The 288,358-nt window shown below is 39.8% G+C and overlaps 8 protein-coding genes across 11 annotated transcripts in view; 5 read left to right on the plus strand and 3 right to left on the minus strand.

The window, feature by feature from the left end:
* The first annotated feature begins 200 nt into the window (after positions 1 to 200).
* On the plus strand, positions 201 to 72,164 carry RABEP1 (rabaptin, RAB GTPase binding effector protein 1). Its single transcript, XM_070932087.1, has 18 exons — positions 201 to 302; positions 36,151 to 36,276; positions 40,018 to 40,221; positions 41,250 to 41,410; positions 43,920 to 44,039; positions 46,448 to 46,583; positions 50,391 to 50,569; positions 52,093 to 52,218; positions 53,673 to 54,137; positions 54,338 to 54,442; positions 56,706 to 56,822; positions 58,067 to 58,165; positions 61,030 to 61,170; positions 62,393 to 62,582; positions 63,661 to 63,716; positions 64,628 to 64,726; positions 65,688 to 65,804; positions 68,721 to 72,164. The coding sequence occupies exons 1-18, from the start codon at positions 260 to 262 to the stop codon at positions 68,820 to 68,822; spliced, it is 2,586 nt and encodes an 861-aa protein (XP_070788188.1). The 5' UTR covers positions 201 to 259; the 3' UTR covers positions 68,823 to 72,164.
* Positions 72,165 to 72,267: 103 nt separating this feature from the next.
* On the minus strand, positions 72,268 to 89,645 carry NUP88 (nucleoporin 88). 2 transcript variants are annotated; one of them, XM_070945861.1, is made up of 17 exons: positions 89,293 to 89,645; positions 87,431 to 87,600; positions 86,432 to 86,557; positions 86,096 to 86,182; positions 85,801 to 85,977; positions 84,919 to 85,105; positions 83,388 to 83,538; positions 82,590 to 82,688; positions 81,746 to 81,836; positions 80,764 to 80,865; positions 79,224 to 79,382; positions 77,931 to 78,056; positions 76,842 to 76,907; positions 75,093 to 75,173; positions 74,283 to 74,409; positions 73,043 to 73,161; positions 72,268 to 72,625 (listed from the first exon to the last, which is right to left on the minus strand). In XM_070945861.1, the coding sequence occupies exons 1-17, from the start codon at positions 89,554 to 89,556 to the stop codon at positions 72,562 to 72,564; spliced, it is 2,196 nt and encodes a 731-aa protein (XP_070801962.1). In that variant the 5' UTR covers positions 89,557 to 89,645; the 3' UTR covers positions 72,268 to 72,561. The 2 variants fall into 2 exon arrangements, with proteins under 2 accessions (XP_070801962.1, XP_070801970.1); XM_070945869.1 differs by lacking the exon at positions 80,764 to 80,865.
* A 4,578-nt stretch (positions 89,646 to 94,223) lies between these two features.
* On the plus strand, positions 94,224 to 105,330 carry RPAIN (RPA interacting protein). The gene is made up of 7 exons (XM_070945881.1): positions 94,224 to 94,331; positions 95,677 to 95,862; positions 97,720 to 97,774; positions 99,136 to 99,250; positions 100,993 to 101,056; positions 101,683 to 101,817; positions 103,515 to 105,330. The coding sequence occupies exons 1-7, from the start codon at positions 94,254 to 94,256 to the stop codon at positions 103,542 to 103,544; spliced, it is 663 nt and encodes a 220-aa protein (XP_070801982.1). The 5' UTR covers positions 94,224 to 94,253; the 3' UTR covers positions 103,545 to 105,330.
* Positions 105,331 to 105,775: 445 nt separating this feature from the next.
* MIS12 (MIS12 kinetochore complex component) lies at positions 105,776 to 112,427 on the minus strand. The gene is made up of 2 exons (XM_070945892.1): positions 112,392 to 112,427; positions 105,776 to 106,402 (listed from the first exon to the last, which is right to left on the minus strand). The coding sequence occupies exon 2, from the start codon at positions 106,388 to 106,390 to the stop codon at positions 105,776 to 105,778; it is 615 nt and encodes a 204-aa protein (XP_070801993.1). The 5' UTR covers positions 106,391 to 106,402; positions 112,392 to 112,427.
* Positions 112,428 to 112,649: 222 nt separating this feature from the next.
* On the plus strand, positions 112,650 to 121,120 carry DERL2 (derlin 2). The gene is made up of 7 exons (XM_070932089.1): positions 112,650 to 112,885; positions 114,058 to 114,123; positions 114,604 to 114,677; positions 116,298 to 116,391; positions 118,467 to 118,662; positions 119,399 to 119,489; positions 120,660 to 121,120. The coding sequence occupies exons 1-7, from the start codon at positions 112,793 to 112,795 to the stop codon at positions 120,763 to 120,765; spliced, it is 720 nt and encodes a 239-aa protein (XP_070788190.1). The 5' UTR covers positions 112,650 to 112,792; the 3' UTR covers positions 120,766 to 121,120.
* A 2,946-nt stretch (positions 121,121 to 124,066) lies between these two features.
* Positions 124,067 to 145,703, plus strand: DHX33 (DEAH-box helicase 33). Its single transcript, XM_070932088.1, has 12 exons — positions 124,067 to 124,381; positions 128,012 to 128,172; positions 130,203 to 130,430; positions 130,927 to 131,097; positions 133,158 to 133,343; positions 134,981 to 135,092; positions 136,427 to 136,586; positions 137,487 to 137,575; positions 139,316 to 139,443; positions 141,105 to 141,308; positions 142,656 to 142,742; positions 144,897 to 145,703. The coding sequence occupies exons 1-12, from the start codon at positions 124,099 to 124,101 to the stop codon at positions 145,209 to 145,211; spliced, it is 2,124 nt and encodes a 707-aa protein (XP_070788189.1). The 5' UTR covers positions 124,067 to 124,098; the 3' UTR covers positions 145,212 to 145,703.
* Positions 145,704 to 147,481: 1,778 nt separating this feature from the next.
* Positions 147,482 to 163,272, plus strand: C1QBP (complement C1q binding protein). The gene is made up of 6 exons (XM_070932090.1): positions 147,482 to 147,774; positions 151,439 to 151,589; positions 155,329 to 155,413; positions 158,975 to 159,070; positions 160,839 to 160,961; positions 162,848 to 163,272. Exons 1-6 carry the CDS (start codon positions 147,543 to 147,545, stop codon positions 162,995 to 162,997), a joined length of 837 nt encoding a protein of 278 aa, XP_070788191.1. The 5' UTR covers positions 147,482 to 147,542; the 3' UTR covers positions 162,998 to 163,272.
* Positions 163,273 to 176,878: 13,606 nt separating this feature from the next.
* The window catches only part of CAMKK1 (calcium/calmodulin dependent protein kinase kinase 1), a 145,294-nt gene continuing 33,814 nt past the window's right edge, over positions 176,879 to 288,358 (minus strand). Inside the window, exons 2-17 of one of the 3 annotated variants that reach the window (XM_070932091.1) lie at positions 252,244 to 252,812; positions 236,033 to 236,080; positions 230,333 to 230,386; positions 228,324 to 228,375; positions 224,797 to 224,930; positions 221,818 to 221,854; positions 219,191 to 219,212; positions 217,743 to 217,831; positions 209,328 to 209,527; positions 208,528 to 208,581; positions 208,003 to 208,076; positions 195,041 to 195,128; positions 192,027 to 192,155; positions 190,958 to 191,061; positions 187,040 to 187,087; positions 176,879 to 180,354 (exon numbers count right to left, since the gene is read on the minus strand). In XM_070932091.1, the coding sequence (XP_070788192.1) occupies positions 180,282 to 180,354; positions 187,040 to 187,087; positions 190,958 to 191,061; positions 192,027 to 192,155; positions 195,041 to 195,128; positions 208,003 to 208,076; positions 208,528 to 208,581; positions 209,328 to 209,527; positions 217,743 to 217,831; positions 219,191 to 219,212; positions 221,818 to 221,854; positions 224,797 to 224,930; positions 228,324 to 228,375; positions 230,333 to 230,386; positions 236,033 to 236,080; positions 252,244 to 252,699 (1,662 nt within the window). In that variant the 5' untranslated portion in view covers positions 252,700 to 252,812 and the 3' untranslated portion in view covers positions 176,879 to 180,281. The remainder of the gene's footprint in view (positions 180,355 to 187,039; positions 187,088 to 190,957; positions 191,062 to 192,026; positions 192,156 to 195,040; positions 195,129 to 208,002; positions 208,077 to 208,527; positions 208,582 to 209,327; positions 209,528 to 217,742; positions 217,832 to 219,190; positions 219,213 to 221,817; positions 221,855 to 224,796; positions 224,931 to 228,323; positions 228,376 to 230,332; positions 230,387 to 236,032; positions 236,081 to 252,243; positions 252,813 to 288,358) is intronic. The other 2 variants (XM_070932092.1, XM_070932093.1) reach the window with 2 other exon arrangements.

A 288,358-nucleotide genomic window follows, 5' to 3' on the forward strand; every position in this document is an offset into this window, starting at 1 on the left:
CTGCAGCTTCTACTCCCCGCTAGGCTGTGAGCCCTCAGCACGGTATTTCCCCCCCCCCCCGCCCGCCGCCTCTCTCTCCCCACAGCTTTCGGCGCCACGGGGCGCATGCGCAGCCGCTCGCGCTCCCTCCTTCCCCCCCCCCCCCCCCCCCGCCGCCGCCGCCGACTCCCCGCCCCCTTCGCCTGTCAAGATGCGTTCGGCTTCGTCTCCTGACGTAGCGGACCCGGCCTCGGCGTGACGGGGACGAGCTGGCTCGGTCATGGCTCAGCCCGGGGAGACCCCGGCTTCGGAGCCGACGGAGGGTGAGGAAGGGAAGGCCGGGGGAGGGAAGGAGAGAGGTGGGGGGGGGGGGAAAGTCGGCGCCGGCCTGAGGCGCGGCCTGCTAATTCTGCCTCGACCTGGGTGCAAAAGGGGGGCGTGGGAAGCGGAGAGGAATGCAGGCCTCAGAGGGAGCGAAGGAAGGAAGGAAGGAAGGAGGGGATGGTGGGCATGGAAGGAGCGGAGTCCCTCGCACTCCCCACCGGCGCTTCTTCCCCTCCCCGCGGCCATCCTGAACCAAGCCCTCCGTTTTCTTCTACCTTTCGTCGTCGCTCTCCTCGCCCCCATCCTTTCGAAGCCCCCCGCCCCTTTCGCCATTTCTCTCCCTCTCCTACCCAGCCCCTCGTCCTCCTGCCTCTCTCCTCCCCCCCCTCCCCGGTCCCTTCTTCTCCTTGGCCCGCCAGCTCCTTAGGCACCAATGCTTTTTTTGCAACGATTTCTGGCTTCAGCCACCCATCACTCACTGCGGTCTCCTGTCTCTGTCCCCATCGTAGCCCCCCCCTTTCCTCCCCCCCCCCTTTCAAGTGATTCCTGCATTTCTTTCCTTCCATTCTTCCCCAAACAGCTGGTGCTGCTTCTCCTCCTCCCTCCAGCACGTGAGTTTTCTTCTCCCTTCTTATCTTTGTGTCTCTCTTAAACCCGAACTATTTTATTCCTTGTTCATTTCTCTCTCCCCATAACCCCCCTCTGTTTTAGCTTTCCCCAGCTTGGAGTTGTAACTGGATGCAAGTAGAGTTCTTTGGGGCTCAGAATGTTGTGTGAACCCAGCCGATTTATTGTTCAGAAACTGAGTTAATTTAGTGGCCAGGTTATAAATTCAGCCACAAGGTGTTCTTCCCCATCCCCCTTTGTCTTCTTTGCAAAGCAAATTTGTCCCAGTTGTTATCTTTTCTGCTTATAGCTTCCCCCTCAATTCTCAGGGACCCTCAACATTTACTGTTCTGACTTTAGTGGTCTCTTCTTTCACCTCTGATCCTCCTTCATGCCTAGGCAACCACTTACTTTAACTGTCACCTAAACAGACAGTTCTCTCTTCTCCACAGTAACCACTTCCTGCATCTTTGAGGTGTTAAATAGTAATACTAAACGTGATATCAACTGTGGTAAGGCTGAAACTATCAGGACCATGGATTGATGTTGTTAACAGGTTTACACAGGCTATCTAGATCAAATAAGCCCAATATTAACGGTATGTTTAATCACTACAGAAATAAGATAGACAGAAATATGATGGTTATGGCATTTGTCTAAGAATGGAGAGATAGATTCAGGTTTTCCCTCTTCCATGGAAACTGATTGCCAGATTGTAGGCTGGTCACTGCTTCATTCCAATGAATCTCACAGGTTTGTGGTTGTGGAAACAAATTGAAGGAGGAATACTATGTAAACTGCCTTGACATTCTAGTGAAAAGACAGATTTATATCTAATATAAATAAAAAAGAATAACTAATTTTATTAATTTTCTAAAGCTGATGCCTCATGTTTGTGTACCAGTTGCTCCTTGAACTTTTCTCCTTCTACTGTAAAGGCAGGCTTGGTTCCCTTTTTTTAATCAGTATTCTTCCACTATGCTTGCACACTTGTTTTTTTTTTTAAATAAACAATTTATAGTTGACTTGAAAAATATTGGCAGTATTAATGAAGATATATTATGGGTGATGTTTTCTTAGAAAATAACAAATGTAATAAATAGGGGAAGTATGTATTAAAATTGTAAGTAAGAAGGAGGGGAGCTACCCATAGTGCATGTACATATACAACTACCGTTGGTAGAGGTGTCAATTTTGTAAATTTGTGTCACAGTTATACAGAAACCTGCTATTGCAATTGAATGTGTGAAATAACAGATTTTATTGGTTGCAATTCTAAACCACAAGGATAGTTATAGAAAAGTTGTTTTTAATGCTACATAATCTTGTAAAGTAACTAATAATAATGAATAAATTTATTTTTTATTTATTTATTTATTTTTGCGATTTATATGCCGCCATTCCCCCGAAGGACTCAGGGCGGTTTACAACAACAATCAATAATACAAATCACAAAATAACAAGATAAGTTAAAAACCCCTTAAAAACCATATTTAAAATTATTACAGTTTGTGCAACCCCTAGCAGATCAAGTTATTTGACGGAAGAGCCACGTCTTCAGTTTGCGGCGAAAGGAGAAGAGGTCCGGGGCTATTCTGAGCTCAGTGGGCAAATCATTCCAGAGGGTCGGCGCTCTGACAGAGAATGCTCTCCCCCTGGGGGCCGCCAGTCGACACTGTTTGGCCAACAGCACCCTGAGGAGGCCTGCTCTGTGGGAATGCACGGTACGGTGGGAGGAAGGCAGAAGATGGTCCTGCAAGTACCCCGGGCCTAAGCCATGTAGGGCTTTATAGGTAAGCACCAGCACCTTGAAACGGACCCGGAGAGCAACCGGCAGCCAGTGCAGCTTGCGCAGGAGAGGTGTTGCACGGGAGTAACGAGGAACTCCGGTAACTACCCGCGCGGCCGCATTCTGGACCAGCTGGAGCCTCCAGATGCATCCCAAGGGCAGCCCCATGTAGAGGGCGTTGCAGTAATCCAACCGAGAAGTAAAATAAAATAGCAATAGCACTTAGATTTATATACTGCTTTACAGTGCTTTATAGCCCACTCTAAGTGGTTTATAGAGTCAGCATATTGCCCCCAACAATCTGGGTCCTCATTTTATTGACCTCGGAAGGATGGAAGGCTGAGTCACCCTTGAGCTGGTGACAATTGAACTGCCGAACTGTAGCCGGCAGTCAGCAGCAGTTCTGCATTCTAACCACTGTGATACTATGGCTCATATGCTTGATTTGCTGGGCGAAGACTTATGAATCTCTGTATTGTTTCAATTATTTCTTCGATAGAAGCAACTCTCCAGGAGAATACACATTTTTACAAAAACTGTATGTGGTAAATGCCATAATATCATATCTTGCTCCCAATGCTAAGGGCCCAATTTGGATAGAAGGCTGAGTCAACCTTGAGCTGATGATAAAATTAAAAGTAAATTGTAAAACCATCTATTTAGATAAAAATATTCAGTTAATACTTGGTACCCAGTCAAAATTCAGAGGAAGTAAATCTTCTAAAAACTGAGACTAATTTAAATTTTTAAAGAATAGAATTCCAAAAGTTATTGGCTAGGGTTTGTGTGTTTGTGTGTTGAGTTAATCTTTTCCACTATGTGGCAATGTCCATGCAGTTTTCTTGGCAACATTTTTAAAAGTGGTTGCCATTGTCACCATTTGCAGACTGAAAGAGAGTGACTGGCCCAAAATCATCCAGTTGGCTATTATCTAAGGCAGGACTGGAATTCACAGTCTCTCAAGTTCCATGCTGGTGCCTTTAACCACTACAACCAAACTAGTTTTCTGCTAGGTTCATACACTGCACTATACTATGATGCAGTTTGCTTGTGGCATTTTATATCATCTTAATCCAACTAAATATAATTCATATTAAAATAGTTTATGGCTTAGTAGTGTATTGACCAAAATCAGGAGCCAGAATATTTTTCTTCAGTTAAAGGAATCATGAATAAGGTTTTAACTCTAGGATAGAGTTTTGGGACATGGGGAGAAGTTGACGTGTGTGAAAGCAATTTTCAGTTGCCTTAGATTAAAGCCATTCTGAGCTTTAAATGTTTTTATGAAGTGACTTTATAATCATATATGCATGACGTTGGCTTTTTATAGGTAGTTATATTACATTATTTCTCCACTCTGGACATGAATCCAAATACTGTATATTGGAAAACTTGTAACTTTTTTATAACCTTCAGAGGCATTGTCATGGTTGAGTGCATAATTTTAATTCTATTACCATAGATTACAGTAGGTAGCAATGGCTAGATCTCACTTCCCTCAGAGAAATGTATGAGTTATAAACGTTGCAAAACTGGAGATAGACAGTCATGGCCAGTGCAACTACCTGAAAATAAATTACAACATAGAAGTGTGGGTTCTGTGACTGTTAAAACTCTTCATGTGAATAAAGAAATGATTAACGTCAAGAGATGAATAAAGTCATTTCAGCCAGGGATATGGACCAACTCCTACTTTTGTTACATGGAGGGAAAGGAATGCAAAAATGCTTCTCTGAAAATCCACACAAATTTGTACCATGTAAACAAATATATTAAAGTGCAGGAAGTATCAAAAGAAGAGTTACTTTCCCTTATAACTATTTTTATGTCTTTGTTGGTCATAAAGGAGAATTTTACCTTTTGGTAATTGGGTTTCTTTAATACAAAACAGGAAGGCCTGTTTTGTATTAAACCTATAATGTGTATTTCATTTTGGTTTGACCTATTGGGCAAACCCAGCTTCTTCTATATGGAAACCATGGGTTTGGGGCATGTTATATATATGGCTACCCAGTTGTGGTTTATTCAAGAAATTATGGTTATAATAACGTGTGGGTGCATCTGTTAAAGGTGTTGATGCATTGATAATGAAAAGCGTAATGTTGTGGTTATGTGGTTCCATCCTATGTCTTAAGGGAATTCAGACACTCCAATTTACTGTACTGTCAATTTTTAAAGTACTGTTACATGAATCATTTCTGGTTTTTCATCTGTCAAATGCAGAATATTTGTATGATGATCATCTGCTTCTATTATGGAATAATACTATAGTGGAAAAGAGATGGAGTGTATAGATTAAAATTTGTAGTTTATTTATGTAGTGCAGATTTTGAAAACAATAGAATAGAATAACAGAGTTGGAAGGGACCTTGGAGGTCTTCTAGTCCAACCCCCTGCTTAAGCAGGAAATCCTATATCATTTCAGACAAATGGTTATCCAATCTCTTCTTAAAAACTTCCAGTGTTGGAGCATTTACAACTTCTGGAGGCAAGTTGTTACATATTGGATTGCATACGTATTGCAAGAGCAATTATCTGAAATAGTACAAGATTTGTTTGGAAATAGACAGTTATTTCTTTTGCAAAAATTGAGTACAGGAGGGAAAGAGTTTCTGTCCATAGTAAAATGACCTAATAACTTGCTTTAAGATCAAATGAGATATTGAAGTTTATTTATTTATTTATTTGTTCAATTTGTATGCCGCCTTTCTCCGAAGACTCAAGGCGGCTTACAATGCATTTAAAAACATATATAAAAACATTAAAAATTAAAACATTAAAAACAATTAAAACCCATTCACACCATTCATTCATGTTTGGGAGATAATGATGGCAACTTCTGAAATATTTTTTAAATTGATAATATTGAGTATCTAATATATTCTGGAGAGAATAACTTTGGATTGACTTAACTTATTTGATAAAATAAGATATCTTTTTGTCTGCCTAGTAGTCTCCAGAGGAGTTTTTGTTTTTAGTGAGGCATAAATACTGAGAATTACTGAGAAACACTGAAAAGTTGACCAAAAAAATATTTTTCCTGAATTGCTACAGGTTCCTAATTCTTAACTGAAAATCTCTGTTGTGTTGTACTGGATTGGAATATTTAAACATCAATTATTGCTTCAGAATAAAGATTCAGTTGTAAAAATGGTAACACTTTCACTGCATCTAATATGTTGTCAGTTGAAAAGATTATTTTTAACTGTTGAAATTTGCTGCTTAAAATGAGAAGTCACAGAATGCCTGTTTTAAGGCTTACTATTGTAGTCAAGGAGTAAATCTTAACTTTAATCTTAAACCATATTTTTATTTTAGGTCATATTTTCTTTCCTTGCAGTCTATTGTATTGAGTAACTAAGGTTTAATGGTTATCCTATTGTTAAGCAACCACTAATCCTTGAAGAAAACAATATACAGCAGTGTGCAAGGGCAGCTATAAAACAAGACTGTACCTTGTTTTATAACACTTTTTTCTAATCTGCAGGGTGCCTCTTTTGAAGAGCTGGGGGTAAAGTAAGTTTTCCATACTCTATGGAGTCCTGATCACTTGTTTATTTGTTATTGTTTGGAAAAAAAAGTGCTACCTGACACAGAGGTATATTTTAATTACACTCAGCTGTTTATATCTGTTGTGTGAACATAGTGAATCAAACTATGAAGATTAAAAAAACTGCCAGAAAAATGCAGCAAAGAAATGACAAAATCTCCTTTTTTTAATACAGTAGTGTAATTTTCAGACAGTTTTTGCACTTATTCAATGTTATCATCTATCCTATCTAAAGTACAGCAACCATATGCTTCCTTTTAAATACAATTTCTTTTAGATGGAATGCATCTCTAGGTAATTTGACCTTGTAGAACTGGTTCACACATAATAGAAGTCTTTATTTTGCTATTATTTGAATAAGATTTCCCTTTTAATATAGTACAGTATGTTAACCATTTATAATTGTCCTCCAAAAATTATTTAAAGATCCAACTATAATTTACGGCCCTGATTTGGAACTGTTTTTTAGTAGCACACGGAAATTATGTTATGTTGAGAGACTGACCAAAAAAAGGGATTTTGGAGTTAAGATTACTCAAACAAACTAAGAAATTGTGTTGAAGTCAACTGAGAGACAAAAGGGGACCATGTAGACAGTATACACAGCTTGTATATAATAAATATTTTTTTCTTATGGGACATGAAGATGTGCTTTTTTTCTCTTGGACTGAAGAGCCAGTAACACCAATTGTGCCTGCTGATTCTTCACTCTTTCATGAACAATCATATAAAAAAAGCATTTTTAAAAAATGTTTTGTCATTTCTGAAAAATTGGATATGCTTTGGTAGAACCATCTATTTATTCTGCGCCTATCAGGTGGTTACTGAGAACTGCTTCCCCAGTATTACATATAATTATATCAAATGTTATGTTTTATTTGTATTAAAGTACAAACAACTTGGATTTGAAAACACTTTAAAAATGCTGTATCCCAGTATTAAAAATGAAATAAAAACAAACATCATTATTTGAACAGGATAGACAAAAGCCAACAAATTAATCAGTAACCAGGTAGCAGTCCGGTCACGATGGCAATTGGGATCAGGATTGCCATTGCTAAGTAATACAATTATAAAGTACAATGTCCTGTAACTGCTTTGTATAGTGACAATCTCAGCAATCCTGGTTGATGTAATCCCAAGACATACTGTATAGAAGAAGTGGGAATCCCAGCTAACAAGTGCAGGGATGACCCTGGATAGTGGAGGGGGGCCTGGGAATGCCGGCACAGGCCATGCTTGGGGAGGTGGTGGTACTGCTGTCAAGAGGAAAAGCAGGAACGACTTGTGACCTTCCCTGGTCACAAACAGGGAAGACTTTTCTGGCAGGAAATGTGGCTATTTATTTATTTGAATATATTTAGTGATCATGTGACTGCAACTCCCTGAAATTTTGTAACCACGAGCTGGGGCCTGAGTGAGTAAGTACCCTGTTTGCAATCCTGTGCCATCAAGGTGCTGTAATGGCCAGAACGTTGAGGATGAGTCTATGTCTCTTTTTGCAGCTCCACCAGAACTTTGAACAAATGGACATAAACTGAGGACTACCTATATAGGAATTTTCTTTATCAGGATCCAAAAGAAATAGAAAAGAAAAGATACATTGGCAGCCAAGAAAGGGAGCGTTACAAAGTATCCAAATGAGAAAGCTGAAATGATACAGGATTTTCTGCTTGAACGGGGTTGGACTAGTCACTAGAAGACTTCCAAGGTCCCTTCCAGCTTCTTATTATTCTGCTTTATCTTGCGTAGTGTAATCAACAACAGCTGTTGACTGTGATTGGTTCTGAATGAAACCAAGAAGCTACAATAATAGTAATGCTTGATGAATAACTCTTTATAAAATTGTTTCAAATAAGCATTTAAGTATTTGTACATATGGTTACATGGTAAAGGAATGAATATAAATGTAAAAATGTTATTGATTCTTTATGATAAAGTACAGACTTTCAGGGTGGACAGTGTTGACTCAGCTGCATTGGGAGTTACCAAAAAAGCTTTGAGGAATATCTGTAACTGCGAGGAGTCTTTGCTAAAAATGTATAGTAAATGGATAAAGATAAAGATATAGTAAAAAGATAAAGTATCTTATGGAGCTTCCTGGCTTAGAGCTAGTTTATTAGATGGACTTGTGTAAAAAGCTCAGTAGAATTTGCTGCACCAAAAAGCTGTTTATCCTATTTTGCCTTTGCCTCATTGGAGTGAGAATTAACTGTTGATTTGATCATCAGAAAAATTATAGGTGCACAGTATATTTTGACAACATGGTAAAACTCTAAATGCAGATGAATAATTTCAGCTATTGTAATAATCATCTAAAAATGATAAAGTGAAATTATTATTGAATGTTTTAGCTTAGTTGTTTATATTTATTTCCTCTGGTTGATTATGACTTTATGGATAGAATATGCATTTTAGCTGTTAAATTGAAAAGCATTGTTTGATATTACCTTTTCTTGCAATATAATCTAGAATCTAGATCAACAGTCTTCTCAATATGTTGTTTTAATAATAATAATTCACATCCGCCAGTAATGTGAACTACATTTTTAGTGATAAGTACACTTCTGGGTTTGTATTGTGAGCTGACAAGTTTATTTCAGACAAAGATTACTGAAGTGATAGTGAATGCATGGGTAATGGACTGTTTATATATACTCATGATTTCCAAAGGGAAATCATTCCATCTCTCTTTTTTCTCTCTCTTGAGATATTTCCTTTAGATTGAAAGGGGTAATTATGGATTCCTCAAAGTTTGTTAGATTTGAGTTGAATCATGTAAATAGAGACAAATTATTTGTAACTCAATCTCTTAGTTATTATATTTATTCTATTTTTAAAACTGACCAGAATACATCTTCTTCCTTATTTTTAGTGTGTTATTAAAATATGGTATAAAGATTGTGATCTTTCTATGACTTCAACTGAATTGTCCGATATTTATACAATTCTGGGTTTATTATTAAAGTTATGACAGAGATACTCTCTTTCAATGCTTTTTCCATACATGAAATATAGCTTTTATTTATTTATTTTATTTTATTTATTTTATTAAATTTCTATACCGCCCTTCTCCCGAAGGACTCAGGGCGGTGAACAGCCAGAAGATAAAACAGAAATACAAAATTTAAAATAAATTAAAACGAATTAAATAATTTAGGCTGAATTTTAAAATACCCCATAATTAAACATTAAAATTTATGTTTAAAATTTAAATTTAAATTTAAAAAAGGAGAAGATTTAGGCCATAAATTTAGGATATATTTGTATTTCTATAAACAGTATCTTCTTTCACCCTCAAATTCTATTTTCTCCATTTTTAATCATATATATTCTCTTTTAATTTTTAATAATTCATTCTTTATCCTAATATATTTAAACATGTTCGGGGATGCCTTTCTTCCATTTCATCTTTTTTGTTTTACAGCAATCTTTCTTCTCTTTCTCTTCCTCTCTCTCCCTTCTTTTATCCTTCATACCTTCTTCTTCCCTTCTCTCTTACTCCTTCTCTACTTCCCCTTCCTTTCTCCCCCTCCTCCTTTCTTCCCCCATCTAACTTTCTCTCCAACTCTTATTTCCCCTTCCTTTCTTCCTCTCCTCTTCCCTTTCTTCTATTCCTCTCTCTCCTTTCCCTTCCTTCACTCTCCCTACTCCTTCTTCCATCTCTCTCTATTGCTGTATTCATTTTCAATTCAGTGTTTTTTTTCTATGGTGTCCAGGCATCCCCAATTTTCTCTCCATTTATTGAATATATTCCTCAAGATTCCCATCATGTTTTTTAATTCTTAACAATGTATTTCAACTTATTCCATTTTTACCTTAAAACCTTAATTAATTACTTAATTAACCTTCCACCTCTTATTTTCTTTAATTCCTAATTTCTTATTCCCACTTCAATAATTATTTTTCTCTTTTCCTATTATTTCAATTACTTTCAGTTATTTTTACTTATAAACCATTCTGTATCTGCTGGTCTATTTTACATTAAACAATATACTCCTTTAAAAAAATCCTTACGTATATTTCATTTCATCCTTACATCATTTGCTTACATCATTTACCAACATTTCAATTTTATTTCTTAATTTAAATTAATTCCTTTGCTTTTTTCAATCTTTGGCACACATTTCTTTACCCTCAGCAGGTGTTTCTCTCCCAGTCCATAAATCCCCAGACAACAAAATATAAACCTTTCTATCTTTCACATTGCATCTACTGATCTGTTTTACATTATAAAATATATTTCTTTTTTTTAACTCCTTACATACATTTCATTTCATCTTTACTTACATCATTTACTAACATTTCAATTTTATGTCTTAATTTCAATTGAGTATTCCCTTTTACAATAATCTATATATTTATTCCAATTTGTTTCTTACATACAATTTCTACTACTAATACAATTCCCTTAAGTCAACATGTTAATTCCCTTTCTACTACCTTTTTTCTTCCCCTTTTTAACCATTTTCTTTTAAACTCTCCAGAATTTCACTTCTTAATATTTTCCTCCCTTTCTCCCATTCTCTTATTTCTTTCTTCTTCTTCTTCTTTTTGTATTTTTGTATCTTCCTTCCTGCATCCTTTCTCTAGTTTTTAACTTTATTACCCTTTTAATTCTCCCCCTCACTCTTTTCCCATTTCCTTTTCTTTTCTTCTTTTTTGAGAGATATTCCCCCCTATTTTTATTTTATCACTGTTGATCTTAGTGTAATCATCTATATTTTTTTCTTCAATTATTTTCTTTCCAACATTATATTCTTGCTTCTCACTTATCTTTTGTCTTTCTTTTTTCTTTTTGTATTCTATCCAATCCTCTGCTTCTTTATTTCCCTTAAACGCTTCTCGCACCTTTTGCAACATCTCCCTCAGCTCCTCATACTCATACTCCCAATTCTTCATATTTTCAATTTAAGAAGAAATAATTTTTAAATTTATTATTATTTTAGCTTATATATAGTTCTAATTCAAGTCCATTTGATGTCTTTTTTCTTTCCAAGTAGTGTCCAATTCAAATAGTCATTTGACCCATTCCAGTTTGAGATTTTATTCTGTCAACTTCTTTTTGTAATCTTGCTCCAGCTGTTTAAACAAATACTCCTAAAAGGCTTCTCATGATGATTTGATGATTTATTACAATACTACTTTCCTGCCAGCAGATGTCTCTCCAATCCACAAATCCCCAGGCAAAAGTATCAATTGTAAATCCACATAAGTAGTACTTCCTGTTCTTCAGTTAATTCATTTTGTTGTTAAAAAATGTTTACAATTTCCTTTTCCTTATATTATTCTTAATTTCTTCCAAATCCAATTCTAAATCCAGGTGGTTAGTTCTCCTTTTAGGGCTTTTATTTTTAAAGTTCCTCTTTATTTTTTTCCCCTTCACTTTAAATTCCCAAATGCCAATTTTGGGCTGGGACCTCTTTTAAGGTTTAAAAATTTTTTCTTCTTACCTGTGAGTTGGCCAATCACTCACTTGGTAACAATACTCTGTTTCATCACCGCTCCTACTCAATTCTTAGTCTGGTTGCCCCAGCTTGTAGCAGCTGTTTCAATGGCCGCTGCCAGGTCAAAGAGCTGCCTCCAACCTTTTGAGGAACTTGCCTGTTCCTCTTGGTCTTCCAAGGCGCCTTTCTCTCTCCCCCATCCCTACAAGACTGATCCAGACCGAAGACCCCCTGACAGCGGTTTGTCAGTTTGGGTTTTCGCAAAGCTCGACGGAGCTTTGCTATTTCCCAACCAGTATCGCCATGATGCTTCTGGTTTCTCACTGATTTACATTCTGTGATCCTTTCTGCTGTTTGTTCCATGGGTTCCACGGAATGTGGACAGATAAAAATGATTGAATAATTGAAATAGTATTTTTTTAAAAAATTCTATAGTAAGCTTTTGAACAGTGGTGACATCCAAAAACTATGATTGATGTTGAAAAGTCAGAAATGAGACTGAGTAAATCTTGCAGACAACAAAGTCGTCATGATTCGTTTGGTGATTTTTTTCCTTCTTGTTAATTTGCTATTGCCTTGGCTGGTAACTACTATCAAGCTGAATCTCTTTTAATGTCTGCAAACTCACAATCAGTAAGCCATTCCTCATCTCTTGATAATACTATGAAACTATGGCCAATCTCTGAAATACTTAGACCACCTGGGTAGTTGACATGATCATTCCTAGAAATCCTCTTTCTTCTAGAAGAACCTAAGGAGCACTTGGTTTATCATAGAGTTCAAAGCAATGAAATAGTTAATTGATGGCTGGAATGGAGGTGGAGGAACTCTCAGAAAGAATTGGATTGAACATGGAATCCAACCCTGAAATCCTACTCCTTCCCAGCAGATAATGTGAAAAGGGCATACTTCTCTGCCTACATTGTATCTACACAAAATTGACAACAATGCTTTCCATATTACATGACATCTCATCCATTTACAGGTTGGCAAAGGAGAGCCAAAACAGGCTCTCTGAGAATTTTCAGTATTTTGAAGACGAAATTGATTACATTCATATCAATTTCAACTCCAAAAATGGGATATGTCATAGGGAGATGACCTCAACAACTGCTTGTTATGTTCAAATGGATTGTTTCCAGCTTGTAGATCTCAGGGTTATGGAAAAGGTAAGGTAGAGTGATGAGTCATTCTGCCAGTTTGTTGCCCCTCCTAGGAGATTAAGTAGCAAATGAATCCTGATCCTTTGTTTAAGGAAACGATTAATGCTTCCTTAAGGAAATGATTAATGCCTTTCCAACTAACTTATAATTTACCAAAATGTGTGGATAACCCCATAGATGTACTAGAAGTGGATCTCAGGTCAAAGGCATATTTACCTTTTTGTATGCAAATATACTCAATAACTGAATTGATCAGTTAAGTAGCAACCTTGATGCACTTTTTTGGAAGTTGGTTCCATGATATCAGGAATGTTTATTCTGAATGCATAGGGTTGTTTGGTTTTGAGTGGCATTTCTATAAAATATTTTGCCTATTCTGAGTTGAATTGTTGTATTGATAAGTACATTTCTGTCTGAACAGTTCCCTCTATATTTCCTGCCTGGAGGCATGTATTCTGAATATATTCATTCATATCTGATAGTGCAGCCATGAGTCAGTGACATTTGGGTAAATGTATGGTCCCTGTCTCATATAATTCAGAACTTAATTGTAAATTCATTATGTGGATTTAAAATATGTTGGAACAGTGATCTTGCTTTAAAGGGGGGCAGAGGTCAACCCCGAGGCGCCTTGTGTGTGGGGTGCCACAAGGGTCGGTCCTCTCGTCCCTTCTGTTCAACATTTATGTGAAGCCGCTGGGCGAGATCATCCGTGGTTTCGGGGTGAAGTACCATCAGTACGTTGATGACAGTCAGCTGTACATCTCCACCCCGGGCCACCCCAATGATGCCTTGAAGTGATGTCCCGGTGCCTGGAGGCCGTGCGGATCTGGATGGGGAGAAACAGACTCAGGCTCAACCCGTCCAAGACCGAGTGGCTGTGGTTTCCGGCCTCCTGATATAGCCAGTTGGTGCCATCACTGACTATTGGGGGCAAGTCGTTGGCCCCCACGGAGAGGGCTCGCAACTTGGGTGTCCTCCTGGATACACCACTGTCTTTAGAAGAACATCTGATGGCTGTGGCCAGGAGGACTTTCTATCAGGTTCGCCTGATTCGCCAGTTGCGTCCCTTTCTGGATCGGGACTCCTTATGCACGGTCACTCATGCCCTCGTCACTTCCCGCCTGGACTACTGTAATGCTCTCTACATGGGGCTCCCCTTGAGGAGCACCCGGAGGCTCCAACTGGTCCAGAATGCGGCCGCGCGGGTGGTTATGGGAGCGACATGGCGCTCCCATGTAATACCTCTCCTGCACGAGCTGCACTGGCTCCCGGTGGTCTTCCGGGTGTGCTTCAAGGTATTGGTTACTACCTTTAGAGCGCTCCATGGCTTAGGACCTGGGTACCTACGAGACCACCTTCTGCCACCTGTAGCCTCTCACCGGCCAGTACGCTCCCACAGAGAGGGGCTCCTCAGGGTGCTGCCGGTCAAACAGTGTCGATTGGCGGCCCCCAGGGGAAGAGCCTTCTTTGTGGGGGCACCTGCCCTTTGGAATGAGCTCCCCCCGAGATACGGAGGATCCCAGATTTACGCACTTTCCGCCGTGCCCTCAAAACTTTTTTATTCCAACAAGCTGGGCTGGCCTAACTCTTTTTAATTGTTCAATTTTAATTTGTTTTTAAAAAAGGGGTGTTTTAATTAGTATGGGCCAAATTTATTTAATATGTTTTTAATTGTTTTTTAAATTTTATATTGTATGTGTTTTATCTTTGGCTGTTCACCGCCCTGAGTCCTTCGGGAGAAGGGCGGTATATAAATCCAAACTAAACTAAACTAAACTAAACTAAACTAAAAAATAAGTTTCGACAGTTTGAGAATTACAATAAATCTAATCTTCCAATTGACTAGGATTACAGAACCCCATAATGCTGTCAGCCCAGGTGTTCACAATAATGAATCAGCTGTTTTAAGTTCCTGATCTGCTGAGTCGGCCACTTTTGTTGCTGACATAATATAGAGCATGAAGTAGAATTAGCAAGATTTCTGCAGATCAATCTGGTTTAGAGCATCTGGTTGAAAGCTTTGGAAATAGCGGGCTTTAATATTAAGAGGAAGGCTGTGTGAGTAGAAAAGTACATTGTTGTGTCCCAAACTAGAATAAGTCTTATGGAGGACTGCTTTATACAACATGATGACTTCAACATACAATAGGTTGGTAATCGTGAAGTGGTCTGAGAGTTATTTACAAGAGATGGACAGGAAATAATTGAGTTTCTATTTATCATTTTTGTGGCAACACACTGTGTGTATGTGTGCTGTAAGTAGCATTCATACTTGGTTATTTATCAAGGACATCATCAATCTTGACTTAGAAATACAAATATGCAAATAGATAGACTAGGAGAGGAAACAGAAGACTAGATAAGAAGACTATTACAAGGTGAGATTTTAAAAAAACCTTCCAAAATAAATATGGTGTATAAAAGATAGTTAAAACAGTATCAGTTCCACTAAATATGTTACCTCAAGCTAATATTTATAACATCAAGCCTTTGTGTAAATGTCAAATTAACAGTGAGCAAGTTTTTGTATAGCTCTTTTAGTTCTATGTCTTTCCTTTGTTCCGTTTGTTCTTAAGCTGATGGCATCAATGAACATTCCAAATAAGATCTCATTGCAAAAGAAGAATATTTTGTCCTACCACTACTATTAAAATATTTTGTTCACTATTCCATCTTTATCATCTTAATGGTGAAAAGATGGAAGAAATGAAGAAAATGTAGATTAGTTGAAAATAGAAGAAAGAAACATTTGGGATTCTTTGGAATTCTGTGAACAAGTCAGACCAATTGAATGATAGAAACCTCACCTAACATCATGGAAGGGTATTATTTGCTTATCATACAATTATGTCATACAGAATCAACTTTCTCAATAATTCTTAGTGTTGCTCTGAAAACTGTATAGTAAATTAAGCTGAAATTGCCTATTGCAAATAATAAGCATCTTCTTAGGGCAAATGGCTAATTTCCCTTCTTGTATGTATTCATTAGAAATTCATTGTCATTCATCATTTCTATTTAGATCCTTTTTTGTTTTGCTTCTTGAACAATCTTTGGAAATTATTACCTTGACTTAGACAAAATTGGCAGTAATAATGACTCATTTATTTGTTAAGGAATCATATTGTACACAGGTCATGATCTTGATCACAGGTCATGGGATTGTAGCTCCTATTCACCATGAAAAATTCACAATCCAGTTTTTATTACCAAATAGCTATAAACATTTGCATCTATTTATTAAATTTATATAGCTGTCCAACTCATGAGAAGTGATTTGGGCAGCATACTAAAAAGTACAGTACTATTTAGAATTATTCACTGAGCCAGGAATAAAAAATTGGGGGAAGGGAGGAAAAATGCAGTTGATCTTTGAGTATTCTCTGTACCCAAGTATCTTTTTAGATGGAGTGAAGGTACCACAGTAATGCAAATTTTAGCTTATCAAGTATGAGATATTGCTACTGTGTTTCCCCGAAAATAAGACCCTGTCTTATATTTTTTTGAACCCTGAAATAAGAGCTTGGCCTTATTGCCATGCGCTCAAAAGCCCAATTGGGTTTATTATCAGGGGTTGTCTTATTTTGGGGAAAACAGGGTAGATGATAATTTCTGGGTGTAAAAGTTCTAGTTCCTAACATTAAGGTATCATTCAATGCTGTGTGAGATATGTGGATTCGTTTGAAAAGAAATTAACTAGACCATCTTCACATTAACAAAAATTATGTCAATTTTAGTTGTTGTATCAAGTAGTATTTTAAAATATTTGGAAAATTATGTATTTACTTTGATTTCAAACTACTGCTATTCTCATTTAAATTTCCTAATGCTGCAAGAGTTCATCATTTCATATGTAAAACCAAACAAAATAATCTAAATGGATCCAGAGAATCTTCTTTGTTGAAGGATTGATCTTCTAGCATTCTTGGAGAATGCTGCTACCCCGCATTCATTTAGAAAATTGTTAAAAGCATGGCTTTTTCCCTAATTAGTTGAGTAGTGAGCTGTCATAAAATTTTATCAGTTGAGTTGATGGTTATCTCTTCTATATGTTTTTTTGCCTCTTTTCTACTTCATTTATGGTTTCTGTATTATTTTTATTGTTGTAAGTTGCCCAGAGTCATCATGGAGTCAGACAGCTTTATTATTCTTATAAATAAAAAAGCATGAATATTTATAGTAAATGCTAATTAGGTATCTTATACAGTAAATGTGTTGGGGACATGTAAACAAGTTACAGCATGTTTATGGACTTTTAATACTGTTATTTAGCTCCTCTGTATGTTTCAATTAATAATTATATTCTATTTTAGTAAAATATTATTTTTTCCACCAATGCATGTATTTTTTTTTAATTTGATGGTTGCTTATTTTTTTCCTAAATGTATTCAGGAAAAGCTTCTGTGCAATTATTTTATGAAAACATTATGTTCAGAAATAATCTTACTGATAATCAGCTTGCTTTTAGTTCTAAAGTTGTTACCGTGTACATTATATTATCCAAAACTTTGGCATAGTTGTTGAAATCTTACATGCCTAATAATTTTAAGTGTATGAGGTGGAATTTACATTAAGCTTCCCAAGTTTACTAATTGTAGCAAGCTTTTTTCACTGTGTGACAAGAATAAAATATAACTGGCCAGCAAAATACTGTGTTATATTTTTTCTTTTTGAATCATACTTGTAATGGAATGACACTTCAAAATTAAATATTTAATTAAAACAGATGTTTGAAAGGACAGACCAAGGAAGCTTATGGGTAAGAACAGTATTTTGCAAATAAAAGTCAAGGAATACTCAAACTAGCATTAGTCTACTGAGAATTCACAGGTAGTCTTTAATTTACAACCACAATTGGAACCATAATTTCCATTTCTAAGCAAAGCACTTGTTAAGTGGGTTGCACCCTATTTTTTGGCCTTTTTTGCCATGGTTGTTAAGTGAATCATTGCAGTGAAGTCAACCATGCAGTTGTTAAGTGAATTCAATTTCCCATGTTGACTTTGCTTGTTGGAAGCCAGCTGGGAAGTTTCCAAATGGTGATCACATGACTTTGGGATGCTGCATCTGTTGTAAATACATGTCAGTTGCCAAGCAACCAAATTTTGATCATGTGACCATGGGGATGCTGCAATGGTCATAAGTGTGAAAATCAGTCATTTCACTTTTTTCAATGCTGTCACTTTGAACAGTCACTCAGTGAATGCTTATAAATCAAGGACTATTTATATAAAAATAGTGTCAAGATTAAAAGAAATCCACATCCCTCTCAATTGTGTATTGGCCAAATTTCACTTAAAATATTGCATTCAGTCTGGGCACTGCACTGGAATGAGCTTCCTTTTATACCCACTTTTCTTCGTTTCTTTTCTTATGGAATTGATGACAAGACTTCAGGAAATGACTGATCTCTTTGTCGTCCCCCCCCACCCACCCTAAATATATTACAATATGCTGAATCATGGATCATATGATCTCTGCATCTTGGATTTTGGTGTCTGATAACAACTTCATGCCATACTTCTATAGTATTCTGGATATTATTCCAATCCTTTTATTTATTTTGTTATTAAATTTATATGCATCCCATCTCCCACTCAGCTGGTATATTTTTTAGTGCTGCTAACTTAATCATCTTTGTTTTACTATATAGGTGGTCACTATATTTATACTATACACAGGCTATCATTAGAGTTGATTGGAGTAGAACTACTCAAACATAAACTTGTTTATTTATAACAGTGGTATAATTACTATATTTAAAGTTTGAGGTCAACTGAAGGCCAGCCTCCTGTTTACGTATTACATTTTGCATTCAGAAAATACTGGTAGATATTTTTCATGGCCAATTTCCAGTACACCGAGCACTAACTATACAGTACAATCTTGGTAGATTTGTCCACTAATAGATGTTAACTGTGCCAGTTTTTTTTTTAAAAAAGAAAATAGATGCTGAGAATTTCTTCCTAGGATATTTTGATTTAAAGTTTGCATATGATGAGAAATAATTTATTAGGTGAGTCTGAAGTTACAAAACACAGTCTTTGGAATTCTCTTTTAAATTAATTTTATTAAAGTCTTTTACAAAGTAAAAATAATACAATTTAAAGAAAAAAAGTAAAGTAAAAAAAGAGAAAAGTAAATAGGAAAAGAGAAAAAAAGAAAAAATGGTTTCTGATCTTTACAGCAGCTATAAATCGTTTATATTTTGTCCTCTCGCTATCTGATTACATCTTGGGTCTTTTCTTTCCATATTCTACGATTTGTAATCATCAAACCCATAAATCACAGTCATTTCTTTCCATTTTCAGCAAAAAGTTCATAAAGGGTTTAAAGTCACTGACAAATGTCTTTTTCCAAATCAGACAAGTCAGTTTTACCAGTCCTGAAAATTGTGTCATCTTTATTAACTGTTTGTCCATTGTGAGTATTTCAAAGTCTTTCCATCATTGTGCACATAATAATCTCACTGCATTTACTAAATACAAAAGCAATCATCCATAAGTCTTTTCTAACAATCTTTTGAATTCTCAAAGTAACCTTCATCAAAGCAGGCAACAAAGAATGAAAAAGGGAGCTGATACACAAACCATATTTTTCACAGTTGGGAGGAATATTGGAGCTGGCTCCAGACATGTAAATTAGGCTAGTATCAGATGCACCAGAACATTCATTAAACTGTTGGGATGAATAAACATACAAACTGTGATTATTTCCTCTTTTTTGAAATCCAGCTGTTAATCTTGAACTGGCTTCCAATCTGTAATTAAATGCAAACATTAGAACATTTGCTCTTTTATAGTTTGTAATCATGTTTAAAGAATAATTTTTACTTAGCAACCAATTCACTGTGCTCTGTTGACTAATGATACATCTTAACCCCCTACTCTTAAGCTTCTGCCTCAGAATTTGCCTTCTTAAAATGTATGTCTGTTCTCTAAAGATAGAAATTATACTTTGATGGCAAGAAAAGCAAAGAAATACAATATGAACAAGCAGCCCCAGTATAAAGCAGAAGATACCATGCTGCTGCTGAGCATCAGAGTTCTGTAAATTTAGTACATGAAATACTGAAATGGAAAACAAGTTTCAGAGGGGGGGAAAGAGAAAAAATTGTAAAGAGTGTTGGAAGAAATGTCCATCTGGGTTCAGTTCCAAGTAGGAAGAAAGACACTGGAAACATGGAGACTGTTTGCAAAGATGGTTTAATGGTGGACAGGACCATGTGGTTTGAGGTCCTGGGCAAAAAAGAGCACATGGGTGAGAGAGATTTATACCCTCTCTTGGGCCCTGCCTTGGAGCCTCCTGTTCCTGTGTAAGAAATGTATTCTGATTGGTTGTTAGACTCCCATGGGGCCATGCAGGGGTAACTTTGTAGGTTGTCTTGAAACCCAGGCCTGGTTGAATCTCGCTGGGTGATAATGTAACAAAGGGGCTTTGGGCAATTCCTATTATGGCTTAATGGCTTTGTCTTGGTTTGGATCCTGAGTGAGGGCAAATCCTATCATGTCCTGAGGGCAGAGGTGGGCGTCACATATTGTGACAGCCGGTTCACCCAGCATCGGAAATGTGAGCGTGCGCGTGTGCAGCATCACAAAACACAGCAATTCGCTCACGTGCGCCATCCACACATGCGTGCGGCATAAAAAAACACGGCAATTCTCTCTCGTGCACCTTCCACACATGAGTGCAGTGTCAAAAACGGCAATATAGGACAGGATTGCACCTGGGCTGGTGGGTGGGCCCAACCACCCGCAGGTCGCAACTACCGGTTCACCCGAAGCAGTCCGAACCAGCAATAGCCCACCACTGCCTGAGGGCCATGTCTTTTGTCTTGTAGATGGGTTGGCACCAAAATATCTTCTGGGGCTGGGGGGCAGGGAGCTGAGGCTCTGAGTTTGTCTTTAGAAACATGTTTCTCCTTTAGGGAAAATATAATAATCTGCCTTTTTAATATTTCCTAGAATATTTCATTTTCCTAGGAGAGGGGTGGGTGCTAACTTCCTACAAGAGAAAGCCTGATACCTTTTATCTTGTAGGAAATCATTTATTTACTTAATTTTTATCATTCCTTTATTTTTGGTTAAATCAAGGTAGCATACATACTTCATTCGCCTGTCTCCTGTTTTTCCCTACAACAGCAATCCTGCAAGGTGGATTGGTTTAAGAGAAGAGAATGACTGTCTCAAAATCACCCTGTCAATTAAGGGAGGACTAGAACTCATAGCTTGATTTATAACCCAGCTCTTAACCACTATCATGTTGTCTTTCTTTAAAATTTAAATGTGGGGAGGGAGTAAAGAGGGACTGCAATAGAAAATAGATTGTTCTGCATCTTTAATGAAAAGAAATACACAAACTTCTATTATCTACAAACCTGCTCTACACTGTTGCAGCAAATTTGAGTATTTAAGGAATATTTGATCATGTCTGAAATATAAGTAATACATTGCTAGACCAAGTCATACTCTTGAGGTACCCTTTCATCTGTATTTACATGATCCAGAAAATGGAACATGAAATGTACTGTTGATTCCAAATTTCTTAACATGGTGTTGTACATATGTGGCAATGTGCATGTGTACAAGGGCAATATATTTTTATTATTTTATTTTATTTTATTTATTTATTTTCATCCAACCTTTATTGTTTTTACAAATAACTCAACATGGCAAATATATTCAGCTTATCTTCCTCCTCCTATTTTCCCCATAACAACAATCCTGTGTCATGGCTGATTTGCTACGCACTCCACTCGCAACCAGACAACAGAAACAGAGTTGGGGTAGGCAGGTTTGGAATGTAAGGGAGGCTTGGGAGGAAATTGTGGAATGCAAGAGAGCCCACTGTCGCCTGGCAACATGTTGGTGCCCAAGGTCAAATGATGGGAAGTTCCAAGGTGCTCAGACCATTTCCCAAAACAAATTGACTGTAGTTTATTGGTGGACAATGAACAGTGGGTGGCCCAGGAGAGAAAAGGGGATTTTACCTATGCTGCTTCAAGCGCAAAAACTTCGGAACTCTTGGTAAAATAATGTCCTAGGGTTTGGGGTGTTTTTTTGTTTGTTTGTTTGTTGCTTATACCAACAGGATGGTTGACATCCTAGTTCTACAATTGATATGGTTGAGATACACTCAATTTGATTACACTCAATACTCAGCTTGATTTTTTCCCTATTTGTATTTATAGTACTGAAGGTTCTTTGAAACTGTATTGTGACTTGTGTGCCTCTACAGAGTTATTTAAAACTGTACACCCTGTTTGATACATTGTTCTTCTGTAGTAATACTAGTGCAGATCAGTGAAAACATTTAAGGTACATACTTCTAACTTTAGTCTACAGCTGACTAAAAATGTTGGTTAAACAGATTATGAAACAGATAAGAAAAGCCTGGACCTTGGAGAGTCTTGAATAATTGAATGGAAAGTGTTGCAAGCAAAGGCTTGATAGCAAGGAGTGTATTGGTTAAGATTTGACGAAGAATGTTAGTACTTGCTGTATTTGTATGCAGTTAGTCCACAAGATGTTGCAAATTAGCAAACTTTTTTGGGGGGGGGCAAGGACACATCTAGAAATTTAAGGGCATAGTATATTCAGAAATTATCTGCCAAGAGTATACTTACATATTCACAAATTGCCTGCTATGGAGCATATGCCATTGCAGCAAATTCGTTGTAAAGATTTTAGAAATTTGTATTGTACTGTTGTGGTTTAAAGAGAGATGAACCATCTCACCCTGAAGGGACTGGCCCACCTGCGCTGGCAGAGGGGGCACACTGTGGACTCCATCAGCCAAGGAATTTGGGCTGGCAAGCTCCAGAAGAAGAGCCTTCTCTGGCATACAGTAGCTCTGACCTTCTGGAACATCTTGTCCCCTGAGATAAGATTGGCTCCACCCTTCTGATGTTTCATAAGCTTCAAGACCTGGCTCTGTCAGGTGGCTTGGGGACCCAATGAGGGAGCTTCATACTGGAAGTGGTTGACTATTATTAAAATTTAATCCTACCTCCCCACCCCTGTGTGTCCAGCTTCCCCCTTTCCCATCTGATGTTAGTGGTTTGTATTTGTATTTGTTAATGATTTTATCCGCTGTGTTCTACGTTGACTATAATTTTTTAAAATGCTTTAATATTTTTATGCTGTAAGCCACCCAGTCATTGAATTCGAGATGGGTGCAAATAAATTTCACAAACAAGCAAACAAATAAATCAATTAATTAATATTCAAACATTAATAATGTAAGCTAATATTTACTCTTTAGATGGGTGGAAATAAATTTCATAAATAAATAAATAAATAAAATATTCAAACGTTAATAATGTAAGTTAATATTTTCTCTTTAGATCCCCCTATAGAGAACGTCCTGTCAAGGACGACCACAATTGAGCCCAAAATTTATGTTGTTAAGTGAAACATTTGTTAAGTGAGTTTTGCCCCATTTTACCATCTTTCTTGCTGATAAGTGAATCACTGCAGTTGATAAGTTAGTAACATGGTTGTTAAGTGAATTTGGCTTCCCTATTTATTTTGCTTGTCAAAAGATCTCAAAAAGTGATCACATGACCTTGGGACACAGCAATGATCATAAGTATGAACCAGTTGCCAAGCATCTGAATTTTGGTCACATGACCTTGGGGCTGATACAAAGATCATAAGTGTGAAAAGTGTGAAAAATGGTCATAACTCACTTTTTTCAGTGTCATTGTAACAATGGTCTCTAAATGAACTGTTGTAAATCAAGGATTACGTGTAATGGTTTGTCAAAGTAGTCAATATCAGGCCAGGTCCAAAAATACACCAAGTGAAACTAAGGAAATTGAAATTTTGTATATTCCTGTATATTCAACCAGCAATTTACTGCTGGTTCGAATCTCTCCAAGGCTCAAGGTTGACTCAGCCTTCCATCCTTTCTAAGGTAGGTTAAATGAGGACCCAGTTTGTGGGGGCAATAAGCTGACTTTGTATAAATATACAAAAGTATGAAGGCTATTGCTTAACGCACTGTAAGCCGCCCTGAGTCTCCGGAGAAGGGCGGCATATAAATCAAATTAAAAAAAAAAAAAAAAATAGGAGGTAATATTGGTTTTCTTCCTTTCAATAGCCATTTTCTTGGTGTTGCAATTGAGCATTCCTAAAGGATTGTGAAGAAAAAGCTAGGCAATGAAAAGAATAGAAACATGTAGAGTAATGTTTTTCAGAAGCAATGAAATCACTGACCCTCCCCTGTTGCTAAATAATAAATAAATAATAAATAAATAAATAAATAATTTTATTTCTATACTGCCCTTCTCCCAAAGGACTCAGGGCGGTGTACAGCCTATTAAAAGCACAAAGACAGACATTAATTAAAAATAATTAAAATTATTAAATAATTTCAGCTCAGATTTAAAACCCCCAAAATTTAAAACACCCAATTTAAAATCATTACATCGATAGCCCGGCCTGACGGAACAACAGGGTCTTGAGGGCACAGCGAAATACACGGAGGTTGGAGATCTTACGCATTTCCGGGGGTAATTCATTCCACAGGGCAGGGGCTCCCACAGAGAAGGCCCTCACCCTGGGTGTCACCAGCCGATGGCACCCTGAGGAGACCCTCTCTGTGGGAGTGGACTGGCTGCTGGGAGGCTGTTGGTGGCACAAGTCGGTCTCGAAGGTACTGGGGCCCTATGCCATGGAGCGCTTTAAAAGTGGTGACCAACACCTTGAATCTCACCCGGAAGACCACTGGGAGCCAGTGCAGCTCGCGCAGGAGGGATGTCACGTGGGCACAATGAGTTGCGCCCATAACCACCCGTGCGGCCGCATTCTGGACCAGTTGGAGCCTCCGAGTGCTTTTCAAGGGGAGCCCCATGTAGAGAGCATTACAATAGTCCAGCCTATTGTAGGGAGGTGACAAGGGCGTGAGTGACCGTGTGCAAGGTGTCCCGGTCCAGAAAGGGCTGCAACTGGCAAATCAGGCGAACCTGATAAAAAGCCCCACTGGCCACGGCCGTAATATGCTTGTTTTGGGTGTGCAATTTATTTGAGATGACATCAGAACCTGACAATGCTCTTCTAAAGACAGCCGTGCGCCCAGGAGGACACCCAGATTGCGAGCCCTCTCTGTGGGGGGCAGAGATTCACCCCCAATACTCAGCGATGGCACCAGCTGACTATATCAGGACGCCGGAAGCCACAGCCATTTGGTCTTGGACGGGTTGAGTCTGAGCCTATTTTACTCCCCATCCAGACCCGCACGGCCTCCAGGTAGCGAGACATCACATCAAGGGCATCATTGGGGTGGTCTGGGGTGGAAATGTACAGCTGAATATCATTAGCGTACTGATGGACTCTCACCCCAAAACTATGGATGATCTCACCCAGCGGCTTCACATAAATGTTGAACAGAAGGGGCAACCGACCCTTGCGGCACTCTCCATATGGGGCACCTCGAGGTCGACCTCTGCCTCCCTGCCAATACAAACTGTGAATGGTCGGAGAGGAAGGAGGAGAACCACCGCAGGACGGTGGGCCCCTATTCCTAACCACCTCAACTGCTGCAGCATGATACCATGGTCGATGGTATCAAAAGCTGCTGAGAGATCTAATAGAACCAGGACAGAGGAGCAACCCCTGTCCCGAGCCCTCCAGAGATCATCCACCAACGCGACCAATGTTGTTTCTGTGCTGTACCCCTGCCTGAAGCCCAACTGGTACGGGTCTAGATAGATAGCTTCATTCAGGTGCTGTGGAAGCTGTCGTGCCACCATACTCTCAACAACCTTCGCCACAAAACGAAGGTTGGAGACCGGACGGTAGTTAGCTAATTCTGCTGGGTCCAGGGAAGGCTTCTTGAGGAGGGGCCTCACCACCGCCTGTTTCAAGGCGGCGGGAAAGGTACCCTCACTCAGAGAAGCACTTATAATCCCCTGGAGCCAGCCTCGTGTAACCTCCCGGGAGGCCAGTACCAACCAGGAGGGACACGGGTCCAGTAAACATGTGGCAGCACTAATCTTACCCAGAACCCTGTCCACATCCTCAGGAGCCACAGGATCAAACTCCTCCCAGATAATATTCTCAAGACCTACCCTCATCTCCTCCCCTGGACTCATCCAGTCGGAGTCCAAGCCTTCCCGAATCCAAGCGACTTTATCATGCAGGAATTGCACAAAATCCTCAGCTTGACCCTGCAAGGGATCTTCCCGCACTCCCCCCCCCCCGAAGAAGGGAGTGGGTCACCCTAAACAGAGCGGCTGGGCAGTTCTCCGCAGATGCGATAAGAGTGGAAAAATGGTTAGATTTTGCCGCTTTTATCGCCACTAGGTAGGTCTTGATATAAGACTTCACCAGTGTCCAGTTAGAATCGGATTGACTAGTCCTCCAGATGCTCTCTAGGCGTCTTTTCCGACGCTTCATCTCTCTCAGCTCCTCGGAGAACCATGGAGCCAATTGAGATCGGCATCGGGTCAGAGGCCGCAAAGGCACGACACGATCCAAAGCTCCGGTGGTCGCACTTTCCCAGGCGGCCACCAGGTCTTCAGTCGAGTCGTGTGCCAGGGTCTCAGGAAACGGCCCAAACTCCGTCAGGAACCTTTCGGGATCCATCAGGCGCCTGGGACAGAACCATCTAGTCGGTTCTGTCTCCCTGCGGCGGGGGGAAGCGGCTGGAAAGTCCAAGTGAAGGAGCGAATGATCTGTCCATGACAAGGGTTTAATGTCTAAGTCCCCTCTACCAAGATCATTCAACCACTGACCAGAGACAAAAATCAAGTCCAGAGTGTGTCCCCCTATGTGAGTGGGGCCATTAACTAACTGGGTCAGGTCCATGGCCACCATGGAAGCCATGAACTCCCGAGCCACCTCTGACGCCTCACCTGCGGATGGTAGGTTGAAATCCTCCATGACAGTGAGTCGGGGGGGTATCAACCGCCACCCCGGCAATAACGTCAGCAGCTTGGGCAGGGTCGCCGCCACGTGGCAGGGAGCCAGGTACGTAGTCAGCAAACCCATCTGCACCCCACGGCCCCACTTCACAAAAAGGGATTCACATCCGGCTATCTGAGGAACTGTGGCCTCTCTCGGACAAAGACTTTCCCTAATAATGTCTTAAGGCTATCTGAGGAACTGTGGTCTCCCTCGGACAAAGACTTTCCCTAATAATGTCTTGTGTTCGCCCCCTCCCGTATTGTTAAATTATTCATTATTTATAGAGAGAGGAAATTGTGAAGGAGTTTAAATGTTACTGCTTTTTAACTGCCAAGCCTCATGCTGTGAACAATTCTACTTTAGTTAGGTTGCGGTTTTTGACAACAGTGCTTAAGAATGAATGTTTCAATAAAGGTCATTCAGGAGTAATAGCTTCAGAGCTGTTGATGCGTTGTAATTTGAAGAGTTTATATTGGTTTTCTCAAGCAATATTATTTTAATGGTACAGTATAGGGATGTAAATTTGCTTTTGATTTCTAATTATTAGCCATCATTTTTTTAAATATACAAGAACCATAGAAAGCAGCTACAGAAAACTGTAAGAATTTGATAAGTAGGGGGTTTCTGTTAAAAGGCTTAATAAATGCTTGGTAGTGTAACTCTTTTATTAGAATGGCTGTTAAATTACTCTGAAAGGTTTACTAAATTGGAGCGCTTCACTATAGAAATCAGTACAATTATTGTACCAAGAATAGAAATAGGATATTGATGGGCTAATTTTTGTGGTCAATATAGTTACTTGCTGTAGAGCAGTATGATTTTAAAGGGTTTAATTAATTAATTAACATACAATTTAGAAGCTGCCTGACTCCTTAACAACTTTGGGTGGCTTACATGTAAAAAGCAAGAAACAGTAAAAGCAAGAGTAGAGAACTTATGTGTCCAGCACACAAACCATACACAACAAACAACCACCCTATCTAAAGCCTTGGAGGATAGCCAGGTTTTCAGAATGCCATCAGGGTGGGAGTCATATGAATCTCTTGGGGGTTGCTGTTTCAGAAGGTCTGAATTGCTACAGACAATACATGCTTCTTAGGTTCTGATACATGGCATTATTTACCTGAAGCACACCCTCTCTGCCAGATTTTGCTGGATGGAAAGAAACTACTGAAATAGATGCTCCCTCAAACCACCAGTGCTTTATAAGTGGTAACCAGCACCTTGAATTATACTTAGAAGCTGACTGGTGACCAGTGCAGCTCACAGAGCAGTGGTCTAACATAGGCGTTTTGAGTCATGCCCCTTGCTAAGTGCACTTCCACATTCTGCACCACCTGTAGTAATGGCTTTCAAGGGCAGCCCCACGCAGATCACATTTGCAACGGTCCATTTGCGAGGTGACTGGAGCATGAGTTTCTGAAGGGCCTCCCAGTGTAGGGATGAATGCAACCACCCTTTGCCCTACCTGCCACCTGCTACTTGAGCAGAAGCTGTGAATCCAAGACAAAGTCCACATTTTGCAATAATATCAAATGGGAAAACACCACCTCATCTAATATAGAGAATCCTCAGGACCACGGGTCCCAAATATCCACAGCCAGTCTTGCTCAGGATTGAGCCTCAGTCTGTTCTTCTGTATCAACTGCAGTTATTCACTTGCTTAGCAACACAATTTCTGGTCCCAATTGTAGGTGTAAGTCAAGGACTACCTGTACACCTTGTCACGGTCCTTTGCCAACCTAGAGCCAGTCTGTTTTGCCACCTTTTGTCTGTACTAAGGCTTCTGATCTGTATGTAAGTTTCTCACAAGGACAGTGAAATGCTCTGGGATCTGCACTCTTTATCTGGGGGGAAAGTGGTGACATATACCAAAATTTGTTATGGGTGTCATTGTTACAGTGACTGAAAATATGCTGGTTCCATTACAACAAGTACATGTTTAATTTTGTATAAATTTATGAACACGTGGAATTGTCTTCTGCTGGTTCAGACCGTTTGTTCTGACAATTTATTATTGTCTATGCTAACAACAGCCTCCGGTATCTGAAACAAAAAGGTTACCTATCATTTGTTGCCTGATCCTTATAAACAGAGATGCTGGTAATGAATCTTCTGCATACAAACCAGGTGTTCGTGCCAGGGTGGATTTGATTTAAATCGAGTTGATTTAAATCACAATTTAAATCATGATTTAAATCACTAGTAAAAAGGCTTGATTTAAATCAACTCGATTTAAATCATAATTTTTTTTTTTTTAAATTTTTATTAATATATTCTATGCACTAATACACAAATAAAATATACAATCCTGCCACCATGGTATAATATGATTACATTGTCCATAAGTATAAAATCATTCCTTTATACATACATATTTGCCACCATATATATATACATCATCATATATCTATTCTATCCCACCTTTTCTGGACCCAATCGTACCATACTTTCCAACTGTTATAAAATTCTGAATCTTTTTTACCATTGATCAATCTAGTTAATCTATCTGATTCCGCACACTCATTAATTTTATATATTATTTTCAAATCTATCGGTAAGTATTGATTTTTCCACTCCTGCGCATACGCTAATCTTGCTGCAGTGATAATGTGAATCAACAAGAACCATATATCTGATTTAATATTCAAAGGTTTTGCCCCCAATAGGAAAATCTCAGGTCTTAGTTCCAAATTAATCTGTGTAATTTCCAAAATCCATTGCCGTATTTTTTTCCAATATTTAACCGCCTGCGGGCAGGTCCACCATTGGTGAAAATAGGTTCCATTGCTGTAACCGCACTTCCAACAGCAGGCAGATGTCCCGGGAAACATTTTAGCTAATCTCGCCGGGGGGAGATGCCACCGGTAGACCATTTTATATATGTTTTCTTTATATGAGGAGGCCATGGTTAATTTCATATTTTTCAACCAAATCTGTTCCCATTGCTGGAAGTCAAGGGAATATCCAAAATTTCGCCCCCATGCTATCATACAATCCTTCACTACATCCTGTCCTATCTGCAGAGACAATAAATATGCATAACATTTAGATAATATCCCTTTCCCTCCTTCTAATAAGATCTTATCCAATTCTTGTCTTTTACAGTAGATTCCTTCACTATGTAAATCTTTTTTATACCTGGAGTGCACTTGAGAATAAGACCACCAGTCTATCTTATATCCTTGAAGAATTAATAATTCTCGTGACTTCGGATTACCCTGAACATCCAAAAAGCCTTCATACGTCAAGGTTTTCTCCCCTTTATACAATGTCGGGTAAACCTGAGCTTCCTGCGCCGAAATCCAACATGGAACTTTTAAATATACTCTTCTTCTAACCTTTTCCCAAGTGTACCCAAGCGTCCTACGTAAATAGTGATCATCAAAGTGTCTAGGGCGGCCGGATGCTCCCGGCCATAGAAAATAGTGCCAGCCATGTTGAAGACCGGCTCCCTCAAATGTCAAAAGTCGTCTCTTTTGTAGGACCATCCATTCTTTCACCCAAATCAAGTTCGCTGCTTGGTGATAGAGCTCCCAATTTGGGAGTCCAAATCCTCCTCTATTTTTGGGTTCTTGTAACATTTTAAGTCTAATCCGCGGTCTCTTTCCCTGCCAAATAAATTTAGATATACTCCTATCCAGATTTGTAAAAAACTCTTTATTCAACCTTACCGGGGCTGTTTGGAATAGAAATAACCATTTGGGTAACACGCACATCTTAATAGTTGCCACCCTTCCCAAAATTGAGAGCTGGAGATTTTTCCATCTTTCTAAGTCTCTGAGCATCTGGCTGTAAAGAGAAAGATAGTTATCCTCCTTTATGGAGGAACATCTGGCGGTCAACCATATACCCAGATACTTAATTTTGTTTGTTATTCTTAAGCCCATTAACTGCTCCAGCTGTTGCCTTTGCATCTGAGTCATATTTTTCACTAGGATTTTAGTTTTTTCTTCATTCATCTTTAACCCCGCTACCTTCCCATACTCTCTAATCAAACATAATAATTTCAGGCCCGAGTCCAGTGGTTGATCCAAGATAAATACAAGATCGTCTGCATAAGCCTGAACTTTAACTTCCTCCTGCCTAATCTTCATTCCTCTTACTTCCGTGTTTCCTCTCACTTCTCTAAGCAGGGGCTCTAAAGTTAATACAAATAGCAATGGGGAAAGGGGACATCCCTGTCTTGTACCTCTACGAATTTGAATTCTCTCCGTCTCCTCTCCATCTATGAGAACTCTTGCAGTCTGCTCCCGGTAAATAGCTCGAATTGCCCGAATAAAATTCCCACCAAACTTCATATATTCCAATTGAGAAATCATAAATTCCCAACTGATTCTGTCAAACGCCTTTTGGGCGTCAACAAAAATTAAAGCTAATTGTTTATCCGGGCGATTTTCGAAGAATTCTAGTGTATTCATGATAATTCTAAGATTATCTCGTAGATATCTATTAGGAAGGAAGCCGTTTTGGTCTGAATGAATGAATTGGTTAAGGAAGCAGCTAAGCCTAGCTGCAAGAACCCCCGCAAATATCTTATAATCGGAGTTTAGTAATGATATTGGTCTATAGTTCTTAATAAGAGATAGATCAGTTCCTTCTTTTGGGATAATAGAAATATAAGCCTCAGTCCAAGATACTGGAACCTGAGCCTCTTTCATAACCGCATTGAATAAATCCGTCATGTGTCTTCCTATCACGTCAAACACTATTTTGTATAATTCAACTGGAAGGCCATCTCTACCCGGGGTTTTGCCATTCGCCTGTGCTTTCATAACTGTTTCTACTTCCTCCATCGTGAATTCCGCATTAAGAATTTCCTTCATTGTTTCCGAGACTTTAGGCAAGTCTGTCTTTTCCAAATATTTCCGAATTTCACAGATATTTTCCTCTCCTTTCTGATAAAGCTGTGTGAAGAAATCCTGAGCTACCATTCTCTTGCCTTCCTTAGTACAATGGAAATTCCCAATTACATCTTTCAGCCCTTCTATTCTCCGTTGTTCCTGTTCCTTTCTAAGCCGGTAAGCCAACCATTTTCCTGTTTTGTTCGCCCTTTCAAAAAAATTTTGTTTAGTCCACTTTAGTTTATTTGCTAATTCCTCTTGATCTAATAATTTAATCTGGTGTTGCCAGTACTCCCTTTCCTCTATCAATGTTGTCTGGGTTAATCCATTTTGCATCCTTTCTTCCACCCGTTGTAATTTATTCAAGAGGTTGTCTCGGTGTTTCTTACCCGCCCTACGTTTGTCAATCATATATTTGATTAACCATCCCCTCATCACTGCCTTAGCCGTATCCCATGTATTGTATATTGAAGTATCCTCTTTCTTATTTTCCTGGAAAAAAAGATATAACTCCTTCTTAAATTTACTCATGAATTCTTCATCTTTCAGGATACCTATATTCATTCTCCATCTACTCTTCCTACAATGTGGGATCTTCCAAGTTACCATTAGCGGGTTATGATCCGCCCACTGATTGGGCCCTATTTCCACTTCCGAGACCAGCCCCCTCAACTCAAGAGACATCCATATCATATCTATTCGGGTCCACGAGTGGTGTCTGGGAGAGAAATAAGTATATTGATTTTTATTGGGATTTCTCAACCTCCATATATCCTGTAATCCAAATTCCTCCCTTAAATCATTACATATTTTTGGTAATGTTCTCTTAATATCCTTTAACCTTCCTTGTATGTTTCCCGGGACATAATCCTGCATTCTATCCGTCACAGCATTGAAATCCCCCACTAGACAGACATGTTCATATTCCAGTTCCCCCAATTTAACATATAAGTTTTGATAAAAAGTCCTCTGATTGTCATTAGGGGCATAAATACAAACCAATAAAGACTTCCACTGGGCAATTTCTATTTCGAGCATAAGAACCCGGCCTTCCTGGTCAGCAAAAACCTGTTGGGATTTCAAATGATGTTGTACATATACCACTATCCCTCTTTTTTTTTGATCTGCTAATGAGGTATAAGTTTTACCCAACGCCCGACATTCTAACAAATGGTTTTGATCTTTTTTTATATGAGTCTCCTGCATGCAGACAATATCATACTTAGCCTTTCTTAATTTATTCAAAATCCTACTACGTTTATTAGGAGCATTTAAACCGTTAATATTTACAGATATCAAACGCACTAATTCCCCCATTTCCTTTTCTCAGCTAAGTTTTTACTTTCCCGCTGTTATAGCCTTCTTAACTGTTTGTCTTGTCTCCCTCTGAGGTGCTGTTAATTCCTCGACTTTTCGTATTCCCCCACCCTTCTTTCCCGTCTTTCCTTCTCTCCTCCCCTCTACCTCTTCTTCCTCTTGCGATTCCTCCAAACTTCTACTTTCCCCTTCTCCTTCAACATCTAATTCTAACAAATTAAGTTGTTGTTCCATGAATTCTCTTGCTTCTTGAAGACTCCGAATCCTCACCTTCTTATCCCTCCATGTCATCAATAAACCTTCAGGCAATAACCAACGATACGAAATTACATTTTTCCTCAGGAAAGTCGTCAAAAATTGATATCTACGTCTCTGTTCCCTTACCCGACGTGGGATTTGTTTCAAAACTATCATCGGTTGGCCTTTATATGTAATAGTTTGATCCCTTGTTCGTTTATAAAATTCTTCACACAAAGCTTTCTTATTAAAACGAACATGAATTTCCCGAGGAAGATTGTTCCTTTTTGCGTAGCTAGTGAATACTCTAAAGGCCTCATCAATATCCCGTTGGATCATGAGTCTATCTGCCTCCAAAGTTTCTGCAACTATTTCTCCTACAATGTCATCCAGTTTTTCCCCTTTCTCTTCCGCCACATTCTGTATTCTAAGGAAAAAAGAAGATCTCTCCATTTCCAGAAAAAATATTTCTTCTTCTAAGTCTCTATTTATGGTTATTTGTCTCTTCTCCCAACTGTCCATCCGTCCTTCGCATTTCTCCGTCTTCTTCTCTATCTCCTTCATTTTTTCCTCTTGTTGTATTAATGTCTGTCGTATATCTCCCAGTTCACTTCGCATCTGTTTAATTTCTTCTTTAACCCCTCTCATTTCCGCTTTCACATCTGCTCCCAAGTCCTCAAAGTTCTTAGATGTCGACTCCTGGTTTTTAGCCATTGATTCCTGGATAGCTTGTAACATATTTTGAAGAGCCTGCATAGAGGGCGTCTTCCCCGTCACCGACATATCTTCCGATGTTCTTCTAGAAGCTAAATACGTCGAATTTGGGGTTACAGCGGTAGGCAGAGAGATAATTTTCTTATTTGTTGTGGTAATAGTTGAAGATGTAGACATAACTGAAAACAACCACTGTTCCTCTACTCTTTGTTGAATAAATATATCAATCAAGTCTTTTAAATCAAATAAGTTAATCCATCAGCTCTTGATATATCCAAATTAGTCTATTTTCAATGTTTACTATGAGGCAGTGTATATATATCTCTTTTTCCTGCCTCCTTTCCTTTCCTTTCTTTTCCTTTCCTTTCGTTGTAATATCCCAATCCACCACTAGGTGGCAGTACAAGACCAACCAAGGGCAGTCTCCGTCTTCAGCAGTGAGGAAAGAAGAAAAAGATATCAAATCAAGATGTGGCAAAAAGCTCGCCTCTTCTGATAATGTGACAAAGAGAGAAGTAAAAGAAAAAATCTCACTACGTCTTCAACAAGATCAGTCAATTATTCCTCATGCAACAGACAATATATTCAAATAAAAAAAGGGAGAAGATGAAGTTTTGATAATATCAAAGTTCAAAGGGAGATCAATAACTGCTTCTGAGGGGGAAATAACAGCTAGCAGCAAGAAGTTTACAAGACAGCCGTTTCTCCGTTTCAGCCGCTCCCCCAGTAAATGGCAAAACTTATATGTTTCTTAGGCAGGAGGTTCAGTCAGCTCTGAGCTAACTTAGTAAAGTAGAATTCTTACACCACGCTGGCGGGCTCCCCTCTCCAGTTGGTATAGTCACGATTTCGGGGCGATCCCACGCCGCCCTCTTTCTGCGCTGGTATCCTGAGAAGAAATCTGCCGGCATGCGGGAAAGCCACCTCCTCGCATGCCCCGATGCCTCCCCTTCTTCGCAAGCCTCTCCACGGCTCACGATGGCGCAGGAACAACCGCCAGACACAGAAAAGGGAGAACTAGGATAAGCAGCTACACAATTCCTAGTCCTCCATTTAGAATGACGCAACCGAAAGCCTAAATCATAATTAAATCATAATTTTTAAAGAGCAACTGTCATCTCTGCTACTCCTTTGACCCACTGTTGACTCACTGATAGTCCCAGTGTTGCAGAATATGCAGCCTCATGCTACATAACTAAGCTCCATTTCATGCTGAATAAACTAAATTATTTATGTATCTTAAATAGAAAACTATCTTACGATAGATTTTTACCCCAAAAGTTTTTTATTAAAATAAATTTGATAAAAATAAAAAAAATCCGATTTAAATAAAAAAAATCCGATTTAAATCAAAAAAATCTGTTTTTTTATTTTTTAAAAAAAATCATTGATTTTTATCCACCCTGGTTCGTGCCAAGCCATGTCCTTTTGAGCTGTAGAAATGTGTATGATGGAGGAGAGTATTGTACATGTTGCTATGCATTGTGAATTTCAAGGCACTCCCTTTGTTAGCTATTATTAGAAAGACCCTGTGTTCTTGTTCTTAACCTTTAGAAAGCATTTGTTAATCATTTAAGCAGACATTTGTGAATTGGGGATGTTATGATTAGATCCCTGAAAGTTCATGATACTATTATTTATTATGTCTTCATGAATTAATTGAAATCTTTTTAAAATATATACTACATTATGTTATGTTACTGAAATGGAAACCCTTCTAAGATGCCGAGATCTGCCTAATTGAAGTGACATAAAAATATCAATATTAATAATTGAATAAAAGTTGCATATGTGATCTTCTGTGTATTTCAAAGTGAAAGGACTCCAGGTTATCAAATTCAAATTCAAAGCCTTTATTGTCATTGTACATCATGTATACAACAAAATTGGTTTAGCTCTCCTGGTGCAATCCATACAAGAATACAAGACAACATGAATAATATAAATTATTCTAATATAATATAAATTATAATATAAATTATCATAACATAGGTATGACTACAGCACTGCTACATAATACTAAGATACTGCGACTAGATAAGAATCTGTGCTGATCCCTTCTTGGCTTTAATGGCAGATTGGGATGAAAGTAGGATGATACAGTTTTATGGTACAAGCAACTGAATATTACACTTTACATGTTGTCTCTTGTATTATCTGAATGTTAAATAGCTTTGCAACAATATTGTTGGTAATAATTTTCTTCAAAGAAATATGCAGTATTTTTGGTTGTCATGATTATTGCTCTTTCTTTGATTTACTTTTAGCTCTTCTTCAACGAGTAGCTGAACTAGAGAAAGTCAATGCTGAATTTCTACGTACAAAACAGAATCTCGAGCAAGAATTTAATCAAAAGAGAGCCAAGTTTAAAGAATTGTATCTGGCTAAAGAAGGTAATGTTTAATTATTCTACCGTGTTTCCCCGAAAATACATCCTTCCCCGAAAGTAAGTCCTAGCTTGATTTTTATATATGCACCCAATATAAGCCCTACCCCCCAAAATAAACCCTAATTAAGACCCCACCCACTCCAGGGTGCACGAGTAAAAATTAAGCTAGAGTGGGGATAGGGGGGTGGAGCTGCCCTACTACTTACGTTTAGACAGTTGCAGCCAGGCCTCAGGCACCCCAATACCTGCCTTGCTAGCCTGTTTCTTCTGCAGCTGGCAAGGCAGGCAAGGCTTTCCTAAAGGCCTCTGCAGCTGATAACAGAGCTCCGGATCAATCCAGAGCTCTGTTATCGGCTGCAGAGGCCTTCAGGAAAGCCTTGTCAGCCCGCAGAAGAAGTTCCTGAAGGTCTTTGACAGCAAGAAGGAGGCCAGGGGCGATGCACACAGGTGAGGTGAGTCAATGGACAACATCCCCCCAAAATAAGACCTGGTGCCTTTTTTGGTGGCAAAAAAAATATAAGATAGTGTCTTATTTTTGGGGAAATACGGTAAGTAGACATAAAAATGCTAACTCTTCACTATGATGACTAGATAGAGAATTATTATTTAACAGTACAGGGAATGTATTGTTTGACAAAATATATGTGAGGATCTTTCCCACATAGAAAAGCATTATTCTCTGTCTCACAAGACATAAAGACCCTTCACAAATCTTAGGCTTCAAAATGAGTTGAAAAAGCATAGTACATAATTTAGAATGGAATACACATAGTCCTTGACTTATGACCAGTTTTTCAGTGACAGTTTGAAGTTACAACAGCACTGAACAAATGGTGGCTATGACCAGACCTCAAAGTTCTGGCTGTTCCAGCACTTTCTGTGGTTGTATGATTGTACCCTGGGCACTTAGCACCGTGAATGATGACCAGTTGCAGCTTCTTTCTGAATAACTTCAATGAACACAAGACTGATTTGAAATAGTGGGTATCATCTTGAAGAATTTGCAGTGAGCCTGTGGTCCGATCTCATTTTGTTTGAGTAGAAGCACCTTGACTAATAAGGAATGTCTGTTGATTTTGTGTTAACTGCATTATCACAGCCCTTGAGAAGAGACAAAGAATGTCCTTGCATGTCATGAGAAAAAAATTAAAAGGTATTAGGCCAGATTCAAGCTTGGATTTTATAGATAATGGTATTAAACCAACTCATGAAATCAGTGGAGAAAGAATTGGCACGCTCTGGGCCATAGCATTAAATAGTCTGTATCAGGCCTGGGAGAGAGATTAATAATTTGGATTCATATGAGTTCATAAATCTGAGCAGTCATAATGATAACCATTCCAGTGTTTAGCATGTTCAAGATTCTCCAAATTATATTACAATATTACCCCCTAAGATGTAGGAAATAAAGTAAATGTTTACATCATTAGCTTTTGGGATGGAAGGAACTTTTGGGTAATGATGGAAATAGAGAACATTTCCAAAGATTCACAGAAGCCACTTTTCAATTTTGAAACGGCACCTCTTCTTAAATGTGTAAGAAAGCCCCTTTGTTGCTTTTTTTGAAGGAGCTGCATTGCCTGTCCTCCCACAGTGGTGTCTTTCAGATCTTTTCCCCAAAGATACTTTTTCAAAAGGCACCTTTTCTTATTTTTTTTCCTTGAAAATGTTTCGCTTCTCATCTAAGAAACTTCTTCAGTTCTTTTTTTTTAAGTTTTTTATTAGTAGTTCAAAATTAAAAACATTGGACATAGATATGACATCACTGGTCCCAAGCATCTTCCAACACTTTAAACTAATACATAATACATAATATACTAATGGTAATATAATAATATATTCCTTACACTTTATACGTTATTTAAACATAGAATAATAATAATAATAATAATAATAATAATAATAATAATAATAATAATAATAATAATAATAATAATAATAATTTATACCTTATTCCTATACAATTATACATATCTATACCTACATATACCTAGCTATACAATTCACATACATATTTATCTATAATAACATATATAACACTACACATTTGTCTCGGCTATCCTCCTTTTATCTAACCAGTCATAGAATTTTGCCCAGATTTTATAGTACAATGTTTCGCTTTTATCCTTGAGTTCCAAGGTGAGTCTATCTATTTCTGCACAATTGAAAATTTTTAGTAGTATTTCCTCTTCAGTTGGGGTATCTTTCTCTTTCCACTTCTGCGCAAAGGCTATCTGTGCCGCTGTAAGTATATGTAGTAGTAGATAATTTATGTCTTTCTTGTATTTGCCCTCTGTCATTCCCAAAAGGAAAAATTCTGGTTTGACTTCTATGTTTATTAACAAAATTTCTTCCAACCAACTCTTTATCAGATTCCAATATTTTTTTGCCTTTGGGCATTCCCACCGCATATGATAGAGAAACTGCTTCACTTCTGACTGAATGATGGGGAATAGAAATATTTCTATACTTTGCAGTCATCTGGCTGTTAACAATATGAAGGTTGGTTCTATTCAAAGAACAGAAATCTTTTTTCCCCATCATTCAGTCAGAACTGAAGAAGCTTCTTGGATGAGAAGCGAAATGTCTTCAAGGAAAAAAAAAAGTCCAGTTGCCTTTTGAAAAAAGCTCCTTTGGGACAACCATGATCTGGATGGCTGAGAATCTCCATAGACATTCAGATCTTTTATTTTTTAGTCCCCTTACCTTCAGAAGAAATATTCCTCTATATTTTCCCCTAATTTCTGTATCGTGCCCTCCTTGTTTCTCCTAGCAAAGAATAATGGAGGTCACAGGGTTTAATAGAAGAAAGTGAAATGTGGCATATGAGCGGTGGCATATTTCTAAAACTTCTATAATAGGGTATCTGGTTACACTGAGAGTTTCTCTGTTTTCCAAAATCATCCAGAATATGAGGAAGGCCTCAGCAGAAGGCCTCACCCATTGGTTAAAGTAGGCAGGTTGTTTTGGTTCTTATTAATCCATTGGCACATGAGCTGTGTAACTATCCAAAGCTGCTCCAAAGTTTGTTCTTTATCCTTATTTGGAGCTGTTCCAGGAAGCAATCTGGAAACTAGAAGACAAATAGTTGATCGAATTGGATTACCTGTCAGAGATTATGAATAATATCATCTGGATGAACTTTCAAGAGCAGAATATACAAAAAGATAAAAGGCTTTTAAATTTTGATGTCACACAACACAAAAAGATAGCATTTTTCGCTAATATTAAGGTGGCTGCAATGGGTTTTTTTTGTTTTATTTTTGATTGTGAACATGGTGTTCAGCTGAGTGTGTAGAAGTCTATAACTATAGCTTGGTATGTGGTTAAGGTAGGTTATTTCTAGGGCCATCCAATCTGAAAAGATAGGGCGGATTCTTCCTGCAGAAAGCACACTTGACTCTGTTCAAGAAGAGGCGTGGTCTCAAAATTTAAAAATGCCCTCCCTGACATCCTAAGATGGCAAATTCATGGTAAGTATAAAGTCTGCTTTCTGATACTAGGAAGTATGATTCCATAATAAAAAGCAGCTTTAAAACAACAGTATTCAATATTTCAAGCTTACCATAAAGTTGGAAGGGGAACTGAGAATGAGATATAAAGCTAGAGTGGTAAACTGGGTGTAGAATTTATACTGATTTGCTTAGAGCTAATCCAATAATCCTAAGGGAGGTTTCTTCCCTTGGCTCCAGGAATCTCTAAAATAAATAAATATTTATATAACTATCCCCTATTGTTTTTAAAGAGGATCTGAAGAGGCAAAATGCAGAATTGCAGGCAGCACATGATGATCTGGAGAAACTTCAAAAGCAGCTCATGGAAGCACAGGCTGAAATGGAGAACATCAAAGCCATTGCTACAGTGTCTGAAAATACTAAACAGGAAGCTATTGATGACATAAAGAAGCAGTGGCAGGAAGAAGTTGCCTCTCTGCAGGCTATAATGAAAGGTAGGACTAATACAAATAGATGGATTGTTAGGCCAGTTTCATACTGTCTCTGATACATAGCTTGCTATTCCAAACCATTATATAGAAAAACTATATAGAAAAACATTATATAGAAAAATTTCAATAGCTCTTGTGGAAAGGAAAGTGTACTAAATTGATTCAGAAGAATAATTTGATATATGAGGTCTTTGCTTGGCATTGTTTGTTCTGTGGTTTCTTTAATTTTGTGGCTTCACATTTTTTCTTGTTATTTAGAAATACCCATCCTGCTTGTGTTAAAAGTTGGTTCAAACAGACTTCCAAAAATAAATAAATGAACTTTGTCATAAAAATTATGATTATGCTCCTGATAGTATATTCTTTCTTTTTTAAAAGTAGGATTTATACTCAATAAATAAATAAATACATTTAATTCCTCTGACCTGAAGCAGATATATATGAAAAACAACCATATTAATAAGAAGGGTAGGCTAGAACAGTTCTTACTGACAATGTACAAAAGTATGTATGTATAGTGGCAGTTAGACTCTTGATTTGTACTCTGATTTTCTATTTCATTATCAGATGTGAAATTGTAAATATATTTTTGAAAAACAAAGACTTGTTGATAACTGCATGAGGGATTATGGTACTTCTGTATCCTTCTTGCACTTATTGTTAATATCTGAAATATTATCTAGTGTAGAAAAGTTTACAGAGTCACTTCTATCATAGCCACTAGGACAAACAATGTGGTTTGAATCTTTCAAATGTAATTACAGCATCTACATTTTCTATGTTTACTTGGAAAATATACTCTGAACTTGATATTTAATCATAAGCTGTACAAATTCAGTGAAGGTGCCATTTCCTTTCTAGATGATTTTATTCCAGTAAACTATCAGACACACCCTGGACTTGTTGGATTGGTGCATTTTAGATGTATATCAAATAATATACTTAAGAATCTCACTCTGGGGCTTCTGGTGGTCTTGTAACAAGAGTGTCAGCAAAGATGATTTGTTGTTGTTGTTGTTGTTGTTGTTCAGAAACTGTCCGTGAATATGAAGGCCAGTTTCATCACAGGTTGGAACAAGACCGATCTCAGTGGAATCAATATCGAGAGAACGTTGAACGGGAAATAGCAGAGCTGAGAAGGCGACTTTCAGAAGGTCAAGAAGAAGAAAACTTGGAGAATGAAATGAAGAAGGTTAGTCAGGATAGAGCAGAGTTCCTCAACCTTGGCAACTTGGGTGGGCTTCAACTCCCAGAAGTCTCCAGCCAGTATTCCATAAAAAAATGGAACCATATGCCACTTGATAGTAGATTAACAAATTGGGCTGATTTTAGCTTCACTGTTTCTAAGCTTTGGGCTCTATATAAAGCCCTTTTATTTAATCTCACTTTTTGTGCATGAAAGCATAATATTTATTTATTTATTTATTTATTTATTTATTTATTTATTTATTTATTTATTTATTTATTTAATTATTTTACCAATGTCTTAAAGACTGATCTTAAAATACCACTGGGAGGCACTGAAACAAAAAGTTATGCCATGCAAGAATTTTTAATTTTTATCATTGAAAATTGTCCAAAAATATTTAATTTAATTTAATTTAATTAATTCAATTTATATGCCGCCCCTCTCCGAAGACCCAGGGCAGCATATTGAAATGTTTTAAAGCCCAGTTTTTCATTTCTTTATTTAATTTCTTCCATATTGGTACATAATTATTTGTAAAGATTTTAATAATACTTTAGTAATAGTGATATCTAAATATTTTAAAGATTTATATACTATTGGAATCCTTAAAAGTGTGGAAATTTCCTTTTGAGTTTTTGGGAATGTACGAATAAACATCAAATGTGATTTATGAAAATTAGCTGATGGTCCTTATACCTTTACAAAGTCCTCTTAATTCCTTCTTAATATAGCTAGCTGAAGGAAAGTATTTGAGATCATATCATCTGCAAATAGATTTTAAAAATATGTCTTGTCTCCCATTTTTATCCCTTTAATCTGATTATTGGATCTAATTGCTGTTGCCAAAACTTTGGTGATAAAAGACAACCCTACTTGGTACCTCTTAAAATCATAATGGGATCCGAATCATAGCTGTTAAGACATTTCTGGGATTTAGTTGATCCATAAATACATTTGATCAACTTATAGAAGCCTGTCAAATTTAAACTAATTTTTATTTTTAAAATTGTATTTCCAGATAATCAAAGGTTTAAATATATATAAAGAACATGTGGTTAATGAAGATTTATTTATGTTACAATTTGTATAATATTTCATAGTTTTCTAATAGCAATAGCAATAGCAATAGCACTTAGACTTATATACCGCTTTACAGTGCTTTACAGCCCTCTCTAAGCGGTTTACAGAGTCAGCATATTGCCCCCAACAATTTTGGGTCCTCATTTCACCCACCTTGGAAGGATGGAAGGCTAAGTGAACCTTGAGCCTGGTGAGATTTGAACTTCCTAATTGCAGGCAGCCAGTAGGCAGCAGAAGTAGCCTGCAATACTGCACTCTAACCACTGCGCCCCCATGGCTCAAAGGGGTGGATATATTACAGTTTGGAATAAAGCCAGCTTGATCATAGGAATAATTTCACTTGCAATCACTTTTTATTGGTTGGCTAACAATTTAGTGTACAGTTTATAATTCGTATTGAGAAGTGAGATGGGCTTATAAAATGCCAAATCCTGGAGATTTTTCTCTTATTCCACATTATCTTAGAGTGTTTTCTAAGATTTTGGTAAAGGTTCCCCTTGATGCAAATTATTGCATAAAAATAGAAATTCAGGTACTAAAATCTTTTTAAATGCCTTATAAAATTTCCCTGACAATCCACAAGATTTTGCATTTTGAATAATATTCAAGACTTAAGTGATTTCTGAAATAGAAAAGGAGATTCCATAAATAGTATATCCTCAGGAGCTGAATGTTAATTTATTTAAATATTGATTGATTTTTATTGAAGGATTATGTGAGAAATATAATTGCTGAAAAGTTTGAATTGTTCACTTATACCTTTAATTTTGATCACAATTTGATCATTGCTATTTTTAATTGCACTTATATATTTTTCCCATTAGCTTTTTTCATTTTATTTGCCAGTACAGTATTCTAGAATTTTTATTACATGTTTGTAGTAAAATTACTCTTTGCAAAAATAATCTGAGAGGACATTTATCTGCCTCCAAACCATCAAACTCTCTCCTTTGATTTATTATTTGTTTGTAATTCAAGTCTGAATCAATTCTGATTCAGTTCTGTTATAATTTACGAATAAATTATTAATTTCTAAATAAAGTTTATGTGCCTTTTATGCTGATATATTTTTTATCATGTTAATCTGGTTTATACTCTCTCCTTTTAATACTGCACAACATACCATCTTGTTCTTACTGAAGTTTCATTTGTATGATTTTTGAAAAAGGTTTCTCTATTCGTTGTTTGAGTTACTTATATAGTATTATATTGAAACACCAATTGTAAGTAAGTGGAACAATCTGTTCTCATTGAACCCAAGTAGCTTTGAAATTGTCAATGTGTGTTAGTGTGCCTTTTATACATTCAGCACCCAAGAAATCTGTTGCCTAAAACTGATAGAGTACTGAGATTCTGCTAGGATCAGTCAATAGACTGATGACTGAAATCAGGTCACAGATGGATTTATTGTATCATTTAATGTTGATTTCAGGCTCAAGAAGATGCAGAAAAACTTCGTTCAGTTGTGATGCCCATGGAGAAGGAGATTGCAACTTTAAAGGATAAACTGACTGAAGCTGAAGAAAGAATAAAAGAGCTGGAAGCTTCAGAGGTGAGCAAAACAAAATACTATCAATAAGTGCTGAGGAAGAGTATAATAATTACTGATCTAACAATACTGCATATTGTTTCTTTACTTTGTAGCATGCCATTTTTCATGCTTTTTTGAACGGGAAACATGGTGATACCATAGGAGATTTCTATGAACAAAGTATTGTCACTAAGCATTATAAATACATTTAAAAATACAATTATCTCTTATCCTTTCTTCTCCTTCAACCCTGTCCATGCCATGGCATGGCATCATTGCTTTCTTCAAAATTCAGAACTGTAGCTTTGCTTCATCTGTATCTTGTTGAATACATTTTGAATTTACTAAGAAAATGTAAGTTTACTAGAGAACATTAAAACCAGGGGTGAAATGCTACCAGTTCGCTCCAGTTCAGGCAAACCGGTAGTGATAAAAACTACAGGTTCGAGTGAACCAGAAGTTTAAAAAACGCTTTAAAAAAGTAAAAAAAGATTCCAACAATCGCGCGGCACAGCTGTGATTGTCGGAACTTTTTTAAAAAACTTTTTAAAAGCATTTTTTACTACTTATTCGCCCGAACCAGTAATAAAAAATGCTTTAAAAAAGTTTTTAAAAACGTTGGCCACACTCACCCAGTCATATGACACCCCCCCCCCCCCAAAAAAACCCCAAAACCCACACCCACAGAACCGGTAGCAACAAATTTTACATTTCACCACTGGTTAAAACTCAATGAAGATTTGAATATCTCGGCCTCACATTCAATCCTGATAAGCTAAGTATATATGGCATTTAAAGAATATACCATAGTTTGAGAAAACTAATACTGCACTTTAATATTCAAGATATCCCAGGTACATCATTCCTTTTTTCTTAATAACTTTTAATATTTGCTTTCAGCAGAGGATTATAAAAGAACTTGTTTAACAAGTGAATATTATAAGAAGTAGCATTCATTATCTTTCTAACTGTAGAGTTGACCTTTCCACAAATACTGTGGTGGAGATGTTTCATGATCCTTCTCACACAGATCTTTGCATGCTATTAACTTATTAAACTGAAGCAGAAGATACCAGTGAAGCAAACAGCTGCCATCTTAAAATCCTCTCTTGTCTTAATTATACATTATTATTCTTATATTTACATATAAGGCCTTTATATAATTTGCAATAGTCATTTTAGAATCTAAAGTATGGGCTAAAAGTTCTTAAAGTAAGTAACATTTTAATTTTTTAAAAAATAGGAAATTAATAGGTATAAAATAAGACACCAACTTCCATTGATTCATTATATGCCATCAAACAATAATGATCATGTAGGATGATCTGCCCCAAGTGGCCCTTTAGGCTATCCAATATTGCACCTGTCACCACTGCATTCAGGTTCATCCATTATACTGCTGGTTTTCTTTTTTTCTTTGCCAGCGCCATATATTTCTCAAAAGAGCTTCTTTTTACATTGTGTGTCTAAGATATAATTTCAGCCTGTTTATTTGTGTCTCCAGTGACAACTTGGATTTATCTGTAATCCATTTATTTGTCTTCCCTGCTATCCACATTATTCCCAAGAGTCTTCTCCAACATCAACTTGGAAATCGTGAATACTCTTTCTGTATTTTTCAAAATCCAACATTCACTTCCATAGAGTGTCACAGGGAAAACAATTGCGGACATAATTCTGAACTTTGTATGCATCAACACATCAAGGAATATTTTTTTCCGAACCCTTCATATATTACCAGATACTAATCTACGGCACATTTCTTGGTTGCTGATTGCTTTATTGTTAATAGTTGATCCCAGAAGACAGATACTAACCATCATTCTAATATCTTCCGTGTCAATTCCTTGTCAATTGGTTGCTCCACCTGTTATCATTATTTTCGGTTTCAGAATTAATCTCAGTTCCATTTTTTCACTCTTCTTGATATTTATTAGTAGAGTAGTAGATATTCGTTAGTAATTTGATTTTTCAGCTATCAGAGAAGTGTCACCATGTAGTGCAAATTATCAGTGTTTCTTTCCTCCAGTTTTGAAACGGTGCTTGTCTTTTTCCAGTCTAGTAATCAATCAGGAGAACTACAGATGTCATACTTTTGAATGATTTTCCTCAATAAATCAATGAACAAATATAATGTTTTTGACAATTATTTTATTGAGTACCCTTGATTTAGTTTTAGGACATGTGTGAAGAACAAGCCATGTTTTAGAACATACTGTATTTATACAGAAATATTTAAATTTTAAAAGGGTTCACAAACATTGAAGCACCACTGTAAAGCTACAATGTGGGTAATATACAAGACCTAGATATATCGTTACATACATCTACATATATCCTGACTAATAACTTTTTCTAACATGCTTAGAAATATACTTGATAAATATCTATGCTAACCATTAACTTTTGCTTCTCTGTATGTTTTTCAGGTTAAAGAACTGAATCACTACTTGGAAGCTGAGAAATCCTGTAGGACAGATCTAGAAATGTATGTGGCTGTTTTGAACACTCAAAAGTCAGTTCTGCAAGAAGATGCAGAAAAATTACGGAAAGAACTTCATGAAGGTATGGATTTTTCTCTGGGCTAAATATATGAAAATAGTAGTTTAATGTAGATTTAGAACATAGATGTCAAACTTGATTGTGTTGTGTGGTGTCACATGACATATTATGATGTTTTTTGCCTTTGCGGAGCTGGGGTGGGTGTGGCCTACACGTGACACTTCCAGCCCACGGGCCGCCAGTTTGAAACCCCTGATTTAGAACATGCAACTACATGCTCAAGCTAAACTGTATGCCCATAATACGCTACTAAATACAATGTAATGTCGTCTCATATTGGAAAAATAACTCTCAGAGTCCACAATTCTAAGAAGGCAGGAAGCTTCATACAAACCAGAATTCAGCCTTTGATATACAATTAGTATGTATATAAAGTTAAATTTTATTTTTTTAAATATGTAATGCATATTAAGGAACGTATTTTGCAATTTGTGGAGTTTTTTTTCTTTTTTGACTTTCCTTGCCCTTTATTTGACATCTGAACAATTGGTTTTCTGGAGAATAGTACAGCTAGTCCTCAACTTATAACCATTCGTTTAGTGATTGTTCAAAGTTGCAACATCACTGAAAAAAGTGACTTATGACCATTTTTCACACTTATAATTGTTGCTGTATCCCTATGGTCACATGATCAAAATTCGGATGCTTGACAACTGATTCATATTTATGATAGTTGCTGAATCCTGGGATCATGTAATCACCTTTTGCGACCTTCTGACAAGCAAAGTCAATGAGGAAGCTGGATTTACTTAACAACTGTGTTACTAATTTAAAAACTGCAGGGATTCACTTAACAACTGTGGGAAGAAAGATTGTAAAATGGGGGAAATTCACTTAACAACTGTCTCGCTTTCTGCTCCATTGTGGTCATAAGTCAAGGACTACCTGTAATTATAAAGAATATTAACTCAATGTTAATAAAGAGCTATAAAGAAGCAATGTTGTTGAAAGAGGGTAAGCTTATGTAAGAGCAATATCAAGTAGTAAATTCAGTTCTTCATGTGTTCTTGAGTACTGAGAACAGACAATAAAATTGGAATACTGTTTTGTAGTTATCAGAATCCTCTTGGGCTCACATCTGATTTGACTGTGTTAAGACAGGATCTTATAAAATTGTTATTAATTTTTTTTTTTATTATTTAACTGAGTGATTCCACATAATCTGTTCTGTAGATTATCTGGCTGAAGTATGCCTTTTATATTCATAGTAGTTCGTATTGTATGCACGTATAGTTTAGGAGATGTAAAGCATTATGAATCAAATAAATCTTTAATGCTGTTCCTACTTATCCATTCCTTCCACAAAAACTCAATATGCATTCTCTTGAAAGTCTTACATCAAGAGAACCTTTGATTTGAGTTTGAGATGAATCAAGCTTTGAGCTCTTCAAAACGTAACATTCTTATTACATCAATTTGAGTAAATAATAAAAAATGAACTACACCCCATAAAATTAATGGTGCAACAAAACATATGAATTCAATTGCGGTAGTGGTTGCTACAACTTAAGAAAATAAACTACATTTTCTTTGGCATTCAAAAATATGAAAAATTGTATTGGCTGAAACATAACAACGAAGAGTAGTTCTTACCAATGTGTATCCTTAATGGAACTGCATTTAAATGGAAAAGTATGCAGTGGGGTACCTCAAGGACCCAATACTCTTCAGTATCTTCATAAATGATTTATATGAGGAGATAGAAGGTGAACTCATTAGATTTGCAGATGTCACCAAGTTGGCTAAAGATACAAAAGGATTTTGACAGACTTGAACACTGGGTCCTATCTAACAAAATGAAATTCAGTGGTGAGAAAAGTACAATTTCACTCTTAGACAGAAAAACCCAAATGCACAGATATAGAATAGGTGGTACCTGACTTCATACTGTATAGTAGTAACTATGAGAGAGATTTGGGAGTCTTATTAGACAATCACTTAAATATGCAGTGTGTTGCAGCCACCAAGAAAGCCGTTGCAGTGCTAGACTGCATTAATAGCAGGATAGAATCCAGTGATGCTGGAAACATGGGAAAAAATTTGGGTTCAGAATGTTAAATTTACACAGTCGCAGAACTTGAGGGAAAATTTCTACAAAATGTTTTATAGATGGCATTTAGATCCCAAAAAGTTGTCATGTATGTACCCTAATGTTCAGCCAAAATGTTGGAGATGTGAATGTTTGGATGCTACGTATTATCATGTTTGGTGGACTTGTAGGAAAGTTAAGGCTTTTTGGATAAAAATTTGGTGGGTCATGCAGAATGTTTTGAAGAAAAAAATTCAATTTTCTCCACAACTGTTTTTATTGGGTATAGTTCAGGGTTTTACATCGGGTGAAACAAAATTGATATTGTATATGATAACAGCAGCAAGATTGTTGATAGGTAAATATTGGAAGAATGAAGCTTTGCCCACAATTGAGGAATGGACTTTGAAGATGGCCAGTTTTGCAGAGATGGCGAAGATTTCAGCATATTTAAAAGACTGTTCACAAGAGACTTATGAGTGGGAATGGAAAAGGTGGATAGAATATGTTCAGAACAAATATCAAACTAGAAAGTATCAAATAGCATTTATTTGAAAATAATGTACTAGAAATTTTTTAATGTAATGAGATAAAGAGAAAAATTATACAGGGGAGGGAGGGGTTCAAGTTTATATATAAGTGTTATATTAGGGTTCTTTATGAGTATGAGTATATTAGAGGGAAGTCTGGGGGGAGGGGAGGGTTAGGGAGGGTTAGGGAGGTTGGGAAGTTTGAGGGGGGAGGTGGGGGGGGAAAAAAGGGGTGAAAATGTAATTGTAAAACTTTTGCAATAAAAAAAAAAATAGCAGGATAGAATCAAGATCAGGTGCAGTGTTATCTTATAGGTGTGTTATTTATAATGCCTTGGTAAGAACACAGTTGGAATATTGCATCCAGTTATGATCACCATAATATAAAAACGACATTGAGATGCTAGAAAGAGTGCCAAGAAGAGCAACCAAGATGATTAGAGGACTAGAGGCTAAAACATAATGAAGAACAGGGTATGTTAGTTTAATGAAAAGAAGGACTAGGGGTGACATGATGTCAGTGTTTCAATATTTGAGGGACTGCCACAAAAGAGAGGGGGGTCAACCTATTCTCCAAAGCACCTGAAGGAAGGAGAAGCAGCAATGGATGGAAACTAATCAAAGAAAGAACTAATCTAGAAATAAAGATAAATTTTCTGACAGAACAACTAATCAGTGGAACAGCTTGCCTTCAGAAATTGTGGATGCTCCATCACTGGAGAATTTTAAAAAGAGATTGGACATTTGTCTGAAATGGTAGGGTTTCTGGCTTGAGCAGGGGATTGGATTAGAAGACTTCCAGGATCCCTTCCAACTCTGTTATTCTGAGTCTTGAAGAAAATTTAAAAGATTCCTTTTGCTGCATTTTATCTCTGTTTTAGATAGGATAGAAATATTGAGTATGTGAATATATTGAAAATTTTGTATTGTTCCTTTTGTTTACAAATATATAAAACTTTATTATCAATTTTCATGCTGTTGTTTTTAGCTATATAATTTCTGTTTTAATTCTTTGGTTTTTAATATTCTTTTTATTTTATTTTATGTATCTTGTAATTGCTGTCCATACAACAACTATAAACTGTGTCATTAAATGAGGACTACTTGAATAATATGCTTACTCTGCTTCTAATTATGTATGTTAGCTTTTCAGTATGCTCCTAGATGTGTACACAGTATTATCACAATAAACTCTGTGAGCAAACTTAACTGCAGCATTTCAAATGGAGTTTGTTGTCTGTTTTCATATAGTATGCCATCTACTAGAGCAGGAAAGGCAACAGCATAATCAGCTCAAACACACGTGGCAGAAGGCCAATGACCAGTTCTTGGAGTCACAGCGTTTATTGATGAGGGACATGCAATGGATGGAGATGGTGCTGACCTCAGAACAGCTGCGGCAAGTTGAAGAACTAAAGAAAAAAGACCAGGTTAGTTAATACAACACTGAGATTTGTAGCCAAGTTTTCTTGTGGTTGAAGAAAAGAAATGTAAGTAGATGTAGGGGAGCATTTGTTTCTACTGCTGTAATATTTGGGGGCTATATTCTTAATGACATCAGATCTCTAGATGGGGTTAACATGCATTGTGATAAAGGTTGGGAGGTTGGGTGTGCATAAGCAGAATGAACGGAAGAAGGATATGCACTGTGAATTATATAGATAATCCTTAACATTCTACCACAATGGAGACCAGAATTTCTTTTGCTAAGCAAGGTGTCAACTTGCAAAGCTTTCCAGCTCAGCTGCTACTGTGTTCCCCCGAAAATAAGACCTATCCCAAAAATAAGCCCTAGCTTGATATATACACATGTGCCCCTACCCCCAGAATAAGCCCTGTATGAGGTGGGGCAAGATGCGGATGTAAAAATCAAGCTTGGGGGGGGTGGAGGTGCCCCATGCATCCTGCACCTGCTTATCTCATCGTGCCGGTAAAGCCGCTCATGGCAGAATGCTGTGAGGCTTGTGCTGTTGGAGCAGTTCGCAGCAGATCTCCATGAGGCTCGGCGTCTCGCTGGTGGAACCGCTTGTGGCAGAACACACCACGAGGCTTGTTGGGCTGGTGGAGCCCCGCGTGGCAGAATGCCCTTTATGTGCTTGCAAAGGGGACAGTTTGAAACGCAGCAATTAGCTCCGTTTCAAACTGTCTCCTTTGCAAGCAGACAAAGCTTCATCTCCCTCTGGGCGAAAAGTGTTTGGGCAGCTACCGCTGGCCCTGCCCTCTCCGTCCCACTGCCTGCTTTCCCGCAGCCTCAATCTGGGCCAAGCTCTCGGAACTCTCCACCAAACCTGCCAGGAGGACGAAGAGCCCCCACGAGGTGCTGCGGCTGAGAAGTGTCCCAGTAGAAGCTGGGCCAGCAGTCGGGGCAGGTGGAGGGTTGGGCATGCTGAGAGCTTGGCCCATTGCAGCTGCGGGCAAGCAGACAGTGGGATGGAGAGGGCGCCTCCTGCACTTAAAAAAAAATAAGACCTCCCTGAAAATAAGCTTATTTTCAAGCCTTCCCCCCCCCCCAAAATAAGACCAGAAACACGATAAGTGAGTTGCCACTTTTTTGCCATGGTTGTTAAGCGAATCACCAGTCATTAAGTGAACCGTGTGATTGTTAAGTGAATCTGACTTCCCCCATTGACTTTGCTGTTTTAACTTTGAATGGTCGCTAGAAAATGGTAGTAAGTCAAGGTCTACTTGAAGTACTACTGTACTTACCATATGGGCTTTTGATGTTCGCATTATGAATATCCAATATTTTGCATAAAGAAGCCAACTTATAAATTAGATATATTGAAAGGTTAATTATACTAAAAGGTAATGATATTGTAATCTCGGTTTTTAAGAATGATTTGTATTAATCTGAAATTATGCAGTTCTGGTATTGGGGTGGGGGGAATAAAGGGAGCATTTTCTATCTTGCAGATAAAAAAAAAACCACTTTGATTTTCAACTTTTGTCCTAGGAGGATGAAGAGCAACGAAGACTTCATAAAAGGAAAGAAGAGAAGGGGAAAGGGACTGATGATGAATCAAACGTAACATGTCCTACAGTTCATGAAGAAGCCCTTCCACCATTCCCTGGTGAAGAGGTAAACTTAGTTATTATAACAGCTTCACTGGGAATGCTTCTTCTTCTTCTTTCTTTTTTTCTTAATATATTATGTGAACCAACCCACTGTATTATACAGTATATTGTACAAACTGACAGTAGTTAATTTAACAGCCAGGTGAAGCACATTGTGTGACTTGGTCCAAAAGTCACTCTTCAATGAATTCTTTATGGAACAGTTTGAGAGCTAGAGTCAGGGGGAGATTGTATTTCACTTTTGGATTCTGTACCAAAAAGAACTGGGTTTATGTAAGCCCTGGAATTGGCAGCTGAAAGCAAAGTCTTCCTTCTTTTTTTGCACCAATGTTTAAAATTACTTATTGTGGGGCAATTGATCCATTGTGTGAGTTTTCTCACCATCTCCTATAAAGCTGTAACCTGACTTGAAATTTAGATTATTGTCAATTCATGATAAAACATGGTTCAAAAACTAGCTTTTAATCAAGGAACAATAAGTATGAAATAATTCAAGATGTTTTAAGTATGGTTTAAAAGAGGGGGAGAAGCTATATGACTTTGCATAAGATTTTGGCAAGGGATTCTGTTCTCTTACAAATAGTTTAGTCAGTGATGTTTGATAACTATGCATTTGAGAAACTGTTCCAAATAAGCCTGAAATAGAAGACAGATGTTCCAGTTCTTTCACAATAAATTCCCAATTGTATTGTGTTCTTCCTTAAAATATTTATCTTAAGCTTTATTTCCAAAGTAAAGAAACTATTTTCATGAGCTACAAACAGGATGTGCAGATTCTATTTGGAGGAGGGAATCCTGATGGTACCTGGAGCCTAAGCCCTATAGAGCTTTATAGGTCACTATCAGCACCTAAATTGTACTTAAAAACATTAATGTAGTATTTCCAACGCAGAGGCCATACAGTTGAATCAGATCTTCCTCATTAGAATGCAGTCTGCAACATTCTGTACTTGTTGCAGCATTTGTGTGGTCTTCAAGGACAGCTGTAAATAGAGCCTAGTTCAGTAACCTGTTTGATGTGAAGAGAATATGAATTGCTTCCTGCTCCCCAAATGGCTGGAACTAAGCAAATGCATCTCTGGCCATATTCTCCACCTACTAGTCCATTCAGAGTCTGAATCTAGAAGCATTCTAGTCTCCGTTAGAGCTGTTCATTCCAGAACAAGTGGTGGGGCTGACAAACTGTTGATTTCTGAATAAGAAACAACTCCTAATCTGGATGAAAATAAGTATAAAGAGATAAATAGCATGCATCAAAAGAGAAATTTTATGAATAATAAAAACTCCACTGAAGGGGGAATTGGGGGAAGATTTCATTTTGGAGATAAACGAGGGGGGAAAGTCCATAACTCATCCTATATTTTGGTATATAACCCAGGAGTGGGTTGGTGGAGCAATGATTTGGCTGGATATAAGGGAGTTTTTTATTGTTGGACAGTTTTTCTGTTTCAATTATAGGTGCACCTCAACAGCACTCATGGTTCGGCCCACTCACTTGACACAGATGCATTGCTGTCTTCAGGAGAGTCTCTCAAGTCGGACAATGACATGTTTAAAGAGGGACTGCGTAGAGCTCAGTCAACAGACAGTTTGGGAACATCAGGATCTTTACAAGCCAAAAGTTTGGGCTACAACAATAAAGCCAAATCAGCTGGGAACCTTGATGAATCTGACTTTGGGCCACTGGTTGGGGCAGACTCTATATCAGAGAACTTTGACACTGCCTCCCTGGGCTCTCTGCAAATGCCTGGTGGGTTTATGCTAACCAAAGACCAGGAAAAAGCAATCACAGCAATGACACCAGAGCAGGAGGAAACCGCATCCCTTCTCTCCAGCATCACACAGAGTGTAGAAAATGCTTATGTGTCTCCTAGTGGTTACCGTTTAGTTAGTGAAACAGAATGGAATCTCCTTCAGAAAGAGGTATGCCTTTGTACGTACTGTAAACTCCCATCTGAGGATTATTTTATAGAGAATGATTTGTGTATTATTATACCTCTCTCCTGAAAACTTCTTGATTTTTATCCAAAATGGCTACAGTTGTTGTAGCCATCCTCTCAGTGGGATTTATACACATTCTTCTATGAAGCTTCCCAGAGAAATAATGGTTTTATGTTCTCCAGGTGCAAAATGCTGGGAACAAGCTGGGAAGGCGCTGTGACATGTGTTCAAATTATGAAAAACAGTTGCAAGGCATCCAGATTCAGGAGGCTGAAACAAGAGATCAGGTGAGTGCAGCCTGGTCTCTCATCATGCAGAAAGTGAAATGATTCCAAGAGGTAATGAGAAATACAAACAAGTCATCTTTCACAGTGGTGAAATCTAAAATTTGTTACTACCGGTTCTGTGGGCGTGGCTTGGTGGGGAGTGGTAATATGACTGGGAGGGCATGGCCAATATATTTTATTTTATTTTTTTACTTTTAAAACCATTTTTTCTACAACCTCTTCGGTGAAGAGGTTGTAAAAGAAATGCTTTCAAAAGGCTCTGATGATCCCAGCTGAGTTGCCTGATTGGCAGAGGGTTTTTAAAAAATCAGGCAATTCTGCTGGGATCATCAGAGCTTGGATCGTCAGAGCCATTTAAAAGAAAAAAAAGCCTCTGATGATCACGCGGCTCAGCTGGGCATGGGGGGGGCAGGGATTTTTGCTACCGGTTCTCTGAACCACCTGCCTCCATCACTACCGGATTGGGCGATCCGGTCCGAACCGGGAGCATTTCACCCCGATCTTTCACTTAGGGCCATTTAGTTACTAATTACAGCACCAATACTACCCTATCTTTTCACAACTCAGGGCGATTTATGTCATATTAATAAAATCAAATGCAGTAAAAATCACAAAAGCAACCCATGTTCATTGATCACCCCATTAATCTTTCATCCTATTAAAGGTTTTAGTGTAAAATGAGAAGGAGACTCTGTGAACCCCAGATGTTGTTCCTTTTCAGTTACTATTCCAGTTTTGGGTATTGTGACTTGACTTCTTAGGATCCAACATATTTAAAACTCACTAATTTGGACAACAGAGTATATGAAAAAAGTTACCTTTCTAATAAATGAGACATTTATAAGAAAACCATCGAATAAGAATAATAAGAATAAACAATTGGACAGTGAAAACTCTCAGCAGATTCCCCAGTTCCAAAACCTTTGCCCTATGGGAGCTAGCCTTTGAACTCATTCTCAGTAATATTCATGCCTAATCCAAGAATAGTCACGTCAGTGTGTGCAACTGAAGTGCCTGTTGCTATCAATGCCAAGGAAAAGGCTGCTGGGCCTTAAGACAAAGTTAAACAGTGGGTAGAAACAACGTTACTAGCTCTTAGCCTCTTCTGCTATACATTATGAATTCTTGCGCTTTCTTCTGTACACATAAATTAATGCTGCTTGTGCAAACTTAACTGCTTGTGTTAATTCAACGATCAATTAGTTCAGCATTATTTATTATACAGGAGTAAGAGATCAATTGAAGGCAGATTCACCTCTGGATCCTTGTGAAGCAACTTAATATAAATATTGCTTCTGTCCTGACTTTTGCAATAAAATTCATCTGCTGTTTATGCGCAACAGTTCAGATTGTTTAAACGGTACTTAACTGAACGGTCAATTAGTATTGGATGAGTTGGATTTGGAGTTCATTTGTTAAAGACTTTGGGCTTGTTTTTAAAATCAGAGTTGGTTTTTGAAGTTGATTGAGTTGGACTAATTCCCTGCATGGACTGATTCCACACATGATGATTTCCCAGTTATATCATTATGCTTATTTATGTGTATAGTTTATGGGTCACTTACACATGCAGAGATTTCTGCCTTCCACCTACCTCTGATAGCAAATTTGTTCTTATTTTCATGAGAAATGAGAGCACCTAATTTTGGGGAAGGGTTCCTTTGTTTGCTTTCAACTCAGTTCAGCCTCTTATTCATACTCAAATATATGTACAAGTTGGAGGTTGGAGGAATAGTACCTGATCCTGTGCATAAACGCTCCAGCAGATAAACAAACAGTTTCCTTTTTTAAAAATCTCTAGTGGCCTTACTATAGTATAAACTGTATTTAACAGAGCTTTTAAATTTAGTCTCTTCATAAACATTTGGATGAGGTACTTGATTCTATGTTCTGTTATGAATGTTTACATTTCAGAGAATGAAAGCAAATTGTACGGTATTTCCATTAATGCTAAAAGAGGAAATAGTGCATTTTTATTAACATAATCAAACACAACAGATAAACTTTCTACCCTTTTAAGATAAAGAATTCAGAATTCTGTAATAACATTTTGTTCTGGGGTCAAAGAAACAGATGGCTGTGATGTTAAAAGAGGTTATATGGTTAAGCAAAGAGAGCATGGACTGTAATGAAACTCCAATTTGTATGGTTTCTTTATCTATTCCACCTTGTTTCTAAATTATAAGCATAGATTTTGTCTTGGAGAAAAATTAACTTTATTTAGAAAAGGGATGTTTATGGTGCATTGTTTCTGACCCCATAGGTGAAGAAACTTCAGATAATGTTGAGGCAGGCCAACGATCAACTAGAAAAAACAATACGAGAGAAACAGGATCTGGAGGAATTTATGAAACAAAGTAGTGAAGACTCAGTCAATCAGGTAAAGAAAATCTTACAGAAGACTAAAAATTCTTAAGTGAGAATGACCCTTGCATAGAGCCTATATTTAAACTGGTTGATTCTTTTTACACCAGTTGTGTACTACAGAATGTACTGGAGATGATTTAAGAGTATGTTTATCTTGTAAAGTTAACAGGATCAAATAGCACTTAGCACTTGGACTTATATATCACTTTTACAGCCCTCTCTAAGCGGTTTTCAAAGTCAGCAAATTGTTCCTAACAATCTGGGTCCTCATTTTACCAACCTCAGAAGGATGGAAGGCTGAGTCAATCTTGAGCCGGTAAGAACTGAACTGCTGGCAGTCAGCAGTTAGCAGAATTAGCCTGCAATACTGCATTCTACTGTGCACCACGGCCCTTGATGATTAATATACTAATCATATACTAATATGATTAGTATAAGGTTGTTAGTATAGTTTGGGAATTAAAAAAAACACTCCAAAAGGCAGTGGTGGTAAGCCAATTCTGTACTGTTAATTTTTTAAAAACTCTGCAGATAGTCGTCAACTTACAACTGGTTGTTTAACATTCAAAGTTACAACAATCTCAGAAAAGGTGTTTACTTCCAGCCATCGTAAAATGTTGCCCCTCCCTCACAGCCTCATGACTCAATTTCTGGTGCTTGGTAACCAGCTTGCTTTTATACCAGTTATCAAGTGCCCTGCGATCATGTGGTCGCTATTTGCAATCTTCTCTACCAGATTTTCCAGAGGATCAATGCGGAAGCTGGCAGGAAAGGTTGCAAGTGGAGGGGATGGGGGAAAGTTGAAATTGTTTGTGTGCTGCAGGAACAGAGTTGAAATCTTGAAGAAATCAGCTCCATTCAGGAGCCCCACAGAGGGATGAGGAAAACATTCAGCTGATCCACTGGGAGATTGTTTTACAGATGCAGCTGGGAATGCCAGGATTGTGGGCTTTGCTCCATGACCGAGATTCTGGTTCCAGTTGTGGTCATAAATTGAAGTCTACGTGTACATGGATGTGTTTGTGAAATCACCAGAGGCAGAGCTCAATTTGGAGTCTACCTTTAAGTATTTTGGAGCACTTGCCCCATTGTTACTGAGTTTTCAGCATGGAATTCTGTAGGAAAAAAAATGAAAATAAGTCTGCTAAAAGATTAGGAAAAAAATTGTATACCTGTTATATTATGCCGTTTTGTGTTCATGATGTGTGTGTATAATTTATTCATATTTCTTTCTCCCCCCCCCCTTCTTTTTGACAGATCTCATCACTTACTGCTAGAGCTCAGGAATCTGATGCCTTACTTAATGAATTACAGCAGGCATTTTCTCAAGCTAAAAGAAATGTCCAAGATCAAATGGTAAACAGTGAAAAATTATTTTAATACACATATTTGAATATATTTGTTGTTTATTCTATATATTATTATAGTTTTATATTATCTGTATTATTCCATTTATTTGCACTGTAGAATGAAATAAGCTTTTTCTACAGACAAGTATCACCCTTGGGTACTATCCAGTTCTAACTGAGTATGGAGGACAGCTTAGGATATTCTAGTTGGTTTTGCTGTCAAAAGCCTGCACAGAATGTATCTGTTTCTTTATTTCTTGTCCTTATTTGAAGAGCAAAACCATCTATATGTGCTACAAAATGCACAAATTGGTTCATAAGAATAGCCAGTGAATCAACAAGGGGATACAGACTCTCTGGGAAGGGGATCTTTCTGTATCTTCTCTTCAATACACCTGCAACAGGCTAGACTAACAGTCTTCTATGATTAAGATCTGCAGTTGGAATTACTTTACGCTGTTTATGAAGGAGAAATTTGGAACCTGCCCTAACCCAATTTGGCACTCTGCATCAGTGGCTAAGACGCTGAGCTTGTTGATCGAAAGGTCGGCAGTTCAGCAGTTCGAATCCCTAGTGCCCCACAATGGGGTGAGCTCCCATTACTTGTCCCAGCTTCTGCCAACCTAGCGATTTGAAAGCACGTAAAAAATGCAAGTAGAAAAATAGGGACCACTTTTGGTGGGAAGGTAACAGCTTTCCGTGTGCCTTTGGCATTTAATCATACTGGCCACATGACCACGGAGACGTCTTCGGACAGCTCTGGCTCTTCGGCTTTGAAACGGAGATGAGCACCGCCCCCTAGAGTTGGGAACAACTAGCACATATGTGCGAGGGGAACCTTTATAGTGTTGTGTAATACAATACACAAGTGCCCCGTAACGGGGTGAGTTCCCATTACTTGTCCCAGCTTCTGCCAACCTAGCGATTTGAAAGCACGTAAAAAATGCAAGTAGAAAAATAGGGACCACTTTTGGTGGGAAGGTAACAGCGTTCCGTGTGCCTTCGGCATTTAATCATGCTGGCCACATGACCACAGAGACGTCTTCGGACAGCGCTGGCTCTTTGGCTTTGAAACGGAGATGAGCACCGCCCCCTAGAGTCAGGAACGACTAGCACATATGTGTGAGGGGAACCTTTTGTCAATTATATACTGTTTAAGGAACATACTGGTCTGCTTGGCAGTAAACAGGAGGGGAACCCAAATGATGTTAGTTTGGCCATTTTCTGATGATGTCTGCCTGCAATGTTGGGGAACTAAGATCCCAGTGGCATCTACAGGGATGTCAACACAGACAAGATAACAGTATTGTGTAAAATTATGGCAAGTGTATAGAAATGGCAGTCACAATGTACATGTTGATGATGCTGTGGCCACCATGCTGCCTGTTTTCATATATACATTGTGGCTGCTCTTAGGTCTAACCTACTCACAAGGTTATTGTGGGGAAATAGGAGGCAGAAACATTATATACGCCAAAAATCAATGCTATACCAGTCTACTAAATGAATACATTTAAAGCACCAGAACTGCTTATTTTTGTTCCTACTTGTGCACTAGGACAGTATTTATGATGAAGGCCATGGTTTCAGTTTTATGGTAATTCAGATAATCTTTCTTACAATATTGAACAAGGGCCACCTGTACTTTTCGAAGCTGGGACCTAGAGAGGATTGCTGTATTGTCTAGATAACACAGAACGGATATGTGTTGTCTAAACATTCAGCTTGTCTAAATGGTGAAATATCACTTTGTCTTAATGGGCCAGAATGAGATTTAGGAAAATGCTGAACAGAAAGGAATACAATTGATCAGAATGTTACTTGATAAGAGGCCTAGGGGGCATGTCATTATGGAGGCAAGCCCAGAAATATAGTCAGGAAGTCAGATTGGGACAAAGGTTAGGTCTGAATTTCAGTTGGGTGGATTTCCCATAAACTGTGCTGCCTGTGAAATAACAGCTTAAAAGTGGTAAGAATACAGTTTGGCCAGCTTCCTAATCAGCTGATCTATTGTTCTTCAGTATTTTGGAGGAAATCATGTGCCCTTGGAGGGGTCTATGTTATGCAGCCAATTATACAGTTATTCTTTTTCCTAGAACTGTACTCTCCAAACTTCTTTCACTTAATGTAGATTCCTGTGTTTGTTCTTTGTTTTCCTTTAAAGTTACTAATTATGAATTATTGCAGAATTGTATCTGCTGTGGCTAATTTACTCCTTAGAATGTTAACATTGCTAAGGCCTTGCTAAACAACTGAACCCAGTCAACTATTAGTGATTCCAACAAATCACAGTTGGAATAAGTGAGCCAAATCTTTTGTAAATGCAGAATCTCTACTTAGTTTCTTCAGGAAGTGCTTAATATCTCATAAGTCATTGCGCCAGGAAGGTACTGGCAAGACTTTCCCATTGGCAAGGGAGGCAGCAATAGATGTGAGCTGGTCAGCATCCAGTCAGTGTTTGGGAAGTGATTTCTGAAAATCAAAGGTTTAACTTTTTAGTTGGGTCTCCTCTCCAGCTCTTTCTCTTCAAGACATGGTGGCAAACTGATTTCTTTAACTGGGTTTATGTATTTTTACAGAATGCTTACGTTTGTTTTGGGTTGAACAGTCTTACATACTAGCTATATCGTTTAACGGATTTCTTTTCTTTTTTCTTTTTTTTTTTTAGTATTTTAACTGAAAACTTCACAGTTCACCTATTTAGTAAGTTGTGGGAATAGGGAGAAAGTCATGGTGAGCAAGGATATTCTGCATATTGGTGTTTTTTTCCTGTTTTGTCCACTACCTGGTTCCACCATATTAAGAATGAAATGTGAGTTAATCTGAAGAGCTGATTTTTTTAGGGTTTAATTCTTTCTTTGTTTGCTGGAGGCTGTCCTGATGCAGTCACGAGAACTTGTTTCAGAGGAATTGGTGAGGCTCCAGAAAGACAATGAAAGCCTTCAAGGAAAACACTGTCTGCATGTATCTTTACAGCAAGCTGAGGATTTTATCCTTCCAGAAACTGGAGAGGTAGGATACCTCTTGGTTAATTTTAAATAGATCCATTTGGGACGTAATATTGGGTAAGACATTCACTAAAGTTTAGGAATAATGGCCATCACTTTTTTTTAAGATTAGAAAAGTAGAAACTTGTTTCTAGTAATGTATGTGAGAAGATCCACATGTTGATTATAATTCTTATCTAAACTGAAATCTTAAATTAGTAAAACCTGCAACCCTATCTGTGGTTATGTTTTGTGTTTATCTGTCTTAATCTAGATAACTTCCAGTATATCTTGAACAATCACTGGTATTTTCATGCTAAAGCAGCCTGTACTATATTTTGTTATTATCTTATCTTTTTGTTTCGTAAGAAAAAAAGGGTGTTTCTTAGCTATAAAGTGTATGATTTGTAGCTATATAAGTTAAGTTCCTTCCATTTCTGCTTGAAAGCGTTTGACACCAAGGAAGATAGCTTATTATGCAATTGTGGTAATATGTTTTCAAACAACATTCTAAGCAGGACTCTTTGAAATTGTTACAGTCTGGAATTGTTGCTTGGCATCTGTAGTAAATGGATTAACAGAAGAAAACAATATAATGACTTTGCCACTTGGTAATTATTATAACTCCCCTTGTTTTTTCCAGTCATCCTTAACCCAAGGCCCTCCAACTTTTAACTTATATAGGTTACATATCTGGAGGGAATGAGGTTGGAACAATTATATTAGGCCCCAAATTACATGGCGGCTCCCTAGGTGGCTCAGTGACTAAGGCACTGAGCTTGTCGATCAGAAAGGTCAGCGGTTTGAATCCCTATAGGTCTCCTGCGTGAGCAGGGGGGTTGGACTAGATGATCTCCAAGGTCCCTTCCACTTCTGTTACTGTTACATGAGTTGCTGGCCTTAAAAACATCTTCCTGGTAGCTGACACCCCAACATTGCTCATGAACTTGCCCTTGTGTTAAACATTAAATTAACAAAGCTCTTAATTTAAAATTGCTGTGGAATATTTTTTAGTGTTAAACTCCTGACTCCCCTTACTCTTTTTTTTTTTTAAAAAAAACACCAGTGAAGAGTCTAGAGAATTTTCTTTACCTGGAATTATTATATTTTAAAACATTCAAGACTGTTTCCCTTTTTGTATCTTTCCCTCCTTTTGTCCTTTTCAAAATCAGTTTCCAATCAAAGTCCCTTATAGTTATTACATGATGGTATATATATGCGGGAAGACAGTTTGGCCTTTGTTTCAGGAACTCCGTGATTTGGTCCTCAAGTATCGTGAAGACATTATTAGTGTACGAACTGCTGCTGATCATCTGGAAGAAAAACTGAAGGCAGAAATTTTATTTTTAAAAGAACACATTCAAGCCGAACAATGTTTAAAAGAGAACATAGAAGAGACTCTGCAGCTAGAAATAGAAAATTGCAAAGAGGAAATAGGTGAGTCTAGGGCTTTCTTTATATTTAGATATCTTCATCAATGACTTGGACAAGGGGACAGATGGGGAACTCATCAAATTTGCAGATGACACCAAGCTGGCAGGAATAGCCAACACTCCAGAAGATAGACTCAAGATACAGAAGGATCTTGACAGACTTGAACATTGGGCGCTATCTAACAAAATGAAATTCAACAGTGAAAAAAAGCAAGGCTCTACATTTAGGGAAGAAAAACAAAATGCACAGGTACCGTATATGTGGTACCTTGCTCAATAGTAGTAAGTGTGAGAGGGATCTTGGAGTCCTAGTGGACAACCATTTAAATATGAGCCAGCAGTGTGCAGCAGCTGCCAAAAAAGCCAACACAGTTCTGAGCTGCATAAACAGAGGGATAGAATCAAGATCACGTGAAGTATTAATACACTTTATAATGCCTTGGTAAGGCCACACTTGGAATATTGCATTCAGTTTTGGTCGCCACGATGTAAAAAAGATGTTGAGACTCTAGATAGAGTGCAGAGAAGAGCAACAAAGATGATTAAGGGACTGGAGGCTAAAACATATGAAGAATGGTTGCAGGAACTGGGTATGTCTAGTTTGATGAAGAGAAGGACTAGGGGAGACATGATAGCAATGTTCCAATATCTCAGGGGTTGCCACAAAGAAGAAGGAGTCAAACTATTCTTCAAAGCACCTGAGCGTAGAACAAGAAGCAATGGGTGGAAACTAATCAAGGAGAGAAGCAATTTAGAACTAAGGAGAAATTTCCTGACAGTTAGAACAGTTAATAAGTGGAACAACTTGTCTGCAGAAGTTGTGAATGCCCCAACACTGGAAATTTTTAAGAAGTTGTTGGATAACCATTTGTCTGAAGTGGTGTAGGGTTTCCTGCCTGGGCAGGGGGTTGGACTAGAAGACCTCCAAGGTCCCTTCCAACTCTGTTATTCTATTCTATTCTATTTAAGCATCTTTCAGGGCATTCCACTTGCCTTCCTAATTTACTAGACCCCTTCCTAGTTAATATGAGCTGAATATGAGTCCATAAATGAAATGAAAACCTTTCCCCATCTTTTAACAGCTGCTGCATCCAGTCTAAAAACAGAATTGGAGCAAATAAGAGTGAATAAAGAGCAGGTAACTTATCTAAAGACTTTGGGAGATGTTCAGTATGCCATGGCAAAAACCTTCCATCTAGTGGTGGAATTCAATTTTTTTTACTACCAGTTCTGTGGGCGTGGCTTGGTGGATGTGGTGTGGCTTGGTGGGCATGGCAGGGGAAGGATACTGCAAAATCTCCATTCCCATCCCACTCTGGGGCCAGCCAGAGGTGGTATTTGCCGGTTCTCCGAACTACTCAAAATTTCTGCTACCGGTTCTCCAGAACCTGTCGGAACCTGTTGGATTACATTGGTCTCCTACTCAAAGGTCTTCATGTCTGTCTCAAACATAGAGTAAATCTTTATCTAGTACTGTGGTTATTCCAAATTATTGGGAGTAGAGGGAATGTTGTACATCTTCTTTCCTAGTTATGCTTTTTTTTCTGGGCATAAAGAAGAACTGCTAGCAGAGGGGCAACAGAAAAGGAAATACATTTTGAAAGCATTTAAATGAAACCATCAAAATAGTGGTTCTTCATGCTTGTTTCCCTCTTTTCATGATAAAGTTTCTGCCTAAGATTGAGGATCATATTCAAGGCCACAAGCTACTTTGGAATAATGGTAGTAAGGTACATGTCAAAGGACTAATTAATGTTGCTATCAGATTTTTATGTATACCTGGCATAAAACTGCTTGCTCTCTGTACATCCTGACATCACAGTGGCAAAACAAGTAGTCAGAAAACAGATGGTGTCAGGAACTTCTGAGCAGCAGAGATTAAAATAATTGGTGATAACTTCAGTGTTTGTTTTCAATAAAGGAGAGGTTTAAATAATGCCACAAAAGATTTTACAAAAGCAAAAATGGATAGCCTGTAGAAGAGCCCTAAGTAGTTGGTTAGCACTGGGGAGCTTTTAGCTCATTTAATACATTCTTCCCTTTTCATAGTTGGAATCCAACTTGAAAGAAAAGATACAGCAGTTAGAAAACTTTGAGGAGAGAGAAAATGATCTTGAAGAACAGCTGAAGAAGGAAGTTGCCACAAAGGTAAGTAATTTTGACATTAAAGAGTACCGAGTTGGTATATGGGGAGGGGGCCGAAAGTGCTCAAGCCTAGTCACTGATGGAGTCACTTTGTCATTCTGTTGCTCCCCTCTGGGAGGAGGTTTCGAAGTATCTATAGCAGGACTACCAGATTCTGTAACAGCTTTGTTCCCTATGCCATCCATCTGGAAAACTTGCAAGATTCGTTTCTCTCACCATGCACATGTATACATCCGAACTAGACTGTTGTTTCTCCGTGTCATATAATATATGCGGGTATATGCATAATTTTGTATTTATTTTGTCATGTTTATGTAGTGTAGACGTGGAAACCTTTGAGAGCTATATGCAACAAAATTTCATTTTAATGTATGCCAATTAGTGTACTTTCAAAGTGACAATAAAGTTACTCTAAGTTCTAATTGGGACAAACAGTTCACAAAAGAAGGGACTTGAATGGGATCAATACTGTATTTCTGAAATCAACAAATTCCAAATAGATTTGAAAGGAATACAGGGAACAGGCAGCCAGGCAGCAAATTAGATTCAGTACAATATGAGCAATATATGCAGATAGGGAATGAAGGATAGGAAATGAGAACGAGGAAGCCCAATTTCATATACCTAAAGATGTGGTTTAGATAATAGAATAGAATAGAATTCTTTATTGGCCAAGTGTGATTGGACACACAAGGAATTTGTCTTCGGTGCATAAGCTGTCAGTATACATAAAAGCTATAAGTGATAAATCATGATCATAATCATATAAATACATTCATCATAAATCATAAGATACAACACTTAGTGATAATCATAGAATACAGTGCAGTACAGGTGATAAGAGGTCCCTCCTTTTCTAAAACACTTCCAGTGTTCTCTGACTAGGAAGGCCATCATGCAGCTACATTTATAAATACGCCCCATATCTCCAAAATGCAGAAATCATTGCTGTTTCCTTTCCCAGGCTAATTTAGAACACATGATGTTCGAGGAGAAGAATAAAGCTCAACGGCTTCAGACAGAATTGGATGTCAGTGAGCAAGTACAGAGAGATTTCGTTAAGCTTTCTCAGACCCTTCAGGTAAGGTGATCACTTGGGAACAAAGACAGTGAAAAGTGTCTGTTCTTGGATTTTTCTAGCCACTAGAATTACGTTTTTTTGTTTTGTTTTGTTTTTTAAATATAATAATTCCATCTTCAATTAAACAGTGTGTCGTCCGGGTACAGATATCTTTGTAAAATAATAATCAAGATTTACAACAATATTCATTACATTAACATTCTATAATATTAAAATGATAATATTAAACATAATAATCATAATATTTGTTTCTCTCTCTTAACATATCTTCATTTCACTAATCTTTTTCTTTTGTTTTTCTGTTTCTAACTTCCATTTTTGTTATCTAACCACTGATAAAATAAATCTCATGTCATATAATATTCAGTTTGTTCTTTTTTCTTTAATTGCTAGCGTTAGTCTATTCATTTCTTATTTATTTATTTATTTATTTGTTTGTTTCCATTTCTATACCGCCCTTCTCCAAACAGGACTCAGGGTGGTGAACAGTCAAAGTAAAAAACAGAACATACAAAATTTAAAAACAGTTTAAAATAATTAAATATTTTGGCTGTAAATTAAAACAACCCAATTTAAAATCAATTTAAAATTTAACTCAAGCCAGCTAGTTGAAATAAATAGGTTTTCAGGGTCCGACAAAAAATCCGGAGGTCTGTTATTGTACGTATCTCTGGGGGGAGGTTGTTCCAGAGGGTGGGCGCCGCCACAGAGAAGGCTCTCCCCCTGGGGGTCGCCAGCCGACATTGTCTGGCGGACGGCACCCTGAGGAGGCCCACTCTGTGCGAGCGTACTGGCCGGTGGGAGGCTATTGGTGGCAGAAGGTGGTCTCGTAAGTACCCCGGCCCTAAGCCATGGAGCGCTTTAAAGGTGGTCACCAACACCTTGAAGCGCACCCCGAAGACCACTGGGAGCCAGTGCAGCTCGCGCAGGAGAGGTGTCACATGGGAGCGCCTCGTCGCCCCCATAATCCCCCGCGCGGCCGCGTTCTGGACCAGCTGGAGCCTCCGGGTGCACCCCAGGGGGAGCCCCATGTAGAGAGCGTTGCAGTAGTCCAGGCGGGAAGTGACGAGTGCCTGAGTGACTGTGCGTAGGGAGTCCCGATCTAGAAAGGGGCGTAACTGGCGTATCAGGCGAACCTGATAAAAAGCCCCCCTGGCCACGGCCGTCAAATGATCTTCTAAAGACAGCCGTGCATCCAGGAGGACGCCCAAGTTACGAGCCCTCTCCGTGGGGGCGAGTGATTCGCCCCCAATAGCCAGCGATGGCGTCAGCTGGCTATATCGGGACGCTGGAAGCCACAGCCATTCGGTCTTGGAGGGGTTGAGTCAGAGCCTGTTTCTCCCCATCCAGGCCCGCACGGCCTCCAGGCACTGGGACATCACTTCAAGGGCATCGTTGGGGTGGCCTGGGGTGGAGATGTACAGCTGGGTGTCATCAGCGTACTGATGGAACTCCACCCCGAAGCCACGGATGATCTCACCCAGCGGCTTTACATAAATGTTGAACAGAAGGGGCGAGAGGACCGACCCTTGTGGCACCCCACAAGCAAGGTGCCTCGGGGTCGACCGCTGCCCCCCTGTCAACACAGATTGCGACCGGTCAGAGAGGTAGGAGAACCACCGCAGAACGGTGCCCCCCCCCAACCCCGCCAACTGGTGCAACATGATACCATGGTCGATGGTATCAAAAGCCCTGAGAGGTCTAACAGGACCAGGATAGAGGAGCAACCCCTATCCCGAGCCCTCCAGAGATCATCCACCAACGTGACCAATGCCGTTTCCGTGCTGTGCCCAGGCCGGAAGCCGGACTGGAGCGGGTCTAGATAGACAGCTTCATCCAGGTACCGGGGAAGCTGTTGCGCTACCACACTCTCAACAACCTTCGGAATGAAGCAAAGGTTGGAGACTGGACGATAGTTAGCCAAAACAGCCGGATCCAGAGAGGGCTTCTTTCTGCACATTCTAATATTTTCCTGATCACATTCTCATCTGTGGGGATCTCTTCACTTTTTAAATTTTGTGCAAATACAATTCTAGCTGCAGTTAGTATATAGATAATTAGATATACATTCCCCTTACTATATTTTTTGGATAAAATCCCCAACAAGAATATTTCTGGCTTTAAATCAATATGCTGCTTTATCATTTTTTCCAGCCACATATGTATGTTTGTCCAATATTTTTTTCCCTTTGAGCAAAAATTACCACATATGATAATATGACCCAGGTATCTATCTGGTGGCACTTCCAGCATTAGCCGACTTATCTTTAAACATCTTTGAATTACGTTTCTGTCAGATATTGTCCTATTTGGTTGCTCCTACCTTCCAAGGTCACAAGATCCACTAGGTCCTTCCCACAAATAATGGTGATGAGTAAAATAGGTCTTGCTAAATTTTGTCCTTCCAAACAGTTATTTCATGCTCAGAGGAGAAATCTTCTTTTTTCTTTGAGAATACTAGAATGTAAGCGTAGGAAGTGATCTTGGAGGATATCCAGGCCAGCTCCTTGCTTGATGCAGAATCTACTATCCATCCAGGCTCTGTTTAATTTCCAGCAGAGGAAAATCCACCCCCTCCCTAGGCAGTCCGTTACATTTTTGGAACAGCCCTTGCCATTTAGAAACGTTTCCCGAGAGCCAACCCAGATTTTCCTTCTTAAATTTAAGCAATTGTTCCTTGTCCTGCCTTCTGAAACCACTCTGAATTAGTTACTCCCCAGCTTCCAGATTTTTGAAGACTGCTTTCATGTCTCCCTGTAATCTTACAGCTTCCAGGCTAAGCGTACCCAGTACCTCTACCTATGTGTCTATTTATAAATAAATCTGTTGCTCTTTAAAGTTTATAACTAAGAGAAACTCAATCCCCCTTACAGATAGTCATTCTGTTAATGTTATGTGTTGCTCATTTTTGCTCAGGTCCAGTTGGAACGGATCCGGCAGGCAGATTCCCTGGAGAGAATTCGTGCAATCCTCAATGATACAAAACTGACTGACATTAATCAACTACCTGAAACATGACAGCCTCAGTAGCAGAGCTGCAAAGCTACATTTTGGTTGTTTTTTTTAAAACCCTCCTCTTTATAGCAAAACCTTTAATAATTATTTAATTCTAACTGAAAGAGCAGAAGGATGACACAAGAGCCATGGTCCAGGTTGTGTTTCTGGGAGGGAGAGGAAGGTTTTCTGGGCAGAAAGAAAGTTTCACACTGAGAAGATTGGCAGGATCCTCCAGGGTATCTGCCTTCAGTGTAGTAGTTGGACTTCTTCATATAACTCATCTACCTTCATCCTCCTGCTCTCTCTACCCCCCCGCCATGTAATCCTGGAATACGGTATTCCCTCCCTCCCTCCCTCTCGTCCATACCCTGTTAAAATACCGTGATGAAAGTAGTCGCTGAAAATCATCTCCTCCCATCCCACCCCAAATCTTTTGGAGTGAAGTTACAATAGCAAGTTGGGCAGAAGGGGAAAATAGTATATTGTATTAATATTTTATATTAAAATATGAATTTATTTGCAGGACACTGGATTTTGGGTTTTTCTAGCTCAGTACATTTTTTGTACCTTGAAATGTTGTGCTGGAAGAGCCCCCAACTAAAAATATGGACAGCGAATGGGCAGAAGAGGATTAGAGAGAAGGCTGCAAATTTTCCAAAAAGAACCTAAGGCACAGGGGGAAAATGGATAATTAGAATGGGGAAATAAGTCACCTAAATTCTTAAGACACAAAGGTCAGGGAAGTGAAGGTTAATCTTCATCGAAAGAAAAGCAAATGAAAATAAATTGCTTTAGTATCTCTCATTACTCCATCCCCCCCCCCAAAAAAAAGCTACATTGCACAATATCAGCATATGGCTGGATCCAGCATTACACTTCTCTCACTGAAATACATGGACTTGAGTTAATCACATTTATCAATACACATTTGATTACCATGGTGTAAAAAACCTAAGCCGTATCATATAGTACAGAGATGTTTTGTGAATCTCTACCCAGATTCTAGAATAGGGGTGTCAAACTGGCGGCCCTCAGGCTGGATGCATCACATGCAGTCCATGCCCACCCCAGCTCCACGAATGGGGAAAATGTTGCATGACGGCAACATGAAGCGGCAGGTTTGACACCAGTGTTCTAAAAGGCCTTTTGCTTTGTATTTGTTTAAAAAATGGGTTTAAAATTATACATTTAAGATAATGCTGCAACACCTCAGATAGGAAATGTTTGTGAAGCTGCAGTTATGTTTATGCTTGGGCTGAATGCTTCTCTTGAAAAAGCTCACGATACATCTCTGAAAAATCTTGTTCTGGACTTACAATCAGAACACGCAAGATGCATTAAACTCCATAACAGAAAGGTTCCAGCAGAACCCAAATGCAACTGATTTGCTGTGATTCAACTCTGAGGGGAAAGGAAGATGCTTCTCTAAATTTAAAATGGAACTTTTAAAATAATTAAATTAAAACTAAATTATTAATTTTTTTCCAGTCAGGAGGCTGCATGATTACCTGGCTTCCAATAAGAGCTTATGAACTCCTAGGAGCTGTTTTAAATAGGATGAGTGTAAAGTAGATAAAATGTGTTTAATCTGTATTTCTATTGGATTTTTATTCTTGTGGTCAGCAGCAGTTGAACAGATCAGTGTTGAAATGGGCTAATGGAGTTGCAAGCAAGTGTTCATTCCCAATTCTTCCACACCTGCTATCAAGAGAGTAACCATCAGTTATGACATTCATTTTCTAGAGACCAGAATCAATCTAATTTAATCATGTTTATTATTACTTGCTTCTTGAACAAGCAAGTATTGATCCAATATTTAGTTTGTAGATCGATGTGGGCAGCTTGAGTACTTTCTCATTGTTGAAAGAAAACTATCACTCTATTTCACTTTTTAAGTGGGCAACTGAGTTTATCTGTTTCAGCTTTTCTGGATAGTAATCGAGGTGAGGTGGAGGAAGAGAGGGGGCAACTTGATTCCATGTAAGTTCTAACTATGTAATTGGTACAAAATCAAAGAGCATTTGCTGGTATCCAGTCTGTTTCAACCTGCTGGTTAGAAAAAAATATATGAAAAATATTGCAGGGAAAATAGAGAGGAGTGGACTTACTTAGAAATGAAGAGCTTACTCTAATGAAGTTCATTAGCATGTTTCTTTGCATCTTTAATATCGTATTAGAAATGGACTGAACCCTTCTTCCTTAATCCTGCTCGTGCAATTAGTACATCATTAAATTTGAGCAAAGATGGCTTTCCTTTTAGGAAAGGAGCATTTTCAAAGATCCCTGCCAAATACGGTCAATCTCATCTAAGCATTTGTATTAAATTGACTAAAAACCACATGTTGTGTTAATTGGGAGGCAATGCTATAATCCCTAAGATATGATACACATATTGAAAGGATTATACCATGAATCGGATGCATAATATTCTATTTAGCATAGTGACTAAGTACTGTTCTGCTATTCATCCTGAAGCCTAGAAATATTTCAGAATCATTGGGGAAAGAATTAAACTATTGTGGAAGAGAATGCAGGGAAGATCTGTAGTACTACATTTAAAATTTATACATATAATTAAACAAATATTGACAATGTAATACTGTAAATCCACAAGTCCACAAATCTGAGAATAATAATATGCTGCTAGTTCACACAAATTTTTTAAAAAGGGAAAATTTGTTTTAATGACAGGAAATCCTCATTTTTCAAAATTGATCTTGAAAATGAATTGCTTTCATAATCAACTTTTTTTAAAAAGGCTGTATGACTCTGACTTTTTTAATGTAAAGGAATAATTAATTTATGCCATTAGTTTTCAGTTCTCTCATTCAAAGGCTTAGTTACTACAAATAGGTATAATGCAATGACCAGTACTGATTTAAACATGGATTGTGTGCAAAATGAGAGGAAAGAACAGTAAGGCTGGCTCTGTTCTGCATACTTGTACAGTCCTTTTGTATGCAAAATGTATACTAAAAGGTCAAAGAATTACTGGAAGACTTGTAGTCTTAATATGTGCACAATAGGTTCTTCCAACATGTCAAATGGTTTACTTTCACTTTTGTATCTCCTATGGCATAACTATATAGCTTCTAACAACACAATGTGGCCAAGGATAAGGGTGGGAGATGGGTAAGTAATCTATAAAGCCCCTTAATTTAAAAAAAACAAACAAAAAAAACTAGCCTTCAAATTCCACACTTTTGGAATTATATTGCATTCCAGCAAAAGCCACTGGTGTCCTGTGAAACTGTGGATGTAAAATTATCCTGTCTATTGAATTAAAAAATGTAACCATTTGTTAACTGTATTGGAGGTGTATCCTGCAAAAGTGTTCCAAATTAAAGGAAAAAAGTCTTGCAATTCTTTTCATACCTTCTTTCTATTTAAATGTATTGTACTGATGAGCTAAGAAGGGTTCATACAGTTAGCTCAGAAGATGATCTATACGGAAAGATATATACAGTGGCTGTATTGATTTTTATTTTGAAATGAACAGTGTGTTATCACAAACATATATTTAAGTTGAAGTCACAAGAAGTACAAAGTTGCCTTATTTTTCCCCACGAAGTATCAAAAGGGCGGAAGTCAAATGTCTTTAGCATCATGCCTTCTGTAGAATACTGTAACATGCGTTATAATCATGAGTAACGAGTATTTAATAGTGGCTCTTTTTGTAAAAATAGTTCAGTTTATAAATTAGGAAAAAGGCAGCTGGTTACGTTTAATATTCCAAAAATGTAAGTCCTTAGTCTGATGACTAAAAGGTGACATGATTCCTGATGTCATTTATTTGTTTCACCATCTCCTGAATGTGTTCTCCTCTGAAAGAAAAAAAAAATTCTTTATGTTAGTATTGAGCAAGGGTAGTAAGAAAGACAGTTTGTAATTTAAATCTTTAAATTTTATGTATTTTGGTTAGTCCAGTAATTTTTTATGTATAACTTAATACCTACAGAGACTCACAAATTGCCTTCCTCTTACTGGAAATGTAATTTTTTTTTTTGGTTGGGGGTGGGGGGAGGTTGTCTGTCACTCTCACAAAGCTGGTAAACACACTAATATTTAGGACCTATACAATTCTGACCAAAATGTAACACTTATAGACAGCCTTAGTATAGCAGCTGTCAGCAGCCTAGAAACTAAACCAAGATGGAAGTCTGTGCACCATGCATGCATTTGCTATTAGTCAAATATTAATTATGCAAGAAAATAATCAGTTCAGCAAGCAATTGACTCACTCCTCTTTCAGAACAGCTTGGATACATTTCCTCTGATAGGTGCTGAGGTTGATGCTCGGCTTCTGTGGACTATTTCCCTTCTCCATTTTTCTCTGCTGGTAATCCTTTTTCATTTTAACCTAGAATACAGGGAATCAATATGGAGAAACACCTCAAAAGTTACTTTTATTGTTCTCATAAAGGAAAATATTTGTAAGTCAGGGTTGGTGCTCTTTAAGTGTGTTATCTTGCAGACGTTTCATTACCCTAACTAGGTAACATCATCAGTGCTAGTAAGGAGTGCTGTTCGCTGTCAGCTTATACTGATGGCTCTTTGGCAGTTTCTTGATTGAGGTATTGCTTTCTTGACTGTTGGTCTGAAGTTAAGCTTGGAGTTAATCTATGCTAATCTGAGATCTGATTACTGGTGGCTGATTTGTCAGAGAGCCAGGCTTCTAGAAATTCCCTGTTTCGTTGTTGCAGTAAGAACAATGTAAGAACTGCAACAATCACTATGTAGACCAGGGATGTCAAACTCACGGCCTGCAGGCCCAATGCGTCAAGCACTACCCACGCCCGGTTTAGCGAAGGGGGGAAAAGTCACGATATATCACGTGATGACACCATGACAACGCGAGTTTGACACCCCTGGTATAGATGCACAGGTAGAAGACTGGCAGAATGCATCCATAAACACCAACTGGCAGTCAGAAGACATGACAAAAATCCTTTAATTTCACAACGTATAGACAGATTTAACCATAGTTTCAATTGGGAAAATGTGACAATCTTAGACCAGGCAAAGTCCAAAAATGCCAGGGAATTTCTAGAAGCCTGGTACTCTGACAAATCAGCCCTCAATAGACACATAGACATTAACATCTTCAAAAGAGATAATTCACCAGCCCAAAACAGAAAAAGACGACTCCACCTTTCCACCAGTAATCAGCACTCAGATCAGCATAGATTAACTCCTAGGTTAACTTCAGACCACCAATCAAGAAAGCAATACCCCAATCGAGAAACTGCCAAAGAGCCATCAGTAAACAGCCCAACCAAAGAATCCCTAAGACCGCCCCCACCCACACAAACAGGCAGCTCACCAGAATATAAACTGACAACAAACAGCACTCCTTACTAGCACTGATGATGTTACCTAGTTAAGGTAATGAAATGTCTGCAGAATAACAAGTTCAGAGAGCACCAAGGACCCCTCATTTTATTTTTCTAGGTATATTTTTAGAAATGAGAAGCCACTTGCCTGCTTGATAGCATTGCCTAAATGCCTCAGTTGCTCTTGTATTGTTTGTAGCTCCTTCTTCATATCCTTTTCACTGTCGGAAAGGACAGGCAGCTGTGAGTGGAAACTACGGAGAACTTTCTTCATCCTGTAGCCACAAAAAAAAAATGTCAGGTTTCTAACAAGGGGCAGTGGAGATGGAGATTTACTATGCATTTTCAGACTACGTAACTAAATATCTTCTCAGAATGGTGCTACACTTGTACAATATATAACCATTCCTTTCAAATTTATTTGTAGATTTTAGTTTCTTATTTGGTTAGGTGTGATGTACACTTTTGTTCAAAAGTAAATTAGTTTCATTTTGCTAATTAAATATTAGCAGACTTATTGGTTACTCTAGCTGTTTGATGTTTGACAAGGAAAAAAGAGGTGCAATAGTACAGTAATAAGTAATTTTTAGAAAACTAGCAGCCCCTTTTTTTCTAAAAAGCTAAACACAGCTAAAGTCATTTTCACTGAGCTAAACGACAATAATTGACTTTGGTTTGACTTGGCAGAATCTGTGAACCCAGTATGTTTATCTGGTATTTAAGTGAAACAGTTCCAGAGGTAAAACTGCTTATCCATTTTCATTTTGCTAGGAGTGTAGCCTGAAACTGCCTTTCCATAAACTTGGCTTTCTTCTATTAACATATGTATTATAATTTACAAAGTAGTTCAGTTTAGTCAGTTTAATGACTAGGCTTCTACAACAGTTTCTTTGGCAAGAAGTTAGATAATTGCAGTTACTTCAGCTAATCAGAAGAGCCCCTAGTAAGATATCCCCACCTGTTCACAATATCCTCTTGTTTCTCTTTGGCTTCTTCATATTTGTCAGCCAAACGCTCTGCCATCTCCCTCAAGCTTTTCCTTTATGAGAAAACAAAATGTTATTTTCAGGACAGCAGCACACCTTTGTTTTTTTTACACATTACAGCATTATAATACCCAAAATGTATTTATTCCTTGAGTAATTTCCCTCAGTTTCTAATGGATACATTCATTGCAAATCAACTTCCATGATTCCTAGTAGCAGCATCTATGAGGAACCAGAAGAGCACTAAAATACAGAATGTACAACTTAACTTAAGTTTCACCTAAAAGGAGCTAAATGTTAAGCCTGGTAATGTTAAAGAGGAAAAAGGGAAAGGTCCAAAAGCATCCGTCCAAACACAATAAATTCGATAAAGTAAGTTTTCTCCTATGTCTGGACTGAGTAACATAAGACTTCCTTAAATGCTAGTATACAACTTACTTCATAGGAATTACAATTCTTGGGGTGGGAGAAGAAATAGGTCCTCTACCAGTGGTGGGTTGCCCCCAGTTCGCACTGGTTCTATAGAACCAGTAGTAAAACCGGCGGGAGGCCCCACCCACCGACCCCGACATCATCAAAACGCTTCTGTGCATGCAAACAGCATGCGTGCGAGTGGTCCCGTTGCGAACCGGTAGTAAAGGTAAGTAGAATCCACCCCTGTCCTCTACCCTATGTGTTCCTTTGTTTACTGTGAAACTTAAGACAGAAGCTTCCTCCCATGAACCTCTGATTCTTTGCCAGCATGGACAATGGTTAGAATATTGCACCCAGCAGATGCATGCTCACGTTAACCTTGGTTAGATTATTTCATAGTTTAGCAAGTTGTATGAACAATCTGGTTAGTGTACAGTTCAGTTTTACAACCTCAGAAAATGGTTTAATTAAGTAACGAGGTTGAGATTCAGCAACCTGGGTCAGTAATCATACAAATTGCTCCCTATAATGCCTGGGTCTCCCAGTCTAAGATAGGTAAATTTGCACAAATGGGTTTTTCCAAAGAGTAACTGGACTTCCTTGGTTTTTTTCTTTGAAAAAGTTTCACTTCTCATCCAAGGAGCTTCTTCGGTTCCATTTCTTGATGAGAAGTGAAACATTTTCAAGAAAAAAACCCACCAAGAATGACTCTGTCATTCTTACCTTTTGGAAAAGCACCTTTGGGACAACCATGACCTGGATGATTTGAAGATCTCCATAATCAGCTATAACCCAAGCCATTCGAGCTATTGAATGTGTGTGAATCTAAAATACTTTCTGTACGAGAATATTCTGTATCATTGACTTTTGCTACTTCCATGGGACAATCCAGTACTTGGAACCAGAAAAATCATCATAATTCTTTGTGTAGTTTTGCTCTAAAGTCTAAACCATTCCATCTAACTATGAGACAAGTTTCTTCTCCTGAAATTAATCAATTTGGATCTCTCATAACTGTCATTGGTGGCAGCTATTCCATACAGTTAAATGAACGGTTTGTGTTGCAGATGGACAAAGAACTCCCGATAGCAGTGAGAACTCATGCTGAACTTATTTCTCCTAACATTCATCTCCAATCCCCTGTCTGTCATTTACACTGTAAGCCCTAAAAGTAGTACATATTGTCCTGTTCAAATAACAGGTCATTCTAAGATTCTTTTTGGCTAAGAAATAAAATTTACATGGTTTAAATCAATAAAGGGGGGGTGGGGACAGGAGGGATGGCTCACAAATGGGTTGGTCTTTACCTTTCTTCTCCACAGCACTTTAGATCGTCCAGCTGTTTTTTTTTCTGTTCACGCAGCAATTTCACTCTGAGGTGGAGAAAAGATTTACAGGTTAGACGGGAAACAGTGCCTCAATCTGCATATTTTGTTTTCCTCTAACCACTACTGCAGAAGATAAACACCTAAGGCTTTAATATTTAAAGGAAATTAAACTATTCAAAAACGACTATCCTGTTCCCCCCAAAATAAGACATCCCGTTAATAAGCCCAATCGGGCTTTTAAGTGCATGGCAATAAGGCCAAGGGCTTATTTCAGGGTTCAAAAAAATATAAGACGGTCTTATTTTCGGGGAAACATAGTATTAACTTTATTTTTTTATTTTTATTTTATTTTGAATTTGTATACCGCCCTTCTCCCTGAGGACTCAGGGCGGTGAATAGCCAAGTAAAAACTCTTCTATTCCAAGGACAGAAAACTGTAGAAACATTAGATATACTGTGTTTTCCCAAAAATAAGACCCTGTCTTATATTTTTTTGAACCCTGAAATAAGCCCTTGGCCTTATTGCCATGCACTCAAAAGCCCGATTGGGCTTATTATCAGGGGATGTCTTATTTTGGGGGAAACAGGGTAGTTAATGTGGAGAAAAGGGGATTTCTTTTCATTTGTAGTGTGTTAGATAAATAAATCACTGGGGAAGCAGAATAAATGCTTTTCTCAGAATAATACAGATTATTTTTTAAAGTAATGAGTAGGTTTATCAGTTGTATTATACTTAAGTCAGCAGAAAATCAAAACTAGGGCAGGCCATAAATAAAAGATTCAAAATTCAATTTTAGACTTTTACTGAAGTTTTTTGATATCATACAGACAGAATTGTTCATTTTTAGAAATATTGTTATACACATGTTGCAAATCATTTAAGTGCCCTTTTCTAAAACATTGGATCCAATAAAAAAAATTAGTGGCACTTTGAATTATTCTCTATTTTGTTTAGGGCAGCAGACTCTTAAGACCTAAAAATCCTCATTTTAGTCACTGTAAGAAAATGCTGAAATGAAATGAAATAACTTTAGATTTTATAATTTAGAAACAAAAAACCACTGTTACCTTCGCTGGATTTCTTCTCGAGCCAAGTCCTGTTTTAGAATATATTCTTCCCGGAAAACTTGTGTGGCTCTGCTTAGAAGCTGAAGGCATTCTTCTGGGGGTGGGGAAGACTCTTTATCTGCAGCTCTTTAAAAAAACAAAACAAAGCAAACATGGGACATCCAAGGTTGGAAAAGGATGCATTTACATGACAAACATATATATATAAAAACATCTCCTCTGAGGGAGATGGGCAGTTAAAAAGTATGAAATAGATGACAGATACATATTTTTTGGACACCCCCCCCCCCCGTTTTTGCAAAAAACGGGGCACGCAGAGGATTTGGGAGGCCTGCAGAGTGCTCCTGGGGCCAGGGAGGGCAAAAACACAATTTTTGCTAAAAACAGGGCATGCAGAGGGTTTGGGAGGCCTGCAAAGTGCTCCTGGGGGCTGGGGGAGGGCACAAATGCCCGTTTTTGTGAAAAATAGGGTGCGCAAAGGGTTTGGGAGGCCTGCAGAGTGCTCCTGGGGGCTGGGGAGGGCAAGAACGCCGTTTTTGCAAAAAATAATGGGCCCGTTTTCACAAAAATGGGGGCATTTTTGCCCTCCCCAGCCCCCAGGAGCATTCTGCAGGCCTCTCAAACTCTCTGCACACCATGGACGAGCGGGGCGGGGCTTCAGGCGGCCAAAAATGGCTGTATTTGGTGTATAAAACGCACCAACATTTCCACCCTCTTTGGGGGGGGGAAGTGTGTCTTATACTCAAAAAATAGGGCAGTTAGATAGACAGAAAGACATTGAGCACCTCATTAAAAGTACTCAAAGAGAACAAAGAATATTGAAATCAATATTTGATAAAGCTCCCTAATCAATTCCCCTATCCCCTAGTTAACCAGAAGACACTATTCTACGAGCATAATAATTCAGTGGGAACCAGCAAGATGGCTTGTATTCTCTGAATGTCTTACCAGCCTTGCATGAAAGAATAACAAAAGATTTAGGGGAATAGCAGAAAAGATGCAAAAACGTCCAAATACAGAATGGGAGATTTTCAGACAGAAAAAGAAAAGTCTGATTATGAGTCCACTGAAAAGATCAAGTTTGGTGGTCCATTCCAAACAAGATGCAGTTTGCCAATTGCAGCAATGAGAATCAACAGCCAAAATAAAGAACAAGCAACAACACACAAGCTCTCCCCAAGGCATGGAAAAGGGTCTATCTTAGCCCATCGGTGAGGAAAAGCAGCAAAGTAACAACAACAAGAAATCCACTTTATGTGAAATTGGTTTGCCACAAAGAGAAAGATGTTGTACTTCAGCAACAATGGATTTGCAGAGGTGCGACACAAGATGTTCCGGATATGTTTCTCAAAGGAGTCCTGTGATTCAGCTAGGATGCGGAGAGGTGTGGTAGACGTCTGTGGCTCTTCCTTGGTGCACAGAAGTGGAGGGCACGTTGGGTGGACTGCGGAACTGTCAAAACAAATGTCAGGCATCTATTAATATCAACGATTCTTCTCTGCCTTCTTTTTTCTCCTTTTCAGTAAGTTCCTTGGATATTTATAACCCTCCTACCATTGCAAAAAAAATGGCTTGTATTGCCATTGGCCCTTCCTATCCATAACTCATGCAGAAAATGTCAGAAAGAGAGGCTTACTCAATGTTATACCTTGCTGCTAATATTTCTAGGAAGAACCCACTAAGGAGAGTTTCCCTCTTTTCTATGAGAACAGATTAAAGAAATCAAGGTGAGGGGTTTTTTTTTTCTCCCTGTAGCTAAGATGCTGGCAAAAAGCACAGCAGGGCCTACAAAACTGCAAGAGAAAGGGAAGAAAAATTCATCCCTTTCTTTTTCATCCAACACACACTCCAGTAAAACATTCTTAAATCTATTTTTCTTCCAGATTGGATTTTTCCAGGAAATCACAGCAAGATAAATGCTTAAGCCTAGTTTGGGAGACACAGTGTTCTTTTACTATGAGATAGAATCAATCTGGAAACCAGGAAAAAGACATACCGGTATATTTGCCATTTGCATTATTGCAGGAAGCAACAGAGATGCCCCATTACTTCTGTTTTGAACAGGCTACAAAGTTATTGAGCTATTGGTTATAGGCCATGAATTTTGGAAAACAGAAAGAATAATGGACCTTGGAGGTCTTCTAGTCCAACCCCCTGCCTAGGTTGGAAACCTGATACCATTGCAGACCTGCACTAAAATACTATACTTCATAGATATTTTAAACAAAAGCCGAGCATATAAAAGTTATTGTCTCCAGAAGTACTTAAAAGAATTCAAGTTCAATGAGAGCTGGTGCCAGCAAGCATATCACAAAGGAGTTAGCCAAACAACAGATATATAAGGAAAAAGAGATATGCTTTCAAGAACAAGGTAATGTAATTGAAACAAGGAAATCTAAAAATCCATGTCAACCAAAATCTGAAACCAGTATATGTAATCTGAGGAGTACTTCTAAATGTGAAGCAGTGATTAAGGTTGATTTAACTGTTTAATACTGCATTTGAATCTGTGGGTAACCTTGATAAGATTTGTGGAACAAGCCACCTCAATCTAAAACAGTGTTTCTCAATTTTGGAAACTTTATAGTGGGGGACTTCAACTCCCAGAATTCCTCAGCCAGCATACATGGGAATTCTGGGAGTTGAAGCCCTCCTGTCTTAAAGTTGCCAAGGTTAAGAAATACTGGTCTAAAATTTAAGCAAAGCCGAGGAAATAAATATATATTTATAATCTATGACTGCACATGTAAACAGCAATGTTTTTCACTTGTGGAAAACATAAAGTAGAAGTAAATATGACTCGGGCATAGATTATAAATGGCTTCATACTTACAGAAGAGGCCTGGTAATGCATTCATAGGTCCTGGTGATGCAAACCATTGTCGGGCCCAGAATATCCGAGACAATCCAGAACCCTCTAATTGCAGCAGGTTGTCTACAGGAACAAAACATCTCTTTAAAAGTTCTGGCAGTCTTAGTGGCAGAAGAACAGCCATCTTTACTATATTCAGACTAAAAGGCAAAAGCTTCTTCCTCTCTATTGGAAGCTATTTAACTCCAACTGGATGGGCTGTATAATCCACATGTACTGCCTGCTTCTTAAAAAGATTTAGGTGATTATTTCTGGATTCCAGGCACGTTCAGTTCACGAATCCTGGAAGTGACTTATTGCCTTCCTTTTTTCTAGCACAATCCTTCCTAACCAAATGCTTGACGATTGTATTTGCTAATTTATACAATTCTCAGATCACCATGGCTCTTGGACGCTTATCATTTATTTATATAATTTATAAGCACAATAACTCTGGGATGCTTAAAAGTAAAAGAAAAAAATACCACTTGAGACAGTATCTCAAGTATATCTGAAGAGTATAAAGTTGGGAACTAAGACATTTAAATATATAAAATGAAAGATCCAACTCACAATGATTCTCTTGAACATTATTTTTCCTATAACATACAACTCTACTTGAGCAAGGTAAATGCAGTAAACGTGACCCCCCACCCCTTCCAGTCTCTATCCCAAACACACGTTCAAAATTAATTAATATATATTCTCTTAATTGTTTTTAATGTTTGTATTGTATGTTTTTATCTGGCTGTACACCGCCCTGAGTCCCTTGGGAGAAGGTGCGGTATATAAATTCGAAATAAAATAAATAAAAGTAAAATAAAAATTATTAACAAAGCCAACATACTCTTGACTCTTTCATATGTTACAACTATCCGTAACAGTTATTGAGCAAAGGTCTCCAAAGATAAGCTGCATGAAGAACATTGATGGGAGAAAAGGTGGAAGCCACACTGGCTCCTACCTGCATGGTAGAGGCTTGGTACACAGGATATGCTCCACAAAGCACTTCTGTTCTGCCCCAAGCTCCTGCAGACTGTCTTTGTCTTCTTCACCTGAAAAGCAGGTCCACAAATTTAATGCACAAGACCAATTCCAATTTGCAGGATTCAGATATCACCACAAACTACCCTATTCATTTGATATATTTTTATATTTCTGTGTTAAAACACAAAGAGAAAAACGAAATAAAATAAATTTGTAACATAAAAGCATTTATGGTATATATGAACTATGCATTATAAAAGGGAGGAAAAAATAAATTTAGGAAAAACGTGTTGTCACAGAAAGGTCTGATCCAAGGCAGACATACTGCTAGAAAATATAGCAGTATTTGCTTCCCAAATACGAGCCTTGATAGTACAAGGGTTTAGTGCACCCTGTTATTAACACAGCTGCCTGCAATTTCTGCTGGTTCGAATCTCTCCAAGGCTCAAGGTTGACTCAGCCTTCCATCCTTTCTAAGGTAGGTGAAATGAGGACCCAGTTTGTGGGGGCAATAAGCTGACTTTGTATAAAATATACAAAAGAATGAAGGCTATTGCTTAATGCATTGTAAGCCGCCCTGAGTCTCCGGAGAAGGGCGGCATATAAATCAAATTAAAAAAAAATTAAAAAAAATAAAAAAATAAAAAAATATCAGTGAGAGAGCACTCCAAAGCGTAGAAGCCACCAAATTTGAAGGCTAGTTATGAACACATTCATATCTTACCTTTTTAATATATGTTAAACTGAAGGCAATGGCAAGAACTTAAATGTGTATTTTTAAGAAAAAACGAATTACAAGCGAGGAGGACTAAGTTACTTACCAGAACCAAGGAATTTGTGTAGTTTGTTGATCCAAGGGAGTCCAATACTATGTACACCAGCATCATGTGTGCAGTGGTAGCGAGAAGAGCATTTGGGATCTGAGAAACATAAGCATGGTTTGTGTTAATTGATGATCAAATTTACACAAGACAGATTTCACACATGTACGTGATGATATGAGGGTTTTTTTTTAAAAAAATGGAAATTTGCCAGGTTTCTTATATGAAGCAGTTCCATCATCTCCCAATCCTTCAGTTGCTCATGATTATATAGTAAAATAACTTGAAAAATAAGGCAAGGGATTTATAGAAACAATTTTGCTTTGACCATATCTAAAAAAATTGATATAATTGGAATAGGAAATTTTTAGCCTCTCTGATTATTTGCCATTACTGCTCAAAACATAAACTATAAATAGTTATTTACCTTATATCTTTACATACTGTACTTCTTTCAGAGACTCACAGTACAATGCTTTGCTTCTCTACTTAAACAATCTACTGTATTCAACTAAGCCCACATTAAGTTATGTAAGAATACCATTTCAAGATCACATTTGCAACTCACCTTTTATTTTATTGTCTCAATTGTTCTATCGATAAGGTCATCCAGCCAACATTAGAATTAACCAGGATTTTAAACTTCCCTGCTCCTGGTACAATGCTCGAGCTTTCCAGATGTGTATTTTTTTTTAAAAAAATATTTTATTATATGCCCTAAAATGCAGGTTTATCAGATATTAAATGGAGAAGATGAAAGAGAACAAATATAAGGGACATAATGACCCGTGTTCTTACCTCTGTGCAATTTCATTGGACAGGAGAAATCTGAGTCTATAGGTTCTTCCCCTTCTCTGGAAGCTAGTCTCAGAGCAAGTTCCAATTCAACACACTCAAACACATAGAGTGATGGAATAAGGTCAGTTCGGGAATCCCAAGACTTGACAGACTGCAGGGAAAATGGAATGATTATATTAACATTTTTCAAGTCATGATTCCCTTGAGACACATTGGGTTAATAGCAATAGCATATAGTCTTATATACTGCCCCAAAGCACTTTACAGCACTATCTGGGCAGTTTACAATATAAGCATTATTTATATGTTGCTTCCAACAATCTAGGTCCTCATTTTGTCAATCTCAGAAGATTGGAAGGCTGAGTCAACCTTGAACCGGTTAGGAACGGAGCTCGGCCCTCCTGAGCTCCGTTTTTGCTGGCAGAGGCACTGTGGGCTGCTGTTTCCAGGGCAGCCCCGTGGGCCAGATCCAATCCGTGGACAGGGGGGCAAGGCCAGGGAGGCTGCGGCCCACCCGAGCTCCGCTTTCCCTGACAAGAGGGCTGCAGGAGGCTGTTGCGATTGAAAATGGAGCTCTGGACACACCCACTGGACAAGCCCCACCCCAGCCCTCCGAGACCAAACACAACCCTGATGTGGCCCTCAATAAAATCGAGTTTGACACCCCTGGCTTAGAAGTATTATTCCATGGACGTGGAGCAGAACTGCATTGAGTGGCACTCACTTTAACTTCAATCAGTAATCAATCAGTTTAAATGTCTGTCAAGGGTACCTTCTCCCCTTTCCAGCAGTCTCTTGAATGGTTAGGATAAAACATATTTCTTGGGTAGAGAGCATACATTTCCAACTGTTTGTGTTTGAAGTCAAGTCTGCACAGCAATATAACAGGCAGTGATGGAAAACACTGCCGAAGGCAGAAGCTACTTCTCAGTCTCTCAATCTTCTATCTAGTTTCCCTAGAAGGGGCACACCCAAAGACTTTAGGGTATTATTTAAACCTGTGAACATATTAAGAAAGGAGGTGACAGAAGGAGGGCTTTCAAATTATCCTAATGCCTCCCTGAAAGACATCCAAATGTCAAAATTATGAAACTGAGTCATCCATTTTATTACTGAATTACAGCAGTGAAAAGAGCTGGGGAGCAATATGCAACCTATGGGCTGGCTACTCACAGTCACTAGGTTATATTGTAACACTACACTGTTTATTATACCTGCAAGATCACTAGAAGAAATCTGGAAATACAGCAAATGACATCTACTGCAGTCAGATGCCTAAAAATATATACAAATGTTTTAAGGGATTTATACTCAGGCCATTTCATCCTCTAGCCCAGACTGTTTCTGGAAGAAAAAGCTGTTTTTGGGGTGCTCAGGCATGGATCTGTTCTATCGATTAAAATTTGATTCTTTCATCTGGACAATGTTAGAGCTTACTGCATGCAGAACATTTTGTTTTACCACTGAAATAGAGATTCCTCCCATATATCAACACTTTTTCTCAAAAGTGCAAACTGTAGCAGTAACATACCATCTGTTCATCATCTTCTTCTCCCTCTAGTACCACACAATGATAAAGCATCCCCGATTCAGTAGCAATCACTAGGATGTTAGGAACACAGGGAAGGCAGAGAACTGCACAAGCATCGTAGCCATAATTGTCTTCAGCTGCAGGATACATCGGCAATGGGCCCAGCAGCTTGCCAAGGTTACTGGTGCTGGAATAACAATTTCAAGACGAGTGGGAAGCTGTTTAATAGCATTAACTTTTATCATCACTGTCCTGCCAAATAAACCAAACTTATTGCTTCATAAAAGAAACTTTTCACTGTTTGCTGCAAAAATTGAGTTACTTGAACTACCAGGAGCCAAAAATGTTCCATGGTCTCGCATATTTAATATTTATTCTGAGAACAAAAAAATCGTATATTTTATAAAAATCTAATGTAATGTCACTCCTGGAAGCAATCACGTGAGCCACACTTCAAAGAAGTGACTTAGCTCTAAGCACTTCTAGGGACCGACTGGAAAACACTTAAGATGCTTCTTTCTTTAAACAAATCAGATGTAATTAATCACTTTCTAGGTGTCGTAATATTGTTGCTTTATTCATAACCATGAAACATCCTCCATGTATTTCCCTTGCATTGCATGCAAACCATCTTGACTCCATCAGTTTCACTGTAGTGCCCTAAATGTTAGCCCAATGACAGAACATCTGAATAGCTAGAGGCACAATACCGGTGACAGAAGATGGAATGCGTTATTTAGAAACAGTTATTTCCATTCAGCCTTTTAAAACCATTTTATTTTTCACTCAGTGCCTTTATAACCTCCTATATTTGAAAATGTACTCTCTAGTGTATAGGCAAACTGAATGCCACTAACTGAACTTTCTCAACCAAGTCTTTACCTGCGCAAGAGATTAATGTAGATCAGAAACGTCTCTCCGTTTTCATACAGGATATACATAGGATATGCCAGCACATCCTCTTTCTCTCTCTGTCCAGTTACATTCTTAGGAAGTACCGCTAGAGGCCCAAAGTCAAATGCCACTGCAGTCTCTCCTATCAACGCTGTATATGTTCTCCTGAAGCAGAAAAGGCAGACAGAGACTTTAGTCAGCAGTGACTCTAAACACAGATCCAGTTTCCAGACAAACAAACAATAGCTGAGCATGCCTAGAGAGGAGGAAGATTCAATCTTACCCCTTATTAAGTCTCAATGTTTCCTCATCAGCATCTGAAAGAGTTATCATTTTCACAGGTGTCTGGGGTGAACTCAAACTATAAATCCTATTAAACAAAGAATTTTTTTAATGAACAACAAAACATCCCACATGATTATTTCTTCAGACTGAATAACTGTAAGTGTATATATCAATTAAGGTAAATAATTTTCCATATAGGTTGGGCTTTTTTTTGTTGGCAGCAGCAGCAAAAGTATCCATACAAAACCAGAGATGGCCTTGTTGAGATCTGTTTTTGTTTCTTTGGAGTTATAACTCTCTTAAATGCAATCAATTCAGAGCAAGAAAAGGTTACCTTATTGTGTTGTCGGATGTTAATAGCACAACATGGGGCTCCAGAGTCTCACTGGGGTACCAAGCAGCATGCTTCAGGGTCAGAGATGATGAACTGGTGAAGAACCTTTCAGCAATAGGTATGGTGCTGGAAAACACATGTCTGCATTTCAGCCACAAAAGATCTACCATTCATTCATCTGTTCCAATGCTTTAACCAGCAGCTTACATGTTTACAATAACTATGCTATGAAAAGATTTATCCACTGACTTTTTCAGGCCAACCTGCTAATTCTATGTCTCTGCTATGTCAGAGACAGAATTAGAATGGCTTGATATTTTTCTGACTGCTTTCCCAGTTAACTCCTATTAAAATTTTTCCCTGCAACCTCAATCTCAAGTTCCCTCTCAAGTCCCAAACTGCTTTCCAGAACACTTTCATAAGAAATTTTCTCCAAATGTTTGTACACGCCTGCTTTTTCATTGAAATCTTTAGCATCTACCTCCATACTGTAAATAGCTATAACTGATGATGAACCATTTCCAAAGCAAAACTTCCAGTGATGATCCAGACAAAGCAAGGCAAATGTAGTACAAATAGGATACACTACTCCAGGGTCTGAAATATCCAAAGCTGGACTTTAGGTCAAGCCTAACAAGGGTTATCCTCACTAACCCTCAGTCATCCCTGTGAAGCAGTCTGAAGGACTGCTTTTCATAATGCAAATCAGCAATGTTCACAGGAGGATTCAAAAAAGACAATGGCCAAAACAACACAATCCAATCGCTGTCTCTGTATATGTATGTTATGTCAGGAGGGGAATGGATTATACTGCTGCATCTCTAGCCGTGTCAGTTTGAGTCCCCCTTGGAGATGCTATTAAAGAATCTGCATAACTGAAAAGGATCTCTTTCAATATTGGACAGGAGAACATTGGCAAACAAATTTATATCCAGTGGCACCACTACATCTTAGGTGATTCTAAAGCTGATAATCAAGATGAATGGAAATTCTACATACCTACAATTAATGGTAGATTTTCCACCTTCAAATTCAGAATTCTTTCCCCAACGTTTAGGTAACTCCAACACCATTAATCCTTTTGTTCCTATGAGAGCCACATGCTGCTGCATAGGACTTAAAACAGTTTGATACACCTCAAAGAAGGGTGAATTAATGCAGAGAAGAATCTGAAAACAAAAACAGATTTTATTAGTTAGAGACATTTCTCCCATTAGCATAAGACTGATACCCCATGCTAAGCCTTGATTTGCTTAATCATGATTTGTTAAATAAACTTAAATTGGGTATCTTTCCACAATGTGCAAAGTCATGAACCACAATCTACAAAACATAATAACTGTGTTCACACAAAGCGAAGCTTTTTAGTCATAGTATTACTAGTAACTAGTCTCTATTTATGTACCTCTTTGGATTCTCCGTTTAGCAAAAACTAAATTGCACTTCTCTGTCTTGCCAAATTATGTAAAATAAGAACATAAAAGAATTACAGGAAAAAATCTCACAGAAATTACAAGACTGTTTGGAAACTATATTGCTTCACACTACAGGCAAGATCGAGCATTCACATGACCGATTATTTTCATGCATCTTCAGTCAATCTACCTATCAACTAACCAATATTTATACTACTTTTCATCTAATTTATGAGTCACCCCCATAACAAAGTTCAAAGGAAGGGCAATTGTTAATAGCTTTTAATAACATTTTAAAACCTATTTGTTAGTTTTCTTTAAGTATTATACGCTGCCCAGAATCACTCTCTTGTGAGATGGGCAGCTATATAAATATAAATAAATCAAAGTATTGCAAAAACAATCCATGTCAGAATTTGCATTATGAGAATGTGACATTAAATGCTAAAAATCAATTAAAAGTTTTTTTAAAAAAATTAATAGAATAGAATAGAATAGAATAGAATAGAATAGAATAGAATAGAATAGAATAGAATAGAATAGAATAGAATTCTTTATTGGCCAAATGTGATTGGACACACAAGGAATTTGTCTTAGGTGTATATGCTCTCAGTATACATAAGTTAATTATTAATAAGTTAATTGCAACCTCAGATATAAAATAAAAACTATATTTAGTATAATTTAAGGGATCTGTATAAAGTTTTAGTGGACATTAACTTTGGGGCAAAACAGAAGTTCAAGAACAGTTGTAGTCCGGCGTTCTCTTACAGATGCCACTTGTACTTCTACACACTTTTCTTCACTGAATGCCCTCATCTTTCCCCATGGGAAAACTGAACTTTTCTGATCCAACCCAAATTTACACATTCAATATTGGAGGGGCAAAAATGTTGCCTATGCATATGGCTGTGTGCATGAGGTAAATACAGCCTAAGGGAGGTGGGGGGGGGGAATGCTCCTTCCACACAGGTGATGCACAAAGTTTACAGGCATATTATTCCTTCCTAGGCAAAGGAATGGCTCCCACAAACGAAATAAAACGCTAGCATTTCAGCAAGGTGAAACTGGAATTCTTTTAGATCAGGGGGTCTCCAACCTTGGCAACTTTAAGACTGATGGACTTCAACTCCCAGAGTTCCTCAGCCAGCAAAGCTCAGCTTTGCTGGCTGAGGAACTCTGGGAGTTGAAGTCCACCAGTCTTAAAGTTGCCAAGGTTGGAGACCCCTGAAGATTTACTGCTCTAAGTATGCAGGGTTTTTTTTTTCTTTTAAAGTATCTTTTCCTTTTTTTCCCTATTGGAACGGGAAAAGAGAACGGCGTTTTTTCCCCCCCTACAGCACGCAATTTTTACAATGAGCATCATCGACATCCTCGCTATGAAGGGCGTCATTCTGGCCTTTTCCCCTCTTAAGAACCAGGAGACTCGCTCAAGAAACATCCCACCTGGTATGAGGCCAAGCTGTCCGGGTCGTCGCCAAGGTGCCTCAGGCCGAGGACGCAAAAGGCGGCACGTTCTCGGTCCCACAGGAAGAGTTCTCCCCCGATGCCAAACATCAGATCCCTCGGGAGGGCTGGCCTGGTTTGCTCCGTCTCCGGCCCGGCTTCAGAGGCCTGCTCCTTCAGGCGACTCAGCACGACATGGCGAGGCAGTTCGGCCCACCAATGGTCTCCTAAACCAGGCGACACAGCCACCGCCGCCGCCGCCATGGTTACTTTCAGCGAGGCGAGTGGAACGTCGGTCGCTTAATTAAGCGGCTAAACGGATCTTGCCTGGCTACCTCAGACTGCAAGAACTACAGCTCCCAGCGTGCATTTCGGCGGGCGACCATAGAGTATTCAAAAGTTGCTTGGCGGGTTTTCACTCTTCTCCCCGCCTTCCGGTTAGAAGCCAATCCAAGAAGTTGTGGAAGTTTTTCCTCCCTCCGTCCCTGCAAAGGGGAAATATATCATTAAGAAATACAGTTTAAGGATGCAGCTAGAGTCCTATCTGCACAAAATTGGAAAATTTTGTGAAGAGATCCCCACAGATGGGGAGAATGTGATCAGGAAAATATTAGAATGTGCAGAAATGAATAGACTCACTAACGCTAGCAATTAAGGAGAAAGAACAAACTGAATATTATATGACATGGGACTTAATTTTATCAATGGTTAGATAACAAAAATGGAAGTTAGAAACAGGGAAACAAGAGAAAAAGATTAGTGAAATAGAGAAGATATGTTAAGAGAGAAGCAAATATGTGTAATATTATAGAATCAATGTTAATGTAATGAATATTGTTGTAAATTTTGATTATTATTTTACAAAGATATCTGTACCCGGACAACACACTGTTTAATTGAAGATGGAATTATTATATTTTTAAAAAATGTTAAAAAAATAAAAATATAGTTTAAGGTGCTAGCTTGTGTAAGGTCCGGCTATACGCTTAAGTTCGCAGTGAACCAAAAAGAAAGACTTAAACGGAGGCTTGAATAAGAATCAACATTTAATCTTTGATCAAAGACAAAAGGCTGGATAAAACCATTCCAAACACATACAAAGAGATATGTATATGGGAGGGTTCACATCTTCAGAGAAGATGTAACCACTTTTTATACCTTTAAAGCACCAGTTAGATCCCCAACTCTGGCCCTTAATTTATGTTTGTGTATTCTTTGTTGCCCTGCAAAGGAATCTAAACTTCCAATTAGTCTTATCTTAAGCATTTCTTTGTTTACTTAATTGGCTATTTAGCCCCTGGCTCTGGAAGACCAGATCTTATCCAGATAAGGCATAAATTAGGACTGAGGTATAGTTTATTCCTTTGTTGATGGCTAGTTTCAATTGAGATATGTACCATGCTTTTAGATTGATATGCGTTCAGGTCAAATGGCAGGGACATACGTTTGACAAATATCAGATACATTTCAGAGGCCTAATGACAATATGTTTGTAACAGGAGATACAAATAGAAAGGAATAATATGTGTGATACAAAAAGCACAATATATATGTTACAGGAACCTAATGATTACAGAATAACAAGCTTTTACTAAATCTAGTATATCAGTATTTTATATTCTATCTTTATTATTGTTTCCCTACACTTGGAAAGCAGGAAACTGTCAATTCTAGGCTTTCCTTGGGCATGAAAGCCATCCAGGTGACTTTGGATGTGTCACTCCTTCTCAGCCCACTCCACCTCATTTGTCCTCACTGAGGGTAAAATAGGAAGCAGGAGTAATAGGTACACAGGTAGTCTTCAATTTAGAACCACAATTTAGCCCAAAATTTATGTTGCTAAGCAAGACATTTGTTAAGTGAGTTTTGCTCCATTTTACCTTTCTGGCCACAGTTGTTAAGTGAATCATTGCAGTTGTTAAGTTAGCAACACGTTAAGTGAACCTGTGTTCCCCATTGACTTTGCTCATCAGAAAGTTGCTAAAGGTGATCACATGATCCCAGGACACTGCAACTGTCATAAATATCAACCAATTGCCAAGTGTCTGAATTTTGATCACGTGACCATGGGGATGCTGCAACAGTTGTAAGTGTGAAAAATGATCATAGGTCATTTTTCAATGCTGTTGTAACTGATCACTAAATGAACTGTTGTAAATTGAGGACTACCTGTATTCACTGCCTTAAATTGACCAAAATATATAAAAGGCAGGATAAAAATCTAAATAAGAACCTTGGGAAGAACTTTATATGTATGAAGGCCAACACCAGCCAAACCATCAGCAGCTGTGATTTAACTGCTGGCCCAGCCCGGCACTGGTTCATTTTACCTGGTATAATGAATCAACAATCACACTGAGCAAAGAAAGTGGGTTTTCACACTTATTTCTGTGCAGAATTAAAGAGAGGTACACTAATCCAAGTGCTTCTGAAATCCAATAAGCTCTTTTTATATCATAAGCATATGCACATCAAAATTTCCTCATATTTCATCACTTGTTCCTGATTTATTGAAGCTGTGCAGTTTAGTCTAAAATCCCATAATAAACTTGGGGGGTGCACTTAATTACCTAACCTCTCCACCCTCTGGGACTGGGTGTATCAAGAATACTGCAAATTACCTTTGTTCTAGTGTAGGAAGTTAGCACCCACCCCTCTCCTAGAAGAATGAACTATTTTAGGAAATATTAAAAAGGCAGAATATATTTCCCTGGATGAGAAATGGAGAAACATGTTTTAAAGACAAAGCAGCTTCCTGCCTCCCCCCAGCTTTCAATGCGCCATTAAGGCCTCAGCCAAGCTCACTCATTCCTCCCACCTTTGTCAATGGACCATCATCTGCAACACAATAGGACCAGTGGTGGGATTCAAGTAATTTAACAACTGGTTCTCTTCCCTAATGATTTCTTCCAACAACCAGTTTGCCAAACTCTTCAGAAAGTTAACAACCGGTTCTCCCGAAGTGGTGCGAACTGGCTGAATCCCCACCACTGAATAGGACCCATCTAGCAACAGAAACTCAACACATGACACCTGGGAAGATTACATCAGCCAGCAAGGCTATCTAAGACCCCCACCCTCTGGGAGTCTGACAACCAATCAGGATACTCTTCCTGTGCCCCAGGAAGTTCAAAGCTCAGAAAAGGCATAAAACCAAGGCACGCTCAACATCTCGTCCCTTTTCTGCTCAGGAACTCAAACCATGTGATCCTGTCCACCATTAAACCATCTTTCCAAGCAGTCTCCATGTTTCCAGTGTCTTTTTCCCCACTTGGAACTGAACCCAGATGGACATTTCTTCCAACACTAGCAATGAGCATACTTACAAAATTCTTCAGCAGTTACAAAGCCACATCCTGCCAACTACACTGACACTGGTAAGATATGAAGCACTGGTAGTCAGCTTCCTTAGCTCTTTGCTAACAGATACCAAAGTGCATGCTAATTGACTGCGAATTTCAGTGAAAGCACAAATAGAGTAATCAAGATGGAGGCGCTTTGTTTAAAATTAATTCATGGCTCACTTGCAAAAGCACCTAATAGTTTGCTAATAGATTAATAAAACAGGCCCTGATCACATTGTTGTGAACAGATAATACTAATAAAAGGTGTCCTATCTTTTGGTAACTGAGCCATCTCTCTGTCTGCTAGCCATCTCTTTCTCAACTTGGTAATTCCAGGTGTATTTGGACTATAAACCAATTTCACGCAATAGCTACAGGTGATGTAATTTGTCAAATGCATTGAAAAGTACTCAGCTAAAGAATGACTGGGCAAGGGATGGTTTTTGAGTGAGCAATTCAAGAAGGCTGAAATGTGCTACAATCAAGACTGTTTCAGGTGAGAAATAGGCAGAACATAATAGACTTTTATCACAATAAATTTTTGCTAGCTGAGACCAAGGATTTGGGGGTGAAATTATACTTTTTCATATAGATGGTGACTAAAAGTTGCCTGTAACTGGCAGAGAAGTATACCACAAGACAGCTCACTGTGTATGTACAGGCAAAAGCTCATCACTACTTCATTGATACTCACTGTGAAAGCCTACAACAGTATATTGTTGTTTTCATGAGAAATTTCATGAGATCATCAAATCTGTTGAGATTTCAAGTAAGTAATTGGTTTTATTAATTATTTCAAGTTACATGGCTGTCCATCTCAAATTTATGACAGTTAACAATAAGTAAAAACAGCATTAGTTTTTAAGAGCACATAGAGTTTCATCTGATGGGATCCAGGAGAGCCTTTTCTGTCATGGCACCTGCTTTCTGGAACATCATCCCCACTTCAATGGAAAGAATAATGGAGCAGTATTGACAAGTAATGGTGTTTGTCACACTTAGATCAGCAAGTATATGCTCACCTACTATTATACAATTTAAGGTAGCATATACATCATATTCCTGCCTCCAATTTTCTCCACAATGCCATGAGCTGGCATGTTATAGGTGACATTACTAGCCTAAGAGTTGATACTGATTTGATGGCATATAATCAAAGAGCATTATGAAACCCTGAGAGCAAAATCTAACTTTCCCCATTGCATCTAACCATACTGCGGTGGCCCTGACAGCATCTTTTTTTCTCAGCCCAGAAAAGGAAGAGGGGAAGAGAGACTTAAAATTGGAGAACAATTAGAAGGCAGCAAAGAGACACCCTTCGTGGCTTGTGTCGTATCTCTCCAACACAGGCTTGGGGGGAAAAACGTTATTTTGCAAACTAATAATATTCACGTCTATGCGAACTCTAATTCCCATCATGCACCAGAACTATTGTGACTGCGATAGAAAGGCCGGGGGGGGGGGGTATTTCCCATCATGCAACGGGCGCCGAGGTTCTTTGCCTGACTCCATTTCCCGGCATGCTTTAGTTTCGGCGGATGGAAGTGGCGGAGCTTGGCATGTAAACCCAACGGCTAGCCCCGCCCATATCTGTTTGGCCGCGGGAGCGGAGTATCCATGGCGGGCTTGATGCCGCGGCACCAGGCTCTTTACAAGGGCTTCCGGACCCCACCGTGGAAAGAGACTTTCCGGCAGGTAAGCAGACCAAACTTCTGCCTTCTCCTCCCCTCCCGTCCTTGGGACGCTGAAGGCGCCAACGATCCAAGGTTGGAACGCCTACGGGCAATTCCGCCGCCAAATTGGTAGCAGACGCCCGGCAAAAACCCGCGTCCAATCCGGAAGAGTACCTGGGAAGCTGGCTTTCCTGGGAGGGAGACCCCTGGAAAGTAGTCAAGAGTGACCTCTTGAGCAAAGAAGCCTAAAATGCCTGCAGTTGATTCGGATTAATGTCAGGCTCATTAGATTCCTTTTCGTGAATTGCGCCGACGCCCCCCTTAAACCTTAATTCGTAACTATTGCTGCATTTCAAATTCAGTGGTGAAAAAAGTGGGATTGCATCTCAAATTCAGTGGTGAAAAAAGTAAGGTTCCACATTTAGGCAAGAAAAACCAAATGCACAGGTATAGTATAGGTGGTATCTTGATCAATAACATTAACTGTGAGTGGGATCTTTGAGTCCTAAGTGGACAATCACTTAAAATATGAGCCAAGAGTGTGCTCCAGCTGGCATTAACATAGGGATAGAATCAAGATCATGTGAAGTGTTAATACCACTTTATAATGCCTTGGTAAGGCCACACTTGGAATATTGCATCCAGTTTTGGTCGCCAGGATGTAAAAAAGATGTTGAGACTCTAGAAAGAGTGCAGAGAAGAACAACAAAGATGATTAGGGGACTTGAGGATAAAACATAAAGAACAGTTGCAGGAACTGGTATGTCTAGTCTGATGAAAAGAAGAACTAGGGGTGACATAGTATTCCGATGTCTCAGGGGCTGCCACAAAGAAGAGGGAATCAAGCTATTCTGCAAAGCACCTGAGGACAGGACAAGAAGCAATGGGTGGAAACTAATCAAGGAGAGAAGCAACCTAGAACTAAGGAGAAATTTAGAACAATTTAGAACAGAACAATTAATTAGTGGAACAACTTGCCTCCAGAAGTTGTAAATGCTCCAACACTGGAAGTTTTTAAGAAGAGATTGGACAACATTTGCCTGAAATGGTATAGGGTTTCTTGCCTGAGCAGGTGGTTGGACTAGAACAGGGGTACCCAAACCCCAGTCCATGGACTGGCACTGGGCTGCAGCATGCCAGCGACTGGGCCACGCAAACAAGCAAAGCCTCATCCATGGGATACAGGCAGCATGCAAAACCATGCCCCCTCCGGTCTGCAGAAAAATCTCCATGGAACCAGTCCCTGATGCCCAAAGGTTTGGAGGCCACTGGACTGGAAGACCTCCAAGATCCCTTCCAACTCTGTTATTCTATTCTAACTCAGGGTTAACTGCTGACATGAAGTTATTTTTTCTTTCTTTCTTTAGCGCTGTGTGGATAGACTGAAAAGTAGTCGGGCCAAGTTGCTTGAAAGATATCGTCAAGTGGGAGAAAATGGAGCGAGTAGACGAAATAAAGCTTTGCTGGTACAGGAGGTGATGGAAGTTGAGTGGAAAGCTTTGCAGTCGGTGGATTCTCAGCTACCCTCTCTCAGAAAGCAAGATTCTTCCCAGGTTAGTGCCATATGAAGAAGTTGGGGAGGTGGGGGTCAGGACATAGGTCTGGTGTCCATGTTCTTAAAGCAGTTTCTCAATTTTAGCAACTTTAAATGTGGACTTCAACTCCCAGAACTCAACCATGCTGGCTAAGAAATTCTGGGAGTTGAAGATCTGACAGATCTTCAAGCTGTCAAGAAACACTGCCTTAAAGGGATCAATAGTCTTTTCTGATCTCATCATGCAATTATTCTAGGGCCAAAAACTAGGCACAAAATTTCACAAAATTTTGTTATCGTACATGCAAATCTGGCCCACGTCTTTTCAGATGTGAGCAATTCAAAATTTTATTTTTATTTCACATTGGTTTGAAATGGTAGTTTACCACTGGAAATAATGTCCTATTCTTTCTTGAATAGCAATTTATCTGAATGTGTTTTACATATATATTTTTCTTATGAAGCAAAAAGGAAACACTTCTGTGGTTACTTGTAGAAATTAACCTTGCATATGAGGCTTTTAAAGTAATTTATAAAACAATTTCAAGATCATTTGAAGAAATAAGCAGCGGGGTAGGAGTAGAAAGACAATTTATTTTTAATATTTTGTAATAGTTTATATTTTATTGATTTTATCATAATTTCTTTGTTGTGAGATGCTCAGAGTCATTGAGAACCAGACAGCATATACATTTAATAATTATTTTGAAAATCCAAAAATACTAAATTTTGAAGCATAACTTAGCATGAAGTCATAACTTAGATGGGTGGAAAAAATGCTCAATTGATACTGTGGAGAAAGCTCATAACCTGAAATTCCTTATAAAAAAGCTGTGCTAGAAACATACTTTCTTTTTAAAAAAGCAACATATCATTCTACCATTGCCAGAATAGAATGCATCTTCACAATAATTCTGAGCTTGACCTAAAAGTATACCTTAGAGTAGGGGCCCCCAATCTGTGGGCGGTGGCCTATTCGCAACTGGGCTCTGTGAGAGGAGGACCAGCACACACCTGTGCACAGCCTGACTTACACAAGCAGTGGGCGCCGGCACTCCAGCTCCACTTGCACGAGCGGCAAGGCCAGTACTCACAGTCCCACTTGTGTGGGCACCAGTGCTCACAGCCCCACTCGCATGAACGTGGGCATCAGCACTTGCAGCCCCACTTGTGCAAGCACGCACACCTACCCATCACACAAAGCCATCCCCCCCCCAAGCCCCCCCTCCCCACTGGGCTGCCAACTCAGAAAATTTGGGGAACACTGCCTTAGGGGAGGCCAAAATGCCTTCCAGCTTCTTGAATGATGGACCTGATGTTATAAAGCTAAGAAAGCAGTGGAAAGATTTTTACTTAGAACTCACCCTTGTGTTCTGAGAAATCTTTAGTAGATAGAGTCTAATGTATGTAGTTCACTACCATGGAGGGGTCCTGGGCAAACATCTTCATTCACTCAGGAGCCTGAGTGGCGCAGCAGACTAATGCTACTGTTAAAGGTAGTATTTAGCTTCCAGCTGCCTGCAATTACTGCGAGTTCAATTCTCACCAGGCTCAAGGTTGACTCAGCCTTCCATCCTTTCTAAGGTAGGTAAAATGAGGACCCGGTTTGTGGGGGCAATAAGCTGACTTTGTATAAAAAATATACAAAAGTATAAAGGCTATTGCTTAATGCATTATAAGCCGCCCTGAGTCTCTGGAGAAGGGCGGCATATAAATCAAAAAATAAAATAAAAATAAATAAAATAAACATCTGTTTCCAGTCTTCATTTTGGAGACAGTATGTATGAAATGGAAACAGTGTCTCTCTCACACATACACCATTTCCCTTCCTTAAATATTAGGACTAGAACATTTAACTGGGTGTTTTTCTCTTTAGATGCTTGAAGAACTGGCTGTATTGGATGAAATCCAGCAGGAACTGATCTTGCAAGGTATCCAGGCTTATTTTTGATAACTTCTGCTTTAATTACTGTAATGCTTTTAGTAAAGGACAGTGCAAAGCTCACCTTGATAAATTTCAAACAAGCCAAGCAGGGTCAGCCAGGAGTTTTCTAGGGAATCTCAGGGCTATACGTCCTTCAGCAGTGCATGTTTGTAAACTGTGTACTGATAAAAGTGTGACTTAGAATGTGATGATGGAAATGTATGATCAGCTCAAAATTAGTAACGCCTGCACCTTATAATTTACTTGATTCAAAGGCAGAGAAGAAAAGTTTTGTTTTCCATATGAATGAAATGTATTGACTCAGAGAAGGCATTGTCAGTTAAATTACTTCTAGTATGTCAGGAGGAAAGAGGAAAAAAACAAGGCACATTTAAAATTAACAAAAGCATGAAATAAAGTGAGAAAATTGGATATATTGCAGTTCAATATAGTTAAAATGTCGGATCGGGGAGATCCAGATTCAGTTCTACTCCTAGAAACTAAGTAAATGACTTTGAAGTGGCCACTCCCTCACAGTGTTGCTATTACAAGTAAAGAAATGGAATACTACTGTATTTTTCAGAGTATAAGACACACCTTTTTCCTCCCTAAAAGGGGGTGAAAATTTGGGTGCGTCTTATACACCGAATGTAGCCCCGCCCACCCATTGCCCCCAACCCTTTGGCCTCTGCCTCCCAGCAATTTACCTCTTTGCAGCAAGTAGAAGAAGCAGCAGCCCATTTCAGCTTCAGCACAGCCTAATTAGCACAAGTTGATTGTCCGTTGGATCGGCCTCCTGACTCTCAGCTGTTTCAGGCTGCAGAGATTGCCATTGCCTATTGCTGCTTGGGCCTCTGCTGCTTGCTACAAGGAGGTAAATTGCTGGGAGCAGATTTTTTCTTCTTGTGCTAATCAAGCTATGCTGAAAATGAAAGTAAAGCAGTCTATTTGCCGTTTGCTGCAACAAGGCAAAATTGCTGGGAGGCAGAGGCAGATTTCTTTTTCTTGTTTTCCTCACCAAAATAAAGATAGGTGCATTTTATTGTCCGGAGCGTCTTATACTCCGAAAAATACGGTATATATATTGCCTGGAGTTTCTGAGGAAAACTGGAATAGAAAGCTAATATATATTTATTTTTATCCTACCTATTTTCATAAAATAGGTAGGATAAAATTTATTTTTATCCTACCTATTTTCACTCAAGGTGACCAACATACCTAATACTCCTCCCTCCTTCTGTTTTCCCCAGCACAACAACCCTGTGAGGTAGGTTGGATAGGGTCATATTAATCACTAATTCAGTTAATAGGAATTGAACTCAATTTAAAATAGATTTAACCAATTAACAGCCATGCTCTCTTTTGCAGAACAGCTGGCCATAGAGGAGTATGAGCAAAGCCTGAAGTTTGAGGAGGAATGCCTTAATGCAATGCTTGATGGCTTAGATGCAGAACACCATGTCATCTGTCCTGTTTGTAGAAGGTGAATTGATTGACTTGAGAAAGCATCTTGTAAAATCTCCGTTTTTGCTTGGTACAAGGCCACGTGATTCTTTACTTATTTGTTTACATTCTGCCTTCATTATTTTTAGAAATAACTCAAAGTGGAGAATGTATATGGAGATTCTCAGCCATCCCAAGGATGTGGATGGCCCGTGGTTGTCCCAAAGATGCTTTTTCAAAAGGCAAATGGACTTCGTTTTTCCTTGAAGAACTGAAAAAGCTTCTTGGATGAGAAGTGAAACATCTTCAAGGAAAAACAAAGTCCAGTTTCCTTTTGAAATAGCACCTTTGGATCACTATGGAGAACATATGTAATTATTCCTTCCTATTTTCCCCATAACCACACCCTGAGAAGTGTGTTGGGCTGAGAGTGACTGGCCCAAATTCACCCAGCCAATTTTCGTGCCTAGAATGGGACTAAAACCCATAATCTCCTAGTTTCTTAAACCAACACCTCGACCACTACTCCAGCACTGGATTGCTGTGTCAGATGCAGGTTCAGCTTCATTTTGTGCAAGTTCTTTTTATGCAGACATTTTCTTTGTTCCATCTTCAGAGATAAGCAGAGACCAAAAATTTGGCTTTTCTTACTTGCAATCCTGAAGTAAGGATGATGTTCTTAACTAGTGGAATTTGTAGTATAATATGGCAGTGCAGAGGGCTCCATATTCAGGACTTGCAGAAAGTGCCTTCCACTCTTTCTCCTTTCTGATTTTCCTTGTCATGCTGTTCAATCAATCAGTGGTTCATAGCTTAAATAACTAACTTTTGCAGATCATGTTAACATGTTCTCTTTGTCAGGGTTCCAAGTAATAGATCCATCAGAGGCAGGTAGATTCCTCAAATAGCTTTATTGGATATATCATATTGGCACAGATCTGTGAAAACTGACTCTTCCTGCGGTTTTCACCTAATTAAAAGTAAAAGTTTGTCATGCTCCCAAAACAATCAGTCACACGGTCATCACAGCACTGCCTGGTGACATCACTCCTCCTTTCAGTGACCAGGTGTGAGAATGCCCTTGGTTCCCAAGGGAAAGTATTTTATTTTGGCTACAAAGTCCCAACTATCTCAAATCCTCCCTCCCTATCTCTCAGCTCCACTGTGGCAACCCTGAAGCTGCAAGATGGCCTCAGTCAAGTCAGCTTCAGGGTTGACACTCTTCTTGCTGACCTCTGTTTTGCACATGTTGCTTGACCAGGAAAAGATTTTGTTCTTGGTTTTATATCCCATAGCTGATTTCAACATCTGCAAATCCCAATTTCTCAGCTGTTGTGACTTGTGAATAGGCTACTATTCGTTATTCACCAAGTATGGCTTAGCTAGACATCAGAACCCACCTAGAGAAAAGTGGCTAGACTGAAAGCAATTCAGAAGTCTTCAAACATGCCTGGTTTCTTATTATGAATACTCATAAGAATATACATATAAGAAATACTTTCTTCAGTCACTTGACCCTCCTACTTGTAGTAATAATTCATGGCAAGTTTTAGCTACCTAGTTTCTGCAGAATATATAAATTGGACCCTAAAATTGTTTTTGAGATGTCTAGTTTTAAATAATTTTTCAAGGTAGTACAGTAGCAGAATGCTTTTCTGATTCAGTTAATCGGTTGATGGCTTTTTACTTCCTTTTTCATTCGATCTTCATGTGAGACGCCTTCGTGGGCAACCTAGACAAATTACTTTTCACTTTCATCATTGCAATTCTCTCTGCATCTAGGAGCAATCTCAGTGTGATGAGTAACATGGTTGCATGCCAATGTGGACTCTGCATCAATAGCCTGGTAAGCAAATGTCAAGGAATTTCAGTATTTATGCTTCTGCTTTGCATGCTTCAGTTTGTTGGTTTGATTGCTTCTTCCTCATTTAAACATATTTAGACAGAAATGTAAGGGGAGAAGCATTTGGGGGAAGCTGAAGGGGAGGCAGTCCCTTGCCTGGGAAAACGAAGGCTCAGGGCTGGAAGTGACCAAGCCCAGAATGGCTTGAATTGGATGTGGGCCCTTGGCTAATGACTGGTAGAATTCACTTAGCGACTGCTGTTGCTAAGCAATGTGGTTGCAGTTTACAACTGCATTGCTTGGCAATGGGAATTCCAGTCCCAGTTGGGGTTGGAGATGGAGAGCTACCTGTAAAATAAAAAACAGAAGATACTGCCTTCATGCCCTGCTTGTGAGCTTTCCATAACATCTAGCCTGCCATATTAGAAAGCAAAATGCTTAATTAGAGAGACCTTCAGCTTTATTGAGAGCTGTTCTTAGAAAGTTATGAACGCAAGATGGCATCCAATTGAAAACATCCTATATTCTCTTCACATGTGTATATAACAAGGAGGGATTGGGGCGAATTGGCAACTGGACAAGCAACAGCTTGCCTCGCCCACATAGAAATTTGAATTTTCTCTTTTAAGGGGATGACTGAGGAAAAGCTCCAGTTGCTCTTAGAAGAAGGCCTGATGGAACACAGCCAACATTGTCAGCACTGTCCTGAATTCACTGTAACTAATATGATGGAAGGAGAAGCTAATCTTCTTATGAGCTGTCAGGTAATCTTATGAGCTGTCAGTATCCAAACTTAATGAGAATATTGCACTAATTCACTCCAAGAATTTTCCCCCAAGAATTTTTACCTGATTTTTTACAAAAATCAGAAGCATTGTTTCTTATACACAATATTGTGAATCCAATGCTAACGTCACCCTCTTGAAAAGTAAAGATGTCCTTGAGCTGAGCTCAAATATTTGTGGCTGCATCCATGCAGTTTTCTTGGTTCACCCAAGAAAATAATGATAATAATAATAATAATAATAATAATAATAATAATAGTAATGAGAATGAGAAACTCAAGATCTTGTGGGACTTTAGGATTCAGACTGACAGGCACTTGGTCCACAACACACCTGACATAACAATAGTTGAAAAGAAAAAAGTATGGTTCATTGACATTGCAATACCTGGTGATGCACGAATTGAAGATAAGCAGCAAGAAAAAATCACAAAGTACCGGGACTTACAAATTGAAGTTGAGCGACTGTGGAAAAAGAAATCGTGTGTTGTCCCGATTGTAATTGGAGCCCTCGGAGCAATACCCAAAGGGCTACCCCGCTATTTAGAAATTCTAAATTTGCCAGACTTGAACATTTTGACTCTACAAAAAACCACCTTACTCGGAACAGCTTACATCCTCCGACGATACCTTAACAGTTCCTAGGTCCTTGGTTAGGACTCGAGCTGCTGAGCTATTAACCAGCCTCAAAGGCTGTGAATCTCACTAAAGATTAACCAATAAATAATAATAATAATAATAATAATTTTTATATACCGCCCATTCTCCCGAAGGACTCAGGGCGGTGTACAGCCAGAATTAAAATACAAATATACAAATATACAATAGCTAGTTAAAATTAATTAAAATCATTAAATAGTTCTGGCCGAATTTTAAAACCCAAGAAAATGCCTGAAATCAGCCATGGTTACTTTTTGGTCATCTTTTTATTCTGCTTAAAGACTTTGACTAAAAAGTAAATGTTTTTTTTAAGTGGAACACAAAGCAGAATAGCTAGCTTAACCTTTCTGTAGAGTATCCCAGTTTTGCAAGTACTGGCCACAAAGAATGCTTTCCTTACTCATAACCATTAGAGGGAGAAAAACCCTCTAGCCATGATGGCGAACCTATGACACACGTGCCAGAGGTGGCCCGCAGAACCCTATCTCTGGGCATGTGCGCCGTTGCCAGCTGCTCTTCTGGTTTCTGACGTACACATGTGCGCCAGCCAGCTGGACTTCGTGGGCGTTGGGGCGCCGGAAAACGGCCAAAGCAGGCCATTTTTCGGGCCGTTTTTCAGACCGAAAAACTGCCTGAAAACTGCCCGAAAAACAGGCATGTGCGCACTGGTCTTCGGGTTTCCAGTGCTGCGGCACTCACAAAGACCAGCTGACTGGTGCGCATACGCGTGCGTGAAACCCGAAGACCAGTGCGCCGGCCAGCTGGTCTTTTGTGTTTCCAGCGCGCACATGCATGTGCATTCCAGTTTGGGCACTTGGGTTCAAAAAAGTTTGCCATCACTGCTCTAGAGGGAGGTGCTGTAGCTTTCCAAATTTAGAAGATATGTTTAAAAAGTTACATAATGTTGCTCAGTCGGAAAGAGCCATAGCTGTATTTAAATACACACTAGTACTTTGTGAATGAATCAGGATTTTATTTAAGAAACAATAACTTGCATTTATTTCCTTTTGCTTCTAGGCTTGTGATTCCTGGACAGTGATTTTTTAATTCCATCTGTATAGCCCTACAGTGTTGTAGAAAGACATTGCTGCTGTCTCCCCTGCCCTCTTCTTTATGTATATAATACTCACAATGTATATAAGCACAAAAAGTGTCCTATTTTTTTTAATTTAACTGGATTTATGCTATTTTTTTCTAATGTGTCCTGATGAATAAACGCCTTTTATGATAAGAACTGGGGAGTATAGGTTTGGAGTAGACTTTTCTGGTTGCAGCACTTTTTTGTACAAATTCTTGGAAATTTTGATCCAAATTGCATGTACTTTCATAAGGGGATTAAAGGAATTGCTATATGTGAAGCACCTATTTTGCAAAGAATATCTCCTAGATTCCAACGGGTGAAACTTGTTTAAAGCTCAGATAACAGAAGGGGATGGATATATGTCATTCTTGGACATGTTTAAAGGCCAGGACCAACAATTGTACAATTAAGATTTGGCCAATATACCAGTTACCGACTCTGAAATCCTGTCACTTAGTGGAAACAACACTGGAAAGGCCCGAGTACATAAAGTAGAATAATGCATATCATATTTTTAATAACATCTGGAAATACAGTTGTATGGGTGGGTAATTATTCTTTTCTCCCAAATATGCTGGTGAAATTCAGAGCTGTGATTAAAAGAGGGGAGGGCAAACTACCCCTCTCAATAACTAGACTCTGGTAGCCCTAATGTATCTTTTTAGATGAGACTCTACCCTTTATTCCACAAAAGGGGTTTTCGCCTGGCCTCCTTTTGACACAAAGAATTCTGCTTTTTGGTAAGCTATGGCATAAAGATCCACTGAAAATGGAAATATAGATTTCTGTTGCAAGCTCATTTTCTGGAACTTTATGGGAAAGCTGTTGATTGGTAGTTTCCATTTTAGAAAATCCCAGAATCTGAGCTAGGGAAGTCCCTGATGTATAAGTTGGCACATTACTCAGCCATGTTTCTCTTATTTTGAGAGCCATCTTAGCAAAGAGATCGGATAGTATAGGAAAAACCCATATAAAATACTGTATTATTTAAACACAAGCTGGGATAGAGGGACAAGAATATACCATCAGGTATATTACTATTTTTCACATTTTGGAGGAAACATTCTTTGAAATCAAGTAATTAAAATTACCTTATGATAGCCAAGCAGTATCTGACCCAGATAAAATATCATTTTGTAGTTCCTTCTATCTTCTTAAATATAGCTTGTCATTGATGCTGTATTCTCACCAAAATATGTAATATAAATTGGGTACCTCCATTGGCATTATTTTCCTTGCTAGCTTTAAAAGATCAGATTCAAGTCAGATGCAAAATGGTGGTTCATATAGATTAGTTGGCCTAATTCACATTACACCCTAGTGTAATGTACCCCTGAACATATAGTATAACATATTTGCACTAATACACCAAATGTATTAATTCCTGCCAACATCAGTTCTGATCAGTGTTATATCTTGCACTTAAAATCATTGTAATTTTTTTCTGTTGGGCTTTGTAAAAAAAGGGCTGGCTCAATATTCAGTCAAGCTATTGACTAGAGTTAGTTTTAAGCAGCATGTACTGGTTCAAACAGTTCCATTACTGGTATTCTGTTTTGAACCCAAAAAGGCCAGTGTGATTACTTTCTCTTATCCTTTTGCCAACAGTTGAAAAAGTTTTCTTTAAATAATCTTTTGTGTATAATTTTGTGATCTTTTTTTAAAACTTTCTGCGTTGTTGATCAATTTGAGTTTTGTTAATTGGAAAGGCAGGATATAATTTAAGAAATAAACTACCTCTAAAGCTGTTAACTTTGATTGTGATGTTTTCTGTTACTTGAAATCCAGATGCAAAATTACCTATTGCTTCTCTTCAAACACTAAACTACTATAAGATTCTTCATGTTCTCTTAGGCTGTAATCCATTGTACAATCAGGACACAGAATTGAAGCTTTGAGCAGAACCTGCAGTATCGTTTTAGCAATTTCAATTATTAATGGCTTAAAATGGGATCCTAGCTTGACTTTACTTCCACTTGCCGGATAGTCTTCCCACAACTATGGCCATACTCCTGAAAGCAAAAGAGATTAATCAACTGAGCTTTAAACTTCATTCCAGGGGGAAAGATGGTACCTCAGAAAGGTCTTTTCTTATTTGCAAATTATGCAAATAAATCATGTCTGCCACACAAACCTCTTGGAAATATTCCCAAAGGAAAAAAAAACGGATTGAAATATGTTTATTATATTGTTATAGTCACTTTCTCAGTCTGTTCATTTTGCCCTCCACTTCCTGCACAATATTATGCAGTTTAGCGGCAGTTTTTGTCAAGGCAGCAAAGCTTTCTTTAAGGTTTCCAGTCCCTTCATTTCTGCCTATATTGTCAAGACCATCAAACCATTGTAGAATCCCTTCAAGATGTCCCTGGACAACCTTTTGCTCTTCTAGTTCTGTTTTTAGGGCTTGCTCTGCATACGTTTCAGCTTTAAGTTCTCTTTCAAGTTGGCTGATTTCATTCTCCAGCTCCTGAAACTGTTTTGCAGTGTAGCAGAATTCCTCTTGGAGTTTATCTTCTGGAAGACAAATGTTCTTGGGGATGCTTAAAACTGTGCTTAAAAGAGGTTCTTCCATCTTAGTGAACAGATTGTCGAAGCGTTCCTTCATGAAAGCAAAGAATTTTTCTGTGCTCCTCCGGATTAAAGTAGGTGTAAGACTAGGACAGATGCTCTCTAGTTTATTCAATATAACTTTCTCCACTACCAGCATTATATGAGAAAGGTGATCTTGAAAAGCAAAATATATCCGCAACATGAACGTTTGAGGGGTAAAACCAAAAAACTGGGCTTCATATGTCATTAGATTTATTGACATGTTGAGAAATACCTGGAAAGAACATTGTTAAAAAAAAAAATTAGTCTTTAGTAAATTAATTGGAATAGGTTCATACATTGTACTATATTGTCAGTCCTTTGAGGCAGTCTAGACAAGAAATACCAACCATGAGTTACAGTAGCAGAATTTCTGAAAGTACATCTCTTCCCCCCTTACCTTTACGGTCCAAGAAACTAAGGAGGGTTCCTTCTGAGACTTTTGCTATACTATTACTTCTGTGGGCTAAGGTGACTCTTATCTCACTGTTACTTAGTCTGCTGCTGCTCCGCCTGGTCCTGTTCTTCTAGGACATTCTCACAGATAATTAGACCTGTACATAAAAACGTATACAAAGAATCATAGGGCTGGAAAGAACCCCAGAAGTCTTCTAGTTCGGCGGCCCCCAACCTGTTGGGCACCAAGAACTGGTTCTGTGGAGAGCTTTTTCCGTGAATCAGAGGGGGCACGGATGTGGCTTCATTTGTTTGCGCAGTCTCGTTTCTGGCATGCTATGGCCCAGAACCAGTCCCTGGACCAGGTGTTGGGGAACCCTGTTCTAGTCCAACCCCCTGCCCAAGGCAGAAGACCTTACACCATCCTGGTCAAATGATTGTCCAGTCTATTTTTGAAAACCTCCAGTGATGAATCACCCGCAATTCCAGGGGGCAAGCTATTCTACTGATTAATTGCTCTGTCAGAAAATTTCTGCTTACTTCTAGGTTGGATCTCTAATCCATTACTTCTTGTCACATCTGATGTTTTGGAGAATAAATGAATCCCCTCTTCTCTGTGAGAGCCCCTCAAGTACTGGAAGACAGTTGTCACGTCCCCCCTAATTCTTCTCTTTGGTAGGCTAAACATATCATTACCCATTAACCAAGCCATAGTAGTATGTAGTTAGTTCAGTATATCAGGATATTTGGATACATATCACTTGCTGAAATAAAATGGTTTAGCACAGTGTATGACTATTAGAACTGGTCAGGGTGAATAAAAATTGATGATTAAGAAAAAAAAAATTAAAAATCATTTTTTTTGTTTAAATCATTTTTTTTTTATTTTTATCAATTTTATTTTAATAAATGCTTTTGGAGTAAAAATCTATCTAAAGATAGTTTTCTATTTAAGATACATTAATAATTTAGTTTATTCAGTATGAAATGCAGCTTAGTTATGTAGCATGAGGCTGTATATTCTGCAATATTTACATTTTTGGTAAACTCATTCAATGAATCCAAGCTCTGCAAGCTGAGATAACATGCACTGCATTGATGCATTCACACAATTTCACAGTAACCATGAGATAAATCATAAAACAAAGTTCAGGAATATTCCTTTATCCCATTGCTTTGGAAATCTATGTACACTACAAACTGTATGATTGCTTGAAAAGAAATGCATCTGTACCACCAGACTCTAAGTGTGAAGAGGAAAGGCAAGCAGTAAAAATGAAAGTGAAACCTTCTAAGCAGTTTATAAATACATTAAAGAGCACCTGTCATTTCAGATCCAACATGGCAGCGCTTGTTAGTCCACTCACCTGCTGCCTGCCACGTCCCTCACTTTGTTGTGTCACTGCCGCATCACCAGCCATCCCATTAAAGTGAATGGGACTGTCAGTTAGTTAACAGCAGGTCAGAGGAGGAGCCGCTGCGGGACAGAGATGACAGTTGCTCTTTAAAAATTATGATTTAAATAGACTTGATTTAAATCAAATCGATCCTGGAACTGATAAAGTATTCCAAGCATTTGGGCACATAGACATATATATAACTTCTTTAAAAGAAAAAAAGACATGATACTTGTAAAAATAGGAAATTTGGGGGGTGGGGGAAAACACCCAGTGTCTTATGAACAGGAAAAGGGACAAGCGGTCATACAATGAGTGCCATACAAATCAAATCATTCATTCAGTAGACACCCAACCCCATTACATAAACATTTTTTTATATTCAGAATTACTTGATACCTGTAAAATAAAAAAGCCTATGCAACTTGATAGCTAAATAAAATTCTGAATACTAATTCCGTATTATTGAAATGGTTATTAAATGGGCTGATTTATTCCAGGAGAACATGCTTGAAACTGAGCAGTATTATATTACTAGAGAATGTTTCAGACATTTAAAAACCAGCTATTTTGAAAGAATTCAAATATTCAAAATTTACTTAAATCAGGCAACCCGCTTTTCTGAGGAAACTTGATGGAAAGCATTGCCTTGGGCTGTTATATTGAATGGTGGAATTTTATATATAAAGGAACTTGCAAACTTTGCTTTTTTGAATTAAATAAATTCCAATGGCAAACTTGTTGAGCCTCAGAACGCTTTCTAATTAAAGGGCTCTAAACACCACTTATTATTGAATTTGGATTTTTTTCCTGAACAATACAGTAGTTCTCAATAGTGAAAAATTACCTCTGATAATTTTTCCCCAAAGAATCCGTTTTTTAAGAGAAAACTTGGCATTTGGACTAATAATCAATTAGGTCTTAGTGATGAAAGCTATAATAAACTGGCATCAGCATACTGTGCTTATTTGTCATAATTGAAATATACTTCCAAGACAAGTGGAAAGTAGTGAAAAATAAATAACTTTTCCTTATAGAAATCTACGCAAAGTAATTTTGATGGATATTCAAAGTTCAACAAGTTCCAAAAGCAGAACTGTTAGAAGCAGTTTCTTCTTTCCAGATAAACAGCTATAAAATATAAATAATAACCTCATACACATTTACCTGAGAGCAATTCCTTTTAAATTTAATAGGACTTCTTTCCAAATAGATATATGCTTGGTTGGGTTTTAAAAACAGGAATGTTATACTAACAGAAAATTGAATAGGAACATCCTGTAGGTTTCCAAATGCTTTCAAATAGATTGATAAAGGATGTCCATATACTAATTGTTTTACTGTCAAAACTCCAGCCCAAAATAGAATAGAATAGAATTTTTATTGGCCAAGTGTGATTGGACATAGCAGGAATTTGTCTTGGTGCATATGCTTTCAGTATACATAAAGTAAAAGATATGTTCATCAAGAATCATAAGGTACAACACTTAATGATAGTCATAGGTTACAAATAAGAAATCAGATTATTTCGTTTGGAAACCAAACGTGAATGGGTCAGAATTTCAGAATTTGATTGGATCCAGAAATGATGGGAGAGATAAAGGATAATGTTGGATTATATAGATGATGGTATAATTATGGTAATCAATAAGTATTGGAAATGTAAATTTGTATATAAGAATATGTAAATAGTCTCTATTTTTACTTTCTGATTATTGGTGTATATATACATGGATATTTTGATGATGTTACACCGTGATAGAAAAACTATTATACATTTGTTTTTGTTTTTTTGAACTATAATAAAAATTTATTAAAAAAAAAACTTCAGAATTTAATTCAATTTTTTAGATTCATGTTTGCCTTAAACAAGCCAGAAATTTATCTCGTACAAACCTTCCAGTGCTGAAGGAGGACAATAATGTGACCCCCTCAACCCTGTAAAATGCCAGGATAGACAGCGATTTCCCTTGAAGTGATGCCCAATTGTTCTTCCGTTTATCATCCTCTTTTATTTGTCCGGTTGTTGTCATTTCATTCTTGATCAGACAAGTCGGTTCTTCCCAATTCCCCATCTTTACATTTTTGGACCCATCGATGTACAGTACTCACGTCGATACAGTCATCCCCATAAATAGCCTGCATTCGGCGATGAATTTCAATTGGAGGGACTCCTTTGGCGGTTAAAAACTCAATCACAGCACGTTGCTTAAAGCGTATGGCTGAGTACTCAGTGCAGGCTTCCATTTCACCCAGCAATTGCAACCCAACCTTTTCTCTCTCTCTCTCAACTTCCCGCCAACTGAAGTGAAAAAAGAGATGCTAAAAAAAACAGGTCAGAGGTTCCAGCACTGCCATCTGTTGGCCAGCTAGCATTGGGGCCGTCGCTTTCCTTTCAAGCCCGACAATAGGCAGCACGATTTGATTTAATGCCTCAAAAAAAAAAAAAAAAAAAAAGAGAGAGAGAGAATGGCAACGTTGGGCCTGAATCGGAGAGGCCCGGATCCGAATTCGAATTCAGGCCAGTCTCTCTTCCTTCAGCCCAACCTGCCTCACAGAATGGAAGGGAGACCTACATTTATCTATTACAGGGGTCTCCAACCTTGGCAACTTTAAGACTTGAGGACTTCAACTCCCAGAGTTCCTCAGCCAGCAAAGCAAAGCTGGCTGAGGAACTCTGGGAGTTGAAGTCCACAAGTCTTAAAGTTGCCAAGGTTGGGAGACCCCTGATCTATTATTTCTAAGGTGTGCATACACTTACGCCTTAGACACCCACCTAGGGTTGCCAGGTCTGCTTCCAAAAAATAGCGGACAAGCGGGGTGGGGGGTTAAGTAGTAAAAAAAAATAAAAAAATTTTTTACAATTAAATTATATATTTTCTTACATTTTAACACATATTAAAATAATCACTTCAAAACTTTACTTAAAATTCAAAACATCAAATATATTATAATAATATGTAAAATATTAAATTACATTTTACTTTGCTGTCGTGTGCAAAACTTCATGGAATTCTGACTCGCAAAACTCAAAAAATGATTTCAACTCTTCTCATTTCTTCGCAGAATTCAAAAATTCGGCAAAAACCTTCAGCACTACATTTTCGATATCAAAAGATAACTGCTTTAATGCATTTTTTGCACTGTTGTGTAAAATATGATTATTGCAATGAGCAGCTACAATATTGTCATTTTCCAGCAATAATTTTTGGTAAACAGATTTGTTCACTCCATAATTGACGGAATCCTCATAAAAGTCTAAAATTTTCACAGTCCTTCTTCACAAGTAAAATATTGTGCAACAACAGGATACATTTTGCGATTTCCCTTGTTTGATGCGTCAGTGGAGAGAGAAAATGGAATTCCAGTTTTAAGATCATTGAGAACCAACTCAATAGAAAAAGGATACAAAACCTCATTGACAATAGCTGATTTGGTTCTTCCACAAGACATCTTTTTTACAATTTCTGAATCATCAAAATTTGCTTCATTAACTTAATACCGCAATTTTGAGCCAGGAAAGAAATATGGTGTTTGATCCCATGGTAAGTTTCAGCCATTTCAGCTACAGTCATTTTCTCAGTGACTTTCTCAACGGTTTCGTTGTTGGTAATCCATGCAAAAGTAGCTTCCCAGTCTTTGGTGTATTTGCACATTCCTCTCTTTCGTTTTAAAGAATTTGAAATCTCGCTGCTGTCACACTCATCACTCAAGGCCATTTTAGGTCAGTCGACACAAGCTACAGTACATTTTAAAAATGTGAACTATACATAATTTTATAATATATTTTTATTTTAATCTCATTAATTTTTTCGGAGAATCGAGTTCAATGAATATTCGATCTTTGTCTCATTCTAACTTATGAAAAAAAAAGACAAAATGCGATTCTCCTATCCTTATTCTCTTAGACTGTACAGCTTCAGATTATGTACCATTTCATCATAAAGCTTTTGAATAAAAAAAATGTCCACTATTTTGTGAAAAAAAAGTGAACATAATGTGAAAAAAGCGGACTGTCCGCTCAGATAGTGGACACCTGGCAAGGGTACACCCACCTCCTGGTATCTATGTATAAAAGTAAATGTATATAAATATAAATGTATACAAATAAATGTAACAATACTGAAAACTGCCCTCCTAGAGCCATTTCCCCTTTTTAAGGCGGGAAAGCGCTTCGGGAATATATGTTACCTGTGAAAGTGACTTTGCCTTCTTAATATCCGTTTAATATCCAAAAGTTATCTAAGGTTTTACGGTAACCGGCCAAGTTCTTCGCCGTTTTCTTCGTGCTTTTTGTATTGTATTTAACGCCCAGTCCTTTTTTTTTTTTGTCCCTTTTGCTCTGTTTTATTATTATTACCGGTTTTTGCATTAAGTCTTATGCTTTTATTTAAAAGGTTACATTTTTTTTAGATCTGGACCCCAACTTACCTCAAAACCTCTCCGTCCCCGGGTAGGATTCGAGTCGAGTCGCGCTCAAAGAAATTTCGCCGAATTGAAATTCGCTTTTCCCGCCTCTTTATTCCGAACGGCTTCCCTCACCCGCCCCTTTCCACAACTAACCATAGAGTTGGGGGGAAGACTAGAGAGCCACGTAGGCTAGACTTCCGGTAGTCGTCACGATTCTCCGGCACACCAAATCAGCTCTGATTGGGTTCAACAAGTAGACGGAGGGAGGGAGGTGGACGGCACAGATTGGCTGAAGGGGGGAAAAAAAGGAAGCATGGAAATGGGTCAGATTGGCTATTCGGCCAATGGCTTTGGGGATATGATTGGCCGACATCGAGGAGCTACTGTAAGCAGAGGCAGAGCTTCAAGGCGGCAGCGCCAAGATGGCGTATCAGACTTTCCGGCAGGAATACCTGCAGGTGCCTCCTGTCACACGGGCCTACACTACCGCCTGCGTCCTCACCACCGCGGCTGTGGTGAGTGGGGGAGAAGGGTGGGCTCCAGTGGTCGCTCGGTGGTAGAAGAAGCAGTCGTTCGAGGGGAATCCGTAGAGCCTTCTCCTTTGACATACCTCTGCCTTGGCTATTGGGCAGATCTGCTGTATTTCTAGATTGGGTCGTGATGAACTTTTTTCTCCCCTCTTTGATTCCAATAATTAATTAAATTTATATGTCGCCCGTCTCAGTATCCGAAGTGACTCTGGGCGGCATAGAAACTTTGTGCAGTTTAAATTAACAGATATAACAGATTAGCAGAATTGGAAGGGACCTTATAGGTCATCTAGTCCAACCCCCCCAAAGTTTCGAAGAAGAGTATATATCTGTGGCATTGAATGTAAACAACCTTTCCACTCCTGGGGACCCATCTGCTAAGAACCGACATTAGAACAGGCCATGAAGAGTTAGAATCCCACAGACTGATTTACCACACGGCTGTGAAAATTAAATCAGGCTGAGAAGAGAATTAAGAGAAAATTGTGTAAAATAGAATCTGGAACCCAGGCCATATATAATCAAAATATTTATTCTTCCACTGAATAGTAAATTAGCCTGAGAAACCATCTTCCAATCTACTTGCCTGCAGCATAACTAAAGTATCACCTATCTATGCTATCATTTGCTAATATTACTGTAGATATTTTTCTGGTATACACATAAACCCACAGCTTAAAATATGGTACAAAACAAAACAAATGGAAATGTCAGATACCTTTGATACATATATCTTAGAGCAGTGGCCTTTGGGATAATGTGCACACAAAAAAACACTCATTACAAGTTTTATCTTGCTTTTTTAAAAGTTATCTTAAAAAGTGGTCTTTGCTATAGCTATTTGTATTCATATTGTTGTTTTGCTTAGAATTCTGAAATAGAACAAATGGTCCTATTAAGAAGATTCATCTTTATGGAGGGAAAGAAATGGTACTTTGATTTATGTTTGTGGGGAAAAAAACCCAGCAGGTTCTGTCTGATTGGTATTGGATGAAATCAGATGAGTGTTTATGCAAGAAGATAGAATGGTTATGAACCAGATTGCATTAGGTCATCAAGGATACTTTATAAATTCAGTAATATAACCTGCCTAATGGTGGATTCATAAATCACAATGTTGTACAACTGCGACTTCCTTTGTATTTTCTTTTTTTTAGCAATTAGAATTAATCACACCTTTTCAACTGTACTTCAACCCAGAATTGATATTTAAAAACTTTCAAGTAAGTGCTTTTTTGCATGTTTTTCATAAAGACAAGTAGCATAATGCAGTTTTCACAAATCAGAATTGCTGGTATTTTTAACAAGTGGAATCAATTATTGAGATTTATGGTAGAACCCTCTAATACCTACAAACATTATTTCTAATAATGTTACATGTTGATTCTGCTACCAAATTTTATTGTTCTGTATTAATATATATTCACTTGTATATTTGTGTGTGTTCCTGCCTCTCTCACACACACACCGGGCTGGGCCGCCAGCTCTCTGAGCTGTTTACAACGTCAGCATATTGCCCCCAACAATCTGGGTCTTCATTTTACCAACCACAGAAGGCTGAGTCAACCTTGAGCCAGTCAGGATTGAACTCCTGGCAGTGGGCCGAGTTAGCCTGCAATACTACACCACCACAGCTCCCTCAAACCAACAAGCATTTGCTTAAATGTGATTTATTAATTTCTCATTCCTCATATCTCTTGCAGGTATGGAGGCTGATTACAAACTACCTTTTCTTTGGGCCAGTTGGATTCAATTTTTTATTTAATATGATATTCTTGTATCTTTTGCTTATCTTCTGTATGCAAGCTTACATATGCTTGCATATGTAAGAACTTTTAGACATACCCCATTGAAAGTTGCTTGAATCTTTTCTAATTAATTTTATTTAATATACTGCCATATTTACATGAACTCCAGGTGGTTTAGGAACAACTTTAAAAGCAAATAAGTAATTTAAGAAGGATATTAGCTGCAACTGGTTCTTTCTTTGAAAAAATATTATAAGCCTCATGTTTCGCTGTATTTCAAGGGTAATCACCATTTGTTTACATATGTCAGTAGTGCTTGCTCCTAATTTGTTTATGGACAAATCAAGTTTTGCTTAGAGTCAAGATGCCCAAAGGAACCTCTGTGGTAGTATTAATTTGGCCATTCCTTGGTATTACCTCATAAGGCTTAGAATATGTTTGGAAGTGAGGATATGAGAGGAAAAACCTACTTTGTGGTAGTCGCTATTTTCAAGATGCCCCCCTCCTAACACAGTACCAGATACATTATTACAGATGGAAATTTTAGTTGCTTAAGTGTTTCCTTGTTGTAGCTCTCCTGAAGCAGGTAATACCTACTGAAATTGGAGAGGTTACTCACAAATTTATAGTCTTTTTTTTTATTAAAATCACCTGGAGACTGTGAGTTTAAATCCTGCCTTAGGCAAAGTCAGCAGGGTGATCTTGGGCCAGTTACACACTCAGCCCAACCCACCTCACAGGGTAGTTGTTGTGGGGAAAATAGGAAGGATTACTAGGTGTGTTCAGCGCCTTGAGTTATTTGTAAAAAATAAGAAAAGTGGTATACAAATAAATAAAAATAGCATTGAAGTATTAGATGTTGAATCAAGAATATTCCTTTAGTTGCTTGATTGCTGCATGCTAGACATGTCATTTCTGAATATATAACCTTTAACAAAACTTTTAAGATGAACATGAGTACTTATTCTGAATACATATTATTGATTTCTCAAAATCCATTTTCTTTGTAGGAGGAATAGATTTACATATCTGAGTCAAATAATGTATTTGTTTACAAAATTTATATAGCTGACCATTTTAAACAAACAAACCTTGGTGGCTAATAACTCCTCAAATCACTAGTATAAAACAAAATTATAACCGTAACTCAACAGAGAATATGATCGTTGTGATTTGTTCTTGTTGCATCTGTGAGTTCTGCATTGGTAATCTTCAAGTGTAAAAGTCTCAACTATGAAAATATGATTTTTTTTGCAGTCAAACAATACAAAATTAGATCTCTAATGATAGAGCCAGATCCTTTACCCTGGTTGTAACTTGGTTGCAAAAGCCTACCTTATATTTTTGGATTGTATGGGCAGAAAGTCCCTGATGTATACCAATTCTATGGCATAGAAGTTTTAATGTCAGTATTGACTTTATTTCCCAAAAGATCTGATAAAATGTTTGACTCTGTGTAATTAACAATAGCCTAGAATTATTTCAGTTCTAAATGCTAAAATAAGACTAAAGGTGTATCTGCTTGTAGACTTAAAATGCTTTTCTTTTTCCACCTCTGAATCTGAAGCTAAAATATAGAACAAAGTTTCATTTTCTTGTAGAAATAAAATATGTGTCTACATCTAGTATTTTCCTGAACTGGTGATCAGATATCGCTATTGTCGAATGCTTGAGGAAGGATCATTTCGTGGTCGGACAGCAGACTTTGTATTTATGTTCCTTTTTGGTGGACTCTTAATGACTGTATCCTTTCATTGTTGGATTTTATATATAAGATCTGGGACAAGATAAAATTATTATAATTCTCCATCTATTTTGGGGATATCTCTTTAATAGTGAATACATCTTCTAGGAAGTCAACTAAACAAATAGCAAGCCTTTTTCCAGAAATGAACACTTTGTGAGAGAATTCTGAGTTCTGATGTTGATGGGAGGTTCCTTGATTCATGCAGTGCCATTATATCTACTAGGCCTGATCGGGGAAATTATTTATAAAAATACCCATTTTTTTCAAAGAAAACATTTCCTTGGTTTGATTTGGAACTTGCTGAGCTTTAACTTTTGAAAAGAGCCTCAAGTGTACCACTTCATAAAAGAATTTCAAAACTGTGGAAAATTTTGTTAGGTGGTACTTTCAAACAAGATAATTTCTTTCTGAAGAGCAGAGGTAATCTAAAGACTATTTAATTCCAGAATACATTTTTTTTATTTATTTATTTTGATTTATATGCCGCCCTTCTCCGGAGACTAAGGGCGGCTTACAAGGCGTTAACCAATATTTACTTTCATCAGAAAAACACTGGTAATGAAAAACTTCAGACATTCAGAACAAGATCCTATTCTGCCCTACTGCTATAACTCTTATTTCCTTTCCTCAGGCCAGCCTGCAGGTGTCTCTATTTTTATCTTCACAACCATCTAGTGACGATAATTAGGCTAAGAATAGAAGATCAGCCTCAAATCATTCTGCATAATTTCTTTGTGAAGTGGGAAGTGAAACCTAGGCTTATGCTGAGTCAAACTAGGGCTGTATATTTATGTACATTAAGTGGCAACCACTCTTCAGGTGAAGGGACTTTGCTAGTTTACTCTCAGATACAGCTAGTCCTTGACTTAGAACAGTTCATTTAGTAACTGGTTGAAAATACAAAGGCACTGGAAAAAGTGACTAATGACCATTTTTCACACAACTGTTGCAACATCTCTATGGTCACATGATCAAAATTCAGACGCTTTGCAACTGACTCATGGCTGCAGTGTCCTGAGGTCATGTGATCATCTTTTTTTTTTTTTTTTTTTTTTTTTGACTTATATGCCGCCCTTCTCCGGAGACTCAGGGCGGCTTACAATGCGTTAAGCAATAGCCTTCATACTTTTGTATATTTATACAAAGCTTATTGCCCCCACAGTCCGGGTCCTCATTTTACCTACCTTAGAAAGGATGGAAGGCTGACTCAACCTTGAGCCTGGTGAGATTTGAACTTGCAGTAATTGCAGGCAGCAGATATAAGTGGATGTTAATTAGTCTGCTGAGCCACCAGAGCTCTTTTCCAACCTAACAAGCAAAGTCAATGGGGAAACTAGATTAATTTAACAACTGTGTTACTAACTTAACAACTGCAGTGATTCACTTAACTGTGATAAGAAAGCTTGTTAAATGGGACAAAGTTCAGTTAACTGTGTCACTTAGCAACAGAAATTTTGGGCTCAATTGTGATTGTAAGTCAAGGACTACTTGTATTAAAAACTAATGCTCTTCCTTACATATTCATGTGTGTGATTATGCAGTGCAAGTGTGGAAATCATGTCTTAGTGGTATTTCCCTCTTAGAATGTATCTTTTTTTCTGGAAAATTAGCAAATTCAGGTCTGAGCAACTTTGCAAAAATTTCACTCAGTTGAGGCATTGCTCCAGTCTGTTTAAAAAATTTCATTATGATTAGGCAAATATGGTTTGCAATCTGGCTGTCAGCACTAGAGTACTAGAGACGACATCGAAACCTGACACTGGCCTTAGATCTGTACCACAGTTTGAAATAGATCTGCTTCAGGAAACCTGTCTTTCTAAGGATTTTTTTACAGTGTGTAAATTAAACAATAAACTTTTCTGTTGTGAAGGTGCTTTTTTTTTTAAGATTTGGAATATTACTTTAGGCTTTAAATCTGATTTATTTTTTCGTTCTTCCTCATTCCTAATGTGCCACTGGACACTGTGAATTACCAAAATAAATATGTATGCAGGATTACAACTTTCTGCTATTTATTTTTAAATTTCTTTGATAAGAATACAATGACTTTTTCTTTAACCATTATTTCCAGCTTTTTGGCTTGTTTGTCAATTTGGTTTTTTTAGGGCAAGCATTTACGATAATGCTAGTATATGTCTGGAGCCGCAGAAATCCTTTTGTTCGCATGAATTTCTTTGGGCTTCTCATCTTTCAGGCTCCATTTCTTCCATGGGTTCTAATGGGATTTTCACTTTTATTGGGAAACTCCATTATAGTAGATCTTTTAGGTAAGATGATAGAAACTTATGTCAGTAAGTGAGCTATAATAAAATCCTTGCCTTGTTGACCTGCCTCATCCCTTAAAAATTATTTCCTTTCTGCTTGTGCATACTAACATTTAAAGTTACAATTATGCAATACATTGATAGTTATTGAGGAATCCCAGCAGCAATGATTACACTGTTAGAAGATGTGAAAGACCAGATCATTCTGGAGGACAGATAAAAAAATAATTCTTCATAGCAGCCTTTTTTAATCATTATGAGGGGATACAGATTTATTCCCTAGCTTAATAATGAGAATTGTATATACTTTGCCGAATGTAAAATGCAGAATTCATAAAAGCACTACTGTGCTGCTTGTTGTCTTACAGTTTACATATGAAGAGGCCAAGAAAAGCAATGCTACATATGAAAATTTTAAATTAGAAACAGCATGCAAAATATATCTTGAGGTGCTTCTTCTAAAAATAGATGAACTGATGATGTGAAAAACAATTAAATGTTTTAAATGTTAAAGCAACAGGAGGAGGTTGTGCTGCCCACTTAAATATTCACACAATTGGAAAAGAAAACTAACTTCTTTAAAATTCCTAAGAAACAATCTTTTCAAGCCTCAGGTAGACTTTTATGAAACAGGCTTTTAAAATGCTTTCTCAAAACTGCAGTGATTAGTGTTGGGTGTTGGATGCTTTTAAACTTTTGTAATAAAACAAATGTTGTGTTTCAATATTCCCCCCTCCAGGCATTGCTGTGGGTCACATATATTTCTTCTTGGAAGATGTCTTTCCAAATCAGCCTGGGGGAGGAAGGCTTCTAAAAACACCATCCATATTGTAAGTGCTTTCTATTATCTTTTTTTATTTAAATCATTTATAGAGCTGTCGCCCATCTTATAGCCAACTCTGGGGAGCTCCCAATCAAAAACGCTTTCCTTTGTGATGGGCATTGAGTGGAAGGGAAGAGGCAGAATAAACTGTGCAGAACAGTTGTATTCAGTGAGCGAATTCCAAACCTAAAAAGATAGAAAATGGACAGAGATAGAGTTTAATCCACATTGAATTCCTGAATTGCTGCCTTAATCTCCCAGATTTGTTCACTTTTCCAAGCAGAGCTTAGTTGATCATACCTAAGAGGTATATAATTAAATGGAATTCGCAGAGGAAGTCTGCATCAATATTAGAACACATGCTTCACATGATGAATATCCTGAATTCAACCTCAGCATGTATAAATAGAGCTGGGAATCATATCTGAAATCTAGAGAAGCACTGTCAGTTAGCATAATACTGAACTAAATGAATTGGTTGCCTGACTCAATATACAGTGTCAGATAATTGCTGTGGAGAATATTGGTCTATAAGTACTGTTTGTGGAATTTATAAAAGCATCTCACTGGTTACTTACAGAACAAGTAGTTGAAATAAGTGGATACTTTTTGGCCTCATATGTCATTTACCATGGTAGACCAAACCATATCATTTTAGAAAAGTCTAGTAGGTTTTAAATCCTTTTAGAATTCAGTTTATATCCTACACAAAGGAAACTAAAACCAGCACATTGTGATAACTAATTAATTTGATAAATTTCAATAATAAGAGCTAAAAAAAATCACCCTATCCTGCTTTGCTGCTTGGGCTTGATGAAAGCTGTATTTGGTATGTCTGTAGAATATCAGATTGGGGAAAGCCGCAATACAGTCACAAGAAAGTAATTTAGAAGCAGCATTTAAAAGAATCTTTTTAACAAACTGAAAAATACCAAATTGAGAAATATATGCATTTCAGAACAGTGGGAACTAATGGTTCTTCCTAAGACAAATATACATATATTCCTAATTCTGGCCTCTTGTTCTTCTTTCCAATTACCCTTGAGGCAAAAGAGAAAAGAGCAGGTTGGCAGAAATCATGGCGCTTTAAATGCTTCCCTTTTGTTAATAATGTATGTACACTTTTCTATTTCTGTTGACTTGAGCATTAAATATCTATATATCTATTGCTTAACAGGAAACTAATATTTGACACTCCAGAAGAAGATCCCAATTACAATCCACTGCCTGAAGAAAGGCCAGGAGGTTTTGCATGGGGAGAAGGTCAGCGTCTAGGAGGCTGAGATCCAGCAAACATCTTTGATGAGAGACTAGGCAAGCAAACCACCCTGGAGAATGTTTCTGTTCTCTTGTGCATAAAGGACGTTTTGATAACTCTGAATATGCAAAACATTTTTTTCAAAAATGAAAAAAAAAATCTGATCAAAAGACATTTTTCAAGGAACTGACTTCAAACCCTCTTGGAGACTTTTACATTGATTTATTTAGAAATGAATGATCCAAGCCAAGAAGAACTGGAAATGTACATTCTTGTGTTCTTCAGTTCATGTGTAAAAAGAAATATTTGTAAGGCCCTTTTCAATTTTATTTCATACAGGACTGGGCAACTACAGAAGATGAATAAAACTGTTTATTTTACTTTTCCTTTTTCGTTAGATAATTAAACAGGCAAGCTTACTTGACTTGCTGGCCATGGCAATGGTGCCTCTGAAGCAAACTACAACTGAAGAGCCTCTTTTTTTCTCAGAAGATTTGGGCAGATTTTATATGCTGAATTATGTTGAAGACTTTGTGTTTACCAAAACTAGTTTACTGTTATGTTTGCAGTGTAACCCCCAATGGTGGCTAGGGACCGAGCTGGTTGGTGAGGTTTCATATGTAAATTGTAAAATTGGTTAGCTATAAGGTACAACCCATTTTCCTTATGTACAGTGTTATATATTCTCTTAAAAGCAGATTTCTCATGTGGGGTTTGGGATTAGAGTCAAAGTAGACACTATTATGGCAGATACTATAGATGTTTGACTTTTATATCTTCAATTCCATCTTTACTATTTTTGTATTTCATGGAACATGATTTGTCTTCCTCTGTTGCTACTTGAAAAGGAAACATCTAAGAAACATATTGTTTCATACAAATCTCATGACAGATTGCACTGGAAGAATGAAAGTTCTAAGATATAATTTGTTCAAAATATCTGTTTTATGAAAGACCAGTTCTCTTCAGGGCTAAAAAGTGCTTTATTTGGCCTGTTGTGTGGGCAAATTACCTTCCGAGTTTCATACTTAAATTGCTGCACAGTGGCCTTAGCATCCCACCAAATAAAATTAAGCTGAAATTCCGAGATCATAAAATTTTGTGAGCTCTTAAGATTCTTGTGCCCCAGGTCTTGGCCAGTTAAAAAATGTGAGAGTTCAGAGTTGAACTGCGGTCTAGGAGTTTGAAGAGTGTGAAGTTATTAAACTTTTGACATACTTAAGGTAGAACAAATTCTGATGTTGTAAAAAAAACCCTGACTGATAAACCACTTGGCTTATAGGCAGTCTTTAACCATTCTATTATGTTCTCTGATGAGCAGTCAGCCCTCCTCATAACTTAAGCCACAGTTGCTGGTATTGTCCAGATAACTGCATTACTGTCACTAGCTTTTCCCCATTTCCAAACTTAAAAGTGCTCGTTTAAAACACAGCACCAAACAAGCATACTCTTGTGTGTGCACGCGCATGCTGATTTTTTAAAAGTTGGAACAGTAAAACTGGACTTGATATAGATTGAAAACCGTTTCAAATGCATTCTTCTTCCTCGTGGACCGATCTCCCTTACATTAGGAGTGTAAAATGTATGGATCAGCACAAATTGTAACTGTTTTATGGGTACATAGGGTAGTGTCAAATGTTTGGGCTTCTTTTACATTTTTAATGGTCCAAGAAGGATAAATGCATGTATTACTTTAGATGACTCTTTTAGTGGAGTTATATAAAGGAAGATAAACTATGAACAGGTAAGTTTCATAAAGTTAGCAATAGCTACTTCATACAGATAACTGATGTTGGGGTCAGTACAGCACTGCCTCTGAAACCCACTATTGTTAAGGATGCTAAATTTTATTATGTTTGCTGGCCTCAGAACTCAAGAGTGACTAAACAACTGAGAATCACAAAAATTTAAACAACCACCAGCGAATTCTCATTTCCCAAACTCTTTATTTCCCCCACATCTCTGAGTGGGTGAAACATTACCTTTCATATAGTATGTTCTGCAAAGTAAAATCTAAACTGGTTGTGTAAAAGGTGGAGATTTTGTAGATTTCTAAATCCCATGGATAAACTTTTCTTACTGCCAGTGATTTAACAAATACTCATTTTAAAAAATATGAATACTGTGATGATTTTAAAAACAGGGTCCTGGCTGCATGCAAGTTCAAACCATCCTGTTTTGCAGTTTTATATGTATGTTTTCTCAAAACAACCTTTTGAAACTAATTGAGATTCCAGTTGGAAAAATGGATCCTTTTAAGTCTAAAGCGCTCAGTCTCTACATTTTGTGGTAAAGTATTAAAAATTCAGGACTGCCTGGTAGTACAACTAAAAGATAGCTCTGGTGTCTCATAAAAGCAATCCAGTTAAGTCCTAAAGGTGCTTTTTCAGGAGGGAACTGGACTTTGGTTTTTCTTTTGAAGACGGTTCGCTTCTCATCCAAGAAGCCGCTTCAACTCTGAGTCTTCAAAAGAAAAAACGAGTCCAGTTGCCTCCTGAAAAAGCACCTTTGGGACAACCATGACTTAGATCAGGGGTCTCCAACCTTGGCGATTTTAAGACTGGTGGACTTCAACTTCCAAAGTTCCTCAGCCAGCTTTGCTGGCTGAGGAACTTTGGGAGTTGAAGTCCACCAGTCTTAAAATCGCCAAGGCTGGAGACCCCTGACCTAGATGACTGAGAATCTACAGAATCCAGTTAAATGTTAACTGACAAAATAGAAGTAAATACAATTAGGCGCCTATAAATAATGGCGCTTTTCCCCGTGAATCCAGAATGTCTGGCAGCAATGAAAGAAAAAAGTTGTAAGCCTACTTCTATGTCCACATATTGCACATTTACTTGCGCGGCAATCGTACATAAAATTGAATACCGTGTATCTCTTGACCCAGAAAAATAAGCTTCCATAGTTTAAAAAAGAATATAAAAAGTTATGAAAAGAGCTCGCCCCCTGCCTTGCGGAAATTGGAATTCCCGTAGATAAGAACATCAGGAAACAAAGTTAAAACAAGCAAAACACGAGGGCAGGAACCGCTCCAACGTGCAACGCAACACCCCGTTTCGCAAAACCGCGCTTCTCACGCCTGAGGCGAGCGTTAACTTGCAGACCCAGAAGGCTCAGCCTTCGGGTGAGCAGTAGCGCGCATGCCCGAATCGGAGAAAGCGCGAGCGAACTACAATCTCCAAGAGCCTCCTGCGACGGTAGCGAGCGGGCGTTGACCAAGAGGCGGGCGCGAGGATCGCTGGGAAATGTAGTCCGCGTTTTCCTGAGGCAAACTGAGGGGCGGGGCCCGGCGAAGCATGTTACCTGACGCCGGCGAGGAGGACGCCGCCGCCACCGCTATCACTGGGAGCCGAGGATGCCTCAGAGGACCGGGGAGCTGCCCCCCTTCAAGAAACCGAAGCTGGCATCCACCACGCTGCCTCTCGCCTCTGGATCGCGCCGAGCGATGTTACTAACGACACCGGGGACGAAGCGCCATCCTTCGTCCTCCTCCTCTTCTTTGTCGTCGTCGTCGTCGTCGTCGTCCTCCTCCTCCTCTTCCATAGGGATCGACAGCCAGCGTCGGAGCCTGCCGATTTTCCAAGCGCGGGGGACGCTGCTCGGACAGCTCCGCACCTTGGACTGCGCGGTCCTGATCGGTGAGGGAAATCGTGCCCTTCCCCCACCCTTCCTAAAACAGCCTTGCTTTGTGGGAGGGGGAGGAGTCAGCAGAAGCCTCGCCCCTTTCCCGAAGGGGAGGGGGGTCGAGCGGGAATGCTCCTCCCTGCTTACTGCAGGAAAGGGGCGGGGTCTGGCGTTGTGTTAGTTCTGCGCAGCTGCTGGGCGGTGGGCGTGGCTTTCCCATAGCCTGTCTTTGCTGTCAATTGCCTATTCTGGGGGAAATTTTCCCCTCGAAGGGAAGAAAAGCAGAACGTGGGAATGTTGCTTCTCTTTACCTTCTGCCCCCGAGCAGATGCAAGGCTCCCTTTTGGCCACTGAAAAAGATCCCGGGATGTTTTCTGCTTTTTATGTTTTGTTTTGTTTTTGTAAAAAGTTTTTTTATTGTTTTATACACAAACAAACACAGAATACATCAGTCCAGTGGTGGGTTTCAAAATTGTATACTACCGGTTCTGTGGGTGTGGCTTGGTGGGCGTGGCGGGGGAAAGGATACTGAAAAATCCCCATTTCCTCCCAATCAGTTGGGACTCAGGAGGCAGAGAATAGATGGAGGTGGGACTAGTCAGAATTTTTACTACCGGTTCTCTGAACTACTCAAAATTTCCACTGCCGGTTCTCCAGAACTGGTCAGAACCTGCTGAATGTGTCATCTCAGTGTTTCTTCAGTGACTTCTTCTTCCTCTTGTTACTCCTCTTTTCTTCCTTTTTTACAACATCCCTCTCACAATACAATATTTTTATTATATCATTCTCTTATTTAATTATTAAATTATCTATATCTATTTTCTAACCAATGATAGAATTGTCCCCCAATGATAGAATATTCTGTATCTTCTCTTTCTTTGATTTTCAAAGTTAATCTATTCATATCTAAAACATTTTAATCACTTCCCCTTCTGAAGGGATTTTCTCTGCTTTCCATCTTTGCGCAAATACTATCCTTGCTGCAGTTATTACATGTATAATCAAATTTATATTGAAGACTTTTTGCAGTGAGACTTTTGCTGGAGATCCTCCTGTTATCCGCCCCTTTCTCTGCAGTGCTGGAGGGTCGGAGTTTGTGACTGGCTCCCAGTGTGGTTTTAATGTTGTGCTTTGAACTGCCGCTCTCAGGTTTCCCAAAGTAGGGATAGGAATTGTTGAGCCATTTGTCTGAAGTGGTGTGGGGTTTCCTGCCTAAGCAGGGGGTTGGACTAGAAGACCTCCAAGGCCCCTTCCAACTCTGTTATTCTAAGTTCTAAGCTGTAGCCCACTACAGCTGTTGGCATGTTACAGGTACCTAATACAGGTACTCCTCAACTTGCAACAGTTTAGTTATAGTGGCACTGAAAAAAATGACTTATGACCATTTTTCACACTTATGGCCCTTGTAGTATCCCCATGATCATGTGATCAAAAGCAACTAAATCATGTTTATGATGGCTGTGCTGCTCCAGAGTCATGTGATCATATTTCGGGACCTTTGCCAAGCAGAGTCAATAGGGAAGCCAGATTCGCTTAACAACCATATGACTAACTTAACAACAGTAGTGATTCACTTAACAACTGTGGCAAGAAAGGTTGTAAAATAGGGCACAATTGACTTAACAACTGTTTCCTTTAGTAACAGAAATTTTGGTCTCAGTTGTGGTCATAAGTTGAGGAACTACCTGTATAGATTTTGCTACGTTTCCTCAAAAAGGTACATAGGGGTGCTGATGACAGCCCCCCCTTTTTTTTGGTTGGATATGGTTTAATTAGCTTCTTTTCAATTATTCTCAAGTATTTGAAATGCAAGCCAATCTTTAAAGTTGGGGGGAGTGGGATCTTACATTTTATTTTCTTCATTTATTGAAGAAGATTTCAGCCAAAATCTAGCAAATTGATGTGGTTAAAAGAGATTATTTATCTGACAGAAAATAACTAATCTGAGGCTACTCAGCGGTTTAGGATATATGTCATACTGTCCTGAACTAAGGTTTGAAAACAATGTTTGGGTAGGTGAAAATAAGTCATGAATTACAGTGTAACATTAAACACAGTCTAAAGTTCATGCAAGCTTTAGAAGAAGCTAAAATGGGGTTTGGTATCTTGGAGGTAGCATATTACTGGACTACTGCAACTGTGTTTTCTTAACCAAGATTTGGGTTTAGAATGTTGTAGGAACTCGGCCAATAGGGGGATTTTCCAAATCGTCCTAAAATACAGACAAATCAAATCAAACAGTATTATATATCACAGTGACCAATAACTTTTAGAAGGGTAATCAGTCATAAATTTAAAATACGTTGATTTTAAAAATATTGTGGAAAATAAATAGTTGGCATGCATATTTTACTGCTGGAGATAATAAATGGCTATGTTCTTTATAATTAACAGTACCAAGACATTCACATAGACTGGGAAGTTGTACCTAGCTCATTTTTTTTTTTTGGTGCTGAAAGAACAGCTCCTGTAGATAAACTGTAAAACTGCTTTCTCCAATTTGGAATGTTCCAGATATATTGTACTACTGTTATGATAATTGTCAGGACCTTTTTTTGTTAATGGGGAAAGGAAATGAGAATAATAATAATAATAATAATAATAATAATAATAATAATAATAATTAGTATATCTTTATCCCAGATTTTTAATATATTTTATTTTTATCAGATTTTACTCCACTTTTGTTACTTTATAAGTAACTCAAGGAGCAATCATACCTAATACTCCTGACCGGGGTGAAATGCTCCCGGTTTGGACTGGATCACCCGATCTGGTAGCGATGGCAGCGGGTGGTTCGGAGAACTGGTAGCAAAAATCCCTGCCCCCCCCCGTGCCCAGCTGAGCTGCACGATCATCAGATGCTTTTTTTTTTTTACTTTTAAAAGCATTTTTTCTACAACCTCTTCAGCCGAAGAAATGCTTTTAAAAGAAAACAAAAGCCTCTGACAATCAGGCAACTCAACTGGGATCGTCAGAGCCTTTTAAAAGCATTTTAAAGCATTCGGCCGAAGAGGTTGTAGAAAAAATGCTTTTAAAAGAAAAAAAAAGTTGGCCACACCCACCCTATCACATTACCCTCCATCAAGTCATGCCCACAGAACCGGTAGTAACAAATTTTACATTTCACCATTGCTCCTGACCCCTATTTTCCCCATAACCCTATGAAGTGGGTTAGCCTGGGTGAGGGGAGGGAGACAGAGACTGGCCCACAGTTACCCAGTGGCTTTCATGCCTAAGGGAGGCCTAGAACTCACAGTCTCCTAGTTTCTAGCTCAACACCTTCACCACTACACCAAGCTGGCTCTCAATGTTAGAATGTACTTGAAGAGCAGCAGGTAAAATAAGGCTGCAGTCCCACAGTATTTGCGTAGAAGTATATTCTGGTGAACATATTTACTAGTATCCACAACATAACCTTCAAATGGATGGACTTAAAATCCAGAATTCCCCATTCAAAATGATTATCACTGAGAATTTTAGTGTACAGTGGTGCCCAGTTTGGAGAAAGCTGACTGAGACCACTGTTTTATTAAATGAATTCAGAAAACGATTCTTAGATTCTTTCTGTTAGGATAAAATAGCGGACATGCCATATCTGATGTATTTAACAAAATGACATTTATTTGCTTAATAATTTGTAGGGGAAACAGGTTCCGGAAAGACAACTCAAATTCCGCAGTATCTCTACGAGGGGGGAATTGGGCGCCAAGGAATAGTTGCTGTGACCCAGCCTCGTCGTGTAGCTGCTATATCCTTGGCTACCCGCGTCTCAGATGAGAAGAAAAATGAATTAGGAAAATTGGTATGTAGATTGTTTTTTCTCTTTGGATCCTCCTTTCTCTGTTTTGATTGTTTGACACCTTCCACTCTCTAGCCTCAAGTGTAATCTTATTAGAACCTTGATTTGATGCTTTGCAGAGAAGTTTTGAAATAGACTGAAGGCTACAAATAGCCAACTCCTGGTTTACTATGCCAATCATGGTACATTTTAGCAGTAATTTTCCCAGATATAAAAATTAAAACTAAGATTTTCAAATCATAATAACAATGCTACTTAGTTGATGTTAACTAGAAGCCGTGGTGGTGCAGTGATTAGAATGCAGTATTGCAGGCTAACTCTGCCCACTGCCAGGACTTTGATCCTGACCCGCTCAAGGTTGACTCTGCCTTCCATCCTTCCAAGGTCTGTAAAATGAGGAGCCAGATTGTTAGAGGCAATATGCTGACTCTGTAAACCACTTAGAGAGTGATGTAAAGCACAGTGAAGCGGTATATAAGTCTAAGTGCTATTGCTAAGTGCTAACTGTAATTTAACATACATAACAATTAGTATTAAAGTAAGAGTGAAAAGGGAGAGAAGTAGGAATTACTATACTTTCTTTATGGGCATTTGCTGCTCATCAAGAAGCAATGAAATACTGAACATTCAATTGAATTACATTATTCATAAATTAAATGGAAAATATTGAAAAGAAATTACACTTTGTAAAAATAAATTCTGTGATTAGCTCTATAAGGAAAGCTAATTTGAAGAAGGTTACATGAAATTTGCCCAAATATATGACAGTTTTAAAATGCTACATTCTTGGACCAGAAATAGGGAATGGGATATAAGAGTTCTGGTTGGGACCAAATACAGTATAAGAAGTTTTCATTTATATATAGAACACTCTGATTATTTATCTAAGATTATTTAATAAGATTTGAAATCAGCTCTTCCACATTCATACTTTATTCAGGTTTTTTTGGTGGTAGGCTGTCTCTTGTCTCACTCTTCATTGTCTTTTAATAATCCTATAATCCCTTGCAGGGCAGAGTCTGGGCAACTGAATGGAGCCGAGTGTTTACTGGCCAGATGCCCTTCCTATTGCCAGTGCTGAGTTATATTCGGCAGATATAATCTCAGTGTGCCCAGAGAGAGAAATACCTGCCTCTACCTAGGATAGAACTCACAGCCTCCTGATTGTGCTCCACCTCTAGGCCACCGTACCACTCTCTCTTGTCTCACTCTTCTCCCTTTATTTTACATTTGTAATATATTGTAATAGTATATTACAATGAGAATGACCTTGGAAGATAGGAGGAAGGGTTGCAGCCTAGACAAGAGTCCGATAAATGAAATCTGAATCCAAAGGAGGGATGGAGTAGAAGAAAGTGTCTCAGAGGGGACCCTGCCTAATTTTCAGAAGAGTAAAAGTAAGGGAGGGGAGAGATACTTTCAGACTTGCAAGATTCTGTTACTATAACCTTACAATGAAGGTAGTGTTCACTTTCATGGCTGATGCTTCTTGTCTGGACAGTCTCAAAGGCCCAATATACCGTATTTTTTGGAGTATAAGACACACCTTTTTCCCCCCTAAAAGAGGCTGAAAATTTGGGTGTGTCATACTCCGAATGTAGCTTTTTCAAAGCTTTTTTTCAGCCCTAACGAGGCGCTAACGAGGCACTAGTGGCTCCCTTGGCCCCCTCGCTAGCAGATAGCGAGTGAAGTGATCTCCCCCTGCTTTGCGCTTTGCCTCCTTTTCTCATTGCTGCTTCCTCAGCTGTGCCTTAGAAGCTGTTTTTTATCCCCAAGCAGGGGATAAAAAACCAGCAAACTAATATGCTGAAGCTGACCAGACTAAGGACGGTAACAAGATGAATACCTGGTAGGCAGATTTTTTTTTTCCTATTTTCCTCCCAAAAAACTAAGCTGCGTCTTATACTCCGAAAAATATGGTATATGTAGCTCTTTACTACTTTGTTGTGCTTGTTTTAAATGTTTAAAGATGCCTCTAAATGATTGCCATATGGCTAATCCTCTTTTTTTATCCCAATGGCTTTTCTTCTTAGGTTGGCTACACGGTGCGCTTTGAAGATCTCACTTCTGATGAGACAAAAATCAAGTTCCTGACAGATGGGATGCTGCTTCGAGAAGCCATTGGCGATCCTCTTATGCATAAATACAGTGTGGTCATTTTGGATGAGGCACATGAGAGGACAATCCACACCGATGTGCTCTTTGGCGTAGTGAAAGCAGCCCAGAAGAAACGGAAGGAACTTGGGAAATTACCCTTGAAAGTGAGTGCTGAACACAGAAGGGGAATGGAGTGGTAGCTAAGGCTAATGTGTTGTGATCTAGGCTTCCTGAGTTATTAAAACACATGAGTAGTCCCAAAATCCTCTTTTATTGTAACAGCTGTGAATTACGTTCATTCACCGTTGAGTCCCAATTAGTTGCGAAAAGTCCTTTGGGAGAAGTCCTTCAGAATAATCACCAATTTTTATCTCCCTTGACACGCTGCCAAAGACCTACTTGGTAAAGCCACACGGAGTCCAGAATCAAACAGAGATGCCAACGGGGCAAAATTCACTTAGTAAATGTGTCAATTCATAAAGTTCACTTAGCTACAGAAATTTTGGGCTCAATTGTCGTCATGTGTCATACAATTTAGTCATACAGGATTACCTGTATTTGCAGCTTGTATATTTGAGCAGATCAAAATGCAAAAAAATCCTTACTATAATCTTACGTCTAGCCCAGAGCAGTTCTTGGTTATAACCCAACATTTTGCAGGTGATTGTCATGTCAGCTACTATGGATGTAGACTTGTTCTCCCAGTACTTCAATGGAGCACCAGTTCTCTACTTGGAAGGCAGGCAGCACCCCATCCAGATTTTCTACACAAAGCAATCCCAGAGTGATTACCTCCAAGCAGCTCTAGTGACAGTCTTCCAGATCCATCAGGTACAACTCTGGGAAGTTTCTATCTCGACTGCTGTTTCTTTATTTATATGATATATATATATTTAATTCTACGCTTTTTGTGATCTCAGGATAGTGCACAAGTTTATTGCTGCCTCTTTTCCTCTACCCGTTATTACCATCGTAACAATCCTGTTTGGTAGATTAAACTGGGAAATGGAGAGTGGCCTAGCACCCAGTAAGCTCTCTAGCTGCATGAAAAATTGAAAGCAGTTGTCTGATACTGTAAACAATTTAAATTTAAATGTAATTCCTGTCACACCTAAATAGGAGACTAAAGAGTAATGGGAGTTGTAGTACAAGATATTTAGAGAGCACCAGTTGCAGAAGCCAAGTCTAACTACTTCCTATAAATATTTAGGACTTCTCTCAGTCATTCAAGGTATTACTGCACTAAGAATGTTGCTATTTTATTACTTCCACAAATCCCAAAAGGTTTTAAATCTGAAAACTTGCAACTGACTATTCCAAATTTCAAGGTGACTTCACTAATTAACAATTATTTTGCCAGTCCCTTGAAGAAAGCCTTTAAAACAGGAGTGTCAAATTTGCGGTCTGTGGACCGGATACGTCACGTGCTGGCCACGCCTACCCCCATTTTAGCGAAGGGGGGAAAAGTCATGATACGTCACGTGATGACAACATGACGACATGAGTTTGACCCCCCTGCTTTAAAATAACATGCAATACAACAAATTACTACTATAATTTGCTAAGAGGTTCACTGCTGGTGTTTTTATAGTGGCTGTGGAGAAGAAGGCACTAATTCTCCTTTGTAAAACAAGTATAGACTACTAGCAAGTTATGTTTATTAGTAAAAGTGCAGAAGTCCAAGTTTCTAAGGAACTAATTATCTGTGTTTTTAATAAAGGTTAATTGTAGAATTCAAAAATAATTGGCCTGTTACTTTAAAAAATAAGTGTAGTGTTTCTTATGTTAACAGAAAATAGAGAAAGCAGACCAGATCCAAACTTCACTAGACTGGGCATTCAGAAACATTGGAATAGCTGTGATAAAGTCTCTGCTCCTTGTAGTACACACCTTGTAGTACCATTTGTTTAGTGACTGTTAAAAGTCACAACACCATTGACCAAAGTGAATTACAACCCTCACATCTATGGCCCTCAAACGTATGACCATCACGGCGTCCCCATAACTTCGTGATCAAGTTTGGGTACTTGGCAACCTGCATGTATTTAAGACAGTTGCAGCATCTTGGGGTCATGTGATCACAATTTGTGACCTCCCCAACAGGTCTTCAACAAGAAAATCCAATGGGTGAAGCTGAATTCATTTAATGACCATGTGATTCACTTCATAATTGCAATGATTTGCTTAACAATCTTGGCAAAATGGTCAGAAAATTCTGCGTAGCTCACTTAACCACCTTCCTTAGCAACAGAAATGCAGGTCCCAATTGTGGTTGTAAGTTGAGGACTACCTGTAATTGATTTGGTTATGGCAGGGGTGGGCAGCTGTGGCCCTTTTACAACCTGTGGACTTCAACTCCCAGAATTCCTGAGCCAGCTTGGCTGTCTGGTTGCCCACCCCTGGGTTATGGGGAACAATAGCAATAGCACTTAGACTTATTATACCGCTTCACAGTGCTTTACAGCCTTCTCTAAGCGGTTTACAGGGTCAGCCTATTGTCCCCAACAATCTGGGTCCTCATTTTACCCACCTCGGAAGGAGGGAAGGCTGAGTCAACCTTGAACCTGGTGAGATTCAAACTGCCAAATTGCAGGCAATTGGCAGTCAGCAGAAGTAGCCTGCAATACTGCATTCTAACCACTGTGCCACCACAACAATGCTCAGAATTCAGGCTAGTAATCCGCAACAGGAACTCTGGTAACACAAACTCTGAAATGTTAGGCCTCAAGCTGCAAAGATCTTTTAAGTACCATCAAGATATCTGGAGGGAGATGAGAAAAGTGAGGGTATTCCACAACCTCAACTGAATTGAAAAATCAGTCGCTTTTGGGCCATTGAGTTATGATCCTGACCTGTAAGATTAATGTAAATATCTTTTTCCCCCTGTAAAGGAAGCACCTTATTCTCAGGATATCCTGGTGTTTCTGACAGGCCAGGAAGAGATTGAAGCAATGACTAAAACTTGTCGGGACATTGCAAAGCATCTTCCAGATGGTTGCCCTCAGATGGTGGTCATGCCCCTTTATGCTTCTCTGCCTTATTCACAGCAACTCCGGGTCTTCCAGGTTGCGCCCAAGGTAAGAACCAGAGCAATACGGTGGGAAATGACAAGGAAATTGTAAACTCGCCTTCAACATGAGCTTGACTTCTAGCCTCTTCGTGGACAGCACTGACTTTAAAAATGAGATTTGCTGAAGTGTTCATTAGAACTATTGGCATAGATAGCTCACAGATAGATAATGGATGCATAACTTTAGTCTTTATATGTCATACCAGGGTTGCATGCCAAAAAACCAAGCCAAAATAGCAACTACATTTTAATTTAATTTTGATTCAAATTAAATTCTTTCAGATTATTTAAATATAACCCATATGCTTGGCTCCATTGACCTAATACCTAGCATTTGCCAGATAATTAAATAGGATCATCTGTAGTTAGTCCTTGGAAAAGAGACCTCAGGAAATCCAAGGGCCTTAGGTATATTTGGGGCTGAAAAATATAATTTGAAAAATATATACAGTACTAGGAAAAAACAGAAGCAAACTATTTCCATATCTGCTCATTTAGACAGAGGGAGTCAAGCTTGATTCTAAAGAGATTGTTTACTTTCCCAATATTTGACAATGTTTAATTTTTTTGTAACAATAATATAATTTAGTAACAGTGATCACTATGTGTGTGATACTAAGGCCACACGTTCTGCATGGCTGATTCACCTCCTTTTTGAAGATCCTTCAAAACCATTCTGACAAGGCTTACAGCTGTACATTCCTTTATAGTGCAGTTGCTTATTCTATTTGTAATCTCAGTAAGCAGAGTTCTTAAGTACAGATAGGTTCGCTTAACAACTGTGTCAAAACAGGTAAAATCTGACATGATTCACTTAACAACTGCCTTGATTAGCATCAGAAATTCTGATCCCAATTGTGATCGTACATCAAGGATGTACGATTTAAAGCGTTAAAAACAATAAAACAAAGCAATGAAATACCTTAAGCAGCATAGAAAAGTATGAATGCCTTACTTAGAAATATTCTAACTAGAAAATATCCAGGCAAAGTAGATATGTTTTGATATTAGAAAAGAGACATGAATGTCTGTGGGTCCCCTTGGAAAGATTTCCACAAGTGATGCTCATGGCTAAGGCCCTTTTTTTGGTAGCCACTTGTGTAACTTCCGGGGTGGGGTGGGATAAGGTAATCACCTGGCAAGTACTTATGGGAAAAAGTATTATTTGAAATCAAGTCTTTAGTTTCCTATAGAAGGGTATTATATATTTGAGCCTTCAAAACTGAAAATGTCCATTTGGAGTGCCTACAACCAGTGGTGGGCTGCAACTGGTTCTGTGAGCGCGGACTTCGCTTGCACACATGCACGCCTAACACGCTTGCGTGCAGTGTTCAAAATACAGCAATTTGAAGCTCAGCTGCTTACCTTCTAAGGCAGCCCCGGTAAGTAGAACAGTGGAGGTGCGGAAATCAGCTGAGCCAGAAAGAAGGAAATATAGGACAGGATAGGGCAGGGGCGGGTGGGCAGGGCCAGCTGATCATCAGAACTACCAGTTCGCTCGAACTGATCCGAACCAGTAGCAGCCCACCACTGCCTACAACCTTATACCCAAAACTGGGAGACTTGCTGATTCTTTCCGATATTTAATGAACATTGTAGAAAAGCTAAAAAAACAACAGCTGAGAAATGTCCTCTTTCTATCAGGGTTATCGCAAAGTGATTCTTTCCACCAACATTGCAGAGACCTCCATCACCATTGCCGGCATAAAATATGTTGTGGACACAGGGATGGTCAAAGCAAAGAAATATACACCTCGTATGTATATGTAGTACTTGGCCTTGCACAGAGATTTCTGAGGGGGTGTGGCTCGGGTGATGGTCCCTGGCATTGTTATAGGTAATAGCAATAGCATTTAGGCTTATATACCGCCCCCAGGGGTGGGCTGCTGGGCGTTCGCAGGGTTTCGGGAGAACCTCTAGCTAAGATTCTGTGCAGTTCGGAGAACTTCCAAATCCCACCCCTGACTGGCCCCGCCCGCCCCTCCCCTCCCAGGAGTCCCCACGTGGCCCATTTTGGATATAGGTAAGTGCAGGGTGCACATGGAGGCTCGGGAAAGGTGAAAAACAGGCCTACTGGAAGTTTGGGAAGGTCAGACATGGGCCCGTTTTCGGCCTCCTGGAGGCTCAAGGAAAGCTTCCGGAGCCTGGGGAGAGCAAAAACGCTCCCCCCTGCCATGGTGCAGGAGGTCGACTAAACCATGCCCACCATGGCCATGCCCACCCAGCAACCAGACAGAGAACCCCTTGCTAAAATTTTTGAAGCCCACCCCTGACCTCCCTGTAGTGCTTTACAGTGTAGAAGCCTTATTTGCATATTGCCCCCAACAATCTGGGCCCTCATTTTACCTCAGAAGGATGGAAGCTTGAGCTTTAACAAATAATTTATCTCCCATTCTCTGCTTTAAAATGAGAATAATGGGATTGAGTTGGTGAGTATCAGCACCAGCTGAAACTATTTTGAAAACCAAGGCTACATTAAGCTATTAGTATCTAGCAAATCTCATGAAAATATAGATAGCCATTTAATAAGTTGTGGGTGCAGAATCTCAGGTCTTAAAGGCTGCAGGTGGCTACCCATGTTTTGGGGTATCATACCCATGTAATTTTTAAGGTGAGAGAAGAAAAAATATGTAGGAAGAATATTAAATGTATTCAAATGTTTAAATTGAATTTATTTATAATCCTAGTTCTGCCTATGGTTTTTTTGGAGAGGTATCTCACTTATTTTGGGGAGATTTGTTTTCTGTAGCTGCCGATCTCAAGCAAGTGACCCTGATCAGTGAACAATCATAAAACTCAATTAAAAACCCAGTATAATATGAAAAGAAAGATATATGGCAGTTGATGACAAATTGTCATCATAATATCAATACAGCCAGGAAACAGTATAGTTTACATACTGTTACTTAATTTACATACTTTGTTTAAGTCATCTTCACAAAGCCAGTCTTGCAAAAACCAACAGGGTTGGGATCATGATCAGTTATGAAGGGAGAATGTTCCAAAGGGCAGGAGTTATAGCAGAGAAGGTCTCCCAACAGGAAATTCCATTTCAAAAAGGAAAAACTTTGATTTTCTTGCCTTTCCTAGAGAGTGGCCTGGAGGTCCTGGCAGTGCAGCGGATCTCAAAGGCCCAGGCCTGGCAAAGGGCTGGTCGAGCTGGGAGAGAAGATAGCGGATGTTGTTACCGCCTCTACACAGAAGATGAGTTTGAGAAGTTTGATAAGATGACGGTCCCAGAGATCCAAAGGTGAAGTATCGTGTGGGAAAGACTCATTGCAAGCTTCCAGAATGGCAGTCCTCCATAGCAGAGGTCTCCAACCTTGGCAACTTTAAGACTTGTTGAAGTCCACAAGTCTTAAAGTTGTCAAGGTTGGAGACCCCTGCTCCATAGGCACCATATCAATACATAGGGATGGGCTGTCTATGGGGAGTCTCAGTCATCCAGGTCGTGATGATTTAAGAATCTCCATAGAGAATTTATACTCCTTCCATCCTCCACCATTCAGTCAGAACTGAAGAAGCTTCTTGGATGAGAAGCAAAATGGTCTTCAAGGAAAAACAAAACCCAATTGCCTTTTGAAAAAGCTCATCTGGGATTAGAGATGGGCTGTGGATAATGAAACAAGTTAGATTTCTTGAGAGTGAAGCTTCAAAAAATGTGTCCTTTATCCTTGATATTATTTGTTGTTCAGTCATTCCTCTGCTGTTTTAAGAATAAACATGCTGGTTTCAAACCTTGCTCTTCTGCATGACTCAGAACCTGGGCATCCTAGAAGACCATTTAATCCCATGTGAATTTGTCTAAATCCAACCCCAGTCCTTTGTGTCTTTTACAGCATTACATTCTTGTTTCCGATTTTGAGCTATATTTTCTGTAGAGAGATGAGAATGTGAAAGATAAACCACAGTGCATTCTTTTATACCTAGGAGAGCCCACCAAATCTCGAATCCCAGAATTCCCCAAAACAGCCATGCTGGCTAAGATATTCTGAATGTTGAAAACCACACATCTGGAGGGCACTCCAGCTGAAGAAAGATGCGGTAGCCATTTTTTGCAAGCTAGATGAATTCTTTCTTTATTCATATATTGTGTCTTGCCTTGAGTTGATAGAATTCAAAAAATTTGAAACTCTCTTTGTTTCTGCAGGTGTAACTTGGCCAGTGTGGTGCTCCATCTGTTGGCTCTGAGAATCCCAAATGTCCTTACTTTTGACTTTGTGTCGAAGCCATCCCCAGGTAAATAAACCTCAGCTATGTTGCAACTGGATAAAGGCTCTCACTGCTGTTAAAATTGGAGCCAAAATAAGATACGCTGACTGTGGATTAAAGCATGGAACTCTTACAGCTTTAGATCTATTATTTCTATATTATGTGAGCATCTGAAAAAGCAGGAGAGTATATTTTTGAAAACCCTTTTTGAAAAATCACAAATATGATACGCAAAGGAGTAGATATTGTCATTTTTACGCATCCCTATTTCTTGAATAAATATTCAACCACCACCTCCAAAAAAAATGTGTGTGTGTGAGGAAGAGAGAGAGAAACTTAAGTTGTTTCTAGGAATATATGGCCTTATCCACCAAGTACTCATTTATATCCTTAACCCCCAAATCGGCCTACCCTTAACATAAAGGAGTCTATGGATATGGAAAATCATAAACCTGAGATCCTAAAAGGCTTTCAAAAAATCACTCTGAGCTAAATAGACAAATGTTAACTTGTTGTAGGCAGCTTCCATAGTTCCTCTGAATGATGTTTTCATTCAAGAAATAGGGATGCGTATTCCTTCCTGAAGCCTCCTGGGAGCAAAAATGGGCCGTGGTGGGGACACGCCGCACACCACCATCACCCACACCCGGTTTTGGGCCTAGGAGGCCTCCGTGCACTTACCTGGGAGCCAAAATCTGGCACGTGGGGACTCCGGGAAAGGGTGGGGCAGAGCCAGCCAGCAATTTAACTACCGGCTCACTTGAGCTGGCCCGAACCAGCTGAATCCCACCACTGGTTTATACTGCTGTTTTAGTGTTTCTTCTTTCATTGCTATGGCAAACTGTCTTGCCACTTTTTGGTAATCATGGTGGCAGGGGCCTCCTCAGTCTGCAAAACAGGGCTCAAAAAGCAGCATACAGCAAAAGAGGACCCAGGTTGCCTCCATTTTACATGGAGATATTGGGAAAAGGTGTAAAGTCTTTGGGTGACATGGATTCCATGACTCCAGATCCATAGGTGTCCACAATTGAGGGAAGAGTAGTAAGTGACATCAAATGCATCATGATATTGTTGCGTTACTGATAAATTGCATACTTCGTGCAATGACACCATGACTTATGACATCATTGTGGCTTCTTTTTTTTTTGACAATTTTTATTGGTTCCCCCCCCCATACACACCCACATATTTTTTGAAATAGAGTATTGACCATATCATATCATATATATAATTCATCATATCCAAATATATTTTACTTAGTTACAGTTTCTACCAGAGTGTTCTTTTTGACATCATTGTGGCTTCTACTGCACTCCTGGGTCCAGATCCCAGCTGACCTGGCCAGCACATATGCAAGGTCCCAGGTTATTTATTTAATTATTGTGTTTATATCCCACCTTTCCAGAAGGTGCTGAAGATGATATACATGAGGCTGCCTATCATTTTATTCTCGTAATAACCTTTGAGACAAGCTATGTAGAGAAAGAATGGCCCAAAAGACAGTGATTTTTGTGGTTGAGTGGAGTTTTCTCAGCAATTTCATCCAACATTTTTTCACATACCAACTTTCAGCTTAAAGGAATGTCTCAGAAGGCCACAAGGCCCAACAGATAAATCCCATGGTTTTCCTGTACAAAGTACAGCTAAAGAATTCTGGTGATCCTTCACAACAGTTGTTGACACTATCTTAGTTCTTGCTGGGACTCTGGAGGTTTGTTGCGTAGGAAAGATCAGTCATGTGAACTTCATCTTTGTTTGCCTTGACAGAGGCACTTCAGGCCGCCATCGAGCAACTGGCTCTCCTGGGTGCAGTGGAAAAGAAAGAAGACCAGCTGTTCCTCACGCCATTGGGAAAGAAGATGGCTGCATTTCCTCTCGAGCCCAAATTTTCCAAAGTAACATGTCAACTTTTGTTTCTCTTTTTCTGAAAAAGCACATTAGCCCCCCTTTTTTTCAGTTTTATTTTGAAATTCAGCCATTTCTCTAGGTTTGAATTTCTTGAGAACATCACATTTCTATAGATGGTTTATTTTATTGCATTTTATAACATGTTGGTGGGATGGGGCGGAATGGTGTTTGAGCTCATCCATCAGCTTGTGCAAATGAATAAGTCTTCCAAAGGTGCTTTTTCCAGAGGCAACTGGACTTTCTTGTTTTTCTTTGAAGACGTTTCGCTTCTCATCCAAGAAGCTTCTTCAGCTCTGACTGGATGGCCGGGAAATGGAATATACCAAAATTTGATATATACCAACCAGCAGTGAAATTCAAATTTTTTTATTACCAGTTCAGTGGGCGTGGCTTGGTGGGCGTGGTGTGGCTTGGTGGGTGTGGCAGGGGAAAGATATTGCAAAATCTCCATTCCCACCCCAGTCTGGGGCCAGCCAGAGGTGGCATTTGCCAGTTCTCTGAACTACTCAAAATTTCCAGTACCGGTTCTCCAGAACCTGTCAGAACCTACTGAATTTCACCCCTGATACCAACCCTATAGGAGTCATCATAAAACGCACAACACTGAAAATGCATGAAAACACAGTTGAATTCACACTTAGCTCTTTTTCACTATGTGTTGTTTGGCTCAATTTCTAAATGTGCTGAGGCACATAGATATGTGATATTTTTGCTGGTAAAAAGTTGGGTCCATCTTTCCATTCTTGCCTATTTCATGCTGATATAAAATTGTGCCTATCCTTTTCTGCTTCTGAAGCTGAATAGAAATATGTTAGTCTCCAAATAGGAATAACAGTCCCCGAATAACATAATAACTTGGAAAGAGACAAGTTAAACCAGATGTAAGATTCCTATGGGAGTAACCTTGAATAGAATCCAATAGAGGAACCAACTGACTTTATCTCATTTCAAAATTTATGCACCAGATTGAAACACAAACTTCAGCCAAGTATTTTGGAGGGAGGCTAAATTATGTGTTATTTCCCTGTAAATCCTCCCCACCCTTCGGCAACAGAAGAATTCACAAAAACAATGGATATTTTTTATCCTTGCTGATCCTTATTGTAATGTACGCTTTCAATAATTGATTCAGTAAACATTCTCTTGAAGTAATTAGAAACCAGCATGATGTAACAGTTATAATATTAGCATTATAGGCATAAACCCCCAATAAGCACAGAGATTTCTTTGTTTCCTTTAGTGAAGAGATGCATTTCTACCTCACCAGTGTGATGACGATCCTGTCCTGCAGTAAAGTGTTTTTGAACTTTGTTTTTGATACAGTGTACATTGAAGTATCTGGCATGTACTTTGTTCTTTCACTTTTTGAGTCATGAAGACACCGAGCTGCCTGTCATATGTTTTTTGGATCCCTGTCCATTATGGTTTATTCAAGCAGCCAATTGCCTGGGTTGCTTTAGGTAGTAATAAAGCATTTTTAATGATGATGTGGTGCTTTTGGCCACATATGGGCAGCTCACAACAATTAAAAACAACAGCAAAATGTAGCAGTACGTTAACTCAACAGGTGGGAGCACCTAGCTGAGCTTCAGAGTTTCAAAACTGAGCAGAGGTATGCTCCAGTGTGGTGTTTGTTGTCTTTTGGCAGACGATCCTAATGTCTCCCAGGTTCCACTGTACGGAGGAGATCCTGACCATTGTCTCGCTGCTCTCTGTGGACAGCGTCCTCTACAACCCTCCTTCCCGTCGGGATGAAGTCCAGGCCGTCCGAAAGAAATTCATCTCCAGCGAAGGGGATCATGTCACTTTGCTCAACATTTACCGGGCCTTCAAAAATATCAGTGGCAATCGGGTAAGACTTGAAATGGTTCCTTTTGGGCAGGTACTACATTGTAAAAGTGTTGTGGCCCCGCCCTCTGAGCCTATCTCATCGGAGGAAGAAAGCTCCGAACATGAGGGAGAGGAGTCAGCCAGGCCTCCCTCTCTAGGCCCCTCCCCTCTGGCACTGTCTCAGGTGCCGGCCGAGGGAGAGGAGATTAGCCAGGAGCCAGGTGTCTCTGATGAGAGTGAAGAAGGAGAGCCGTCATTCCTGGATGCACGCCAACGAAGGCGTGATAAACGGTTGCAGCAGTTAAGGAGGCGTGCTAGGGATTAGAACTGAGTCACTGGGCCACACCCCAGAGACTATATAAGAGAGGGTGGTGGCTGGTAAAACTCCGTGACGAACAAAAACTAACTCTGGCTAGTCACTTGAACAACGTCTGAAGCTGCCGAAGGGATATTGTTTTTGCTGGACTATTTGCAATGCGTATGTAATCTTATGTTATCTGTTGCAGTAAAGCTCTTGGCAGACGGTGCTTATATTGTTGCCAAGTTTGAGATAACAACCTGTGTGCGTGCCAAGTACTTTCTTAACCCTCGGCTGGCTGTATTTATGTGTGTGTGTAGACGGGGACAGATCAAAAAGATTCCCCCCTCATTGTGTGAACCATATGGCATGCCTTTTTAGTGGTAGCCCCAGTATTTGGAATATTCTCTCCTCACCTGGTACAGATGGCCTCAACTTGCTTGCATGGTTCAAGCATGCGTTCAGCCATTTGTTGTTTCTTGTTGCCTTATAAGATATTTTATTACTTTACTTTAACTTTATTATAGTTTTATGTTTTATTCTCTGATTAGCAACCCAGCATCTGTCAGAATTGGAATAGGATATAAATATTGTAAAAAAAAAAACAAGTAAAACCATATCTTTAGCATGTCCACTGTGCAATATTTTCTCACCTTATAACCAGAAGCCGATGTCCAAGATATCTTATGTGTGCAAAATCTTCAATGCTAGGAAGGAGTGTTTATATATAGTAGCTTGTCAGGGTTGATGTGGGTGTGGTTTTCTCCTTGATTCTTCCTTGACTGCTTGATTGTGGAGTTTAGTACCACTTCATAATGTAGTATTCCTGTCTTACTGATAGGGGGAAAGATCATTTGGCCAGTGTTGATTTGTGCCTTGAAAGGGAATGATGGATTTGAATAAGGAAACCCAGTATAGGGAATGAATAGACTCAGACTTTCAGTGCCTCATGTATAGAGGATTGAGATTTGAGGCGTTCTAAAAGATCCTATTCCAAAGCAGTTGCTACTTGATTTTTGATGTTCCTGATAGTCTCTGTTTTGTCCTTCTTTTTTTTTCTGCTTCTTTTAGGAATGGTGCAAAGAAAATTTTGTGAACAGTCGAAACATGATGCTGGTCTCAGATGTTAGAGCTCAACTAAGGGATATTTGTATAAAGGTAAATGTTGGAAGGTTTCAAAGTGATTCATGTTGAATCAGATGTCCATCAAAATTTATTGTTTTTAACTGGATCAAGGTCCTATTAGTGCTGCAGTATTTAACCTAGTGTGGGTGGGTGAAAATTTCACTGCTTTGGTCCACGTTTTCACACTGCTTAAGCATTCTATTATGACCAATTTTTCCCATTGAATCATACCGTGTTTAATATATTCCCTTTCTAAATTCAATTTCAGTGGCATTTTATAAATTTTAACATAAAAGATGTTCATCATTAACACACAGTACAATTAAAAAAAAATAATAATGGCTTTTTTTACTTGCCATATGCACTTAGAAATATCTCTTTGCCATTGTTCAAATAAGGCATCCTTCACCAATATCAGTAGTATCCAAAATAAAAACTTCTTTGGTAAAACATTCATTTTGATTAAAGAAATCCTGCCCAACAAGGATAATTGCAATTTATCCTACCTACCTAAATCCTTCCTAAAATAATTCTAAACAGGTATAAAATAGTTTTGAAACAATTTAGGGCTTGTATTTGACAGTATCACTAACTGTTTCTATCTCATATAGGAGAGAAGGTTGCTTAAGATGGAGGCCACTAGGAACAATAGAAAATGTAGATTTCAGGATTAAAACAAGATCTTGCTTTTCTAGGTCCTTTATTATTGCTATCAGTCAAGGCCAACAGTGACATGGCCTGTGATAAAGCAAATTCACATCCTTCATATACTGTATATTTGAAGAGTATTTTTCTATGTTCATATTCTTTATACATGTGAACATGTGGAAGTTTACATGCTTGTGCTCAAATGAAGCTTCATAGACTATTAAGTTTATAATGCTGTATAAATATGTATGGATCATGTGAATTTGCATGTCATATCACTTTTGGCCTTAGCTAATAGCAAGAGTGAAAGATCTGGGAAAGCAAGATCTTGTCTTAATCCCGAAATCTAAATTTTCTATTGTTACTAGTGACATCCATCTTGAGCAACCTTCTCTCCTATATGAAACAGAAACAGAGTCATGTTACATGTTAGCTTTATTGCAAGCACTGCTAAGTAAGGAGAAAAGGAGAATATCTATGGAGATTCTCAGTCATCCAGGTCATGGTTGTCCCAAAGGTGCTTTTTTCAATCCTTCCATTCCCCACCATCCAGTCAGAGCTGAAGAAGCTTCTTGGATGAGAAGTGAAACATCTTCAAAGAAAAACATGAAAGTCCAGTTGCCTCTTGAAAAAAGCACCTTTGGGAGAAAAGGAGAAATTTCTAAGAAAAACTATTTGCTCTCTGAATTCTTGGTACTTGAGTGGGAGCTGCCCAGAGTTGGTTGGAAGATGGGTAGCTACATAAAGTTTTAAATAAAATAATGCAAAAGCCCAAATATAAATGTATTTACTATTTAGAATTGCCATCAGTTAACTGACACTTTTTAAAGCAGAAGAGTAGAATGCAAAAGAGTTTGTGATACACCAGGGGTGTCAAACTCGCGATGACACATCATCATGTGACGTATCGCAACTTTTTTCCCCTTCCCTAAACCAGGGGTGAGTGTGGCCAGTGCGTGACGCATCTGGCCTGCGGGCCACGAATTTGACACCCCTGTGATACTCTAAGATGCTTACAGTCCTCCAATCTTCACCTGTTCTGGTTGTGATCATTGCAGAGCACTTTCTATCGATGTATTGTGCCTGGATGTAAAGAGAGATTTATCTTGCTTTCATAGGTTTGTATTTAATGCTAAAGAATGGCGTGACTCAGATGTAAGCAGTGTGGTATCTGACAAGCTCTTGGCCTCACTTTTTGGCGGACAGAGGGTGGCAGGGTTTGAAAACATTAGCTTGTGAGGTCCATAGACCCCACAGACAATTGGAAAATAATGAGGAGGGTCCTTGTTTAGGACCTGATTGCCCAGAAACAAAACCAAAGTAAGAATGATGGATAGGTTTCCTGGAGAAGTTTGGTCAGTTTGTCCATTTTTGGTGACTGCCACTTCCACAAAGGCAGACATTTGTGAGAAATCTAAGCATGCCTTGAAAATTCCTAATGTATTCACTAAGCCAGAATGTTATCCTGCCTCTGATGTATCCCAAAGCTTCAATTCTGGATTGGTTCTTAATTGCTATGTTTTTGTTCTTGAAATCCAGCTTTCGATACCCTTGGAGTCTTCCCGCTCTGATACTGGGACTATCCGCCGCTGTCTGGCCTATAGCCTCTTCATGTATACAGCAGAGCTGCAGCCAGATGGCACCTATGCCACAACTGATACCCATCAGCCAGTGGCCATTCACCCTTCTTCGGTCCTTTTCCACTGCAAACCAGCCTGCGTTGCATATAATGAACTGCTGCACACCAGCAAATGCTACATGAGGGACCTCTGTGTGGTGGATGCCGACTGGCTATATGATGCTGCCCCCGAATACTTCCGCCGGAAGCTCAGAGCAGCCAAGAATGGACCTTAAGATTGGGGATAAGAAAAAAAAAATAGTTGCTTATAGGATCTTTGGATCGTGACTTTGGTAACCGAATATACAGGAATGTTGCTATACTGACTGACTTCCCACCGCTGGACCTCATAATGTTTCTTTCACAGTCTCTTCTGGAATAGGACCTTAAGTGGGCATGTTCCACATGCTTTACCTACCTAGAAGAGATAATAGAGGCCACAGGCAGATTTTGCATCTCTGAAATGCTTTGTGATTAACCCTCCTCTGTTTCCATTCCAAATGTATTATGAGGTTTTCATATAAGTAAAGTCCGCCTTGATCTTCAGTCCTTTAGAAAGCATGCCATATAAAGAAAAGAGAAACTAATATGTTTTTAGGACAAAACTGGGTAAATCTATGCGTTTTGAAAACTGCCTTGTCACAGACTTTCTCAGCACTGCATCTTACCATTACTATGTAACGTGAGAAAAAAATAATTTTAAATAATATTTATTTTTAGGATGGAAATGTGGTTTTTTTCTCTTTTGTTCAATTCATGCTCAAACATTGATATCAATCTGTGCCTAATGTTTGAAAAAAGGGGGAAATAAGACTGGAAGTATCTCTGGTTACTCAGGAACGTAGTTTCACCAGATGTTTTTACCACGTAGATTCCTTAGTGCTAAAAATTATGTTAGATTTGGTCCTCCCCAAATGAAAAGCCTCTGCTTCTTTACAGCAAGAGTGGCACAACTCTGTATTAGAACAGCAGCTTTGTAGGCTGTAGGTCCCAGATCAAAGACCTCCAGGGAAAAGAACCAAAGAACCCCTTGAAGGTTAGCTGTCAGAGAGGACCAAGAAAATAGTGTTAGGTGGACCCACAGCACAAGCCATAATGGTGTCAGATTTGGGATAAATGAGTTATGTGAACTCAGCCATGACTTCAAAACAATTTTGACTTGGCATGATGTGTGAACCTATCCTGTAGAGCTTAAGCTTTAGACTGAAGGGTTCCATAATCAAAAAAGTTTGGGAACCGCTGGTCTAAGATACTTCAAAGGCCAATGCAATGAATTACATGAAATTTGCATGCCCAAACAACTAAGCATCATCACTCTGCTGAACACCTAATTCCCACAGCATTATATTAGGCTTAAAGATATTTACCCATATACAGTAGTAGGTTGCATTGCTATTATCCTTCTCATCTTCCTCATCATCTTTCCTTCTGCCTTCTCCTATTGGTATCTTATGACCTATTCTATCACTTTGTTGTTTGTATTTACACTGAGTTTATGCACGAGAGACAAATTCCTTGTGTGTGTGATCACACTTGGCCAATTCTTTCTCTCTCTTTCCTATTCTCTTCACTCCACTCTACTCGATGTGCCATGGTAATTGAGGGACACGGTGGCTCAGTGGCTAAGATGCTGAGTGTGGCAGTTCAGCAGGGTGAGCTCCCGTTACTTGTCCCTGCTCCTGCCAACCTAGCAGTTCGAAAGCACGTAAAAAAATGCAAGTAGAAAAAATAGGGACCACCTTTGGTGGGAAGTAACAACATTCCGTGCGCCTTTGGCGTTTAATCATGCCGGCCACATGACCACGGAGACATCTTCGGACAGCACTGGCTCTTCAGCTTTGAAACAGAGATGAGCAGCGCCCCCTAGAGTCGGGAACGACTAGCACATATGTGCAAGGGGAACCTTTACCATGGTAATTATCAAAGGAGAGTCCCTCAGGAAATGAGGGACCCTGGTGGCACAGCAGACTAAAGCACTGTTGTTAACATCAGCTGCCTGCAAGTACTGCAAGTTCAAATCTCACCAGGCTCAAAGTTGACTCAGCCTTCCATCCTTTTCTAAGGTAGGTAAAATGAGGACCCGGATTGTGGGGGCAATAAGCTGACTTTGTATAAAATATACAAAAAGTACGAAGGCTATTGCTTAACGCATTGTAAGCCGCCCTGAGTCTCCAGAGAAGGGCGGCATATAAATCAAATAAAAAAAAAAAAACGGGGCTCCTCTATTTCTGAAGACACTCGGCCAAAGACAAGGGGGGAATGTTCCCCTCCCGCCTTCGTAAACTGGGCTTCCCGAGGCATCCGCGGATGGAAACCCAGAACTGCAGCCCAGCATTTCCAGCCCGAAAGCATCCTCAAAAGAACCAGCCGTGCAGGGCGCGCCGCTCCCCACAGCCCCAGTGCCCAAAAAGCGCTTTCGGCGCTGTCTTTCAAAGGAGGAGGGACGATCGAGGAGGCGGAGTCTGGGTTAGCGACCTCGGTTTCCTTTCTCCCCCCGCCTCCCTTCCTTCCTTCCGGGCTTCCCCCACGTGAGTTCGCCTCGCTCCGTCTTTCTCCGGCCTTCAACCATGCTGGTCGCCCGGGCTTTGCGATCCGCCGCCGCCGCCGCCGCCGCGCGCTCTTCTCTGCCGCTCCTGCCTTTGCAGGCAAGCAGCGCGCATCGCTCCGCTCTTGCTGCGGCCGCTCGGCCTTTCACCCGCTCTCTCTGGGTGCTCCGCGGCTCCGGGAAAGGCCTTCCCGGCCTTCTGCGGAGAGGCTTCCCCTCCGTGTCCTGCAATTGCGGCGGCCTCCATACCGAAGGTGAGAGAAAAGGGGGAGACGGGCCAGCGCTCCCGTTTCCTGGCGCGCGGAAGCAACCGGGCTCCTGGGGTAAGGCGCGGCGGATCTGGAGGGAGCCATTGGATCCCTGTCGGGGGTTGCTTTCCGCCAGGATCGGAGGTGTGGCAAGGGGATCCCGACCTCCAAAGGTCTCAAAGGTGGGGCTGGAGAATAGAGGCGAGGATTCAAAGAATCGGGATCACGGGTGGGGGGGGGGAACGACCCTCGAGGAGGTTTTAAGGATGCGGGTGCTCCAAGGTTAAACCTCAGTTAATTTTCACGTGGCTCGATGCGAATGAGGACTCTCTTTAGTTTTAGTCTCGCAAAGGTACGTGGGGGTGGGGTGGGGGGGAAGTTCCATGCGTCTTTGCCTAGGAAGGCCCTCAGGTACGAGTTTGGAGAAGACGCCTGGAAATTTGTGTAAAAATAGCCCGGGGCTCGGTAGGCGCAAATTGCAACCCCGCAAGGCGATGTTTTCAGGCATCAAGGTGTGTGCGGGCATTAAGGGACGCCATGTGCCTGCAGCTCAACCTTGGCAATTCTAAAATGGGTGGACTTCAAACTCCCAGGATGCCGCAGTCCCCCATACTGGCTGGGGAATTTTGGGAATTGAAGTTCATCCATCTTAATTTAATTTCCAATTTATATACCGCCCTTCTCCCTGAGGACCCAGGGCGGTGTACAGCCAAAATAAGAACATAGAATACAAATATTAAAAACAGTTAAAAACATATATAAATTTGGCCCAGAAATTAAGAAATCACAAACCGATTAAAAGAATTTAAAAAGTTTCTTCTTAAGCCAGCCCGGTTTGCTGGAAAAGATGGGTTTTAAGGGCACAACATCATGGATTCTCCTTATCTCAGGGGGCAACTGATTCCAGAGGGTAGGAGCCCCCACAGAGAAGGCCCTCCCCCTGGGGGTCACCAGCCTACATTGTTTGGCTGATGGCATCCTGAGGAGGCCCTCTCTGTGGGAGCGCACAGGTCGATGGGATCTTAAACTTGCCAGGGTTGAAAACCCTAAGTCAGTGATGGAATGACAGGAAAGAATGACCTAAACTCCATGTTTATAGAGAAAGGTACTTTTACTAGAAAATGAAGTGAAGGCAACCAAGGAAAGCTGAAATTAAAGGCAATAAGCACGAAAAGTGCATATAGAAAGCATCCCCTCCCACTGTCCATCCTAAATCATCCAATCCAAAGGTCTCCCAGGGTCAGGTGGAAGCACATCTGGCAGTGTCATCAATCAGGAATGCCACGGGTCATGGTTGACCCGATAGCAGCTTCAAAGATTCAGTTTCGTTTCTTCCAAAGTTCTCCAGCACACTTCCCTCCTCCAGGCCCCTAGCTCTCCCCCCTCCTGTTTCTTATGGCAGCCAAAGCAGTAAAAGCGGAGGCTGACAGCTAACCTTTTTGCCATCACGTGCCAAAAGCTGGGGGAGTGCGGGGTGGTCGCACGCATGTGTGCCCATATCCATAATTCTATGCGCCTTGCCCCCCCCACGCATTCGTGCGCGACCTCCCCCCCATGTTCCCCCCGTTTTTGTCATGTGATGGCACGGTTGGCCTGGTAGGCCCGTTTTTTCACCCTCCCCAGGTTCCAGAGGCTTTCTAGGAGCCTGGGGAGGGCGAAAACAACTATCCCCACCTTCCCGGAGGCCCTCAGGGGTCCAGAAACAGCCCATTTGCCAACTTTCGTTGGGCCCAGAAGGCCCAAAAATCAGCTGGCCAGTGCGCACATGCGTGGTGGAGCTGAGCTAGGGCAACGCTTGCGTGCCCACCAATATGGCTCTGCATGCCATAGGTTCGCCATCACGGCCCTAGGTTGAATATGAGACATCCCCCATGTATCATTGCAACCCAAAATGGGTTCAGTGTGAAAGTCTCCCTCCCCTTTTCAAAATGTAAACAAAGATCAACTCTTGGCTTGTAGTGTCTTCAAAAGAGTTGGATTCTTTTGCTCAAGTGCATGGATCGCTGGGAAGCAAGGCAGGAGTTAACCATAGTTACCATACTTAGTGGTCAACACCCCTCACAGGGAGAATGTTAAGTGCAACAAATTTAAAGAGTTTACCCTGGAGAAGTGTTTCACAACCTCAGCAACTTTTAAGATGGGGATGGGTGGGGGCCTGGCCTGGCTGGAGAATTCTGGAAGTTGAAGTCCACCCATCTTAAAGTTGATGAAGTTTGACCCAAAAGGAGAAAAACTAAGGGTTTTTTTCATTTTTCAAAAAGAAAGCTTTGGTATTCAAGGACACACGCACAGAGATCATGCCCATTTAATTAATTAATTAATTAATTAATTAAGGGGAAATGGGCTGCAAGGGAGAGTGGGGGGTGGGAGGAGAGAGCATAAACCGAAGATCATCCATGCAAGCAAAATCTTATTTTCTTCTAGGCACCCAGTCTGGTCCTCTTCAGATTTTCTAGAACTCCTATTCTTATTCTCATCCTTCCTAGTATCTCTTCCCACTTATGGTTATAACCATGTTGCTTGTATCTTTACAATGTATATTGTTTTATTATTTCCTAGTATGATTTGATTGCTTATTACTATCCTATGACTATCACTAAGTGTTGTATTTTATGATTCTTGATGAATATGTATTATTTTTTTCTTTATGTACACTGAGAGCGAATGCACCAAAGACAAATTCCTTGTGTCTCCAATCACACTTGGCCAATAAAGAATTCTATTCTAGTCTATTCAAAGGTCCTTCCCTCCAGGAATTCTGGGACATGTGGTCTGCATATTTCTGGAGCACACTGGTTGGGGAAGGTTGATCTAAAGCTCTTGTGAAAAGCACAATGGCTGAAAAGCTTAATCTGATATTGGTCAGCCACGAAGACGATGAATTCCATACTATAAATTATTTGGAATGGGATTGAAAAAAATAACATTTGGAGTTCTGTAATCTCCTTGTGCAAATCTATGGTTTCCAGTATGGAATATCCTCTACAATTGGATGCATCTTGGCCTGAATAATTGTGGTAAAACAGTGAACAATTGCTCAAAAAATAAAAAAATAAAACATTATAAATTGGATAGATAATGATTTGAGATTCCTATTTTCATAGCATTCGTGGGAATCTTGTCCCAAATAACAAATTATATAGTAAAATTTTGTGAACCCAATGTTTTTAAATACTTGAACCTAGAATAGAAGATTAGGTGAGATTTTTGTGCCTAGGTTTGCTGAACTATTATTTTCTATTATGTCTATTATTGATGGTAAGCTCCTTTGAGCCCAAACCCATGGTAAAAATAAGTGTTTCATTTCTTGGCAACCTTGTGGTCTCTTGGACACCTTTCAGCATTTTTTGCTGTCAAGTTTTATCTGCAGCAGAAATTAGGATCAGGTTCAAAACTGCTTAACATTTTTCTGGATTCACCAAGGTTAGCTGGTGTGGGGAATCTGCTGTGATCAAACCGTACAATGCTTTAGTAATTAATAATATAAATGTCATTGTGGGGTTCCTGATTTGGAAGTAGCAGTAGCTATATTGTCTGTGGAGAAGAAAGAAAAAAAATAAAAATGAGAAAGTCCTGTTGCCTCTTGAAAAAGCACCTTTGGGACACTAGCTATGTTAAGTGCTTTTTGGATGCACACAATGAACAAGCTGCTGTTCTTTCCAATCTGCAGGTGACAAGGCTTTTACTGAGTTTCTAAATGATGAAATCAAAGAGGAGAAGAAGATCCAGAAACACAAATCCTTGCCGAAGATGTCCGGAGGGTGGGAGCTGGACATTCATGGCACTGAGGCCAAGCTCACACGGAAAGTGGCTGGGGAAACGTAAGTGGGCCAAGAAGCTTGGGTAGTTTCTGGATTTCATGGGTGGTGAAGGGGGAAAGAGAAAGTCCATTGCTTATATAACCTAGAGCAGGGGTGTCAAACTCAAGGTCCGTGGTCTGGATTCAGCCTGCGGGGTGCTTAAATCTGGCCCGCAGTGCTGGCCTGGAAATATTGAAGGACCGGTGCCTCTGCCGGCCAAAACAGGCCACATGCAGCCCCTTTGCGACCCGTTTTTGGCCTCCCCAGCCTCCTGCAGCACTCTGCCGGCCAAAAATGGGCCGCGAGCCGTCTCAGGAGGCCCCCGCACGGCCCATTTTTGGCTGGCAGAGTGCTGCTGGAGGCTGGGGAGGCTGAAAACGAGGTGCAGGGGGCCACGTGCTGCTTCCCCGCACCCCATTTTGGGCGGAAAAGTGCTGCAGGAGGCCATTCAGGCCAAAAACGGGGCAGAGGGGGCTGCGTGTTGGGGCCTCCCTGCAGCCCATTTTGGCCAGCAGGATGCTGCAGGAGGCGTCCATTCCATCTCTCCCCGCCGGCCCATGGAAAAGAACTACAATGCTGATTCGGCCCTCGAAGAAATCCAGTTTGACGCCCCTGGATTAGTAGAATAATTATAGGTACATCACATTGGCTTATAGAGTAATAGGTACTTGCATACTGTACATACGTAGCAAAATTGATAATTCGGAATCAGACTGCTGCAGATCAGTAGATCTGATAAGTATGTATAAAGGAAGATCTTGGTCCGAGGGAGGCCACTGTACCTCAGATAGCTGGATGTGAGTCCCTCCTTGTGAAGTGGGGCCGTGGGGTTCAGATGGGCCTGCTGATGGTGTACCTGGCTCCCTGCCGCATAACAGCGGCCCTGCCTGAGCTGCTTGACGTAATAGCCAGGGTGGCCGTTGATACCCCCAGACTTAGGTCATGGGGGATTTCAACCTGCCATCTGTCGGTGAAATGTCGGAAGCGGCTTGGGAGTTCATGGCTTCCATGACGGCTATGGACCTGACCCAGTTAGTTCATGGCCCTACTCACATGGGGGGACATACTCTGGACTTGATTTTTGTCTCAGGTCAGTGGCTGAATGATCTAGAAGTAGGGGACTTAGTTATTGAGCCCTTGTCATGGTCAGATCATTCACTCCTTTGACTGGACTTCTGTACCACTACCCCCCGCCGCAGGGAGGCGAAACCGGTTAGGTGGTTCCGCCCCAGGCGCCTGATGGATCCGGATGGATTCCAGATGGAGCTTGGGCCATTCCCTGAGGCTCTGGCTCACAACTCGGCTGAAGACCTGGTGGCCGCCTGGGATAGGGCGGCCGCTGGAGCTTTGGATCATGTCGTGCCTTTGCGGTCTCTGACCCGGTGCTGGTCCCGTGTGGTTCCCTGGTTTTCCGAGGAGCTGAGGGAAATGAAGCGCCAGAAAAGACGCCTAGAGGGTGGTTGGAGGGCCAGGCGTTCCAAATCCGACCGAACACTGGTGAGGTTTCATATTAAGACCTACCTAGTGGCGATAAGAGTGGCAAAATCTGACTATTTTTCCGCTCTTATCGCGTCTGCAGATAACCACCCAGCCACCCTGTTTAGGGTGACCCGCTCCCTGCTCCATCTAGGAGCGAGGGAAGACCCCTTACAGGGTAGGGCTGAGGATTTTGTGCAATATCTGCATGACAAAATCGCTCAGATTCGGGAAGGCTTGGACTCTGACTGGGTAGGTTCAGACGGGGTGATGGAGGTGGGTCTTGAGAATGTTATCTGGGAGGAGTTTGACCCAGTGACTCCTGAGGACGTGGACAGGATTTTGGGCAGGCTTAGCGTGGCCACATGTTTATTGGACCCTTGTCCCTCCTGGTTGGTGCTGGCCTCCCGGGAGATTACACAAGGCTGGCTTCTTTGAGTGAGGGTTTCCTCCCCTCTGCCTTGAAAGAGGCGGTGGTGAAGCCCCTCCTCAAGAAGCCTGCCCTGGACCCGGCTGTATTAGCAAATTATCGTCCAGTCTCCAACCTCCGCTTTGTGGCGAAGGTTGTTGAGAGTGTGGTGGCGCGACAGCTTCCCCAGTACCTGGATGAAGCTGTCTATCTAGATCCGTTCCAGTCGGGTTTCAGGCCTGGGTACAGCACGGAAACAGCATTGGTCGCATTGGTTGATGATCTCTGGAGGGCTCGGGATAGGGACTGTTCCTCTATCCTGGTCCTATTAGATCTCTTAGCGGCTTATGATACCATCGACCATGGTATCATGCTGTGCTGGTTGGAGGGGTTGGGGGTAGGGGGCACCGTGTTGCGGTGGTTCTCCTCCTTCCTCTCTGACCGGTCGCAGTCTGTGTTGGCAAGGGGGCAGAGGTCGACCCTGAGGTGCCTTGTGCGTGGGGCGCCGCAAGGGTTGGTCCTCTCGCCCCTTCTGTTCAACATTTATGTGAAGCCGCTGGGTGAGATCATCCGTAGTTTCGGGGTGAAGTTCCATCAGTACGCTGATGATACTCAGCTGTACATCTCCACCCCGGACCACCGCAATGATGCCCTTGACGTGATGTCCCGGTGCCTGGAGGCCGTGCGGATCTGGAAGGGGAGGAACAGGCTCAGACTCAACCCTTCCAAGACTGAGTGGCTGTGGCTCCCGGCGTCCCGGTATAGCCAGCTTATGCCATCGCTGATTATTGGGGATGAGTCGTTGGCCCCCACGGAGAGGGCTCGCAACTTGGGTGTCCTGGACACACGGCTGTCCTTAGAAGAGTATGTGACGGCTGTGGCCATGGGGGCCTTCTATCAGGTTCACCTGATTCGCCAGTTGCGTCCCTTTCTGGACCGGGACTCCTTGCGCACGGTCACTCATGCCCTCGTCACTTCCCGCCTGGACTACTGTAATGCTCTCTACATGGGACTCCCCTTGAGGAGCACCCGGAGGCTCCAATTGGTCCAGAATGCGGCCGCGCAGGTGATTGTGGGAGCGACATGGCGCTCCCATGTAACACCTCTCCTGCGCGAGCTGCACTGGCTTCCGGTGGTCTTCTGGGTGCGATTCAAGGTGTTGGTTACCATCTTCACAGCGCTCCATGGCTTAGGACCTGGGTACTTACAAGACCGCCTGCTGCTACCAATAGCCTCCCACCAGCCAGTACGCTCCCACAGAGAGGGGCTCCTTCGGGTACCTTCAGTCAAACAATGTCGACTGGTGACCCCCAGGGGGAGAGCCTTCTCTGTGGGGGCACCTGCCCTCTGGAACAAACTGCTCTCCGGGATACAGAGGATTCCCGACTTGCGCACCTTTCGCCGTGCCCTCAAAACGTTTTTATTCCAACAAGTCGGGCTGGCCTAATTTTTTAACTTTTAATTTTTTAAAATTTTAAAACGCGTGTTTTATTTGAATAGCTGGGCCAAATTATTTAATATGCTTTTAAATAGTTTTTAAATTTTATATTTGTGTGCTTTTATTTTGGCTGTACACTGCCCTGAGTCCTTCGGGAGAAGGGCGGTATATAAATTGGAATAATAAATAATTAATTAAATAAACAAATAAATGTAACAACATTGGCAAAATGGTGACTAAATTTTAAGGATTGATTCATAGGGCTTCAGACTGATGCAATTTGTGTTCTTCTTGAGATTCATTTGATCTTCTTGCTGGGTCAGTGTGTGCATTACAGTTTTTTGAGAAATTAGAAGCATTGGAGGCCACGTGTTACAGTCGAGGCTGCTCTCCTGCATTGATCTTGGTTTGCTAATTGTGGCTGTGTTGTTCCCTAGGATCACTGTCTCCTTCAATGTTAATAACAGCATTCCACCATGTGTTGATGAACCCCCAGAAGAACAGAAGGACCAAGAGGCTGAGGTAAAGAAAAGTTCCTTTGTTTGGGAGCAGGGTAGGACTCAGCAGTGTAGACAATGAGTGAAGCATCTGTGTTCTTGTGAAAGATCCTAGTTCAGTGATGGCTAACCTTTTTGCCATCGCGTGCCGAAAGCGGGGGGGAGCGGGGGGAATTCAATGCGCCCCATCCCCCGAACTCCCCCCACTTTTGGCATGCGATGGCACAGTAGGCCAGTTTTTCGCCCTCCCCAGGCTCCGGAGCCTTTCTGGGAGCCTGGGGAGGGCAAAAACAGCCTTCCCTACACCCCCTGGAGGCCCTCCAGAGGCCAGAAACAGCCTGTTTCCTGACTTCTGGTGGGCCCAGAAGGCCTGAAATAAGCTGGCCATTGCGCACATGCATGCCGGACCTGAGCTAGGGCAATGCTCGCGTACCCACTGATATGGCTCCGTGTGCCACCTGTGGCACGCGTGCCATAGGTTCACCATCACGGTCCTAGTCAAAAGCAGGTGACCTGAGCTTGTCGATAAGAAAGGTCGGCAGTTCGGCGGTTCGAATCCCTATTACAGATCTCCTGCATGAGCAGGGAGTTGGACTAGATGACCTCCAAGGTCCCTTCCAACTCTTGTTACTGTTACCTTTATAGCTCAATGAAGTTGATGAATTTCACCCCATGTCCTCTTCATTGCAACGCTACCAGGAGCTACATTGTACTGCTTGGAAGGGAGAGTATTTCTCTGCATACATTCATAATAAATTATACTTTTGAAACTGCTGCAGGATAAGAGGTTATTAAAAGAAAACAATGGGCATGACCAATAACATCTTGATTTCATGGACTGCTATTTTGCAGACTTTTTAAAATTATTCGGTTTTCATTTTTTTAAATGGAATTCAACAAACCAAATAAAAGGCACACGATAGTAATGATACAATCCAAATAGGAAAAATGTGTGTGTAGATTGGTGAGAAAATGAACTCGAAAAAGCTGTAATCTTAATATACAATTATAGGTAGTCCTCGATTTACAAGAGTTCATTTAGTGACCATTCAAAGTTACAACAGCACTGTTGTAAAAAAATTTAAATTGTGCAGAAATGAATAGATTAACTATGATGATAAAGGAAAGAGAGGATTCAGAATATGTTAAGGTATTGTTCTGTCCCCCTTCCCCACACAGGCAAACACACAACCAGGCACGCCTGCCAAGATTTTATTAAGCAATCAGACTAGAAACCCTTGCAGATAAGGGTTTTGGCAGTAAACTGCGAAATGCCTGCTAAGTCAGTTTTCACTCACAGTCAGCAAGAGAGAGAGTTTCTCCTCAGTCTGGTTCAGTAGCAAAAAGTAATCCACGAAGCAAGAATTGGCCAAGGTCCAATTCAGACTTCAGGTAACGCGATGTGACTCTCAGGTTTTCAACTTTGACCATCACAAAGCCTTCTCCCTCTGACGCTGCCAGGGATCAAGCCAGGATTCATCATCCTCGCTCCCTATCTGTTGTTGTTCCGATATACTTTCCTCCTGGCATATCCCATGCTGTTCCTCTTGCCCTTTGGATGGAACCTGAGGCATTGCCAGAGAGGAGGGTCCTGAAGAGGGAGGCCTTATCAGTTCCTCCCCATCACCTTCTGAGTCCTCTTCCTCTGTTAGGACAGGCTCAGGAGTCAGGGTCACAACAGGTATGGAATAAATTTTACTATTGGTTAGAAAAGAGATATTTATATTACAACAATTATTTTTTCCTCAATCTCTTTTAAAACTTATTTATGTTTGAAAGGAGATTGAGGAAAAAATAATTGTTGTAATTAGAATATTATACTAATGGAAAACCTTTGTAATGGACTTGGTGAGATTGAAGATGGAAGAGATAGAGAAGAGAAGAAATCTTTGAAGATAACACCGAAATGTCACATGGAAGAAATGAATGATGTACTAAATGTTTGTTTGTCTTAACAAATAAAAAAAAAACTTTATTTAAAAAAAAAAAGTTACAACAGCACTGAAAAATGTGACTTGTGGCCATTTTTCACAGTTACGACCTTTGCAACGTCCCCGTGGTCACGTGATTTACATTCGGATGCTTAACAACTGACTCATATTTATGACTGTTGCAGTGTCCCAACTTTTGTGACCTTCTCACAAGCAAAGTCAATGGGGAAGCCAGGATCATTTAACAATGGGGTTATTAATTTATCAATTGCAGTGATTCACTTAACTGTGGCAAGAAATGTCATAAAATAGGGCAAAACTCACTTAACAAATGTCTCACTTAACAACAAGGATCTTGAGCTCAGTTGTGGTCATAAGTTGAGGACTACTTGTAGTTCAGACTTTTAATAATTTATTCAATGTAGACCATAAAGAAACATAGCTTGATTTCGTTTCTGCAGTATAAAGAATGAAAATAGACCAACTTCATGTCTGGACATGCCTAGTACAATAGATCATCCATTATCTTTGTGACAATAATTACTTAATTGTATGTTGCATCTGTTTATTTCAGCATTATTTGCATAATCACAATGCGGCTTTTTGTGTTATTTCTTATTGTACAAGTGACATTGATGCAGATGACATATTGGATCAGTGGTGAAATCCAAATTTTTAAACTACAGGTTCTGTGGGCGTGTCTTGGTGGGTGTGTCTTGGTGGGTGTGGCAGGGGAAGAATACTGCAAAATCTCCATTCCCTCCCCACTCCAGGGGAAGGATACTGCAAAATCTCCATTCCCACCCACTCCAGGGGAAGGATATTCTCTCTTCTTCCTCTCATGTCAGGTCTCTCTTGCCCCTAGAAATAAGCCAAGATCCAGCATTTCTCCAATCATGGGCTATTTAGAGGAGGAAGCCAGTCCTTGTCCCAAAGGTGCTTTTCAGTGGTGAAATCCAATTTTTTTTACTACCGGTTCTGTGGGCATAGCTTGGTGGGCATGGTGTGGCTTGGTGGGCGTGGCAGGGGAAGGATACTGCAAAATCTCCATTCCCTCCCCACTCCTGAGGGAAGGATATTGCAAAATCTCCATTCCCACCCCACTCTGGGGCCAGCCAGAGGTGGTATTTGCTGGTTCTCCAAACTACTCAAAATTTCCGCTACCAGTTCTCCAGAACCTGTCAGAACCTGCTGGATTTCACCCCTGTTTTCGATATACTGTAATACAGCAGCCCCCAACTTTTTGGGCACCATGAAGTGAGGTCCTTCTGCAGACTGGAGGGGGCGTGGTTTCATGTGCTGCCTGCATCCTGCAGATGGGGCTTTGCTTGTTTGCATGACCTGGTTTCTGGCATACTGCAGACCGGTGCCGGTCCATGGACCGGGGGTTGGGGACTCCTGTAATAGGCATCTGGAAATGGTAGACAAAAGAGTCTGCTTTCACTGCAGTGATTTATACAAATCACAATTCTGCACGGTGCATCTTAATTTCAGCAAGACCTGGAAGCATTTGAGGGAATCGGGTATGTGCAGCTTCCTATGAGGAGAACAGGACGGGAAACAGTTTAATCAATTTCATCTGGATTGCTGCAATCAAATACGATTTGGTTGGTGGTGTTGGTTCTGAGGTTTATGTTGTTGCCTTCCTTCTACAGCCTGAGCTGACATCCACCCCAAACTTTGTTGTAGAAGTAAGCAAAGATGATACCAAGCAAACTCTTGTGCTGGATTGCCATTACCCTGAGGATGAGGTGAGTGTGGTCATTTTATCCCTCTGCCTTCTCTTGATGAAGTCCTCTAGTCCAGGGTTGGAAATCAACATAAAACAATAGATTGTGATGAAGGAGATGTTTTAGCTAAGCTTTCTCCATTATTGCTGGCATTAATTCAACAGAAGAAGGATTTTGGGAACGTAATACCCTGTTTCCCCCAAAATAAGACATCCCCTGATAATAAAGCCCAATCAGGCTTTTGAATGCATGGCAATAAGGCCAAGTACTTATTTCAGGGTTCAAAAAATATATAAGACAGGGTCTTATTTTCCGGGAAACACGGTAGCACTTACTTATATACCTCTCCCTAGTGCTTTACAACACATTCTGGGCAGTTTATAATATCAGCATATTGCCCCCAACAATCTGAGTCCTCATTTTACCAATCTTGGAAGGATGGAAGACTGAGTCAACTTGAGCCCCGTCAGGATCGAACTCAAGGCTGTGGGCAGAGTTTGCCTGCAATACTGCATCTAACCACTGCGCCACAGGGCTCATATATTATAGTGTGCTATTTAATGGGCAGTCTGGATATACTCTGTTGGAAAATGTTATTTTTTTCTCTCTTTTTCCCTCTTGCATTATAATTTATGTTAATCAAATTTTTAGTTCTTAAAAACTTGAAGGGAGGGTGTTTGATCAGACCAAAAACCCATCTAATCCAGATTTCTGTTCCAACAGCATCCATTCAGATATGCCTTTAGAAAAACCCACAAGTGGGACCCCTTCTTTTCTTGTTCCCCAGTGACCCTCTCCCATCTTCACTCAGAGTGTGCGTTGTTGAGAATGAAGCCACTGCTAATACAACCAACAGCTTCTTTTGAACAAGTGGTGTTAGTGTTCTCTGAGCTTGGCTTGCAGACGTTTCATTTCCCAACTAGGTAACATCATCAGTGTTAACGGTGTGTGTGGGAGTTACACTGATGATGTTCCTAGTTGGGCAATGAAACGTCTGTAAGCCAACAACCAAGCCCAGAGAGCACCTAAGGTTTCCACAGTTCAACCCTGAGCTACAGATATTCTTTGACTGCAAAAATAGGCCTGTTGTGGTATGGAAGGATATTCACTAGAATCACGATGTGTGTAATGCAAGTCCCTCCTCCCCCCCCCCAAAAAAAAATCATGAGGGCAGATGGTTGGGTCCTATAATGTCAAGTTACATGTTTCTAATGGAACATGTAGTTTGACTTGTGCAGATCATTGCAGATGCACTCTGCTACAGTTACAGTAATTAAGTACATACCAGTGGTGGGTTGCTCCCGGTTCAGTCCGGTTCTATAGAACCAGTAGTAAAACTGGCAGGAGGCTCCGCCCAATAGCTTCTGCGCTCATGCTCCCGCTGCAAACCGATAGTAAAGGTAAGCAGAACCCACCCCTGGTACATACGTAAGAAAGTCTTCATAATTGTATAGATCAGGAGTGTCAAACTCAAGGCCTGCGATATAGTCGGATCTGGCCCTCAAGGCCGTCCTCGTCTACCCAATGCAAAGAGAAAACATGTCAGCTGTTTAGGGAGTGGCATCAAGCTGGCCACGCCCACTCAGTCAGCCACCCCCACCCACCCCCAAGGTCAACCACAGCCCTGATGCGACCCTCAATGAAATTGAGTTTGACACCTCTGGTATAGATTATTAGTGTTCTCTGCACATTTATAGGGAGTAAATAATCTCCTTCCTGGCCTAATTCTGAGTTGCTTGATAATGACTTGGTTTTTCACCAATACCATTTGAATTGTTCTGCCCAACAGATTAGCCACACCGGAGAAGGAGAAAGTGATATTTTTTCCATCCAAGAAGTCAGTTTCCAGCCAAGTGGAGATTCAGAATGGCAGGATAACAACTATACTCTCAACACTGATTCTCTAGACTGGGTAAGAGAATTCATACCCACAATTCATTGTGTAAGTTTTTATGGGAATGATTGTTTATAGGAAATAACTTTCTTCAACTCTGTAGCCTCCAGATAGAGGCTGAGATTGCAGTTCTCCCACCCAGCACGATGAGGCTGCCTTGAGATTTCTAGAAGGTGCAGTTCCAACAAATCTGTAGGGTACCAAGTTGACAAAAGTGTAAAGTGTGTACTGCAGGTATTGTGAGTGAAGGAGGTGCTGGAATCACATCACATGAGAGACTAGGCTAAAACAGATTGGATGGTTTATGAGTCAGTTTCTTGTGAGGAACCAACCAATGTTGTGCTAAGCAGGCTCTTGCCTAAAGGCAACATAGTTTGGGGAAAACATCTGGATTGAACATTATAGTTGGGTTCACATTACTGAGTTGCTGCTAAGAAAACTGCAGAGACCAGTCCAGATGTCGTTGGGAGTTAAGCTCAACTCAAAGGACAGGTGACTAGGTTATTTTTTTGAGCCCAGGTTTAGAGTTTAATTTTGTGTGAATCCAATCATTGAACATTCCTACTTGAGACTAAGGGCCCTCCCATCCTGGATCCCACAATTTAAGACAGACTGAGAAAATAGGGATTTCTCTTTCTGTAGAGCAGGGGTGTCACACTCAAGGCCTGCAGGCGACATCCGGCCTGCGATGTGGTCAGATCTTGCCCGCGGGGCCATCCTGCTCTACCCAATGCAAAGAGGAAAGATCAGTCCAATGTAGCTTTGGCCCGGTCTACCCAATGCGAAGAGGAAACATGCCAGCCGTTTGGGGAGTGGCGTCAAGCTGGCCACGCCCACCCAGTTGACCACACGCGCCCAGTCGGCCACGCCTGCCCTACCCCCCGAGGTCAACCACAGCTCTGATGTGGCCCTCAATGACATTGAGTTTGACACCCCTGCTGTAGAGTGTTTTATAAAGTTGAAAAACCCTAATATTTTTGTATAATTGGTTGGTATTACCCTGTTTCCCTGAAAATAAGACATCCCTGATAATAAGCCCAATCAGGCTTTTGAGCGCATGCACTAAAATAAGCCTCCCTCCCCCACCCTCCCTGAAAATATTTAAACGCAGAGCTGGAAATCAGGTAAGATGGCAAGAGAAGCCCCATCTTGCTCCATGCGCCACAAAATAAGACCTCCCCGAAAATAAGGCCAAGTACTTATTTTGGGGTTCAAAAAATATAAGACAGGGTCTTATTTTCAGGGAAACATGGTATGTGAATACAAAGGGTTGGAAGGATTCTTGAGTGTTGCTTAGCTTACCCAAGATAAGGTTGGCAATAGGGAGCCACGCTGAACTAGTGGCAATTCTTCACTTGACCATAAACCTGTATTCACCTTAGCTATTAAAAGAATAGCAATAGCAATAAGACTTATATACCGCTTCATAGTGCTTTATAGCCCTCTCTAAGTAGTTTACTGAGGCAGCATATTGCCCTCAACAATCTGGGTCCTCATTTTACCGACCTCAGAAGGTTGGAAGGCTGAGTCAACCTTGACTCTGTCAGGATCGAACGCCTGGAGTAAGCAGTGAGTTAGCCTGCCGTACTGCATTCTAACCACTGCGCTACCATGGCTCATAATATGCAAAATATTCAGAAGTATGTCTCCATTTCTTAAATAGTCTGGTAGCATAGCCTGATAGCATTTTTTTTTCTAAAAGGTTTTATTGAGCAAACATCTGATAAAGCAGCTCACAAAAGCTTATGGTTTTTACTTTAATTTAATAAATATAATGAAATACGTTCGTGAGGAAAAAATGCTACGAGACGCCTGTTTTTCCCACCATAGACTGACTGACATGGCTGTCCTTCTACAATGTGTGCATTTCTTGTGTCTTCTTACATATCCAATAATCTTCCCAGGCCCTGTATGACCACCTGATGGATTTCTTGGCTGACCGAGGGGTGGACAATACATTTGCAGATGAGCTTATGAAACTCAGCACAGCCCTGGAGCACAAAGAGTACATTCGGTTCCTTGAAGATCTGAAGCATTTTGTCAAATGTCAGTAGGCTGAGTGAGCTGCGTGGAGATCAATCTTTCTTTCGAGGGAGTTTGAGAGTGGGTTACCTTTTGCCCTCCAAAACCTGGACTCTAGTTTTAAAACCCCAGGAAACGACAGAAGAGAGAATTGAAGTTTTTCTTTGGAGTTGATTATATCCACTTGGGGGTTAGAGGGGAAATGGGACATTATAGCCATTTTGCAACTGTAGGCCGTCCAGCTGTCAACTAGATTGAGGAGGTTTGTACAGTTTAAAAAGGAAAATAAATAATGTGAAACTAAAAATTAATCATGAACTATTATTGTAAAGTGAACTGTGTGGGTATGCTTAGCTTTTTTTACCAATTTGGTGTGGTTCAGATAATATGGAGACTTTTAAGTCTCAACGTTCCTACCCAATTGCAGAACTCAACCTGGATTAACTGAACGTTGCCATATTAAAATCGACATTAATATGCATGATGAAAATTCTTTAATTTCACAACATATAGACCAGGGCTGGGCAACTATGGCCCCTTTATGACCTATGGACTTCAACTCCCAGAATTCCTGAGCCAGCATGCTGGCTCAGGAATTCTGGGAATTGAAGTCCACTGTTTATAAAAGGGCCATAATTGCCCAGCCCTGATATAGACAGATTTTAACCATAGTTTCAGTTGGGAGAATGTGACCATTCTAGACCAGGCCAAGTCCAAAAATGCCAGGGAATTTCTAGAATGCCAGGGAATTTCATCAACAGACACAGAGACATTAACAACATCTATAGAATCTGACAAAAGAGACTATCACCCAGCCCAAAATAGAACAAAAAGACCCAAGCATCTCTCCCATCACCAATCAGCACTCAGATCAGCATAGATTAACTCCAAGGTTAACTTCAGACCAACAATCAAGTAAGCAATACCCCAATCAAGAAACTACCAAAGAGCCATCAGTAAACAGCTCAACCAAAGAATCTAAGGCCACCCACACAGACAGGCAACTCACTAGAATATAAACTGACACAAACAGCACTCCTTACTAGCACTGATTACGTTACCTAGTTAGGGTAATGAAATATCTACAAGAAAACAAGCTCGGAGAGCACCTCATTAATATGCTTTGCCCAAAGATACATCCTTACCAGTGGTGAGATTCAAATTTTTTTACTACCAGTTCTGTGGGTGTGGCTTGGTGGGTGTGGCAGAGGAAGGATACTGTAAAATCTCCATTCCCACCCCATTCCGGGGGAAGGTTACTGCAAAATCCCCATTTCCTCCCGATCTCTGGGACTCGGGAGGCAGAGAATAGATGGGGCCGGGGCCAGTCAGAGGTAGTATTTACCAGTTCTCCGAACTACTCAAAATTTCCGCTACTGGTTCTCCAGAACTGGTCAGAACCTGCTGAAACCCACCTCTGATCCTTACCAATAAAGAATAATATTTGCAGCTCAAGGTTGAAATAAGAGATCCTTGGTACTCTCTGAGCTTGGTTGTTTTCTTGCAGATGTTTCATTACCCAAACATCATCGGTGCTGAGCACTGTTCTGCAAACATCTGCAAGAAAACAACCAAGCTCAGAGAGCACCAAGGACCCCTCAGATACATGCTGCTTATAGCTCAATTTGATGGTGTGGTTCACAGAGCATGCTAAAGCATTTGCTGGATCCCCATACCTGAGCCTAGTGGTTTAATGTTGCTTGGGGAATTAGGGAAGGATTTTTATATTTAAGCATTTATGCAATGTATCTACTACTTTAGTCATGGTAGTGGTAGATATGGCCGTGAAATTCTTAGTAATAATGCACTAAGCAGTACATTAGATTTAACAAGGCATGCACATCTGTATAGCAGGACAGTGTCTTGCTTCAAATGCAGAGACAAAACTACAGGTAATCCTCAACGTACGACCACAATTGAGCCCAAAATTTATGTTGCTAAGCAAGACATTTGTTAAGTGAGTTTTGCCCCATTTTACAACCTTTCTTGCCCTGGTTAAATGAATCACTACAATTATTAAATTAGTAATATGGTGGTTAGGTGAATCTGCTTCTCCACTGAGTTTACTTGTCAGAAGGTTACAAAAGATGATCGCATGATTGCAAACGTTATAAATATGAACCAGTTGACAATCATCCAGATTTTCATCACGTGACCATGGGAATGCTGCATTGGTCATAAGTGTCAAAAATGGTTATAAGTCACTTTCAGTGGCCTTGTAACTTCGAATGGTCACTAAGTGACCTGTTGTAAGTCAATGACTACTTTTATTCAGGGGAATGCTCACATAGCACTCATTTGGAGCACCCTAAAGCAACTGCTGTACCTTTTCCAACACTGGATTGCAGAATGCACTTGGTTTAAGGTTACTGTATTTTTTGGAGTATGATGCACCTTTTACCCTCAAAAAAGAGGCTGGGTGCGTCTTATACTCCGAATGTAGCCCCTCCCAGCCTCTCAAACGGAGGTTTCAGAGGCTGAAAAAAGCCTCAGAAACGAAGCTTGAGAAAAAAAGCCTCCGAAACAGAGCTTCAGAAAAAAGCTTTTTTTCTGAAGCTCTGTTTCAGAGGGTTTCAGAGGCAGAAAAAAAAGTTTTTTCTGAAACGGAGTTTCAGAGGCTGAAAAAAAAGCAAGGTGCAGAGCTCACAATCAATGAACCTGTTGCTAAAATTCATCTCTGAGAACAGCTGATTGGGGGTATTCTGGGAGGCTGATCCACCTGCCAATCAGCTTTTTTCTTTATTTTCCTCCCCAAAAACTAAGGTGCGTCTTATACTCCGAAAAATAAGGTATATTCTAAGGGGCTGCACTGCCCTAATACGTATAGGAAACCAATACAAGAAAAGTATATTTTGTAATGATCTACATTACAAGTGTCTTGAGAGAGAATTCCACTATTGTGGGTTGCTGCAGGGAAGGTCTTGCTTATTTGTAGATGGACCATTTTACTGAAGAATCATAACGATGCTTAAGGCAGTGCTGGTGAATCTTTTAAAAAGGCCTTGGCATGTCAAAAATTCAGATGATGCCTAACCTGTCTCTGCCAGTGTGTCAACCGAGCCCCTCCAAAAAACAGAGACAACTTTCTATCTCTCCTTGCTTCCCCATCTAGGCCACTCTGAAGAGCAGCATTCGGCAGGCCCAAAGTTGGGCCTGAAATAGAGGCCTGGGCAATTTCAACCCTACCACCACTGTTGCCACTCAAAAAGGACACCTTGCACCATTCCCCAAGGTGTGTGAATCTTGGGGAATGGTATGATTGCCCCCAGGGCTCTAGTGCTCCTCAGGAACTGCTACAGTCTGCTAACCTTCAGGCAGTTTCTTTCTGCGGCCTACCTGAGGCTGCTCCGGATCACGGAAGGCCTCCATTCTTGAAGCAACCTTGGAGAATGTTTTTCCGTTGCCTCTGCATCCTCCGAAATCCACACAAAAGCATGTACTGTTCTTACACAATTTTTGGAGGTTCCGGAAGCATTGCACAACTTTCTGAGGCCGAAGCATTGCACAACTTTCTGAGGTCGAGCAAGGGCACATCCCATTTTTGTATGGTTTCCACAACCTCCAAAAAACACAAGAACCAGGCCTGCTCTCGAGAATAGTTGTTGGCATGTCACCCAAAATGTGGCGTGTCACCTCTAACACACTTGTCAGATTGACCATTGCAGACCTAAGGTTTATATTAATGTTGAATTGGAAATTAAACTTAAAAACTCCTCAATTCCATGAGGAGAGTTTAGTTAACTATTACAAATGACTCAAAAGAAGACTCATGTTCAAAGTATTTGAGTGTCACAGATAAAAGCCCAGACTATATATCATCCTACAATGGGAGAAACAACAGTGGGATTACAAAGGTTGTCCTCGTTTAATGACCACAATGGGACCATCAATTGTTAAGTGAAGTCACTAAATGAAATAATGATGCTGGTTACGATTGTAGTTTAGCTTTCCTCTACTGTAAAGATTTGTGAGGTCATAAATTCAAGGACTGGTGATAAAGTTACTTTTTGATCACTTCTAATTGCAAATAGTTGTTGTGCAAGGCGGTTGCTAAATGAGGACTATATATAATATAGGATTGGAAAACTAATAGGAAGAGCAATTTGATGGTGGGGACAATTGCCTATAGACATGGGGGTCTCCCTTTTTTTAGATATCTTCAAACAGATGCTTTATAAACCATATCAGGGATGCTTTGGATTCCTGCACTAAGCAGAGATACTCAAGAGTTTGAGTGACTCCTTCCAATTCTACATTTTATGACCTATTTTCATTCTGAGGATCAGTTTGATGTAAAGATTAAGAACTCAGAAATGAAGACTTGAGTTCTAATCCTCCTTATTAGCCAATTAGATGCCTTTGAGGCAGTCACTCTTGGAAGAAATATCCAGGTCCAGTTCCAAGCCGGGAGAAAGACACTGGAAATATGGAGGCTGATTGGAAAGAAGGTTTGATGATGAAGCAGAACTACCTGGGTTCTGGATAGCTGACCACATGGAGTTGAGAGTGAGGGCTTTTTATACCTTCTCTTGGGCTTTGCCCTTGAGCTTCCTGTTCTGGGCAAGAACGTGTTTTCTATTGGCTGTTATCAGATTCCCATGGGGCCATGTAGGGGTCGAAGTTTGGAGGGTGATGCAATGTCCTTAGGATTTTATGCAATGTAGTGATCTCTACTGCTAGATGGTAGTGTGTTAATCCTATTATATCCTGAATGGTCATGTCTTAATCCCATCATCCTGGAGTTGAAGGTCTTTTGTTTTGGCCCAGTCTTTCTTAATGGGCACAAAACATCTGCTGGGGGCAGGGAGCTGGGGTTCTGAGTTTCTCTCTCCTTTAAGATTTTTATTTCTCTTTGGGGGAAAATTTTATCCCACCTTTTAAAATATTTCTCAAAATATTTCATTCTTCTAGAAGGGGGGTGGCTTCACACACTCTCTCCCAGTCCTAGGGAGAAAGTGAGGGCAAACCACCTCTCAAAATCTTCCCAAAATAACCCTGCCAGTTTCCAGGAGACAAAACTGACCTCATGGTTTCTTACTTTTAGAAAAGGGTTTGCATTTTGGGGGATTTTGCCATGTCAATGCTACAGTTCAAAGCAGAATAGAACAGAACAGAACAGAGTAGAGTAGAGTAGAATAGAATAGAATAGAATAGAATAGAATAGAATAGAATAGAATAGAATAGAATAGAATAGAATAGAATAGAATAGAATAGAATAGAATAGAATAACAGAGTTGGAAGGGACCTTGGAGGTCTTCTAGTCCAACCCCTTGCCCAGGCAGGAAACCCTACACCACTTCAGACAAATGGTTATCCAACATCTTAAAAATTTCCAGTTTTTAAGAGGGTATTCACAACTTCTGCAGGCAAGTTATTCCACTTATTAATTGTTCTAACTGTCAGGAAATTTCTCCTTAGTTCTAAGTTGCTTCTCTCCTTGATTAGTTTCCACCCATTGCTTCTTGTCCTGCCCTTAGGTGCTTTGGAGAATAGTTTGACTCCCTCTTCTTTGTGGCAAACCCTGAGATATTGGAACACTGCTATCATGTCTCCCCTAGTCCTTCTCTTCATTAAACTGCATTAAACATGCCCAGTTCCTGCAACTGTTCTTCATATGTTTTAGCCTCCAGTCCCCTAATCAACTTTGTTGCTCTTCTCTGCACTCTTTCTAGAGTCTCCACATCTTTTTTACATCATGGTGACCAAAACTGAATGCAATATTCCAAGTGTGGCCTTACACCATTTCCTCAGAGCACATAAACTTTATTTCATTGATTGTTATCATTTTGAGTATTAAAAAGGAAGAATATTAAATAAAATACACACAAGCTTTCATGGGATCATGAGATGATGAAATGTTCATGCCATAAATCTTAATCCTGAATCCAGTAGGGGGCGCCAAAGGAATGTGACAAATGGTTTATTTTTTCCTACTTACCATCCATCTAGTTATGAAATTGTATATAAATTTTATGAAATGTTTACCTTTATAGTTTTGATATGATTTTACATGTTGTTTTAACTTTTGATTGGGAGCCACCCAGAGTTGATTAGAACATGGGCAGCTATATAAATGTTTTAAATAAATAAATTAAAAGCATAACATTGTATGTAAAGACCAATTAGAAAAACACAGAAAGGTTATAAAACTGTAGCAACCTATTTAAAACAGGCAGGCTGGACAAAACAGCTTTTCTGATTCATACAACACCTGCTTTATTGATTGGATGATGCTTTTTGTTTGACTATCTGATGTAAATTTACCATGGTGATTCTCTGAGACAATGCGGTCATTTCCACAAACCTGAAGCAGATTTTTTTTCCCCTCCTATAAAAGATTTATTAAAAAACCACATCACTGAGCCTCAAACTAGCCAGTCAAATTTTAGCCTCCTATGCTGTGGCAATCCAGTCCCTAAGTTTATGTAAACTACTTTTCCTAATTTCAAAATATTTTGCAAAAGCCTACAGGTTCCCTGTTTTTGTGTGTTTGTGTGCGTATGTGTGATTGCATGCATGGGTACCTTCAAGTTTGGGATGTTATGTGACTAACAATAGTATTATTATTTTTATTCTAATTTTTAAAAAAGTGAAAACATTGCAGTGTGAAAAACAATGGTGAGTCTTTAGTGTCCAGAAATGAGTGAATTATTCACTGATGAAATAAATGGCAGGAGCAATGCCTATACCTCCATTTCAATCACAACTTAACCAGCAGCTTAATTCTGAGTACTTTATTAGCCTTTCCACCTCTGTCCCCCTTCCTATTCCATTCTTTGGAGAACAAAAGCATGAAACCCCAACTTTCAGATGCAAGCAACCATGACCCCAACCTATTCTTGATACCAAGTCATCCAGGAATTGATTAATTTATGTAGAAAAAAAGTAAGAACTGATTAAATTATCCACTGGACTATCTAAGCTTCCTTATGAAACTGAAATGCAGCAGGAAAACTCCTGACAATGGTAGGATTAGGAAGTTTTTGCTCTCTTGTTCTAAATTTCTAAATGTAATCTTGTACAGGACCAAAAAAGACAGACATAATCAACCAAACGTAAAGACTAATCTTGTGAAAGAAATTGCACAGATTGACCTGTAAACAACGAAGTAACATTTCGCAGGAAGTTCTGAGCTAATTTTTATTTAGGGCGGTTGATTTGGACCTCTGTCCCAAGTGTGAGTCTCTATTTCTGCAGAAATAAACAACTGAAAGTTGCCTTTCTCATTCCAGCCTGACTTATTGGTCACTTGTGCCAGGAAAACAGAATCCAGTTGAAGCTCTGGCTAACAGAACCGCAAAGTTCATAATCTAAAAACTGATCCAGATGATGGGATGCAGTTTTATGTTATCTGTAACTAGAAAGTTGAGTCAGTTTGGTCTAGTGGTTAAGGCATCAGGTTAGAAACCCGGTGACTGTGAGTTCTAGTCGCGCCTTAGGCATGAAAGCTGGGTGACCTTCAGTGGTGCGTTGCTACCGGTTCAGTCCAGATCTTGTAAACCGGTGTTGGAAGAAACATCTTTCTAGGTTCTGCTCCAAGTGGGGAAACAGACACTGGAGACATGGAGACTGCTTGGAAAGATGGTTTAATGGTGGACAGGAATCACATGGCTTGAGTTCCTGAACAGAAAAGGGAGGAATACAACGAGTCCACGGGTTTTTATGCTCTCTCTGGCTCTGCATTTCTTGGGGCCCCGAAAGAGTATCCTGATTGGTTGTCAGACTCCCAGGGGGTGGGGGCCTTGCTGGCTGATGGTCACATGTGCTTCCCAGGTCACATGTGGTGAGTTTCTGCTGCTATTGTGTAGAGGGCTAATCCTATCTTTGGCAATTCCTACTATGGCTCTGCCTGAAGGAGGCAGATCTTTGTTATGTAGAATAGACTGGCCCAGGCCTTAATGGCCCATTGACAAAGGGTGGGGGGCAGGAAGGTGGGAGCTGCTTTGTCTGTAAAATATGCTTCTCATATTTCTCATCCAGGGAAATATAATATTCTGCCTTTTTCATATTTCCTAAAATATTTCCCTCTTCCAGGAAAGGGGTGGGTGCTAACTTCCTACACCGGTAGTAACAGTGGCGGGATGGTCCACCTACCCACCCAGACGTCATCATGGATGCTCTGTGCATGCGCACGTGCTCCCGTTGCGAACCAGTAGCAAAGGTAAGTGGAACCCACCCCTGGTGACCTTGGGCCAGTCACTCTGTCTCTCCTCACAAGATGGTTGTGGGGAAAATAGGAAGGGAAAGAAGAATTATGTATGTTCGCCGCCTTGAATTACTTATAAAGTAACAAAAGTGGGATAAAAATATAATAAATAAAGTGCATTGCATTCTTCTGCCAGTTGAGTAACCCTGTCCTTCACACTCACGGCAGATTGGTGAATGTAGGTGTGCCAAAATCTTTACCAAAGAAAACTTTGCGCGTGCAGTAAAGGTGCCCTTTGTGTAGAGATGGATAGGATGAATTTACAGTTTACTTGGTACGAACAGCAGTTTATCAACACTACATCAATATGGTACAGCAATTAATTGCATGCACAAGAGGCCAAATTCTGCTCAGCTGGGAAGTCACTGCGAGGCCGCCTTCAGTCTCACAATTAAAGAAAAAATGAGACTAGATACCAAGGGCATTGTAAACATTGCCAAGATAATATTGGCAAAATGCTTAGTACACTAAATAAAAATTGCTATGTTTCTATGACACATCAGTAAACTTTATTTTTGCTATTATTCCACTCCATGCTGTTACAATTCAAAATATTTAATTTAACATGGCAGCAAAGCACAGGACAGACACTGAGCATTCCTGGGGCTTGCTGTTATAATACTATTGTCAGGTTTCGATGCTATCTCAAAATAAATGAATTTCCAAACTGCCGATCTTTGAGGAAATTTTCTCTTTATTGAGCATTGTGATCTGTCCCTGGCTCCTTCACAGTCAGTACTGACCTTTGCCCCCCAATCCCTCCCTTTCCGATCCCCAATTCTCTGCGTCTCATTGGCTATCTTCCAAGCCACTTTCCTCATCCCTTCTCCGTCAGATCACAGGAAAGTCTCCCCCTCCCATCTCCGAGGAGACAGAAACTTCAAAGGACTTAAGTAGGCAAAAGCTTCTCCTCTCCTTATATATGTCAGTGCTGGGACCCTGACAACGATATTGGAAACCTCTGAAGGGCTTTTGAAAGCCTTTCCTCTTGTGGAGTCAACATTTTTACCAACCAGGTGAGAGTGAGTTGTATAGGCAAGAGTGAAGTTCAGAAATCCTGAGTAGTTAATAGTGGTTCACAAGCCACGACTGGCAGTGGGCCCCAACTATCTTCACTTCCAGGAGATGGTGGAATAGGAACCCAGTTCCATGGCATGATGAAAGATCCAGGAACAACTGGTGCGTACAAAGATGGATCATTTGGGATTGAGTTTACTGGAGAAGTTGGAGAGGAGGGTGGTGGAGGATTGGAATGAACAAAAATTGGAGATGGAACATATTGATGAAGCAGAGTCTGAGAACGGGTATTGAAGACAGCTCGAAATAATTGAATAATTGAATGCAGTTGAAGCTGTTCTAATGTGAAACCAAGATTGAATGATTGCTTCTATTAACTGGGTTTTATTGCTAGGTCGCTTCTGACTAACAAGTTTGTTTAGTCGGCGCCATAGATTTTCAACTGGATTAAGGTCTGGGCTATTCCCAGGCCATTCCAGCAGTGGAATATGATTATCTTGAAACTCCCTCCCAAAAAAAGAAAGAAAAGAAAAAAGAAAAGTGGTGTTATTAGCCATCAAACCTCAAAAATACACTTTTCCCAAAAGGTTTCCACAATTTTGGCCACTACCGTACATCTCAATAATGCAAATAATGATCTCAAGATGGTCTGTCCTAAGTACCTTATAGATATAACTGACCGGGGGTATGTGGGTTTCCCAGAGATTGACAGGCATTGGGCGTTTGCTTGCCTAGTTGGGCTTTAGAATGTTGAGACCACAAAGATGTTTGATAGACTGCTCCAAAGTAGTCTCTCCCAGACTATTTATCAGTCTAGGGATACTCATGAGCTCCATGAGAAGCAGTGAAAAATGAAGTGCATTAGTATCAGAGATGCTAGTGAAAGACAAGAAATGAGGATGGCCTGAATGCAAGTACGAGCTCTTGCTTGAGGTTTGCTTGTATCGGTAACCATGGTGAAGCAATGCTATTTCCATGTACTGTGTAGTGCCAGCATTGTTTAGCTCTCTTTAGGGGCTGTGGGCCTTGAAAGTCCTCCCACCAGCTATCGTGGGCAGATTGCCAGACAACTTTGCAGGCAAAATTGCTCATAGTAACTTTGAGTTGGATGGGCAAAGTAATCCCTCCAGATCCAGTATTCTATGGGGCTTGAATGAAGGGGAACAGGATCAAATATAACCCTAGCAAAGTAGAGTTACTATTGTTACAAACGTTTCGGAATCCATGGATGCTCCATTAATTGTTCTTCAAAGAATAGATACACAATTTAGGAATTCTTGAACTTGTGGCTCCTGCTACAGCAGAAAGTAAAGGCATTGGCCAGGTTGGCCTTTGGTCAGTTTGTCTGTTTTTGCTAGTTGGGACTTTTCCTGATACTGAAAATAATAAGCCATGTCTGTATCATCTCACACTCAAACTGTTGGAATTCACTCTTCAAAGAGTCACCTTTAAATATAACTCAGAAGCTGCCCATCAACAGACTGATATCAACCAGTGTAACAGAACAAAAACCCTGATTTGAAGGGACCACATTGCTTGCTAGTCTGCTTCTGGGCCCAGTTCAAAGTGTGGGTGATTACTTATGTGGTTTGGCCCTTTATTACCTTCAGGACCACCTGTACCAGGTGGAATCCTATGAAAGAGTGATCTATCCCATTCCAGATACAATCCAACAGAAAGGGGGAGCTACAGGTACCCTCCCTTTGAGAAATCAAGAAGGCAGCCCTCCCCAGAATGGCCTTCTCAACAGCAACACTATTGCTTTGGAGTATTCTACCCTATCCAAGATCAATCTTTCATGGGATCGTCAGAATGGAAAATAGTTATAGACAGCACAGAGTAGAAATGTGGCCTTTTATTAGATTTTATAGATTTTAGGTGTAGTGATTAAGGGATCAAATTGGGAGAAATTGAAAGACTGTGTGTTCTAGTCCTGCTTTAGGCATAAAGTCAACTAGATGACTTGGGCCAGTCATTCTCTTTCTCCCTCTTGGGAAGAAAACAATGGCAAACCATGTCTGAAAACAATGAAAAATGCACAGTCACCAACAGCTAAGACTAATTTGAAGGTACACACACGCAAAGAGAGAGCAAGGGAGGGAGGAGGGAGGGAGGGAGGGATGGAGAGAGAGAGAGAGAGAGAGAGAGAGAGAGGAGAGAGAAACCTAGAATCCAATGAATAGGTGACACACACTTTGAAAAAGCACCTTTGGGACAACCATAACCTGGATGATTGAGAATCTCCATGGATAGATGACACACACATTTTTATAAGTAAGTATCTCACTATAAGCTGCCCTCCAAATTACAGTATATAGACTTCAACAATGGCTATGATGTCCACAAATTACGGAATTTCGGAAATGTTAGTCTGGAAGGGACTTGAGAGGTCATCTAGTCCAATCTAGCGAGTGGTCCACTAATGCATCTCTGACAGCTAATCATTTAGCCTCTGTTTGAAAGATCTCCATAGGAAAGCTCCGTCATGTGGGAGCTTTTTCCAATGGCTGACGACTAGTATAGTCAGGATGTTCTTTCTGACAGCTGTTAGTTCTAGTCCTGCTCTCTCAGTCTGTACGGAATAAATCCACTTCCTCTTTTATGTGTCAACCTTTCAAATACTTGAAGACCGCTTCTTCAAATCTTCCTTCAGTTGTCTCTTTTGCAAGCTGAACAGAGAGATTCTTCAGCTGTTCCTCTGAGGGCTTGGTTCTAAATCCTTCATCATATTGGCATCCCTCCGCTGAACTTAATTTGTCACTGTCTCTTTTGAATTGTGATGCCCAGAAATGGGCATAATATGCCAAATGGAATGTGACCACAGCAGATAAATGGAGGTACTATTTCCCATTAACTAGACTCTGTGTTCCTGTGAAAGTACCCCCAACATAGCATTTGCCTTTTACAGCTGCATTACACTCCTGATTCACATTTAACTTCTGGTCAAATAAGAACACTTAGATCTTGCTCACATGTACTATTGCCAAGCCAGGTCTCTTCCAAGCTATATTTTGCCCTAATTTTTCCTGTCCAGAGGCAGTACTTTACGTTTATCCCTAATAAGTTCCATCCTATTTATTTCAATTCACTCTTCAATCCGGTCTAGTTCTTTTTGAATTCTTCTTTCTACTTTAGAGCTAGTCCTTGCTAACCAACTGCCTTGTTTAGTAACTATTCAAAATTAATATTGAGTAAAAAAAAAAACAGCTTTGTGACCAATCCTCACATTTTGACTGTCACAGTTCCTGGGGTCATGTGATTGCCATTTGTCTGCTTCCCGACTGGCTTGTGACAAACAGAATTAATGGAGGATGCGAAAGTAAAATTGCATATTGCAGTTATAATTTGTTAAATGACTGAAGTGACTTGCTTAATGACCAAATGGGAAGTGACATAAGTCCATTGCAGTCACGATTGTCTACTTAGTGACTGTAATGCTTAGCAATGCAACTGCCAGTCCCAATTATGGTTGCTAAGCGAGGAATACCTGTAAAGTAATAACTTCCTCTCCTATCAATGTATCATTTGCAAACTTGATATGTCCCTCCAAGTCCTTCAATCATATTATGGTAACTGTGCTGAACCCATGACCCAGACACAGCCCTGGGGCATTTGCCACAATACTTCTTTCCAGGCTGAAGTGGAGTTATTAATGAGCAGTGTTTGGATATGGTCATTCAGCTAACTGGGAGTTCACCTAACAGTAGTATCATCCAGCCAGTATGTTACCATTTTATTACGGAGATTATCATGATAGACTGTAGAAAACTTGATTTTCTCCAAGTACCATGTATCTACAACAGTGTTTTTCAACCTCTGCTATTTTAGGACATGTGGACTTCAATTCCCAGAAGTCTCCAGCCAGGATGTACTCACTGGAGAATTCTGGGAATTGAAGACCACACATCTTAAAGTTGCTGAAGTTGAGGAAGACTGGTTTATGGTATTCTGATCAGCTCTGTCAAAAAAAAAAAAGAGGTAAGTTTAGTTTGGCAGAACTGATAGGTTACAAACCATGCCAGATCCTGTTAATTGCGGCATTCTTATCCAAATGCTCACAAACATGCCATTTAATAACCAGCTGAAGACCTTTGTACATAACACACCCACTGGTCTTCTAGAAAGTTGAAGTGTAGCCCATTCAGAAGACAACAAACGGAGGAAGGCTGTTACACAGGTACTGCAGAAATAGAAAGTTGAATAGAATTCAAAGTCAAAGTTTGGGTAGCTTGCAAATGAGAAACAGAGGAAAATCAAATGATTTGCGAATATACCATATTTTTCAGAGTGTAAGACGCACCTTTCCCCCCCTAAAAGAGGGTGAAAATTTGGGTGTGTCTTATACACCGAATGTAGTCCTGCCCAGCCTCTGAAACAAAGGTTTCAGAGGCTGAAAAAAGCCTCTGAAACTGAGGTTTTAGAGGCTGGGAAAAAAGCAAGGCGCAGAGCTCACAACCAACGAACCTGTTACTGAAGTTCACCTCTGGGAACAGTTGATTGGGGATATTATGGGAGACTGATCCACCCCCCATCAGCTCTTTTCTTAATTTTGTCCCCCAAAACTAAGGTACATCTTATACTCCGGTGCGTCTTATAGTCTGAAAAATACGGGTATGTGTCCCAGGATCCTGAAAATCAAATCATTTGCTATGTGTTTGAATAACTGTTAAAATCAACTTTAATGTGGGAGGGGAAGAGAAAGGATTGCAACTGCTTCATAAAATTTACATAATAATGGAATACATTTTGGGAACATGTGATTTTTTTTTTTACAGGGGTACCCGAAGACATCATTTTGAAATTACGTTTTTTACCAAATTAACCATAGTTGCTAGACAAATATGTGGGATTATAGAAAGACTTGGTTTCTGAACATCTCCAAATTTTGTCATGCTTTTCTTAGCTACGTACACAGACCCAAATGCCTATCATAATGCCTTAAAATATTAAACATAATGGGAAAAAAATTCTGAATTTGCTGATGAGAATATGAGACAGACTTATAAATGAAGACAAGTCACACAAAGGCCATCTTTCCATGCCTTAATTTAAGCATCAGTCATACATATAAAAATAGGATTATCTCAAAATGACCTGGATTTCTACACATTGAAGCACATGCCCCAAAAACAGGTCAGAATGTGCTCTCCTTTTTGTAAGTCCCTGCCATTATTTTCTTACCATTTGGAGGCCAATTCTAAATATACCCAAGCTTTAAGTTTATCATTGTAAAAGCTGTGATATGTTGAGTGTAAATCTCAGAGAGATATTAGATTGGCAGAATTATAAAGAAGCAATTTAAGTGTTTTGGAGGGTCTTCAATGTTTTTTGCTTTGTACAGGAAAACGTAACAAAAAATGCTGAGCTGTGTTCACATGTACATGTAACCTAGTTAATTAAATCTAATGGTGCATTCACACAATATGCTGAAGTTTGTTTATTTTTTAATAAAACCCAGTCTGTTCTGTTAGGTCATAATTCATGAGCTGTACAAACCTCAAAATGGATTAACTTGGTTACCAGGTTAAACACATCTGAGAAAACAATCCCAGACTTAGTAGAATAGTCTGGACAACCAATAGCCCTTATGTCACATGTAGTCTTTGTCATAATTTCATAAAGCCCTTGTTCAGAAGTTCAAATTCTCTTTGTAAACAGTCAGTTTGGATGCTGGTTAGGTAATAAATTCCTCCCCATTTGAATATAAGGAGGAAGAGTGAGAAAATTGGGTGTAAAACAAGAGATTTGGGGGTGGAGATGTGAAAAAGTGAAAGAATTAGTGGCATCATCATTTTTAGTTCTATCCCAACAAGAGTCCCCTTTAGTCTCAATCAACTTGGTATGAATGCAGCCCAGATTATTATATTAAATTCAAATGAGAACTTAAACACCAGTGCAGGTTGCTCATCCCTGTGGTAGAACCCAGGTACAACATCCTGATAACCAGTAGAGAATGAAATTTCTCACCACTTATTTCCCTGGATACTATAGTCCTAATGCATCTGATTCTGAATAAGTGTGTTTATAGACTTACAATGCAGAATGCAAAAGTTTGCTCTTAAATCAAGTGATGAACTAAAATTGTTGCAGGAACGATTAGACAACCATTTGTCTGAAATGATATAGAGTTTCCTGCCTGAGCAGGGGGTCGGAGTAGAAGAGCTCCAAGGTCCCTTCCAACTCTGTTATTCTGTCATTCTGAAATAAAATTATGATGGGAACTAAAAGGGTTTGCTATACTGTAAATGTATCCTGGATGAGGGAAGTGTTATCCTTTCTCACATTTGGCTCTCATTGTGTCTATTGGCGGCTCAATCTAAAATCAGTGACAGATTCTTTGATACTATACAAATCAAGGCAGAAAGGCAACTATCTGCTGAAAGGACAGGCCCTCTGACATGAAAATGGCCTTGGAAATGTTTTCTACCTTGAGATTCATAGCTGTAGGCAAACTTTTGAGAAACGCATTCCAGTTATTAAATTTGACACTTTGCAATGGCATGTTATATGTACTGTATATCCTGTGTGTTTATTTCAACCCACAGGAATGAACGAATCTGGTTTAATGAGCATTTCTACAATTAATTATGCCACTAGAACAGATGTACTCGTACAGTGGTGCAGCTCCCTCCACATCCCATTAATTTTGATCCTGATTACATGGATGACTGAATCAAAATTCTTTTTGTATGATGTTATGTGATGAGGCTCCTGTATGCTGATAAACAATTCCACAAAATAAACTTATGGCCCATGCACCATTTTTCCCTCTACAATTTCTTCTAAATATTTAGACTAGAAAGATGAAGATGAAGTTTACTGACAGGACAGCCAGTGAAATCTATCATAAGAGCTTTCAGTTCAGATGGAGGGAGGTAAGAAGAATCAGGAATAAATGGGAAAAACAAAGCCTCCCTTTTCCTCAATCCCCAGAGCTCCAAGTTATCTCATACTTGAAAATTGAAATTTTGCAAGTTTCTCCTTTGCAGTGGCTGCCGCAGAAATAAATTAGCTCAATAATCCAAACATACCCAGTTCTATGAGAATATGGAACAAAGAGCTGTCGTCTAGGAGCAGAATCCTCACATGGCATAGCCACTACTTACATAATGTCAGATTTGCTTTTTTGGATATCATTTGGAAGGAACATATGATGCTAACTTGTGTGAAGTCAAACCATGGTTCATCTGGCAGAGTACTGTCAGTTCTGGCCAGCAGGAGCATTCATCATCTCACAGAAGAGGCCTTCTCAGTCCCATAAGATGGATCCAGGAATTGGACCCAAAAGCATACAGAAAACTATGTCCTCCCATTGAGCTTTAGCCCTTTTCCATGTGCAAAAAGGAAGGAAGGCAGAAGACCAGGGGAAACTGTCATCTTAGCTCTCTTAATTTGGAATGTCTTTCTGGAAATGAGCAGACAATTCAGAATTGGGGGAAATATCTAAAGGAGGAGAAATCCAGAAGCCTTTCTAGTTTTTAGCAACCTCACTGGGCATGTTCCAACCTATACAGCCATGCACAACTTAAGCAACATGCCGAAGCAAAACAAGTTGAATACTTACCACAGGGCTACTGTATTGTTGTGTTGCATTTCAAAACAAGCCAAAGTTACGGCACCCTTGAGCCAGCAGTTAGAGAGGTGAAAAGGTTTCTAATGTGTTGAATAACAACCTGGGCTTGCAATCCGATTGCTTAATAGCTCATGCCTAAATTAGAGCTGGAGTAAAACTTTTAACCGAGCAGCTCCTAGCAAAGGAACATTCAGCAAAATTGACCAAACACATTACCACAACATTGAAACACAGCTGGAAGACGCACATATCAAGTTTACAACATCAAAATGTCTTATATCGTGAAAAAAAAAATGCAGGCAGCAGGTTGTATGAAGAATTAGCTATTCGGTGTACCATTTCTTGGGTTGAGGTTTGCTGCTTTAGTTCTTAGTTTAGTTGTATTTATGTCTTCTTTCTCTTCCACAGATCACAAACCCCAGTTGATGAGAACAGCATGGCGTGCAAGACAACACCACCGATTACAATAGTTACAGCAGCAGCTCTAGCTGGATGATCAGTCAGTGTGATTCGAGGGGTTTCAAGAGGTTGTCTCATCTTCATTCACATCGGGCAGTTCTGGGTCTTTAAGCCCTTCCCGGCTTCCTTGGTTTCTACACATCATCAAGAAGAAGAATATTTCATCACAAGATCAAGAAGCAATCCCTGTTGTAACTTATTTGCTTCATACAAGAGGGTAACTGTAGAAGCACCTACGTTCCAGGTAGTCCTCAACTTACGACAGTCCATTTAGTGACCGTTCAAAGTTGCAACGGCACTGAGAAAAGTGACTTATGACTGTTTTTCGCACTTATGACCATTGCAGCGCCCCCATGGTCACGTGATCAAAATTCAGAAGCTTGGCATCTGACTTATATTTATGACGGCTGCAGTGTCCCCAGGTCATTTGATCCGTTTTTGTGACTTTCTGACGAGCAAAGTCAATGGAGGAATCCATATTCACTTATCAACCGTGTTACTAACTTAACAACTGCACTGATTCACTTAACAAAGGTGGTAAGAAAAGTCGTAAAATGGGGCAAAACTCACTTAACACATTTCTCAGCAACATGAATTCTGGGCTCAATTGTGGTCATAAGTCAAGGACTACCTGTATTGCTGGCTGAGGAATTGTGGGAGTTGAAAACAAACACATCTTAAAGTTGAGAAAAACAGTCTGATTCAACAAACAAACAAAAATTACATGTGGAGAAGCATGTTTTGACAAGTGCAGAAAAGAATGTTATCTGAAACCAAGAGGACCTTTACTGATATGTTCAACAGTGGCACATATACTTTGGATCCAGTGGGCTTAATGTTCAGTCTCAGACCTCTCTGCATATAGGAAAAACAGCTGTGCCAAAAATATCTGAGGAGTTTTAACCTGCTGTATTTACATAACACATTTAATTCAGTTACCAAAATAATTATTTTTTTGGACTCGCATAATGTGCTGAACCATAAAGTTGTCAACTGATTTGGATTCAAACAACACAGCAAGCCACACACACAAACAAAATTAATAATGACAAATGCCAAGTATGTTCAGCAACATTCCATGAAAATACAGCTGCTCAATTTTTATCAGACCAAGTCAAGTTGTTGTGAAAACACACCCAGAATTAAAATAGTGAGCTTGATAGACTTGGCAGTATAGTAACACCTTGATGCCATCAATGGCTTTTAAAAGAGAATGGAAAATAAGGATAGCAAGTGATCCATTAACAGTTGCTTAATGGGTCAGCTATAATGAGAACCTCCATTTGCAGAAGGAGTCTATCTTGAAAAAACCATGGCATATAAGAGTTTTTATTTTAATTTTTCTGGGCTTTCAAGTTGCTGGCTTAATTGGCCCTTTCCTTCTTGCATAGCTCCTCATTACATTTCTAGGAAATATAGGAGGAAAGAACTGATTTCTATTAAACACTTTCTCTAGCCAGAGTGATAAACCTAGATAGCTTTGCACCAGATAGCTGACAAGCCCGGAATGTGCTCTCATGTAGTTAGAGAATGATGAAACGGTGGTTGATAACAAGTAAACACAGGGACCATCAGCTTTCCTACATAATGTACAGACTCAGATGGAAAGATCAGAAAAGTGTTACCTAATTGCATACCAGTTAAGCAACCTGTGAGACACAGCATTAACAGTCACAATTCCAGGATGGATGTCTCATCTATCACCTCTTCAGCTTGCTCGTTTTAGTAGGTTTGAAATTGGGTTTTAGGCAGTGGGGAAATCCAATTTTTTTTACTACCTGTTCTGTGGGCTTGGCTTGGTGGGCGTGGTGTGGCTTGGTGGGCATGGCTTGATGGGCATGGCAGGGGAAGGATACTGCAAAATCACCATTCCCACCCCACTCCAGAGGAAGGATACTGCAAAATCCCCATTCCCTCCCCACTTCTGGATGAAGGATATTGCAAAATCTTCATTCCCACCCCACTCTGGGGCCAGCCAGAGGTGGTATTTGCCAGTTCTCCAAAGTACTCAAAATTTCCACTACCAGTTCTCCAGAACCTGTCAGAACCTGCTGGATTTCACCCCTGGTTTTAGGGCCAGTGGTGGCTTTCATGTGATATGAGATTAAGGAGTTTTCATCATGTCTTCTGACTGTTGGTTGATGTTCATGGGTGCGCTCTGCTAATCTTGCCTATCTCTGTCCTATATATAGTGGCTGTTACAGTGCTCACACTGTATCTTGTAGATAGCAATAGCACTTAAGACTTATATACTGCTCCATAGTGCCCTCTCTAAGCGATTTACAGAATCAGCATATCGTCCCCAACAATCTAGGTCCTCATTTTACCAACTTCAGAAGGAGGGTGAGGGGGCAGGGTCAATCTTGAGCTGGTCAGGATCGAAATCCAGGTTGTGAGCAGAGTTAACAATACTGCATTCTAACTACTACACCATCATGGCTCCTAAACAGATCAATCAATCAGAATAGAGTTAGGTCTTCTAGTCTTCTAGATTTAGACTAGATTCTAGTCTTCTAGATCTTCTAGATCGTCCCTGTTTTTTCTTCTTGGGCTACTGGGTTTTTTTTGTTTGCTTAAAATGTGTTAATATGCAAGATATATTAGTATGCATATAGATACCAAAATCCCAGCAAAGCATTGGCAGTTTGTTGGGCAGCCCTAGACAAAAGTAGAAGCACATCTTATTTACCTTTAGCTACTATACTGCAAAGGCAAGACAAAGAAAAAGGTAGACACAATGTAAACTAGAGCAGGATGTTGCAATGGTTTTGATTAATCCATCCGGATGACCTTCTTCTATTTATCCCATCCTATTATGTGTGCATACTAGCCATACTATGTATTGGGAGGTTGGCTGAGTCTTACTAGGTTTGGTAGTGAATGCAGCTCACATGTAGATAGAGGGATATCTTTTACCACCACCACCATAGTTAAAAAGTTTTTTTTAGAGCTCCCAGGGCATCATTGAGAACAGATTGTTTGGTCTGCTTGGATAATCCAAGAGATATGTGGAAGAGAGTTTATTTAGTTTATTTATTTATTTAATTTATTAATTATTTTAATTATTAATTATTAGTATGTATTAGATAATATATATAAGTATAAGCATGAATTGAATATATAAAATGAATACAAATAAAGGGAACATTAGGACAGGGATGGTAGGCACGCTGGTGCGCTTATGCACGTCCCTTACAGACCTCTTAGGAATGGGGTGAGGTCCACGGTAGACAGTCTTAGGTTAAATTTTGGGGGTTTTGGGATGAAATCACAGAGTCAGGTAGTGCATTCCAGGCATTGACCACTCTGTTGCTGAAGTCATTTTTTCTGCAATCGAGTCTGGAGCGCAGAAAAGCCCATCACTGCCTTAAAAAAGTATCTGCTGCCAGTTTGCATAAAATATGCATGTTTAAACAGCTGTCAATTTGCATAAACTTTGCAAGTAGTAAGTTAAGGGTAGAGGTGCAAGCAATTATGATTATTTCACCCGAAATGAAATGCAACTCAAACGAGCAGAGCTCAAAGGGTCCTAGAGTGACCATGCCATACTAGAATTCAACATAACGCAGGCACAGGCAATTGAAAAAAAGTCAGACTAGGGTTGTAGACTGCAAGAGAGCTGATTTCAACAAACTAAAGCAGAAATAAGGAAGGATTCCATGGATGGAAATCCTAAAGGGAAAAACAACTTAAGATGTTTGGGAAACTATGGAAATGAGATTATTAAACCTCAATCAAACACAGAGAAAGGAAAAAAGAGGCCCCAGACGAAACCAGCATGGTTGCATAAAGAGCTCACTGACAAACTGAGGGACAAAAAGGATGTATAAAAAAATGGAAAGAGGGGCTCATAACTAGAACAGAATATCAGCAGATAGGTTGAATCTGCAAGATTAACAGAAATGGTTTCTTTCAATCAGTAAGGAATATTAAGCAGGTCTGGGAAACGATAGGTCCACTAATGGGAGAACCTGGCAAGATGGTGATGGGCAGCAGGGAGAAAGTTGTACCGTTTAATTCCTTCTTTGCATCTGTCTTCACGCAAAAGAAAAAAAAAATAGTCCAACTCATCACAAACAGCACTGTGGGAGACAGAAAGGACAAAACAGGCAAAAAGAAAAAGAAAAATTACTAAGAAAACACCTTTCCACTTTAGATGGGAACAAATCTCTAGGACCAGATGGGTTATAACCAGTTGTGGGATTCAGCTAGTTCGCACCACTTCGGGAGAACCGGTTGTTAATTTTCTGAGCAGTTTGGTGAACTGGTTGTTGGAAGAAATCATTAGGCAGAGAACCAGTTGTTAAAATTATTTGAATCCCACCACTGGTTATAACCCAGGATTCTGAAGGAGCTGGCAGCTGTTATCTTGAAACCACTGAACAAAAATTTTTAAAGCTCCTGGAGTATGGGGAGAAGTGTCAGAGGACTAAAAATAGCTGAAGTAGTTCCAATTTTCAAAAAAGGGGAAAAAAGCGGAACCAATCAGCTTGACATCAATACCTGGAAAATACTAGAAATGATAATCAAGCAGTAGATTCATGAGCACCTAGAAATGAACAAAGCAGTTACTAGAAGCCAGCATGGGTTTGTTAAAAATCAATTGTGCCAAACAAACCTTATTAACTTTGTTGATAAAGTGACTAAATTAGTGATTAAGGAAATGCTGTGAATATAGTATATTTGGACATCAGTAAGTCGTTTGACAAAATAGACTGCCGCTTACTTCTTAGTAAAACAGAACATGTGGGATAGACACCAAATGGATTCGCAATTGGCTGACCAACCACACTCAGCATGTACTGTAGCTGAGCATGTAGTCAAAAGAACAACATTTATATGGAAAGAAGCATGCAGTAGGGTATCTCAAACTTCTGCCTTGGGCCCAGTGCTCTACAACATCTTCATAAATGATCTAGATGAGGGGATAGAGGGGGAACTCATCAAATTTGCAGATGATGCTGAGTTGGAGGAAATTACTAACACTTTGGAAGATAGACTCAAGATCCAGAAGGATCTTCACAGACTAGAGAAATGGATCCTATTCAATAAGATGTAGTTCAGTTGTGAGAAAAATAAGGTCCTGCACTTAAGCAGGAAAAACCAAATAGCCAGGTAAGAATAGGCATTATCTGGCTGAACAATAGTAACTGTAAGAGAGTTCTAGGAGTCCTTGTGGTCCACCACTTACATATGAGCCAGAAGTGTGTTGCAACTGCCAAAAAAGCCAGTGCAGTCCTAAACTGCATCAACAGAGGGATAGCATCAAGATCATGTGAAGTATTACTATATACTGTCTTGGTGAGACCACACTTAGAAGTTTTGGTTGTCACAATTCAAAAAAGATGCTGAAACCCTAGAAAGTGTGCAGAGAAGAAAGATGGGAAGGGATCTGGAGATTAAACTGTATAGTGAATGGTTAAGGGAACTAGTTATATCTAGCCCAATGAAGAGAAGGATTAAGTGTGACATGATACTTGTCTTCCAGTACTAGAGGGGCAGTCATAGAGATTAGAGGGTTGACTTATTCTCCAAAGCACCTGAGGTCAGGACAAGAAGCAACAGGTGGAAGCTCATTAAAAGAAAGATCCTACCTGGAACTAAAGAGAAATTTCCTGACAGTGAGAGCAATTAGCAACGGAGCAGATTGCCTCCCAGAGTGGTGAGTGATCCATTGCCAGAGGTTTTCAAGAAAAGATTGGACATTCATTTGTCTGGAATGATATAAAGATTTCAGTCTTGGGCAGGATGGTTGGACTAAAATAGGGGTCACCAACCTTTCGCACCTCAGGGACCACTACATTCATAATTTTAAATCCCGCGGACCACCAATATGATTTTTTAAAAAAAGATAAGTAATATTTAGTGCAATATAAAAAATGCAAATAATTTTTCTGCAGACCACCAAAATTTTCTCGTGGACCACCTGTGGTCCACAGACCACCGGTTGGTGACCACTGGACTGGAAGACCTCCAAGGTCTCTTCCAGCCCCATGATTCTATGAGCAAGGAGGGACCGTGAGCTATCCACTATTGCTGTCTAGGTGACAACTATGGCCCTATTCAAAGACCTCATTCTGCCTTCTTAGGCTTCTTTTAAAGCCAGTCCTGGATTGGACAGCCTGTCCAAAAGAAGGGATCTTTAAACACCCACGGCGTCTCCTTCATTGTGTGCTGTTCTTGGTAGAATAAGCTCCATGGCACCACTGCTGTCAACTCCTGTCTAGCTCTGGAGCAGCGTTTCACAACCTTGGCAATTTTAAAATATGTGGACTTCAACTCCAAGAGTGCTGTTTGGGGAATTCTGGGAGTCGAAGCCCACATATCTTAAGAGTGTCAAAGTGAGAAACACTGCTTTTAGATCATAGGAACAGAAATGCAAGTCCCACTGATCAATCGTGCCAAACAGAGATGGGATTCAAATCCTGGCACTACTGGTTCACTATCGGTAGTGTGCAGGTGCATGCGCTTGCTTTGCGAGCACATGGCGCTTTTGTGCAGAGCGTTTTTGATGACGTCTGGGTGGGTGGGCGGAGCCGGGGTGAACCGGTAGAAACCTACCCCTGGTGCCAAAGTGTTTGTTTTTTTTTAAGAAAGAAGGGGAAAAAAAGGACGATGAAAACAAAAGGAAAATGACAATGGAGGGCACTTGTAAATGCCTATTAAAGGCCACATGGGGAATCACATGCTCACTCAGCTCTAGAAGTAAGAAACATGTTATAACACATACAGCACCACAAATCACTGGAGGGAGGGATGGGGGTGGGTGGGATAAAGGATTTCATTGCACAAGTGGGAGGAACACAGATATGAAGTTACCTTAAAGCTGGATGCAAATACACAGAGGGGCTTAACTGAAAACCATGCCTGGAAGCAAAGAGCAAACCGAAAGAGAAGGGGACAAAACAATCAAATAATGAGACTGTATGCAAGAAATCTGGATGTCAAAATGCAGCAGAGCCAAACAAAACAAAACAAAAATTTTCATGGGAATGAGGGATGGAGTCTAGAGTTTAGATAAACATGTATGGAGATTCTCAGTCATTCAGGTCATAGTTGTCCCAAAGGTGCTTTTTCAAAAGGCAGCTGGACTTTGTTTTTCCTTAAAGAGAATTGATTATAAATCCTTCCATTCCCCACCAGTCAGTCAGAACTGAAGAAGCTTCTTGGATGAGAAGCAAAATGTCTTCAAGGAAAAACAAAGCCCAGTTGCCTTTTTGAAAAAGCACCTTAGAATTTAGATAGCACTTTGGAATAATGGGAAGACCAAAACATAATTCCTTCAAAGAGGCAAAATTAATTCATGAAATTTGCTGCTTGCCACTGGTTGAGGTTGATTTATTTTATTCACCGGCTTGACTGACTTATATTCCCTCTTTCTTTCAGACACTCAAAGTAGTGTATATTACTCCTATTCTTCCATAACAATCACATTCTAAGGTAGGTTGGCTTGAAAGTGGAGACCCCAAAGCGTTCATGGCTGAAGGTGGATTAGAACTTGGCTTTTCATGCTCCAGACCTAAACTAACACCTTAGCTGTTACTTAGAACCCTGTGAGTTTTGGAGGGCTTATTCATTATGATGGGTAAATGCAGTTTCCAGGATTAGCAGCTGTAGTTGCATTTCTTATAAAATAAGCCAGGATTATTTAAACCATGATTTACTGAAGAAGCACCAATTAGGCTGGTTATTACAAAATATCAAGCCAAGTAGGTAGGAAATACAGTATATAAAACTCCAGCTGTTGCTAAACTACAATTCCCAGCACTCCTCACCATTGATAATGCTGGATGAGTTTGCTTGGAACTGTAGTTCAACAACATCAGAGGCAGTGGTGGGTTTCAAAATTTTTTACTACCAGTTCTGTGGGTGGTGAGCGTGGCATGAGTTGGTGGGTGTGGCAGGGGAAGGATACTGTAAAATCTCCATTCCCTCCCCAATCCAGGGGAAGGTTACTGCAAAATCCCCATTTCCTCCTGATCAGCTGGGACTTGGGAGGCAGAGAATAGATGGGGGTGGGGCCAGTCCGAATTTTTACTACCGGTTCTCCGAACTACTCAAAATTTCTGCTACCGGTTCTCCAGAACTGGTCAGAACCTGCTGAAACCCACCTCTGATCAGAGGGCTGCAAATTCCATTCATTGTTAATTTAGCAGGGTTGGGAATCTAAAAGGGAAATTTTACTTATAATGGAGATTAGTCTTCATAAAATATGTGGATCCTAGATGTGCTAGAACCCTTTTGAATACCATAGAACCTGCTTGTGAGGAAATCGAATCATAGAGGAAGTCGGCTAAGTACATAAATCAGAACAGAAAACTTATCCCCTCTTTGATTTCTTCTCCAAGGAATATGATTTTAAACTGCTTTTATATCCTGAAAACAAGGTATTGGCTTTCAGGAAAATTCTGATTTGTCACTTGTATCAAAGAAAATGACCTCAGCTGTCTAAACTCTTAATGCAAAATTTAAAATAGCGTTAAGCCTAAGAGGCACAGTCTGTTTATGTCAGTGGTAATTCTTGACAGGGAATTATGTGAATTAAAATCCAATACATCTGGAAAGACTGCCTTAAGCAATTCTAAGGAGTACTTTTTTTCATGCTGTCTAATTAAACAAATTGTGAAAATTGGAAAGATTTTCTAATTACTTCTTCTCTTCATTTCCTGTTAGAGGAACATGAAAGCTATCATCCATCGTCCAACTAGCAACAAATGTTAATTTTCACATACTTCAAAGCCTCTTCAACCCAAACTGGATTGGGGAGGGGGAGGAAGGGAAGTTCAACTGGGGATTTGAAAACAATAAACTTAGTTCATGTTATTCACATTATTAGAATTCTACCTACTCAAGGGAAACTCAAGGCTTTCAGCTCGGTCTGCTTTGAACGTTTGGGCGGAACAATAAAGCTGTAATTTATCGCTCTAATGGTTCCTCAAAGCCATCATCCCTCTGCAAACCTCCTATTGTAGTCCCAAGAAAGTTGTCCTTCCTTCTTGACTATTTTGGAGGCCTTTAATACTTTCCCAGTGTGCCACAGATCCACTCATTTTAATAATTCCGCCATTACTGAATCCATGGATGTTATTTATCACTTAGGGTGATGCATCTTTAAAACAGATTTTTTGGGGGGAGGTGTCTTCTTGGACGCTACTTATGCTTATAACTCTCTCCAAGTAAAAAATACTTTCCTATTTTCTCTTCATTCTTCCTTGAGACTTTTTTGCTTAGCTCTTAATACTGCTTGGAAATCCACATCACACTTCCATGTTTTGCTCTTTTGTCAAACCAGAAGCCACAGGAACCTCTGGTTTAATCCCTTGTCTGCTGCCAGAATGAAACCTAATTAAACTAACTGAGCTATTTGTTTTTATCCTTTTATTATTCTTGGTTTTCTTCACTCGCTTTTCTTCACCACCACTGAAGTTCGAATTATAAACACAGAGCAGCAGAAACAGGTCTTATTTCAGACCTCACATATAAGGGACGTGGTGGCTCAGTGGCTAAGACGCTGAGCTTTTGATCGAAAGGTTGGCAGTTCAGTGGTTCGAATCCCTAGTGCCGCCTAACGGGATGAGCTCCCTTTACTTGTCCCAGCTTCTGCCAACCTAGCAGTTTGAAAGCACATAAAAAATGCAAGTAGAAAAATAGGGGCCATCTTTTGTGGGAAGGTAACAGCGTTCCGTGCGCTTTTGGCATTTAGTCATGCCGGCCACATGACCACAGAGACGTCTTTGGACAGCACTGGCTCTTCGGCTTTGAAATGGAGATGAGCACCGCCCTCTACAGTCGGGAACAACTAACACATATGTGCGAGGGGAACCTTTATAGTGTTGTGTAAGTAACTGTATAATACAATAATGGCAAATATTCTTTGAAAAATCTCTTCCACTTTCAAAAAAACCTTTCTTTTTAGACTGTTCCTGGATGCTTAGCTCTTTAGCCAGGCTTCTTGCCCTGCTCTGCAGAGAAATGTTTAGTAAGACATGTGGATATAAGAAATGTGAGCTGAGAAATTCTGGGAGTTGACGTCCATATGTCTTAAAAATGCCAAGTTTGAGAAACACTGCCCTAGAGCAGCAGAAAACACACCTGTGCTTCCTCCACATAACAATCATTTCAGTACTTGAAGATCTCTTTCATTACAAACATTTTTTATAAATACAATAATAGTTACCATAAATTAAATTGACAGGTTGCGTCTTTACCTTTCTTTCTTTTCTTTTTTTTTGACTGAAAGGTGTTCAACAAAATTAATTAAAAGTTGGTAGGGCAAATGGACGGGATTTCTTCTGAATGGCAGCAAACTCTAATACGGGCTTTATTTCCTTTTTTTCAGTTCTAAAGAATGTTATATTAATGCTACGGCTGTCTGCCTTCCTAGAAGTATGAGTCATTATTTTAAAGAGAAGGCTGCTATTTTCCACCATATTAACATGCAGTTCTGATTAGAAAAGTATATTTGCAGCTCAGGGTTCAACTATGGGATCTTGATGCTCGCTGAGCTTGGTTGTTTTCTTGCAGACGTTTCATTACCAAACTAGATAACATCATCAGTGCAAGTTTTGCAGTTGCCGATCATTTGGGACTTGGTTTCAGCACCAAATTTAGCTTTATTTCTTCTTCCTTTATCATCTCTAACTTGAACATGCAAATGCTAATAAATTGTGCTATGAACATAGAAGAAATAGGCATGTCTAACTTGCAAGTATTAAGAAAGGGTATAAAATCACATACATTAGTAAGTCCCCTGGAGCTGACATAGATCGTTCCTCTCGCCTCGTTTGGGTCTCATATGGGTTGGCAAATGACCGTTTCCTCAGCATGGCCTTCACTAAAATCTTGGATGAATGGAGAAAAAGAAGAATCAGAAATGATAACGCTGAAAAAATGATGTCACTCTCAATCATTTTAGCCTAGACTTTTACTACTGCAAATTACTTCAAACTGGATGAAATTGCTTCAAATTACTCAAAATGAAAGTTGTAATTGCTCCTTCGATTTCACGTTAAAAACAAGGCTTGGTTTAAACCTAGTCTATCCAAAAACAATGGCTATCAGGGAGAACCAGCTACATTACAGGTAGTCCTCGACTTCCAACAGTTCATTTAGAGACTGTACAAAGTTGCAACGGCATTGAAAAAAGTGACTTATGACTGTTCTTCAACCTTTGCAGGATCCCCATGATCATGTGACCAAAATTCAGATGCTTGGCAATGGGTTCATACTGTGTTTCCCCGAAAATAAGACCGGGTCTTATATTAATTGTTGCTCCAAAAGACACATTAGGGCTTATTTTGTAGTTAGGTCTTATTTTGGGGGAAATACAGTACTAAATGCATCTGTCTGGATGATGATCTGAACTGGGGCTTATTTTTAGGGTAGGGCTTATATTATGAAAAATCATGCTAGGGCTTATTTTCCAGCTGGGTCTTACTTTTGGGGAAACAGGGTACTTATGACCATTGCAGTGTCCTGGGGTCACGTGATCCCTTCTGACAAGCAATGGGAAAGCCAGATTCACTTAACAATGTTACTAAGTTAACAACTGCAGTGATTCACTTAACAGCTGTGGCAAGAAAAGTCATAAAATGGGACAAAACTCACTTAACAAATTTCTCACTTAGGAACATAAATTCTGGGCTCAGTTGTGATCATAAGTTGAGGACTACCTGTATTCCAAACTGACTTTGAGCAAAAAGAAGATAAACTAACCCACCTAGCTCTGTGCTGCATGCCATCAAGTACAAAACAAAGAGGAAGGAAAGCAACTTTTAATAGACCAACTACCAGTATTAATACTTACCACAGCAGGTAAACTAGGAATTGTCTTGACTGAGTTCTTCACTTCCTCTTCTGTTACTTCTACTATGGTGCAATGGTCCTCCTCTAAAGGAAGAGGGTGCTTGCCATACTTTGTGACCCATGGATGTTCCTGCAGAGAAACATAACCGGAGTGCATGATGCCTCATCAGCTCTCCTTCGGACGACTCTTTCTTTGTGTAGAATTAATGAAAGGAGCCAGCTTGTATTTGGATATGGCCCTAAAAAATAACTGCTGCGGTTAAAAAGAATATAAAATCTTCCAGGCAAGGTTATCCATCCTTTGAAGAGCAAGGCAACATGTTACAGATAAAACCAAAAAAGCAGACCAAGATGTCAGCCACAGTTGTCTGTGAAATTTCAGGAAATCTGATGTCATCCAAACCCTGAAGAAACCCAGTACTTACCAACAGAAACTGGCTATGAAAGCCTACATCAAAACAAAACAAAACTTCATGAAGAGTGCTGGAATTGTCACGCTGGTTTTTTTACATTTGCATACTTTTGTATCAGGCTTGGAAAGAACCAGCCAGGGACGTATCTCTTGCAAACTTCCATTTGTTGCTCTGGGATCTCTCTGGGATCATAGCCCACTATTTGAAAAAGCTGCTTTTAAACAAACCAGAATTCTGATGTATCTCCAAGAGTGGTACATCTGAATTTACAAAAGACAGGCTTGTCAAAAATCATACAATAAATTTATTTATTTATTTCATTAAATTTCTATACCGCCCTTCTCCCGAAGGACTCAGGGCGGTGAACAGCCACAAGATAAAACACATAAATACAAAAATTTAAAATAGATTAAAAATGAATTAAATAATTTGGCTGAATTTAAAATACCCCATAATTTAAAACAAATTAAAATTTATATTTAAAAGGGGAGAAGATTTAGGCCAGGCCAGCTTGATGAAATAAAAAAGTCTTAAGCACGCGATGGAAGGTGCACAGATCCGGGATCCTCCGTATCTCCGGGGGGAGCTCGTTCCAGATCGTAGGTGCCCCCACAGAGAAGGCTCTCTCCTTAGGGGCCGCCAGTCGACATTGTTTGGCCGACGGTACCCAGAGGAGACCCTCTCTATGGGAGCGTACTGGCCAGTGGGGGGCTATTGGTGGTAGCAGGCGGTCCCATAGAGAACCAGGTCCTAAGCCATGGAGCACTTTAAAGGTGATAACCAGAAATTCATGGCTGAACTTGATTATGTTAGTCCATTTAACTGGATGTTTATTAGAAAGGACAGAGTGGAAAAAGAAATAAGAGAGGGCAATTCTTAGATTAAAAAAAAACAAAAGAGCCATAAAATCACCTGTTAATATAAGGTGGTAATTGTCATTCTTCTTGTTCTAGCAAATGACTTACATAGCAAAGCTTTCAGGTTTTAAGACATTATTAGTCTCTAAGCGGCCAAACTATGATGAGAATTATCAAGCAGAATCCAGATCCTTCTTTTTTGTTTTTAAATGTGATGGGATGATTATTTCAGGTTAGCAGTTCAGTAACAATTACAGTTTGTCTGCATTTCTAAAGACCGTACGAATAATCTTTTGTTAAAACTCAATCCATTTTGAAAGCTGATCTTAAGCAATCAGAAGAGAGCATGGCTTAGTTTCTAGGACTGAATTGCACTGATCTGCAATACAGGTAGTCCTCAACTTATAACCATTCATTTAGTGACCGTTCAAATTACAACGGCACTGAAAAAAATGACTTATGACAGTTTTTCAAACTTACGACTGTTGCAGCATCCCCATGGTCACATGATCAAAAATTCAGATGATAACTGGTTCAAATTTATGATGGTTGCAGTGTCCCAGGGTCATGTGATCACCTTTTGCAATCTTCTGACAAGCAAAATCATTGGGAAAGCCAGATTCACTTTACAACAGTAGAAATTCATTTAACAACTGCAGCAAGAAAGATCATAAAATGGGGAAAAGCTCACTTAACTGTCTTGCTTAGCCACAGAAATTTTGGGCTCAATTGTGGTCGTAAGTCAAGGACCACCTGTATGTGGATGGTATATGTGCCATGGCTTTTTGTAGCACATACACTTGCAGAGTTACTATAAATCCTTACATTTCAAAGTTTAATATGCTGTTCCCCAATATTCTCTAGATGTGTTGAACTACAGCTCCTAAAATGCTCAGTGGCTGGAAATTCTCTGAGTTATTCTACCCTAGGAAATTTTACTCTAGCAGATCTTTATTTTAAAAAAGTTTTTTTTAAATTAAATATACAGTTAAAAACATAGGACATAGTGCGACTTTTCTGGTTCCAACATTTCCATCAAGTTTTACCTTACAACAAATACAATTCATATTCGATATATAAATATGTACAGTCTATCAAAATTCAGACACATAAATCTCTTCGTCTGTGAAAATTACTTTCAATACCAATACAATTCCTACCTATCACATAATACTAACATAATAATTTTTCAACTCTCGACTTATCAATATTTCTTTATCCCGACATTCCTCCTCCTCTCCAACCATTGATACATTTTATTCCAGATTCCATGATATGTCATTTCACCCTTGTCTTTAAGTTCTAGAGTCAGCCTGTCCATTTCTGCGCAAGTCAATATCTTATTTATTATCTCTTCTTCGCGGGGGTAGGTCTCTTTACTTTTCCAATTTTGCACGAAGACCAGTCTCGCTGCTGTTAGTATATGCAACATTAAATATATTGTTCCTTTATTATATTTATCCTTTGTGATATCTAATAGAAAGAGTTCCGGCTTTGGATCTATATTTTGATTTAACATCTCTTCCAGCCATTGTTTTATCTGATGCCAAAAAACCCTAGCTTTCGGACAAACCCACTCCATCTAGCACATCTTGAAGACACCAGGTTGGGGAAAGCTAGTTTAGCAACACATAACTGATAAGAATACTAAATAAGATCTAACCTATCTATTCAATTACTGTGATGTGGAATAGCTCAGAGGCAGCAACATTTTCAACTATTTACTAAAGCGCATAATTGCTTACTTTAATTTCAGGAACAGTTATCCTCAATTCAGGGTTCTTTTCCAGCATCTTCAGAATCAGATCCTTTAGTTCCTCACTGATCTTGATCCTTGTGGAAGCAAATATAAAGTATTTGGTTAGGACAGTGTTTCTTAACCTTGGCATCTTTAAAATATGTGGACTTCAATTCCCAGATATAAACTATAGCTTACCAACCTTACTCCTTGTTCCAAGCACCACTATTTAAATTTCAAACTAGATAAAACTTTGCATGTGTAAACCCTTTCCCTCCCCACATCTAGCCATTTCAACTAGAGTATCATAGTTGTTAAGTGAATCTGGCTTCCACATTGACTTGCTTGTCAGAAAGTTGCAAAAGGTGATCAGGTGACCCTGGGACAGTGCAACCCATCATAAATTCATGCCGGTTGCCAAGCATCTGAATTTTGATCACATGACCATGTGGGATGGCCATAAATCACTTGTTTCAGTTCTGCTATAACTTTGAATGGTCACTAAATGAACTGTTGAAAGTTGAGCACTACCTGTATGGGAGTATTCTTCCTTAAAAAAAAGACAAAAATGGGCTGAGGGTATCCCCTCAAGAGCTGCGGTGGTGCAGTGGTTAGAATGCAGGTTAAATGCAGTACTGCAGGCTACTTCTGCTGACTGCCGACTGTGTGCAATTTGGCAGTTCGAATCTCACCAGGCTCAAGGTTGGCTCAGCTTCCATCCTTCCGAGGTGGGTAAATGAGGATCCAGATTGTTGGGGGCAGTTTAGAGAGGACTATAAAAGCACTATGAAGCGGCATATAAGTCTAAGTGCTAGTGCTAGTGCTTACATAGGAAAGGACTCTTGCAAACCGCTTTCAGCTACCACCCCCCACCCCACCCCAAAAAAGTGGCTAGGAATTATGGAAGCTGTAGTCCAACATTTCTGGTCAACTGGAAGGCTGGGGAAGGCTACTTTAATTAACCAATAATACAAAGTAGAAATCCAGGAATTGAGCCAGCAAGAGGACAGTAGCAAGGCAGAGATGTAGCAGCTGGTCAAGGATCTTCCAAGAGCTCCATCTCTGCCAGTAAAGGCCAAACTGATGTCAGGAATGGAATCTTCTCCCACATTTTGTAGATTCATTAGATGGAATCTGTTACTATTTCGGGTTTTCTTTTTTCCCCTAGAAACTAGGATTCCTGTGTCTTTTCCCCTCCCAAAGTAAGGTTCAGAAATTTTGCCAGACTCATTATGTCCCTAGTAACAGCTTTGTGATGTTGTAGTTCTTTTATGATTTTATCATAACCACTTTTGAGAGCTGCTGTTATAGCCAAAAAAAACCAAAAAAACAAACCAACAAAACCCCAGCCCATAAATTTAAGCATAAACATGCACAAGTTCCTCTAGTGTTCTGTTGTTTATTAGAGATAACTGGGCAGAGGAAGGAAGGGGGTGGTGATGGAAGAATGAAGAACATGACCCTATTTGGGGGTGATATTCCTATAAACCAGGAATCCAAAGCTACTGAATTCTGCTGCTGATAGTTTCTATTTGAGCTGGCTTGAGTTCAGACATCAATCATGCTTGCACTGAGCTAAGTAAGCTTTTTGTCTTTGGGGGTTGAAGTTGTTGATCTGTAGGGTTGTTGATTTGTAGGGTTGGAGTCCCTAGAAACAGGGTGAAGATAGAACTTACTGGATTCAATTGGACTTCTAATGACACATATTATTATTAGCAGTGCCAAAAGGGAGTTTTATTTTGGTTCCTTTGTTCTAAAATATCCCCCAATGATGATTTTTGTAATTCAAGTAGGGTTATCGTGTGCTATCAGAACCATCAGAAAAGACAACAGATTGGTTACACATATTGATGGAACTGGCTATCTATATTTGCACAAAACTAGAGTTAGTTTAGTCTAGTGGTTAAGGCACCAGGTTAGAAAGCAGGAGACCATGAGTTCAAGTTCTGCTTTAGCCATGACAGCCAGCTGGATGACTCAGTCATTCTCTTTTAGCCCAACCCACCTCACTGAATTATTATTGTGGGGAAAATAGGAGGATGTTGTGTTGGATATATTGAAAATTGAGTTATTTGTAAAAAAATAATAAAGATGGGATATACAATAAATTAATAAACACTTAACCCAATCTATTAAGGACCTAATAGCATACTAAGCTTTGTTGGTTTTAATTTTGTTTGTTTGGCTATTTATTGACTCATTGATTGTGGCTTAGTGTGTTATGAGAATGTGGAAAACTCAGTTTTCTGGGGTTAGCCTAGTTCCACTCACTAGATAGTGGGAATATACTTCCACCAATTATCTTGGCCAGTCTATAGGACATAAGTGATCTGGGAAAATTAATTTGAAGTTTGCCTCATGACAGGATAACCACCCACACCCCATGATCCAATTAAGCCACAAAGTCTAATTGTTGGTTCATCTACTGACAGATCATTAAAATGTTTCTCCAAGGTTTCCTCTGATCTTCTCTAGGCAAACACATTCTCTGCCGCTGAGCTAAAGCATACACAGAGATTAGTGTGGTGAGACAGGCTGATCTATGCAGTTGCATAGAATTTAGATGATATAAAAGAGCAGAAATGCTTAGCTTTACAACATATTTTGTTATGTTTTGCAGCTTAAGGGGGAGAAATGCTTATGAGATTCTCTGCCTCTGTGTACTAAAAATATTTTGATCAGCTTCCTTAGGGTAGAAGATTGTCAAACAGGATAACTTTTTGAGCCAAATATTAACTTTTTAAGAATAACAGAGTTGGAATGGACCTTGGAGGTCTTCTAGTCCAATCCCCTGCTCGAGCAGGAGACCCTACACCATTCTGGACAAATGGTTGTCCAATCTCTTCTTGAAAACCTCCAGCGAGGGAGTACCCATAACTTCTGAAGAAAAGCCATGCCACCAATTAATTGTTCTCACTGTCAGAAATTTCTCCTTACTTGTTCTCTCTCTCTCTCTCTCTCTCTCTCTCTCTCTCTTTCTCTCATTCTCTCTCTTTCCCCCTCCCTCCCTCCCTCCCTCCCTCCCTCCCTCCCTCCCTAACTATAGAATCTTAATTTTCTCAGCACTGAATTGCATTTTGCTGGATAGAGCACAATGTTCAAATCTGTCAAGATCCCTCTAAATCTTACCTTCTAAAGCGTTGGTTATTCCCCCCTTAGAATTTAGAATTAAAAAAGGATTTAAAAATCCCTTGGAATTTCTCTTATTGGTTAAGCAATACTTTAAATCAGGCAGTCCTTCAAAGTAGACCAGGTTAGGAAATAGAGGCCATAAGGAATAGAGATAGTCCTCAACAGTGGTGAAATGTAAATTTTGTTACTACCGGTTCTGTGGGCATGGTTTGGTGGTGGTGGTGGTGGGGTAATATGACTGGATGGGCGTGGTCAACTTTTTTTTTTTACTTTTAAAACCATTTTTTTCTACAACCTCTTCTTCTTTTAAAATGCTTTTAAAAGCCTCTGACAATCCCAGCTGAGTTGCCTGATCGGCAGAGGCTTTTTTTCTTTTAAAAATGCTTTTAAAAGCCTCTGACGATCCCAGCTGAGCTGCGTGATCATCAGAGGCTTTTTTTTTTTTACTTTTAAAAGCATTTTTTCCACAGAAGAGGTTGTAGAAAAAATGCTTTTAAAAATTTAAAAAAAGCCTCTGATGATTTGCACGGCTCAGCTGGGCATGGGGGGGGGGCAGGGATTTTTGCTACTGGTTCTCTGAACCATCCACCTCCATCGCTACCAGATCGGGTGATCCGGTCTGAACCGGGAGCATTTCACCCCTGGTCCTCGACTTACAACAGTTCATTTAGTGAGTTGCAACGGCATTGAAAAAAGTGACTTAGGAAGATTTTTTCACATTTATGAACGTTGCAGTATCCCGATGGTCATGTGATCAAAATTCAGATGCTTGGCAATTGACTCATATTTATGATGGTTGCAGTGTCTTGGGGTCATGTGAACATCTTCTTTTGCAACTTTCTGACAAGTAAAATCAATGGGGAAGCCAGATTCATTTAACAATTATGTTGACTTTAATAACTGTTGCAAGGAAGGTCATAAAATGGGGCAAAGCTCACTTAACAAATGTCTCGCTTAGCAACAGAAATTTTGGTCATAAGGACTACCTGTACTAGAACTTTGCTGATGTCTGTACAGATTAATATTAACAAAATCTTGAAATCCCTTTCCTTCCTGTATATTAAAGAGGGCCTAGGCAAAGCCACTTAAACTTCCTTGCTCTCACTGTCATGTTTTTCCAGACGGAGTTCATATTTTGATAAAATAAAATCTCTGCATATTTCCTCCAAGAACATCTCTGTGTTCCTCTACAAAACCTGAGAAACTCTAATAAGAATAAAGTCTGTCTGCGGCAATATTGCATCAGTTCTTTGAAGGGTCCTTGACTCTGAAATCCAGGCGAAAAAACGGTAAAGTGACAAAGCAAAGTCATAATTTATGATTTAATTCTTTTTACTTCCTTACCCATACCTTTTTGTGGCCTCTCTGTAAACAAAGGCTATGTTTTACAACAAGGATCTCCAACTTTAAGACTTGTGGACTTCAACTCCCAGAATTCTCCAGCCAGAATGGCTGGCTGGGGAAGTCTGGGAGTTGAAGTCCGCAAGTCTTAAAGTTGCCAAGGTTGGAGATGCCTGTTTCGCAAGATACTAAACTGTGTTATGGTTTATAATTATATCTTGATTCCCACAAAATGCTGAAACTGTGCTAAATTACTAATTACCCACTTCTTATCTCGGTAGAGTTTAATGGGTTGTATGGATTGAGTAGAAAGTGATATGCTTTGTCACCATGGCAAAACATTTTCAACTTCCAAACAGCACCAAATCTGAGGTGAAACCAATTCTGTGGCTTCTAAGTTAAGGCTATCTTTCCCCCGTAATTTTTCTCTTTCTTACTGACTTAATTGGCTTCATTTAAATACAGAATCCATAGACTATCCCCTTCATCTTCCTAGCACACTAATGAGCAGAAAAGCCTTTTAAGTAGGAAAGACTAGATCACAGGGTGATAGGTATGTCACACAGTGAGAGTTCATGCTGCAGGAGATAGTGAAGAGAACGACAAGGTTCGTCAGTGAAAAAAAATTACAATCAGCTCATTAAATGTTAATTCCTTGCTATGGAGGCAGATAAGCACTCACAAGCTGACTAATAAACCCAAATATATGATAGTGGGGAGAAGGTGGGCAAAATGCCCAAAATCTGGTAAATGGCAACTTGATGCTAGAGAAACCTACACATTATTTCCCCCCTACATATGATAACTCCTTCATTGTCCATGTTTAGGTGCTCTTATTTATGGAATTCTACCTACGCACAATATGGACCTACTAGTTCTCTGGAGAAGTCTACAATGCTGAGAAAAGTGGATGGAAAGAGAAAAAGAGGGTGACCAATAACAAGTGGGTGGATTCAGTCACCTATGCATCAATAGGTACACTGTGTCAGATTGGGGAGAGGTCCCAGAGAAGATCTAGTTTGTTAATTGCTAAGGAACAACATGGACGTGATGGTATATAACAGTGATGGCTAACCTTTTCCGGACTGAGTGCTCAAAGCATGCGCGCCCGAACCCCCAAAATGCAATGTGCACACGTCCCCTGCGCATGCACCGCAAATGTGTGCACAGCCCCCCCACATGTGCCCCATTCCTGCGCGCCACCCCTGCCCCCACTCCACCCCCCGCGCATGTGCAGCAGAGACCCAAAGACCAGCTGGCTGGTGGGAGGCGCACATGCATGCACGGCAGAGCTGAACTGGGGTGACAGCTTGCATGCCCACAGAGAAGACGCTGCATGCCACCTCTGGCACACGTGTCATAGGTTCACCATCATGGGTATATAATCATAATCAGTCATCCATAGTGGTATCAGGCAAGCTTCAAGCTTATAGAACTACCATCTTAAATTAAAAACAACAGGAAAGGAACCTTCCAAACAGTTGATAAAAATTAAGTATGCTCCCTGGCTAGCAAACGTAGCAAAAGATCGATAGGAATAAAATGGAGTCTCTTGGAGGAGGACATGGCTGGTCAGTTGACACAATGAAAATACATTGCTATATATAGGTTCATCATTGTGCTACAAATGTTGTATTAAAAATTATATTAAAGAGACTCTAGGTAGAGCCTATTTGAAATAATATAGATATTATGATAGCAGTGTTCCGATATCTCAAGGGTTACCACCAAGAAGAGGGAGTCAAGCTATTCTCCAAAGCACCAGAATGCAGGACAAGAAGCAATGGATGGAAACTAATCAAGGAGAGAAGCAACCTAGAACTAAGGAGAAATTTCCTGACAGTGAGAACAATTAATCATTGGTACAACTTGCCTCCAGAAGTTGTGAATGCTCCAACACTGGACGTTTTTAAGAAGAGACTGGACAACCATTTGCCTGAAGTTGTATAGGGTTTCCTTCCTGAGCAAGGAGTTGGACTAGAAGACCTCTAAAGTCCTTTCCAACTCTGTTATTCTGTTAAACATTTGTGTCATAACGGCTGCCTATGCTATTAGGTTAGGAGGTTAGGCTAGCTGTGTTGTTGAAGGGTTTTTTTGTCAAATGAAGATGTCATTTATTCAGAGCGCCATGGATTGTTGTTTTAATTGCTGGATTTTAATCTTTGTATGTCACCCAGACTCTGTTGCATGATGGGTGGCCATAAAAATTATTTAAGTACACATAAATCATATGGCAGATGCCTCTGCCATAAAAGTTAAAATAAGAACTAAATATTTAACTGCATTAATAAAATGGTCAACATCTGGAACTCTAGCTGGCCTAGTTAAAAGCATTTTGTGAATGTAACAATTCAGATTCTTCATTTTTTCCTTATTGTGAGACAGGCCACGACCTAAACCTCTAAATAGAAACGATCCTTGACTCTGTTTGTTGAGAAAGATATAGTTTTATTAGAGTTCAAGTGTATTTTAATATTGCATAGCCAGAACTGAGAATTGCACACCAAAATCCCTAAATTCTATTCCCCTGTCTTAACTGTCCCTCGCTGCCCACCCCATTACAACCAATCAAGTAATTATTTTCCATATCTCTGAGGTTTTAAAAATTTCCTACTTCTGAATACATACATTCCCCATTTATTTATTTCATTTATATTGATGCCCATCTCTTTAAAGCTCTGGGCAGTGAACACAGTTAAAACATCATAATAACAATAAATACCAATATTGAAATACATACGTAAAAAAAAAGGAAAGCAAATCTTATGGGGCTGCAACTAATATTATAGGTAAATATTCCTATTTTTAAGACTGGTCATACAGACAAAAAATGCAATTCAGACAAATGATAGAGGAGCCAAGGTTTTACACTGTATTTGAAAAAAAAAACATATTTGCTATGGCAAATACAGAAAGCATCCCTCTGAATTGACGTCTTGGTGATGCTATGAGATGATGAACCTGTTAGTGTCAAACTCGATTTCATTGAGGGCTGCATCAGGGTTGTGTTTGACCTTGGGGGTCCAGGGTGGGCATGGCCAGCTCGACATCACTCGTGTTGGGGGCACCTATAGTGACCCAGGCGCTCTGCCAGTGAAAATGGAGCTCGGGAGGGCAGCACGCAGCTATCCCAAGCTCCATTTTCTCTGGCAGAGGCACTGTGGGCCGGTCCTTCACTGTTTCCAGGGGGGCCCCACAAGCCAAATCTAAGCACCCCGCGGGCCAGATCTGACCCCCGGGTCTTGAGTTTGACATCCCTGTATTAGAATGAAGGCAATGCTTGTTGCCCCACATTGGATTTTGCAAGAAAGCAGAAGGAGAAGGTGTTCAAGAAATCTAATTATTCCTTTTGGAAGGATTGTTGCACTTTCCCCACGTTTCTGCACGGATGCCCTGAAACTTGCCAAACCACCCCCTGCTTCATTATATGCACAAATCTAACGATGGCTTTCCAGCCTACTGTATTATAATGATCTCCCACACAAGCGGTTAAGAGTGCTAATAGGGGTTGTGGGGGAGGATGGCAGAGCACCCTTAGCTTTAAATGGTTTATAATGTCAGTTAATAAGCGCAAAGTAAAAAGAGGTATTTTTTTTAGCATTCATGGCTTTTCATGGGAACATTCTTTCACTCACTATACTCCCCATCCACCCACCCTCCTTTCCCCCCATCCGCCTTAAATATGATATCATTTTTACATTTTAATTAGAAATAAAGGATTAAATTAATTAAAGTAGGTCAGAAATTCTTTGTGGTTGTGGTACAATGCCAGATGGAAAGAGTCATAGCTTTTGGCATCTCATCCAGAACACAAATTTGTGGAGTGGAAACTTCCTATAAAAGCTTTTAGAAGTACGCAGTGCACCAGACATGATAATGTGCACAAATAAACATTGGAGTTTCAATTAGGAGCAGAATTTCAGTTGCTACGCAATATGGTCATTAAGCGAGTCATCACATGACTGGACCCAATTGTACAACCATTTTTACTGTGGTCACTGAGCAATGCACACAGTCGTTAAGGGAATCCGGCTTCCCAATTGACTTTGCTCATTGGAAGATGGCTGGGAAGGTTGCAAATCATATGTTTATTTTATTTTATTTTATTTTATTTTATTTTATTTTATTTTATTTTATTTTATTATTTTATTTTATTTTATTTTATTTTATTTTATTTTATTATTTTATTTTATTTTATTGATTGAGTTTGTCAGGCATGTATAAGATAACAGATATAAGTATAAACATCATTTTGAATACATGAAATGGATATGAATAAATGGGGACAGTAAGACAGGGACGGTAGGCACACTGGTGCACTTATGCACGCCCCTTACAGACCTCTTAGGAATGGGGCAAGGTCAATAATAGACAGTCTAAGGTTAAAGTTATGGGGGTTTGGGGAAATAACCACAGAGACAGGCAGTGCATTCCAGACATTAACCACTCTGTTACTGAAGTTGTATTTTCTGCAATCGAGTTTGGAGCGGTTTACTTTAAGTTTGTATCTATTGTGTGCTCGTGTATTGTTGTGGTTGAAGCTGAAGTAGTCATTGACAGGTAGGATGTTGTAGCAGATAATTTTATGTACTACACTTAGGTCAGACTGACGTATGTACGTGGCGTATGTACATATATGTACAGGACTGCAGGATGCTGCAATCATTGTAAATGCAAACCAGTTGCCAGGAGCCTGCGTTGCAATCATATGTGACTATTGGGATGGTGCGACAGTTTTAACTTTGAGGAGGGGCCATGTCATTTTTTAACTTTGACTCATTGTTAAACAATGCAGTTAGTGATGAAAAAATGCGTACAGGACTATTGCAAAATGACAATGAGAGAAATAAATTTTATAACATCTACACAGAAAAATGGCAACTTCAAAGAATGTAATCAAAGCCCAGGATAAAGTTAAATTAAATTAATTAAAATGCACCACAATTTTGAAATAATATTTAGGAAGTTGAGGAAGCGAGTAAAGAGGGCTAAACAAGGTCTCTTCAGCAGAGTGAATGGAATTAAAAATAAAAGTGATGGAATAATTTTGTGTGAAATTGAAGTGACAGAATGCTGAAAGAATGTCTTACCGAATTGTATGGGAATGACAGTGATATATCAAAGGACAGAATTGGAGCAAATACTGTATTATCCATGTTAGCGCTCAAGAAAAAAGTGATGAAAAGAAAGTCGTAATGCTGTGAAAAATGTTGGAAAGTGTTAAGCTTTCAGATGTAGATGTTGTAATTGGAGAAAATATTAACATGGTTTGCTTGTACAGCTAGTCCTCAATTTACAAGCATTCATTTAGTGGCCATTCGAAGCATAATGGCACTGGAAAGAGTGATTTATGAGCAGTTTTCACACTTATGACCATAGCAACATCCCCATGGTCATGTGATCAAAATTCAGGTGCTCGGCAACTGGCATGTATTTTTTGACAATTACCACATCCTGGGATCACGTGTAACCTTCCCCGCTGGCTTTCGACAAGCAAAGTCAATGGGGGAAGCCAGACTCACTTAATGACTGCATGATTCACTTAACAACTGCAGTGATTCGGGGAACAGCTGTGACAAAAAAGGTTCCAAAGAGGGGCAAAACTCACTTAATAACTGCCTTACTTAGCAATGGAAATTTTGGGCTCAATTCTGGTCGTACGTTGAGGACTACCTGGAGTGTGGCACTGCAACCTGTTTAATAAGTATATGTGAAAACTACATCTGTCCATGACCATGGAAGGTTGTGGTTATGGTTCTCCTAAATAAAGGTAACAAGAGCAAACAGAAAAGCTATAGAGGAAATAGTTGGTCAAGTATATCTGGAAAATTCCAATAAAAAATGTAAGAAAGGTGAAAATAGCAATAGCAATTAGATTTATATACCGCTTTACAGTGCTTTATAGCCCTCTCCAAGCAATTTACAGAGTCAGCATATTGCCCCCAACAATCTGGGTGCTCATTTTACCCACCTCAGAATGATGGGAGGCTGAGTCAGCCTTGAGCCTGGTGAGATTTGAATTGCCAAATTGCAGGCAGCCGGCAGGCAGCAGAAGTAGCCTGCAGTACTGCACTCTAACCACTGCACCACTGTGGATCATATGGAGAAGCTAAAGTGCTAAAGGGAAATTTAGAATTCAAGCAGACAAGCACTTGCCACATTAACACCCCCAGATCTAACAACCATCGATAAGAAAGATTAAAAAAAAAAGTCTAGATAGTGGATGTGGTAGTACCTGGAGCTAGAAGAGAAGAGGAAGAATGGGAGAAGATCACAAAATTCAGGTAGTCCTTGAGTTATGATAATTGAGCCCCAAATTTAGGTTGCTAAATGAAATATTTGTTAACTGAGTTTGCCCCATTTTACGACTTTTCTTGCTGCATTTGTTAAGTTAGTAACACAGTTGTTAAGTGAATATGGTTCACTTCTAAATTTTGATCATGTGACCATGGGGATGCTTTAACATTCTTAAGCGTGTAAAACGGTCAGAAGTCACTTTTTTCAGAGCCGTTGTAACTTTGAATGGTCACTAAATGAACTGTTGTAAGTGGAGGACTACCTGTACAAAGACCTGCAAATAAAAGTAGAATGACTGTGGCAAAAGAAAGCCAAGATAGTATCAAAAGTAATAGCTGCCTTGAGTGCAATCCCAAAATATCTGGAGCACCATTGGGCATTGGCAAAATCACCCACAGTCAATGGCAAAAGTAGCTTTACAACTTACATCCTGTAATGACACCTTTAATTATTAAACAACATTTGCCAATCCCAGGTTCTTGGGAAAGAAGAGTGTAAGAAAAGGATGTGTGAAGTCCCCTTGGTTGTGCAATGTACTTAAATATAGCAATACACCTCCTTATACATGTATATATAAGGAAGGTGTGTTGCTATATTTTAAATCAATGTCAACCAAGGGGACATCACAAATACATGCATGTATAAGGAAGTATGTTAGCTGGAAATATAAACATGTGCATACTTTTGTATGTTGGCGATGCCATGTTTTTGACTGACAAATTATCTGCAGAGAATGTTAGATGGATTGTATGATGTCACAGGGAAAACAGATCTGAAAATTAATGCATCTAAGACCAAGGTAGTTGTGTTTGATTGGGAAAATCGAGTTAATGAATTCAAGTAGCATGTATTCATTAACTCACCTAGGTAAATATGCTTAGTAGCACAAGTAGATGTGTTTCTGTACTTGGGCAGAGGGTTTATTAAAAATGGAAAAATGGATGGAGAAACGTTAAGATATGCAATGTAGGTAGAAATGTGTTCTTTATTTGTTTGTTTGTTTGTTTTTATCCATTTATCTATCCATTAAGAGAAGTGAAAAATGCTGTGTAGAATGGCTGCTTTTCTTTACTTCATTATATGGACGTGAGCATTTTATATATCATAAAGAAAATGGAACACAATTGCCCTGGAGTATTTAAAAGTGGAGCAAAATGAAATCAGCAAGGTCAAGAGAGAATGGGTACTAAATGAATGTCAATAAATACAAAGGTTACTGACCTGTAGCAAAGGTTGAGAGAATAATTGAGATGATTTAGTGCGAGAGAGAAATAATCTCAAAATCTCAAAACCAATATATAACAGAAGGGACAAAAAGAAAGGAGAAATACGTTTTTGACTGAAAATTATTTCATCCTCAAAAAGAGAGAGTTTTATGAGACATCCTTTCCAGGCTGTCACTGAACAATATGAGAATCACTGAGGAAATAAATACCAGTAAAATAACAAATTATACAGCATACATTATCTATTATAATGTAGGAAATGAGGCATCCATAATTTATAAAGTAGCTGGAGAAAGTGAGACAAGAAAACGAAGGAAAGAAGGTTACAAAGCATGGAGCTGCTAACTGAAGACTACTAGGGTGATGTCCTCTATCTGATGGGATTACAACTCCCCAGATCTTCAGCTGTCTACCTGTGGGATACTCCCTCAGCCCATGTTCCATGGGTTCAATCCTTTCTTTCATCACTAGCTGCTCCAGATGTTACCCCAACTGCAAAAAGACAGGTGTACTTGCTGTTTATTGGCATGATTACCACCTGTTTGGAATGGACAAAACTAGATGTTCAAATGACTCCTGTTGAGGAATTCTGATTGCAATAGTTCAGGGGTCTGCAACCTTAAACACTGAAAGAGCCATTTGAATCCGTTTCCCACTGAAAAGAAAACATCAGGAGCCACAAAACCCTTCTCGTGCCTGACTATTTCTTGAGCAGCCCCAAAACTAGCATATGTAGTTGGATGAAATGTTCTGTTTTCTTCTGAAACTTTTCTTTTCTTGGATTTATCCATGGTTAGCCTACCGGGGGTTGAAAAGCTCAATAAATTGCATGCCGGCGGGTGTCGCACATTGATGGTTGTGACATATATTTTGAGTGACAGGGAGCCGCAGCAGAGCGGTGAAAGAGCCACATGCGGCTCCAGAGCCGCAGGTTGCTAACCCCTGCAATAGTCAACTCCACAAGTCTACTTACTCTTCTGGAAATTCCACGGGCTTGTTTTTGATCTTGTTGTGAAGCGCCAGGATGAATTCATCAATGAAGGGACACTGAAAAACAAATAATTTTTTCCATTCTTTTTGGCCTATAGAAAACCTTACACTGACAGGAACAGTTAAGGCTTAGGCCCTAAGCATCTTTTTATATATATATAAATATATATTATATATTTAATATATATATAAACCGAGAACACCAGCCTGAAGATGACGAATGAGACTTCGTCGAAACGTCGCCAAGACACTTCCAATTTTACGTGGGAGAAGACCCGAATAACCATTATCTATCTTATGGGAATGCTTAATCCTTACAAAAAAGCTAGTTTCCAGATATCATCTTGAGAAGGCTAAGCAATGTTTAACAAGGTGCTTCAATCCAATACATTGATGCAAATTTTAGTATGCCTTATTGGGTGAAAAGGAAAGTGGAAAGACCTAGAACAGATGATTTAACTCTTAACACCCCCCTACAAAAAGTAGCCCCCATTTACAGATTCCTTACCTTCCCATATACAAAACAAAAGAGAGTGATACCCATTGCCCAGACATCTAGAGCCTGAAAGAAAAAAGAAACATTTATTTAATGTATTTATCTTACGTTTTAACATTTTTTACTTCTCATTTTTTTCATGGTCTGGCACTATATGCTGGTTTGAGGATTTCCCCTCTCTTGGATATGTTTTTTCTAAAGGTTTTTTGTTTGTTTGTTTGTTTGTTTGTACTTCTGCTAACCTTGGAGTTTCCCTGAGATGTGATGATAATACCTTCTTACATGTGGACAATATCATTTTTGGCTGGATAAGTATTAGTCTTCATAAGCTGAACATCAGAAATAAAGGTAATGATTTGAAGGTCTGATACTAAACATACCGCAGAAGATGGATATGTTCATACAGCTTCTGAAATGCTCACAACTTTCTCATGAAAATCAAGAGAAGTGGGGTCTTATATAAATAATAGTGTAGGGCATGGGTGTCCAACCTTGGTAATTTTAAGACCTGTGGACTTCAACTCCCATAATTCCCCAATCAGACATGCTATTTGGGGAATTCTCGGTGTTGAAGTCCACAAGTCTTAAAATTACCAAGGTTGGACACCTCTGATGTAGGGCGAACAGTAGAGTGAAGAAAATATTGTTATTGGGTTAGGCATATTTATTTCTGATGATTTTAATGTTTTTATGCTGTAAGCTGTCCAGAGTTGCCTTGAAATGAGATCGCCAACAAATGTAATTAATAATATATCTTACTCCCTCCAATTGAATGTGCACGCTAAAGCAATATAGAAAAATAAAGATTCTACCTTTCCGCTGAAGCTCTTTCCAGAATCTGAAATAGTTTCAGGTGCCATGAAGGCTGGGGTTCCAGCAGTGCTGGAGAGCTGGGCATCACTGCCTTCAAACTGATTGCTCACTCCAAAATCAGCAATTTTGACATGTCCATCATCCCCTAAGAGCAAGTTTGATGGTTTGATGTCTCGGTGAATGATCTTCTGATAATGCACTGGAAAGGCAAAAAAGAAAACATGGTGTCCAATGGTAGCTAAAGGACTAACTACTTCCATTCAATATTATCTTATAAGAATTCCAAATAGGATGTTAGGGTTCCGATGGGTGCCCTAATTAAATCATGAGTCTCGAGCCAAGCTTCAAAAGAAATCCAGTTATTTATTAGGAGCTTCATGTCTGCACATTCCCAAGTGGAGCCAGCTCTGACCCTACATAATTTACGCTCCAATTATGACCCTGTTTTCCCCCTCCCCCCAGGGTGTGTCATCAATCACATTTGCCAATGGAGCAATTTCGAGGGTTGTAGAGGTCACTCCCCTTGGCTGATGTAGGTAACCCTGGGATACAGCCTTGAGAGAGTTAAGCGTAGACTGTGCATGTCTTTGGCTGCTGTGCCATTTTGCCAGTTTCCCATCCCTCCTGGCCTATGGCAATTTAAGAGCAGACCAGGGATGCTTTGCAGGTTGACATAGGATGGTTGCTGTCTAAACCCTTCTTTACTGATTGTCTGTGTCTCTTGACCTTGGATTTCCAAATTTTCTAGCAACAAAGATAGCCTCATAGGCTTTACGAAAAATCAAAACTGTTGTAGGATAATATATCTATTAAATCAGCTCAGGTAACACAAACTACCAGTAGCAAATACATTTCTACACCTCCAGATCTTTCCATTATGAAGACCCCCCTCAATTCAAGGGCAACTTCTAGTAACCACATGCATTATTCATGATGTTTTCTTGGCAAAATGCAAACTTTTTTAAAACAGTAATTTCTCAATTTAACCTACAGTTCTGGGATTTCCTGATGGTTTCTCAATCTATTTAGCTTTTTTTTTATCAACTAAGGTTAGTTGGGCACTGCTATCTAGTCTTCAATAGGCAAGATGGTATAGGGCAAGATAGCCTGTTTTTTTCAGTTACAGTTTTGTGAAAGGGCTTCAAATAATTAGTATTAGTATTAGATTCAGTATCAGATGTTATGGGTTGCAAAATAGACTACTTGGTTCCTAGGCAATTTTGAAAATCAACAAATTTTTTTCAAAATTGTTTCCAGTCTAGCCATATTTATCCCACTGTTGTTTCTGCTTATCACCATTCAAAAATAATATATGAATGTATTTTTTTTGTAAAATATACATTGCTTTTCTAAGACATCATAAGATGTCCTTTGAGGCACTCCGTAGAAGGATATATGTTAAACTTAATGACTTATCCAATTTATATCTTTCCTTTCCCTTGGTAGAACATCACAAAAATGCAAAGATATTTTTAATAAGTTAGAAACAAGGTAATTTAAATCAACTTAAACTTTGCAAATATCAAAATCATTGACATTTAAAAACCTAACTGAGGAGATAAGCCCTAATTGTTCTGGTAAAAGCAGACAGAGTGAAAATCTGAGCGCAGATCCCAAGGGAGTAGACTTTATTTAAAATTAGAGATGTGCAAAACTCCCACTTCATCCAGAATATTGCAAACCACTTTCAATTTGAAATATTAAATCCTGGAAGACTACCAAATCCTCTTCAGAACTATCAGACTGGTGAGATCCAGAAGAAAAATGTTCCATTCTAAGAACAGTAACTTTTTGTTATTATAAAAATCTAAAAATGTTCTTCCAATAGCATTGGAAGACAAAGGCTGAGAAAGACCAGTATAAAAAGTTGCCTTAACATGTCAACACTAGGCCCTGGCAAACAACGGGAAGTTTTTTAATTGGACTGCTGTCTCCATGACATCCGTGAAAATTCACAATCCATAACAGACACAGTAGGATCTGTCTGGGGTCCAGATAAAGGTCCAGAGACAGGAAGAGGTTTCTATGACTGGAGATGTTATTTATAAAGAACATGAAGCTTTGGTGGATTTTTGAAATACCCACAATAGCATTTGGAATACTGCACACTTGGAATACTGCATTCAGTTTTGGTCACCACAATGTAAAAGAGATGTGGAGACTCTAGAAAGTGTGCAGAGAAGAACAACAAAGATGATTAGGGGACCGGAGGCTAAAACATATGAAGAATGGTCGCAGGAACTGGGTATGTCTAGTTTAATGTAAAGAAGGACCAGAGGTGACATGATAGCAGTGTTCCGATATCTCAGGGGCTGCCACAAAGAAGAGGGAGTCAAGCTATTCTCCAAAGCACCTGACGGCAGGACAAGAAGCAATGGGTGGAAGCTAATCAAGGAGAGAAGCAACTTAGAACTAAGGAGAAATTTCCCGACAGTTACAACAATTAATCAGTGGAGCAACTTGCCTCCAGAAGTTTGAGCAGGGGTTGGATTAGAACACCTCCAAGAACGCCCTTCCAACTCTGTTTATCTGTTATGCTAGCACCTTTGATAGATTGAAAACTATGCAGATAGTCCTTAACTTTCAACTATTTCATTTAGCAACTTCAAAGTTGCAACAATTCTGAAAATATATATATAAGCTTTGTCACATAGGTTGTAAAAATCAAACTAAATTTAACAGTCTTTTCCAGATTCAGATTCAACATATTTGCCTATTATGAGGGAGAAGGCGGCAAAAATTCAGATTGAAATTTTATCCATTTGTATCTAATAGAGTCCATAAAAGGAAGATTTTATTATGGCCTTTCTACATCATTTTCTGCAATACTATTTCAAATACTAAGGCCTTTTCGTTGAGCATGGGGGAGATTGATTTGTTTTAATCTATTTTCAATCACTCTTACGACAACTGTGAGCAATTAAATTACTGTTGTTCATTGCAATGAAATGTTTTATTTATTGAATCCTTGCTACTCAGCCTACTGAATTATACTATCATTGACATATTGATTGAGATTCTGATACAAGTTTAAAGAATAGGAGGTTTGCTTAGATTAAAGATCCATCCTGTTTCCATAATGGTTCAATATGTTTCTGGAATTCAACCAAGAATGAAGGAAAGGCAAGACAATATTACCTTGCGAAAACTTAAAGACGCTTTATCATAAAAGAGACTCAAAGGGTTTTCTGCACCATACATCACTGCAATTTCATAATATCTAATCGCCACCAAATTTGATATAACAAGCTTTCAAGTGAGAATGTCCCAAAATGAACCAGTGAAAGAGGATTGAGAGTGGTGGGCCGATTAATCTATTTCTCTTCAAATGGGTATTCAGGTTCATGAATCGCTAATTATCTCCTTTATTTGGGGGGGGTGATTTCCATTTTGTACAGCGTGGAAACTAAGACAGCATTTGCTTTAGAAGATCGTAACTTTGTGGCTTTTGGCACCACAGACGTAAAAGGATCTGAGATTCTTTCTCCTTGCAGCAAAAACTTCCGAATCTGTATGTGATCTGCATCTCTAATAACCAGAAATATTGCTGCAGCAGCTGAACTGCAGTGACTAGGTCTTTTTGAGGATGGGATTGTTGCCTGCACATTCCTTTTTAGATAATTCCTTCTATCCAAATGGAAGTCTATGTTTGAAACTAAAAAATGTACATAATCGTAAAAGCTATTCTGCTTATCTATGATCCTACTCCTACCTCCATTCTGCACCCAGAAAACTGCCCACACCAACATGTGGCTTATCTTGTGAGACTCATGGGGTCAGAAATGAGACTGCTTCCCTATCAGATAAAATCCATAATCAACAAAAATAGGAACCAAGTATGTGGGCTTGGAAGATGACCTCCAGGATCCCCCAATCTCACTCTTTCTTTTCTTGGGAATGAAAACTTCATCACAATGAATATCTGACTATCAAGCTGTGTGTTCCCTGGGGGAAGACATCTTCACACTCTGGAATGAGAGCCAGACAGCTGGAGTACTTAAAACTACCCATCTCCAATGTCAAGATGTACTGCTGTGCTTGATGTGAAGCCTAACAACTACTGTGTTTCTTTCTGTTTGAGCAAAGACATGAAATTAGACTTGCTAAAAAGGGGCAAAATAGAAGATAAATGAACATCTACTGGAAGGTCACGGGGTGATCTGGAGAAGATGGATGAGATTTTTTAATTATTTAAGAAGAGCTATAGCACAAAATCTCCATTCTCCATCCACAGAGATGTTGAAATAGAAATAAAAAAATATCTCCAAACTTGTTTCTCTTTGAACATCTCTATTCCCCAGAGAAGAGCAATTCTATTATTTATTGCAGGAAAGGTTTATATTGAAGTCTGTGCCATCACCAAGGCCCTGCTGGATTTTTTAAAAGTAAGACAGAAATGAAGAACAGCAATTATCTTCCCTGATCACCTTTCCTTTCTAACCAATTTTTTTTCATTGAAAATCAACAGGAAGAAATCAATCTATGCCCACTCCAGGGAGGGTACAAATATCAAAGATTTTTTAAAAAAAGAATCAGACACAGCATACTCTTTACCACCTGCAGGGTAAACATAAAACAATTTAATTGCTACATAAAAATTACTCAAGGGCAGGGGTGAAATCCAGCAGGTTCTGGAGAACCGGTAGCAGAAATTTTGAGTAGTTTGGAGAACCGGCAAATATGACCTCTGGCTGGCCCCAGAATGGGGTGGGAATGGAGATTTTGCAGTATCCTTTCTCAGCCACGCCCACCAAGCCACGCCCACAGAACCAGTAGTAAAAAAAAATTGGATTTCACCACTGCTCAAGGGTAAATATTGTTTCACAAAATAAACTTATATAAAATATCCATGTTGTTATGTTCTGGGTGAAGAATGGAGGTGAGGCCAGAGTGATTTCTAACAGCTCTTTATTCAATATTGCCTGTGAGGCAACTGTTGCTCCCTGGCTGACACAGCTCCTTTTATAGGGAAGCTGATCAGCCCACAACCAATTAGGAGAGAGTATTTTCCCACTCCAACAGAGGACCAGACTGAGAACTTCAACTGACAACTATATACAATACATAAGACACATTAATTACAATTATTTAAATTTCTTGTAAGTGTAGGGATCAGACTCTGCTTAAAGTTCTGTCCTCTTAACAGAGAGTTGTACTAGAATAGTGTGAAAGAGATGAAATATTGATTCAAAATAAACCTTCACATTGGGTTGCCCAGATGCATTTTGAATGCTTCCTCAGTGATCTCAAGTCTTCTCATTAAAATACTACCAGTAATGCAGTCATTGCTGTCAGCACTAGATCACTGAAGGTCAGAAGGCAAGGCATTCACTCTCTGGACTCATAATTTCTCAAAGAAACTATGAAATGTCCCACTGTGGCCATGTCTTCCTTTCCACTTTTCAATGTTTAGACAGATGACATCAAGGAAGAAAAAAACACCTGGGCTCAGTGGCTTCCAGGGGTTTTACATGTGTTTAAAACAAGTATAGGCTACTCTAGGGTGCAAAAATGCAACCAGGTGACCTCATATGATCAACCACAATCACCATAGTTTATGCAGCTCACTTCACCCCCCAAACGTTCATTTCATATATTGTAATTTGTGAAACCTTGTCTCCAAATAGGTCTGGGCCCTGCCCACTTTAGAGATCAGTTTCTAATCAGATCAAGTTTGTGAACCTTGGAAATCTACATCCTTAGCTTATTGGCATGATAGTGGCTTTTTGTATCAACATGCTTTTTGCCTCATAACAAACTCCCTACCATTTGAGGAGGGGGGTAGAGAAAAATGTGTTACCAATAGAGGAAAATGTGTTTCAATTATATTAGCACATTGCACTGTCTGCCGAGGCTGCTGCTAACTGCATTAAATTGGATTAATGGAGAAATCTCCTGCAATTCAAGGACAAAATGCAACCTCAAAGGGCTGCTGCTTCACTTTACTATCGGCTTCATGTAATAGAGCAGAGAAATGATTTAGCACCTATCAAAAGAAATCTGCAGAGGAAAGTAACTGAGGTGAATTGGGAGATAGTATCTGAGAGATGTTCTTTTTCTCACAAAGGCCAATTTGTGTTAGATCCATAGAAATATAAAGAGAAGGGACCATGAATTGAGAATGCTATACTTGCTATATAATCAGACTGCCTACCAGTGCTGCCCACTGACTTACCCTGGTCTGGTAGCCCTGCAACCTGCCTCATCACCAATAAGCATGGCCAAATTCAGAGCTGGCAAAGGGATGATGAGAGTGGTAGACCTCCTGACATAGGCCCAGCAAGGAAAAAAAATTATCAGCCCAGTTTTGGAGATTGAACCTGAAACCTTTTGCATGGAAAGCACATGTGCTCTCTTTAAACCGTGAACAAGCAGCCTTATGGGACCTGGGAAGCATCCCTTTTTGATGGTTGCCTCTTGGTTCTGAAACAATCTCCCTCAGATAGGTCAGGGTAATTTTTTCCTCTGTCCAGTTGTGTCTGACTCTAGGGGGGCAGTGCTGATCTTCATTTCTTAGCCAGGGAGTCAGTGTTGTCCAAAGATGCTTCAGTGGTCATGTGACCAGCATAACAAAGGCATACAGAACGACATTACCTTCCCACCAAAATGGTACTTATTTATCTACTCACATTTGCAAGCTTTTGAACTGCTAGGTGGGCAGAGCTGGGGCAGTGTTTATATATGTGTATTACATTTAGTGTGGTTTGTATTGCTGTATTATTTATTCTGGATAGTATTACTTTTTGCCTTTAAACTGTACTATGTCTGGACACACTGTATGTCAGGTGAAATATAAATATTTGTAGTACTATGGTAATAACAAATAATTATAGTATGAATGTCCCAGTGTGAAATAAACAGGCTCAGAAGCAGCTTAATTAAACCTTCGAACTAAACTAGTGTAAACAACATCTTTTCCATTAGTATTGAATTCAGTGCCTTGAGAGAGAGATTCTAGAAAACTGCAATAGAATTGGTCTGTGATTCCAGGAAACACAGCCAGAGATCAACAATAGCATTTGGTTACTTGTGGTTTAAACCACAGATATTGTGTTTCCTCTCTTGTTTGTCCCAGTCAGGATACAAATGGTTCCCTAGGGAAGTTTGTGGCAACTGCCCCCATGTTAACCATGCTGTGTTTCCAAGATATAATCAATAGCTGTTACAATTCATAGAAGGAAAGAAGTCGGGGATGGTAAAACATTGATTTCCCATTCTTGTTTACACCAGCTGGAACCATTTCAACCTCACAGAGTTTTGCTGCTTGTTCTGGTTTTTAAAGAATGCAAGATTTCTAGACACTCTGAGATATTCTGTGTCATTTTTAGGGCTTAGGGCACAAATTGGGCAATAGCAGCCATGTGTAGAAATGTTTGCAATGGAGAAGTCTAAATATACTATATATTGGGAGAATTAACAGATAGGGACTGGAAGTCACTTTCATTGGAAGTGATATTCAGCTTCGATATTGATTTGATTATGATTAGTCAATTTGCAAAGATTGTGCCTCAGCCTGTAGCCCTGGATATGGGACAGAGCCCACCTGTTAGCTTTGCTAATGGTAGTTCATTCATTCATTCATTCCATTTCAATTTATATGTCAGCTCATCTCACTTGTGATTCTGGGAGGTGTACTCAATTAAAGCACAAACTAGCAATCACAAAATTAAAACCAATTAAAAACAGCTAAACACTACAATTAATATTTGTTTGATGCTCAGCTACTTTGGGTTTTTATTTTTTATATTGTTATGTCTTTTAATTAGTTTTGTTATCAGTTGCTGAGAGCCACATATGTGAGATGGGCAGCTATATAAGTCAAGTCAGTCAAGTCAAATCAATTATGCTCTTTCCCTGGTGTGAATTTTTCCAGTGATATATCTCTCCATGATTGCTTTGAATTGTGTTCCTCATATAACTTATATTTTGCCTAGTAGTGACTGAAGTGTCTTAAGTCACCTCAGTCACTACTTAGATTGCTTAGAGAAATAAATAAAATCCTAGAATGATTGAATGGAACTCAACTTACTGTATGGTCTCATCATTTCATTCAGCGTTAGTATCATTTTAGAAAATTACATGATGTTGTAGGTGCCCACTCCAACAACGAAGGCTGCTGAATCTTGGCTTAAGTTATTATAAACCAACTTCTGCTCAGAAAGTGATATTATACAATTTAATAAGGGTTATGTAGACTGGTGGGTTTGTCACAGCAAAAAGTACTTCCCCTCCCCAAAGTTGAGGAATTGACTATATCTGAGCCTGCTCTGAAAATGTTTTTGAAAATGTGCTGAAATGTATGCATGAATTATGGTTCCTTTGCTGGAGGATCATTTTAAGTATTAAGGAAAGAGGCACATCAAAGGGGGAAAAATCCATCAAGGACAATAACAACTCTCTTACTTTATACTCACAGTACTCAATGCCCAAGACAATGTCTCTGAAATAGAGCCAAGCTTGTTCTTCAGAAAAAGGATTGTCACATGGCACCTCCATGACAGGCCTAAAAAATAGGGTGCAAAGAGCAAGACAAATATTTTACCAGACTGTAACAGCCATTTTCTTCTGTATTTTTAATTATTTTGATGAGGTAAGCTTCTGAGGCTTGTTCAACAATTCATTTTGCGATGTTTCATTAGGAGTTCATTTTTATTTTTGGTGTTGACTGTGGTTTATCACTTTTATCAATGCCAAGTTGTAGAATGATGTATTGTAGCGTATGGGATGATTAGGGAGGGGGGGAAACCAATCAAAGCATAGCAACACAGGCTACTTCCTTCCAGTTAATAGTCCAAAAAAGTGGGGAAGAGGGATTCATAAAAACATGGGGGGAGGGGAGGTCTTTTAATCTCTCCCTGGCCCTCTGCCCAAGGCAGCAATCCTCAACCATCTCAGACAAATGGCTGTCCACCTGTTTGCTTGAAAACCTGCATGGACAGAGCCCATGACTCCAAAAAACATTGGATAAGCATTGGACCCCAAGAAGCAATGGCTGTTTCACTATTTAATATTTCTTACAGTTGGGAAATCATCACTCTTAATTTCACTCATTTCTTTATTCAAGTTATATCCACCTCTCACCTAAATGCTGAAGGTACTTAACCAGGGACCTCCCTACATTTTATTCCCACAACAACTATCAGGATGGGATTAGATTAGATTAACAGAGTTGGAAGAGACCTTGTAGGTCATCTAGTCCAACTCCCTGTCCAAGCAGGAGACACTACACCATTTCTGACAAATGGCAGTCCAATCTCTTCTTGAAAGCCTCCAGTGATGAAGCTTCCCTAGAAAGCTTTATCTATGGATTCTTGTCCTACCCTCAAGCAATAGAGAGAATAAACCCACACAGTCTTCCTTGTGACAGTTTTTCAAGTGATAGATTCACTGGATTCTCAAGGAGCTGGGAGGTGTACATAGAATAAGAGTCAAAAGAGCCAAAATGGCACCCATGCCTATTTTTTCAAAGTCTTGTTTAATGATGCCATAACTTTAATGGTGCTGATACAGATCATCCAGCAGATGCTGCTGCTGAGCAGAATTTAAGGCCTATTAACAGTCATGCAATGAATTCTGATAGCAATAGCAGAGTTCATTGTACTGCCCCATAGCATTTTACAGCATTCTCTGGGCAGTTTACAATGTAATCATTTTTTGCATATTGCCCTCAACAATCTGGGTCCTCATTTTACCAAACTTGGAAGGATAGAAGGCTGAATCAACCTTGAGGCCCGTAAGAATCAAAATTCAGGCTGCGGGCAAAGTTTGCTTGCAATACTGCATTGTTAACACCCAAAATTGTTAGGCTTTAATCCCTATAATGTGGCATTCACACAATCTTTGTTTATTATAGATTACTTACCCCTTTGGGAGGAGATCGAATGCTGAAAAGAAAAGACAGCTCTCAGCCAATGCACTTTTAGAAAAGCAATCATCCCTGAATTAATTTCCATCTAATTTCCAACATAAAGCATTTTCCTAAGATGTTATAGAAAAAGTCCATAAATTTAAACTGTTAAGCTTAAAATTGATTGGGAGAATGTGTTTGTAGGAAAAATCAACAAAGATATTAGCATTTACACTACTAACTTTATACTAAAGCAAACAGACCTTCAAAATAAGAGTTAAGCAAAAGTTCTTCATGAAAGGACTTAAGAGTTCCAAACAAAAGACTTTCAGTTTTCACTTTTATGATCCCCTATTTCCAAAGTCCTGTAATAATCCCATTTGTAGAAAATAGGGCAACCATTTCTTTGATTTCTCACTGTTTCCAGAGAAAAGGGAGAATCTATTTGCCCAGAGTCATCTTTTTGGAAATTTTACCTTTTGAATGCCACTGATGATTGTACTGGTGACAGAACGGTGCCCCCTATTCCTAACCCTCTCAACCGCTGCAGCATGATACCATGGTCGATAGTATCAAAAGCCGCTGAGAGATCTAATAGGACTAGGACAGAGGAGCAACCCCTGTCCCGAGCCCTCCAGAGATCATCCACCAACGTGACCAATGCCGTTTCAGTGCTGTATCCCTGCCTGAAGCCCGACTGGTACGGGTCCAGATAGATAGCTTCATCCAGGTGTCGGGGAAGCTGTCGTGCCACCACGCTCTCAACAACCTTCGCCACAAAACGAAGGTTGGAGACTGGATGGTAGTTGGCTAATTCAGCCGGGTCCAGGGAAGGCTTCTTGAGGAGGGGCCTCACTACCGCCTCTTTCAAGGCGGCAGGAAAGGCGCCCTCACTCAGAGAAGCACTTATAATTCCCTGGAGCCAGCCTCGTGTAACCTCCCGGGAGGCCAGTACCAACCAGGAGGGACACGGGTCCAATAAACACGTGGCGGCACTAATCTTACCCAGAACCCTGTCCACATCCTCGGGAGCCACAGGATCAAACTCCTCCCAGATAATATTCTCAAGACCTACCCTCGTCTCCTCCCTTTATTAACTTTGTCTTTATTAACTTTGTTTAATAAATAAATAATATTTCCAGTCTAATTTTGATTTTGATTTAAAAAGCTGAAAATTATGTAGTGAAAAATTGCATATTTTTTCTGCTTCAGAGTTCTCGGGGACCGCAAATTAGAACAGAGTCCTATATGAGGATCAGGGATTGAAGCTGGCGACTCCCACTCTAGAATACACTGACCTCATCTGTGGTTTTAGAAAGATACTGAGTAACCACACAGCACCATTCTGAAGCCATTAAAAAGTGACAGCACTATTTCCTGAGGCCACTCTAGAGAATTCTGCAGGGGAAATATTGATTGTTAAACCAGAGTACCACTTTGTGGTGCATTAGAGTACTCTTTAAAAATAAAAACAAGAAAAATGAAACCAGGTTTGTTGAGCTGAATTCTGTTTACAAAGGAAAGGGAAAAGTAAAGGACAATCTGTATATAAGGAAAAAAAAATCCACTGCAAAATAAGCAGATAAGAATCAACTTCATCTACTGAAGTTAGCAGCATAATATAGAAGGTAAAGGAGATAGAGATATTAAGGAACCGTTAACTAGGGAAAACGGCAGGAAACATTTAAGTTCAGAACAAGATAATATTCAGGTAGAGGTAATTTTCGATTTATGATGAAAATTTAGGTTGCTAAGTGAGATATTTGTTAAGTGAGTTTTGCCATAGTTGTTAAGTGAATCACTGCAGTTATTAAGTTAGTAACACGGTTTTTAAGTGAATCTGGCTTTCCCATTGAACTTTGCTTGTCAGAACATTGCAAAAGGGGATCACATGATCTCAGGACACTGCAACCATCATAAATATGAGTCAGTGGCCAAACATCCACATTTTGATGACAATGGGGATGCTGCAATGGTTGTAAGTGTGAAAAACAGTCATAAGTCACTTTTTTCAGTGCCGTTGTAATTTTGAATGGTCACTAAATGAACTGTTGTAAGTTGAGGACTACCTGTATCTCCCCAATTGACTGGTGTATAAAAAGGAGAGGAGATACAGCACAATTAGATCTGCAAGATTTTGTTATAACCTATCTCAACAGAAGTAACCTTAGCCTTCTTGCACAGTAGAGTTCTTGGTCTGATTTATCTACTGGTCTTGACATATCAAAAGATTGAGGGCAAAAGAAGAAAGGGACGACAGAGAATGAGGTGGCTGGATGGAATCACTGAAGCAGTAGGCATGAGCTTAAATGGACTCCAGAGGATGGTAGAGGACAGGAAGGCCTGGAGGAACGTTGTCCATGGGGTCGCGATGGGTTGGACACGACTTCGCAACTAACAACAACAACTTGACATATCATCATATTCTTGATGGTGATATCAGTCTCCCACTGCAAATGATTGCCCTGCTTCAGGATAAATAGGAATATGGCCCTGAATCAGTGGAAGGTGCTAGTAAACATAAGTAGAACTATAGTCATGTCCTCTTTCTGAGTTTCCCAAACAGATTGGGTGCTGTATGAACCAGAAAGTCTCACTCTGCTCCAGCATAGCCATTTCTTATATTCTTCTACATTACTCACTCATGTATAGATTGTCCTCTGCAGGATCATCCAGTACCTGAAAAGAAGAATATATATCTACTTCAACTTCTGAACCATCGGTCTCTTTTATCGCATACTACAGGCAGTAATGATGCCCTAAATGGCAGCACTGTTAACATAATTCTCCCCAACCTAAAACTGTTTTGAAACTGCTACTTTCAGAATTAGCTATGTTGGCTAGAAATTATCCTCCCTACACACTTAGGTTGTACCAAATAGGGAAAGGGTGATCTAAACCAGGTATCTCCAACCTTGGCAACTTTAAGACTTGTGGACTTCAAGTCCACAAGTCTTAAAGTTGCCAAGGTTGGAGATCCCTGGTCTAAACTATCCTGACTGGGACAATGGAAACTGTAGTCCAACACATTTGGAAGGAACTAGGTAAGCTATCAACTTTTTATTTTTATACAACTAAAGGGACAATAAAATAAATTCCATAGATACAGCTTGGAAAAAAGATTCAATTTGTCATCAAAGGGGGCATGAAAACATGCTAATTTGGGGGAATCTAGAAATGAACAGATCCCGTTATGCAGACAATGGATCTGACGTTTTCCCTTTTGCTCCAGAGGGAAAAATTAAAATAAATGTGTGGGAATTACATTGCAAACAACTTTTAATCAAACTTTCGGGGAACCGGCCCAATGATTACAGCTGTTTTCTTAGAAACAACTGCCTTGCAAGACAGTAGCCGGACAGTGTCCTTGAGCCAGTCACTTTCTCTCAGCCCTAGAAAGGAGACAATGACACACCACTTCTGAAAAACCTTTCCAAGAAATTGCAGGGACATGTCTAGACAATCTCTAAGAATCAGAGACGACTGAACAGAAGAAAACAAGAACCAGAACTTAAATACATGCAGTTACAAAATGCTTTCAATTCCCTCAGCACTTCTGCAAACTTGCTCCTGCCAATTCTTTGTTGCAGATATAGCAATAGCACTTAGATTTATATACTGCTTTACAGTGTTTTACAGCCCTCTCTAAGCAGTTTACAGAGTCAGCATATCACCCCCAACAATCTGGGTCCTCATTTTACCCACCTCGGAAGGATGAAAGGCTGAGTCAACCTTGAGCCTGGTGAGATTTGAACTGCCAAATTGCAGGCAGCAGAAGTAGCCTGCAGTGCTGCACTCTAACCACTGCGCTGCCAAGGCTCAATATACGTATGCATGGATGACACCTTACAAAAAAGTGACTTTATTTGTATTGCAATTCCTGATTTGTTTTATATTTTCTTTCTTCTTTCAGAGGAGAGTTCTTCATTGAAGAACACATGTTCCTTTGAACATTGTCAAGAAGCAACAGGAAAAACAATAGAAATACTTAACTATGATGCAAATATTTCTTGATATCAACAATTTCCTCCTTGTCCTCATGACACTTCATCTTGTTCTAAGCTCATGGATGGGACAGCTCTAAGTCACCACTAATTGTACAAGCATTAAGGTTGTGTTTTCCTCCTTATTCTGAAACCATCCTTACCATCCATTATTTTGGAAACAAATTCAGGTGACCAGTAGTGAGAGTACTGAGGGAGGCACTTATGGGGTGTATTAGCAGATGCCCCCTCTAGTCTTTGGTTAACCTCTCCTGCTGCCTTTCTGTTATTTATTTCCTAAAGATGTGAACACAGTGGCATTCAAAGCTTTTAAAAAACTACTTTGCAAACAGATAGTCCTTGTTTGGCAATGACAGTTGGGACCACTAACTCTGTCATTAAGCAAAGGGGTCACCAAGTTGGAAATCATATGACTCCCACTCCTTATTCCTCTGCCCTTTGGAATGCTCACTCCAGTACTGGATAATTAGTAAGAAGAGAAACAGTGTTTGTATTTACATTCATTGCAAAGTAAGGGATTTCAAGAGAGTAAGCAAATTCACAATGGGGAATACATATCAAAAGTAATATAGTGGTGCTGGCGGTCCCAAGTGCAATCAGGGCTGGCACTGCAAGCACACTACACAAACAACTGGGTATATTCCCCACTGTGTGCCTCCTTACTCTCTTAGAATGCCTTCCTCTCCAATCTCTGGGATCTGTGGAGGAGGAAGAGAAACAGGTCAGACCCAGGACACGTTGTCTATATTTTTTTTTCTCCCACCCCACACATAAAGCAAGAGAGGGATTACAAGAGAGTAAGCAGGCACACAAGGGGAGAGATATACTAATTGCATGCTCAGAGCTACCGGATTTCTTCCGATGTGTATTCCCCATCATGCACCTGCTTACTCTTTTAAATCTCTTCTTCTCCAATCTCTCCACTCTGCATGAGAGGGAGTGGGGGGGAACGACAAAGAAAAACAACAGGTCAGGCACAGAACAGCATGTACTGACTATAATAGCGATCATGTGTCTGATGTTGCAAAGGTTGTAAATGCAGGCATTCATCGAAAAATTATTTATTCAGCACCATTGTAACTTTGAACGGTTGCTGAATGAAACAGTTGGTAAGCAAGGACTACTTATAAAAGGGCCCAAAATAGTATAACAGTCAGAAAAGGCATAACCCTGAAATCCCAGGGACAACCTTCTTCACTTTTGCCTTTAGAACACAAGCCAGACATCTGTAAGTGGTGACTATTTTAAAAAGTGAAAAGAAAAAAAAACTCCTTTAAAAAGGTTGGTTTTTCAAACAACCACTGCTAGTAGCACTCAACTTTGTTCAAGATTCTTGTTTATTTTCCCAGACTTTACTCAAGTTTTGTTATGACAAAACAGGAACTATGAGGAAGTCATAAAATGCTGAAATCTGGGCAAACCGTTCACTCATAATCTTCCATACAAAATTCAAAAGAAAAACCAACAGCAAAAAAATGAAGAAGTCTTGATCTATCATGCTCACTTTGAAACCAAAACTAAGAAAATCCAGAGTTTTAAAATCCAGGAAGAAATTCAATTAAAGGGAGTTTTGGAAAATCCCAACCTACCTCATGCACAGAACACAAGCAAACAAACCTCAATCAGCTTGACAATGTTGATATGGTCCAACTTCTTCAAAATTGCTATTTCTTGATATATCCGATCTAGAGGGGCCATTGGCTTCATCTGTCCACTTGCAGTGGTTTTCGATCCCCGAGGTGGAGGCCGGCCTTTGGTAATGAAATTAAAAGACATCTTGTAGTGAGAACTAGTTTTCATGTTGCTTTGAGGTTGATTTTTTTTTTCTCCCTAGCTTTCAGGGATATCCATGAGAACTAAGAAATATACCCAACTAAATTCAGATGCATTTTACTTCTCTGATGATCTAGACTTTTGCATCAGAGATTACAGAACTTGCAACAACAAACTAAGATACAGTTCAGAGCTACTTAATCATTCATACAAATGTTCTTTCTCTGAGAAAAGAAGCCAAATCTGTTCACATCACTCTGACAGCGATAAATCCAGGAAGCAAAGCCAAAAATAGCAGTTGCACTTCATTCAACCCTTTCCACTTTTTTTTTTTTAAAAAAAACAGTAAATCCAGTGGACTAGTTTCTGGTTTAATCAATCTTTGAGTAAGCCCCCTGAAATCAAGAAACAACAGTCAAGGCCTTTTAATTTCAAGAGAACTACATCAAGTACAATTTAATTATGAACGCACTGGCTATGTTTGCACAACACACTTAAGAAAAACTTCATGGCTGCACATCTACAAGATACCAAGCCTTGTTAGTCTTAATTTTCACTTACTTTATTTTCTTAGCATGTTGTGCAAGTCCAACTCATTTTCTAAAATTTATGATTCCAATAATTGTGCATACCCAAAAAGCAAATTAATGCAAAACCAGACTTAGAATAACTTTAGATTTAGAATAACTTTATTGTCACTTTGAATGTACACTAATCAGCATACATTAAATGAAATTTAAAATGAAATGTTGTTGTATACAGCAACTCAAAGGGTCACCATATGCACTACATAAACGTGACTAAATAAATAAATACATACATACATAATTATGCATACACCAACATAGCCACATATATTATATGAGGTTACACATGTGATGTGAAATAAAGAATATAAGTGAAATTGTGACTCTCCAAATGCTGTTGAATTCCCAATTTACATCAACATGGAAACTTGGCTCAAAAATAGTAACTGTGAAAGGGATCTTGGAGTGGACGATCACTTAGCCAAAAAAGCTAAAACTGTATAATCCTTGGTTGGATAAACAGAAGCATAGAAACAAAATCATATGAAGTATTAATACCACTTTATAAAGCTTTAGTAAGGTCACACCTGGGATGCTGCATTCAGTTTTTGTCACCACATTACAAAAAAGATGTTGAGACTTTGGAAAAAGTACAAAGAAGAGCAACTAAGATGATTAAAGGCCTGGAGACAAAAACATATGATGAATGATAGTAGGGATTGGATATGGTCAGTCTAGAGAAAAGAAGGACTAGGGATGACATGACAGCAGTATTCCAGAATTTGAGGGGTTGCCAAAGAAGAGGGGGTCAGCTTATTTTGTAAAGCACCAGATGGCAGGAAAAGAAACAATGGATGGAAACTAACCAAGGAGAGAAACAACCTGGAATTAAGGAAAAACTTCCTAACAGTGAGGACAATTAACCAATGGAACAGCTTGCCTTCAGAAGTTGTAGGGGTTTCACCAGTAGAGGTTTTTAAGAAAAGACTGATAGCCACCTATCTGAAATGGTACAGGGGTTGGACTAGAAGTCCTCCAAGCTCCCTTCCAGCTCTATTCTGATTGATTGATCTATGAAAACTGATGGAACCTTGTAGCAACAATCTTTGGAAGGTCATATATTGTCCATCCCTGTTTTAAGTGTTTTTCTGAAAACACAACCTCTACACAAATATCTCCATATGCTGTCAGGTATTGTGCATTGACAAGTTCTTTGGTATTTTCAGTGACAACTAACCTAAAGCACATTAAAAAAAGTAATACACAATGCCACTGTCAGACAGCTAGATTGGCTAAAGCTTCCTGGCTTGTAAAAAATGAAATGCTGCATAGTAGATATCCATGCAAATCAACTCTGACCATGTGACCCATTGTAGTCATGGAAAAAAGATGAGTACAGTGATGCATTTATAGTCCAGTAGAAAACCGCCATCTCTCCTCAGCGTTTCAATAAATTACATTTCCAGGAAGAAAATATAAAGTGATCCAACATTATCAGACCATCCTTTCAAACTAGCCTAACAATTTAGATACCAAGTGAGCCTTGGTTAATTTAAAAGCAGATGTCATCTGCTATGGCATACAAAAGAAGAATGGAAATAGGAGCTTGAAGCTTACTGTAATACATTTGTATTGGATGTGATCTGTTTTACCAATGTGCTTTTTAAGAAGTCTATTTTTTTGTAATACATTTTTTATTGTTTTTGTTTCTCTTCTATTCATTTTTTCACATTATCTAGCTGGAGTTCTGCTTTTCAGTGAAAGTACAGGGTATATGGATTTAACAAGTAAATGTGAAATGGAAAACTGCAGTGCCTATTAACTACTGAGTTGTGCCTTAAAATTAAACTTAATTAATCCAATCCCAAATTGCCCAGGCAGGCAATTTTTTCAGCCTTAAGTGCCACATAGCCTGCCAGGTTAAGCTGGAAAATATCAGGAGTACATAACGTTTAATGAGTGGTGTGCGGTGATTACATGCCAGAAAAGGGAAAAAGAAATAATTAGTATACTTCCAAAGAAATGTAGTTAATATCATTCAGTCATATACTGAATGAATTAGGATTCTCTTTTGTCCCCCAAGTAACAGTTTGGTAGCAGCTTTTGGAGAAAGGGGGCAGACCCAAAGATTGGGCGGGACACCCAACTCTGAGGACTCAGGTTTACAAATTTGACATAATGAATGCAGATGAGGACATGCAATTTTTCATTTTTTACATATGAACACATGGATATAATGCTATAATTCCCTTTGTCTCTCTCATTCACTCCCACACCGCACTCTCATTTACTAAGTGTGGGTTGAATAAAGGCAAACCATTTGAAAAGTTTATACCTCATAAATTCTTGGGATGTAGCAGGACAAAGCTTCATTTCAAGAAGAAATGAATGCAAAGAATTTATGAGGTATGGGCTTTTTGGGTGGATATCCATCTATCCATCCATCCATCCATCCATCCATCCATCCATCCATCCATCCATCCATTTTATTTCCTTATCAGTAGATAGTTTGGTGTAGTGGTTATAACACCAGGCTACAAACTAGGAGACTGTAAATTCTAACCCTGTCTTAGCCACAAAGCCAACTGGGTAACTTTGGGCCAGCCAACCTCTCTCAGCCCTAGGAAGAAAGCAAGGGTAAACCACTTCCGAAATCTTTAGTCTAGCCAGTTGCTAAACATTGTACTAACTCAAAGGCAATATACATACATACTGTCTATACATATATACAATCAAATTTAGTGAACCACTGCCACTCGGAATGTACAACACTGGGATTTTAAAAAAACCTGATTAAATGGAAAAGTTTGCTGTGTCTTTATGCCTTGACACACAGATACCTACGTGGAAATCCATACTGTTTTAACAACTTCTTCTTTGAGAGGACCTTCATGGCCTGCGGGCAAAAGAGAAAGAGAATAACATTAGAAAAGAGTTTCTGTAGGAGGAGAAATTTATTTGATGCTCCTGACAAGAAAACCAAACGTTGGTGGTAGAAGTTGGTCACCCAGGCTCAACAGGATATATCTAAAATAAAAGCATGATGTCATTTCACTTGTGAGTCAGAGGTTTAAGAAAGCAGGTAGATAGAATAGAATAGAATAGAATAGAATAGAATAGAATAGAATAGAATAGAATAGAATAGAATAGAATAGAATAGAATAACAGAGTTGGAAGGGACCTTGGAGGTCTAGTCCAACCCCCTGCCCAGGCAGGAAATCCTACACCACTTCAGAGAAATGGTTATCCAACATCTTCTTAAAAATTTCCAGTGTTGGAGCATTCACAACTTCTGCAGGCAAGTTGTTCCACTTATTAATTGTTCTAACTGTCAGGAAATTTCTCCTTAGTTCTAAATTGCTTCTCTCCTTGATTAGTTTCCACCCATTGCTTCTTGTTCTACCCTCAGGTACTTTGGAGAATAGTTTTGCTCCCTCTTCTTTGTGGCAACCCCTGAGATATTGGAACACTGCTATCATGTCTCCCCTAGTCCTTCTCTTCATTAAACTAGACATACCCAGTTCCTGCAACCATTCTTCATATGTTTTAGCCTCCAGTCCCCTAATCATCTTTGTTGCTCTTCTCTGCACTCTTTCTAGAGTCTCCACATCTTTTTTACATTGTGGCGACCAAAACTGGATGAAGTATTCCAAGAATCCAAGAAGTCATTGATGCCATTGAGGCTGAAAGTCCCTCCTCGGGACTTCTCTTTTTCTAGCAAGAAAAAATGGTCATGCACCCCTATCAAGTAAGAATCACCATCATGCATGGAAGAAAGATTACTCTCGCTTCAGCCCCCACCCTTAAGTTTTTATATTGATGATATTTCAGAACAGCATTCTTCAACCTTGGCAAATATAAGATGTGTGAATTTTCCACCTTCCCCAGCATGTTGGCTGGGGAATTCTGGGATTTGAAGTCTATACATCCTAAAGTTGCCATAGTTGAGAAACAGTGTTTTAGAAGAATGTAACTACTTCTCGGCTCCTTGTCACAAGTCCAAAATTATTTTGCTTGTACATCAGTAATTGTAAAAGTATGCAATAAGGGGTGTGGAAAAACCAGGGGGAGACAGAAATCTAACTATTCAAAATCACAATGGTTCCAGAAGGGATGAGAAGCTCTTGCAAATGATATGTATGTGATAATTATGGGATTACTCCAAAGTGGCAATAAATAGAACATGGAATTTGTGTCAATTTGAAAAGTGCCTTGACAATCGGAAAACCATGGAAGAATTCACCAGCTGTTAATTAATTACGTAATCCTGTAGGCAACCATAAAATTCAATTATATTTTCCTTTCCTTTCCTTTCCTTTCCTTTCCTTTCCTTTCCTTTCCTTTCCTTTCCTTTCCTTTCCTTTCCTTTCCTTTCCTTTCCTTTCCTTTCCTTTCCTTTCCTTTCCTTTCCTTGTCCTTAAAAGGACCAATGGCAAATTACTTGCCAAAAAGGAACTTTTTCAGGCAGTCTTCAGGAGTGGGGAAAAAACCCCTGATTCTAAGGCACAAATAAACCAACCAAAACAAAGATGGAAAATAAGTAAGAAAGAAAAATAAGAAAGAACATAATGTTGTCCTTCTTTCTATTGAGTAATCATTCTTTTACTTTTCAAATATTGTTAAATGACTCAACAAATCTGGAAAGCCATTTTGGGTGGGAGATTATTGTTATTTCAGCTCAAAATGGAAATGGGGAACATTTTCAGCAATTAAAACTATAATGTAGGCAACCTTCCCAAGCTGTTATCTCTAACTGTGTAGGAATTCAAAGGTATCAAATAAAATGTCCCATTATTGTCCCATCTCAGTCTCATACATGCAGTAATGGATCAGGAGAGGTACTTGCAACTTACATAATATTGATCATCATTTTCATTGTAGGCCAGCTTCACAACTCCGTAGGAACCCTAGAAATAAACACGCAATCAAAATCACTGGATTGGTTTCATTGGCGGTTCCCTAGGTGGCTCAGTGGCTAAGATGATGAGCTTGTTGATCAGAAAGGTCGGCAGTTCGAATCCCTAGTATAGTTCTGCGTGAGCATGGGGTTGGACTAGATGACCTCCAAGGTCCTTTCCAACTCTGTTACTGTTACCTGCTCCAGGGAAAGATTCAGTCTAAAACTTTTCAAGATGGAGATTGTCCTTATAAAACCCATTCCCCACTGCTTCTCCCTTCCATCTGGCATTTTTTTCATTCCCCCACTCCTTGCTTTGCAGATAGATTATGGAACAGGGTGGGCAAGCAGATTTTGAATTTTTTGCAGCCTCCCGCCCCCTCAAGCCTTTTCTGGTGGTGATCTGAAATATCGGGGAACATTTTTTTCCTACTATAAAACTCCCAAAAATAGACTTTATACATTTCTTTAAAAAAAAAAGAATAAGAAAAACCACGATCATTTCTCATTCAAAACTCAGAAAAGTCATTTTCCTGCAATGCATTTTGCATCTATGCACACCCAATCATCCCTTGAACTCCCCCCCCCAAATTTCCTGCAGCTTCCTAGTTATATAGTATTTTATTAATTTATAATCAGACATACAAAGAGAATACAAAAGTAAATATTAGGGAAATTAGGGAAGGGCAAAGGGAAGTGGATAGTGGGAGAAAGCAAGAGAAAAAGAAAAAAAAGGCATTGACTTCTGACTCCATTGGTGCAGTAAAATAAGGCATTAACATCTACCCTCAATTTTTTACTTTTTCATAATCATATAAACTAGCCATTTCTATAACAACAAATCTATCCAATCAGTAAAAACCAAAATCAAAAATTCATTTTCCTGCAATGCATTTTGCATCTATGCAAACACACACACCCAAATCATCCCTTGAACTCCCCCCCTCCCCACAAATTTCCTGCAGCTTCTAATCACTATAAAAATAATCTGGTCCACTGGTCCACTTCAGATGGACATTGCTTTCTGCTTGGGTAAGGAACTGAACTGAAATACAGCAGTGTGTTTGGATGCTGTCATCCAGCAGAACAAGGCTGGGGATCTGTTTTTTATCTCTGCCAACCTTTTAGGCTGCCAAAAACTGCTCGGTGCTTAGAAGTTGTTGGCAGCTTTGCTCTAAAATGTAGTGCTATTAAAGAAGATAATTTCTCTCTCTCTCTCTCTCTCTCTCTCTCTCTCTGTGATGGTTGTACCCTTCCATTCCTGATGCCTGCTGTTTATTATTCTCATTGAATGGAAGGGTAATAATGCAAGATGGTCAGACCTATTATTCTCCTCCAGTCAGGAGGAGACTGTGTTTTGTCTTTCTTTCCCCCATCTTTTTAAACCTATATGTCACCTATGTATTTGGTATGGGGGGGGGAGTAAAAATGCAGGCCATAAAAAGGGATTGAGCAGTCCAATCAGCTCCATATTAGCAACATCAATAGCACTTAGATTTATATACTGCTTTACAGCACTTTACAGCCCTCTCTAAGCAGTTTACAGAGTCAGCATATTGCCCCCAACAATTTGGGTCCTCATTTTACCCACCTCGGAAGGATGGAAGGCTGAGTCAACCTTGAGCCTGGTGAGATCTGAACTGCCAAATTGCAGGCAGCCGGCAGTCAGCAGAAGTAGCTTTCAGTACTGCACTCTAACCACTGTGCCACCATGGCTCATGTGATTACAAATTATCCTGAGCTGGTCCAGCATTTTACATTTTTGCAGCAACCCAATTCTACAGCTACTGAACATTTGACATGGGGGCTTTATGCATGAAACGTCTTGTACAACTTCTGAACATTTGACATGGTGTCCTTACGCAAGAAACATATGTTCTCTAGACCATTGAGGGACAGTATGAAAAATATATTGGACATTTTGGAATACTGTACTTAGAACAACATAATGAAAAATAAGCAGCGTTGGTTTTTCTGAATGCAGAAAAAGCCTTTGACAATTTGAACTGGACAAGCCAGCTTCCAATTCATTTTCCTCAAAACATACAGTGTGTATGTTTTGGCAGAAGGCAGTCATAGACACGGGCTCAAATGGGTGCACTGGGGCATTGAGGTACAGAGTTTGGAAATGGGGGGAGGGCGCGTGTTGGTGGTTTCAAGGCTTAAGACACCTTTTCTACCTCTTTAAAAACTCCCCCCTCCTTCAGTGAAGTCTAGCTTGGATTCTGATTATTCCACCTTTGGGATGCAGCTCTTAAAGCCTGCAAAAAGATAAGTGCACCTCACTGAGTTTATCATTCTCCTCTGGTAAATGAGATGTATCTCACCCACTCCACCCCCAAGAAAATGTCTCCATTTAGGCTACCACCTGTAACTCTGTCTTTATTACCAACCTCCAGGTAGGGAAACTATTCATCTTATTCACTCTAAAATGCCTTCCAGCTCTGGGACACTTCTGAATTGAGAAAACATTTAAACTACACCGCATCTGAATGGAAATAACCAGGCCCATTGGCATGGTTGAAAAAAGTTGGTCTTTTGAAGTTCCAACAATTGGCTGCATTAAAGGGATTAATAGTCTTTATATCATGTTACAACACTCTAGGCAGGCAGCCAGGGAAAATCCTCCTAGATGAAAAGTAAAGTGGAACAGTAATAATTACAATTCCAGGTATAATTATAATGATAATGCCAACCAATAATTATCATTTCCTTACCTGAGCTTTCTTCATGAAAAATGGGGGTGTTTAATACTACTATGCCTTCCAAAATTATTATTTGCATTTTTGAAGGTGGAAATGTTTATAAAAATGCTTGTCCCCTGATGGAGAATTAGCCCTGAAGCAAGTTTGCCTGGCCTTGAGTGGAAGATTTCCAGGCTATAACCTGGAAACTATTTTTAAAAAATTGAAAAGGCAATGGCAAACCAGTGATATTTTGCAGCTAAGCTTTTTGGATGTGTCTGTAAATTCAGACACGCACACACAAAACACACACACCAAACTCAACCTGGAAACTTTACTTTATATAATACAAACCTAAAGTTGCAGACAAATAGTTCTGAAAATGATTAATAATAGAATCAACAATGTGTTTTTGGTATTATTGGAACTAATATGGTACATATACAGAAATGCTATGATTATCTGCCTGTTTTTCTGTGTCAAATACTGAAGACTTTTGCCACTACATTTATACAAGTCCACTGATAGTGCTGAATGGACATTTGTCATTATTTTGCTTGGTATGTCATGCTTTTGTGTTTCTGTTTGAATCCATCTGCTAAAGTTAATATTAAAACTTCAAATCTTCTTAATTTCTGGTGTGTTTATGGTCTCTGGATCTTCAAAGAACCAATTGTCTGGCACCTGGCCACTGCCTGACATTTAGCAATGCAAGTATAAAAATATCTTGGTTCCAGCTAGAACACCATAGTGAAAGACCAAATAAAATATAAGTAGCTGTCAAGGTCATTGTTTTGAATATTAACACTATCTAGATAAATACAGTGATAAAGTATTGGACAGTATAATACTTGGAGGGCATTGAGTACAAATATCTAAAAAAATATAATAGATAAATCATAACCAGACTAGAAAGTAAATCATTGAAGTTTTAGAATAACTTAAAATAACTTTATTGTCATTTTGAACGTACACTAATTGGCATACGTTAAAATGAAATTTTGTTGCATACAGCTCTCAAAGGGTCACCACTTCCAATATATACTACATAAACATGACTAAATAAATAAATAAATACAAAAATATGCATATACCACATATATTATATGACACAGAGAAACAACGCAGTCTAATTCGGATGTATACATGTACATGGCAAGAAAAATAAATCTTGCAAGTTTACCAGATGGATGGCATAGGGAACAAAGCTGTTACAGAATCTGGTAGTCCTGCTAGAAATACTTCGAAACCTCCTCCCAGAGGGGAGTAACAGAAACAGACCGTGAAGTGGGTTTGTGGGGATCTCTAACAATGCTTTGAGCTCTAAGCACATATAAGCAGTATCCTGAATAACAGGAAGCATGTTTCCTATAATCTTCTCGGCTGTCCTTACCACTCTCTGTATGGACTTTCTATCTGAGGCATTGCTGCCACCAAACCAAAAAGTGATGCAATTTGTTAAAATGTTCTAAATTGTGCCTCTGTAAAAAGTGGCCAGGACAGAAGGAGAAAGACGTACTCTCCTCATCTGATGCAGGAAATGCAGACTCTGGTTTGCATGGTTCACTAAGAATGACGTGTGGAGAGACAAGTTCAGATTGTTAGTTTTCTGCACCCCCAGATACTTAATACTGTTGACAACCTCTAGATGTTTGAATGAGCTCTTCAGTTTATAAATATCAGTTTGCTGTGTGAGATGCATTTGGGAATGTTCTTATGACTACAAAAGAACTCTGGACTTGCAAAAAGTCTACTTTGCATCAGGGGAAGACTAGTACTTTATGGCTGATAAAAGAATATATGTTAAGATTGGAAATCCCAAGAGATTAAAAGTGCCAGTTCTCTTATGGAAGGAAAGGCTTCATCAGATGACAGACCAATCAAACAGACAGGTGCTGTTTTGATAGAATGAGAACTGGAGAGAGATGACTTGTAAAGGTAAAGGCAAAGGTTCCCCTCGCGTATATGTGCTAGTCGTTCCCGACTCTAGGGGGTGGTACTCATCTCTGTTTCAAAGCCGAAGAGCCAGCTCTGTCCAAAGACGTCTCTGTGGTCATGTGGCTGGCATGACTAAATGCCAAAGTCTGTTAGCTTCACACCAAAGGTGTTCCCTATTTTTATACTTGCATTTTTTACGTGCTTTCGAACTGCTAGGTTGGCAGAAGCTGGGACAAGTAACAGAAACTCACCCCGTTATGCGGCACTAGGGATTCAAACCGCTAAACTGCCAACCTTTTGATTGACAAGCTCAGCATCTTAGCCACTGAGCCACTGTGATGACTTGTACAAGATGACTTGTAGAGATGACTTTATCCCACCTTATCTTTTACTAGATATTTACTGAGCCATTTTGGGAAGAAAAATTGCCTGTTTGGCTTCTGATCACATAAAGGTAATCCTCGACTTACAGCAATTCATTTAGTGACCATTCAAAGTTAAAACGGCACTGAAAAAAGTGACTTATGACCATTTTTCAGAGTTACAACTTTTGCAGCATCCCTATAGTCCTGTGATCAAAATTCAGATGCTTGGCAACTGGTTCATACGTATGACCGTTGCTGTGTCCTAAGGTCATGTGATCACCTTTTCTGACCTTCTGACAAAGCAAAGTCAATGGGGAAACCAGATTCACTTAACAACTCGGTGAGTAACTTATCAACTGTATTGATTCACTTAACAACTGTGGCAAGGAAGTCGTATAATGGGGCAAAACTCACTTAACAAATGTCTCACTTAACAACAAGAAATTTTGGGCTTCATTGAGGTCGTAATTCAAAATATATGTTCAGTATTAGAACAAGCTTGCTCATCCTTGCACTCAAGAACCATCCCTTAGTCCTCCTTCCCTGGGTCCCAAGTCTAATGCCTATAGGTCCATAAATATCTAGCAAGCTCCAACCACAGCTAAGCTTTATGTTAGATTCTTTTATCTGTCCATCCCTGGGGTAGAGAATAAGGTGTTATAAACTTACCTTTCCTATTTCACTTTTCAGTTTGTATTGATTCAGCTGCACACAATCCTGTGGTTTAAAAAAAAAGATAAAACAAGTTAGCATGGGAGGGGGAAACAAAAAATAGAAAGTCTGAGATGTAGCTTCACTTCTCTCTAAGCTCCTCAAAATAATGAGAAGTGACAAATGTATTTTGGGACCTTACTCACTAGGGAAGATAAGATATAAATGTTTTTTTAAGCAGCAATGCTTCCAACCAGCTTCTATTAAAAAAAATTATAGCAACAGACAGAAGAGACGGCTTTGGATAAAAGAAGTTGCCGAAGTATGTTTCCAAAGGAGAGTAAAGTATCAAAAATCCTCCATTATTTTGTGTTTTTATTTCAACTTTTTTGGGCTTTAGAATCTGAGCAACTTTTGATTAAATTCAGAATCAAAAGCCAGATTGACTATTATTACTGGACAGGAGGTTATCCAAGAAATCTCAAGGCTGTTGACTAGACTGGGAAATTGAAAACACCATTCCGGAAGGTGACTATGTCTGTGTCAGGACTGCCATGCTGTTATGCCTGCAATGCTTCCCTAGATGCCAATCTGTCATATTGCAACAAGCAGGAAGGAGGGAGGGCATGGGGGGGGGCAGAGGATGGGGAAACAAAACTACTCTTCGTGCCATCCTGTGAGAGCCGCTGACTGCTCCAAGGTCACTTGATGGAATGCAGCACCATTCAACCCATGAAGCCAGAGATTGTTACCAAAACAATTTATTTGAATACCATTAGGAAGCCAGGGGAAAAGTTAACCAGCTGCTTTGGGCATGAAATTTCAGATCCAGCTTTGCTACACTGTAGCCACTTGGCTTTAGTAAAGTGCAGTGGCTAAGATGCTGAGCTTGTCGATCGAAAGGTCGGCAGTTCAGCGGTTCGAATCCCTAGTGCCGCATAACGGAGTGAGCTCCCATTATTTGCCCCAGCTTCTGCCAACCTAACAGTTCGAAAGCATGTAAAAATGCAAGTAGAAAAATAGGGACCACCTTGGTGGGAAGGTAACAGTGTTCCGTGCACCTTTGGCATTTAGTCATGCTTGCCACATGACCACGGAATCGTCATCAAACAGCGCTGGTTCTTCAGCTTAGAAACTGAGATGAGCACTGCCCCCTAGAGTCGGGAACGACTAGCACGTATGTGCGAGGGAAACCTTTACCTTTACCTTTTATTTTCGCTAGCTATGAGTTCAAGAGTCTTTCTTTCCTAATTGACCGACTGACAGTCTGACCACTTCTCTATTGCTGCTGCTGAGAAGATTAAATGGATGTCTCCAAGTAACTTCCTCCAAGTAACTTCCTCTGGGTCAGATTTCTTTTTCTGTAGTATTTTTACCCCAGCACAGGAGGTGACACACCAACGTCTGAAATACCTTGCATATGGAAGGGAATAAACAATTGAAGGAACTGAACATTAATAACCCACGGTTTTGGAATTAAACTTAACAATGCTACTAATCAAACTATTATCCAAGGGGAAGGGGATTTGAAGCAACAATTGAAAAATGGCGGCAAGGCAAGAGACAGGGAAAACATTTTATCCCTTTTTACAATAGACAAAAAGCTCAAATTTCATAGAAAAACAGTAAAAGATAACTGAACTTGATTAAGGCAAGATCTCAATTTCTTAAGTTACAACGGGGCTATTCCACATATATGTTAGGAAAACAACAATAGAACTCAGATATGAGGCTGTGAGATTCTCTCCCTCATTGGAATAACCCAATTTTGGGGATATTGGAGTTATTGTATTGTACATTTCTGATTCTACCTGCAACCAAAGGCTGGACCAAGTCATTTCCCTCCAACCTGGACTTTCTACAGATGTATGGACCAAGTGCCAGAATGACACTGCGGTCATTGCTCAGAATTTTAGATTCATGCACCTATAGGATCAAGAAAGCTACAGTCCAGTGGTGGGTTGCCCCCAATTCGGACCGGTTCGCAAGAACCGGTAGTAAAACCACCAGCAGGCCCCACCCACTGCCCCGGATGTCGTCATTGGCAATCTGCGCATGCGCAGACGCTTCGCATGATCCCATTGCGAACCGATAGTAAAGGTAAGTAGAACCCACCCCTGCTACAGTCGGTGATCTCCAAAGGCCCTTCAACTCCATGGTTTTATTTACCTATGATTCTATGCTGTTAGCATTAAATCTCTTGCAGTGAATGTGAAATAGGATTATAATTCTATGAAATGTGAATGACACCAGAAGGAACAATGGGTTCCTTTGAAATACGGAAACAGAATTCTCGGGAAATAATCATCACCCTTCCTGCTCTCCTCCCTGCCCCCTAAATAGCTACTTATAAACACTAAGAAGAAACCTTTTAATAGATAGTTTCTCAGCCTCAGCAACTTCAAGATGTGTGGACTTCAACTTCCAGAATTCCCCAGTCAGCTATGAACAGGGCCGGATTTAGATGAAAAGAGGCCCTAGGCTATTCCACTTATGAGGCCCTTTCACCTATAGTGAAAGTATAATTTTAATTTTGCTAACAATTTGAATGTAGGCCCCTCTTGATCTTGAGGCCCTAGGCTGAAGCCTAGTTAGCCTATAGGAAAATCCGGCCCTGGCTATGAATTCTGGGAGTTGAAATCCATATACCTTAAAATTGTTGAGATTGAGAAACAGGGTTTTAACATTTTCCTATTTCTATTGAAGAGAAAATGAATTCTTTGGCCAATTTTTGCTCCTTTCTAGGAGTGTTGTTGAAATTTTCTCCACATGGAACTGAGCGCTCGTGTCTTATTTTACAGAGGTACATGAAGTCTGCAGTGGGGCAAGAATATTACAGCATTCCATAAACAGCATTTCCAGAGTTTTCTGCTGCCTTAGGCAAATGCCAATATCGCTAAGTATGTCTAGTGTCAAATAATACAATTTGGGTTATGATGACTCATAATGGACGATACAGAAGTAAAGAAAATTTTAGTAGCTCGTTATGACTGTATCAAGCAATCTGATCACAGCCACAATTAACATTGCAACCGCCAACGTACAGGGTGGTCCTTGACTTACAACTGTTCGCTTAGTGACCATTTGAAGTTAGGAGGGAGCACTCAAAAAGTATTTACAACCTACTTCCGAAATTATGGGTGTGTGGATACTTCCTCCCATTGTCATGTGACTGCATTTTGGGTGCTTGGCAATCAGCCCACATTTACAGCCATTTGCAATGTCCCATAGTCATGTGGCCACAATTTACAATGTTTTTGCTGAAAACATATTCATTTACTTCTGGTTTTCAGCAAATACGGCTCATAGCTCACGGGTTTAACAACTGCTGTGTTTGCTTAATGACTGCCACAAAAAAGATCACAGAATGGGTCCGTCGTGTTGATGGCCTGCTTTATGACCATCATGACTTGTGACTGTAATGGGCAGGCTCCATTACAGTCGTAAATTGAGGACTACCCGTACTAATCAGGAAGTATATCCCCTTAAATAAAATAGCACTCATTTCCAAGTAAACAGCCATGTGCTCTTTGGAAAAGAAGGTTCAAAGGAACACTTCCTTTTAATTCAAATTCAATTTGAATTCAATTTAATTCAAATTACACTCATCTGGAACAATGTACATTATTGTAGAAAAGGCATTCTTCCTTGCCTTATATCCTTTGCAGGAAATGCCTTTCTCATTTGCTTTCCAGTTAGAAAGTCTCACCACCAGCCAATTAAACGGAACCTCTCTTGTTGTTGATGAAAATGCCTGTAGGTCACTAAGACAAATTACAAATAGTCTAAACTCTGAAACTCTACTTATTGTAGTATAGTATAGTGAGAGACCTATAATCTTCCAGATGCTAAAATAAATTTCATTATACCTGAGAACTTAGGATGCTGGCTGGAAGTAATGGAAGTTAGAATACAGCATCACTCTACAGGTTAGAGTTATAACTTGATTTTTTGGAATAGCCTTACTGGATCACTTTTTGACAAATTAAAAATGGGACTCTTGGTCAGTGATTTTTCCATTACTTGATTCTGGCTAAAATGGATTGCTTACAATTTAGATATTCCTAATTATTTCAAGGTGAGAGCCAATTTGTAGTAGTGATTCAGGCACTAGGTACAAACAGAAAAACTGTGAGTTCTAGTCCTGTCTTAGGTAGAAAGCCAGCTATGTGACCATGGGCCAGTCACCGTCTGTCAGCTCTAGGAAGGAGACAATGGCAAATATTTTCAAAGATCTGAAGAACTACTCCAGTAGCCTCCAAGAGTCAACACTGACCCCAAATATCAGGGTATTTTGTGAGTCCCCAAAAGAGATTACTTTGAACAAAACTGTTGTGCAAAGATAATATTTATATTATATGCACCTCTATCTAAGAAAGTTCCCAAACAGTTTTCTCTTATGTTATGCATTACAGTGCTTAGCACTACAGTTTCATAAACAAAATTGGTTTTTGGAGCATACAGTATGGGGGAGTTCATAAAAAACCTGTCTCCTTAAAGCTCCTTAAAGCAACAGTGTCTTTTCCTCAGGTTGTAGTTGCTTTAAAGAGTTGGCCCTATGGGAACTTTTTTGTACACCATGAAGATTTTTTCCTCTTTGAATCAGTGCTACAAAGCTTTACTTTTTATCTGCACAAATATGCATGCAAAACAATGTGAACAGAGAAGAGCATATATTGTATGTCCAGTGGTGAGATTCAGCCGGTTCGAGCCAGTTCGGGTGAAGTTAAATTGCTGGATGGCCCCTCCCCACCCTGCCCCTTCCAGGAGTCCCCACACGCCCCATTTTGGCTCCCAGGTAAGTGCAGGGAGGCTTACCAGGCCCAAAACGGGGCATAGGGGGGTGCAGCGCAGTCCCCCCCCAGCCCCCCCGAGAGTGAAATGGCCCATTTCACTCTCAGGAGACTGCAGGGAGGCCTAGTAGGCCCAAAACGGGGTGTGGGGGTGCAGGAGTCCGAGTGCTGCCTGTCACACTCCCTGATGACACCACCATGGCCATGCCCACCCAGCTGGTCATTAGGGCAGAGAACCGGTTGTTAAATTATTTGAATCCCACCACTGTGTATGTCCCAGGCCACACTGTTAGAGAAGGAAGTGTCTCAATTGGAGAAAACCTACTTTTTAGAAAACCATTCCTTTCTATGTGAAAGGGAGGAGGGTCTACCACGTTTTGAACATTTCCCTTCAACTGAGGAGTCTAGAAGACTGCAGCTCCTGATTGAGGAACCTACCCAGCTTTCCCACAAAGAAGAGGCTGAAGAAGAGCCCAAGAAAAAGAATCACAATAAACCAAAGAATAAAATATCCTATAAGCAGCCAGAACATCTTCTCGTCAACTAAAAGATGAACCAAAAAGGTGGAGTTAAAAAAAAAAACCAGCCTCACTTTTGATACATATATAGCTGTCATTTCTCATTTATAAATTACTAGCTGGATACCCGTGCTTCGCTACAAAACTATGTGACTGGGCATGATAAATTGAACTAACCAATCTAAGTAATTGGTTTATTACTGGAGTAATGCCTGGGTAGATTCCAAAATGGATGTCCCTCCCATTGTCATCATTACCAACAAAATATATCTGGAGAAATGAAGGCTGCTGCTGAGGCCCCGCCATGATACTCCCTAACCTGTGGTAGACCTGCCCCTGCACTTTGAATGTTGGCATATTTAGCTGTAGATGCCTGATTAACGTAGGGGTTATTAGATGCATACTTTTTTTACAGCCTCTCTATTGACTTCGGGATGACTTTAACAATACTTTTTTGCAGCTTCCCTTACTTGTGTTTTCCTAATAGCATCTGTAAATCTTTGCCTGCGTTTTTCCCCTCTATTCCCTTTAACTGGTGTTACAGTAGAAGGAACAGATTCGTCTGAACTGAGGAGGTCAATGTAAGAAGTGATTTGGGACTGGGACACTATGCAGGAGAAATTCGGTTCACAATTGGTTGGCTCAGTGGTGGTCGGTACTTGAAACTCATAAGGGAATATCTCCCCCACCGCCTTGAGTCCGGAAGCAGTTCCATAGGTGGAAGGCGTAGACATTTTGGGGAGGTACCGATGTTTAGTAATGTAAGGAACCCCAGACCACTCCTGAATAAGGAGTGGAACGTCTGCCAGTTTGAACTGAGGGTAACGGAATGTGAGGCAACTGGCAGTTGGAACTTTTCAGGTGGGGAGGGTGAGTAGAATATCTAACTTCTTAGCATCAGACATGTGAATATACTGTATATGAATATACTGTATATGACATATTAATGATCTGATGGTCATTTCAAAAAATCCTTTCTTAGCGAGCACCTAGAAGCCAAAAGGAACGTACGTGCCAAATTTCAAGTTTGTAGGCTTTAGTGTTCTGGAGATTTCGTGATTAGTAAGTGGATTTTGCTTTTATATATATAGATTTTATCTCCAAATAAATGGGAATCTATAGAGAAATGCCTGGAAAAAAATCTAAATAAGTCAGCAGGCTCGTCATTATCATTATCATCATCATCACCACCACCACCATCATTATCATCACCATCATCATTATCATCATGTAACAATATTGCCTATTCAGATATTGTTGACTGAAGAGAAAAATATAGTAGTCTGGCATGCCTTGGGTTACCATGGCAAAGGCTTGAGCAAAACAGAGATTTCATCCTCACAGCCACCTCTTAAAGTCATATTTTATGACCAACTGTGGGACTTTCCAACATGAACTTTATGTTCTCATTCATCTCTGAATCTTTCCTGTTTCCTATCTTTTTATCAACCAGAATGTTTGCGCAAAGTGTGGCGACAAGATAACATTGAAAATTGCTACCAACCAAGCCCTGACATTATAATGTTCAGGGACTGATACACATAAACAGAAGAAAGATAGTTATGGCTTAAGGTAACAATAAAACAGGTCTAGATTGAATGTTCTCATTGGTCAGCACCTGTCCTTATTATGTCTTTATTATGTTGCAATCTAAAGATCTGGAGTTGAATTGACAATAACATTTGCCAGTTTGGGCTAAAGTTCTATTCTTTGATGTATTTAGCAGTTGCAACAATGGCTGGCAGTGAACACAATAGACCCAACTGCCCTTTTATTGAACATGCTGGTATTAGGTTGATGGTGTTGCAATACGAAGAATTGAAGTGTAGTGAGACAATTAATCAAAATTCCTCCTGATTCATTCGATTTCAGAATGCTCTTCTGTGAGACTAAGACCATGGATGATATTTATTATGGCCAAGCTATTCATACAAAATGTTATCCACAATGTAAAATAAAGTAGGATTATTTCTTTGTATTATATGAGCAAGTCATATTGTAATGTGCAAGTCATATGTACAGTATGGATACATGTCACAGGGAACTAAAATGTGGCTGTAAAGTTCTGGGAGAGAACATTCAAATGGTATCCAAAAGAAACCAAGATAATGTCTAAAGGAAAAGGAAAAATCAACATCTTTAGAAGACCAGTTTGTATTTCTTTTGACCCTCTAGCATCCATATTAAAGCAGCTGCTGCAATCCACTCTCTGGCCACCTATGAGAATGGTTGTAAGCACTGTAAGCATAGAAGGGATCTGGAACTTTGATGTTCCCTGGAACTGGTTCCTAATTTCAGGCATGTTTTTTTAAAAAACAAAACACAGAAACATTTTTGAGCCTCTAAAGCAGAGGTAGGGAATTATGGCCCCTTTATGATTTGTGGACTTCAACTTCCAGAATTCCTGAGCTAGCATGGCTGGTTCAGGAATTCTGGGAGTTGAAATCCCTAAAGTCATAAAAGGGCCATAGTTCCCCTGCTCTAAAGCAGTGCCCCCCAACTTTTTGGACATCAGGGACTGGTTCGATGGAGAGAGGTTTTTCTGTGGACCGGAGGAGGCGTGGTTTCGCATGCTGCCTGCATCCCATGGATGGGGCTTCACTTATTTATGCGGCCCAGTTTCTGGCATGCCATGGCCTAGTGCCAGTCCATGGACCAGGGGTTGGGGACCCCTGCTCTAAAGGAAAAGCAGGCAACTCAAGGCCAAATCAGGCTCAAATGGTTCTGCTTATGGTTGCTAACACAGCTCCCAGTTACCAAACTTGTTCCATTTCTGCTGAGTTGACGTGGTAATACTTGCTTAACATGAGGTTTTTGTTTTTTTACAGATGCTTTGTCAACCAGCTAATAAAAGTCAATGGAGTATGGTTATCAGGAGGGAAAGAAAGCCTGTTCCTCTGATAAAGCCATTCACAATGGAGAGAAGGAACTAAAGAGCTGCAGCCCTATGTAATGCAGAAGCTAATCTATAGACCAGGGGTCTCCAACCTTGGCAACTTTAGGACTTGTGGACTTCAACTCCCAGAAGCTGGCTGAAGAATTCTAGGAGTTAAAGTCCACAAGTCTTAAAGTTGCCAAGGTTGGAGGCCCCTACTCTAGTCTAACCAAGGATTGTTGGATGCTTGACAGAACACAGGAATGGAGCCAGATGGCATACAAACAGAATCTGAGATCAAGGCTAGATCTGGAGCAATAGTTTGAAACAAGCCAGAGGTCAGAAGAGAACTGTGGGGAAAGCCACCAATAATTAAAATGAAAGAAAAAGATAAGCAGAGGAAAAGTAACACTACAGTAATGCAAGATGCTACACTAGGAGGCAGAAACAACAGTGGATCGAAGAACATACTGCAGGGTTTATAAACATCTGTCAACTCAAACAAGATGATACTGTAAGTCCTTCTCTCTTCCCTATCCAGGAGAATCTAATCCCCTCATTGAGAGGGTAATACAGTCCCAGGGTTTCAGCATAACTGCAGAGGAGCTAGACCCCACAGTTCAGCAGCTTACCACAAAAGGAATCTGAGAAAAAACAAATCTTGTATTGATTCCTGATTAGGAGGATCCAGTGAGGAAGCTGGCTGGCTGGACTCACTCCAAGATCAGAAGGTAGTTCTTAAGAACCTACGTGGCTTGCCATGTAGACTTGAGAGGGGACAAGTGACATAAAAATCCAGCAGTTCATCACACTTTCAACTGCACAATGGAGGCTGATGTTACATGGCTCTTTGGAGGAAAAAGTGAGGCCTCAAGGCAACTTGAAGAAATTGAAGAAGCAACTTGAAGTACGTGATCTACATAGCATGGTTACTTATGGTAACCAGTTAAAAGTAAATGGAGATTTTAAATGATTTTTAAAAATCATTATATCAGGATTGACACATTACAGACCAAACCCAGGCTATGCCTAAAAATTCATCTGATTGGGAGTTTGATTGCTCAGAGTTCGATATGAGTGGCTATATAAATGTTTTAAATAAATAAATGAAATACTTTTGTTGGCCTCAGCCCAAGAAGTATTTTACAGAAAAGAAATAAAGGGCAAAGAAAAATGGTTGACATATAAAGACTTGCTAGTAGAGGAAAATGGAGAGCTTAAGATGAAAGCAATAGAATAATTGACTGCAGAGGGGTTTGTATTTCAATGATTTTCATACGCACAATTAAGAGAAGGACTCAGGATAGATAAATTTTACCAGGAACAGAATATGATAAAACAGAATTTGAAAATGAAATGATGTTGTGATTGTCAAAATGCGTAAACGATTTTGTGATTGTCAAAATGCGTAAACTTTTTCTAAGATTTGAAATGGAAGAAAAGCAAATTAAAAATGTATGATAAAATGAGCCCCGAACTTTGACTAAATATTCAAATAGTTCAATGAGAGAGAATGTAGTTAAAAATTTGAAATTCACATTGTTCTACAATTTAAAAGAGAATTTGTACAGCACGATGCACACTGCTGGTATACAGAAACTGTCTAAAATGTATAAAGGTATTTCTAATTATTTTGGAAATATGAAAAATATCAAGGGATGTTTTGTTGTGCATGGTGGCCTTGTGAAAGAGCAAAATGATATTAGACACAAATATTGTACATATACTGATGCAGAGTTTTAAAAAATATTCAGAAGAAACTGGACCTGTTTTTATTATGATTTATGGACATCTGCTTTTATATAAAGCAACTGTAGTGGGAGTATTCTATGCATAGAGAAGAATACAAAATATCTACAATGGAGGAATGGACTGTGAAGATGGCTGAGTTTGCATAAATTGACTTAACATAACAGAATAACAGAGTTGGAAGGGACCTTGGAGGTCTTCTTGTCCAACCCCCTGCTCAAGCAGGATGCCCTATACCATTCTAGACAATTGACTGTCCAGGGTCTTCTTAAAAGCCTCCAGTAATGGAGCATCCACAACTTCTGAAGGCAAGCCATTCCACTGGTTAATAGTTCTCATTGTCAGGAAATGTCTCCTTAGTTCTAGGTTGCTTCTCTCCTTGATTAGTTTCCACCCATTGCTTCTTGTCTTTCCTTCTGGTGCTTTGGAAAATAGGTTGACTCCCCACTCTTCTTTGTGGCAGCCCCTCAGATATTGGAACACTGCTTGCTTGACTTGTTTGATAAAGGAGGGAACTACAATTACTTTTATAAAAGACTGGAAATCCTATATGGAGTTTTTGCTGAAAACTGATAAAATGAATTGGTGATTTTGGGATTTATTGATTAAAAGGATTGGTTTATGGGAAGAAGGAAACCATAGTATGCAGTTTGGGAGGATGGAGATGGTAATTACTGTGTAAGGAAGTGCTGCAAAGAAAGCTTGAAGTTGCTGCTTTAGACTTTGTTTTTTCTTTCTCTTGTTATCTTTCACTTTTGAAACTCCTGTATATTTTCTTTCTTCCAATACTTTTTCTTTTATGTGAATTTTTAAGCCTATGTAAACTCTCCTAATAAACATTTCTTTAAAAAAAGAAAATCATCCCATCCTCTGATTCCAACCTCTCATCCTAATGTTTTACTTCTTCTTCTGGCCTCCTCCCTGTCCTTGGTGAAATATGCGTGGAGGGTCCCATGACATATGGACCAAAGTCCGGAAGGTCAGAGGAACTCAAGTAATTCCCAGTAGTCTTTTCTTGAAGGGAATACTTCCTGCCAGTCAAAATGGGCCTTTTGGAGAGCTTCTTTGGTTCATGCAAAGGAGAGTTAAATCACAAGAAACAGCACATCAAAATCTAGCCGCTTTCAGCTGATGTAATTGACTCTCTAGCTCTACTACCACAGAAAATATGTCAACTCTTCCTTGCCAAAAAATGTGTCACTGGCTGGGTATGCAGAGGCTTCAAATGGCACCCACTTTTGCTGTTCCTTGTTTGCATCGTGCAGCGGGGAAACAGTCATCCATCTTCACCTTCAACTGATGAAGCCGGCAGTGCGTGGCATTGATTGATTTCATTTTGATTTTTGCCAAGATGAATAAATTACGTTGCATAATGATTGTAACCATAGCAGTATGGATATACTGCCTCTGGGAACTGACAATGACAAATGACTAGGTGTTGCTTTTGAAGGCATTCTTAGGCATCTGAAGGTTCTGGGAAGATTGGAAAAAAATTTGTCCAGGAAAGCAGACAATCTCCAATAAATACGTAATGTATTGTACATACATAATATGCCTGTCAAAGATTCTGATGATTTAGGTGGGGGCCAGGAAAGTTAAGGAATTGCAAACAGGCCAACTCTTGGATAAAGGAAATGTTTAAGTTATTTTTCCCTCATGAAGGATGGCGAATATACATGTCCCAGGATAATGTTATAGCAGTGATGGTTAACCTTTTTGGAGCTGAGTGCTCAAAGTGCACACATGCTCGTGCGAATGCACACACGTGTGCCAGAACCCCCAAAATGCAATGCGAGCGCCCCCCCTGCACATGTGCCCCCCCGCGCTCCGTTTTGGCTTCCAGGTTGGTGCAGGAGGCTTTCTGGAAAGCCTCCTGCACCAACCTGGAAGCCAAAACTGGGCATGGAAGCCAACCTGGAAGCTAAAACAGGGCGCAAGGTGCCCCGTTTTGGGGCTGGAAAGCCTCCTGCACCAAACTGCACCCCCCATGCATGTGCCCCCCCATGCATGCACGCACGTCCCCCATGCGTCCCACCCCCCACGCATGCACAGCAGAGACCTGAAGAGCAGCTGGCTGGTGGGAGGTGCGAGCGCGTGCGCAGTGGAGCTGGGGTGATGTGACAGCTAGAGTGCCTGCAGAGAGGGCCATAGGTTCGCCATTACGGTGCTATAGGATCCAATCTGGGTCAGTCACCAGGACCAGAGGTTTTGTCTTCTGAGCTTTGGACTCATTCTGGAGCCCATCCTTAGAGAACCTCTCTCTAGCAGAGTCCCAAAGGTGCTTTTTTCCATATTTTGGACAGAGAGGATCGCTGGGTTGAAAGAGGTGGCTAAATAGGCCATCTGTGTCAAAACTGAACAGCCCTCTCTCAATAGAGGGGGAGGGATACAATGTCATCTATCTCCAATCCACAACACAGTCCTTTCAACAGTTCCAAGAAGGCTCCAAACCTATTTGCACCACTCAGATGACCCTGATGACATAGATAAACCTCCAGGTGACTTTAATGACTTGCTAAAAGAATGCAAATGACCAGCTGTCTGTAAGGAATATAAATCCTTCCATTCTCCATCATCTAGTCAGAGCTGAAGAAGCTTCTTGGATGAGAAGTGAAACGTCTTCAAAGAAAAACCAGAAAGTCCAGTTGCCTCTTGGAAAAAAAGCAACTTTGGGACAACCATGATCTGGATGACTGAGAATCTCCATAGACATCTCTAGCAGAAGTGTGTGCTTTGAGCTATTCTGTGTGTGGTATTTATATGGTGCCTGTGTGTGTGGCTTTTTTCCCTGATCAGAGCAGATGTGCTCAATTTTTACTCATTAGTTTTGGTCGCCATGATGTAAAAAAGATGTGGAGACTCTAGAAAGAGTGAAAAGAAGAGTAACAAAGATGATTAGGAAACTGGAGGCTAAAACATATGAAGAACGGTTGCAGGAACTGGGTATGTCTAATTTAATGAAAAGAAGAACTAAGGGAGACATGATAGCAGTGTTCCAATATCTCAGGGGCTGCCATAAAGAAGAGGGAGTCAAGCTATTCTCCAAAGCACCTGACGGCAGGACAAGAAGCAATGGGTGGAAACTAATCAAGGAGAGAAGCAACTTAAATCTAAGGAGAAATTTCCTGACAGTTAGAACAATTAATCAGTGGAACAACTTGCCTCCAGAAGTTGTGAATGCTCCAACACTGGAAGTTTTTAAGAAGATGTTGGACAACCATTTGTCTGAAGTGGTGTAGGGTTTCCCTACCTAAGCAGGGGGTTGAACTAGAAGACCTCCAAGATCCCTTCCAACTCTGTTAGTCTAGTCTAGTCTAGTCTAGTCTAGTCTAGTCTAGTCTAGTCTAGTCTACTGTACTCTACTGTGCTGTACTGTACTGTACTTTACTCAAGACACCCTATGGCACTTTATTGGTTGGGAAACTTGTCAGCTGAAGTCCAACACATCTGGAAAGAATTAACAGTAGCCTGCTGTACAGCAATGTTTTACAATTAGGGCCTGTGGCCAAAAAAATAAATAAATACTGCAATGTGGAGATTCCTGCCCATCCAGCCCTCTTTCTTGCCATTCAGCATTCTGTTTCATCTCTCCCCTATAGGTTTTTCTGAAAACCTTTTAAAAAGAAATTTATAGACCTCAAGATCCTGCTCCCCAGTTATGTATGGGTTTGGAGTGGACTACATCAATATTAGAAACAAAGAGAATGTCTTACACATAAAACACCTATGTATGCTTTGTGCTCCATACAGGTAATCCTTGATTTAAGACTGGTCTGGTAGGTGCTTGGCAACTGGCTCATCTTTACAACGGTCATGTACCCATGATTTACAATGTCTTTTGCCAGTTTCTAGCCTTTCTGGCCAGTTCCTAGCTAAGATTGCCCACAGAAATATATTGATTCATTTAATGATTACAGGGGTCTCTTAATAACTGCTGCATTCACTTAACAACTGTGACGTTAGCTTAACAACTGCCACAAAAAAGGTCATAAAATTGGGTCATGTGGGCGCCTTGATTTACGACCATCATGACTTAAATTGGAAAGTATGGGCTCCATTTACAGTCATAAGTTGAGGACTGCCTGTAAGTACTGAAAATAAAACATGCCACATCTATATTAAGTGTGCAGTCAGTTGTTATGGAAAAGATGAATTAAAGATGAAAGCAAAAGGGCAGGAAGGGCAGGCCTAGAAACCCAGAATAAATAGCTCTGTCTTAGAGACAAAGTCAGTCATTTTGCTGTCAGTCTCCATCAATGTCACACCAAACTCCACTTCTAGCGACAGCTTTCTGTTTAAAAAAGAAATGTGGCAAGTCACAAAAACAACGTCTTCTGGTGTCCTTAAAGAGGCTCATTCTTTGGCCTTCTCAGGGACCTTTGATAATGTTTGAAAAATAGAAGCAAACATAGGAAGAGATCAAAGGAAAAGATGATGATACTTGCAAAAGATGATAACCACAGGTTCAGTTAGAAATATAGGGTAAAGGAATTTACTAATGTAATTATTCTAAAGCAGGGGTGTCAAACTCAAGACCTGGGGGCCGGATCTGGCCCGCGGGGTGCTTAGATCTGGCCCACAGGGCTGACCTGGAACCAGCAAAGGAATGACCGGCGGTACCTCTGTCAGCAAAAATTGAGTTTGGGAGGATCGCCTGCAGCCCTCCCAAGCTCCGTTTTTGCTGGCAGAGGGTTGCAGGAGGCCGTAGCAGCTAAAAACTGAGCTTGGGAGCCCATTTTCACTCAGGCTGCCACAGGTGCCCCCGACATGAGTGACATCGAGCTGGCCACACCCACCCAGGCCCTCCAAGGTCAAACACAACCCTGATGTAGCCCTCAATGAAATCGAGTTTTACACCCTTGTTCTAAAGGGAAGATAGAGTAGCTTGTCTTTACAACAGCTCTGTGCGGAGATACCTAATGGCTGAATCAAGAAGGAAGCACTGAATCCTAAGCTTCCCACTGCATATTTTCAAAATTGTAAATTTCTGGTCCCCCCTAAAATCAGGGATCCCTTTTTAATTTACTAAATTTCATTGGTTTTCACCAAAGTATGTCTTAAACAACTGGGTTTTCCCTTGCTGATAAATTTACAAAGCAATATAAAAACAGCTACTATTATTACAAAGGAATTAGTCAATCCACAACTAGCGTATATTTGGAAAGGGACGTCACAGGCCTGACTATCAACCTCTTGTATTTCATGGTCATTTTGCCCTGACAATTTATATTAAAATACTTTTCTTATGGGACACAAATATAAATATATCTGCCAACTAAAAGCAACAGACAAAGGAGACTTGACTTAATGAAAGTTGATGCCACAATACATCAGCCAGTGAGAGAGTTATGTGGATTTTAGCAGTTACCAATAGCATAGCAACTACACATTCTTTGCCTGCATTAAAATTTTAAATTGCTTACTTTCCTGTCTTATATGAATCCCCTGGGAAACGCTACACACGTCAGCCAATAAAATAATAATCAGCAAGCTACCACCGCAGAGAAAACTTCCGTAGATATGTGCCAAAGCAGATGCACCCAAAAATGATGGTAGAAAGAAATGGAAGGGGCAGGCGGTAAAATTATGATTCGGATACACTGGTAACTGGGAGGAACTCTTGCATTAATGATTAGGAATAGGCTGAGGGGACCGTTTTGCATTGCTGAACTGAAGTCATTCCCAACGGACATATCCCAAAGGTGCTTTTTTCAAAAGGTAGCTGGACTATCTTTGCCTTTTCTCTTGAAGACATTTTGTTTCTCATCCAAGAAGCTTCTCCAGTCAGAACTGAAGAAGCTTCTTGGATGAGAAGCAAAACATCTTCAAAGAATAACAAAAGTCCAGTTGCCTTTTGAAAAAGTTCCTTTGGGACAACCATGACCTAGATGACTGAGAATCTCCATAGATCAGGGGTGTCAAACTCAAGGCCCATGGCCCACATCCGGCCCACAGGGGGTTTAGATCTGACCCACGGTGCCTCTGCCAGCAAAAATGGAGCTCGGGAGGGCCGCCATTTTCGCTGGCAGAGGGTTGCAGGAGGCTGTTGCAGCCAAAAATGGAGATCAGGAGTCCATTTTTTGCCGGCAGAGAGCTTGGCCAGCCACATGCCCCCCCGACACGAGTGATGTCAAGCTGGCCACACTCACCCTGGCCATGCCCACCCTGACTCCCTGAGATCAAACACAACCCTGATGTGGCCCTCAATGAAATTGAGTTTGACACCCCTGCCATAGACGTTCCCAGTGGACATAATAGGTAGCCATCAGAGTGGTTCACAAAGAGCAAACTTACCGCAGCATCCGAGATGGAGACTCGGTGGGATTCTATTGTCGGCCTCCTCCCTGTCCTTGGTGAAATATGCGTGGAGGGTCCCGTGGCATATGGACCAAAGTCCGGAAGGTCAGAGGAACTCAAGTAATTCCCAGTAGTCTTTTCTTGAAGGGAATACTTCCTGCCAGTCAAAATGGGCCTTTTGGAGAGCTTCTTTGGTTCATGCAACTCATTGGTGTCATCCAGTTCTTCGGAGGTGCCTGAATCAATACTGACTCCATTCCTTTGGTTGTTTTCAGCTGTGCAATTAGATAACAGAACAACACTTTCTTCTATTGCTTCCTGGCTGTTTGGTTTAATTCCATTGGGACCAACAGTTACATTGATGGCAGCTACTCTCTCGGCAAGCTCCATCTGAGCCTCTTTGCAATCCATGTCTGTGGCTTGGCCAACAATCTCAGCTGTAGAATCACCCATAGTCAAATCCTGGCTTTTTATGTTATTAGATGATAGTATAAGCCATCAGGACTGAAAAGTTCTTCTGAAGAGTCCAAGGTGGGGATCTTGGCCACATGGATTTCTGGAAAGAACTGTAATAAAGAACAGAGGAAGCAAAGAGAAAGCCATTACTTTAAAAGCCAGGATAGCAGGGATAGCAAATTGGTGCCTTCCAGATATTTTTGTCTACAACTTTCATAAAAGTTTGTCTCCAGTTATTCTGTCTAAAATTCATGGGGGAGCTGAAATCCCAAACATTTGGAGGAGGCTAAGTAGTCCACTGCTGTAACAGTATATTACACTTCTTCATTTTCAATCCCTCACCCCCAACCATCTTGAGGGATGTTATAACCTGCAGAGGTGGTATTCAGCAGGTTCTGACCAGTTCTGGACAACCAGTAGCAGAAATTTTGAGTAGTTCGGAGAACCAGTAAATAACACCTCTGACTGGTCCCGCCCCATCTATTCTCTGCCTCCCGAGTCCCAGCTGATCAGGAGGAAATGGGGATTTTGCAGTAACCTTCCCCTGGAGTGGGGAGGGAATTGAGATTTTACAGTATACTTCCCCTGCCATGCCCATCAAGCCATGCCCACCAAGCCATGCCATGCCCACCAAGCCATACCCACAGATAGGTAGTAAAAGGTAGTAAAAAATTTTCAATCCCACCACTGATAACCTGTCTCATAAGTACATTACTAACCCAAATTTTGTCTTTGTGGGATGCTAACATATAACTCTAGAACTTTTTTCTGTAATCCAATAATTCTCAGAAGTTGAAATCCAATATATTTGAAGCTCACCAGATGGAGAAGGCTACTTTAGAAATTAAATCACAGGGAAGGGAAGGATCCCATTTCTATTACACTCTCGCTTATTCACATGTAAGAATATAAGAGGAGTCCCAAAGGGAAGACCATAAACCAATGTGGTTCATCATTCTTTGCTTACTGGATGCTTACAGAAAACTCACAAACATGGACTGGAGAACAAATAGTCACTTCCACTTCCCTAGGACCTATATTTAAGAAGTGCAGGTTAAGATTCAGAAGTTGGTATCAAGCAATTCTCAGTTACAAGGGTGATGAATTCACCATTGGGAGACACAAAAGAACAGGTTAGGGATAGATCTTTTTGGAGAACATCTATGTGGTCACTAGGAGCCAGAAATGACCAAAAAAATGGCACATTTTTTTTAAAAAAATATTTTTTAAAAAAAATATCAACCATCAATAGCTACTAGATAGCATAATCCTTCATTAATTTGTTGAGACTCCTTTTAAAAAATCATTTCAGCTGGTGGCCATCACCACACCAGAGAACAACAAATTCTACAGTTGAACTCTGGGTTCAATATAAATAAATGTTTTATTTTATCAACCTTGAATCTCCCCACAATACATCTCAGTGGATGATCCCATATCATCCAAAGGGAGAAAAACTTCTCTTTTTTTAAAAAAAAAAATATTTATATGCCGCCCTTCTCCGAAGACTCAGGGCGGCTTACAATGAGTTAAGCAATAGCCTTCATACTTTTGTATATTTATACAAAGTCAACTTATTGCCCTCACAATCTGGGTCTTCATTTTACCTACCTTAGAAAGGATGGAAGGCTGAGTCAACCTTGAGCCTGGTGAGATTTGAACTTGCAGTAATTGCAGGCAGCTGATGTTAATAACAGTGCTTTAGTCTGCTGTGCCACCAGGGCTCCTCCTCTTTATTCAGTCTTCCATACCAGGCATGATTTCATGTACTTCATAGCTTCCACTAACCTGTCCACCATCCATATGTGTGTGAACCAGTGGTGGGATTCAATTTTTTTTTACTACCGGTTCTGTGGGCGTGGCAGGCTTGGTGGGCGTGGCTTGGTGGGCATGGCAGGGGAAGGATAGTGTAAAATCTCCATTCCCTCCCCACTCCAGGGGAAGGTTATTGCAAAATCCCCATTTCCTCCCGATCAGCTGGGATTCGGGAGGCAGAGGATAGATGGGGGCAGGACCAGTCAGAAGTGGTATTCACCGGTTCTCTGAACTACTCAAAATTTCCGCTACCGGTTCTCCAGAACTGGTCAGAACCTGCTGAATACCACCTCTGGTGTGAACTGGAACCCCAAGATTCCCAGCAATAAGTTGAGGACCACACCATTTGGAGGACTCCCAGAATGGGACAGAAAAGTCTGCTCTTTGGGATATCTGAAAAAGCCACAAGTGCTGTAGCTTTTTTACAGCAGCCGTGTTATTCCCATAATCAACTTGGTTGCCTGCCCGCACAAATCGTTAAGGCACCAGACGCTGTACAGCCATTTTACATACTGCAGATGCTAAGATTCAGGTACAATCATCTGTTCAGTTAATGTGGTTGCTGAGGACATATTTTGCCAGAAGGAGAAAAGATAGCTTTTCAAAGCTGTATGAAACCATAGAAATGCTGGAAAGAAAAAAAACCACCTCTGAATAGAACACATACAGGTTGAGTTAACCTTCAGCAGCAAGTAAGTAAGGAGGCAAGTGGCTTTGAAAAGGGGTCCTTAAAAATGATTGATTATATTCAAAACAAATATGGGACTAAAAAGTTTCAAATAGTATATGAATGAATATTTGGATTTAAGATTTGTTATTACTTAGCTACGTAAATAGGAAGTTAAAGTGAAAAAGGGATGAAAAGAGTTTATAGATAGTTAGCATATGTTAGATTAAGATTGCTAAATGAAATACCCTGTATTTCGCTCTGGGAAGTCAGGGAGGGGAGAAGGGGGAGGGGAGGGAGGGGTAATGGGGAGGGAGGTGGGATTCAAAACTTGGTTAAAATGTTTGTAAAAACTTTTCAATTAAAAAAAGAAAAGAAAAGGGGTCCTTAAAATGACAATTGATGGGAGATGAATGAATTGGTTTGCTTTAAGGGCTGAGGCTCTTCACCTGAAATGGTTTTTAAGAAAGAGAAGTTTTTCAAGGGCAGAAGACTGTTTCCTCTTTTCTTCTCTTTGTAAATACCAAATCACTGGCCTCAGGAATTGACTGCATCGTTCCCATCTTTCCTTCTTCATAGGCACCTTGCCAGGAACTGTTCTATCAGCAGTTGAAATGAAGTGGGCGGCTTCATATTCCAATAAAGGAGAATATTTGTAGCTCAGGGTTGAAATGAGGGGTCCTTGGTGCTCTCTGAGCTTGGTTGTTTTTTTGCAGACATCTCATTACCAAACTAGCTAACATCATCAGGGCTGACTATTGTTCAGCAAATGTGCAAGAAAACAGCTAAACTGAGAGAGGACGAAGGAGCCCTCCAATTGTGTTCATGTAGCAATTGCAGGCATTGGGGCTGGTCTAAACAGTTGCAGCCTCCCAATCTTACCCACACGTCAAAGTAAGAGTTACAAGAACTGGGATGAGGCACTATCTTGTCCTGCATCCTAGCAATAGCAATAGCACTTAGACTTATATACCGCTTCACAGTGCTTTACAGTCCTCTCTAAGCGGTTTACAGAGTCAGCCTATTGCCCTCAACAATCTGGGTCCTCATTTTTACCGACCTCGGAAGGATGGAAGGCTGAGTCAACCTTAAGCCTAGTGAGATTCGATCTGCCAAACTGCCAGTGATCAGAAGAAGTAGCCTGCAGTACTGTACTCTAACCACTGCACCACCGTGGCTCCTCCTAGGCTAGGGGTCTGCAACCTGCGGCTCTGGAGCCGCATGTGGATCTTTCACCCCTCTGCTGCGGCTCCGTCACTCAACATATGCATCACAACTCCAATGTGCGACACCTGCCAGCACATGATTTATTGAGCTTTTCAACCCCTGGTAGGCCAACCGTGGATAAATCCAAGAAAAGAAAAGTTTCAGAAGAAAACAGAACGTTTCATTCAACTACATATGCTAGTTTTGTGGCCGCTCAAGAAATAGTCAGGCACAGGAAGGGTTTTGTGGCTCCCGGTGTTTTCTTTTCTGTGGGAAACGGGTCCAAATGGCTCTTTGAGTGTTTAAGGTTGCAGACCCCTGTCCTAGGCCATTCTATGGCTGGTCTTTCATTCTGGACAGAGAGGATGGTGGCCCCTGATACAACAAATGTTCCAGTGCTGCTCTGCTGAAACTCTGCAGAAAAAATAGCTAAGGCTGAACTATATGCAAGATGTGTGTGGGCTAAAGTGTGTGTGTGTGTGTGTTTTTTTTTTTGGAGGGAGGAGGTGTTTCCTACCAAGTCAACAACAAACTCAGGTAGCTGGTAGCCTATTCATGTGGAATTGAAATGGCACCATTCGAAAATGCTTCTTTAAGTAGGATGAGATGTTACGCAGAAAACCAGGGTAGCTGCTGAAAACAGAAGGCACAAACAAAAATGAAGAACAGATGAATAAGAGTGAAATTATTGGTTCACACTTTGTAGTAAGTAGCCTAATGAGATGGAAGATTAAAACAGCATCTCTAGCAAGCTCTCTATTTCCCTAGGGGGAAAAAAAAACCAATACAATTCTCTACGCAAGTGGGAATGGAAACTTTCTAATCTCCTATAAAGCAGGAGAGGAAGCCAGTACTGTCATAGGACAAGGCAACACAACAGCTGGGTTCCTGCAAATCATCACCTTCATTTGCAAAAATAGTTTAAGCTGTGTCTAAGGATAGCACAGAGGTACAAGAGAGAACAGTTTGTCAACTTCTGATGTCATGTTAATGGTAATAGCAGTGATAGCAGTGTTCCAATATCTAAGGCACAGGTGTCAAACTTGTGGTGTCAGGCTTCCTTCACATGATGTTTTGCGATGTTTTTTCCCTTCATGGAGCTGGGATGGGTGTGGCCTGCGCGTGATACATCCGGCCCACGGGCCGCCAGTTTGACACCCCTGATAAGGGGCTGCCACAAAGAAGAGAGGGTCAACCTATTCTCCAAAGCACCAGAAGGCAAGACAAGAAGCAATGGATGGAAACTAATCAAGGAGAGATCCAACCTAAATCTAAGGAGAAATTTCCTAACCGAACGATTAATCAGTGGAATGACTTGCCTCCAAGAAGTTGTGGGTACTCCCAACACTGGAGGTTTTTAAGAAGAGATTGGACAATATGTTTGAAATGATATAGGGTTTCCTGCTTCAGCTGGGGGTTGGACTAGAAGATCTCCAAGGTCCCTTCAAACTCTGTTTTTCTATTATTCTGTCATGCCCACTATGGAAACCATTTTTGGAACAGGCAACTTCCTTTCACCAGCAGCTATTTTAAATGTATCTATGATGTCAAATTTCAAATCTGCATATTGGGCACTAAATGCGGCCTACAGGCAATCCTTGATGTACAATCACTTGTTTAATGACCATTCGAAGTTACAACAATGCTGGAAAAAACCCTACAACATGTATGTATGATAGTTGCAGCATCCTGAAGTCACACGAACCCCATCTACAACCTTCCCAGCCGGTTTCCCAAGTAAAGTCAGTAGGCAAAGCTGGATTGACTTAATGACCATCTGATCTGCTTAATGACCATAACAAAAAAAAGTTATAAAATTAGACATGGTTCACTTAAGGACCATCTCTTTTAGCAATGGATGTTCTAGTTTCAGTTGTGGTCTTGTGTTAAGGAACTACTTGCACTTCTGCTGTATCCTGTAACTGGAAACACTGTTAAAAGGAACATGTTCCAGACTAATTGGAAGAACATTAATATTCTGTTGCAGATTCCACATATTTTACTTGTTTCACATCTTAGCATTGGAAACCTTGATATTTTGTGGATGCAGTTTGTGTCAGCCACTATTTTACTGCACCAACTAAAGCAAGTTACAAATTCTAATTACTTAATTGCTATAATTATATCTGCTTGCCCTCAGCAAACTAAAATGCAACAGTTCTTTAAAAAAAAAAGGACAGAAGATTTTTTTTTGAGGTAATAATATTCTCCTGCAATTTACATATATATCTGCATCAATAAGATTATAACACATAGGAGGGTGTGGTTTGTATGAATGTGATTTGTTTATTTACTTTTAGGGTAGCCTCTCTTAATTCTATGTCTCCTTTCCAAACAGACCAGACAAAAAACATAACAAGATGAGCCATTTCTACTTTATTGTACAGCTACATTAACAGAATCTTGCAAGTCTGAAAGTACATATTCTTCACCTCTCCTTTACAGCTCAAAGAAACTAAGGAGCCTCTTGCCTCTAAGCCTCTTGCCCCACCCAATACCCAGCTACAGGCTATGCCGTCTCTTATCTGACTGTTCCCTTGGTACCATCTCTTCCCCCTATTCTATCTCCTGAGGCCATTCCCACATACCATTAGACAGAATATAACGATGGAGATTATTTGCAAACAAATAATGATGCTTTTGAAATTTTTGTTGTGTGTGTTGTGGCCTGCCATTGGCCAGCGGAGCTGGCAGCAGATTCGGACAGTGAGGAGGTTGGGGAGGAACATGGGCCTGTCCTGGAGTCTGGGGAAGGCTCTGATGAGGGATCTGTGTCGGAGGCAGAGAGGGGGCCAGGGCTGTATGCCAGTTATCAGTTGCCTTCGGAGTCAGACATGAGTGAGGCAGATGAACAGCTGGAGCCTGTTCCCAGTGTGCGCATGCGCAGAGTTGCCAGACGAAGGGAACAGCTAAAGAAACAAGGGTCGACTTGGGAGTAAGACCACAGGTGGACGATGAATGCCCCCTCCCAGAGGGAATAAAAGAGGAGTGAAAGGGGAGTGGAGTTTGCAGGAGACAATTAGTTCACTTAATTGGTTTGTAACTCTCTGACAGTGGTGGGTTCCTCCCGGTTTGGCCGAGCTGGTAGCAGTGACGATATGACGTCACCAAACTGGTTCTCTTTGTTTGGGAGCTGGGCCCTCCCACCCATCCCCGCGTTATTCTTACCTTTTATTTGGCCCCGCCCCCAATGTATTCGCTGCCTCCCAAGTCCCAGCTGATTGGCTAGAAGGAAAAAAACTGTTTAAACTCTTGCCACGAGGCTTCAAAGGGCCGCCCTACAGCTGATCAGTGTTAAAAGGCAGCGTGGTGGTAGACCAGTGCGCTCAAAAAACAAATGGGTAGACCGGTGCCTCGAAAAACAAATGGGTAGACCAGTGCACTTGAAAAATAAATGGGTAGACCAGAACGCTCCAAGAACAAATGGGTAGACCAGTACAGCTCTGCAAGCAGTTAAAAGCCTGGTAGACTAGTACCTCTGCTAAATCCTACAGAACTGTCACATGACCATCAAACCACATCCACAAAATAAGCCACGCCCACAGAACTGGTAGTAAAAATTTTTAGAACCCACCCCTGGCATGAAGAGACTCATGACTGATGATGCATTTGACCCCCTTCCTTGGGGTCAGCCTAGTCAACTCTCACATCATTCTTTTACTTTAACCTTATGGTAAAGGTTTACCATAAGGTTTACTACTCATGGTTGATGCTTCTTTGTAGACTACTCAAAAGGCTGCCACCAAGCCACAATACAGGATTCTTGTTATGAGGAAAATTAAAAGTCGGAACATTAGATCTGAATGCTGCCTTGAGTTGTCCCAAAATAAACTTGTGATAAAAATCAATAATAATAATAATAATAATAATAATAATAATAATAATAATAATCAGTGTTAAAAGACAGTGTGGTGGTAGACCAGTGCGCTTGAAAAATAAATGGGTAGACCGGAACGCTCCAAGAACAAATGGGTAGACCGGTACAGCTCTGCAAGCAGTTAAAAGCCTGGTAGACCAGTACCTCTGCTAAATCCTAAAGAATTGTCACATGACCATCAAACCATGCCCACAAAATAAGCCATGCCCACAGAACCTGTAGTAAAAAATTTTAGAACCCACCCCTGCTCTCTGAGACTCCTTGCCAACTTTTGAAGATATCGGCCTGGCAGCTCTCCAAACCAGATAAAGTCTGTGACTGTAAATTCTCCCTTGAAAGACTTTGCTGGATGTGAATGAGAAGAATTCACAGTAACTTAATAAAAAGGGATTTTTGTCGGGACAAGGAGTCCGCTTCATGCACTTGGGAAGCTCTTGGTCAGAACAGTGTGATCTTTGTCTCCAAGTTTGCGCCATTAAAATACCTTTCCAAAGTGAAGCCCACAGCATCAGAAATCAGCTACTACTGTAGCAGAATGAGCCATAAATTTATTTATTTATTTATTTGTTTGTTTTAATTTAAATATCACTGCTGCTCCATTAGGCAGTGCTAATCTTTCCAAGGTATGTTATTAAATGTGAAAATGTGCATCTGGGGGGGGGGGATTCCACAAAAAAGCTACTGGTTAGGTCGTTAGGCCATTTTCCCAATAGTGAAGTCAGGCAACGAGTACCAACAGAAACAATGTCAAAATTCGGTCTTCCCTTCCTTGTCTGTTGCAGTGCCCACCCTTTGGAATTGCATTCCACCCAGTGGTGGGTTCTAACCGGCTTTACTACTGTTTTTTTTTTTTTACACATTTGATTTATATGCCGCCCTTCTCCGGAGACTCAGGGTGGCTTACAATGTGTTAAGCAATTGTAAGCCGCCCTGGTGGTTTACAGCAGATTAATAGCCTGTTATTATCATTCAGCTGCCTGCAATTACTGCTAGTTTGAATCTCCCCAGGCTCAAGGTTGACTCAGCCTTCCATCCTTTCTAAGGTAGGTAAATTGAGGACCCAGTTTGTGGGGGCAATAAGCTGACTTTGTATATTTGTATAAATATACAAAAGTATGAAGGCTATTGCTTAACGCATTGTAAGCCGCCCTGAGTCTCCGGAGAAGGGCGGCATATAAATCATTTTTTTTTTAAAAAAAAAAATAGCCTTCATACTTTTGTATATTTTATACAAAGTCAGCTTATTGCCCCCACAATCTGAATCCTCATTTTACCTACCTTAGAAAGGATGGAAGACTGAGTCAACCTTGAGCCTGGTGAGATTTGAACTTGCAGTAATTGCAGGCAGCTGATGTTAATAACAGTGCTTTAGTCTGCCGTGCCACCAGGTTCTCTTCATGGATGCGCTTTGCGCGCGATCGCTGAAAAAAGAGAACCAGTTCGGTGACGTCATATTGTCACTGTTACTGGCTCTGCCGAACTGGGCTGAACAGGGAGGAACCAACCACTGATTCCACCCATAAAATCTCTGAACACCTGGCTGTTCCTCACAAACCTTGTGGGAGGATGGGTGTTGTTGACCCTCTACAATAGTGCTTTTCAACCTTGGCAACATTAAGATGTGTGGACTTCAATTCCCAGAATTTCCCAGCCAGTAGTTCCTAGCATGCCAGGGTTATTAATATTATCAGTAGACACTGCATATATTAGTTTACCAATGAATTCAATATAATATTGTATTGTTCATATTGTATCAATTCATTGATATAAGAGTGACTTCTGAGAGTTACATAGTTTTTTTGTTTTTGTTTTCCTTTTCCTTTTTAGTTTGTATTCCTTGTTTGATTTTTAACTTTTTCTTTAAGATTAAAGATTGTTTTGTTTAAAAAAATCTAATAAGGGACAAAGAAGGAAGGAAGGAAGGAAGGAAGGAAGGAAGGAAGGAAGGAAGGAAGGAAGGAAGGAATTACAGCTTGCACTGCTGTTAGATTTATGTAAATTTACTACTAAATTTCTGTAAAACTACCTTTCTTTAATCTATGTTTCCCAGATATATTGACTTCATTTCCCATAATCTTTAACGAATGATGATTGAAGAATGATGGCAACTAAATTCCAGCCCATCTGAAGGACTGCAAGTTAGCAATACTGATAAAGACTAAAACATGCAAAGACATTGATCCAAATTGACAGAACACAGAAATTTACTTAAATTAGGATCCTATTTTTCAAGAAGAGCACCAGTAGTCCTCGATTTACAACCATTTGTTTAGTGACTGTTCGAAGTTACAATGGCCCTGGAAAAAGTGATTTATGACCATTTTTCACACTTATAACTGTTGCAGGATCCCCATGGTCACATGATCAAAATTCAGATGCTTGACAGCATGTATTTATGGCAGTTGCAATCTCCTGAGTTCATGTGATCACCTTTTGGGACCTTTCTGACAAGCAAAGTCAATGGGAAAGCCATACCCACTTAACAACCACGGGGAGAAAGGTTGTAAAATTCATGTCTATGGAGATTCTCAGCCATCCAGGTCATGGTTGTCCCAAAGGTGCTTTTTCAAGAGGCAACTGGACTTTCTGGTTTTTCTTTGAAAATGTTTCGCTTCTCATCCAAGAAGCTTCTTCAGCTCTGACTGGATTGTTGTAAAATTCACTTAACAACTGTCTTGTTTAGCAATGGCAATTGTAGTCATAAGTTGAGGACTACCTGCAATCAATATAATGTGAAATATTGGTCATTTTCTTCTCTTTCCAAATGTGGAGGTAACCAGGGGTGGGATTCAGCTGGTTTGGACCGGTTCGGGTGAACCGGGTGCTAATTTTAAATCTGGTTCGCCGAACTGGTAGTTACAAGGACTGGCTGGCCCTGCCCACCATGCGTCTCCCCTCCCCTCCCAGGAGTCTCCATGCCTGTTTTGGATGCCAGGTAAGTGCAGCGCTGGGAGGGCAAAAAATGGGCCTCCCGGAAGTCTGGAAATGGACCCGTTTCTGGCCTCTGGAGGGCCTCCAGAGCCGCAGGGAGGCCATTTTCGCCCTCCCGGAGGCTCGAAACAAGCCTCCGTAGCTTGGGGAGGGTGAAAATGCCCCCCCCAACATGGTGCAGGAGGCCATCAATGCCACACCCACCCAGCAACCGCACAGAGAACCGATTGCTAAAAGTTTTGAATCCCAACCCTGGAAATAACACATTGGCATGTTTTCTACTATTTTTCAAAAGGAACATGGAAAAATGAAGAACTATATAACAACGTTTCAATCCAATTTACGTCCTTTTGTGACATGCTAGGCTTCTCAAGAGAGGTAATAAACAGCCGAAAGGGTCAGTGGAACTATTGCCTAAAACTAACCCTTAGGAAAATGAAACACAGCCATTTCTACAAACTTGGCAAAAAATATACGTCTCAAATTGGCATCAACAAGCAGTACTATTTTTAGAAGAGAAACAGAAGGGGGAAAGCACAGTTTGAAACATCTAAGGATGGTGGGTTGGAAGAGCTCTCCTTCCCTGAACTGCATTAAAAAAAAAGCAGATACTAGAAAGCTAATATGATTGGCCAGGGAGAGAAATGTACAACCATAGGATCGTAACCTGCATTTGCACAACATATTTTAGCTGGTCACATAATTAGCCCATCTGGAGAATTAGAACCATAAATTAGCCAAAAGTATCAGATTTGTACAGCATCATTGTACAGATATTGGGTGCTGGCTTTACAAGAAAGAGGGATTCTCAACAATGGAAAATGAAAGATTTTTTCATACAATTTGAGAGTTACAAGGCCAGAAATCCTAGGGATTTGATTGGTTGAGAAAAGTTTGGGGAGAAGCTAGTTAGGTCCTTGTCTAGTTATCTGAGGTTAGTTCTATTGGTAGATGGCCTTTTCAAAGACGGCAGCAGAGCTGGGGAAGTCCCTTGTTAAGAGGTGGACAGTTGAGATAATTGGGGGCTTGTCCGTGATTAAAGATGGAACTTCGAGTTTCTCCCTTTGTTACTATATTGCAATTCCCTTGTTAGGATTGTATTGTGAGCTGTAAGGAGGCTCTATTCTTTGATTTAATTGGGATTACAGGGGGTTTCATCAGGGCGCAGGGAGGATCAATTTCAGAGATTAAGCAAAGAGATTAATTAGGTTCCCAGTCACATCTAAATGAAAGAGTGCAGCCTCCATTTTCTTTGTGAGATTTACTGTATTTTTTGGAGTATAAAACGCACCTTTTTTCCCCAAAAAAGAGAGTGAAAATCTGGGTGGGTCTTAAATTCCAAATGTAGCCCTGCCCAGCTTCTCAAACAGAGTTTTCAGAGGCTGAAAAAAGTATCAGAAACAAAGCTTCAGAAAAGAAGCCCCCAAACAGAGCTTCAGAAAAGAAGCCCCCAAACAGAGCTTCAGAAAAGAAGCCCCCAAACAGAGCTTCAGAAAAGAAGCCCCCAAATAGAGCTTCAGAGGCTTTTTTTCTGAAGCTCTGTTTCGGAGGCTTTCAGAGGCAGGAAAACAACTTTTTTCTGAAATGGAGTTTCAGAAGTTTCAGAGGCAGAAAAAAAGCAAAAAAAAACAAGGCACAACCAAGGAACCTGTTGCTAAAATTCACCTCTGGGAACAGCTGATTGAGGGTATTCCGGGAGGCCGATCCACCTGCCAATCAGCTTTTTTTTAATTTTCCTCGCCCAAAACTAAGATGCGTCTTATACTCCGGTGCATCTTATACTCTGAAAAATATGGTATTTTCTAAGGTTAGCATGTTGAACAACAGACGTTTATTAGCTTATTTGAGTATGTTGTGCAAACATGGTTACAATGTAGGAACAGACCTTGGAAGTAATCTATTCCCAATATTCTTTTCAATGTAGGATTTATCATGCACAACGTAACTATAGCAGTTTTGATCAAAGCTCATGCAGAACAGCTTGTTTGCTGGCAGTTTAACATACGCACTTACAGTGAACCTATTTGCTTGGGGAAAAAATAAAAGGCAAACCTGAAAAGGGAGAAAAACTGAAAGAGGTTTGTAAGTTTAAAAATAGGTAGGTAAAATGAGGACCCAGTTGTGGGGGCAATAAACTGACTTTGTATAAATATACAAAAGTATGAAGGCTATTGCTTAACGCATTGTAAGCCGCCCTGAGTCTTCAGAGAAGGGCGGCATATAAATAAATAAATAAATAAATAAATAAATAAATAGTTTAAAAATATAATTTTTATGTTGATAATTCTGTTTTACAATGGAACATTCAAGAGCAAAACCAAGAAAACAAATATTAAATTAAATAATTTAATAAGACAGCTTTCTAAAAAAAGGACTGTCCTTCATAACTATGGTTACTGGAATAAACACTCAGGAGAATTTTCAGTGAACCCAACTACTTTCTTGTTTTTAATGCTAAATTCCCGTCAAACATCTCAGTTGCTCTGTGTGGCTCTATATAGTACTGTGACACAATGCATATAGCACTGAAATTGGAGAAGAGAAATAGTTTCCCCTAAAATAAGACATCCCTGATAATAAGCCCAATCGGGCTTTTGAGTGCATGCACTAAAATAAGCCCCCCCTGAAAATAAGCCCTCCCCGAAAATATTTAAACGCATGCGCAGCCAGTCCCTGCATTTTCCTCTGGTTTCTTCCATGTGCCCCAAAATAATAAGACCTCCCCGAAAATAAGCCCAAACGCTTATTTCGGGGTTCAAAAAAATATAAGAGGACGACTTCCGGGTTGGCTCCGCGGCACCATGGACGGTCTTTTTAGACCGCCGCCCCCGCGATCTCGTTGAGCCGTTCTGACAGCGCTAATCAGCTGTCAAACAGCTTGAAAATCTCCCCTTTGGGAAAAGAAGGGGAGGAGAGCTGGTGGGTGAGGGTAGAGCTCCCTGAAAACCCCTGGATTAATTCCAGGGGTTCGGAGGGCGAGAGCTCCCCGTTCAGCCCACTGAAGCTCCGGATCCGGGGGGTACTCTGTTTTTTGTACAGAGCTAGGCGTCGCGTCCAATTTCTGCTGTCAAATAAAAGATTAAATGATCTCAAAAAAGCAGGCGGAACGGAAGCAGGAGGACAAGCTTTTCGCAAGTATAATGCTTAACTCCGGGGATACAATGTTTCTAATTGGATTTTCTGAGCTGGAAGTAAAGATGGTGGTTTTTTTGTTGCGATTTTAAAAGTGAAGTTAGAAAGGAAAGTGTCTGCTAATAGACTCGTGCTCAGAGACTGGCTTTAAATTGCTGGATTAGATTTTAAAGAGCTGTTTGGGACAAGATTATTTCATTTGGTGCTTTATAAAGAAATTGCTGAAAGTTGTTCAAGAGGATGGCTGTGACTTTATGACTTTATGGTTGTGGGAAGAAAGAAAATCTTTTTAAAATAAAATGGCTTCCAAGAAAGGAGATTTTGAAAGTGCTGGAAGCTATTTGGAGGTGTCAGAAACGATACAGTTGTCTGATTTACAGAACTACAACGATCCTAATGCAGAATTTACAGAATTTATAAAAGAAGCCATGAATAACCTTACTGCAGTTATAAGTAATCAAATACCAATTCTTAAAGGGATAACAACAGAAATGATGGAGAAGACAAAAGCAAGTACGGAGCATGATGACAACCCAGGGGACATTTTGATTGAAGCAGAGAAGGTGGAAGAATCTTCTCAAGAATTTTCAAGCTTATTCTCTGCTCTTTTTGAAAAAATTGACAGAATCTTTCAAAATTACGATTTGGTTTGGAAGAAAGTAGCAAATGATCAGACTTCCGAAGTTTTAGAAGATGAAGGAGATTTGCCAGTGGTATTTAAACACTTAACAGAAAAGAAACAACTCAACTTTTTTTCACAAACTCTTGACAATCTTTGGTTTTACAGACGAAGGAATGAACTGATTGATATAAGCAAGAAGAGGCGATATGGGGGCTCTAAATCAGAGGAAATTTTTTCAAAAAGGGGACAATCTTTGCAGTTACATCAACCTCAAATTAAAATTAAAAACCTCCTCAAAATAGAAGTAGGAGGGATGCAGAAAGACTGGAAAAAATATAAAAAGAAAGCAAGAATGGAAGATTAACCTTTCTTTTTGGTTTTGCAGTTGTTCTATTAATGGTTAAAATGATTACGTTTTAGGTGTTACAACTACTGAGGGGGAAAATGTATTAATTCAAATATTGATTTTTAAATATGAAGCATTAATGGTTAATTAAAATGATTATGTTTTTTTTAAAAAAATGTAGAAACTTAAATAATGATAATGGCTAAAAATGATTATGTTTTAGTAGTTAAAAGTTGGAGGGAGGAAAAAAGACTGAGGGGGTAAACGTACAGATTATGATTATTAATTAAGGTTTATTTTTTGTTTTAAGATTTTTTAAAACATTTGAGAGTAAGAATGTAAGATTAATCTTTTTTGGTTTTCTAGTTTATGTATTAATGGTTAATTAAAACGCTGATGTTTATGTTTTAAAATTTTAAAAGTTGGAGGGAGGAACAACGAAGGGGGAAAATTTAGAAATTTAGAAAATGTAGAAATTTAACTATTGAATATCCAAGGTTTATTTCTTGTTATAAGATTCCAAAATATCTTAACTTTGAGAAAAGTAGGAGGGGGAAAAATGTTTTTGCAAATGAATTGAATACCTTATTGATATATTAAGAGAATTTTTAAGGTTTGAATGCTTAATATTTGTTAATGGTTTTAAAACTCTTAGAGTTATTGGATTATATGCTACTTTGAGTCTATAAAAAGGGAGGTTGATGAAATTGTAAAAGGGGAGTTAAGGGGTCTTGGGAGCTATTAAATCTTGCAGTTAGCTAGTTTATTTTAGCGAATGTTTGGTGAAATATATGCCCTGTTTTTGTTCTGGGAAGTCGGGGGTGGGGGGTGGTGAGGAGGGGTTGAAGATTGAGTTTAGAGATGGATTATGGATTAATTTTTTTTTCTTTTTTTCTTGATGATAGTTTGAATGATTGTTTATATTGTATACTTGTTTGATCAGAAAATAAAAACTTTTTTAATAAAAAAAAAAGAGTTACTTGTAAATAGAGTTACAACTCTTTACAATAGTTACTTGTAAAGAGCCTTGATAGTACAGGGGTTTAGTGCACCCTGTTATTAACACAGCTGCCTGCAATTTCTGCTGGTTCGAATCTCTCCAAGGCTCAAGGTTGACTCAGCCTTCCATCCTTTCTAAGGTAGGTGAAATGAGGACCCAGTTTGTGGGGGCAATAAGCTGACTTTGTATAAAATATACAAAAGAATGAAGGCTATTGCTTAACGCATTGTAAGCCGCCCTGAGTCTCCGGAGAAGGGCGGCATATAAATCAAATTATATATATATATATATATATATATATATATATATATATATATATATATATATAAGACAGGGTCTTATTTTCGGGGAAATACGGTAGCAATACTAGGAAAGGCAAGGATACAATTAAATGTTTGGACCAGTAAATGGATCTTGGGAATCTGATGCAAATAACATCAGCCATGACATTCAAAGCCGGTAATTGGATTAGCCAGGTATACAACTGAACCTAAATTTACCAGGTACAGTGCATTGTTCACACAATAATTGGAACATAACCTAACCGCATATGCTAAATTCAGACCAAACCTTATCTTTAGCTATTCCAATAAAGTGTATTTTATACTATGCACTGTTTTGTTGCAGATATGGGAAAATAAAACACTCTACATTTCTGCTCCAAAGGAAATTCAACATTTAACAGCACTATCTCAGGAATATTTCACAACCTGGGGTAACATACTTTTGCAACTGTTCTGTATTTCATGAATTTTTTCTTCCCTGTATTGGGATTAAAATATACAATTTATTTTTAGTTCAAGATATGCAGTTGTTCTCTCCATTTAAAAAAAAAATCTTCAAATCTCTGCCTGGCATGGGTCCAGGCTATCTGAGGAACCATTTCACCCCAATGGGATTAGCCCATCTCACCCATGCCAGCAAAAGAGGGATGCTGCGGGGCCCCTTGGTCAAGGAATTTCACCTGGTGGGGTCTAGGAGAAGAGCCTTTTCTGCTGTGGCTCCTGCCCTTTGAAACATCTTGTCCCCTGAGATGAGATCTGCTCCCACTTTTCTGAGCTTCCTGCCAGTTGATTTGAGGCCCCACCAGGAATGCATCACACTAGTTGACAGATTAAAAGAAGATCCCACCTCCCCACCCTCTGCACATCCAGCTCCCTTCCGGTCCATCTTTTTAATTGTAATTTTTACTGTTATTAGAAATACTTATTTTTCGTGGTTTTGTGAGCTTTTAATGTTCTAAGCTGCCCAGAGAAAGATCAAGGCTAGATGGGTGGCAAACAAATCTAATCAAGCAATGAGATGCTCTATATGTACAACTTGTAAACTTTTATTTTTATTAGCACAACATGCAAGCTAAATTACTGATAAGAGGCACCATTCAGATTTATGATAGTATAACAGCTAACATGCCATTAATTTCAGCTGGATTTTCTTTAGTTTAAATACTACCAATGAAGCTTTGAGTTGCTTGGTAAAGAGATGAGCGGCATACAAATATAATGAATAAACAAACAAACGAGCAAAAATAGGCAGGCATAATCATCTGCATTTCCACCCACTGTATTAAGTCAGTTGCAGCCAATTGTTTTCCTGGAGATATTATTGGCCATTAATGGAAGGAGATACACTTTTATGTAACACATAAAAAGGACAAAGAAAGAAGAAGTTCTGAAAGCAACCTCATAATAGCTTATGAAATGTCAGGTGGTCAACTAAAGCTGATGGAGAAATCTTTGTTTTCTTGCTGTCAGATTAATTGGTGAGAAAACAGCCAGTGATATGTTTCTGAGAAAGAAGATCTCAGTAGCTTCTCTGCTTCCTCTTTGTGATGCAATCAAGTAGAATAGATTATTTTAATATCAAAAGTCAGTGATTGCATAGAGTTTAATATCCTCTATTTGGTTTATCTGTCGATTTTCATCAGAACTCACAGTCTGAACATATCTATAAACGAAATAAATTTGCCAAGCACTGATGATTTGGGATTTGATTTCGCACTGGTATTTTAAATTCAGTTTCATGCAGTTGAATATAGTAGCTGAGATGGGAGGGGGCTAAAAACCAGGAGATGGTGATTTATAGTCCTCCCTTAAGGCATGAAGCCAACTAGGTGAGTTTAAATCAGTCAAGCACTCTCAGTCAACCTGTAATGGTCTGTGAAAATAGCCTTGGGAGACCAGAGGAGGAAGAGCTGCAGCCTAGACAACCATTATGCAAAAACAAAAAAACCAAACAGCCTACAGAATGAAAAAGGGTGTGGGAAGCAACTCAGAAGGGATCCTCCCCAGTGTTCTGGAAAGTAAAAGTAAGAGAGGGTAGAGGTGCTTTCAGACTTGCAAGATTGTCAAGCATCAGGGAAATTAGGAGAGCTAGGTAGTTCAAATGTGTGAGGGGGGAAGGTTTGTTCTCTAAGTTAGCGGGTTGGTTTCCGAATATTTCATTATCAGGCTAGGTAACATCTTCAGAAGAGTTTAGGGGGTGTCAGTGTTCTTCTGTTTATAAGAGCTTCAGGTGTGGGTGTGTCAAGTGTTGTGATGGGTCAGCTGTGAGTCATCAGTGAGTCTTGTGATGGGTCTTGTGTTAAGGAGATTAAATCAGGTTAGGGTCATTTGGAGGTGAACTGGGGGGGTTGCCTGGGTTGGATGAGGGTCAGTGCTGTCTTTGGTTGACTGTGAGGTTGATTTAGAGCCCGATGGGTTCGTAGGCTGGTTGTAGGTTCATGTGTCTGTTGATGAAATTGCTTGTGAAGTGCCAGGCTTCGATGAACTCACGAGCGTGGCGGGTGGTAGCGTGGCCGATGATTTTTGTGTTGCTCCAATCGAACTGGTGCTGTTTGGTGTCAGTATGGATAGAGTTTAAGGATTTGGGATCATGGCGTTTGACTGCCAGCTGTTGTCTGTGGATCCTGGTTTTTAACTGATGTGATATTTGTCCCGCATAGAATTGGTTGCAATGGTTACAGTTGATTTTGTAGATTACATTGTTTCTTTCAACCTTCTGTATTTTGTTCAAATGTATCTAAAGATTTATTGTAAGCTTAAGCTCTCTACAAGAATCTGAACTACTACCAGTCAAGAGAAATTAGCGGGAATACAGAATAGGTGAGCTGGACTTAGATCTCTTGTGGGCGTGAAGAGACTCATGACTGATGATGCATTTGATCCCCTCCCTTGGGGTCAGCCTGGTCAACTCTCACATCATTCTTTTACTTTAACCTTATGGTAAAGGTACTGTTAGTACTCATGGTTGATGCTTCTTTGTAGACTACTCAAAAGGCTGCCACCAAGCCATATTACAGGATTCTTGTTATGAGGAAAATTAAAAGTAGGAACATTAGATATGAATGCTGTCTTGAGTTGCCCCAAAATAAACTTGTGATAAAAATTAATAATAATAATAATAATAATAATAATAATAATAATAATAATAATAACTAGACATGATCGAGTTGCTAAATTAGTCCACTGGTCATTTTGTAAAAAATATGACATATCTGTATCCAGACAGTCATGGGAGCACAAAGTGGAAAAAGTTATCGAAAATGAGACAGTGAAGATCTTGTGGGAGTTTCGAATACAGACGGTTTGTCATTTGGAACATAACATGCCAGATATCACGGTTGTTGAGGGCTGAAGTGTACAGTTTATTGATATTGCTGTACCAGGAGGTGACACCGTCAAAGAAAAAGAACTGGAAAAAAATCACAAAATATCGTGACCTGGCCATCGAAACTACACGGCTATGGATGAAACATGTAACAGTGATACCCATTGTCATCGGGGCACTTGGTACCATGTCCAAGAATTTTACAAAACACATCAAGAAATTGCAGCTTCCTGCAATAATACCAGCGGAACTGCAAAAAACTGCATTACTTGGAATACTGTATATTTTAAGAAAATATTTGGTTGATACCTAGGATGCTGGCAGCAACCCGTATCAACCATTAGCACCAGTCAATGATATTTATGACACATCTTTAAATGTTCAGTTGACTGAGTTTCATGTTTAATAAATAAAAGAAATAATAGTAATAATAATAAGCCAAATCTTTAGGTGCAATCCCAAAACAATGGAGCATTACTTAAACATAATCAGGATGGACAAAATCCCTGCCAATCGATTGCAAAAGTTGGCTTTACTTGCTTATTTCCTGCAGTGATACCTCTAACACCATCAAACATCCTCATCTGCATAACCCAGGTCCTTGGGAAAGACTTGGCAGGCAGACTAAAATGCCAAATCCAGTGTAAACATCTGGCTGACGGTACAACGAACCACAATAGACTACTTTATTTGGGTAAAGAAGTGAAAGTGGTCATATCAGGAAAAAGATTATCACTTTGTTTTTCTTTCGATGTGCAAAGTATAGGGTGGTTTCCAATCTGTTCTACCAGTTTGAGAAAAGAGAACCTGGTAGTTTCCAAGCTTTTGCAGACTTGCACTGATAGGATAAATGCCAGCCAAGAGGCAGCTGGGCTGGCTCTCTCAAGGAGACAAATAATTTATTTTTATTTATTTATTTATTTATTTATTAAATTTTTATACTGCCCTTCTCCCGAAGGACTCAGGGCGGTGTACAGCCATATTAAAACAACATATGCCCACACAATTTAAAAATAGCTTAAAATATATTAAAAATTTGGCCCTTATATTAAAAACTACAAACACCCAATTAAAATTCATATTCTAAGCCAGCCTGGCCTGTTGAAACAAAAGAGTCTTAAGGGCACGGCGAAAGGTACGTAGGTCGGGGATCATGCGAATCTCCGGGGGCAGTTCATTCCAGAGGGCAGGTGCCCCCACAAAGAAGGCTCTCCCCCTGGGTGTCGCCAGTCGACATTGTTTGGCCGACGGCACCCTGAGGAGTCACTCTCTGTGGGAGCATATTGGCCGGTGGGAGGTTATCGGTGGCAGAAGGCCATGATACCCAGGTCCTAAGCCATGGAGAGCTTTAAAGATGGTAACCAACACCTTGAATTGCACCCAGAAGACCACCGGGAGCCAGTGCAGCTCGCGCAGGAGAGGTGTTATATGGGTGCGCTGAGTCGCCCCCATAATTACCCGCGCGGCCGCGTTCTGGTCCAGTTGGAGCCTCTGAGTGCTCTTCAAGGGGAGCCCCATGTAGAGAGCGTTACAGAAGTCCAGACGTGACGTGATGAGGGCATGAGTGACCGTGCGCAAGGCATCCCGGTCCAGAAAGGGATGCAACTGGTGGATCAAGCGAACCTGATAAAAAGCTCCCCTGGCAACAGCCGTCATATGATCGTCAAATAATCTCTTCATCAGCTTTTAAGTAGCTTTTAATTGTTGCTTTTTGTAATATTTATTTTACTAATGGCGGCTTCAACCCTGTTGTTCTATATTACAAACCAACAGGAGTCTTCACTAATCAACAGTTCAGTAAACTCAATAAATGAATAGATTAATAAACTAGCTCCAGAGATTTCTCTCTATTCTGGGAACACATTATGGAAAATAGAGGTCTTTAAATCCAGCAAATAATTCCCTCAACACTGTCAAACTATTCACTAAGTCTGCATTACTATTACTATTACTATTAATCTTCTCATCGTTCCTATCACCCATCTCCTCCCACTTATGACTGTATGACTGTACAGTAACTTGTTGCTGTATCCTTACGATTTATAGTGATTGTTTCCTAGTATGATTTGATTGCTTATTTGTACCTTGTGACTATCATTAAGTGTTGTACCTTATGATTCTTGACTAATGTATCTTGTCTTTTTATGTACACTGAGAGCATATGCACCAAAGACAAATTCCTTTTGTGTCCAACCACTCTTGGCCAATAAAGAATTCTTTCTTTCTTTCTTCCTTCCTTCCTTCCTTCCTTCCTTCCTTCCTTCCTTCCTTCCTTCCTTCCTTCCTTCCTTCCTTTCTTTCATCTATCTATCATCTATTTATCTATCTCTATCATCTATCTATCCATCCATCATCCATCCATCCATCCATCCATCCATCCATCCATCCATCCATCCATCTATCTATCTATCTATCTATCTATCTATCTATCTATCTATCTATCTGACAGAAATGTTGGGCTCAAATATCTATCTATCTCTTCACCATACATTTCTATTTTTGTAATTCTATTTTGTAATTATATCAGAACACGCAGGAGGAACTGTCAGGAGAGTAAAAATTAATAATAAATAAACTTTAAACTTTAGCTGTAAAGATCTGATATCTGTAGAGATCTTATAAAATAACTTGTACAGTAGTCCTCAACATACGGCTGGCGACAGTTCATTTAGCGACTGTTCAAAGTTACATTGGCACTGAAAAAAGTGACTTATGACTGTTTTTTACCTTAAGACCATTGCAGCATCCCCCATAGTCATGTGAACAAAGTTTGAACGCTTGGCAATTGGTTCATATTTATGATGGTTGCAGTGTCCTGGGGTCCCGTGTTCCCCTTTTGCAACTTCTGACAAGGAAAGTCAATGGGGAAGCCAGATTTACTTAACAACCATGTTCGTAACTTAACAGCTGCCATGATTCACTTAACAAATGTGGCAAGAAAATGGCTGGAAAATGGGGCAAAATTCCCTTAACGAATGGTTCACCTAGCAGCAGAAATTTTGGGGTCAATTGTGGTCCTACGTAGAGGACTACCTGTATATGCCAAAAATGAGCTCAATGGAAGGACGACAGAAGATATGGGTAGGGTGAGGTAGAGACACAATTTGATCAAGGCCTGAAAGAAGAATCTTTCTATTCCAGCACGAAAGCCATTCCTTTTGTGGCAATACATCTGTCTTCTCCGTTAATAACAAAATGACTGAAATATGTAGGTCTAAAGGTAAAGGTTCTCCTTGCACATATGTGCTAGTCGTTCCTGATTCTAGGGGGCGGTGCTCATCTCCATTTCAAAGCCAAAGAGCCAGCGTTGTCCGAAGACGTCTCCGTGGTCATGTGGCCGGCATGACTAAATGCCAAAGGCGCACGGAACACTGTTACCTTCCCACCAAAGGTGGTCCTTATTTCTCTATTTGCACTTTTTACGTGCTTTCGAACTGCTAGGTTGGCAGAAGCTGGGACAAGTAACGGAAGCTCACCCCGTTACGCGGCACTAGAGATTCGAACCGCTGAACTTCTGATCTTTCAATCGACAAGCTCAGCGTCTTAGCCACTGAGCCACCGCGTCCCTTCTGGTTGTTGGTCTAGTCAAATATAAATTATTCAAATGGCAAACTTTGCATTAAAAGATCTGTTCCGAAGTCCTCTCGGCTTCTGAATGAGCTCTCTTACTTAAAGGCCAACAGCAGAAATAACCAACTATTTTATGCTCTTATGCAGCTGGCTTAGGAAGTAAAACGAGAAATAAAGAGACAAAACGGCAGTGCATTATTCTTTATCATTCTGTGTTCTAATTACACAATGATACTGCTTTGCATAATCAGATGTAATTATTCTAATTGCATGTATAAGCAGTAATCAACCAAGAATTACTCAGGGAAAGCAGGGGATGGAGATAACTCAGATGCAAATCAAAATCAAATGCATTCCAGCAAAGTTAAAATGATGATGTGTTTCACTAGTGGATATGACAAAAATGGATCACCATATATTAAGAATACCATACCAACAATGCTACATGTTAAGAATAAGAGTTAAAATGGTGGTAGTCCTCCCTGATAGGGGCTAAAAAAAATCTACTCCTTCAAAAGCATTGAGCAGAAGCGAGCAGGCAAACTATGTAGATATCAAAATTATAGGAGGCAAACAATGAAAAAACAGGAGGTCTGTCCCCCACCCGAGCCACTCATGATTGAGGGGGAATAAGATTTTGAAATTAAGGACATTTAAATTCTTGTAAACACTGAGGAAAGCTCCACTATTTAGTTGCATGGAAAGATTTTCCTCCCTCTGAAACTGAATGAGTGGACCATAAGCACGTTAAAGCGGCCAAACTCCTCAAATGCTTCCATAACCAATATCCCGATAAACTAAAATAGCTCCCTTATATATCTGCATATCTACCTTGTTTCTCTCTCTTTGTTATGTCTTTCAGGGTTTTTTTGCAGGACTCACATCCTTGTCGGGGAGGGGGCAGCATGTCAGATCCACCACTTTGGCTTGGCGCCTTGCTGGCATTCTGCCATCAATTGGGGAATGGAGGAGGGAACAAATGGGCAATAAAGCTACTGGTAAATACCATTATGATGGGAAATTGGGAAGGGGGATTGATAGTTGAGGAAGAACAGAACATTTTGGAATCCTTTTTTGCTGGCGCACTGGCATCTTCAAGGCCCTTTACCTGAGAGTGGAATTTCACCAGTCCAAACACCTCAGCGTTTCCCAAAACATGTGTTAGATTGGCTACACATGGGCGGATCATGGGGGTGAAGGCAGGGGTGAAATGTAAAATTTGTTACTACCGGTTCTGTGGGCATGGCTTGGGTGGGGGTGGGGGGTAATGTGACTGGGTGGGCATGGCCAACTGTTTTTTTTTTTTTTTAACTTTTCAAAGCATTTTTTCTAATGCTTTGAAAAGCCTCTGATGATCAGACAACTCAGCTGGGATCGTCAGAGAGGCTTTTTAAAAAATACCTCTCTGCTGATCAGGCAACTCAGTTGGGATCATCAGAGACTTTTCAAAGCATTTTTTAAACCACCTCTTCAGACAAGAGGTTGCAGAAAAAAATACTTTGAAAAGCCTCTGATGATCCGGGTTTGGACCGGATCGCCCGATCCGGTAGCAATGGCGGCGGGTGGTTCGGAGAACCGGTAGCAAAAATCCCTGCCCTCCCCCATCCCAGCTAAGTTGCACGATCATCAGAGGCTTTTTTTTTTTTTTACTCTTAAAAGCATTTTTTGTCGGAAGAGGTGGTAGAAAAAATGCTTTTAAAAGTAAAAAAAAAAAGCCTCTAATGATCGTGCAGCTCAGCTGGGATGGGGGAGGGCAGGGATTTTTGCTACCGGTTCTCCGAACCACCCGCCGCCATTGCTACCGGATCGGGCGATCCGGTCCAAACTCGGAGCATTTCACCCCTGGGTGAAGGCTAGGGGAACCAAGGAGTTAGTTCTGTATTGGTGCACGGGAACTTTAGATTCCGCTTTACTGCAATCAGCATCCCTTAGCAAAAGTACCTTTTCACATCAACTAAATGGAGTCGAGAGTTTTACTTTTCTAGGAGACCAGACTGGGGCAGGTCTGACATACTCATTGGATCAGGAAACAACTGAGAATAAAAAAGTAGGATGTAACTAGCACAGCCCCCAAACTCTTAAGAACTAAAACTGACCTCATCGTTTTATCATCTCCCAAACTTTGTTCCAGCTCAGCAGACAAATTTAAGAGTCTCAGTTGCTGCCATTACAGCTACAAAAGAGCAAATTTGGTGGATCAACTGAGTTTGCCAATAGATCTTCAATAATTTTATTAAAGTTTACTAAAGATTAAAAGTTAACGTTTAACCTTTAAAAGTTAAGACATGCTGCCCTTGTAGTAGTAAAAACGACTACAAAATAAGAGAAATATCAAAAAAGAAAGGAGAGAGAAAAAAACAAAACAATATATATGAAAAATAACTCTCCCTTTTTTCCAGAGTCCAGACAAATATAACTATCATTTGAGTCTTTTCTAGTACTTCCGTAAAAATGAAAAATCTCTTCTTCTCATATCTTTTCTTTATCAATAATCAAATTAGAAATGCTCATCATTCAGTCCTAGTCAGCAAAAAATGATCAAGAGCAACCAAAAATATTAACACATATTATAATCTTAATTTTAAGAAATCTATTTTGTAATCCAAACTTACCACTTTCTCTATGAAGTAAAGCAAAATAAACCATTCTTTATTCATAAATGGATGTTTAAAGCCTTGTTATTCAGTCCTGATCAAAAAGAAATCTCAACTGCTACCTCAAGCTACAATATATATAGTTTGACCCTGATCAAACAGATTCTCTTTATAAAATTTTTGTTTACTTTTAAAAAGCTTAATTTTTAATCTTTGTCTCACAAAGTTGATTTCTCATCGTTGTCTCTTTGTCTCCTTTCAGGTTCAGTTTCATCAAGATTCAAAACAGATTCCTTGTTTTCATGCATTTCTTTTGTGTATCTGAAATATGATTTTGCAAGTCATTCTTCTATTGTTTGAATATCCCCTCAAATCATTAAGACATCAGCTGTTTCATGTCAATTTTTAACATCTTTTTCCTTATCATTCTTATAGTTTCACATTTTAAAATCCATTTTCATATCCACACCATCTTTTTCCATATCACTTTTGTAATTCAGATTTTTTTTCTCCAAATCCACATTCAAATCAATCTCAGTCTCTGTTTTATCTATTGCAATCTGTTGTTCTTCTAAATCCTCTGCATTCTTATGAGTAACTTCTGCATACCTTGTTCGCAAACAGCCTTAATTTCTTCTATAGTCAAATAGTACTGAAGGTATCGTTTTCTGCTTGTTTGTTTGTCTGGTGTTAATTCCTGCTTAGCTCGGTGCTTTATACTGAAGATAGGGGTTTTTTTGTTTGTTTCCTTCTTAGTTTTTTTATTATCTCTTTTCAACTTCCCTAATCAAGGAACTATTAAAGAGGCAAACAATAGAACAGACAATCAAGTAGAACATAATACTCTAATCAATAATCTACCAAGGAGAAAAGCCACACCCCCATCAATAGTGGCAGAGTAAGCTACTATCTATAAACAGCAATCCCCATCCTCAGTAGCACTGAAGATGGTATCTATGCAGTCGTGGGATTCAGCTGGTTCGGGCCTGTTCGGGCCGGTTCGCGCGAACTGGTAGTTAAATTGCTGGCTGGTTCCCTCCCCGCCCCTTTCAGGAGTCCCCATGTGTCCCATTTTGGCTCCCAGGTAAGTGCAGGGAGGCCTCCTAGGCCCAAAACGGGGCATGGGGGGGCGGGGTGGTCCCCCACTTGTCCCCGTTTCTGCTCCCAGGAGGCTTCAGGGAGGCCTACTAGGCCCAAAATGGGGGGCGGGGGAGCGGTGTGTCTCCCCCGCGACCCATTTGGTTCCCAGGTAAGTGCAGGGAGGCCTCCTAGGCCCAAAACGGGGCATGGGGGGCAGGGCGGTCCCCCACTTGTCCCCGTTTTCACTCCCAGGAGGCTTCAGGGAGGCCTCCTAGGCCCAAAATGGGGGGCGGATGGGCAGGGTGTCTCCCCTGCGACCCATTTGGTTCCTAGGTAAGTGCAGGGAGGCCTCCTAGGCCCAAAACGGGGCATGGGGGCAGGGCAGTCCCCCACGTCTCCCCGTTTTCGCTCCCAGGAGACTTCAGGGAGGCCTACTAGGCCCAAAACTGGGGGTGGGGGGGCACTGTGTCTCCCCCGCGGCCCATTTTTGCTCCCAGGGTGGTGCAGGAGACTGAGTGCTGCCTGTCACACCCCCTGGCCATGCCCACCATGGCCACGCCCACCAAGCCTATCTTTAGGGCAGAGAGCTGGTTGTTAAATTATTTGAATCCCACCACTGTACCTGGGTAGTGAGGTAATGAAATGTCTGTAAGCAAACAACCAAGTTCAGAAAGCACCAAGGACTGCACATAAAATTCTACAGTTGTTTCTACAGGTATGATGAGACAGGACAGATCTATTCCTCAATGGAAAGTCTTATCCCACCTCTATTGCTTCTGTTCACAGTCACTACCGTCACCTGACTTCTCTCCAAAGTAAAGGGTAATAGGGATTTTGCACACATTGAGGCAGGGTCCCAGTAAGGGTGGAAATGCTATTGAACACCTGTAGAGCTAAGGGCAATTGAAGCTGAAAGTATCTCACTCATAGGCTGGAAACAATATAACAAAAAAACAACAGCAGCATTTGAAGCAAACTGTAATGATGTTAAAATGACTGTATATTTGATGACATAATGACACAAATTTGCCAGAATTCTGTATTTATGCCAGCATGTCTGATGCAAGGACACACATGCAATTTACATGATTATGTTAGCATGCACCTTGCCTTTGGCTTGCTTGCAAATGTCTGAGGTTAGAGCAAAAGCAAAAGCAAAAAAAAATATGAATGTTTATGTCATAGTTGCACTTGGAGAAACAGCCTTTGATGAATAGCATCTGCAAACATTTTACGGAGCTGTTGCATTATTAAAGATATTCATTCCATGGTGGACCATCAAGCATGCGTTTTTGTTTGCTGATGGCAGATGAGCTTCGATAATTGAAGCAACCAGGCCAAGTTTTTAATGGTTATTTTGAACCCTAATAGCTAAATAACTTATTTGCAAAGATTAGGGCACTGTATTGGATCCATAACTGTTCTTGATTACAAGGAAAAGGCTTTGCATTTAAGAATGAATAGATAATTCCAATCTTCAAACATCAAGACTCAATGCACAAGCCAAACAGAGGCAAATCTAAAAAACAACAACACCGTTATACCTTTTAAAGAAAAGAGTTTAATTTCCTTGAATTAAATAAACTACTACAAGTGTATAAATTTGCATATTGCACCAAGATAGAAACTGTGGCTTAAAAAGTGCAATGTTTGGATCTACATGTTGTGCGATGCCAAGCTTGCTTGCAACTATATGGCTTAGCACAATGTGTGAAACAAGTCACTGTCTTTCTCACAAGTCAAAGAAAAGATAAAGTTGGAACAGAAAAAGTGAAACTAGGTCACAACTATCCACACTAGTGACATGGTGGGGGCAGGGGGGAGGGCATCAAGGGGAGGTTGTCAAAATCTGCGAGATGGCCAGTGCAATATCATAATCAGAGTCCTAAGATTTTTGTATGTGCAGTACACAAACACATAAAGAAGTAAGCTTTGTGCCATCACCTTGCAAATTTTGACACTCATCCCCCATTATTTATAGTTCAAAATATACATTGGTACAGTGGTGGGATTCAATTTTTTTAACAACTGGTTCTGTGGGTGTGGCTTAGTTGGGGGGGTGTGGCTTGGTGGTCATGTGACTGGGTGGGCACGGCTAGCTGGTCATGTGACCGGGTGGGCATGGCTAGCTGGTCATGTGACCGAGTGGGCGTGGCTAGCTGCATAGGGACTACTCAGAGGGCTGAAAAAAGTCATTTCTGACTGGTCCTCGCACTTTTGACCGGTCCTCGCACTTATGACTATCCTCACATTTATGCCCGTTGCGGCATTCTTACAACCATGTCACAACTGCTTCTCTTCATCATGGTGACAAGATAGGGCAAAAACGTAAAATGTGAGGACAGTCGTAAGTTCGAGGACTGGTCAAAAGTGCGAGGACCAGTCAAAAATAACTTTTCAGCCCTCTGAGTAGTCCATATGCACAAAAGGACTACCCAGAGGGCTGAAAAAAGTAATTTCTGACAGGTCCTAGCACTTTTGACCAGTCTCCGCACTTATGACTGGTCATCATTTATGCCCATTGTAGCATTCTTAACAACCGTGTCACTCATTTCACAACTGGCATGGAAGCTAGATTTTGAAGGCCGAGAGCTCTAGCAATTGAAAACAAAGCAGGAATAGGATGAAATATAAGCAGTGAAATAGCTGGTATCAAAAAGCAACCATTTTTCATTATTTTAATTTCCCCAAAATCCCCCCAAAAGCTTCATTCCAAGGCATTATGGGAAATTAAATGCCCTTTTGTTGCAGCCTAACAGGACAGTGTGACTGATGAGTCGCTTCAGGTAGGCACCGGTTCTTCAAAAGGAGCTAAATGGGCTGAGCTGCGACCATATGGCATTTAAAATTTTTCTTGAAGCCTGAGGAAAAGATAATAAGATTTTTTTTCACCTCATTTCATTAATGGTTCTAAAAACCCACTGAGGAGTAGGAAGGAATAGTAGAGCTGACAGTGAGGAGAGCAATAATGTGGGGAAACTGACAATGGTTGCTACTGACAGAAGCCAAGCATTTGAAGTATTTATGTGCTTCTGGGTGATGATATAGTTGCCATTGCTATGGCAACAGATTGCTTACATTCATTCTTGGGATGGATAAAAAAAATAAAAATAAAAAGAATGTGGTGCAGAGGATGGGAGATGTGGTTGGGAGAAAAATATATCGGCTTTGTGCCAGAGGTCATCCCAAATCTTTTCCTTGCGGCCAAGAAATCTGAATCCTTCCAATTGACGTGCAGAGATAGCAAATAATCTGTTTCTCTTCAGGCTAAAACATATGAAGAACGGTTGCTGGAATTGGGTATGTCTAGTTTTCCATAAAAGTCAGAAAAGGGGACCACCAGTAAAGGCGTATCATCCATCTCAAGCTGGGTTTTTGTTAGGCCTCTTAGCCAACACAGAAAGTAGCAGACAATAGTTCCAAAAGACTGTAAACTGACAGAGAATAAGCCTAGAAAATTCCCATCATGTATGAAAAGTAAGCTACCGGTAATTCAGAGCCTTAAGAATTGTTTTCCAACATATTGGGAACATGTCAGGCTGCAGAAAGCTGCTTTAAATCTTCGTTAGACCTGCTCTTAATATTCCTGGCCATTAAGAAATTAAGGAAGCAGGCACCAGAAACAAAGCTATTCCAGTAATATTCTATATATCAGAGTACAGGTTGTCCTTGAGTTACGACCACAATAGAGCCCCAAATTTTCAGCGGTAAGCAAAACAGCTGTTAAGTCTGGGGAGCTTTTTATCAAGTTTGCCTGATTCGCCAGTTGCGTCCCTTTCTGGATTGGGACTCCCTGTGCACGGTCACTCATGCCCTCGTCACTTCCCGACTGGACTACTGCAATGCTCTCTACATGGGGCTCCCCTTGAAGACCATCCGGAGGCTCCAGCTGGTCCAAAATGCGGCCGCGCGGGTGATTATGGGAGCGGCGGGGCGCTCCCATGTAACACCTCTCCTGCGCGAGCTGCATTGGCTCCCAGTGGTCTTCCGGGTACGATTCAAGGTGTTGATTAACATCTTTAAAGTGCTCCATGGCTTAGGATCTGGGTACTTACGGGACCGCCTTCTGCTACCAACAGCCTCCCACCGGCCAGTACGCTCCCACAGGGTGGGGTTCCTCGGGGTGCCGTCGGTCAGACAATGTCGACTGGCGACCCCCCTGGGGGAGAGCCTTCTCAGTGGGGGCTCCTGCCCTCTGGAACGAGCTGCCCCCAGAGGTACGGAGGATCCCGGACTTGCACACCTTCTGCCGTGCCCTGAAGACTTTGTTATTCCAGCAAGCCGGGCTAGCCTAATTTTAATGGTTTTAAATTTTAAATTGGATTTTAATGGGATGTTTTAATTGTGAGCCAAAGTATTTAATCTGGTTTTAAATTGTTTTTAATTTTTATATTTATGTATTTGATCCTGGCTGTTCACCGCCCTGAGTCCTTCGGGAGAAGGGCGGTATATAAATATAATAAATAAATACATAAATAAATAAATAAAGTGAGCTTTGCCCCATTTTACGAGCTTTTTTTGCCACAGTTGTTAAGTGAATCATTGCAGTTGTTAATTGATTCTGGCTAAAAGAGAAAGAAGGAGAACACTTAAGAAATTAATGAAAAGACAATCTCACCCCAACTCTGTTTAATTGTGTTATATACATTGGGATAAATCAGTGCTTTTCAAATTTGGCAACTTGGACTTCAACTCCCAACTAAGGAATTCTGGGAATTGAAGTCCACACATCTTCAAACTGTCAAGTTTAAAAAACAGTGGCTTAAATGAAGGATTCAAAAGTTATTAAGCTATCTGCAGAGTCATTTGAGCCTTCAGCTGCCCTGCTGATAAAGAACAAAATGTTTATTTCCCACCATATTAATTTAATATATTTACACAACACAAGCGAGCAATCCCTCACGCCCCATTCTCTCTTCCTAGCTATGACCATGAATTAATTTAAAAATCAAGATGTGCATGTGGGATAGTGGTGGGAAAGAAATAAAATATAATTACCTAAAACCTATCTAGTCAGAGACTCATTTATCCTCTCCTCTGCGCTCTTTCTTTATGCCATTAGTTGCCATCAGTGCTTTCAGTATACAAAGGATAAATGGTAAGCAAATATATGTGGACAAATAGCCATTTTAAAGCAGGCGTACAAAAATAATCATTCTCTCTAAATCTCCTTCTGATGGTTTGAAAAATACCTTACTACAGAGGCTTCCAAATTCAACCCCTATTATTTGTTCCAGATTTAATCAGCAATGTTTTCAGCAATGTTTGTCAACCGCAGCAACTTTAAGAAGTTTGGATTTCAACTCCCTGAATTCCCCAGTCAGCAAGGCTGGCTGAGGAATTCTGGAAGCTGAAGTTTACACATCTTAAAGCATGGGTGTCAAACTTGCCGCGTCACCTTGCCGTCCGTTGACATTTCGCGACATTTTTTCCCTTTGTGGAGCTGGGGTGGGCGTGGCCTGCGTGTGATGCATCCGGCCTGCGGGCTGCCAGTTTGACACCCCTGTCTTAAAGTCACTGAGGTTGAGAAATACTGCTCTACAAAGTAACTCCCAGTTGTGTTCTCTTGACATATTTAACCAGTGATGGAATTCAACCTTTTTTTACTACCGGTTCTGTGGGCATGGCTTGGTGAGCGTAGTGTGGCTTGGTGGGCCTGGCTTGGTGGGCGTGACAGGGGAAGGATACTGCAAAATCGCCATTTCCACCCCACTCCAGGGGAAGGAGGGGCACCCTGTTATTAACACAGCTGCCTGCAATTTCTGCTGGTTCGAATCTCTCCAAGGCTCAAGGTTGACTCAGCCTTCCATCCTTTCTAAGGTAGGTGAAATGAGGACCCAGTTGTGGGGGCAATAAGCTGACTTTGTATAAAATATACAAAAGAATGAAGGCTATTGCTTAACGCATTGTAAGCCGCCCTGAGTCTCTGGAGAAGGGCGGCATATAAATCAAATAAAAAACAAAACAAAACAAAACAAAAAGGATACTGCAAAATCTCCATTCCCACCCCACTCTGGGGCCAGCTAGAGGTGGTATTTGCTGGTTCTCCAAACTACTCAAAATTTCCGCTACCGGTTCTCCAGAACCTGTCAGAATCTGCTGAATTTCACCCCGGTGTTTAACTATTGTAATTCTATAGTCTTTAAAGATTTAACTCATTCTGGTTTAAAGTACTATCCATCTCCATTACAGCTTGGGTCATAAATGAGATGGCCTTTAACAAACTGATGGGGCCCACCTCATTTACCTATAGCTCCTCTATTGAGCTGATTTCCTGCAACAATGATGCTATCACTGTAATAGGTCTTACATGTGAGGTATTGATCTGTTTGTGTGCCTCAAAATAGTATAGCCTTTATTGTCATTGTACATCATGTATACAATGAAATTGGTTACACTCCAGAGTGTCAAAATGGCTTGCTTCTTCCTGGCGGTCATCGTTGCTCATTAAATCTTGATGCATAAAATATAAGGATCGATGTGATGAGATTAGCTGATTAGCCGAGAAGGAAAAGGCCAAATATGGTGCTTACAGTCTGCCTCCCACTCTCAGAGAAGGTTAACAAGGAGGTGTGCGCTGCCATCTCACCCTCCACTGCCTCATCACCGATGGTTCATTAACAAGAGTCTGTGGTTTAATATACCATTTAAGCCTAAAGTAGCCACTGCTGTTGGTTTGGAGAAATCAGAATTTGAAACATGCAACAAGTTATGATCTTTAAATTTTGGTTTCCAGAAATCAAATGCAACTTTTTCAGGTTTAGATCACACAACTCTATTAGTTACACAATCAGGCACAAATGGAGACAAGACAGCAAATCTGTAAGCATCAGGCAGAAGCCACTGTGGTGTCATGTGCATCTTTATTTTATGACGACATTTGCACAACTATGGTGCATGTAACGTCACTTGCCCTCAAGTACTCATCCCTGCAGAAATTCAGAGAAAACACAGCTGTTTCCTAATCCTTTTCTGTAATTTAGCATGGCATAATAAAGCCTTCATGTGTATTTGGAAAATATTAGTTCTAGATGGACTTAAATCTAGGTTTCTAGTATTAGAAACATAAAAGATGTTTTTTTGCTTCTGTTTTATTTGTTAGGGGGTGATGGTGAGGGAGAAAGGAGGCACTAAGATACAGTACATTTCTGCTCAGATATTCAACTATTTTTTACTGGCTTTTAGCTGTACAGAGGAGGTGATAATATACTGTATATCTAACTCCCTGCTCTGAATGTTAAGAACCATTGGTGACCATAAATGGATGGTTTCAAGCAAGATCAAAATCTCATTTTTCCCATGGATTCAGTTGGTGACTTTGGGACAATCACACCGATTCAATTTGGACAACTCTACAAGGCTGGTTTTCACGCAGATAAAGGAATGCTTCCACAAAAGACCCTAAGCTCTTTGGAGAGAAAAAGACAAAAACAAAATGAAGTTTAATGAAAGGTTGCAGCTATGGAAACTAAGGTATGTATAGAGAGATAAATGCAAGTGACTGACTATCTCCCCTTCTCATCCTTCTGATCCAAGCCACTGCACCAAATTGTTGTGACCAAAAACCTGGTTCACTAATGCTGCCAGATCACTTTGAAGATACAACATAAATATATTAGCATGCACACTACAGAATAAATAAAGGAGAATATTTGTAGCTCAGGGTTGAAATGAGAGATCCTTGGTGCTCTCTGAGCTTGCTTGTTTTTTTCATTACCCAAACTAGGTAACAACATTAGCACTGATGATGTTACTTAGTTTGGGTAGTGAAATGTCTGCAAAAAAACAAGCAAGCTCAGAGAGCACCAAGGACCCCTCATACAACAAAATGTGCACTGGGCTCCTAGTAAAGCACTGGCAACTTGCTGAGCAGCTCTGAGCAAAAGCAGAGCCACAGTTTACAGTATATACTTTTAGCCAGCTATATTGCAAAAACAAGACAAAGGAAAAGGCAGACAGAGTGTAAATTATAGTTATGATGTTGGAATGTTTCTGGTAAACCCACCCGGGAGACCTTCTTATTATTTCTCCCTTACTACTAGATTGGCAGGTCATCTGCACTCTTCTCCCTGAGTTATGTCCAGTGAATATAAAAAAATTAGGCCAGAGGTTCCAGACTGATTCAGTCAGGGCCAATTCATCTTGCTGGGAATGTATTCTTAAAGGGGCACTCTAAGCTCTTCACACGTATGGAGAGGGGCATCTCTTGGTAACGAATGCAACTCATGTGTATATGCAGGGTACGTTTACCACCATACTTTGTAAATATTGGTCCTGTGTGGGAGAAAAAAAATAGACTAAAATAGGCTGTTTTCCTGAGGGCAATATTTTTATTTGTTTGCTGCATTGATTCCTTTGCAATCTAAGCCAGATTCCTTCCTTCCTTCCTTCCTTCCTTCCTTCCTTCCTTCCTTCCTTCCTTCCTTCCTGCCTGCCTGCCTGCCTTCCTTCCTTCCCTTCCTTCCTTCCTTCCTTCCTTCTTTCCTTTTCAAATCTTTTTCAGTGCATAACATATGTACAATGAGATTGGTTGAGCTCCCTCAGTGCACCCCCCCAAAACAATACAACTCACAGTGAAGACAGAAAATCCCTAACCCAATAAATCCTATTAACATTTATTTCCTTCCTTCCTTCCTTCCTTCCTTCCTTCCTTCCTAACATTTATTTAAATTTATATTTATATTTTACAATCAACTCTGGGTGGCTTCCAATAAAAAAAAAACACTGTAACATTTGACTTGGTTGCTACCTCTTGTAAAGCAGTTGGGGCCTAATGTACACATGCTAATAACATGAAACCTGAAGGTTAAAACTTAAAAAAAAACCAAAAACTAGCGCACCGCAGGGAGAAATTTCTCACTCAGCCTGTTCTGTTTGTGTTCTACCCATAGGGTAGAAAACAGGAAGCTAAGTTGATCATTTAAGAAACTCAGCTGTGCTTTCTAGAATTTCTCTCGTCTGTCATATTCAATATTACAGTTGGGCAATCACGTTAGGGAGAAGAGTCTGAGCATGTAGCTCTGCATTAAGCATTGAGGTTGGGATATGGGTGATCCACCAAGGAAGAATTAATTTCATAGGAAAAGCTAGTGGTCCTCTAATAGAATATAACCTAAACTTGCAGACAATTTTCATCTGCAGGCAGGATCTAAGACAGTATGTCTGATAAAGGCTTCCCTTGTTGGCTGGTCTGTTAACCAAAAGATT

This window comes from Pituophis catenifer, unplaced genomic scaffold (assembly GCF_029215685.1).
Source record: "Pituophis catenifer annectens isolate HBS135680 unplaced genomic scaffold, rPitCat1.0.hap2 SCAF_1, whole genome shotgun sequence".
Taxonomy (NCBI): Eukaryota; Metazoa; Chordata; class Lepidosauria; order Squamata; family Colubridae; genus Pituophis; species Pituophis catenifer.

Coding starts and splice junctions, on each gene's coding strand:
- RABEP1 (XM_070932087.1), top strand. CDS start 260: ATGGCTCAGCCCGGGGAGACCCCGGCTTCGGAGCCGACGGAGG. Junction 36,277..40,017: donor ATTGTATCTGGCTAAAGAAG/GTAATGTTTAAT, acceptor TTGTTTTTAAAG/AGGATCTGAAGAGGCAAAAT. Junction 65,805..68,720: donor AGCTTTCTCAGACCCTTCAG/GTAAGGTGATCA, acceptor ATTTTTGCTCAG/GTCCAGTTGGAACGGATCCG.
- NUP88 (XM_070945861.1), bottom strand. CDS start 89,556: ATGGCGGCGGCGGCGGTGGCTGTGTCGCCTGGTTTAGGAGACCATTGG. Junction 83,539..84,918: donor AAGAAGATGATGAACAGATG/GTATGTTACTGC, acceptor TTTTCCCTGCAG/TCTGTCAAGTCTTGGGATTC. Junction 73,162..74,282: donor TAGGCAATGCTATCAAGCAG/GCAAGTGGCTTC, acceptor CCTGTATTCTAG/GTTAAAATGAAAAAGGATTA.
- RPAIN (XM_070945881.1), top strand. CDS start 94,254: ATGGCGGGCTTGATGCCGCGGCACCAGGCTCTTTACAAGGGCTTCCGG. Junction 94,332..95,676: donor GGAAAGAGACTTTCCGGCAG/GTAAGCAGACCA, acceptor TTCTTTCTTTAG/CGCTGTGTGGATAGACTGAA. Junction 95,863..97,719: donor GAAAGCAAGATTCTTCCCAG/GTTAGTGCCATA, acceptor TTTTCTCTTTAG/ATGCTTGAAGAACTGGCTGT.
- MIS12 (XM_070945892.1), bottom strand. CDS start 106,390: ATGTCAATAAATCTAATGACATATGAAGCCCAGTTTTTTGGTTTTACC.
- DERL2 (XM_070932089.1), top strand. CDS start 112,793: ATGGCGTATCAGACTTTCCGGCAGGAATACCTGCAGGTGCCTCCTGTC. Junction 112,886..114,057: donor TCCTCACCACCGCGGCTGTG/GTGAGTGGGGGA, acceptor TCTTTTTTTTAG/CAATTAGAATTAATCACACC. Junction 118,663..119,398: donor CATTATAGTAGATCTTTTAG/GTAAGATGATAG, acceptor TCCCCCCTCCAG/GCATTGCTGTGGGTCACATA.
- DHX33 (XM_070932088.1), top strand. CDS start 124,099: ATGCCTCAGAGGACCGGGGAGCTGCCCCCCTTCAAGAAACCGAAGCTG. Junction 133,344..134,980: donor TCTTCCAGGTTGCGCCCAAG/GTAAGAACCAGA, acceptor TCTTTCTATCAG/GGTTATCGCAAAGTGATTCT. Junction 135,093..136,426: donor AGCAAAGAAATATACACCTC/GTATGTATATGT, acceptor TGCCTTTCCTAG/AGAGTGGCCTGGAGGTCCTG.
- C1QBP (XM_070932090.1), top strand. CDS start 147,543: ATGCTGGTCGCCCGGGCTTTGCGATCCGCCGCCGCCGCCGCCGCCGCG. Junction 147,775..151,438: donor CGGCGGCCTCCATACCGAAG/GTGAGAGAAAAG, acceptor TCCAATCTGCAG/GTGACAAGGCTTTTACTGAG. Junction 159,071..160,838: donor GCCATTACCCTGAGGATGAG/GTGAGTGTGGTC, acceptor TCTGCCCAACAG/ATTAGCCACACCGGAGAAGG.